This window comes from Pseudorca crassidens, chromosome 2 (genome assembly GCF_039906515.1).
Source record: "Pseudorca crassidens isolate mPseCra1 chromosome 2, mPseCra1.hap1, whole genome shotgun sequence".
Taxonomy (NCBI): Eukaryota; Metazoa; Chordata; class Mammalia; order Artiodactyla; family Delphinidae; genus Pseudorca; species Pseudorca crassidens.
The window spans coordinates 88,097,666-88,366,036 of record NC_090297.1 but is presented as its reverse complement, the minus strand read 5'-3'; the positions used below and the strand labels follow the sequence as shown (position 1 = coordinate 88,366,036).

The window sequence follows — 268,371 nt, the reverse complement described above, 5'->3', positions numbered from 1 at the left end:
CCTCTCTGGGACTTAATTGTGAGCAACTCAGAAATAGTTTGTCTTTCCCAGAGACAGACCGCCTGGGTACAGTGGACTTCCTTTTGGCTCAGTTGTCTCATCTGTAACAGGACTCAGGAAAAGTCCTCTATAAAGGGCCAGATGGTAAATGCTTCAGGTTTTGCAAAACCTAATACAGTTTCTGTAGCATTTTCTGCTTCTCTCTCTCTCTCTCTCTTTTTTTTTACAATGTTCTAAAAATGTAAAAACCATTCTTAGTTCATGGGCCCTACAAAAATAGGCCACAGGCCATAGTTTGTCTATCCTTGATCTTCAGAGATAATAAGAGTACTACTGCATAGGCTTGTCGTGTCTATTGAAAGAGTAAAGCATGTAAAGCATTGGAACACTGCATAGTACATAGGAAGCTCTCAAAAATATTAAATGGCATGGTTACTACTATAATTGTTATCATATCTTCAGTATCTAGCTTAGCATTGGGAACACATCATGACCTCAGTAAATGATTATTAAATAAATTAATATGTAAAGGAAGGGGCTTGGACTCCATAATATCTGCGCTCTCTTCAAGCTCTGCAATTCTATAACCCTCCCGTCTCATAATGCGTGTTGACAGCAAGCATTGGCCCAGTGCTTGAAGGGAAGTCTGGTGAGAGTTGGAGGTGATGCCAAGTAAAGCCGGCAAAAATATTAACCTGCTGAAAAAAATGTTTCAATATATAAGACTGAAATAAAAACCTGAAAGGCCAAAAGTCCTAGAAAAGTACTTAACAAATCCAAGTATGATTTTTGTTACATATATTTATGCAAAGTACAGTTTGCCAATTTAATTTAGAAAGCCTGTCTTTTCTAGTGAAGTGAGCTACTCCCTGGAGCCTTGATATCATCTCTTGAAAAATTTCATGAATTTACGATGACCTAATTTTTATCCACAAATGACAGAAATTAAACATTGAAGATGGTGAGGGGAGGGGGAATTAGATAAAAGTGGTCAAAAGATACAAATTTCCAGTTATAAGACAACTATGTACTAGGGATATAATGCACAACATGAATATAGTTAACACTGCTGTATGATATATGTGAAAATTGTTAAGAGAGTAGATCCTAAGAGTTCTCATCACAAGAAAAAAAATTTTTTATCTATGTAAGATGATGAATATCTACTAAACTTACTGTAATAATTATTTCACAATATATGTAAGTCAAATCATTATGTTGTATACCCTAAACATAGTCACTGCTGTATGTCAATTATATCTCAATAAAACTGGGGAAAAAAATTGTAGGTGCCCTGAGGTTCCAGCAATACTTTCCTTTTCTCCATCGAAGATTATACCAACAATTTAAGATGACACAGATCAATTATCAAATTAGTAAATATCGGTTAACATCTTTGGAAGCTGAATATACAATGAGCCAACTAACATTGCCCTGTTATAACCCCATTGTATATAAAAATTAGGTTTAAATGCTTAATGAATTGTGAAAATATAATTTCTAAGTTATTACTCTTGTAGAGGTGACTAATAATCATATTACTGACTTTAAAAAAAAAAAGAGAAAGAAAGGCTGTCTTTTTTCTAAGCCAGTGATTCTCAAAGTGCAGACCTCGAAGGAGCAGCAACAATAGCACCTAGAAATTGGTTAGAAATACAGATTCTCCTCCCCGCTCCAGACCGAGTCAGAAATTCTGGGAATGGGGCCAGCAATCTGTGGTGTTAACCAGCCCTCTAAGCAGGATCAAGTTTGAGAGTCACCATTTTAAACCAGCCCCTTCCTCAATCATCTTCTTAGTCTTATCACCTTAGTCCATTCAAGCTGCTAAAACAAAAATACCATGGACTGGGTGGCTTCAACAGCAAACATTTATTTTTCACAATTCTGGAGGCTGGGAAGTCCAAGATCAAGGAGCCAGCAGATTTGGTGTCTGGTGAGGACCCACTTCCTTGTACATAGATGGCCATCTTTTCACTGTGTCCTCACACGGGGGAAAGGGGCAAGGGAGCTCTGGGGTCTCTTTTACAAGGGCACTAATCCCAATCATGCAGACTCCACTCTCATGACCCAATCACCTCCCAAAAGCCCCACCTCCAAATACCATCACACTGGGGATTAGGTCTCAGCATATGAATTTGGGTGGTGGTGGACATTGGCAGTGTGAGGCGGGGCGAATGTTCAGTCTTTAGTCTCACCAAATTCAGGATTTGGGGTCTCTTCTTCAATTAGCATAATCTTTATAGAACCAGAACAAGTCTCATTTTTCTGTTCTCCCGATTCTTGGATCCTTTCTCCTCTCTCTCCTTCCCTTATCCAGTCCCTTCCCTTTCCTTATATCCCCTTTCAGTGCCTATGTTCTGGGCCAGGCCTTCCCAGACCACAATGGGCACGTCATTTGCTGAAATCTTTAGTATTAACTCTACTACAATTTAAACTCTAATCACCCTCTGTCTTGCACTGTTACTAAGTTGTTTTATTGATTCAAACTAAAATCATTTACTAAGGTTCTACCTGGAGCCAGACTCTGGACTAGACTCTGTGACAGTTCAGACATAGAACCTATCTCCAAGGAAATAATCTAGTAATGGATGAGAGGAAACTTACAAGTAATAATAAAATGTAGAAAGCATGCTTAAAGGGGGCACAGATAAAAGCATCATTTCTTGGTAATGTCTTGGTCTTTAAATAGCACTCATATGTATTTGACTTCCAAATTTACATCTTCAGCCTGGACCTCTCCAATGGTTCCAATATCATAAATACAACTCCACACTCCATATCTAGACCTGAATGCCACAGAGACACCGCAATCGTAGCATGTTCACAACTGAAATTATAACCTTCCTCCAACCGACTCCCTTCCCCATCTTCCCCATCTTTCTTTCACACTTCACATCTGAGTATGATTTCCTGCCAGCTCTACTTTCAAAACAGTTGCAAAAGCTAACCGTATCTCATCACTTCCACCATTACCACCAAGGTCTTAGCCTTTGGACAATGCTCTTGCTTTCATGCCAGCCTATTTGTAACCCAGCAGCTGAAACAATCCTTTTGAAATATAAGTCAGATGATGTTACTTCTCTGCTCAGACCCTGCAATGGCTTCCCATCGCTCTGTGATTAAAAGCCAAATCCTTAAATAGCTACAGGATCTGCACCCCGTCCCCCTCCCACCATCACACATCTGCCCTCCTCACCTGTTAGACTCACTCACTCTTCTCTGGACTCCCTGGCCTTGCACTTGTCATTTCCTCCCCCTCAAGTACCTCCCAGCTCACTTCCTCACTTCCAACAGGTCTCTGGTTGAAGATCGTTTCTCCATGAGGCCATTCTACTCGAAATTGCAACTGTTCTCCCCCCACTCTGGAACTCTATACCGTTTTCCTGTCTTATTTTTCCCAGGACATTTATCACCATCTAACATAGGATATATATATATTTTTGTATCCCCCCCCCACTAGATTATAACCTCCATGAGAGCAGAGACTGTTGTCTACACAGAGTATATATTTGTTGACTAGATGAGCAAATGAAACAATGATGTGTTACAGCAGTCCAAAGAAAGGGCAGAGTACTTCCGATCAAACGAATAAAGAAAGGTTAGGGTGGAGGTAGCATGTGAGTTGGTCCTCCAAAACTTGGTAGAGTTTAAACAATAATAGATGGTTCATGGAGGCTTACCTTTTTTTTTTTTCATGAATAAGTTCTGAGGATCTAATGTACAGTATGGAGACTATATTGAATAATACAATATTGTATACTTGAAATTTGCTGAGAGTAAATCTTAAACAGATCTACTTAACCCTTTACGGATACTTACTTATGGAGACTTCTCTTTTTACCAAACCTAGGAGAGCCCATTATCCCCAAATGTAGCTAAAACATTGTACTATTATGGTATAAAATATATTAAAATTATATCCTTTCAATGTTAATATTAATAATATTATTACATTAATACTAATTATCAGTAGAGTCAAAAATAGTTTTAAATTGTTCTTGTGAAAAAGTGATTGAGTGGAGCAGGCAGGGAATGAAGACCTTTGTAGGCTCTGGACAGGACCCAGGGTGCACACAAAGGCTTTCAAGGTGAGAGAGATGAAGATGTGGAGACACTGACTTCCTTTTCTGGGTCAAGGTGTAGCCAATGATCCTTTTCTGATGAGATTAGGGATATTTGTTCTTCATAAATTGATGGAAGAGAGATTTTGTTAGGTGATAAGAGTAAAAAGCTTAGCATTAAAAAAGGTGTGTGTGTACGTCAGTAAGCGAGTGTGTGTGTGTGTGTGTGTGTGTGTGCGCATGCATATGTGTGTGAGAGCTATGGAAACAAAGAAAAGGGAGAGGAGCTGCTTCCAGACAGGGTACAGTGAGCACGACTCAGGGAATACACAATAATGGATAAATAGTTGTCAAATGGATGAAGTCCCACCAATTTAAAATAGCCCCAAGAAGAATCTTCCTAAGCCCTCACTGATGATTTTTTGATTCTCCTAAAACTCAGCTCGTGATTTATCTCCCCCAGGAAAACTAAATGGTGCACCAATCTTATCTTCTCTGCAGAAAACATGGCATCCAAAACAGAATATTTATGCTAGAAAGAACCTTGAGAGTTGCTTATTCCATTCACTCTCATTCTCCAATAAGATGGGGGGCTTCTGATATGTGTAGAGCCTGTTCAAGGTCACAGAGCTGGTTAGTATCAGATCCTGCACTGAGTCCAGGGCTTCTGGCTCCATGTCCAGGACTCCTTCTCCTTCACCAGCTGACACTGTTCCACTGTATTGTTTGCTTTATTGAACAACAAAGCAAGTCAGGTGGCCAGTACTTGCTGGTGTATCATCTGACATTATCTTGCAGAACTTGGATTCTGGCTTACACTTGAGTTCCTACTGAAGGTCAAGGTTGGCTTAACAGTTGTTCATTTCATTCATTCAGTAAATATTTATGGAGCCCTTACTCTGTGCCAGGCACTACTGATCCAACAATGAACATGACAATCATGGTCCTGTCTTCACAAGAGCTGCTTACATGTTGGTAGAGGTGAGAGAAAACAAGAACAAATAAAATTACCAAATACTGAGATAAGTGATTCGGAGGAAACAAACAAGGTGGCTGTGGTAGAGAATAGAAAGGGGACCTACCTTAAGTAGGGTGGCCAGAGGAGGTTGCTAAGAAGTGTCACTCAGGCTGAGTATGAGGTAGGGGAAGGAGTCAGGCACTGGAAGAGTTTCTAGACAGAGGGAACAGCAAATGAAAATCCTTTGAGGCAGCAAAGAGCTTCGCATGCCTGAGAAGCCAAGATAAGACCTGTGTGTCTGGATCACAGTGAGGGAGGGAGAGAGTGGAGGCAGGGCCAGGGAACATAGGACGTGGATGCCCTGGTTTGGAGCTTGAATTTTATATCAAGTACATGGAAAGGCACTGAAGGATCTTAAGTACATGGCTTTATTGACATATTAATAAGTTCCACTCACGTCAAAAGGGAAAAACTCACTCATCATAACTTTACAAGGTAGGTACTATTATGATCATCATTTTATAGCTGAAGCAATTGCAGCACAGAAAACTTAAATAAATTGCCTAAGTTCATGGAGCTAGGAAGCGGCAGAGCCAAGATTCAAATCCAGGCCATATGATTCCTGAGTATTCACTCTTAACCACTACACTTTTTTTTTTTTTTAAACATCTTTATTGGAGTATAATTGCTTTACAATGGTGTGTTAGTTTCTGCTGTATAACAAAGTGAATCAGCTATACATATACATATATCTCCATGTCTCCTTCCTCTTGCGTTTCCCTCCCACCCTCCCTATCCCACCCCTCTAGGTGTCACAAAGCACTGAGCTGATTTCCCTGTGCTATGCGGCTGCTTCCCACTAGCTATCTATTTTACGTTTGGTAGTGTATATATGTCCATGTCACTCTCTCACTTCGTCCCAGCTTACTGTCCTCAAGTCCATTCTCTACATCTGTGACTTTATTCCTGTCCTGCCCCAGGTTCTTCAGAACCTTTTTTTTTTTAGATTCCATACATATGTGTTAACCACTACACTTTTGGTTTTTGCTGAATAAGAATTTGGTGAGGTGGGGCAGAGGGCAAGAGTGGAGGCAGAGATATCAGTTAGGGATCTATTCCAGGAATCTAAGGGAGAAATAATGGTGCATAAATCAGGATGGATGGAGGAGGTACTGGAGATGGAGAGAAGCTCATGAAGTTCAGATGTATTTTGGTAGTAAAATTGACAGGATTGGATGATGCAGTGGCTATAGGAGGTGAGGAAAAGAGAGGAATCAAAGATAGTTCTTAAATTTCTAGCAAAAGTCATAAATCAGGCTTCTGGGGGTACCATTTATTTAGATAAGAAAGACTGGTAGAGAAGTGAAACAGGTTTTAGAGGTTAAAAGTCCAGGTTTTGACTTAGCTATCTTAAATTGGACAGATCAAGTAAATGTTTGAATGAGTCTAGAGCTCAGGGGGCTGGATATAAAAATGTGTAAGTCATCTGCACAAAGATTGTTTTTAAAAGCCATGAGAATGGACAAGCCAACGTAGGGGAGAGCATAGAGAAAGAAAGGAAGAAAGAGAGAAAGAGAGAGAGAGAAATAAAGAAGAAAAGAAAGAAAGAGAAAGAAAGAAAGAAGGAAAGAAAGAAAGAAAGGAAGAAAGGAAGGAAGGAAGGAAGGAAGGAAGGAAGAAAGAAAGAAAGAAAGAGGATCTGAGACACACTCTGAGGAGAGGATGGACCTCAGATCTTGATTAGAGATGGGTCCATCAAAGGAATTCTGAGATGCTTTGGACAATGAAATGGGGGAAGCCATAAAGTATGGTAACAGAAAATCCAAGACAGGAGATGGTTTCATAAAAAAGGGAGTTGTTAATATGTCAGATGTTGCTGAGAAGTCAAATAACAGGGGTGAGTTATATCACCTAAGCCATTTCATACCAGTGACTCCAGGAAGCTCTCATCAGTTAAAGACCTGCCCAGCCAGTTCCCACATGTAGGAAAGTCTGCATTTAAGTCTTCATTGCTTTTTTCTTTATTTTATTACATTCAAAGTCCCATCAGTGAAATACCAAATTGAATCATTTCTACCCCTGAGAGGTAGTAAGTTTCAGATGATTTCTGGATACAGGAGATTTGATAAGGAAGAGGAGGGAGAGAGAGTGTAAGGGGGGAAGAGAGGGTACTGTCAAAGTCGGGGAGAGGGAAAAGCAGAAATGATGGGAGATATCAAATGGCACAAGAAAATAGCCTGGGGCCTGCTCACTGCACTGAGTTACTTCTGTTTTAAAATGGTACTCTGGCTGACATTTGATTTGATAAATGAGTATAAAATCTCCCTTACATTTCCTCAGGGTATAAGCAAACATTCCCTTTATATACGATACACCATTGATAATGAGGTTCTTAACACACTCTCTTTACAGTCTTTATATCACCATCCTCCTTGAGGATGTATTAGGGACACAATTAAGAAGAAAACTCTTATTAACATGTAAACACCACATGATGCTACCATTGGACTAACAGAGACGTGGGGAATGAGAAAGACACATTTGGGGACTTGTATCTTCAGACCAACCCACAACCCTCAGGAGTGTGCATGTGCCAGAGGGAGGGCTCCCTTCCTAGTTGGGGGCTGGATGGACTTGGATTCTAGCTGGCACACTTGAGCCTGAACCCACTGGTTGCCCACTGCTTTACACTCTTAAATCTTTGATCTTTCACAGATCCTGAGGGGAGACTAAGCTGGAAAACTGGTTCACCTTCAGTGTCAAACGTTTCCAATCACCTGATGGGAAGTAGAAATGCCATTCATCAAAGTACTTAATTCTTTAGAAACCTTGATTTCACAGGTCTTTAGAGGAACAAAACAAAGGAAGTCAGCATCCTCTCCACCACTTGTGGTTAGGAAAACAATGATGTCATGTAACAAATGTTTCTTAACAATAGAAAATTCTACTCAGATGAATGAATAAATAATGAATGAACTAACAAATTAATGAATGAAAGAAAAAGGCACATTATAAATTGATTCCCTATAGATTATTCCAGATACTCTTCCAGGGGCTGTGATTCCTTCCAGACTTCAAACAGGGCATGAGATGGAGACAGATAGGACAGGAATACAGGAAAAAGCTACAAGGGGGATAAACAAAGAGACCTTGGCCCCTGGGTAGTGGCGGTGACTATCATCTGGACATTTGTCCTTGTGGAGTCTTTTAGACAATCAGAGCCAACTCTTCTCAAATCCCTTATCTGAGGACGAAACTTCCCTGACTGTGCAAAAATGAAGCAGCTGATGCCCTCCATAAGGAGGCATTTTTGAAGAGCAAGCATTTCCCCTGTTCAGGGCAACCCCCTTCAGAGAAGGTTAGCGTTCCTGGAGAGGCTCCAAACTGTCCAGAGAGACTCTGTCCCTGTAGTCTAAACGAGGAGAAAAGTCAGCAAGATTCCTTATAAAACAGCACACACAAACAACAACCAAAAAAACCCTTTCGCTTGGAGCCTAGAGGATTACAAAGTGGGGGGTGGCCAAGACACGTGAGTACAATCATGGTTCCTGGGGCCTCGGGGCCACAGTAAGTGGATGGCAAAGCCAGAACTGTGATTTGGCTCTCAGGTGACGATGCCAGGCAGAAGTGCCCTCACTTTTCTTTTTTGTTTTTCATTAATCAGTGGCATTTCCTATTTAAGCCCTAGATTGCTCCACTTAGAGGTGTTATAGATCCAGTTGTTTGATGGGTCTCCCTCATGGCAATGGTGCCTTGATAAGATTCCGTGACCAGAAGTGAGACTACATTGTCCTGTCCATGACTTTCTCCATGTTCTTTTCTCACCTGCAAGGGTGAGAACCCTCTACCGTCTCTATCATCTCCACTTTGAAAAATGGGCAATTGTCTGTAATTATTATCTGTGCCTAGTATTAGTACCTTGAAGCAGTATGGAGTAAAGAGCAAACACATCAAATAAAACTGGCTTAGCGTCCCAACTCCACCATTCACTAATTGTGTGACCTCAGATAAGTTCCTCAACTTCTCAGAGCCTCAGTTTTCCAAATCATAAAATGGATCTGTGAGTCTGTACTACACAGGATTATTGTGAGGATTACATGATAACATATACAAGCTCATAGCACACTGTTGGCATTTGGTGAGCACTCAGTAAACGCTGGTTCTGTTCTGTCCCAACAGGATGCTCGCTCCAACCAGAAATGACTCTACTTTTCCCACACACTCTCCCAGAGTGTTTATTATTTGCCCATTTACAGAATGTCTATCATGTCCTGCTTTATGCTCTCTACTGCACTGGAAGCTTTTTCAGGACGTGGGATGTGCAGTGTGTTGTTTCCTCATTTCCCTACTGCTTGGCATCCACCTTCACATGAATAGCACTCCGTGAACATTAGTTAAAGGAACAAATCTTTCCCTCTTATCAGAACAGATCAGAAGGTAAACATTCTTCCAAGTCGTCCTTATTTACAAATCTTTACAAAGAAAAAGGATTCAAGAAGTTCAGTAACATATTTGAGATGGGGGAGGTGAGTGTCTCCTTCATTCTAAAGTTTTCACTTTATGATCTTATTTATTTCTCACATCAAACCTCCTTTAGTCCCAACTCACAAAAAGGAAATAGACTCAGAAATATAAATAGTTTGCCCAGGATTTCACAAACTATAATAGCATTTTAGTTACCCTAATTGAAATATTTCTATGCAAAATTAAAAGCGATTGAGAAAGAGACAACGGTTTGGGTCCAGAGTCCCTGGCAATCATTAGTCTTAATCAGTTTTCAATTATGCCAGACACTACCCATAAGTGACAATAATAACTGAGAGTCTGGTAACAACTTGGTCAATTTATAAAAACTGTCCATTGTTTTCTTTAAAAAAATTTAAAAAACAAAAAAGCAACCTCCTGGAGCCCACAAGCCCTCTTTATTTACTAAAGTTCCAAATCCCATGGTTATCTTTTGTCTCATTCCAATATGCAAGGCCCTTCACCTAGTTGAGAGATACTTGTCCAGAGAGATGTTATTTTAAAGGCTGAACTTTGCACGCTCAGCAGTCTTGCCCTTGAATCAGAAACAGTCTGTTCAACAGAAGTCCCTGGAACTTCACCATCCAAACAAACATGGGGCTCAGGAACACCTCCCCCATCTCCGGGGAGAGGGTCCAGAGAACCACAGAATTAAAACAGCCCTGCCGTCTTTCCTCAACACAGGATTTTCTCTCCAAAGTGTCTGTACTTCAAATCTCTGATTTATGTAAGAGAGAAAACTTTACTTAGGTTCTAAGTGTCCTTAGTATTTTTTTTCTTCCTTCTAAACCAAGGCAAACACAGGTTCACTATAACATGAGACAGCAGTGGTAGCTGAGGCCCAGGAAGGGGTGGGGGTGAGGATGCAGGGGTGAAGTCAGAGGAGAGCACAGTATCTAGAAAGGAGCATCTGAGATTATTTTGAAACACAACATTAGAATCCATAAATCTAGGAACTGAAATTCCCTCAGGTTCCATAGTCATGTTATCTGGATGGTTTACACAGAGTTAAAGCCTCGTGGTTAGTATAGAAGCTACCCAGGTTTTAGAGCACTTCCTTTTCATTCTCTTCCATTCTCTCCTGGGATCTGACCTGTGGCCTGATCCCCAGCTCTTCATGGCCCTGCAATCTTGGCCTGCCTTTGTCACCAGACCTCTCTCTCCTCCCCTTTTCATTTTGGTGACTATTCAACACCATCCTTATGTTTCTATTGCATGCCTGGGGTGTGGAGGGTGTTTCTGCTTTTACTTCGTTGTTTGATTCTATCTGTCAGCCACGTAAAAGTCACCCTACATCCTTATATGTTCACGGTTCTATAGGCATATTTGAATTTCAAACAAATATGTGATTTTACAAACACAATATTTTACATACTGGTTCCCAGTCCAGGGGAAATATGTCCATAATATCAATTATGTTTTCAGGGAGATTGGTCGTATTTCTGTAAATCACCTCTGAATTTACCCCTGAACCAATAGGCAGGTTTTAGGGATCAGAAATTCTCCCACAAGAAAGTCCTTTAAAATAGAACGATGGTCCTAGCTTGGTACACTCATAGAAGTAAACCAAGCTTATCAAGGCCAGGCCACCACACTTCCATTTGTATGGTTAAGATGGGTTTTATAATTGCACAATGGGAGCCATTGATTCAGAAAAAGTGTAAGTTAATTAATGGATAATAAATCTATAACAGGATATTGAAAGAGACTCAGAAGCATCCAGAATCGTTACGCTCAATGGCCAAGGGCAATTTCTGTGAACACACATGAAATATCCCTTGATACTACTAGAAAAGACCTCTTTTTATAAAAGGATAGAAGGAATAAGTGTGGTATCTTTTACATGAGATGAGAGGGTCTGAGGGAAAGACAAATCAACCTGTCTTCTCAGGAGTGACCAGAGTCACTCGGAAATGTTAGGGCTTCTTACAAGAAACAGTGAAGAGGGCCCATTTTAAAGTACTTTTCTCTTTCTCCTTGTAAAAGATGAATGATATTTTTGACTGATGATTGGTTCCAGGAACTAAAACTGTGGAACAGACTTGAAGGAGAGCTGGATGGGAGACACAAACCCAAACTTTAGAGGATGGGTGATGGGAGGAAAGGATTGCAATAACAAGAGTTTTCTGGAGTATGTTTGATTTTCAGAAAAGACAGGGGCTCTTGGGAACAAACTTGGCTACAGTTATCTCAACATCCTGACCCAGCCCTGGGGAAACTTGTAGTGGGTTAAAAACAAAAGGTGGCACAGAGGTCAGCTTCAAAGGAGCCCAATAGCATTGTTATACCTGCGGGGGAAGGATTCTCTCCAGACTTCCTGAGAGAAACTTCACCAATCACTAGGGTGAGGAGGTGGCGAGAGGTGATGGCTCTGGGTGGCAGCCAGGTCAGCCTCCTGGGCACAAGCAAGAGCCGCATCAGTCAATTAAGATCATGATCACTTCTACAAATACTCTATCTTCCTTCAGTAAGCATCTTCTAGTCATACTTTCTCTAGCTGTCCAAAGTTCCCATCTGCAATGAGGTTTTGAAAATCATACCCAAATGCAGTGTGTTTTGGTTTCTAAGAAAGTTCCAGAGCTAGTTAGCCTCTAGGTGACACAAACTGCATTTATCTCCAGATCATCTGTTCTTGTCCTCTCCCAAACACTGATTCAATATTTTTTAATTAATTCACTTTATTCTTTAGAGAATTTCACGTTTGCAGAAAAATTGATCAAAATGTACACAGAGTTCTCATATTGCCTCTATGCCCCCCCCCACACACACTCTCTCTCTCTCTCTCTCACTTTTTCTCTCTCTCTCTCTCACAGTTCCCCCTATTATTATTCTCTTACATAGTGTGGTAAATTTGTTACAATTGATAAACCAATATTAATACATTATTATTAACTAAAGTCCATAGTTTACATCACGGTTCATTTTGGGGCTGTACAGTTCAATAGGTTTTGACAAATGTATCATGACTTGTATCCACCATTGTAATTTCATACAAAATAATTTCACTCTCCTAAAAATGCTCTGTGCTCCACCTAGTCATCCCTCCTCTTTTCCTGTGACCCCTGGCAAGCATTGAGCTTTTTACTGTGCCCATCAATTTGCCTTTCCCAGAGTGTCATATGGTTGGACTTGACCTATTTATATTGGCTTCTTTTGCTTAGCAATACACATTTAAGTTTCCTCCATATCTTTTCATGGCTTGGTAGTTCATTTCTGTTTGATGCTGAGTAATATTCCATTGTATGGATGTACCACAGTTTATTTATCCATCCACCTACTGAAGGACATCTTAGTTGCTTCTAATTTTTGGCTATTATGAATAAAGCTGCTATAAACATTCATGTGCAGGTTTCTGAGTGGACATAATTTTCCAACTCATTTGTGTAAATACCAAGGAGCATGATTGCTGGATCATATGGTAAAAGTATGTTTAGTTTTGTAAGAAACCACCAAACTGTCTTCCAAAGTGGCTGTGCTATTTTGTATTCCCACCATCAATGAATCAGAGTTCCTCTTGTTCCACAATTTTGTCAGCATTTGGTATTGTCAGTGATTGGATTTGGGCCATCTTAACAAGTGTTCAGTATCTCATTGTTTAATTTGTAATTTCCTAATGACATATGATGCTGAGTATCTTTTCACATGTTCATTTGTCATGTGTATATCTTCTCTGGTGAGGTTTCTGTCAGGGTCTTTGGCTTATTTTTTAATCAAGTTGTTTAGTTTCTTATTGTTGAGTTTTAAGAGCTCTTTGTATATTTTGGATAATAGTCTTTTATCAGATACATAATTGGCAAATATTTTCTCTCAGTTATGGGTTATCTTTTCATTCTCCTAATAGTATCTTTCAAAGAGCAGATTTTTTTAAATTTTAATGAAGTCCTGTATATCATTTTTTTTTTCATGGATTGTCCTTTTTGGTGTTGTATCTAAAAACTCATCACCGTACCCAAGGGCACCTAAACTTTCTCCTATATCATCTTCTAGAAATTTTACAGTTTCATGTTTTACTTTTGGGTCTATGATCCATTTTGAGTTAATTTTTGTGAAAGGCATAAGGCTTGTTTCTATATTACATTTTTTGCATGTTGATGTTGTTATTTCAGCATCGTTTGTTGAAAAGACCATCATTTCTCCATTGAATTGTCTTTGCTCATTTGTCAAAGATCAGTTGACTATATTTCTGGGAGTCTAATCCCAGACTCTCTATTCTGTTCTATTGATCTATTTGTCTATTCTTTTACTAATACCAATTTTGTCTTGATTACTGTAGCTTTATAGAAAGTCTTGAAGTTGCATAGTATCAGTCCTCCAGCTTTGTTCTTCTGTATCAATATTGTGTTGGTTATTCTGGGTCTTTTGCATTTCCATGTAAACTTGATAGTTTTTGTCAGTATTCACAAAATAACATGTTGGGATTTTGATTGGGATTACATTGAATCTATAGACCAAGCTGGGAAGAACTGACATCTTGAGTTTTCACATCCATGAACATGGACTATCTTTCCATTTACTTAGATCTTTTTAAATTTCTTTCATCAAAGTTTTGTAGTTTTCCTCATATAGATCTTGTGTATATTTTGCCACATTTATACCTAAGAATTTGTCTTTTTTTTTAATTAATATAAATGGTCTTCTGTTTTTAATTTCAAATTCCAATTGCTCATTTTTGGTACATAGGAAAGCAATTGACTTTAGTATATTAACCTTGTATCCTACAACCTTGGTATAATCCTTTTTAGTTTCAGGAGGTTTCTATTTGTTTTTGGTGAGGGGTTGTCAATCTATGAGATTTTCTGCATAAACAATCATGTCATCTGCCAACAAAAACAGTTTTGTTTCTTCTTGCCCAATCTGTATATATTTTATTTCCTTTTCTTGTGTTATTGCACATCATGTTCATGTATTGTTTACTTCTTTCTGAATATTTTTAATAGCCATGTCTTTATTTTGATTATTGGTTACTGTCTATGAACAATTTGATTTAATTCAATTTGACTTGATTTAATGTGTTTAGTTTGACTTAATGGGTTTATAAAACTACTCTTACACTTTAGTAACTGAGTTTCAATAACTGTAGTAAACCAGCAATCTCTGAGGGTGAGTGATGTGCCAGGAAAATTACAAACTGAAATTCTCACATTCCTGTAAGATTGGTCCAAAAGATAGCTGGAGAGGCACATTTGTAAAAGAGATTCAGTTCTATGAGAAACATTTTATACTTTACCGAGATAAATAATTTATTGTTTATTTATTCTAAATATGGGGTTGGCCAAAAAGTTCATTCCGGCTTTTCCATAAGATGTTACAGAACTTTTGGCCAACCCAGCATATAATCTGATAACTAATGATATCTGATAATCACTTTCTGCAGGTGAAAATCCCAGAACACAATGTCTCCCCTTTAAAAATAATTGCAAATTTTACTTTTACTTATATGATAAAATTCAACAAAATTGTATTCATGTGAATGAAATACCACATGTCTACAGGCAACAATCAAAAGTCAACTTTTCCATATTAGAGGAAGTGAGTGTTCTTAAGGTCCAGCAAGATCTGGTATAGGCAACTGCTTAATCTTCTTTAACCTAGGACTGCCTCTGTGTGTGTGTGTGTGTGTGTGTGTGTGTGTGTGTGTGTGTGTGTGTGTGTGTGTGTAGCCATCTTAATAACCTTCTCTATAAGACTCTTCCTGTACACAGAGAATCTGACTAACCTTCTGCATCCTTCAAAGCTACAAGCTAATGCTTATTTTTATACACCTGTAAAATGCACAAATTTTCTCTTCCTAAAGTGAGATAGTTAATAGAAGCATTTTACTACTAAGGCTGTATGTAAGACAGGACTTATGATAAACAGCACAGTTGAAAAAAATGCATGTAGTTGTTAAGGAGAGTACAGCTACTCCTGAAATCAGAAAAAGGAAGTAAACTGTGTTTCTTCCTCAAAGGGACAGATCTGGGGAGTCCTGCTACTATCTCAAATAATCTACTTGCAAATTTCAAAACAAAGGACACAAGGAAATTACAGGCTGTCTCTTTGATTTACAACTTCCCCCCAACCAGAGCTGGTACTTACACTGCTATGTCTGAAATTGATCTGTCTGGGAAGGTTTCAGAGGGATGGCCAGCCAACTGGTACACTGCTGCCAAGTCAGCTGATGCCACAGCCTGGTATGGGACCCTGGCCAAGTAACCCATAGTGTCTACCTGAAGGAGTTATTGTGCAGAGGTGGAGAGCAGTGTGGGGAGAAGGGGGGAGGAGGAGAAAGTTATGGAAATACATTTTGAAAATCCAAAGTGCAGTTGAAATTCCAGTCTTAATGAAAAACAGTAACAGGCTCCGCTAAATACCCACAAAGCCCTGCTAAAAATATGTGAAGTTCATCCAGAGTTCAAACCTCAGAATTATTTTTATTTCCCAGCTTAGGCCTATCAGAACTGCCATGAATGCTTTAGCTGTTTTAGTGAGAAAACAGTCTGTCCTTGCAAACTAACCAACATGTTCTTACATCACAAAATGAAGCCAGAAGTGAAAGAAACTTGACAAATCTCTCCTTGCCGTTTTACTGAGGTTTAAGAGCACTGAGTTTGGAGTCAGCGAATATAAATTTGAACTTATTAGCTTCTTGACAACCTCACTGAGCTTCAATTACTTAACCTTTAAAGTGGATTAGGCATAGGCCACTATACTGCGTGGAATAGGAAAAATTCAAAATCGCTTTCTTTCCACTGTTACATTACTGATTTGAATCATGTGTAAGTCCTCTCTATGGTCAGAATTACAATGTAGCTGAACCATAGCTGCTTCCCACTGACCCACAACACACGAAAGCTAAGACACTGAAAGGGAAGAAAATGTTTAATTTGGAAACCAAATATCTTTGAGACACTAATCCAGATGTAAACTGAAATCACACTGTCCTCTGACGTTGATATGAAAGTATGTCGAGCCCTGCCCCTCATTCAGTGGGAAGTTTATTGCTCTACTTCAGATTTCTACAGAATCTCAGGGGCTTGTGTTTATTTCTGGCTTCAAGTCCCTGCTTTCGCCACACATCGAAACTCACTTGAGGCTCACCTCCCCTCCTCTTCACCCATCCCCAATGAAACTACCCCTCACACACTCCCCCATTCAGAGTTCTTAAACAAAACCACTCACATAAACAATTGAGTAGATGGCAAACGTTACTGAAAGTTTGAAGATGCAGAAAATTTTACAATAACAAAAGCAACTGAATGTACACTACAAGGCATCCGGTGCTGAAAGGCATCTTGCCCCTTGCCTTTTCCCAAAGGAACCAACCTCCTTCCTACAGCCCAGCTCACTCTCCCTGGCCACACCCTCCTGCAACAAGAGTCCCGTCACCTGATTTGCAGAGAGATTTATCTCTCTACACCCTACTTGGTGCTGGTCCTTCTTTGGCTCATCCAGAGACACCCTGATGGGCTCTGTTAGGCAGACAGCCATCCACTTGGAGCCCCAGTGTCACTAGTAGAGGCTGTGAGATTTTATTCTTTCCTTCTCTGTACTGCTCCCTCCAGCAGTCTCTGTAAATTGAAGGAAGTAGTATAGAGATTTATTTTCCTATAATACATGTTATTATTCCCCAAACACCTAAGACAGACCTGACAATTTAAGGATTTTTTTAATGAGTATGTACTTTGAGCAGTGTTAGGTTTATAGAAAAGTTAATCAGAGTGTACAGAGAGTTTACATACACCCCTCCACCCTCTCCCCTTCACACAACCACACTTTCTTGTTCTTAATGTCTCGCATTAGTGTGCGAAACATGTTACAATTGATGAACCAATATTGATACATTATTATTAACTGAAGTCTATAGTTTACATTAGGGTTTACTTTGTTTTATACAGTCTATGAGTTTTCACAAATGTACAATGACATGTGTCCATCAATACTGTATCACACTGTCCTACATTTCATTGTCCTAAAAATACCTTGTGCTCCATCTATCCATCCCTCCCTTCCTTCCCCACAAAGCCCCTGACAAACACTGATAACAAGGTAACATAGCTAGTAAGGGGTGAAGTCAGTGACTATTGGACTCAAAAGTTAGTGCTTTTAACCACTGTCCCACCTGTCCTTTTTCTTTAGGCTTCCCTTACAGAAGAAAGGAAAATGGCTTTCTCAAATTCAATTTTAACTTGCACTTCATATGAAACCATTCTGTGTTAATTATCTTCACTGTCAGACACGGTATCTTTATGTGCTGAGGCAGTTTGTGCTAATCTGTGTCAAAAGGAATAAATGATAGCAACTTTGCTCAATGAAGTATTATTTTCTGGTCACCAGTGCTCAGAAAGAACCCTTGAGATCAACAACCAAATAAATGTACAAAAGTTGTAAACATTCAGAAAAGATTATGTTTGAAATTTAACCCACTATCTGGGGGGTGGGGTGGAAAGCATATAAGACTTTAACTCCACATTAATATAAACTACAAATAAAGCACATTAAATTAGAATTTCCAGTTCAATAGTAGATGCGAATGGTAAATAAGGGAGAGTAAGTAACTGTAAATAAAGAAAGCCCTCCACTGCATACCACTTGCTTGGTACAGCCAGATGCCTCCAATCATCATCTTTAATTTTTGAGAGCAAATTTCTGCTGCGCTATCAATCATTGACTATAATGTTTGCATGTGGCTGGCTTGGTTACTCTTTGGGCATTTGTTTTCCTACTTCTCAGTCATTATTTTGCAGAGATGATCTGCAAATGGTGCACCCAGTCAAGTCTGGTCTCTGAGGATTGCAGTCTACAGGGCCCAGCACTGACCATGGAAACTTTGACAAGAGTGGTATTAGAGGAATAGTGGAGGCCAGACTGGAAAGGGTTAGGAGAGGTAAAGGACTGAGAAAATAGGTTCATGGAGGACAGACTGTTTAATGAATAAATTTGGCTGTGAAGGACCTGAGCGTGTCTGTAGAACAGAAGCCAGTAAACAAAAGCCAGTAAGTTTTTCAGCCAGTAAAATTCTGTAGAACAGAAGCCAGTAAGAGAGAGCAACAAAAGGTAAAGGAGTAAGAAAAAAATAGCTACAGTTCCTGGGGTCCAAGGAGGTGGGAGGGAATGTTGCTCTTAGGGCGCTGCTGAAAACCCATCGCAGCTGGAGAAGGTTATAGGAAAACTCTCTACTCCAGGGGGAAGGGAAGGGATACATGATGGAGCTAGAACTACAACTGGGGGAGGTGGGGGAGGAGCCCTGGAAAGGAGACATCCCGAGACCCAGGGATATAGTACCTGCTGAGACTGAAGCTGAATCAGAGGAACAGAAAGCTCCCCTCACCTTCCCTACAAGGCTGGCAAATACTGAATAACAAGGAAACAGGCCCTCTGTGAGTACAGTACAAAGGGAAAACCTAAGGCAGAGGTTGGAGCAGACATTGTGAAAACCCTCTGACAAACCAGTCCCGCCAGAAACACAAGGGATCCCTGGAGGCATTTGAAACCTGGTGCAGAGGGTAACTATAGCAAAAGCAAACCTCAAATCTTAATTCCTAACTAGATTAATTCAAATCTCCACACTAAAGGCCCAGCAGAAGGAAAGATATGCCCATTTCCAGGTATAAAACTCTCTGCCTCAGCATCTTCTGTCTTGTAGCTTTCAACAGAAAATTATAGAAAAGGCATGAGAAAAACAACACACTGCCAAGAGACAAGCAGTATTGGAACTGGAAATTTAACGATTAAGATGTTAAAACCTCTACTAGAAAAGATGGTAAACATGCAAGATCAGATGGGGACTTCACTGGAGACGTAGAAACCATAAAAAATAAAAGAGAGAATTCTGGGGGGCGTGGGGGGCATAAATCCTGGGGATTGTTTGTAGGAACAAAAGTAAAAGGTGAGGAAGAACAAGAAGTCAGATGACTGACTTCCGGGACGATGGTGGAAGAGTAAGACGTGGAGATCACCTTCCTCCCCGCAAATACACCAGAAATACATCTGCACGTGAAACAACTCCTACAGAACACCTACTGAACGCTGGCAGAAGACCTCAGACCTCCCAAAAGGCAAGAAACCCCCCACTTACCTGGGTAGGGCAAAAGAAAAAAGAAAACACAGAGACAAAATAATAGGGACGGCACCTGCACCAGTGGGAGGGAGCTGTGAACGAGGAAAGCTTTCCACACACTAGGAAGCCCCTTCGTGGGCGGAGACTGGGGGTGGCGGAGGCGGAAAGCTTCAGAGCCGCGGAGGAGAGCACAGCAACAGGGGTTCGGAGGGCAAAGCGGGGAGATTCCCGCACAGAGGATCAGGGCCGACCAGCACTCACCAGCCGAGAGGCTTGTCTGCTTACCCGCCGGGCCGGGCGGGGCCGGGAGCTGAGGCTCGGGCTTCGGTCGGAGCGCAGGGAGAGGACTGGGGTTGGCGGCGTGAACACAGCCTGCAGGGGGCTAGTGCGCCACGGCTGGCCGCGAGGGAGTCCGAGGAAAAGTCTGGAACTGCCGAAGAGGCAAGAGACTTTTTCTTCCCTCTTTGTTTCCTGCTGCGCGATGAGAGGGGATTCAGAGCGCTGCTTAAAGGAACTCCAGAGACAGGCGCGAGCCGCGGCTAAAACTGCGGACCCCAGAGACAGGCATGAGACGCTAAGGCTGTTGCTGCCGCCACCAAGAAGCCTGTGTGCGAACACAGCTCACTATCCACACCCCCTTCCGGGGAGCCTGTGCAGCCCGCCACTGCCAGTGTCCCGGGATCCAGGGACAACTCACCCGGGAGAACGCACGGCGCGCCTCAGGCTGCTGCAACATCACGCCGGCCTCTGCCGCCGCAGGCCCGCCCCGCACTCCGTGCCCCTCCCTCCCCCCTGGCCTGAGTGCGCCAGAGCCCCCGAATCAGCGGCTCCTTTAACCCCATCCTGTCTGAGCGAAGAACAAACGCCCTCCAGCGACCTACATGCAGAGGCGGGGCCAAATCCAAAGCTGAGCCCCTGGGAGCTGTGAGAACGAAGAAGAGAAAGGGAAATTTCTCCCAGCAGCCTCAGAAGCAGCGGATTAAAGCTCTACAATCAACTTGATGTACCCTGCATCTGTGGAATACATGAATAGACAACGAATCATCCCAAATTAAGGAGCCATGTGGATGAAAGGCTCTTGGTGCTGCAGCCAGGAGTCAGGGCTGTGCCTCTGAGGTGGGAGAGCCAACTTCAGAACACTGGTCCACAAGAGACCTCCCAGCTCCACATAATATCAAACAGCGAAAATCTCCCAGAGATCTCCATCTCAACACCAGCACCCAGCTTCACTCAACGACCAGCAAGCATTAGTGCTGGACAACCTATGCCAAACAACTAGCAAAACAGGAACACAACCCCACCCATTAGCAGAGAGGCTGCCTAAAATCATAATAAGGCCACAGACACCCCAAAACACACCACCAGACATGGACCTGCCCACCAGAAAGACAAGACCAGCCTCATCCACCAAAACACAGGCACTAGTCCCCCCCACCAGGAAACCTACACAACCCACTGAACCAACCTTAGCCACTGAGGACAGACACCAAAAACAACGGGAACTATGAACAATCAGCCTGCAAAAAGGAGACCCCAAACACAGTAAGATAAGCAAAATGAGAAGACAGAAAAACACACAGCAGATGAAGGAGCAAGATAAAAACTCACCAGACTTAACAAATGAAAAGGAAATAGGCAGTCCACCTGAAAAAGAATTCAGAATAATGATAGTAATGATGATCCAAATCTTGGAAATAGAATGGAGAAAATACAAGAAGCATTTAACAAGGACCTAGAAGAACTAAAAATGAAACAAACAATGATGAACAAAACAATAAATGAAATGAAAAATGCTCTAGATAGGATCAATAGCAGAATAAATGAGGCAGAAGAACGGATAAGTGACCTGGAAGATAAAATAGTGGAAATAACTACTGCAGAGCAGAACAAAGAAAAAGAATGAAAAGAACTGAGGACAGTCTCAGAGACCTCTGGGACAACATTAAATGCACCAACATTCAAATTATAGGGGTTCCAGAAGAAGAAGAGAAAAAGAAAGGGACTGAGAAAATATATGAAGAGATTATAGTTGAAAACTTCCCTAATATGGGAAAGGAAATAGTTAATCAAGTCCAGGCAGCACAGAGAGTCCCATACAGGATAAATCCAAGGAGAAATACGCCAAGACACATATTAATCAAACTGTCAAAAATTCAATACAAAGAAAACATATTAAAAGCAGCAAGGGAACAAATAACACACAAGGGAATCCCCATAAGGTTAACAGCTGATCTTTCAGCAGAAACTCTGCAAGCCAGAAGGGAGTGGCAGGACATATTTAAAGTGATGAAGGAGAAAAACCTGCAACCAAGATTACTCTACCCAGCAAGGATCTCATTCAGATTTGATGGAGAAATTAAAACCTTTACAGACAAGCAAAAGCTGAGACAGTTCAGCACCACCAAACCAGCTCTACAACAACTGCTAAAGGAAACTCTCTAGGCAAGAAAGACAAGAGAAGGAAAAGACCTACAATAACGAACCCAAAACAATTAAGAAAATGGGAATAGGAACATATGTATCGATAATTACCTTAAATGTAAATGGACTAAATGCTCCCACCAAAACACACAGATTGGCTGAATGGATACAAAAGCAGGACCCATATATTTGCTGTCTACAAGAGACCCACTTCAGACCTAGAGACACATACAGACTGAAAGTAAGGGGATGGAAAAAGATATTTCATGCAAATGGAAACCAAAAGAAAGCTGGAGTAGCAATTCACATATCAGACAAAATAGACTTTAAAATAAAGACTATTAGAAGAGACAAAGAAGGACACTACATAATGAACAAGGGATCGATCCAAGAAGAAGATATAACAATTGTAAATATTTATGCACCCAACATAGGAGCACCTCAATACATAAGGCAAATACTAACAGCCATAAAAGGGGAAATCGACAGTAACACATTCATAGTAGGGGACTTTAACAGCCCACTTTCACCCATGGAGGGATCATCCAAAATGAAAATAAATAAGGAAACACAAGCTTTAAATGATATGTTAAACAAGGTAGACTTAATTGATATTTATAGGACATTCCATTCAAAAACAACAGAATACACATTTTTCTCAAGTGCTCACGGAACATTCTCCAGGATAGATCATATCTTGGGTCACAAATCAAGCCTTGGTAAATTTAAGAAAATTGAAATTGTATCAAGTATCTTTTCTGACCACAACACTATAAGACTAGATATCAATTACAGGAAAAGATCTGTAAAAAATACAAAAACATGGAGGCTAAACAATACACTACTTAATAACGAAGTGATCACTGAAGAAATCAAAGAAGAAATTAAAAAATACCTAGAAACAAGTGACAATGGAGACACGACGACCCAAAATGTATGGGATGCAGCAAAAGCAGTTCTAAGAGGGAAGTTTATAGCAATACAATCCTACCTTAAGAAACAGGAAACATCTCAAATAAACAACTTAACCCTACACCTAAAGCAATTAGAGAAAGAAGAACAAAAAACCCCCAAAGTTAGCAGAAGGAAAGCAATCATAAAAATCAGATCAGAAATAAATGAAAAAGAAATGAAGGAAATGATAGCAAAGATCAATAAAACTAAAAGCTGGTTCTTTGAGAAGATAAACAAAATTGATAAACCATTAGCCAGACTCATCAAGATAAAAAGGGAGAAGACTCAAATCAATAGAATTAGAAATAAGGAGAAGTAACAACTGACACTGCAGAAATACAAAACATCATGAGAGATTACTACAAGCAACTCTGTGCCAATAAAATGGACAACCTGAAAGAAATGGACAAATTCTTAGAAAGGCACAACCTGCCAAGACTGAATCAGGAAGAAATAGAAAATATGAACAGACCAATCACAAGAACTGAAATTGAAACTGTGATTAAAAATCTTCCAACAGGGCTTCCCTGGTGGCGCAGTGGTTGAGAGTCCGCCTGCCGTTGCAGAGGACGCGGGTTCATGCCCCGGTCCGTGCCGCGGAGCGGCTGGGCCTGTGAGCCATGGCCGCTGAGCCTGTGCATCCAGAGCTTGTGCTCCGCCACGGGAGAGGCCACAGCAGTGAGAGGCCCGCGTACCGCAAAAAAAAAAAAAAAAAAAAAAGAAATCTTCCAACAAACAAAAGCCCAGGACCAGATGGCTTCACAGGGTAATTCCATCAAACATTTAGAGAAGAGCTAACACCTATCCTTCTCAAACTCTTCCAACATATAGCAGAGGGAGGAACACTCCCAAACTCATTCTATGAGGCCACCGTCACCCTGATACCAAAACCAGACAGGGATGTCACAAAGAAAGAAAACTACAGGCCAATATCACTGATGAACATAGACGCAAAAATCCTCAACAAAATACTAGCAAACAGAATCCAACAGCACATTAGAAGGGTCATACACCATGATCAAGTGGGGTTTATTCCAGGAATGCAAGGATTCTTCAATATATGCAAATCAATCAACGTGATACACCATATTAACAAATTGAAGGAGAAAAACCATATGATCATCTCAATAGATGCAGAGAAAGCTTTCGACAAAACTCAACACCCATTTATGATAAAAACCCTCCTGAAAGCAGGCATAGAGGGAACTTTCCTCAACATAATAAAGGCCATATATGACAAACCCACAGCCAACGTCGTCCTCAATGGTGAAAAACTGAAAGCATTTCCACTAAGATCAGGAACAAGACAAGGTTGCCCACTCTCACCACTCTTATTCAACATAGTTTTGGAAGTTTTAGCCACAGCAATCGGAGAAGAAAAGGAAATAAAAGGAATCCAAATCAGAAAAGAAGAAGTAAAGCTGTCACTGTGTGCAGATGACATGATACTATACATAGAGCATCCTAAAAATGCTACCAGAAAACTATTAGAGCTAATCAATGAATTTGGTAAAGTAGCAGGATACAAAATTAATGCACAGAAATCTCTGGCATTCCTATACACTAATGATGAAAAATCTGAAATGGAAATCAAGAAAACACTCCCATTTACCATTGCAACAAAAAGAATAAAATATCTAGGAATAAACCTACCTAAGGACACAAAAGACCTGAATGCAGAAAATTATAAAACACTAATGAAAGAAATTAAAGATGATACAAATAGATGGAGAGATATACCATGTTCTTGGATTGGAAGAATCAACATTGTGAAAATGACTCTACTACCCAAAGCAATCTACAGATTCAATGCAATCCCTATCAAACTACCACTGGCGTTTTTCACAGAACTAGAACAAAAAATTTCACAATTTGTCTGGAAACACAAAAGATCCCGAATAGCCAAAGCAATCTTGAGAATGAAAAACGGAGCTGGAGGAATCAGGCTCCCTGACTTCAGGCTATACTACAAACCTATAGTAATCAAGACAGTATGGTACTGGCACAAAAACAGAAAGATAGATCAATGGAACAGGATAGAAAGCCCAGAGATAAACCCACGCACATATGGTCACCTTATCTTTGATAAAGGAGGCAGGAATATACAGTGGAAAAAGGACAGCCTCTTCAATAAGTGGTGCTGAGAAAACTGGGCAGGCACATGTAAAAGTATGAGATTAGATCACTCCCTAACACCATACACAAAAATAAGCTCAAAATGGATTAAAGACCTAAATATAAGGCCAGAAACTATCAAACTCTTAGAGGACAACATAGGCAGGACACTCTATGACATAAATCACAGCAAGATCCTTTTTGACCCACCTCCTAGAGAAAAGGAAATAAAAACAAACAAATGGGACCTAATGAAACTTAAAAGCTTTTGCACAGCAAAGGAAACCATAAGCAAGACCAAAAGAGAACCCTCAGAATGGGAGAAAATATTTGCAAATGAAGCAACTGACAAAGGATTAATCTCCAAAATTTATAAGCAGCTCATGCAGCTCAATTACAAAAATACAAACAATCCAATCCAAAAATGGGCAGAAGACCTAAATAGACATTTCTCCAAAGAAGATATACAGACTGCCAGCAAACACATGAAAGAATGCTCAACATCACTTATCATTAGAGAAATGCAAATCAAAACTACAATGAGATATCATCTCACACCAGTCAGAATGGCCATCATCAAAAAACCTAGAAACAATAAATGCTGGAGAGGGTGTGGAGAAAAGGGAACACTCCTGCATTGTTGGTGGGAATGTAAATTGATACAGCCACTGTGGAGAACACTATGGAGGTTCCTTAAAAATCTACAAATAGAACTACCATATGACCCAGCAATCCCACTACTGGGCATATACCCTGAGAAAACCATAATTCAAAAAGAGTCATGTACCAAAATGTTCATTGCAGCTCTATTTACAATAGCTCGGAGATGGAAACAACCTAAGTGTCCATCATCGGATGAATGGATAAAGAAGATATGGCACATATATACAATGGAATATTACTCAGCCATAAAAAGAAACGAAATTGAGCTATTTGTAATGAGGTGGATAGACCTAGAGTCTGTCATACAGAGTGAAGTAAGTCAGAAAGAGAGAGACAAATACCGTATGCTAACACATATATATGGAATTTAAGGGGAAAAAATGTCATGAAGAACCTAGGAGTAAAACAGGAATAAAGACACAGACCTACTAGAGAATGGACTTGAGGATATGGGGAGGGGGAAGGGTAAGCTGTGACAAAGCGAGAGTGGCATGGACATATATACACTACCAAACGTAAGGTAGATAGCTAGTGGGAAGCAGCCGCATAACACAGGGAGATCAGCTCGGTGCTTTGTGACCGCCTGGAGTGGTGGGATAGGGAGGGTGGGAGGGCGGAGACGCAAGAGGGAAGAGATTTGGGAACATATGTGTATATATAACTGATTGATTTTGTTGTAAAGCAGAAATTAACACACCATTGTAAAGCAATTATACTCCAATAAAGATGTTTTTAAAAAATAAAATAAAATAAATAAACAAACAAATAAATAAGAAGTCAGATGACTGTGATACTATTTACTGAGGTAGAAAACATAGAAATTCTAATTTGGGGAGGAATGTTCATTATTTCAGATTTGGACAATTTGAGTTGAAGGAATTGGTGGAACATCCACGTGTGTATATTCAATCAAGGGTAAACAGAGATGTAGAGTTCATGAGAGACATCTGGGCTGGATCAGCAGGATACAGATTGTTGTTTGAATCATTGGAATGGATAACCTCTCTCAAACAGATTGTGTGCATTGAGAATAGAAGAGAGTCAAGACTGAAAACACTGGGAAAACCAGCCTTTGAGGAGTGGGCAGAGGAAGAGGAGCCCACCAAGGAGACCAGGAATGAGCAGGAAGAACAGCAACGAAGGATGCCCACAGTGCAAAATGCTGCAGAGAAGTCAGTAAGATAAGAGACTACTCTATCTGGCAACAGCGATGTCACTGATAAGCTAGAGAGTGTGGTAAAATGAGAGATAGAAAGTGAGTTGGGTGAACAAATGGAAGTAGAGACAGCAAGAGAAAATACCTCTTTCAAGAAGCTGGGCTATAAAGGTAAGGAGAGAAATAAGGTGGTACCTGGATGGAGATAGCTCATCCTCCATAGGGAGGATTTCTTTGCAGAGGAATCAGCTTGAACATATTGAAGTGCTGATGTGAAGGATCCAGTTTGAAGAAACAGGGGAAAGAGAGGGAACTTAACTGATAAATGGCTTCACTGAAGAGATCAGTGTCAACTGGCTCATTTTCACACTCTCAGCATTTATCTGGTGTATATTATGTAGTAGGAAATATGTCACTGAATAAGACACTGTCCTTGCCTTTAAGGAATTTATGGCCTACATAGGCATACAGACCAAAAACTAAACAAAACAATTGCTATATCGCGAGATACGAGCTACAGGTTAATCATAAGGGGTTATGAGAGCATGTAGGGAGGCTACCTAATTCAGTTTTAGGAGGTCAAAGACAATTTCCAAAAGCCAGAAAAATGTAAGGTAGTAGGAAGGAATCACCTGATTTCTAAACAAAGGACACAGTTTATGATGTTCAAGAGGCTACAGAGAGCACTGATCATTCTAGAAAACAAATTTAGTGCTTCCTTTCATAAGTGTTCATTGCACTTACCATTTTTGCTTCTTGTCAATTATCCCAACTGTAATGAATGAATAATGTGTGTAATTATTTGTTTGATGTTTCTCTCCCCTACTGGACCTAAGTCCCCAAAAGGCAGGGACCACAACTCTATTTTTTGCACAGGTATATAGTAGTCTTACGATAAACGATTGGAACCAAAAATGTAATAAGTATGTCTCCCCTTATCTCTGTGGGGAGAGTCAGAAGAAGAAATCATTGGAATGTGTTCCACTTGGAAGCAAAGCACGTTAAAACCAACTGTATCTGATTCTGACTGCAGGCTCTGACATGGTCTCTTTGCAGATGAAGGCTGGACCCGCTGCCAACAACCCACGTGATGCAAATGCATCAAGGTGGGGTCTATTTTTAGCTACAGCAAATTACCATTCCTTTATGCTTTTAGATTTTTATCTCTGCAAATGAGTTCTCTTGTTCTTACATTTTTTCAGCATCAAGACTGACTTCTTTCATGAAGAGAGAAGATAGTCTTTAAGACAAAGAGCATTTCTCCTTTCATCACCCCAGCTTGGAAGTTCAAAGAGATTTTGGAGAGCTGCTTGTTGCTATTCCTGAGAGTAAGGATGGTCCTTCCATACTTTTTGTAATGACACTGCAGACTCAAACTGGGGTGGGGGAAACTCAGTCCAAAGAAAACAATTGAAGATTTGACTCTGAGTCTAGTCAGAGACATAGTGTTCCATGCAATTCTATCCAACTGGTTAATAAGAAACTGACATTGTATAATTATAGATTGTAAGGTCGGGTCTTAACAAACGGCACCACGAAACAGAGGAAAGCTTCAAGTGAGCTTTATTAGGGAGTGCTCCCGGGCGAGGTTCACTGGTCCGAGAGAAAGGGGCCAGAGAAGTCGCACCTGGGAGAGGGTTGGGCAAGATTTTATAGGGGAAGAAGGGAAAGGGGTGTGGTGAATCTGGGAGGATGCAGGGTATTCCTTATTTGGTGGTCTTTTCGGGTATCCTGGGGGACCGTTGGTCCCGCCCCTCGAAAGGTGGGAAGGCTGGGCTGGGTTCAAAGTCCCCAAGTCAGTTCCTGGAACTGGGTGGTCCGGAATGTCTCCAGGGCAGTTTCTGGAACTGGGTGGTCTGGAGAATTTCGGTCTGATGCAACCTGTGAATCTGATTGTGTTCCCCTGCCTCGGGCCAGTTGGCCTTACATAGATTTTTTTACTATATTTGTAAAAAGGTCATGTCATATAAAAATGAGCTACAAGCTCTCACAAACAAATACAGTTTATATAATGTCTTGAAGATGTCTTCAAGGTCAGGTAGCTTTCTGGGTTAACAGATGCAGTGCTGTTGGCAAAATTGTCAGCTGAAAGGTGGTGTCAGCACAGAGGAGGGATCTCATTGTGAGAATCCCGTTTCTTGTGGGGGGCAGGGAGTAGAAGACAACCGGGGACCTGAATATCAGGTAGGCTGAGGTGGGGAGAGGACATGTAGATTTTTAAGTATTTTTGAGGTATAATTTTATATTTTTAAAAATATTGTTTTGTAATACAACATTAAAAATTAAAACTTGGTATACATTTCTTGATTAATAAGCATATGGAGAAAAGGTTTTGGAATCACTAAGAGGCCAAAGATTTTTATCTTTGGTCAAGGAGGGCAAAAGTCTAAAAAACTCAGTCATAAGATTGGCCCCAGGCTTCCCTGGTGGCACAGTTGTTGGGAGTCCACCTGCCAATGCGGGGTATGCGGGTTCATGCCCCAGGCCGGGAGGATCCCACATGCCACGGAGCGGATTGGCCTGTGAGCCATGGCCGCTGGGCCTGCACGTCCGGAACCTGTGCTCTGCAACGGGAGAGGCCACATCAGTGAGAGGCCCGCGTACCGCAAAAAAACAAAAACAAAACAAAACAAAAGAAGATTGGTCCCAAGTAAGAAAAGAAATATGTTTGGTTCAGTACCACCTTCCCTTCGTTTTTTACCTCGCTTTACCTTAACTTGTCTCCTTTTCCCTATGTTAATTTTTTCTTTGTAGTCAAACACACCATACACAGTCCTGCTTCCATGTCTGTGGTAGGCAGAATAATGCCCCCTCCAAATATGTCATGTCCTAATCCCCAGAACCTATGATCATGTTACTTTATGTGATAAAAAGGACTTTGTATTAAGGTTAAAATTAAGGACCTTGAGATGGGCGATTATCCTGGATTATCTGGATGGATCCAATCTAGTCTCATAAATCCTTGAAAAGTGCAAGAAGGCTGAAAGGTCAGAAGACACAGAAAGGATTCACCCCACCATTGATGGCTTTGAAGTTGGAGGGAGGAGACCATGAGCCTGGAAATGCAGCAGATTCTACGAGCTGGGAATCATCCTTAATTTATAGCCAGCAAGAAAACATGGACCCCAGTCCTACAACCAAACGGAGCTGAATCCTGCCAACAACCCAAATAAGCAGGAAATAGATTCTCCCTTACAACCTCCAGAAAGAAACACAGCCTGCCAACATTTTGGAGGATCCGGTTTGAAGAAACAGGGGAGAGAGAGGGAACTTAACTGATAAATGGTGAAAGACCGTAATGAACTTCTGACCTACAGAACTGTAAAATAATAAATTTTTGTTACTTTAAGCCATAAATTTTCTTGCAATTTATGATACAACAATAAAAACCTAATACAATGTCTTTGCTCCTATCTTTCTCTGTGTTTACAATGCCCTTTCCTCTCCTACATTCTTCCAAATCCCACATCCTCAGTGAAGCAATCCTGACTTCACTCCCTACTCTGTTCTATGTGTTGGCACATATATTTATGTAGGGCAACTAGTTATTTCTTCATGCTTATGCTCTAACTCTATAATGAGATTGTAAGAACCTTAGGAAAATGAATGATGTATTAATAATTGCAGTCCATTGCAAAAATGACCACAAATCCTTTCCTTCCACAGTCTTACAATGTGACTTTGAAGATATTCCCATCAAAAGATGGATTACATTCCTCCACACCTTGAATCTGGGTTGGTCCTGTAACCTGCTTTGATCAATGTAGATTAGCAAATGTAGAAGAAGAAAGTTGACTCTGAGACCACCATCAAATGAATGAGCCTGGACTAGCCCAGTCAACTAATCCAACTGCTAGCCCAGCCAAGAGCTGATCAAATGTCAGACAGGTGTGTATGAACCATGGACCACCACTCACTGCAGACTCAAGGGTGGGTTCAGCAGAAATCAGCAGAAGAACCATCCAGATGACCCCATCCAAATTTCTGACCCACTGATTCCTGAGCTAATTAATGATTGTTGTTTAAAGTCAATGGTTGGGGGTAGTTTATTAAACAGCAAAAGCTAATACATATAACTCAGTGCTCTGCATTGACCTATTTGTGAATAATTTTTGATGGTACTCACAATGATGATGATGATAATGACAATGACAATAACAACAATTACAAAGATTAAAGAAAGCCACGTTCATTCCTAGTAAAACAAGAAGGTAAGTGGCATCGTTTCCATAGCTCAATACCAGGAAATTTCAGTGCTTATAAATTGAAGAGTTTCAAAATTTTTTTTCAAGTAAATTGGAAAACACAGTGTCTATAGATTTTAGGTTTATTGGTCTGTTATTGATCTCCAACAAATCCAAAAGAGCTCTTAACTTAGCTTTTGTATTGGTAACTTTTAGTGTTTCAATCTATTTCCCATTTTGTCAGAACATTGGAAGGGGCCATAGAGTCACTTTGCTGCCCCAGTTCTGAACGTACAAGCAGACTTTGGTTAAAATCTGCAGGGGACTTTGTCACATGAGAAAAACTCAACCAGGAATTTTCATCAAAGGTAGCTTTTACCCAGTAGACAATAAATAGCTTATTTCTCATCCAAGTAGTGTTCTCTAAAATCTGTTCAACTCCCAACAAAGTCTTCGAAAGTATTGTGTTTATAAAAGTTCTTAAGTGAATTAGGTAGTACATAAAACTCTAATATTTAGCCTAAGAAATCTTAAATATGATGCACTTCTTTCAGCCTATATTCCATTAAAAAAATGTTTGGGAATGAAGTGGGAACAAAAAAGAAACAAACAAAAAAAGCATCAGAAAGGAGATGAGTTAAAGATGGCGGACTAGAAGGATGTGCTCTCACTGCCTCCTGTGAGAACAACAGAATCACAACTAACTGCTGAACAATCGTCGACAGGAAGACATTGGAACTCACCAAAAAACATACCCCACACCCAAAGACAAAGGAGAAGCCACAATGAGATGGTAGGAGGGGCACAATCACAATAAAATCAAATCCCATGACTGCTGGGTGGGTGACTCACAAACTGGAATATACTTATCCCACAGAAGTCCACTCACTTGAGTGAAGGTTCTGAGCCCCACGTCAGGCTTCTGAACCTGGGGGTCCGGCAACAGGAGGAGGAATTCCTAGAGAATCAGATTTTGAAGGCTGGGGGGATATGATTGCAGGACTTTGACAGGACTGGGGGAAACAGCGACTCCACTCTTGGAGGGTACACACAAAGTAGTGTGCAATTCAGGACCCAGGGGAAGGAACAGTGACCCCATAGGAGACTGAACCAGACCTACCTGCTAGAGTTAGAGGGTCTCCTGCAGAGGTGGGGGGTGGCTCTGTCTCACAGTGAGGACAAGGACACTGGCAGCAGAAGTTCTGGGAAGTACTCCTTGGTGTGAGCCCTCCCAGAGTCCACCATTAGCACCGCCAAAGATTACAGGTAGGCTCCAGTGTTGGGTTGCCTCAGGCCAAACAACGAACAGGAAGTGAATGCAGCCCCACCCATTAGCAGTCAAATAGATTAAAGTTTTACTGAGCTATGCCCACCAGAGCAACAGCCAACTCTACCCACCACCAGTCCCTCCCAGCAGAAAACTTGCACAAGCCTCTTACATAACCTCATCCACCAGAGGGCAGACAGCAGAAGCAAGAAGAACTACAATCCTGCAGCCTGTTGAACAAAACCCACATTCACAGAAAGGTAGACAAAATGAAAAGGCAGAGAACTATGTACCAGATGAAGGAACAAGCCAAAACCCCAGAAAAACAACTAAATGAAGTGGAGATAGGGAACCTTCCGGGAAAAGAATTGAGAATAATGATAGTGAAGATGATCCAGGACCTCAGAAAAAGAATGGAGGCAAAGATTGATAAGGTGCAAGAAATGTTTAACAAAGACCTAGAAGAATTAAACAACAATCAAACAGAGATGAACAATATAATAACAAATGAAAACTACACTAGAAGGAATCAATAGCAGAATAACTGAGGCAGAAGAATGGATAAGTGACCTGGAAGACAGAATGGTGGAATTCACTGCTGCGAAACAGAATAACGAAAAAAGAATGAGAGGAGATGAAGACAGCCTAAGAGACTTCTGGGACAACATTAAATGCAACAACATTCTCATTATAGGGGTCCCAGAAGGAGAACAGAGAGAGAAAGGACCAGAGGAAATATTTGAAGAGATTATAGTCAAAAACTTCCCTAACATGGGAAAGGAAATAGCCACTCAAGTCCAGGAAGTGCAGAGAGTCCCATACAGGATAAAACCAAGGAGAAACATACCGAGACACATAGAAATCAAATTGGCAAAAATTAAAGACAAAGAAAAATTATTGAAAGCAACAAGGGAAAAAAAACAAATAACATATAAGGGAACTCCCATAAGGTTAACAGCTAATTTCTCAGCAGAAACTCTACAAGCCAGAAGGGAGTGGCATGATAGACTTAAAGTGATGAAAGGGAAGATCCTACAACCAAGATTACTCTACCCAGCAAGGATCTCATTCAGATTTGATGGAGAAATCAAAAGCTTTACAGACAAGCAAAAGCTAAGAGAATTCAGCATCACCAAACCACTTCTACAACAAATGCTAAAGGAACTTCTCTAAGTGAGAAACACAAGAGAAGAAAAGGACCTACAAAAAAAACCCCAAAACAATTAAGGAAATGGTAATAGGAACATACATATTGATAATTACCTTAAACGTGAATGGATTAAATGCTCCAACCAAAAGACACAGCCTTGCTGAATGGATACAAAAACAAGACCTAGGGCTTCCTTGGTGGCGCAGTGGTTCAGAATCCACCTGCCGATGCAGGGGAAACGGGTTCGTGCCCCAGTCCAGGAAGATCCCATGTGCCATGGAGCGGCTAAGCCCATGAGCCATGGCTGTTGAGCCTGCGCATCCGGAGCCTGTGCTCCGCAATGGGAGAGGCCACACAGTGAGAGGCCCACAACCCGAAAAAAAAAAAAAAATCAAGACCTATATATATGCTGTGTACAAGAGACCCATTTCAGACCTAGCGACACATACAGACTGAAAGTGAGGGGATGGAAAAAGATATTCCATGCAAATGGAAATCAAAAGAAAGCTGGAGTAGCAATACTCATATCAGATAAAATAGATGTTAAAATAAAGAATGTTACAAGAGACAAGGGAGGACACTACATAATGATCAAGGGATCAATCCAAGAAGAAGATATAACAATTATAAATGTATATGCACCCAACACAGGAGCACTTCAATACATAAGGCAACTGTTAACAGCTATAAAAGAGGATATTGACAGTAACACAATAATAGTGGAGGACTTTAACACCTCAATTACACCAATCGACAGATCATTCAAACAGAAAATTAATAAGGAAACACAAGCTTTAAATGACACAATAGACCGGAGAGATTTAATTGATATTTATAGGACATTTCATCCAAAAACAGCAGATTACACTTTCTTCTCAAGTGTGCACAGAACATTCTCCAGGATAGATCACCTCTTGGGCCACAAATCAAGCCTCAGTAAATTTAAGAAAGTTGAAATCATAACAAGCATCTTTGCAGACCACAATGCTAAGAGATTAGAAATCAACTACAGGGAAAAAAAAAAACGTAAAAAGCACAAACATATGGAGGCTAAACAATACATTACTAAATAACCAAGAGATCCCTGAAGAAATCAAAGAGGAAATCAAAAAAAAAGTAGAGACAAATGACAAAGAAAATACTATGATCCAAAACCTATGGGATGCAGCAAAAGCAGTTCTAAGAGGGAAGTTTATAGCTATACAAGCCTACCTCAAGAAACAAGAAAAACCCCAAATAAACAATGTAACCTTACACCTAAAGGAACTAGAGAAAGAAGAACAAATAAAACTCAAAGTTAGCAGAAGGAAAGAAATCATAAAGATCAGAGCAGAAATAAATGAAATAGAAACAAAGAAAACAATAGCACAGAGCAATAAAACTAAAAGCTTGTTCTTAGACAAGATAAACAAAATTGATAAACCATTAGCCAGACTCACCAAGAAAAAGGGGGGAGAGAACTCAAATCAATAAAATTAGAAATGAAAAAGAAGTTACAACAGACACTGCAGAAATACAAAGCATCTTAAGAGACTACTATAAGCAACTCTATGCCAATAAAATGGACAACCTGGAAGAAATGGACAAATTCTTAGAAAGGTATAGCCTCCTAAGACTGAACCAGTAAGAAATAGAAAATATGAACTGACAAATCACAAGTAATGAAATTGAAACTGTGATAAAAATCTTCCAACAAACAAAAGTCCAGGACCAGATGGCTTCACAGGTGAATTCTATCAAACATTTAGAGAATAGCTAACACCCATCCTTCTCAAACTCTTCCAAAAAATTGCAGAGGAAGGCACACTCCCAAACTCATTCTATGAGACCACAATTACCCTGATACCAAACCCAGACAAAGATACTACAAAAAAGGAAAGTTACAGACCAATATCACTCATGAATATAGATGCAAAAGTCCTCAACAAAATACTAGCAAACAGAATCCAACAACACATTAAAAGGATTATACACCATGATCAAGTGGGATTTATCCCAGAGATGCAAGGATTCTGCAATACACACAAACCAATCAATGTGATAAACCATATTAACAAATTGAAGAAGAAAAATCATATGATCATCTCAATAGATGCAGACAAAGCTTTTGACAAAATTCAACACCGATTTATGATAAAAACTCTCCAGAAAGTGGGCATAGAGGGAACCTACCTCAACATAATAAAGGCCATATATGAGAAATACACAGCAAACATTATTCTCAATGGTGAAAATCTGAAAGCATTTCCTCTAAGATCAGGAACAAGACAAGGATGTCCACTCTCACCACTATTATTCAACATAGTTTTGGAAGTCCTAGCCATGGCAATGAGAGAAGAAAAAAGAAATAAAAGGAATACAAATTGGAAAGAAGAAGTAAAACTGTCACTGTTTGCAGATGACATGATACTATATACATAGAGAATCCTAAAGATGCCACCAGAAAACTACTAGAGCTAATCAATGAATTTGGTAATGTTGCAGGATACAAAATTAATACACAGAAATCTCTTGCATTCCTATATACTAATGATGAAAAATCTGAAAGAGAAATTAAGGAAACACTTTCATTTACCATTGCAACAAAAAATATAAAATACCTAGGAATAAACCTACCTAGGGAGACCAAAGAACTGTACGCAGAGAACTATAAGACAGTGATGAAAGAAATTAAAGATGAGACCAACAGATGGAGAGATATACTATGTTCTTGGATTGGAAGAATCAATATTGTGAAAATGACTATACTCCCCAAAGCAATCTACAGAGCCAATGCAATCCCTATCAAATTACCAATGGCATTTTTTACAGAACTAGAACAAAGAATCTTAAAATTTGTATGGAGACACAAAAGACCCCTAATAGCCAAAGCAGTCTTGAGGGAAAAAGTAGGAGCTGGAGAAATCAGACTCCCTGACTTCAAACTATACTACAAAGCTACAGTCATCAAGACAATATGGTACTGGCACAAAAACAGAAATATAGATCAATGGAACAAGATAGAAAGCCCAGAGATAAACCCACACACCTATGAACAACTAGTCTATGACAAATGAGGCAATGGAGAAAAGATAGTCTCTTCAGTAAGTGATGCTGGGAAAACTGGACAGCTACATGTAAAAGAATGAAATTAGAGCACTCCCTAACCCCATACACAAAACTAAACTCAAAATGGATTAGAGACCTTAATGTAAGACTGGACACTATAAAGCTCTTAGAGGAAAATATAGGAAGAACACTCTTTGACATAAATCACAGCAAGATCTTTTTTGATCCACCTCCTGGAGTAATGGAAATAAAAATGAAAGTAAACAAATGGGACCTAATGAAACTTAAAAGCTTTTGCACAGCAAAGGAAACCATAAACAAGACCAAAAGACAACCCTCAGAATGGGAGAAAGTATTTGCAAAAGAATCAATGGACAAAGGATTAATCTCTAAAATATATAAATAGCTCAGGCAGCTCAATATTAAAGAAACAAACAACCCAATCCAAAAATGGGCAGAAGACCTAAGTAAACATTTCTCCAAAGAAGACATAGAGATGGCCAAGAAGCACATGAATATCTGCTCAACATCACTAATTTTTAGAGAAATGCAAATCAAAACCACAATGAGGTATCACCTCACACCAGTTAGAATGTGCATCATCAGAAAATCTACAAACAAGAAATGCTGGAGAGGGTGTGCAGAAAAGGGAACCCTCTTGTACTGTTGGTGGGAATGTAAATTGATACAGCCACTATGGAGAACAGTATGTAGGTTCCTTAAAAAACTAAAAATAGAACCACCACATGACCCAGGAATCCCACCACTGGGCATATACCCAGAGAAAAGCATAATTCAAAAAGACACATGCACCCCAATGTTCATTTCAGCACTATTTACAATAGCCAGGTCATGGAAGCAACCTAAATACCTATCGACAGACAACTGGATAAAGAAGATTTGGTACATATATACAATGGAATATTACTCAGACATAAAAAGGAACGAAATTGGGTCATTTGTAGAGTTGTGGATGGGTCTAGAGACTGTCATACAGAGTGAAGTAAGTCAGAAAGAGAAAAACGAATATCACATATTAACGCATATATATGGAACCTAGAAAAATGGTACAGATGAACGGGTTTGCAGGGCAGAAATTGAGACACAGATGTAGAGAACAGACGTATGGACACCAAGGGGGGAAAGCGGTGTGCGGGTGGGGGTGGGGGTGTGATGAATTGGAAGATTGAGATTGACATGTAAACACTGATGTGTATAAAATGGATGACAAATAAGAACCTGCTGTATAAAAAAATAAATTCAAAAAATAAATAAAGTGAGACTGAAAAAAAAAAAACAACCAAGTAGGACTTGCACTTTTTTAAGAAACATTATATTTGTGAGGGAAATCTCTGTTTGTAAGGGCATCTCCCTCTCTGACTCTGGAATAGGTGGATGACCAAATCTCTAGAAACTTATCAATGGAATAGGCAAAGACTTAAATCTGTAACAAAATCATCCTTGTTTACTGTGCTTTTCCTGCAACCTCTCTTAACCAACTCTCCTCATGCTTGACTTCCTTTTTTTTTTTTTTTTTTTTGCGTTATGTGGGCCTCTCACTGTCGTGGCCTCTCTCGTTGCGGAGCACAGGCTCCGGACGTGCTGGCTCAGCGGCCATGGCTTATGGGCCCAGCCGCTCCGCGGCATGTGGGATCTTCCCGGACAGGGGCACGAACCCGTGTCCCCTGCATCGGCAGGTGGACTCTCAACCACTGCGCCACCAGGGAAGCCCTTGACTTCCTTTTATCTTTAGCTGAGAATGGTATTTAAGGTAAGGGCTTCAGCCATTTTGACAGGTTACTCAGTTTTCCTAGGTCCCTCCCATGTATGTATACATGTTATTAAACTTTGATCTTCTCATGTTTAAAAAAAAAAAAGCATCAGAAACAAGGCAGAAACACTAAGAATGTCTTTGTTGCATATTGTTGCATAGAGGCAAAGAATGTTGCATATTCATGTCCCTGTGCCCAAGGAGGGACATCCCTGGTCACCTAGGCTTGCTTCTCTGTTAGCTGGTGTGGGTAAGGTTTTTGGCAAAGGCAGTCCTTCTCACTAATTATTTAAAATGTTATAAGCCCAGAGCAAGAAAGATTTTGTCACCTCCAAGTAGAAGAAGAGATATTATATAATCTTAGAAATTAGATTTCAAGGCAATCTCAGAGTTGCTCTGATAAAACTTCCCACACAGTACAGACATTCTTTCCAGAGCTAGTCCTCCACACCCTACTTGAATTCCTCAAGTGTTAGGAAAGTCACAATTTCCTGAGACAGCCCATTCTATTTTAAGCACCTATTGAGACAAAGTTCTTTCTCATAATAAGCTGAAATCTATCTCCCACCCACTGAGCCAGATTTTCCCTCTAGGACCACACCCCTCACCTGTTTTCTCCTTGCTCTACGGTTGGGTGCTGTGTTTGTTTACAAGGCCAGGCTTTAGAATCAGCTGGACTTGAATTCAACTGTCAGCTGTTTCCCTTGCCAGCTGCATAAACTTAGGCAAGCCTAACTCTCGAAGAATCAAAATTTTCAACTATAATACTGGAGTCATCGTACCTGCCTTATAGGGTTGTGAAAATCAGAGAAGGTAATATACATAAAGTGCATGGCACAGCGTCTGACACATAGTATGTTACCAATAAATGGGATCTGGCTTTATTATTTTGCTTGACAGCCTTTCAGACATTTGCAAGCATCTTATTTTTCCATATAGTCTTCTCCAAGACGAGCATCTCCTTCAACTGTACCTCAGAATATGGCAAAAATTATTCTTTCCCAGATCTGGATACTGCACTGGTTTACAGCTTAAGTTTGCATTTAGGGGCTAGTTTAAATTATACCTGGTTAACACTTCCTGATACAACTGGCAGTTTACCTATTCTCAGAAACTGGGAGGCATTTCCTCTAATAAATAAAACTGGATAGAAAAGCAGCTCATCTGAGCAACTGTACCGGAAGCCTGCCTGTTCCTCCTGACTGCACCCTGGTTCAAGATCACAGGTCTACACTTTTAGAGGAGAATGCCTTTTTCTCATTCGTCTGGTCTCCAGAGAAGTCACTTTTGCTAGTGTTGCCCGATCTTTTGGTCTACCTCTTGGAGGTGAAGTGAGTTACCTAGTGGATAGGCAACAACCACTAGCCAAGTTTCTCATCAGAGTGGAACTAATCTAGCAAGGTCTTGAGCCCAAGAGATGTGGTATCTTTCTCCTTCCTCTCCACTTGGACTAGCGAGAGCCAGTTGACCTGCTTATTCCAAGGACTAGACTGGTAGGGAGGGCATTAGTAAGCCCATCTCGGCCCTCACATTAAGTTACATCCTCTAACTTAGCCTTTTTCAATATAGAAGTGGTATTGTGGTTCACCATTTGCACACTTTATGTTCTTATGTATCACATGGTCCAAAACTCAGTGAGTGAAGAGGGGCGCTATTTCCTGGCCACCTCCAGACCTCAGTATGTTCTGACCATGATCTGGAAATAGTCCTACCGCATGAGTGCTGATGTGCAAGGAAGACTGAGGGCTGCTCTCACCTCTGCCCGCTCCGCCCGCAGCAGGAATTCTCTTTCTACAACCAGCCAGAGAGCAACTATGAGAGGGACAGAAACAGAAAGAGACCTGGTAGATTGTAGATTTTTACATGCTCCATCTTTTCACTGTCAAGAAGCTAAGTAATAGGGGTCAGAGGAGATCCTATTTCAGTGCAACAGACTTAACAATAAATGACTTCTAGACACTAGAAATTGCACAAGGACCTACTCATTTTAACCTGCAGTCCAGCTGTAAGTTCTGAAAAAGAGATAAAATCCACCGAGTAAGTAGAGAGCAGCACAAATGGCAAACAATGAATCCTGTACATTGACAAACACTGGATAGATTTCTCATGATAATATTTTTTTAATGCCAGATGTTCACAGCTCAGCTTCCTTTAGGGGTAGCTATGTGACCTACTTCTGACCTATGAGATGGGAGACATCTTTAGGGGAGTTCTTAGACTTTCCTCTCTCATGAAAAAGAGAGGCAAGCAAGCAGAAGCTTTTTCCCTCTCTTCTGCTCTGGGTGCTGTCGTGTGATTATAGCAGACATCTTGGAACTATCACCCAACAACATTGAGGCTGATGAAGCAGAAGGATGCAAAGAACCTGGGCACTTGATGACAGCAAGATGCTACTGAACAGGGATTCCCTGGTGGCGCAGTGGTTGAGAGTCCCCCTGCCGATGCAGGGGACACGGGTTCGTGCCCTGGTCCGGGAGGATCCCACATGCCGCGGAGCGGCTAAGCCCGTGAGCCATGGCCGCTGAGCCTGCGCGTCCGGAGCTTGTGCTCCGCAACGGGAGAGGCCACAGCAGTGAGAGGCCCGCATACCGCAAAAAAAAAAAAAAAAAAAAAAAAAGATGCTACTGAAAAAATTCTGGAAACTACCTACAGACTTCTCAATTGTGTGACGATGAAACGTCATCATTGTTTAAGCATTTTTAGTTAGGTAGTCTATTACTTGTAGTTGAACATATTCTAATTGTTACAAGGCCTAGGCCCCTCTTTGTAACATCTTTCTTTTGCTTACACTTTTTAAATATAGGTGAGTGTACTATTTACAATAGCCAGGACATGGAAGCAACCTAAGTGTCCAGATGAATGGATAAAGAAGATGTGGCACATATATACAATGTACACATATATACTGTACAACAATACAGTTAAAAAATGGGTGGGGGCTTCCCTGGTGGCGCAGTGGTTGAGAGTCTGCCTGCTGATGCAGGGGACACGGGTTCGTGCCCTGGTCCAGGAAGATCCCACATGCTGCGTGAGCCATGGCTGCTGAGCCTGCGCATCCGGAGCCTGTGCTCCGTAACAGGAGAGGTCACAACCGGGAGAGGCCCGCGTACCGCAAAAAAAAAAAAAAAAAAATGGGTGGAAGACCTAAATAGACATTTCACCAAGCAAGACATACAGATGGCCAAGAGGCACATGAAAAGATACTTAACATCACTATTAGAGAAATGCAAATCAAAACTACAATGAAGTATCACCTTACGCCAGTCTGAATGGCCATTATCAAAAAATCTAGAAACAATAAATGCTGGGAAGGGTGTGGTGAAAAGGGAACCCTCCTGCACTGTTTGTGGGAATGTAAATCGATACAGCCATTGTGCAGAACAGTATGGAGGTTCCTTAAAAAACTAAAAATAGAACTACCACATGACCCAGCAATCCCACTACCGGGCATATACCCTGAGAAAACCATAGTTCAAAAAGAAACATGTACCACAATATTCATTGCAGCACTATTTACAATAGCCAGGACATGGAAGCAACCTAAGTGTCCATCGACAGATGAATGGATAAAGAAGATGTAGCACATATATACAATGGAATATTATTCAGCCATAAAAAGAAACGAAATTGAGGTATTTGTAGTGAGGTGGATGGACCTAGAGTCCGTCATACATAGTGAAGTAAGTCAGAAAGAGAAAAACAAATACTGTATGCTAACACACATATATGGAATCTAAAAAAAAATTAAAAATGGTTCTGAAGAACCTAGGGGCAGGATAAATACATAGACATAGATAATGAACTTGAGGACATGGGGAGGGGGAAGGGTAAGCTGGGACGAAGTGAGAGATTGGCATGGACATACATACACTACCAAATGTCAAATAGATAGCTAGTGAGAAGCAGCTGCATAGCACAGGGAGATCAGCTCAGTGCTTCGTGACCACCTGGAGGGGTGGGATAGGGAGGGCGGGAGGGAGATACAAGAGGGAGGGGATATGAGGATACATGTATACGTATAGCTGATTCACTTTGTTATACAAGCAACTAACACAACAATGTAAAGCAATTATACTCCAATAAAGATGTTTCAAAAATTAAAAAAAAAAACATAGGTGATGTATAAATACACATACATATAAATGTATGTCAATATATACTTTCTGGCTATAATTATGTACAATCAAATATACATAGGAAAAGAAATTTTTAAAAGTAGATGAGTACAGTAAAATGCTGAGTGGTAATGAATGATATAATTTCTTCTACGTTTCTATATTTTACAAATTTGCTATGAAAACAGACATTAATCTGCACATAGAAAAACACCCTTTATTTTCAAGAAATAAAACTTTCATAGGGGCAGATTTTTTTGTAGTAATACCAGAATTCAACCATGCCAACATTTCATAGAACTTTCATTTGGCTAAAAGCAGAGTATCCACTATAGCATTACTATACAAAGGAGGCTATGTACTTATCTACTACATGAGAATAGAAAAATGGGAAGGGGGCCTAATTTATACCAGGAAAGATTAAAAACTAAAGCACTTTCTGTTGAATAAAAATAGCAGGGGGCTGGGCTGGCTAGCTGATCTTCAGGGCTACCATCCAGTGAACTGACCCGAAGTAAAGACATTCCCACAGTTGTTCCTCCCAGGATTTTAGCAAAATTGCATGACCATTGATTAGCAGTTTAAGGCTTTTAGAAATCAAAATCACACAGCTTTACTATACAAGACCCTGACCAAAAAAGTATATGTGTAATTACTGAATATATGTTCAGTAATTTGACCTTGAATTTAAAGTAGTATTTAGGACTGAAACTTATTGTTGCTTTTGTCAGTGTGAACAGAGCTTGGATAACAGGAATATAAATCTCCCCCAAATGACAGCCTGTGATTTATACACATGGCTCATAGTCCCATACATTATTACTCTGGGATATCCTTTAGCAAGATATGAGTTGGGAGATAGGATTTATTCTCAGTCTGTTTCATTAAGAGGAAAATATATGTGCAAGGAAAGGATCAAATCTTTTTTCTCTCAAAATTACTGTCTTCAACTATAAACATATATTAATTATTTAGTATATTTCAGGTAACTGGTTACTAAAAGATAAAAGGCAGTATTTGCTCTACAAAAATAAAGAAATAAACCAAAAAAATCTTTCCTATCTAGTTTTGAAGATGACACACACAGTAAAACAGAGGGAATACAAGGGAATATGTGGTACGATCAAAGAGGTGCAGTTCTGGGCTTCACTGGTGGCGCAGTGGTTGAGAGTCCACCTGCCGATGCAGGGGACATGGGGCCCCGGTCTGGGAAGATCCCACATGCTGCGGAGCGGCTGGGCCCATGAGCCATGGCTGCTGAGCCTGCGCGTCCAGAGCCTGTGCTCCTGTGCAACAGGAGAGGCCACAACAGTGAGAGGCCCGCGTACCACAAAAAAAAAAAAAAAAAAGAGGCGCAGTTCTATTGGGGCAGAGCTTATGGCTGGGGGAGCTCTGATGAGCAGGGGAGAAACAAAGTGAGCCTTTCTGGAAGGAAGGATGAGGGTTGGGTAAGTGATGAGACACGAAGGGACTCCAGGAAGGTCCTTGAATGAACAAGTTACAGACACAGAACATGGGCCATGTTTAGAAGGCAGTGTAGAGACCAACTAGACTATAGTGAAGGATGCAAGTAGGGGAGAGAGAGATTGGGGAAATTAGGGAACAGTCCCGTCATGGAGGGAATTCCACACTTAACTAAAAACTCCGATTTTGTCCTACAGTACAGTAGTTACCATCTCATTCTCTGGAGTCAGACAAAGGTTTGAATCCCAGCCCCACCATTTAAGTTGCCACATGACCTTAGGCACATTAATTACGTTTTTTCCTTTACTTTTTCTCTTCCTTCTTTCTTTCCTTCCTTCTCTCCTCCCTTCCTTCTTTTCTTTTCAAGTTTGACTTCACTTTTTTTAACTTTTCATTATGATAAATTTCAAAGATACGTACAAGTGAAATGTGCAATACATCCCATGTACCCATTGTTCCCCTTCAATAACCTTCGACATCTGACCTCCCTTCTTTCATCTACACCCTTCCCACTCCCTCCCTACTATCCTCCTTACCTATAGCACTAGGCCTGATGTGATTAAGCATCTGGGGAAACTCTATGTGTGGCGCCTGTTTAAGGAGTCCCTGCAGGTGGGTAGAGTTAGGAAAGGATACCCAACAAGGACCCATGTGAAAGCAGCATTGCCCTTAGGTTGGAGATACTGGGGTCCCAAGCTGTGTCTCATGCTTCAAAGGGCCTGCTCCCACCTGCCTCTGGTGTCTCCCCTTCCCACACAAAAAGGGGTCCCAAGGAAATGTGCAAATCCAAAGTCTGTGACTCCTTCAACAGGCCTGGTTCCTGGATCCCCGGAATTCCCTGCCTAAATGGCTTGAGGTGACTACCAGGACATGCTCTACCCTCTACGTGCACCACTAGGCACTGGCAAGGTGGCTGGTTGAGAGGTGGATGTGGGCAGAGCTTGGACCTGTGGGCTGAGTCCACGCACACATGTGGAGGCCCCTCAGCACGCTGACTGCGAGAGGAAAGGCAGAAAGGCCTTGTTTCTGCAGACCAAGAGCTCTCGTCCGGAGATCCATTCTTGCCCCCATGCCCCACAAACAATAAGGGCAGCGCTTTAAAAGTGAGGAACGTCTATAATTTTCCTCAACGTTCTTGAATTTAAATTTATGCTACTGATGCCCTTTGTCAGGTCAGCCCCTAGGACTGCCAAAGACCCAGACGAGCAGCGTCTGAGTACCTGGAAGAATGGAATAAATGGTCACATGTGAAACAAGAAAGTTGGCCAATACAGTTGTCATCAGAAGAACAGAGTTGCATTAAACCAGGGGGCCAGGGCAGACCAACATTTCCTTGGTAAGCAGATCTTTTCAAGGGCTTTCTCTATTAGAGAGTCAAAACCCTATAGTATTTAAAAAACAAAACGAAACAAACAAACCTGTGGATGCTTCTGTACCTCTGTACAAAACAGAATTATTGTTTAAGCACATATTTCATTTTGGAAGAAGGAAAGTGCTACAAGTAATACCTATTACTTCCTAGAATTTAACCATTAAAATACAAGGGTGGTGCAGGGGGAGAGTGTGCTATATGTCTTAACAGGCATATACCTAAAGAAAAAAAGTAGAAAAGGCAAAGTAGGGCAGCCCAAAACAGCAATTAGGATTTTTCTTGAGTGGATAATGTATAGTTTCATTTAAATAGGAACACAATCTTCATTAACTTAATCTGTAAAAGCAGTAACTCCAACTCCCAGCTATTGCCCGAGTAAGGCAGTTTTATTGTTTTTTGTTTTCTTTTTTTTTTGCGGTACGTGGGCCTCTCACCGTTGTGGTCTCTCCCGTTGCGGAGCACAGGCTCCGGACACGCAGGCTCAGCGGCCATGGCTCACGGGCTCAGCCGCTCCGCGGCATGTGGGATCCTCCCGGACCGGGGTACAAACCCGTGTCCCCTGCATCGGCAGGCGGACTCTCAGCCACTGCGCCACCAGGGAAGCCCGCGAGTAAGGCATTTTTAGAAACATCATTGCTACTTCGAAATTTAAAGTGAATCAGTCCTGTGGAGTTAATTACCGGTAAATACAACCTGAAGTAGTTCTCCCACTTGGCACTGAACCAGCATAAGGTGTTCTCAGTGTTAGCCAGAAACACTGCAAGGTATCAGATACTTGAAAAGCTAAGTTTATAGGCTTGGCAACAGTTTATAGGAATAGCGGGAAAAATCGTCAGTAGCATCCACAGTGAGAAACATGGATAAAGGCCTAATTAAAAGAAGACCTTTTTGATAGAGATTTTGATAGAGATTTAGACAAGCGTCCCCCAGCCCCCCCCCCAAAAAATTCAGCTCTCTGTTGTTGCAGCCTATTCCCCAAATCAGTTATACTTACAAAAAGGAAATTACACCTATTTCTTTTCAATGCTGGCATGTGGATCCTATTTAGTTATAAAAGGTAGAAATAATTTTAGAAACTAAAAGTAAAATTAAATAAAGCCAGAACAAAGAAATTACTTTCATCACCAGTGCTTCGGGATACAGTGTCATCTGCTTCAGCGTTCTCGAGGAGGTATGCAAGAAGATCAGAGACCGAAGAAAAAAACTCGGAGGAATAGTTGTCTGAACTTTAATTAAATATTTGAATCAAGAAAAATGGGAACAGATGAAACCTTAGTAAGAGAGAAATGGTGCATGCACAAAGGGGATAGATTAATAAAATGACTGCTGATCTATTACTGGTAATAAACACATTTGTTTTGTTTTGTTTTTCTACAAACATGTCAAAGTTTCCTGCAACTCCCATAATTATTCAAACACACAAGTGTTCCCACTATCCTGGCTTACAAATAAATGTCCAGGAGGCCAACAAAGCAAGCTGTTTTGGTTCCTGAATTACACAGTTAATTGAGGCTGTTCAGCCCCAGATCTGATGTAGTGAACAGTCAGAATTGCTGATAGCTGAGTATCTTATTACTTTACTCTCATTTTTATTTGCTAAAGTGATTTCACACAATTTTGCATTTCAAATATTTCTAAATAAATTTAGTAAACCAGAGATGAAAATGGCAAGCCTCAAATCATATGTTTTAGAACAGATTCCCATTTGAACTGTTCATTTTATATAACCGAGTTTATTACACCTTCTTTAACAGATATGATATTAATGGTAAGTGTCGTGGTAATACATAAAAAAACACTGTTACTTTCTAATGTGTGACTTGTCTAAACCCTAAAAAGAGCACAGTTGGCTTTGCAGAGCCAAATCATATTATTGATCCATCTTGACTGTGGTTCATTTGCAAGATAAAGTCCCACCTGGGAGTCTTCTCATAAATTGGGTCAAGACAAGAAGAACTCTAGGTAGCCAGAGGTGTCTCTGTGTCTCTTTTCAAATAATTGATGGCCACTTCTTCTGGTGTGTGGAAGAAGTAAAATGTCCTTGTCAAATGGGTATTGCTTTAGTACCACATGCCCAATAAGTTCTAGCATCTAGGAGAGCATGCAATAGAGGTTAATATTAGCTATGCAGTCATGGTATTATTAGTGTTTAATTATTTCATGTGCATTGAGATATTTTAAATGTTAAAGAGAAAACAGAAGGACTTATTCTCCTTAGCAACCATTAGAGTACAGAATGTTCACAGCTGCAATCACACTCATAAGGCAGGTAAATCGATGACAAAATGAGGGTAGCAACTAATGTGCATGCTATAGAAAACCTGAAAGTGGTACCTAAAATAGATAGCCCCCTTATGTTTTCCAAAATTCCATAGCTGGCTCAGACCATCAATCAGCACAATGGAAATCTGTCACTTTAACACTCAATGCCGATTTTCAGTCTTAGAAGTGCAAAGGGCGGGGGGGGGGGGGGGTGTAAAATAATAAATCTGGGGGTTTTCCCCCTCACTGGCTAAGATGCTATCTCATTCGCGAATGATTTTACTTTATAAAAACCCTTTTAAAAATAAAGGGCTTAAGGTCTTAATGGCAACTCATACTGGTGTGCACATCTGTGGCTTCATTCTTCAGGTTAATATACAAAGGCTAAGTTATAGCAGAAGCATTATCGAAGGTAGGTTACTTTCTAAAATGCTTCATAAATATTATTTCCTTCAATATTATTTCCTTTGGCTCATGCACACTCAACGCGCTTCATATATATTATAAGATGATGAAGGTGGGAATGGTAATTATGTTATCAAAGCTGTTTTTCCAAAACTGTGTTGAAAGAAATTAACCGGTTCTTTCAAAATGTCAGTGTGCAAGTTCCTGAAGTTTCCCGGTGTTCTGACTTTAGGATTTCTCCAAAACACGCAAACAAAAGGTAAAAATCAGGTGGCCGTCGAAAATGACTTCGCGGACCCCATGTATACGGAAACCTCGGTTCAGGTATCCCACTGGGGTCGAAGGCGAAATCTTCGCACCGATATATTATTGAGCTTCACCCGCAGGAGTCTTCGTTCAGGCAGGGGATGCTTTCCAAGATCAGGAGGCGGTGGTGCCCAAGGGCAATGGAAGCTGGGAATCTCCGCTTCCCGCCCGCCCTGCCCGGGTCACCAGTGCTGGCCTGCGGCGCGAGTGCCCAGCTGCGCCTGGGACACCGCAGGCATAGCCGTGGCGGCGGCGGCGGCCGCAGCCGCCGCGTCGCCGATGCCGGGCAGGACGGAGCGCACGGAGCGGCGGAACTCCTCGTTCCTCCACGTGTAGAGCAGCGGGTTGAGCGCGGACAGAGCGCAGCACAGGAGCCAGCTGGCCGCCTGCACACCCCAGGGCACGGGCAGCGAGAAGCCGCTGGCCAGGCTCACCCACACCAGCGGCTGCGTGGCCAGCAAGAAGACGCAGCAGAGCAGCAGCACCGACAGGCCGCTGAGACGCCGCTGCGCCCGCCGCGGGTGCAGCGCTGGGGGCAGCGGCTGGGCCTGAGGCGGGTGCGCGGCACCACCCGGGCCTGGCGCGTGAGGGGCTCCCGGGAAGGCGGCGGCGGCGGCGCAGCCGGGCAGCTGGTGCAGTAGGTGGAAGTTGAGGACGCTGACCCGCTTGACGCTGACGCGCACGCGGCGCACGATGCCCAGGTAGCAGTGCAGCAGCAGCGCCGTCTGCGCCAGCAGCGCCGCGGCGGCCAGCAGCGCCGGGTAGTGGACGCGCGGGGGCGCGGCGCCGGGACGCGGCGCCCAGGGCGGGAGCAGCAGCACGAGGCCCAGGGCTAGTGCCCAGGACAGCGCCAGCATGCCCGCCGTGTGGCGCCGCTGGTACAGCGCCTGGTAGGTGGCGGGCGCCCGGGTGATGAGTAGGTAGCGGTTCAGGGCCACCAGGCAGTGGGACAAGAGGGACACGGTGAGCCCGAGGCCCAGCAGCCCGCCCCGCAGCAGGCGGTAGCTCCCCCCGGCGCCGTCCCAGTCCCCAGGGGGCTCCGCAGAGCCCGCGGGCAGGAGCCCGAGCACCGCCTCCTGCGGCATCCAGAGGGCGCAGACGCTGAGGTCGGCGGCACAGCCGTTCACGATGAAGGCGTTGCTCGTAGTCTGCAGCTTTCGGAAGGACGACACGAGATAGATGACCATGCCGTTGGCCAGCGTGCCTCCGATGGCCAGGCCTGAGTACAGGAGGGACACGGGGATGCGCCGGCCCGCCCACGACTCCTCTTCCTCGCAGAGCAGCAACAGCGATCCCCCGGTGGCGGAGGAAGTGGACGTGGAAGAGTTGGTCATTCTGGCCAACTCTTCACACCTCTCTGGCTAGCGTCGGCTTCTCGCAGCGCGGCGCATCCTGACACCCGCCTGCAGAGAGGGCAGAGACATCCCTTCAGCCCTCTGCCACCGACACAAAAGGCTGAAGCAGAATAATGGGCTGGGGGAGGGGGAGAGAGGGAGCTCTAGGAGAACGGGGGTGGCAAACGACAGGTGCCTGCCTGGGAAGTGTCTCTAGTGCCAGGCGAAGGGCCTCTTTACATTCAGCAAGCACCAGGGAAGCCCTAGGACAGAGCAATACGGAGAACAGTTTCCTCTTCTCCCCCTAAACACACACATAGACACACGCACGGGAATGGCAGATGGAGCCCCCAGTTTCCAGGAGAAAGCAGAGATATCCCACCTGAGGAAAATACCAGGGGAAAGGGGTTGGGGGTATCTTACTTTCGGGCTGGTCCTTAGCTGGCAGTAGCAGAGGGAGGGATGCCAGGAAATACCTCCTCAGCAGCAGCATCTGTGGTCCCGAAATCAATAGGAGAAACTCATCTGGGATCAGTGCCAGGAGCCAAGTGCCTCCTTCTCCAATGCAGCATCCACGCACATGGCCCTAGGCAGAAACCAGCAGCTGCAGGGAGACTTCTCAGCTGGCAGCAGGGCTGGAGAAAGTGAAGTGGCAGGCTGCAAGCCCAGGCAGGTGGGCAGGTAGTCAGGCGGCAGCAGCAAGGATGCTTGGCTGCAAAAGCAGAAGCTCAGCTCAAGAGAAGAGCAAGCACTCCGTGCTCAGAAGCAAGAGTGGTGGCTGATGAGGGGAACCCACTCGAAGCGCTCTCCTGCTCAGTTATACATCACGCAGGGAAAAGGCAGCCTTTCCACACTTGCATGAATTATTCAATAGCTTCTAACTTGTGAAAGGGAAGAAAAATATCTTGCTCAGAAAGTGCTGTCATTAAACAAGTTTCTCTGTTTTTTCTCAGTCTCTCAATCACCCTATTTTTCACTTTGCTTCGTTTTTCTTTTCTTCTTTTTTTTTCCTTCCATCAATGCTAGAATAAAATTTAATATACCCCCAATGTATTTCATCCCAGTCTGATGCATCCTGGGGGTGAGTTTTTCTGAGAGATAAATATACTCCTAATACCTACGACTGATCTCTTCCATCCCACATTTTCAGGGAGAACTTACATTCTAATTGAAATTCACTTTTTCTTTGGTAAGGTGGGACATGGGTCATTATCCACACAAAATCTCCAAGTCTTAATTTCAATAATAATTTCAGTTTTTTTCTCATCATCAAACTCCTTTCTAGAGGGTGGCTTCTGTTTCAGTAATGAAATCGAGGGTAAAAATGACATGGTCAGAAGTTTAAATACAAGTGGGTATCTGGGGGAAAGCAAGGGCCCTGAATGTTACACAGGTTAAGGGGCAAAGTTGTCTCTTTACTGCAGAACTTTTAATCTTGTGGTCTGTCTTAGATAGAGATTTGCAGTCTGAAGTTGGAATCTTCCACATGGGAAATTTTTCATAAAAGTCATCACCTCCCACAAATCATTTTTCACGAGGAAAATCATTTATTTGAAAATGTAACTCAATATAGAATATGGTAATACGGCATAATAGAAAAAAATGCTAGGTGGGGTTTCAGGACACCTGGGTTCTAAGCTGGATGTCCACCAAATAAATGGCCTTGGGATGGATCATTTCACTCTTGTCAAATAAGAAGTTTCACTCAGTGACTTCCAAGGCCCTTTCTGTTCGAACTTTCTATGAATCCTCATGCATAAATGTGACATTTCTCCACCCTAGTCTGACATCTGAAATATACCTACTCCGTCTAACATGTAATGTAGTCAGTCTCAGGTCACACGGCAGCAGTTTTTTTCCAGTCTGTCCCTAAGGGTGTCTATTCAGGATGAAGCACAAAGTGCACCTCCTCTGCTCTCTGCTTCCCTCTCTCTCTTTCAGAAACAGGGTTAGTTAATGACAACTCTGAGGAGGTAGGACTAAACCAGGACTTGATGGATTTGGTCCATTTAAGTGGTATCTGATAGCTGAGTCGGGGGATTTTTTGCCAGTGTCTTTTATCTGTTGTTATTTGTCTTAAGGCTTTGAGTACATCAAGCACAGCAAGCCTGCAAGAGATCCCTCTAATCATTTATAGTTAAAACTTGTTGAAATAAAAATTTCCTCTCACGTGGTGGGGAAGGATTCAAGTTTCAGGTCCTTGGTCCCAGCTGCTGCCTTGCGTGGAATGAGCGAAGCCCCTGCTGGGGAACTCCGATGCCTTGCAGTCACACACTTCTGCCAAGACCCTCCCTTCTTTAGCCCTGGCCTGGAAAGGGACAAATTTTTGTTTGTTTGGGGGTTTGTTTTTGTTTTAAGCTACTGCATTTACATAATATAGGGTGGGAATTTTTTCTATCTTATTCCCAGCATCAAAACAGCACTCAATTATAATTAATATACTTGTTAGTGAATCAGCGAATGGATGTGTGTATAAATGGTTTCATTTCTTTCCATGGTGAGTCAGTAAATAGTTTTCATTAGCATCTCTTTCCTCCTACCCCCGCAGGAACTTGCTCTGTGAACTATGCCCTCTGATGCTGACCCAATCTCTCTACTCTCCACTGCTTGCTTTCCATTGGCCTTACAAAAATGCTGATTTCACTGCAATCCGATAAAGTTTCCCTGCACTTCACCTCCTTCTCAAGGTGCCTACACAGCTCACTCCCTTTCCTGGCAAAAGTGCTCGCTTTCTGTTTCTACTTCCTTTGCTCGCATTGAATGCCCACCCCACACTGCTTTTGGCTCTCACCACTGAGACACTTTCCAGCTGATCAAAGGTCTGCCCATATATAAAACTGCCTACTGGACATGTCCACATGGCTAACCTATGGGTATCTCAAACCCCAGATGTCCAAAACTGATCCCTTCCTCTTCTTTCCAAATCAGTTCCTCCTTCTCCTGTGTTCTCAGTGACCAGTATCGCCAGTATCCTGGTGCCTAAGTCAGAATCCTAGCTATTACCCTTGATTCCTTATTTTCTCTCTTACTCCTGATATCCATCAATCACCAAGTGTCATCATTCTACCATATTAATTTTTTTTATCTTTTCACTGATCTCTATTCACTTTGCACTACCTGGTATCAGACAAACATCATCTCTTCTTTAAATTATCCCAACAAGGGCTTCCCTGTTGGCACAGTGGTTGAGAGTCCGCCTGCCGATGCAGGGGACATGGGTTCATGCCCCGGTCCGGGAGGATCCCACATGCCACAGAGCGGCTGGGTCCATGAGCCATGGCCGCTGAGCCTGCGTGTCCGGAGCCTGTGCTCCGCAATGGGAGAGGCCACAGCAGTGAGAGGCCCGCGTACCAAAAAAAAAAAAAAAAAAAAATTACTCCAACAAGCTCTAACTCTATGTGCAATCTTACCTTCCCCCAGACAATATGATCTTTCTAAAACCAAAAGACATCACTTGACATATTAAATATATTTATTTTTATCTGTTTCCTACCCTCTACTCTAATATACATTCCTTGGAAAAAGGAGGTTTACTTTGTTCACTACTATTATTGGCAGCTCCCAGAACAGTACCAGGCACATAGTAGACCCTTAATCAATATTTGTAGGAAAACTAGCAAGAAAATGTCACATTCTGCTTAAAACCTTTCACTGGGTCACCTGTTGCCCTCAGGAGACTCATAAATATCATCTTTGCTAATGATGTACACATACCATATGTACCAAGCATTGTTTTGAGTATTTTTCATCTCTTGTTTTATTTAGTCCTCGTGCCAGACCTACAAGGTAGCCAGGCTAGGGCCTAAATTTGCAGGCCAGGGCAGGAGTCCAGATAAAAGTCCATAGGTCACATGTCTAAATATTTTAAAATCATAAATCAAGCTATCAAACTGTTAAATAAAACATGTTCTATTCTCCTATCTTGACAAATATGCTAGAAAACCAGGCTCAAATTTAGAATTCTCAGATTTATAAATTGTTTCATGCCACTGGAATGTGACAACTCAGAGAGTTTGCCTCTGGCCCACAGTTCACCCCAGTTTTTCCCCACATGCCAGAGGGGCCTTATTTTAACATAGGACATGCCAGCCTGCCCATTCAAGTTTCATTCACATCCTTGTCACACAGCCACTCCTTGGCAACACCTCAGACCTAGGGTGGTACCTGGAAAGCATAGTCGGTCATCAGAAGGGCAAAGCCAGAGAGGAGGTCCACACAGGTCATGGAAGTGCGTTCATGGCCACCAGGCACAGAATTCTGGGTTCTTGGTAATGAACATGGTCTAGAAAGGGATGTAAGGTGTAGGGAAACTTGTCCCCTTAAATCCATTTAATAGATGAGAAAACAGCGTCACAAAGGGGTTAAATAACTTGCCCAAGTTCAGCTAGGAAGTGACATAACTAAGATTCAAACCCACTAGCCCATACTCAACCACTACACTATACCACCTCCTTTGGTGAAGTTTAATGTTCTTAACGTGGATTAGCTGAGGTAGATTAAGCTAATGTAACAAGGAGACCCAAAACTATAGAGGTTTAAAAAAATAATGAGCAGTCCAGATGGAAGACAGATCAACCGCCCAGGACCACTGAGAAACCCAGGTATCTTCTCAGTGCTCTACCACCCCTTAGGGTGATGATAGTATTCAAGGTGTGCTCCCTGGCCAGCAGTATTAGCATCACTTAGAAACTTGTGAATCACCAGGAATCATAATTCCTGGTGATGGGGCCCAGTGATCTGTGTTTTAACGAGCCCTCCAGGTAACTCTGATGCATGCTACAGTACAAGAGCCAGTGCCCTGGGATGTTATCCTTGTCTACATGGCTGACATTGTTTCCCTGCTACCGTGTCCACATTCCAGCTGGCAGGGATTGGATAAAAAGAAAGCGGGGTAGCCAGCTTTCTACATAAGGATGTGAACTGAAAATTCCACTTATCACTTTTGCACACACCCCAGTGGCCAAAACCCCAGCAGTCACATGGCTGCTCCTTGCTGCAAGAGAAGCTGGGACCACTCTAACTCACGTGCCCTACTAAAACTCGGGAGGGGCAGGAGAACGGAGAGAATGGATGCTGGGCAGTGGAGCGGGGCAGTTCTCAGGTTTACGCAGGTTTAAACCTGCAAGTTTAAAACAAGACATTGTGACTAGGGCCCTATAAACACAGTGCCTAGAGCATACCAGCTTTTTAGTTTTTTCATTTTTATTTTATTTTATTGTTTATTGAAGTACAGTTGATTTACAATGTTGTATTAATTTCTCCTGCACAGAAAATTTTATTTGGCTATACATACATTCTTTTTTATGTTCTTTTCCATTATGGTTTATCTCAGGATATTGAATACTGCTGCCTGTGCTATACAGTAGGACCTTGTTGTTTATCCATTCTATATATAGTAATTTGCATCTGCTGACCCCAACCTCCCATTCCATCCCTCTCCCCCCGCCCCGCAACCACAAGTCTGTTCTCTATGTCTGTGAGTCTGTTTCTATTTCATAGTTAGGTTCATTTGTGTCGTATTTTAGATTCCACATATTGGTGATGTCGTATGGTATTTGTCTTTCTCTTTCTGACTTACTTCACTTAGTATGATAATCTCTAGGTCCATCCACGTTGCTGTATATGGCATTATTTCATTCTTCTTTATGGCTGAGTAGTATTCCATTGTGTATATGTACCACATCTTCTTTATCCATTCATCTGTCGATCGACATTTAGGTTGTTTCTGTGTCTTGGCTATTGTGAATAGTGCTGCTATGAACATAGGGGTGCATGTATCTTTTTGAATTATAGTTTCATGCCAGCTTTTTAATACCCTTTGAAAAGGTTTGGTATCTGAAAGAAAGAATTACTGGCTCTGAAAAACAAAAAGGAAACTTTGAAATAGAAAGGGACATGCTATTAATAGTCAACTGCAATTCAATTCATTGTTATTCATAATTTAGTTTAAGGCGGAATCAGGATACATTTTCATGTTTGATATGACCTGTGATGGGGCCTCCAAAAGTGTTGAGGTCTGCAGAAGTCTTAAAACGGTCCCACATAAATCCCCACGTGACCTCATACATCCTCACCTCTCCACCGCATCCTCACTCCTCACCTGTGCTCCAGCCATGCTGTGGGCGTGCCCTTCCTGAGTGTGGCCCAGCCTCTCCTCTCCTTCCCATCCGGGCATCTCTATTTGTTCAGCGCATGCTTTCCTCATGGCTGTCTCTCCACAATCTGCCCCACTCCTGCCCAGCTAAGTCCTACGCAGCTTCCAGGTATGAGCTCAGGCTTCACCTCGTGCAAGGAGTCTTTCTTGATCTCCACAAGCGAGTGTCCAGCCTGGGTGCCCCCAAAGCACCCGAGTGTATCCCAGCCACAGCCAGGCTTCCCGGCTATGTTTATTCCCTCTCCAAACCGTAAGCTAGTCCAGGGCCAGGCTCTGTTTTTGATCAGAGTGCCTGACACATTGGAAATACTTAAACATTTGTTGACTGAATAGGTCCCTTGGGAACCTTTGATATGTGGGATCAAAATTTCTATCTCAATTTGCTTCTCAAGAGATACAACCAGCCTCAGTCATGCTGCAAAGCGTTGCGATTTTTCTCAAACACTTTAAAAGCTTCATGTAACCATATCTTCATGCTTTATGCCACCAGATTTTCTTTAAATAGAACTTTTGTTCCTAACAACCCCTCCTCATATAACCCCACCCATGACAGGATCCAGTGTGGACTTTTCTAGTACTCAATTTCATAATCCACCAAAACAAGATCTAGCAACTGTCTCAAGTGCTTTGCGAAATCAAGGGGTAAGTGGCAGCACTGACAAAGTGCTCATTTCCTGTGGTCTGCCGTCAGCCAAGCCACAGAGCAGCTTCTCTAAGCACAACACTGAGGCAGTCTAAAATCCCATTTCAAATCCCAGCTGTACTTCCTCAGATCTTGGTCTCTCAGAAGTAACACAACTGGGAATCGTGGGGTATGGGCCAGTTTGGACCATAGAAGAGCAACAGCTTTTGATGTTTCACAGCCAAACTTAGGAATAATTCAACTGCGTGTGAGCATTCTACCATTACCACAAAGCTCAATGGTCGAGTTTTTAGAAATTAAGAATTTAGAGAATTATGAAGCTGAAAACGACCTATAGTTTGTTCTATCCTGAAGCCCTTTACCTGGGGTCCGTGAGACCTTGCCATGATGGCCCTCAACTTTTCTCCTGCCTTCAGAGAGATTCTCTATTTCCTCCTCAGTGACGTCAGCTCGCTATAGTAAAGTGATCAGGGGGGTGTACCGTGGAGCATGGTTCTCAGCTGGGGGCTAGTTTGCCCGCCAGGGTACATTTGGCAATGTCTAGAGACATTTTTGGTTGTCACAGCTTGGGTGGGGCAATGTTATCGGCATCTAATGGGTAGAGCCAGGGATGCTGCTAAACATCTCCCAAGGCACAGGACAGACCCCCCTGCGACAAAGAATTATCCAGCCAGAGAGGTTAAGAGCTCAGGGTCAAATCCAAAGCCTGTTTGTTATTAGCATGTGACCTCAGGCAAGTGATTGCACCTTTACAAACCTCAGTTTTCTCATTTGTAAATTGAAGATCATGTCAACTGCCTCCGAGGAGTCACATAATGATTAAATGTATGCAAACAGCTTCATGAAGTGGTCATCTTATAAGTGTGCCACACCTATTGGTGACAAAGGTGGTTCCCTGCAGGGGGCGGAGAGTGGAGGATGCCCCTTAATGGAACAAATCTGAATGGGAGGGGGTATGAAACATAGTTTAGATGAGCCAGTTCTCTAGCTCTGAGCGTCACTGCCATAGGAAGTCCCTGTGAGGTTGTTAAGGGAACTGTCACCCTCCCTAAATTTGTGTGCAAACATGTATGTGTATATTTGTGTATTTTTCTGGAGAAAAGATAAAAGAATTTTATTAGCTGCTCAAAGGAGACTGTAATCTCAAAATGGTTAAGGACCATTGATGTCATCCAGTCTCCTCACTTTACAAAAAAGAAAATTGAAACCCAAAGAGAGTGAATGACTTACACACATAGTGACGGATCTGTGCCTCAAGCCAAGTTGTCCCATGACACGAAGACAGGTGGCTCCACTGAGGGGCGCTAAGAGATAAATTGTGTTTACCTCATAACAAAATAACTTCATAGCAAAACAACATAATAAACACAATTCCTCCTTCTAGTCCTATCAACTTATAATTCTCTCTGTTTGTCTTTTCAGTTAATTGAACTGTGACCTTCAAATCTCCTGTACCAAAACCACCCGGGTCTGGGTCAGAGTTACCGTCTGGGCCCGGAAATCTGCATTTTAACAAGCTCCCCAGGAGATTCTTTCCTAAACCAGTATTTGAGAATCACTGCAGTGGAGGATATGTAGACTGATCTTGTTAGTTTCTGAGTGTTGATTTGTAAAGTTGCCAAGGCATTGCTTTTCTGAACTACATTTTCAGCTTTTCCAGGAAAACCAATTTGAGCTAAAATTGCTTTGGCTTGGTCTCTGTCCAGAAGTGACTTTTTTCCAGTAAGCGGTTTAATATAGTTTATTTTTTAAATCTGCTTAAAAAATATTTCTGTCTGAAAGAGATAGGAACTGGATGGAGAGAGTTTCATGTTGTCAAGTGTTTAGGAATTATTTTAGGTAGTTTTAGTGATGAGATCAAATTACTTTAAGAGAGCGCTGTGTGTGTGTGTTTTCACATATCACTGAAAAGAAAAAAAAATCATACACTTTTGGGTGTCTGATCACAATTATTGCCATCCTTAATGATGACGGTAAGCAAGATTGACAAGATCAGGAAAGAAATAACAAGAAAAATCTAAGAAATTTCCTTATAATTTTAAAGTCTAAATTAGATTAGGGAGTAAGATGACCAGAAGCTGCTACCCTATTTCTGCCTCATCTAGGCAATCAGTGGTGGTTAGAAAAACTAATATTTTCTATTTTCCTCATCTCAGAAATAAGGCACCCAATCCCCATCAATTTCCAGAAGCCCTTTTCTCAGCATATTCCTTTATTTTCTAATCCTTGAAGAATTCCTCTGGATACCGGGCCAGCCCTGTGAGCCCTGGTGAAAGCAGCTGCTAAGTATGTGTGAGAAGCCTCCCTGTTCTGGAATTTAAAAGTCGGGGACTTTGCCCCATTTCTGACTGTAACACACACATCTCCACTTAGGTGTCCCTCAAACACTGTAGATAAAACTAACCCCTCCCGTATTGCTGTCCATTGGGTGTGGGGTAGGTGGCGATTCCCTGCGCGCAAACACCCTATTGCACCGCCTCGTTTCTTCCCAAACACCTCCATACCCCACACGCAGTGGGGAACCTAAGTGTGTACATGGACCCAACCCTGCCAAGAGGCTGCTCCAAAGGTCCGGCTTTTCTTCAGGTGGGGCTAGCAGTACTCGGTACTATTCCTTTGCTCATTACATCTGCACCACACTGTCCTTCAGGGTTGTCCTGTAACTTTCTTGTCCTGTAACAGTGTAGTGGACGCTTGTTTTGATGGCCACTCCCTCCACCTGCTCTTCTGGGACTAGAACACCCGTTGTTCAGAATCTATCCTTCACTTGATTTCAACGGGAGGTGACCTGTTCTTCTGTGAGCCCAATCCCAACCGACTAGATATGGTTTGTAAGTCCAGAGGTGAATGTGAGTCCCTCCCCAGAGGTGTGGGCTTGAGTCTGAGAGGCAGCCAGTACCTCTCCGGGTGACTGAAGCTGAAGTTGCGATAAAGCAGCAGCTCCCAGCAGCCCTGTTGTCTGCCGTGCAGAGAGAGAGATAGGGCACACCTGCTGGTTTCCAGATCCTGGGTCCAGCTTTACCTTAAGTCCAGCCACTTCCTAGTCCTTGGACTCTATAAGCTCCTTGTGTCCTAAGCTGGTTAAAGTTGGGTATCTCTCACAATCCAAAAAACAAACAAACAAACAAAAAACCCAACCAATACATGATTAGATAATTTCCCCAACTGTATTGTGAACTCCTTCAAGACTTAGATGAAGGCGGGGAGAAGATACCTTCTTACCCTTTTCCCCCTTCTTTTTATTCCCTTATTCCCTTGGGTTCTGAGCACAAGCCCTTGAGCAACATATTTGTTAACTGATAGATGGGGGAGGGGCCCTATTTAGCTTATTATTTCGCAATCTAAATCTTGATTTTGAAAGCCACTCTGAACAATTAAATATCTTATTTTAAAAAGACAGTGTTAAATATTTGGAAACCTTGGCTTTCTCCCCTCAATTCCTTAATCCTACTGTGTACCAGTAATTAATGAAGAAGTTTTTGTTTTTGTTTAATTTTAAAGCCTAAAAAAGCAATTTCAGGCCCCATGCACCACTTTCTGGTATAATTACTCTGAGGTAAGACCTTGGCGTCACTGGTTTTAAAACACTCCCCAAGTGATTCTCATGCAGCCAGAATTTAGAATCACAGTTCCATATGAATCTCACTTTACAATCATTTATATACATCTTTAAAGCAGCCAGCTGAGGAAATTGAGTGTCAGGAAAGTCACATTCCAATAAAGTTAAAGTGTTTTCATGCCTCTATTCCTGCAGTCCCTCTAAGACCCCCTCCAACACACAACCCTGCCCCCCTCCCTTAGTCGATTTTGTTCATTTGTGGAAAAGCAGGAAGGATGGAGCAGGCAGTTCATTTGTCCTGCAAACCACTTCATCTCCTCTGGGGCCCACCTTAAAGTCTCAAAAGTATGGATCCTGCTAGGGCAGAGAGCTGGTGGGAATCACCACAGCAGGTGACTCCACCGGTCTCAAGATTATTGTTTCTTTGAGTTCCTTGCTGGGTGAACACATTCAGGTTTTTAACTAGGAAAAAAAAGACCAACATTAATTCTACACCTCCTGCTGTCCTCAAAACCGTCTCAACAAATGCTTGCTGCTCTGGGAAGCCTCCTCTTTTTACCCGCACGCTCTCCTCGGGACTGCCAGCATTTCCCAAGAAAAAGGTGTCATCACACTGCATGGGCATTATTTAGGTGTCTGTGTTCTTCCCAAGACTGTGAACTTGAGCACAGGGACTTTTACTTTATATCTGTAGCTCCTTGGCAGCCTCTCATAAACTTTGTTGAATGAATGAATGAAATATTAATCTACGGTCAACTTTCCAATCTCTGTGGGTCAGTATGAGTTTTTTTTTTTTATGCCTTTCTCATCATCTCCATTCTTTCTAGACCAGCAAAGACACCAGAGCCAGCAGCACATTAAATTTTCCTAAATCTTTTCTGATAAAGCCTCTTCAAAGTTCTGCTCCCAGCAGGAAGACGTCCTGAACCAGATTTCACTCAAACTTCTGGATCTAATGACTAAGAGTCTCCCCTAGAAAATAAAACCTATGTAGCACTTAATTTCTGAAGCACTCAGAGAAAATATGAAAAAAAGCAAAGTGAAATAAAAGGGTCCAAACTATCCTATTATGAGTCGGGTACCTGGGATAAGCAACAAAGGGCCTACAGACTTAATCAAAGATGTCACAGCGCAGTGAGGGGCAAAAAAATGACAGTTCACCGAATCCAAAGTAGGAAAAGGCTTTTTGAAGAAGGTAAAAAGTATGCTAACCACTAAAAGGGTTGACTGTATGTGGCACGTAAAAATATGTAAGAAGCCTTAAAGCATAACTCACAAGAGGGGACAGGGCCTACTTTTATCCAGCACATGGTTTGGAACACTGAGTATATTTGTGCAGGAACAAGAAAACACATAACATTTTGGGTGTTCGGATAGAGTCATTATTTAAGTACAGAACATGCTTTAGAAAAATATTCTGGAAGTCTAATCTGTGATCACAATTACTTCAGGTTAGCAGATTTGAGGGAAAGGAGGATTTGAATCTTTCACTCTGTACAGCTCTGATTGTTTTTACAAGAATCATGTATTTTTTTAATTAATTAATTTATTTTATTTTTGGCTGCTTTGGGTCTTTGTTGCTGTGCAAGGGCTTTCTCTAGTTGTGGCGAGCGGGGGGTACCCTTTGTTGCGGTGCATGGGCTTCTCATTGTAATGGCTTCTCTTGTTGCGGAGCACAGGCTCTAGGCGCGTGGCCTCCAGTAGTTGTGGCTCGCGGGCTCTAGAGTACAGGCTCCGTAGTTGTGGCGCACGGGATTAGTTGCTCCGGGGCATGTGGGATCTCCCCGGACCAGGGCTCGAACCCATGTCCCCTGCACTGGCAGGCATATTCTTAACCACTGTGCCACCAGGGAAGCCCTACTTTTTATTTTTTATTTTTCAGGGAAGCTCTACTTTTAAAAATAACATATTAACTTAAATCCACAATGTATGCTTTCAATGAAATATTTTATTAAATAGGACTCTAATTCTGATATGTCAGGTATATTAATGCACAGTGTTTGAGCCCATTAAAACCAAGAGAACAATATATTTTGGAAAAGAATTGCCCAGGGTTTGTTATTAGGACAATGTAAAAATTTATATTAAAAATTCCTTAAATGGCCTGTTTATTAGACATCGCTCATTGTTGTGTGAGATTTCACTCAGGCATGTCAAAAAGATGCACAGCCAGGTGGCTGTGGAAACTTCAAACCTGAACCCTCTGCTTTTTGGCCAGCTAATTTTTTCAACACTGTATTAAAACAATTTTTTAAAATTTCAAGAATTTAATTTTCATCCATTAGATTCCAGTGCATGAATTCTTAGCCTTTTTAGATTTTTCATGCCAGTTGAGACTCAGCAAGAGATGATTAATTTATATACGTGTCTCTGACTCCCTGCCTCGAAACATGCTCTATTTTCAAAGTAATAATACCTGGTGTGTCTGGTATTTTATTTTGATGTGTTCTTTCACAGCAATCAGGCCATATTTAAAAGAGGCTCTTTGGCTACATGTAATATAGCAAAAAAGCTTAGGGGATGGGCTTCGGAATTAATTAAGTCTGTGTCTAAATCTGGGCTGTCCCTCTTGCTAGCCATATGACCTTGGACAAGTCACTTCACTTCTCCACCTCTGTTTTGTCCACCTAAAACCTCTCAGGTCTACATAGTAAGATAGCTTATAGATTTACTTATAGATTTATGGCACTTAGCACAATGTCTGGCTTAAAGCAATGGCTCAATAAAAATAATGTATTCTTAATATTCCCCCAAGGCTTAACAGCTTTTGCAGGTCTGCACACACCAGCCTGGAAATCTAACTGAGAGAATCTGAGCCGACAAAACAGCTTGTTCGTAAGTCTTTTCCTTGGAATATTCTGCCTGGGGCTTTTGACTCTCACACCTGTCCAGGGTAGCACAACCTTGGGATAAGGCTTAATGGGAGGCCTGTGGGCATCTGTAAATCTCTCTGCTCAAGCAGCCCTGTTGCTTTGTTAAGAGTGTTTTAAATTTATCTTTATTTTTTATGTTTTGATTTTTTTCAATCCAGGTCATTTTTGTTTGATTTATTTTAAATTTATTTTAGATTATCTTCCTCATTCTTTTAAATCTTCAGTTCCTTAATGGTATTATTCCACTGCATATTTTATTATTTAGATTTGCCTTTTATTTTAAGCAGTTTATCAACTTATATAAATCTTTTATCATTTTTATTTAATTATATTTTATATTTAATTTTTCAATACTTTTTATCTTAATATTGTAAAAATTGCAATATTTTAAAATTATATTTCTGGTTTTTTTTTCATACTAGGTGAAGTAAGTCAGACAGAGAAAGACAAATATCATATGATTTCGCTTATATGTGGAATCTAAGAAAATGATACAAATAAACTTATTTACAAAACAGAAATAGAGTCACAGATGTAGATAATAAACTTATGGTTATGGGGTGGGGGAAGGCAGGGAGAGGGATATTTTGGGAGATTGGGAATGACATATACACACTACTATATATAAAATAGATAACTAATAAGGACCTACTGTATAGCACAGGGAACTCTACTCAATACTCTGTAATGACCTATATGGGAAAAGAATCTAAAAAAGAGTAGATATATGTATATCTATAACTGATTCACTTTGCTATACAGCAGAAACTAACACAACATTGTAAATCAAGTATATTCCAATAAAATTTTTTTTAAAAAAGGAAAGAAAAAAAATATTAACCCATATTTTTATTTCTTTTTACATATTAAATAATGGGTAAATATTAGGAGAAAAATTTAGACTAGTTCATCTCTTAAAGCAAAGAAACTCAGAGAGTTTTTCCTACTCTAGTTTGCCCTGAAAGGGATTAGAATATTGGAGACATTGGGTGGTGGCATGCCTACTATAACCAGTAGTGTTTAGGAAGGGGAAGCTGTAGCACTTCCAAATTTATCCATTTAAAAACAAAGCAGAAACAGGAACTCTGGCCCATCTGGAGCAGTGGAGACTCCGAGGATAGATCCCCTGTCTCCTGGATCACAACTCCTCCCCACCACAAAGAAGTCTTTTGAAAACAGGGATTTTGGGTCAGTCCTGTTAAGATAAAGCTAACTGCACATTAATTTAAATGTGCTTTAGTTACTACAAATCAGTTGGCTAAGATACAGAGTGTGCAAAAAAGGGTTTATGTAGCAGGCCTGAGACAGGTGTCCTAGGAAAAGCCTGCTTTCAAGGTTGGCCTTGGCTTGCACCTGGGAACTTGACTGGTAAACAGATCCCTGGGCTGTTATCAGACTTCCCCTAATGATAAGGGTGGTTCACTGTCCTTAGACCATGCAAACAATAAAGTTTATGCAGAATGCCTGCTTTCCTTCTTCGAGCCTGGAATTTTGGTTCATGCTGGGTGGTGGGTGCTTACATGACCAGCCCCGATAAAAAAAACCTTGGGTGCTTAGGGTCTAATGAGCTTCACTGGGAGACAACACTTCACATGTGTTGCCACTACTGGTTGCTGGAGAATTAAGCATATCCTGTGTGACTTTCTGGGAGAGGACTCTTGGAAGCTTGCACCTGGTTTCCTCCAGACCTCACTCCATGCAACTTCGCTGATTTTGCTTTGCATCAAACTGTAATAAGTCTTAGCTGTCAGTGCAAACATGTGCTGAGTCTTGTGAGTCCTTCTAGCAAATCATCAAACCTGGGGGTGGTCCTGGGGACACCGACAAACAGGGCTTCTCCTATCTCCAGACTGGCCGATAAATAATTAGTTCCTGGTTTAGTTCCTATCTTGGTATCTCTCCTCCAGACCAGATGGATGAACTTCCCTCTTTCGGTTTACTCTAAAAATTAGCAATCCTAACCACCTGTCACTTAAACTGGAATCCTTAATTAAGGATAATTTTCCCCATGACTTGACTTTAAAAAGGAGATCAAACTTTCTAAAGTCTCAGTTTGTCAGCTTGGTGGATTATCAAGGTCTCTCTCAGCAGTTCCACTTCTTGTCGTGACAGTACAGTCATCTCAGGACCAGCGTCCCTCTTTCGGCCACTGGTGCAGTATCTGAGAAAGAGAACTCCACGGAGGTGCTCTCTGGTGAGGGGACACGAAAATCTCCGAGCACAGTGATTCTGCCACCTGTGTCTCTGCTCTGTCTTATGGTTTCTGCAGTGTTCCCCTTCAACACGGCCCTGGGCATTTATTCTTTGATCATTGAAGGCCTGTGATCTAAGTGGTAATGTAAGCTCCTGGCTAGGCCTCAAGCAGCAGGAAAAGTCTGGAATCGGCTGCTATGCTTGTGAAAGAAATTGGTATGAAAAGTGGCCAAGGGAGAAAGAGGAAGTGAATTTTATATATTTCCTCAAATCAGGAAAAACTAGGTCTATCCAACCCTGCTGGTCACTGTCAGCAGATGCCATATTACTTTACAACCCAAGCTACATGAGAGGTGAATTTGTTACACCCTTCTAGAATTGAAAAAAAAAAAACTGCGTGGAACTTGCCTCTTGGAGTATGGGATCTTAGTATGTGCAGTATGGTGCTAAAATTCTCTCTGCCTGCAAGGAACCTAGATTTTTAAAAATGGTTCCATTTCCTCCAGAATTTTACTTTTTTTTTTTTTTAAACAAAGACAAAATGAACGGGGCTTCCCTGGTGGCTCAGTGGTTAAGAATCCGCCTGCCAATGCAGGGGACATGGCTTCAAGCCTTGGTCCGGGAAGATCCCACATGCCGTGGAGCAACTAAGCCCGTGCACCACAACTACTGAGCCTGCATGCTGCAACTACTGAAGCCCACACGCCCAGAGCACCCGCAACAAGAGAAGCCACAGCAATAAGAAGCCCGCACAACACAACGAAGAGTAGCCCCCAGCTTGCCGCAACTAGAGAAAGCCCACGTGCAGCAATGAAGACCCAACAAATCCAAAAATAAATTAAGACAAAATGGACTGGCTTCTTTAATCTCAAGGCTCTGGGACCCCTGTATCCTCCAAATTTTACTTCTCAAGACAAAAAGGCACAAGTTACACTTTACAGCTTAGTGTACACTAGCTCTCAGTAAAGGTCAGATAAATTCTAGATAGATATAGATAGATAGATGATAGATAGATACTTACATAGACTATTATTATCCTATTCTGATCTCTGGTTTCAATTTGTCCTTTGAACTTCCTATGCCATGTACCTGATGTAATCATTTTGGGGGATCTGGATATCAAGACTGACAATCTCACTTGGAGATAACCTCTTCTTTAAAAAAAATTTTAAACTGCTTTATTGAGGTATGACTGAGATACAAAAAGCTGTACATATTTAATGTATACAACTTGATGAGTTTGGAGGTAAGTATACTTCCATGAAAACATCACCACAATCCATGCCATAAACATATCCATCACCTCTAAAAGTTTCCTCCCATCTTCTTTATTATTATCATTATTATTTTGTGATAACTTAAGATCTACCCTCTTAGCACATTAGTCAAACAAATAACAAAGTTTCAGTTCCACAAGATGAGTTCTAGAGATCCACTGTACAGCATAGAGCTTATAATTAACAATCATGTATTATATTATTTAAAGTTTTGAGTAAAATAAATACCAATAAGGAGCTCTGGAACCGACCAGAGGTGTGCATTTAGTATAAATGTGCCCAACCTAAGAGTAGACCATATCCTATGACATCTGAGAGGCTGTTCATCTCAGCTTTAAGTCTCAGCATCAGTTTCCTCAAAATTTGGTGTCCAAAGCCCCTTCCTTCTCACTCCTCTATGATATGCCCTCTCCAATCTTTGAAGCCACCTTAAATCCTTTTGGGAGAGAACCATAATATAAATAAACAAAACACATTTGATAGATCGTTACCCCTGATTCTGAAGTTTAATGTAAATGTAAACGTTTGCAGTCCAGCTTCTCATAAAAGCTTTGATCAACTTGATTCAAACCAAAATAGGCTTTGTGAGTCATCTCCATTTTGGTGGTATGCAGGTTAAAGCGAGGTATGGTGAATGAAAAGTCAATTTATGTTCGTCCATTTAAAACCAATTCCAAATAATTTGAATTTTGTATTAAAAGCAGTCTTCCAATATAAGTTTCTACTTGTACTCACCAAAAAAAGTTTTAAATTCTCTAGAAAAGCTATTTTTCTCCTTCTTGAGATGATTATCATAATTCAATCCATAGAGAAGGAACTGGGTGGGAATATATTAACATATCAATCCAGCTCAAAATAACTTAATGCAGTTATTTTCTGCTTTCCTTTCTCTGCCAGAGGTGCCACCTCTACACAACCTATGTGTAAATAAAAAAGTTTTCTGTTATGCTGTAGATTGTGTCTCGCTGTAATTGGAAACCTCCCTAATTAATCTTCTGAGCAGATACACAGCGAGCAAAGTCTTGCTGTGCTGCGTGTTGCGAAGAGGACTGCAAGGCTTTCGCAGGCAACTCTGCCTTAGGAGGGCACTTTGGGAAAGAGCACAGTCTTCTTATATGATATGAAACACCACAGAGTACTGTTCAGCTTACACACTGACAACTGGTTTAAGTAGAAACTTTTTAACACAGTGATGGTTTAACACATGTCACCAAGGAAAGCATACAAGTGAGAACAATTTTGAAAACACATTTGTAGAGCTTACCGTTGGTCAACTCATGTTCCTGCTGTTATTTGAATCACAGCTGAATACATACATAGGGTAGCCTCTCCAGGTGTGTTTGGAGATCTAGAAATCATTTGACAGGGACTTCCCTGGTGGCGCAGTCGTTAAGAATCGCCTGCCAATGCAGGGGACACGGGTTCCAACCCTCACCCGGGAAGATCCCACATGCTGCAGAGCAACTAAGCCTGTGCGCCACAGCTACTGAGCCTGCACTCTAGAGCCCACAGGCCACAACTACAGAGCCGGCACGCTGCAACTACTGAAGCCCACGCGCCTAGAGCCCGTGCTCCACAGCAAGAGAAGCCACCACAAGGAGAAGCCCGCGCACCGCAACGAAGAGTAGCCCCTGCTCGCCACAACTAGAGAGAAAGCCCACGCGCAGCAACAAAGACCCAGTGCAGCCAAAAAAGGAAGAAAGAAAGAAAGAAATCATTTGACATCTAAGGGTAACAAAACCATGTGAACTCAATGACTGGTAGGTGAGAAATTTATTGGAACTAGTTAACTGATTTTTCTACTATGTTTTTTGTAAGAACTAAATCTGATTTTCTGCCCTTCTAGACAGGTTGATGAATTCATAAGAAATCTCCTTCTCTAAGATGTGGTCCCATGACAACCTCGGTACTCCAACTGTCTCATGCAGTGTTGTGAGAACAGCTAATTGGCAGATTCCCAACTCAAGAAGTGAAACTATCTTCCCACCCACAATCTTTCCTATGTGTTCTGAAAAATTTCAGAAGACAAAAGAGAAGGGGAAAACCTCAGAAACATCACAACCCAAAGAGATCTAGTTGAATACATAAAATATCTCCAATAAATAATGCAGCTTCTCCCTCCCACGCCAGCTCTTCAGGGCATAGATCCAACAGTGGCGAGGTTTGTGCCATCGGATTTATTTCTATAATTTCTCCTTTAAAAAAAAGCAGCTATTCTTTCTCAAAAGGAACTGATGACCAGTGTATCATACAATAGTCATAAATGATCAAGCAGGCCCAAAACACTGATATGAACAGTATTTTATTAACAAAAAGGAAAATTATATAGAGAGGAAGACAGTAAGAGCCTGACATTACCTGACTCTTGTGAAATTCAAAGTATAAGATTTCTTTGTGCTCACTGTCACTTATTTCAGGAAATGACCACAACCTGGAAAGTCTATAAACTAAAAACCTGCAACAGAGAATTTCAGAAGCTCGAAAGGCACCAACCAGAGTGGATTAAATATAAAATTATAAAAATACTTCAGTACATTGATAACTCCAAATCCAAATTACAAAAGCCAGGGAGAATGTAAATTGCATAAAACTTTTATTATTTATTAGCAGTGTATTATTCTACACTTTAAAATAGAACAAAATATCTTTTTGAAGGTAAACTATTCATAACAAAATACATGTCAAACAATTTTTATTATTGGAGTAGAATCACTTTGCTATATACTTTCTATATTATACACATATACTTCTCGGTTTGTCTATGTATGCACATGTGTATAAATAATTTTAAGACATACCCATGTAGATACATATGACTAAATACACACATAATTATGAAAAATTTACAGTAGTCAATTTTACAATCATTTAGTAGCTGCACATAAGTTAGTATTCACAGAACTAAAACTGTCAATATGGTTCCCTTTCCCCCACTTCTCAAATATCATCTGAATTACTCTTCACTGATAATTTTGAAAAAATACATCATTTTCCTATACAATTAACCAATCATTTTTTACAATAACTCATAATAAAATATTTTACTATTTTAGCTTTAGAAAAGGTATACAGTTTAATTCCACTTAGTTTAAGTTTTGATTCCTAAAACATACAATTCCTTTTTTTCATCAGTTTAGTGCAATTGTTTGGTACTTCAGTTTTTGAAGGTTAAATTAACGAACCTGAGTCAAACATTCATTCAAATGCCTTTTTTAAAATGTAAAACATAAACAAGATGTTTTGATGAAGCATGTATAATAGTCTCAATGTACCCCCTTCTAATAAATATATGATAAATAACTCAATGGTTGAGAGTAAAGCGCTTCATATGAATCCACTGAACTGTCTCTGAGTAGTCCATTCTTAAGCAGCATGGAAAACAAACAGGATCAAAGACTCCCCAACTCCCCAAGGAAAAGAAGCTTACAGGCTTCTGGAGCCTAAATATAAGATTACATTTACATGAAAGGGCTGTGAAGTACCTAGTAGTCCTTTCATTTTCATGTTAGGTTTCAGATATGCCAGCTTGTGTGTCAGGGGTTTGTGATCTGTTTTAAACTTATCTCCTCTATTAATACATTGAACTACTTAGCAGCATCTTTTTCAGTTTTTTTTTCTCTTCATTGATTTAGAACTGGTGCCAGACCATGTGTGAATACAGGCAAAAACCTCGTACCAAAAACCAGAATACTCTAATTGGGTTACAAACTCTTTTGAGAGGAGGAAAGAAAAGCATTTGGACTGTAGAGTCATTTCATAGAGCAAAACCATTCTTTCAGAAGAAATATTCGATGAATTCTGATCTTCAGCTGGATGTTAAATTTTGTTAAAACCCCCAAAGATGCAAAACTAAATGGCTCAGCAACAAAAACAAAGGGAAATGAAATGGTCTAAATAAGCCATATCAAATGACTGTACTCTTGCTAGAGATAAACTCGGATAAACTTAAGTTAGACTGACTTCCCAAAAGAATGAACTGTTCTGCCATACTCATAGTGGGAACAGAAAAATCACTTTCTAAAAACTTTCTCCCTTACTTTTTCTTAATAAAGAGGAATTATTTATTCATTGTAGATAAAACCATACTAAACAAATTCAAAATACAAATTTTTGGTAGCAAACAGGAAGAAAACCTAAGTCAAAATATAGTCTAGTTTTTACATAATTTTATATATTTATAAATTTATCAAAATAGTCTTTTAAAGTTCACAATACATACATAACATAACACTGTACATGTAAATGTAATAACAAATGTATTATGAAATACATTAAAAAATAACCTTTCAAAATACCAAATTCAACATGAAAACTGTCTTAAAAAGGGTTGACATCTTCATAAACATAGTTTCAGTGCATTTATAGTAGTCATTAACCAGAGTTTTCTGGTTTCAAGTCTCATGAAGGTGTTATCTTAGTGCTCTCTTTAATTTAAGGTAAGAAGGCAGAGATATTCTTCTGGCAAAAGCAGCTGCTTTCTCTCTACATTGCTCGTCCAGATGAAGCAATTGTGTCTAAGAGTAGAACAGCTTTCACCGGAGTGGCAAGGCCTTAGTAATGAACATATTCAGACTGAAGGGACTGTGCAGGGGAGAGACATAAACTGAGGTTAAATTCCATCACACACAAAATTTCTTGTATATTATGCAGCTTCTTCCTTCAACACAAGGCAATTTGGGTCTATTATGTAAAAGATAAATGAATAAACTAGAAAAGAATAGAAAAAGATGAGGGAAACAAAGTATTTGCTAAGAATGAGATATTCCATTAGGTAAAGTAATTGCAAGAAAACTTTATATTTTAAAAGGCTTACTAATTTAATACTAGTGATTAAAAATTAAGTATTATTTGGAAATTGGTAGGTAGAACTAAACTTGCTTTTAAGCTTTTGTACAATACTATTGAGTTTTACTCAAAAGTACTAAATGACATTTGTCACTAAATAGAAGATTATTAGAGTATACTTTAAGGAATATATATACTTTTTATTTAATGCAATGCATAGCAAATGAATGTTAATGCTTCTAATGCAGGAGAATTAGCCGTCATTTAAATAGATTCCTTAAGGATGTACGGATATAATAAATACCTTATAAATCCTTTCCACTTAGGGGGGACACAAAGCACTTACAGCTTTGAAATCTGATCTTAAGACCCAAAAAGCTTTTGTGTAGAAGAGTCTTGCAGTCATAACATAATAAACAGTGGGCAACTTTCAAGAAAAATAAATAATGCAACATCCCACATCACATTAGATAAGAACATATAAAAGGAGCATGCTTCAGATATGTAATCAGAATGCATTGACAATAGACATAAACCAGGAAAAGATAAAGACAGGTAGAGAAAATCTGCCAAACAGTTATTTTTGAGCAGCAAACAGCAGTTAGAAAGAAGAAACATAAATCAGCCTAAACATTAACAATTTCTTTGCATAATTCTTCTAGTCAAATACCTTAGAAAAATAAAGTTTACTTGATTTGCTACCAAATGCCCTTTTCTCTTCCTCCAATAATTATTTTTCAGATTTATCTGCAGCATTTTATTAATAGGTCATCAATTCTGAGAATGGTCCATTTTATTGATAGTATGGGTATCAGTAAAAAAGAATCTGTCCATTTTGCATATAATTTACAAAAGGATTCAAACTATCTTTGAACAGCTTCAAAATCCCAGTGAACTTTATACCCTATCAACAGCCATTTACTACATAAGTATCTATCAACACCGTGAGTCAAAAGTTATGGTCCTTGCCCTCAAAGGGCAAAAGACCACACTGTCACACAGACACAAAGTGAAAAGACAAAGGTGCCAACATTAAATAATAATATACATAGGGTGAGAGTAACATTGTGCACAAGCAAAAGATTAGGCAAGGGGCGGAAAAGGAAGGTTGTGGCAGGGAGGTGCGTTCTTGAGGCTGCAAGTTTCAAGGAAGAGGTTAAATGTTAAGAGCAGGAAGAAAAAAGGAAAAGGTTTGGCAAACTGGCTTTCTCACTATAGGATGTAGTTTATGTCAAGGCTTCAAAACAGGAGAGATGATCAAGACTTAGGGTACTATAATGTAAATATACCTGAACTCACAGAGAGAATAAGAGGTAAAACTCTGAGAAAGTCCAGTGAAACTGGTCCAGTGCCTTGAAGCCCATTTAACTTGTGGGACATCAGCTACCATCCTAGCAGTTAGAGCTTGAAAGTGGACTATCATTTTTCTAGGTGGTTTTTCCCAGTTTCTTCTGAAATCTCTGCAGAGAGGGCAGAGCCACGAGGTCTCCCCAGCAGCAAAAATGCCACACATGCATGCTATACACTGGCCAATGCTTTCTTGGGAATATTTTAACTTTCGCTTTTGTTCTAATTAGAAAAGTTATTCATACTAACATAAATTATAAAGCTCCTCTGATTGCTTGAAAATTTACAACAAAGTTGTTTTTGCAAGCACCTCTAAAGTTCCATCAACTCTCAATAAACAGAAATACAGCAAATGAACAGACACTAGACAAGCGACCTTTGTTAAACTAACTTTCTTCCAGGTTGAAGTGTTTTACATTATGCATCAATATATAGGGGGTAAATATGTGTGTACATGTATTTATTTATTTTATGGAATCATGATACCCACTGAACTAGAAAATGGAAATAGTTTAGAATATTAGACTAAGGATTTCAATCATTCATGTGAAGTATATATTCATTAGTCTCTGGCAGACAGCCTTTCCTTGCACACAGCAGAGGTCAGAAACTCTGGCTGGTGTTTAATCCAGCCTTCAGATTCAGAGGACCACAGTCTTTACTGCTTCCTTTGCCACTCACCCAGTTTGCTCACTTACATTGCCTAATTCTCTCTGCAGGCCTCTGTAAACGAATGAAGACATGATTTGGCCAAAGAATGAAACTTCTGTCATGCTGATTAATTCATTCAACAATTATTGAACATCAATAGTATGTATATATTAGGTACTGTGGGATAAAAATATGATACCAAAGTTCTCGAAACCAAACATGTCCCATGGTTTCTTTATATGGTGTAAAGAAAATTAAAGAAAATAAGAGATCAGTAAAACGGGTTTAGCAAATTATTCCGACATCGGTGTTTTGTAACAAATTAACCCCTTTTCATTTTCAGTCTAAAACAAAAATCTTAATGTAACTGGACTTAGGGAAGAAAGAGAATTGTTAAAATCTACAAGACCTATCATTTTTGAAAAGTATAACTAATATTTCGAGGTCTTTTCACTGGGGAAACAATAGTGACAGAAATTCAGATTTCAGGCACCACGTGTTTATATAATGGGGTTGTACTCAGGGTATCTGGTTCATTTGTTTTCCAAATGTACATGTATCCTCAAGTTATTAATATCCCAGTTATTGGCACTTTTAATTTTTATAGTAAAAATGAAAATGCACTGTGTACTCCATAAACAATATCATTATTGCTATTGATTTTATTATTCAAAAAATAGATTAACTGAAGTACAACTAACTGGAATTTTTGTTACATTAGATATACTACTTAACAGGTCAATTATTCTGTAAAAGATGCTTATTGAGTACTTTCTACATACCGGGCACAGTTGTAAACATCTTATATGTATTAACTCATTAAACGCTCTGAACAACTCATTTTACAGATGGGGAAATTGAGGCACAAAGCAGTAAAGTTACTTGCCCAAGATCATGCAACTAGAAAGGAATTTGAACTCCAGCAGTCTGGCTGTAAAGCCCAAACTCTTAGCCACCACAATATAATGCCTCAAGACGCTTCCAGCATTTGTCCTGTGATTCACTACATATTCAAATAAACATTCTCTACCACATGACACAGACAAATAATGAGCAGGGTATGATCCTGAGCGAGCAAAGAAATACTAACATACAAAAGAGAGTGTACTATTTATTACTGCAAAGGAGATATGATTTTTAAATGATTTTCAATAGAACTGAATCCAAAAGAATTTTCAGGAATATTCTATAAGGAAATTTTCTTTATAAGAACACCCATGTTTAAATATTCTGATTAAAGTTTTAATTCTGCTTAGCCAATTTGTTTTATCATTACCATAGAATTGATACCTAATGTATCTGAAAAAAGAAACAAAAAAAACCCTCAGCAATGACAATGATATGGTTATGAAGGAAGCGAGACCTGAGGTGTAAATATTATTTTACAAAGTAGCACTTATTTATATAACCAAGAGATTTTAATTTCTTTAATAGAAAATTCAAGTTCATGTGGCCATTAGGTTCAACTGGGTCACAGTGAGTTAAGACCAGATCAAGTTTATCATGATCATATGGTATTTTTACAGTATGAATACCCTAAACTAGTAACACAGCAATATTCAGCCTGCAAATGAAGGATAAAATTACCTTACATTGCAGCCCCCAAAATTTTTATGTCAAAATATAAGCTTCCAGCAAGAATTCTTGCTCTGAAAGCAGCTGGATTTGACACAAAACATAGTGTTAGGTAAGGAGATCAAGACAATTTGTTCTGTTCTGGAAATGTGCTACTAATCTGTTTTGGCAGATGTAGGTAGTGACATTAAAAATTTAGGTATTCTGGGGGTGTTTCTTTTTTAAACAGCCCAGTTACCTAATCATGATAGAAAAATGTCTAATAATTATTGATATAAATACTGTACAAATAGTTAATAAATAAAACTATAAACTATCAGAAACAGCAAATTGTAAAGAATAATGAAAGTTAAGGTCTTTGCGAGCAAATGAATGCAATAATGTCTTAGTGTTCAAACAACTTGGACCAAAGGACCCTACGATCTGGAGTGTTGGTTTCCTAGTAGGTCAAAATCACCGTGTGCTTTTGTCACACTGACTTTTTCTTTCCTGCATTTCCCCATTTTCCCAAGTCCCTTAGGAAGAAAAAAATAGTCTACTAGTTACCTTGGTTTGAGTTCTAACTACAGAAGCAAAAAGCACCTACAGAGGCAAAAAGTGATTTGTTTTACACTTTGCTGTACATCTGAAACTAACACAATATTGTAAATTAACTATACTTCAATTTTTAAAAAGTGATTTGTTTTAATGGCATCACTGATAGTTAAAGGAAAGAAACACATGTTTGGTAATATGGTATCTTATATATAACTCCAGTGTTTTTAAGTTTTAATGAACAAATGAGGAAAAAATAAACACTGGGGAAAAATAAATTTATCTATAACTGCCTCTATACTCCTGGGTCTTTTATGGCTTTGCAATGGAGTCTCCAGTTGTAATGTTTGTAAGTTAAAAACACACAAAATGGGTGCATTGATACATACTTCCACAAATGTGGTTTCACAATACTACTGAAAGTATCTGCCTCTGCTAACATGATAATACTTCTGCAATAACACTAGTAGAAGCATAGCTGGATAAGGTTTTATTGGCATCATATTAGGTTAAGGTTTGTGATAAAATCAGGTTTGTGATAAAATCAGCTTCAAAAGAGGTATAAGCATTTTTCTACAGTGCTCTCTAAGCATTTCAGGGACCCTAAGATTTAACAATGCAATTTTGGTTAACTAAAATGCTATACAAACTATTCTTTCACCTTCCTGCATAACTTTTAATAGATTCTTTTTTCTAGGGGAACTTAATATGTGCTCTTCAACAATCACAAAGAGCTCAATTGTTAGATGACAGATTGTTGACACTCAATTTGACTCAGCCAACCATTACATGCGTGTTTTCAGTTCATCTGAACACCAAACTTATACTGATGCAAGCTTGGTTGAAATGTATTTTCTTTTATTTTAGTAAAGCCACATTTGTAGAAAAAAACAAAACAAAACTCTCAGATTGCTGTATATTAAAGTTAAAGCTGAGAAGTTGTTTGCTTTTTATTAGTGCTTCCTGCACTTGCAATGATTATGGGCCCCTAATTAGCCATTTGCTTAACTTTCATGAACCTAGATAGATTATACAACGTTTAGTTCAATAAATATTTATTAGGTGCTTTCCACACTTTGGAACCTGAGAAAACAAAGATGCCTCTGAGGAGCTTAAAGCCAGCAGAGGAGAGAGAGAATCACATACAGCTGACTATACTATGAGAGAAACCAGAGGGTGAGAACAAAGTCCCACGAGAGATGAGAAGGACAAGGCTTTCTGCCTGGATGGGTCACAAATGCGTCATCAAAAAGATAACTAGTGAGCCAGGCCAGGAAATAAAAAACCAAGCAGAGACAGGAGGAAAAGCAGAGTAAACTGCTTGTGCTAGGGGCTCGGCACGAGGCAGAACGCCAGTCAGGATGCCGGGTGGAGCTGCTGGAGAAGACAGGGCGGGAGGCACGTGGTCTGATGGGGAAGGGCGCCGAGGGGCAGGCAAGGGATCCAGACCAGACCCTGTGTGCAAAGTGGAGACGATGAATGACTCTTAACACAGGAATGATTTAATCAGCTGTGCCTTAGACATCCAGCGCTGGCAGCAGTACAGAGGAAAGTTTAAAGGCAAGAGATACTGAGGGCAGGGAGGAAATTTAAAATGCTAACCCAATAGTCCACGAAGACCTCAATGAAGGCAGCAGTGATAAGAATGGAGAGACAAAATATGGACATTTCAAAGGGAAAACTGCTAGGACTTAGTGGCTGGATGTGGCACAGGGAAGGCAGAAGTAACGTCAAAGACCATTCCAAATTTCTAGCTTGGATGATTGGATGTATAAAGATTGCAATCAGTAAGCCAGGAAACAAAAGGAGGAGTAGACAACTGAAAAAGCATGTATTCTTTCCCACGACTGCCCACAGGAAGTTAGAAATGCAAGTTCAATGCTCAGGAGATGATTACCCAGAGAGAGAAGTAGACCAAGATCAGAGCCTTAGGAAAAATCATTAAGGGGTGGGTGGAGGAAGACAAACTGGTAACTATTTAATGGGGGGAAAAGGAGAAATGGGAAAATAATATTCCAAAACTCAAGAGACCAAAAATAACAGGAGAAAAGGGTGGTCAACAGAGTCAAATGCTGTAGGAAGACTAAGAAGAGTGACGACTAACAAGAGATCATCAGATCTGGCTGAAGGAAGTCAGTGGCAGCCTGTGCGACAGACTTTCACCATACTGTGGTGCCACCTCCCTTGTCCAAGTTTGTCCATAAAGGAGACACTATGATAGGTGACAGAACTGAGGGGAGAAATTGGTAAGACCACTCTGTACCTGTTCACAGGTGAGGAGACAGGCAAATGGACGGTAAGAGACTGAAGATCTAGCAGAGAAAGGATGTGGATGGGGCAACTCCCAGGAACAGTTTGGAAAGAATAGTTCAGGCAGGTAGGGTTACCACTGGAAAACAGTAGGCCTCCTTTTTTAAAAAAGGAATAAAAGGACACGTCAGATGCAGATACACTCTGACGTAGAGAAGAGGACAGTGAAGAGGAATTATTCCTGAAAAATTCTATGTTCTCAGGAGAACTCAGGACCAGGTTAACTAAGGTTGGAGGAGCTATGTTGATGAAGAGCGTGAAAAAGCTTCGGAACAGCCAATGTGGGGAAGAGAAAGGGAGCCAAAATGGGATAAGTAAACTACTTATGAGCACTGAAGGGTCAGGGTAAATTAGAAATTCATTTGAAATGGAGTCAGTTGGCAAAGTTGGGATTTTCTCCAGCAGAGCTCAGAAGAGAGAGACTAGAAACAGACATGAGATGGCTGAACTGATCTAATTTGGGAGGCTAGTGATAAAGTGGCTACAGAAAAAAGGTCCAAGTGGAACAGAGAATGTTGGAAAAAGGAAGCAGAAATGACTATGGGGCTACAGAAGGAAGTAAACTGTGAAGGGAAACAGGCAAGGGTCATAAAGAGGTCATGGGGAAGAGTCAGTAGGGTGCGGGGGGGGGGCGGGCGGTATGTTTGATATGGGCCTTATAGAATTCAAGACATCAGAAGCAATGTTCTAAGCAATAAGAAGATCCATGAAATGGATTTCCAAGTGAATAAAAGCAAAGATCACTGAAGTTAAGGAAGTTTAAAATACAGTAGCTGTGAGACTGAGCAAGTCACTGCCTCTCTGAGTCTTAATTTCCTCATCTACCAATTACGGATTAAATAAATAAGATGATGTAAAATATTGCACCTGATACAATGTGAGGCACATAGGAGGTATTCAGTAAATCATTGATGAGGATGATGATAAGGATTAGAAAAATGTTACAGTTGTCACACATGCTGGCAGTAGCTTGGTAGCTAAAAAGTAAAGCCAAAGTCCTCAGTATAATGGTATTAGGCGGCAGATGCTTTGGGAGGTAATTAGGTCATGAGAGTAGAGACTTCATGAATGAGACTGGTGTTCCTTTTTTTTTTAAAATTTATTTATTTTATTTATTTATTTTTGGCTGTGTTGGGTCTTCATTGCTGCTCATGGGCTTTCTCTAGTTGCGGCGAGCGAGGGCTACTCCTTATTGCGGTGTGCGGGCTTCTCTTGTTGAGGAGCACGGGCTCTGGGCACATGGGCTTCAGTAGTTGTGGCATGCGGGCTCTAGAGTACAGGCTCAGTAGTTGTGGCGCACAGGCTTAGTTGCTCCACGGCATGTGGGATCTTCCTGGGCCAGGGCTCAAACCCATGTCCCCTGCATTGGCAGGTGGATTCTTAACCACTGTGCCACCAGGGAAGCCCCAGGATTGGTATTCTTATAAAAGGGACCCAGAGAGCTCTCTCGCCCTCTTACAGCCATGTGAGGATACAATGAGAAGATGGCAGCCTGCAACCCGGAAGAGAGCCCTCACCTGAACCTGACCATGCTGGCACCTGATCTCTGGCTTCCAGCCCCCAGAATGGTGAGAAATAAATTTGTTGTTTATAAGCTGCTAGTCTAGGGTATTTTGTTATAGCAGCTGAGCTCACTAACATACTGGTTTTTAATGTCCTTTCTTTTCACTCTAATAACTTTCAATCAGAGACTGAACCTGAGGATGCCAAAGCCCACACAGATGATGAACTCATTAATATTACGGAACTGAGGGTTTCACGATAGTCTGACCAAGAGAGAGAAATATCTGCTTCTATGGATAAACAGTTCTCTCTCACACATATCAGCCCTGTGGGTTCAGATATTCAACAGCAAACAGCCTGTGTTGTTTACCAAAGATTTCTTCCATGAGGGGCAGATCCAATGACTTTACAAGTAACATGCATGGGGCATCTGTGCTTGTTTGCACATGCATGCACACCTGCATGTATGTGTGTCTGTGTGTAATAGGGGGTTGCAATAAAAACATGCCTTTCTGCGTTAAACACCTTACACACATACAGTAAATTTCAAATTTTTGGAAGAAATAAATGACCTACTCAATATTAGAAAAGACGACAACATGGAATAAATAAACCAATAATCAAATAAGTAAGCAGAGTCCAATGCTAGATACTATGAAGTTAATAAAAGTAAGATGCCACGGTTTCTAACCTCAAGTTTACCAACCAACTCAGTGGGAATCCAAGGCATATACCGATGGGAAAGGTGACTATCAATACGAAACAGAAATGATAAAGGCCAAATGACCAATACAGAGAGGACAAATTAAGAGAAAGTCAAGACTGCTATAGTTGGGTGAGGCCAAGGAAGGCTTCACAGAGGAGGAAGTAGGATTTAGGCTAACTTCTGAAGGGAAGGAGTCTGAAAGCAAAGGTGAACCAGGTTGGGAGCATAGCATGTAAGAAAAGGATGACGGCCCTTGGAGCAGGGAATATTCAAGTTCCACATAGAAGAAGTAAAAGGATCATGCTCAGGAGTGAAGGGAAATGAGTTTGAAATAAGGGTGGGCGGAAGACTCAAAAAGACCCTGAATGGTTAACCCCAGAGACTGAACCTACTTCATGTCAAGATGGAGCTGAAAGTTATGCTCCAAATGACCACTCTGGGTATAAATCAAATATTTTTAAAATGTGAGGAAGAAAAGCACAACAGGACAGAAAAGTAAGATCAACATGTTCATGGCCCAGAAATGAACTAAGACACAGTGGCAGGCCACTGGCTACAGAGCTGGAAGCTGGCAGAGGTGGCCAGGTGTCCCATTCCTGGGGGTACACAGGCTAAAAGCTGCTGGCCTGAATCTGAGGCTGGGGTCAGGCTCTCCCACCTGTGAAAGGGGCCAAGGGAAGCCACAAACAATGCCTTGGGCCAGGTTTGTACACAGCTGCATCCTTGCCTGAGAAGTCAGCCTCCCGAGCTCACCATAGGAGGAGAAGCTGGGACATGAAGAATCTGTTTCTAGACTGGAACACCTAGGGCGTCAAGTGGAGCCAAGAAGAAAGCCAATAGGTGAGGCAGGGAAAACAAAGAGAGGGGGAGAGAAACAAAAAACTCTCATCCAAAGTGAATCTACAAATGAAAATTCTAAAGCACACAAGGAATGTGAACACCAAGAGAACTGACAAAGTCTGCAATCAGGAGACAAATTCTCACAGGCTGAAGCAACAGGCAAACCACAAAGCAATCTCAAAACAACTTATCATCTGAGATCCTCAAGGTGAGAAAATGAAGAATAGCCATAAAAAGAATAAGAATTTATTAAATGAAATAGGCAGGTCCAATGAGAACAGATGACTATCATAAAGAATGAATTATAAATGCTGGAAATGAAAGCTATGGCTGTGGAAATCAAAAGGTAAATAGGTTAGGGATACATTGCAGAATGGACACAGTTAAAAGAGAATTAGTGAACTGGAAAATAATAGGAGGGAGTCAATCAGAACACAGCCAGAGGGCTTCCCTGGTGGGGCAGCGGTTAAGAATCTGCCTGCCAATGCAGGGGACACAGGTTTGAACCCTGGTCCGGGAAGATTCCACATGCTGTGGAGCAACTAAGCCTGTGCGCCACAACTACTGAAGCCTGCGCGCCTAGAGCCCGTGCTCGGCAATAGGAGAAGCCACCACAATGAGAAGCCCGCGCACCACAATGAAGAGTAGCCTCCACTCTCTGCACCTAGAGAAAGCCCGCGCACAGCAACGAAGACCCAATGCAACCAAAAATAAATAAATAAACTTTTTTTAAAAAAAGGAACACAGCCAGAGCAATAGGAATTTCAAAACATAAAATAGAAGGCAAGAATACTGAGGACAGATTGAAATGCTCTAACATAAGTCTAGGGGTATTGCAAAAGAAGAGAGTAGGAGGAAAGGCCAAAAAGCACTATCCAGAAAGATAATGGTTGACAATTTTCCATAATTGAAAAAGTCATCAGCCCTTTGACTGAAAGCACACTGAGGCCAAAAAAGGACAAACTATAACGAATCAATATCTAGATATATTATGGTGAAACTGTAGAACTTCAAGGAAAAAGAGAAAAATCTGATAATAATTAGTTTTACTCTTCAACTGAGAAGCTTTGGGAGCAAAGGATAACATTAAGAAACTAGGATTTTAAGCATACTCTGGCAGCAGTACAAAGACAGATTGAAGGACCAGAAAAATGATGGCTTAAGATTAACTAAGCCAGAAGATGCCCTCATGGAGCTTTCAATCTAGTGGAAGACAATGGCTTACACATCTTTGTCTTACCTTCCTCCACTAAAACAATACTGAGCTTATGGTAGACACTCATATAATATTGGATAATTTTTTAATTGGATAAGCCTCTATACATATACAAAAAGCACTTACTCTCTTTTACTGCTGGCCAAAAATAAACTAGAGGAAGATTAAAATAAGATCCTTTCCTATTGATTTAGCATATTGTTGACATTATATAAGAAAAAAGGTATCAAATTAAGTTGAACAACCAAGGCAATAACTCCAATGTATTTGAGATAAAAGCAAGTTCTGTGTTTTAAAGAATCCTTTCAAATGGAGAGTCAAAAACAGCTGTCAGGGGCTTCCCTGGTGGCGCAGTGGTTGAGAGTCCGCCTGCCGATGCAGGGGACACGGGTTCATGCCCCGGTCTGGGAAGATCCCACATGCCATGGAGCGGCTGGGCCCGTGAGCCATGGCCGCTGAGGCTGCGCGTCCGGAGCATGTGCTCCGCAATGGGAGAGGCCATGACAGTGAGAGGCCCATGTAATGCAAAAAAAAAAAAAAAAAAACAGCTGCAGGATTTATACAGCAAATTAATGTAAACCACTATTTAACATTAGAAGCTTGAACAACCTTCAGCTCTATCTGCAAATACCGTGTGTACCTAAATAACTTATATGTAAATTTAGGCATCACCTGAACCGTGCTGACCTCAGAACAATTTGATGCTTTGTCAAGTAACATTCCCAAGTCCCCCTGGGAAGGGAACAGAAGAATACCAATGCTGAAATAATGACAAAGATGTAGTTCAATACTGAGACCGAGCTCATGTTCTTGATAGTATTAGTATCCCTTAGCTGGAAAATTGCATCAAATTTAAGGCAATGCCACAACAAAGAGGAGAGATGGAAAAACCACAGTAATCTGAACATACAGAAAGGTTAGAAAGCTAGTACTAACCCTATATATTAAATAATATTTAATCCTTTATCAGGACAAGACGATAGTTTTTTAAATGAAGAACAGGCAGAGTGAAAAGACATCAAGTTAAATCAGGAAAAGCTATTACATACCATTGGAAAGTAGGCGCATTTTATTGGGTATGGATGTTCAAACAATCAATAAGTAGTTCATCACTGTCACACTAACATTACTCCGAAGTAAAAATGAAGCATGCTTTAATGCACACAGCAATTGCTCAGATTTTCATCAAACTGGTTATTTCAGGAAGCTGGATCTAATAATTTGATCTTATTCCAATTCCTACTTTAAGAACAAATAATACCTTAAAATATATATTTTCCCCCTAATGCTAGAACACAGAACTTAACCTATTCATAGGCTACCCAGGTTGTTCTGACACTGGTCAAATCTGAGGTGGAAACTCATCCACAGAGTCTTCACAACCAAAGAGCAGACTAACCAGCTGAGTATAAAAATGGTAACGACCACTGGGACAGGGAACTGCATTTAAGGCAATTTCAGCGGTGGCATAAGGAGAACATTAAAGTAGTACACAATATTTCATTTCAATCTTCCTTTCAACTTTAAACCAAATGAGTATTTTTAATACTTTTCTGTGTTTAGAACTGCATTAGAAACCATAAGATAGAAAAGAATTTTACAAAATGTCTACACAAAGTTTAAAATTTGGAGACTTGCAAATAAAAATTGCATGTATAAAGTCTTGCATGTATAGACAATATGTAAACAAATACAGATGCTTGTGTATGCAAAGCAACACTACATATTGATAAAGTAGTAAATAGTCATCATGAATAGAAACAGAGGTTAAAAAGTAAACCATTTGGTGGGTTCGATTTCTTGAGAAGAGTTTCAGAGCGTATATGGAAGATAATATGTCTTCTCATAATAAGAAATTAGTGAAGAAGGAAGGGGGCTTCCAAGAAAGAGCTTCCCAAAGGCCAAGAGGTAGGGGAGGAAACCACCCTCAGGGTCAAGCAGGGGAAAGCTGGTACAAAGATACAATAAGGAGAACAAAGGACAGAGAGCCTGAAAGCTCAGCAAAGGAATTCAGGATCAATGTTCTACAATTAGGGGATCACTGGTCACTTTCAAATGATGATGAGATCAGTATCTATTACCTGGCTATGCTCTCAAGCGGGGATCGGCAAACTGTAGCCCAGGGGACAAATCCAGCTCACCACCTGTTTCTGTAAATAAAGCTTCATTGGAACACAGCCACACCCTCCATACATACATATAAAAGAGTTGGGACACAGAGCCAAAAATTTACTCTCTGGTCCTTTACAGAAAGAGTTTGTGACCCCAGTTTAACGTATAAATTAAGACTGAGTTAAGAAGATTATCAACAAGGCTAACACAACAAAGAAGATGAGAAAGCAGCAGAATAGAGAAGAATGGGGAAATTCCAAGAGACAATGAATGGCCTCACTGACGTAACCTGCAACATCACTAAGAGAATATTCTTGAAAATGTTTGAAGATCAATATATGAGTGAATAACAAAGCTTAGTATAAGCTACTACTTAATAATTTTAAAAGTCACAAAAAAGATTTTAATAGGTGATCCCTGAAGAAGCTTTCAGAAGAACCTTATTACAGGACTGCTTATCTTATTTATGTTTATATTCCCTACAGGTCAATACAATAAAATCTTGTTATAAAAGGCTGTTCCCATCAAGCAAAGATTAATTTCTGACACAGAAGTCACAAAAAATTCTTTGTAGCCAACCTGGCTATATATATGTATTTTTATAATAAAGCACATTATTTTAAAACTCCTCATATCAAATGTTGTAAAAAATATGTTTTCTAAGGACCATATTTTTTTTTCAGTAGCTAAGTTTCCATTTATAAAAATAAATATATCATTTAAAATTTCATAGTAAAAATATGTTAGAGCTATTGGTCATATATGATTATTTAATAGTATCTATACTACTACGTATGTGCATTGAAACACGGCGTAATTGTTGAAAATCATAGAATTTACCGAAAGAAACCTGCTGAGGTAGGGTTGGGAGACAGCAGACAGGGCTCAAACTGGTCTCCTGCCTTCAGGGTTTCTAGCAAGAGCTCCCATCCCCAAGAATGCCAGGATTATCTTCATCAAGTCAGATCTGATCAAGCCACTCCTGCTGACAAGATTCCAGTAGTCACACTGCACCTCCTAGTTTGGCTTCAGCTTAATTTTCCAGCCTTGTCTTTAGGTAACCACCCCTGGCTTTAGCTACACTGGAACACTCACTGCTCTTAAAACAATAATAGCTAAAATTATTGAGCATTATCTATAGGCACTGTGTAAACTATTTCATATGATTTATCTCAATTAATCATCACAACCACCCTATTACAAAGATTATTATCATTACCACATAAGCTTTAAGGCCTCACAGTCACACAAACCCCTTTCAAAGCACACAGTCATATGTTTGTATACAATTTACAAAAATAGTTTGTACTCTTTATCTTAAACAGATCCCACCAAACTGTATAAGTTTCAGGTGCACAAAACCTAAATATGCTCCTGAAAATTATTATCCCCATCTCCTGAGGCTCGGAGAGGTTAAATAACTTGCCAAAGTACTCACCACAAGGAAATGGTTGAGACAGTATTTGAACCCAGGTCTACTCGTCTTTAGAAACTAAGAACTTAACTATAGTACTAAGGCTGTACCTCTGTTCTTGTAGCTCCCATTGTCTGAAATGACCATTCCCCGTCTTCCTATTTTCATCACTAGATTTCTAGAAGGCTCCTATTCATCCTCCAAAGCCCAACTAAAATGTTATGCCTTCTTCACAGCTTTCCTTAACCCTTCTTGGAAAAAAAGGCATATCCTTTAGATATCCGTCTATTCTAAACACATATCACAGCATATCTATGACATGATGTAATCAAAAGAATATGCTTTCTTGGAGTCAAACTGACCCAGGTACAAATTATGGCTCTGCTACGTATTTGTGGTACAATCTAAGGCAAAATATTTAAACTCTCAAACCCTCAAGTTATTTATCTTTAAAATGGAAGCAATAATTCTTACCACATTCATTCATTTAAATACCCAGCCATCCATGATATACCCATTCAAGAAATACTTAATGAATGCCTACTACATGCAAGGCACAGAGCATACAACCGTGAAAAACAGACACTGGTCCTGCCGCCACAGAGCTTACAGTCTAGCGGAGGATACAGACTAGTGAACAGATGATTAAAATGCAGAGCGAGAATCTGAGTATTGCAGTTAAGACCAAGGCAGGGTGTAGAAGAGCTTATGGGGGAAGCATTGTGACCTAACCCAGACTTGCAGGGTCAGGTAAGGACAATGCAGATGAATAGCAATTCAGTGGTAAGTCTCTTAAAAATAACACAGAGCAAATATTCAAGACAGATACCGCAAGTAATTTCAATTTAATAAAATACTTCCACCCCACCCACACCGTAATCACACGTCCCTCATCTCTTAAGATTTGAAAACGCCTCTGAATGTCAGGGAGGGAAAACTGATTTTTTACAGTAGGTGGGTCGGCCAAAATGAAACCTGGTGCATTGCACTGGTCAGTAGAAACCTCAAGGCTAACAGAACAGTCCAATTAAAAATAAAATCTGCTTCTCAGAATTCTGTCACAACCATAAGGATTCCTTAACATCTGTTCTTGTTATCTGTGTTAAAGCATTTAATGACAGAACAAGGAAATCATTTCCACATTTTTCTGGGGGCTGAACTGCTGCACAAAGTGAGAAGCAATTGCAGCTTTCAAGAGAGATGCTAATTGCAGCTTTTAAAATATTAGACGCCCTCTAAACACCCAGCAACCCCCGTCCCCTAGGAGTTTCTGGGCCTTTCTTAAAGGTGCGAGGAGGATATTGCCATCTAGACTTCATTTCCTACCTAAGGATTTAAAAACATTTTTGTTGAGTGATTTATTCCTAGTTCTTCAAGGATCATATGTCTCACATCTTCAGAAGCATTGGGAAAAAAGGACCATCTTATTTAGACAAGAAACCTGTAACAATTAGAAAAGCTTCATTGAACCGATAAAGGAAAAAACCCCCAACCTCCTACTTTATTCCGCATAAAACGGGAATTTCCATCTTAATTTAGACCTTCTGCCAGCGAGCCAGCAGGGTTAAGGACTTGGAACCCTCCCTCTCACAGACGTTGTCTAGGCAAAGATGAAGGAGGGAAAATCGGCTACAAGACACCTGGCTATTCTTACTTCCTGGGAGGGTGAGAGGGAGGAAAATGTTGTCTTGATGGCAATTCTATTTATAAATGCTTTTCTTTACAATAAGATGACAAATTTAAGAAGGAGAAGGGGAAGAAGCAGCAGCTGCCCACACAGAGTATTACTTTAAATTTAATTATTGGAAAATCACTGTATTCAGGCCAGGAGAGGGAAAATATGGAAGGAAACCAAAATCAAGTTACATAAACATGGTGGCTAGGGGACTAACAATCATCTAAAGGAAGCTCCCATGCTGCCACTAGCAAAGAGGAAAACTGAGATCCAGAACAAGTAGAATGTCATTCTTATCAAGCTACCAATCCTTCTGGTATTGAGCTATAAACGTGGATCACACAAAACCTTTAGCCATGAAATCTACAAGGTATTCATATAATTATCTATCTATATATATAACACTTTTTCTGAAAATGGAGAGATCTGTACTCTGGTCTAAAAAAGAGGCTGACCCACAATCAGTATATGAAAATATTGACTGAACTCAATTCCTGCTGTGAAGTATAATGACTTGTAAAACTAGTTATAAAAATGTATAATAAATACACTTCATTTTCCATCTAATCCCAGTTACTAGGATTTAAGTTTTACTGATACATATGTACCCATAACTTAGTGGGATTAGAGTCAAATTAAGGGGTAGAGTGGGCCTAGGCTATAATCTCTACAGGAATCTAAAATAACGTTGAGAAACATCACTGGGAATAAAATCAGATCGGGGGAAATCATATGTGCCAGAAAGGACTGTGTGTGGATAGAGTGGAAAAAAAAACTTTGAAAGAGGCCTGAGGTAGGGATGGGAGTAGTAATGAGTCCAACCAACACACACACACACACACACACACACACACACACACACACACACACACACACACACACACACACACACACACACGCTGCATCTTCACATTCACAAAGTGGTTTCTAAACTGCCTTCTAGGGAAAGTGGGTCCCATTAGCTTTTACCGTGGGGTAGGGATTTGCTGAGAGGGGTGAAAGGCACACTGCCACCCGCACTTCTCCTCCCCTCCCCTCCCCTGCAGAGACCCGCTTCTTCCAGGATAATGGCTGAGGAAGTGTTTGAAGAACAGTGGACATGAAGGGGTGCCAGACCACAGCCTTCCCAGAACACCTGGGGCTTGCTTGTGCCTGAGTGGAGTCAATGTCGCATTTTAACATTGACTGACGTTGCCTTGATCTGTGGCATCTATTTCTATTTCTCCTTCCTATCTTGTCCTTGTTCTCTCACATCAAAACTCACATTCCCATAGATCTCAATTCCTTTTGAGGCAATCAAAATATGTGATTAAAGTGATTCACGGGGTGGGGGGGGTGGACCAACAAGATTTTACCCTAATAGGGATTACTGGTCACAAAGGGGGCTTGGTAACCAAAATGAAGCGCTCATGGGTAAAATGTGTTTGGAGATCTTCCATCCTGTCTCTAGAAGAGTGACAGCTAATTTTAAACGTCTTCCTGTTACCCTGCCTTCCCGTCCCCTACATCCCGAGTACCTACCATAAACCTGCCATATAAGCACCCTCCATTTGCCATTTAATAATTCTGGGTCAGTTCCCTGCAGATGACCTAGTCAAGGGCTTGATGGTTAGTTCTGAGAAGACACTGTTCATTCAACACCTTCCACATTTAAATACTCCAAATTCATCCACTGATAAATGATGTAGAAAAAGCCAGGATAAAAAAAAGCCACTACAACCAAAGCAGATGCTGTCTGTCGTATGACTCGACCCCTGACTTTGCTGAGTGATTCGAAACTTCAGTGAAAAGTAACTGAAGACAACGGTGTCCATGATGAAGGGAATGAAAGCTGCTACCCTTCCTAGAGAAATCACTTTAAAAGGAGTGGGAAAAGGAGAAGAAAAAGAAGGAAGGAAGAAAACTGGGTCGACACTTGGCATTTACTTGAAGAAGAGCCAGCAGATGTACGTGCAGAGACAGTTTCACAGCACAGAGGGAAGGCATCGATCAGAAGGCTTCCTTGGCGCAATTAAATTTCTTTGGTGGCAGCCTCGGCTGGGAAGGCAAGGCACAAAAGTTGTGTTCAGGGTTCTGAGGGCCAAGAGGTGGTGTCTGTGAACTTACAGGGATTGATCGGCTCAGGAATCTCGCTGAGGAAGAAGAAAGGCCGGTGTAGGAGGGCCGCAGGGCGGTGGCGTGATCCTCGGTCTTGGCGCTGTGAGGGCCTGGCTGACTGTTCAGGGCACTCCCACTGCTGCTGTTGCTTCTGCTGTACTGGTTGTTGTTGAGCTCAGGGTAATTTCTGGCAGGCAGCTGGGAGCTGCCATTCAAGAGGCTGGTGAACGGGTTGCCTACGAAACCCACCTTGGAGGGTGAGGCAGTCTTTTTGTTCTCTGGATCGTCTGCTGCAGCGTTCAAGTTCCCTAGAGAACTGGCTAGCCGGGAGTTCATGGAAAAGCTGAACGAAAAACACAGGTGGGGCGGGGGGGGAACATAGACAGCCATGTATACTCACACAGGGTTCACGTTTCTAAAACACATGATTACGACATTAGGGGAATGGGATGAAGACAGTTCTGATCAACGCAAATGGTGACAGAATTGCTCTTGGTGATATTATAATATGTGGCCTTTAGTTATACATGGTAAGTTCCTCTGTCAAAAGTAGTTAAGACTCAAGAAGCTGGCTAAAACAGTTTGACCAGAGATCCTGAAATAGAATATGTGCGGGTTTCTACTTGCCCTGTGGCAGGAAGTAAATGAAAAGGACTATATAAGGGGAGAGTACAAAGCAGACCTAAGTACAAGATTTAACTTCTATATATTCGATCATATGACTACATCAAACATCCCTACCCATTTTAGTTCGGCCCATACACATCAGGGGAGAAAATGACTATGTCGTATATTATTAGTCTGCACCACTGAGCTCTGTTCCCTGGATCATGTTGGGCAAGCTCTGGAAAGGGATGCCGTACAGCATTCCCTCCATGGCCATGTCCCCACAATTCAAGACAGGAACAGAAGCCTAGAGGGTCGCAGTGCTTTTTGTGGTTTCTCCCCTTCCCCCCAGTCCCCTCCTCTCACAAACTTCAGCCAAACCCATTGTCTGCTGCTGCCTTCCTTTACCTCCTGCCAGTGCCTCAGAAGGAGGAGAGAAAAATTACCTTCTTACACTGGTGCCTGAGGACAAAGAGCCTCTGTTTATCCTCTTGGCCATCACCGAAGGGGACAAAGCCACTTTTGAGGTCTTCAAAGGAGATGTAGATCCTTGTGGGGAAGAACTCAATCTTTGTGGAGAAAAATGGGCAAAGCATCACACAAAAGCTGTGTTATCTTAATATTCACCAATAGACTAGGACAAGATAAACTAATAAACGTTAAAGAGATCATGGCAGGTCCTAGTAACAGTAGCCAACACGGCCGCAGCCCTCACTCTGTGCTGAGCGCTCATCTAAGAACCTGACGGACATTAACTCAGCTTCTCCTCACAGCAACCCCACGAGGTAGCGAAGACTGCACTTTGCAAGTGAGCAAATGGAGGCACAAAGGAAAAGCTCCTCGTCCAAAGTCACTCAGCGAGCGAGAGGCAAAGCTGGGATTCAAATCCAGGATCCAAAGTCCTGGGGTAACTACCATCCTGCCATCCTTGACCACTTCCCTTCCTTGACACTGGCATTCATTCCTTCCAAGTCCTGAGATTCTACCTCTCTATATTTCAAATCTATCCTTATCTTTCCACTCTGCAACCGCCCTAGGAGAGGCCATCATTATTTCTTATCCTTGACACCTAGCAGCACCTTTTAATCTGTTTCCTTAAAACTCACATTCCGAATAGCCTCCAACAAAATCTAAAATATCTAATCATGTTGCTTCACTGTTTAAACCATCTAATTTGTCTTCAATGCCCAGAAAGCCTAAACTTCTTGGCTTGGCTTTAAAACCCTCCAAAATCTGGCATTTGCCAATTCTCCACATTTTCCCACCAGACACCTCTTCTCCAGCTACAGAAAATGCCCTGAGATGCCTGGATAGACGGCGTCCACACCTCTGTCCAGTTTGCATACGCTAGTTTTCCTGCCAAGGCATCTTCTCCTGTCCTTACCTCACCTCTACACACACCTTTTTCTTCCACCTCCATCTGACTCACTCCCATTGCTTATCCTTTAATGGTGCAATCAGCTGTTACCTCTTACAGCAAGCCTTCACTGAATTCCCAGGCGGGGTAAGCATCAAGTTTCATCATATATTCTCATAGTAAATCACAGCTCTTGTACCACATTTCATTGTCTAATATCGTCTACTTCCCTCGAAATTAGCTCCATTACGAGCAAAGAACTGCTTCTCATTTCAATTCCCAGACTAGCACAGTGCCAGACTCAGAGTAGGTGTTCAGGAAATATTTGCTGAGTGAACAAAAAGGGAAAAGTGACTCAAATCTGGACTATCAGGGCCCAGTCATGTTTTAATACCAAATGTGTTTTGTCCTGGACAAATCTTTTAATGTAGCTGGACCCTGTTTTCCTATCTGCTATAGAAAAGCTGATTTACTTGTAGACTCTTTTCTTCATCATCTTCCCTCCAAACAGCAGCTTACAACATGGTTTGCCTCTAAATCAAGAACAGGAAAAGTTGTACAAGGAAGCAGCTCAAGCTTCTGGAGAAGTCTGGGCCATCTCAGAGCTGCCCTCACTAAACAACCCTAAAACCTAGAGCTGAATAAGAACAGAGCTGAGGAATGACTCAGCTTTTTTTCCCCATCTGTTGATGACAGTTTTGGGCAAACATTTCTACAGCCCTCACTAAGACCTACCCTTGATCCTGGTATCACTTAGACCACCAGGGAGTGTTCAGGGAACATTTTTCCAGAGAAAAACACTAATGTTTCCTCCTCAAATGGAGAATAGGGAAGGAAATAAAACTAGAAAACAAAGGAAGGGAACAAATACATGCAAAAATAGGAGGAAAGAAGAATAACAGAAATGTTAAAAATTCAAGGCAAAATCGATCACTGGCTTGAAAGGCATGTTGCAGAGCCACTGTAGTTTATTAGAGATCCCACCATGCACTGGGCACACCAAGTACATTGGCATCATTCCCACAGCCATACGGCCCTGTAGACACCTCAGGAAAATAACATTTTTGCAGGGTGAGCATTAAATACAAAGCATATTGTAACAATCTAGAACAGAAAGGAAGGAATTTTAAAAGTGAAAAGCTGTGGGCAGTTTATTTCTATGGGCTTAAGGGTTGGGAAATGTATCTAAAGGGTAGCATTTGTTTATAAGCTACTGGAAATTCAACCTGGTTGACAGTACCTGGAAGGCTGGGACACTGCTCTTGGATGCCCTTTCATATCCTCCAACCTACAGAAACCACAGACAAATGTTCACACAACACCAGGGTCACACATTTAAGCCAAGACCAAAAGTCACATCATCTGGAGTCAGACCAGCAAAATTATTAAATGGGCAAGAGGGATAAACCTTGCAAATGGATATTAGTATTTATTCACTTTATAAAATAAATCCTAGAATCAGCAGGAAATCTATTTTAGTCATTTTGTTTCCTCTTGAATTTCATTTACAGCAAAATGCTTTTTCATCAGAAGGTGGTATTGCATCTACTCAGGTTAAAAATGTTTGATCATGGTGCCATGATGCTTTTAAGAAAAACTAAATTCCAAAAAATGAGAATATTTCTGAGGATAAAAAGAAAAAGAAAAACACCATGTTGGAACGAACCTTCTAAAGTTTTGTGTAGTGAAGATTCTCTGGCTTCTTTCGCCTTTTTATTTGTCAAGTTACACCCCAACTTACCCTTTCCTCCCCCTATGATTTCTTAAAAATCAAACATAAATCTGTTTGAAGTTAATTTTAATCAATATGATGCAATTCCTTAGAGTTTCAAACAAAAAATGGTGAATAAAAAAAAAAAAGATTGGTGGGCTTCCCTGGTGGCGCAGTGGTTGAGAGTCCGCCTGCCGATGCAGGGGACGTGGGTTCGTGTCCCAGTCCGGGAAGATCCCACATGCCACGGAGTGGCTGGGCCCGTGAGCCATGGCCGCTGAGTCTGCGCGTCCGGAGACTGTGCTCCGCAACAGGAGAGGCCACAACAGTGAGAGGCCCGCGTACCAAAAAAAAAAAAAAAAAAAAAAAAAATTGGTTATCTAAACTGATCTTGAAGAAACTTCCACTGACTTAGACAATATATATAGTGAAAAGAGCATGAACTTTGAACAGTGCTGGGTTTGAATAACAGCTAGGGAGTGATTTAACCTCTCTGACCTCAAGCAACCAACACAAATGTGGGTAATGGTGCACACCTTTTGTGTTAACTCGGTTAATCCTCATGTCCAAACTAGGCACCTAACAAGATTCCTGGCCCATAGCAGCTGCTCAGTAAATGGTACATTTCCTCAACTTCCTAGTGGTAGTTGGTGATTATTACTAAGTATTAAACTTGCTATCCCACCTTTCCATTTTACTATAGAAAACAATCACCTCAACTTTGAGCTATATGAACCTTCATTTTTCAGGGCAGGAAACCAGTACCCAAAGCACAGATAATGGTATGACCAGACCCAACCTGACTTAAGTGTTATAATCCTCCCAGATAATACATAAAACTAAATTCCCTGTGAGGAGTCTGTTTGACATTTATCATACTAGCAAAACATCTCTCTTGCTATGCATTTCTCTCACTTAAAAATCAAAGGAAAGTAGCCACTTCTGGTTATATTCATTTGTGGACTTGCCATTCCTTATATTACAATAAAGAATCTTGATATTTACAGATTTTTGTACCTACATTGATTCTGAAGTCTTTTTTTTTTCACTTAATCCGAATTATCAGAAGATTTCAAAGGTTGTGGTCAGAAGTTAAGTCCCATCAATTGATTCTGATGAGTAATTTCAGACCTCCAAACCAAGATGGTTTATAACTTTACAGGCAAGAATTGCTTATTCAATTCTCAAAAATAGAAAGTAAGGCTAAGGAGTTAGGATATAACAAAAGCTTGGCATACTATACTTATCTGCACACTCTAGATTAAATACAAATGCTTGGCACATCTGTGAGAATTCACCATAGGACAGGAAACCCATTCACAGGAGAAGAGTCCATTCCAAGTGGAATTTTGAAGAGTCCCAAAGACAACCAACTGCTTAGCAGTTTAAGGTGGAATTCCAGAGATTAAGATGCAGCAGCTGCTTTCAATAAGCTTCTAAAATTTAGCTACTCCCCGCAGTGATAAAATAATTTAAAAAATGACACAAAATAGTAATAAACCAAAAAATGAGAGGTAAACATAGTACTTGTAGAATGATATTCAAAAGAGAAGATTAAATATTCTATCCACAAATGGAGGTACAATATAAATTTAAAAGTTTCAAACAGATCTACCTAAATGCACACGATGGTGAGGAGCGTGGCTGTCTCTGACTTTTTAAGGCACGTAGTTTGTCTCCCTGGGTTATATTATTTTTCATTTCCACATCTTCATCCTCTTCTAAATTACTCTGGAAAAAAATTCATGTTCCACAGAAAGGTCATTACGAGTAATTCTACTTTATATAGATTTCTTAACAGTTTATAGATTATCTCGGTATATGGATATGTTTTATACAGATTATCTTAAATAGTTTTAACGCACTATGAATTCAGCATTGGCCACATATATACTAAAGAACGCTGGACTAATCACCAATTAAATATACTGGTCGAATTCCAAATCAAAGAAGCATGGGTATGGATGTGGTAGAATTTATTAAAAGGAGCTCTGTGACAACGGACCACAACCATGGAGACGTTCTTGCAGACAAAATTGTGCTTTTGAATATAGCTTAGACATAGGTTGGCTCAATAGATACAGTACAAATATTTTTCCAGAAGCTACCAGCACCCATCACTGCAAATTCCATAGCTTGTTTACATAAGTGAAAGATAAAACAATTTAGGATATCTATACAGTAACTTATTAACATCATTTAACACTATTAAAAGCACTCAAGATTTTTCCAAGCTTACTGGACTGGGAAAGTGTGTTTCCTGCTGAACCAAGTCTTGTAGTTGGAAAAATATATATAAGTACCACACCAGGTCTTTTTTGCATACCAGGTCACATTTAATTCTCACAACCCAGGGAACGGTGGTGGGGAGGGCACCATTACCCTTAATTTGAAGATGAAAAAAGGAGGCGCTTGTGGAAGATAAGACTATTGCCTAAGCTCCCCTAAACTCTTCATGACAGAGCTATGATTTTAAAATCAGATTTCTTGTCCTCAGATACAATGTTCTTTCTAAAATATATGCCACGGCACACTAACATTTCACCATAAAGATTGTATTTTTCCTCACCTGAAAATAAATCAAAAGGTTTGAATTTGCTAAGATCATTTCTAGCCATAAGAGTCTCCTCTCTTCTTTAAAGCTAGAAGTCTTATTTGATGAAGAATGTACAAAAACGCACTTCCCTCAGTGACCTTTTAGTCATTTTTGACAGCCATTCCTGAATCAAAACACTTTTTTGTTCCTTGCCATCTATTTTGGGGTCCATGGATTCATCTGGAGCTCAGTAGGCATGTCCTGGGTAAAAAGACCACACCTCACCACTACAGCTCTGATTTAAAAAAAAAAAAAAAAAAAAAAGACATACAAAATACACAGCTAATAGGAAAGAAAAAGAAATGAAGATGAAAGCTTCCCAGAGGAGACAATCCCTTGGCTGAGTCTTAAAGAATGAGTACAAGCGAAGCAAGCCAAGCCAAGGTCACAGGAAGGGCCATGCCGGCAAAGAACTCCGATCTAACAGTCACAGGATCGTGGAACCCCAAAGTCAGGCGTTCTCTTAGAGTTATTAAGAGATGCCCACCTATAAAGTCCCGAGGAATCAATTATATCATTCATCTTTGTCCATACAATCCCAGTGGGGGAAAATCTACTACCACCCAAGGAAGCCTGTAGGAACAGAAATCAGGCACGCCTGAAGGCTAGGCTTGCAAGCAGGATAGTAACACCTGAGAAGCTGAGCTTAGCTTCATCTAGCACCCAACGTGCTGGGTTGGTCGTAGTTACGTGTGCCTGACAGAAGGACAAGCACATAGCCAAGAGGCTCCAAAATATGAGGGGGTCTCAAGAAGTATATAAGCCTTCATAAGACTGGCAAGGAGAGCTTCTTGAAGGTCGGACCGGATCCACACCACAATCCGTTTCACTGTCTAATGAGTGCCTTAGTGAGAAAGCCAGGAAAGCACGTTTGTCTATTCAACTAGGAGGATCTTTGCGTTCTCAGCTCTAAAATGCCTTCAAAATTCTAAGGAAAAGTAATTCTCAACTTGAAATTGCAATATTCAACCTATCTGTCAAGTGTAAAAGTAGAATAAAAGTACAAAAATTTACCTCTCTGACAATCTTTCTGCGAAAACTATTATAGGATATGCTTCAGGAGAAGGAAAGAAGACAACATGAGATCCAGGGAAATTAGGGATCCAACTGAGAAGTGTGAAGAGAAGGCCTTGGGTCAGAACTCTATATTTGGGCTGTAGAACAATTAGTTCAGGTTGGAAGGCAGAAGTGTCTTCAGGAAAACAACAGACTTGGTAAGATTTTTTTGCTGTGTTGAGATTTTGAAAAAAATTTTAATTGCTTGGCACAATTTGGGGAGGAGGGGAGAGTAGCATTCTCTTTTCCCAGATATATAGAAAACTACACAAATAAAAAGAGCAAATAACTCTAGGGGGAAAAAAGGAGCTTCAACAAAGAAATCAGTCATAGTGGGCTACTAAGCTCAACAGTGAGCAATATTTGTAATAATGTATACATTATTTGGGTTTAACCAAAAATTATAATATAGCTATATTGGGAAGCTAGGGGAAGTAGAGGTGATAGCAAGGTAGGAGAACTAATCCTATCTACCATAACCAGGAGGCAATAGAAAAATGTCCGAAATTGATAAGCTTTTAAAAGTAGCATTATAGCAAGATATTTAGGGCTTTCCTGGTGGCGCAGTGGTTGAGAGTCTGCCTGCCGATGCAGGGGACACGGGTTCGTGCCCCCGTCCAGGAAGACCCCACATGCCGCAGAGCGGCTAAGCCCGTGAGCCACGGCCGCTGAGCCTGCGCATCCAGAGCCTGTGCTCCGCAACGGGAGAGGCCACAACAGTGAGAGGCCCGCATACCGCAAAAAAAAAAAAAAGATATTTAGAAATTTGGCAGTTAATTTGCTTACAGGTTTCTCCTGTTTGAGAATGGGTCTGGGGATACAGAAAGGTGGGATAGGGAACTGATTTTTTATTAGAATTCAATACTTTTGCTATTTCTAAAACTGTGGTCATATATTATTTTCTAAAATAAAAATTAATTTTAAAATATACAGTTAAAGAAAGTAACAGTATATTTATATTATAGTTACTTTACATGTGTTTATTTCTCCCACTTTATTGTAAATCTTAAAGGTGAAAAAATTTTAAATTATAATACATTTCAAACACGTAGAAAACAACAAAATGATGTAACAGCCAGCCATGTACCTAACTACTCAGAATTAATATATTTTTTCTTAAGCTCCTTAAGGAGTTTACTTAGGTACACTGGCTCTCAAAGAAAATGAAAACATTATATATTAAGTCCCAGCTCTCAACCTCTGGAGAAGGAAACCATGTCTTTTCCAAAGAAAAAATATATATATTTTACCATATAATACTTGTTTGTCATAGGTAACAACAAACTACAGAAAAGAGATTAAAAAAATATTAAAGCCACCTACATACTTACCATCAAAGTAAAACACATTAGCATTCTGTCATATAGTCTTCCAGACTTTCCCCTGTGCTATCTATACATACCCACCAACACATTTCTTCCTCTCAAAAGGAGGTTGAATTATACATGCTGCTTTGTAACCTACTTTTTCACTTAAATATACTACAGAAGTGTTTCAGGGTAGATTTTAAAAATCTTCTACATTATCATGTTTTATTGCTCCATAAAATTCCATTGTTGAGATGTATCAAATTTTATATATTTTGCCCTAAGTCAGGCTGTTTGCTGTCTCTCATCACTATAAACAGTTCCAACAAACATCCTTCTATAAACACATGGTTTCTGAACACTGTCCTATTATTATTGCCTTAAGATAAATGCATAGAAGTGGAATTGCTAGATTAAAGTCTCCTGCTACATGTTATCAAACCGCCCTCCAGAAAGGCTACACCATTTTAAACTCCAACTAGCAATGTTTAAGAGCTTTTTAATCCCCAAACCCTTGCTAATACTGCATACATTTCTTTAATCTCATACAAGTTGATAGGCATAAATAGCATCTGTGTTCCTTTCATTCCTAGAGAAGTAGCACATTTTTTTATATTTACCAACCATAAGGGCCCCCATTTTGTTTTATTTGTGTACATGGAGTTTTCACATTGATTTTTTTTTATAAATTTATTTATTTTCTTTATTTATTTTTGGGTGCATGGGTCTTCATTGCCGTGCACGGGCTTTCTCTAGTTGAAGCAAGCAGAGGCTACTCTTCGTTGTGGTGCGCGGTCTTCTCATTGCGGTAGCTTCTCTTGTGGAGCACAGGCTCTAGGCGTGTGGGCTCAGTAGTTGTGGCTCGTGGGCTCTAGAGCACAAGCTCAGTAGTTGTGGCACACGGGCTTACTTGCTCAACGGCATGTGGGATCTTCCCGGACCAGGGCTCAAACCCATGTCCCCTGCATTGGTAGGTGGATTCTTAACCGCTGAGCCACCAGGGAAGCCGCACATTGATTTCTTAAGAGCTCTTTACATTAAAATAAAAAAAACTTTCATTTGAATGTGTTGTAAATATTTCCTCCCAGTTGATTAATGTGAGGAGAATAACTCAGAGAGATTAAGACTGGGGGCGGGGGGCACAGCAGTGGTCTGGTGAGAGAGGACAGATTGGATTAAGGTAGGAGAAACTGCCTGGAACTCAGGACCTGGGGAAGGAGGAGGGAGGGGAAAAGATCTGGACACACAGTACAGGTCTGAAAAATATCTGCTAAAATATAAATCATGTTTTTTTTTGTCTCAACCTATCTCCCCTTATTTTATTTCTGTGGCTACTGTAAGAAGTTTTAGCCATTTTTAGGACTAAGAATATAAAATATATGAGTTATAAAATTCTTAGTAAATGATTAACAGCCTTCAAACTCTTGACAAAAATAGTTATATACAGTGTTATTCAAAACACATTTAAATTACAAAATTAAGAAACAAAAAGCCCCACACACCTACGGTCAATTATATACAATAGGAATATTTGACAAAGGAGGCAAGAATATACAATGGGAAAGAGACAGTCTCTTCAGCAAGTGGTGTTGGAAAAGTTGGATAGCCGCATGTAAATCAATGAACACACCCTCTCACCACACACAAAAATAAACTCAAAATGGCTTAAAGACTTAAACATAAGACAGGGCACCATAAAACTCCTAGAAGAGATCACAGGCAAAACATTCTCTGACAGAAATCATACCAATGTTTTCTTAGATCAGTCTCCCAAGGCAACAGAAATAAAAACAAAAATAAACAAGTGGGACCTAATCAAACTTACAAGCTTTTGCACAGCAAAGGAAACCATAAAAAGAAAAGACAACTTACAGAATGGGAGAAAACATTTGCAAATGATGAACCAACATGGGCTTAATTTCCAAAATACACAGCTCATACAACTCAACAACAAAAAAACAAACAACCCAATCGAAAAATGGGCAGAAGACCTAAATACACATTTCTCCAAAGAAGAAATACAGATGGCCAACAGGCACAGGAAAAGGTGCTCAACGTCACTAATTATTAGAGAAATGCAAATCAAAACTACAGTGAGGTTCCACCTCACACTGGTCAGAATGGCCATCATTAAAAGGTCTACAAATAACAAATGCTAGAGAGGATGTGGAAAAAGGGAACCCTCCTACACTGTTGGTGGGAATGTAAGTTGGTGCAGCCACTGTGGAAAACAGTATGGAGGTTCCTCAGAAAACTAAAAATAGAATTACCATATGATCCAGCGAGCCCACTCCTGGGCATATATCAACAAAACTATAATTCAAAAAAATACATGCACCCCTATGTTCACAGTAGCACTACTCACAATAGCTAAGACATGGAAACAACCTAGATGTCCATCAACAGACGAATGAATAAAGAAAATGTGGTACATATATACAATGGAATACTACTCAGTCATAAAAAAGAACAAAATAATGCCATTTGCAGCAACATGGATGCAACTAGAGATTATCACACTAAATGAAGTCAGAAAGAGAAAGACAAATACCATATGATATCACTTATGTGTGGAATCTAAAATGTGACACAAATGAACCTATCTATGAAATAGAAACAGACTCACAGACATAGAGAACAGACTGGTGGTTGCCAAGTGGGAGGGGGTTGGGGAGGGATGGAATGGGAAGTTGGGGTTAGCAGATGCAAGCTTTTATATATAGAATGGATAAACAACGAGGTCCTACTGTATAGCACAGGGAACTATATTCAATATCCTATGATAAACCATACATAATAGAAAAGAATATTAAAAAAAGAATGTGTATATATATATATAACTGAATCACTTTTCTGTACAGCAGAAATTAACACAACATTGTAAATCAACTATACTTCAATAAAAAATATTTTTATAAAAAGAAAAAAAAACTATATAGAAGAGGACTTTGGTCTCCTGGAATCCTGAATAAGTCACGCAGACAGGAATATAACCAACCCCTGTATTTATTAGGGCACTTATAATATATACTAGGTCACAAGCGCCTGCGTGGGGAAAAGTATATTAGAAAATAGAGTTCCATTTGTCATGAGGCATAAATCAATCCCAAGAACTGGGGGACCGAGGGCAGTTTGAAGATGTTTCTCATCAGGTACTGTTATACCGCATTCTTTATACCAAATTCATTCCTCATGATGACTAACGATGAACAAAGTCACAGACGATAAATGCCGAGAATTTAACCCAGGCCTCCGTGTGCTCTTGGGCTCCAGCCCCTTTCCCCAGAGTCCCAGTATAGCCCCCCTCTTGCTCTCAGCTACTCTGGAAGCAGCAGATCCCCTGAAACAAAGCCACACGATTGCTGGCAATGGTGAAGAAGCCTAGTTCAGGGAAGACCCTGATATCTTGGCTCCCCCAAGGACGGGGGTCTGTTCTCAGACCCCCTGTCGCCCTCTGGAGGGTCTGAGCATCAGTGCGTTTTCTTCTGGATACAAGCCTGCCCTACATAAAGACAGGAAAATAGAGCCAACTAAAACACATAAAGAAGGAGAATTTTTAAAGATATTGTTATTTATAGGTGATGGTCTAGCTAAAGAACAACTAGCATAAAATATGAAGATGTATTTTATTCCACCAGTTGTTCTCTATACGCAGACAAGATGAAAACCAAAATCAAATAAATTAAATTGTGCCCATAGATTTCAGTTGGATAAATTACTGACCAACACATTAATAAATTTATTTACTAATGTTACCATTAATAAAATGGTAACAGAGAAAACTACTAGGGAGGCCATTGTGTATGCCATTAAGAAAAGATATTTTAGATGAAATACAGCACACTATGGAATAAAGATGGAAGAGTTATAATAGAAAAATGACATAAAAGGAGAGTTTGAAATAGAAACAAGTAAAAATAGAAGTCTAAGGACTGAAAGAAAAAGACAAAAATGGAATTTTTAGCAGATTTAAATGATTTGGCAAGGAAAAATGACTGGGTCATCTCTAAAATTCTTTTCATCTCTCAGATGTTAATCCTATGAGATGTAAAAGTTGGAGAAAGGCAAAGAGGTCGCCTTCATAAATTGTTTCTGATCAATAAAAACTTTGGATTTATCAGAGCTCCCCAAATTCGTCTCCTCTTCCTTTTCCCTGCCACTGGTTCAGACCTCGTCACCTGGACCACTGCCTCATGACCAACTCCCTGGCCTTCCAACCCCAGGCCACACACAGACACAAGCACCCCTTCCACAGCACAGCCAGGGTGAGCTCCTCAAAGGGTGAATCTGTGTACTGTCACTCCCCTTACTGATAGCCTCTGGTGGATCCCTGCGGCTTTCAGATTGGACCTGGAATGCCTTAGTGGGCCTAAGAGTGGAAAGAAAGGTGCTTAAAAGTAGGGCCTTAGAGATTTAATTTTTACTTCATAGATTTTTTTAAAGATGTACCCAGCTCATGGGCAAAGGATTTTATAAATCATGGTAACTCATGGCTAAACGTCAGCAGCACCTGTATCTAATTAATATCTCTAACTCAAGAGTACACACTGACTGGTGTGCTAATACTGGACTATCACCCTAGAGTAGGAAAAAGATAAAAGCAATTGCAGTTCCAGGAGAAATTTATTAGGACACGTTGGCTAAGGTTATGTCCAAAATGACTGTATGCAATGCACTAGAGCCACAAAGAGGACCCAGTGGAGAGGTAGCATAGTACAGTGAGAGGCCTCAGGGTCAGAGGCCAACGCTGGAGCCAGAGTGCCTGGGTTCAAATGACAACTCCACTCTGTACTTTGTGATCTTGGGCAGGCAGCTTAACTTCCTCTACCTCAGTTATGTCATCTGTGAAATGGACCTTGTAAAGGTGCCTATTTCATACAGCTCTTCTAGGGCCTAAAATTAATCCATGTAATAAAGTGCTTAGGACAGTGCCGGGCACATAGTAGGTGCCATTTAGGTGGTTGTTGTTGCCCCGTAAGCTCCTCATTTAACTCCTTATACATCTGGCACTTTAAATAAAGTGCATTCGATTCCATTTAAAGCCATTTTTTAATAACCCCAATACAGAATGGATCCTAAGGCCACTCAATGTCAAAATGAGCACTTATTGCTGGTACTATTTTATATTTGAGCATATGCTACCCTTGGATAGCTTGGATTATTACCAGTTTCATGTCTGTATTCTCGTTTGTTTTCTGTGAAACTGTCAGCCTTCACTCATTCAGGTAATATTTACGAAGGCCCTGTGGGCTAGGAATAGACTTATGATGAGGGCAGATAGAAGCCTCCATCCTTACAAAGCGCATTGCCCAGCAAGGAAGGCGAAGTAAGGACCATGGAGGAAAAGGACAGTGCAAGGCAGGGCCGTGAAGCAGGGAGCCCCCTCCAGACCCACAGGATGGGCTGTGTACATTTCATAGTTCCTAGCCCAGCACTGAAGACCAGGTTCAATAAAGGAAAAGCCTCTATTTTTAAAAGATTTCTCATAACTCTAAGTGGGCGAAGAGAATTCATTACAGCCACAACCTACTCCATTACTATGGCCTGAATCATTCTGGTTCGTACTTTTGATTATTTTCCTTTTACCCACCCCGTAAGCACTGAAAAACTATACATTCAAGCTCCCCAAATCAGGTAACTACGGAGCTTCCCAAGCTTCCTAATAACCAATCACAGGAAAATTCCTATAGGCATAGAAATCAAAAACTAATTTGCTATCTCTGCTTTTGACTTAAAAAAAAAAAAAAAACTACCTCTAGAAGAACACTGGCTTTTTGCACTTTCTCTGTATATAAACTAAATAAATCCAGGATTTCCATGGGCTTCTATCCTGAACATTGGTATAGAACTTGAAACATTAAAACCCTTGCAGCATTCTTGACGTATTTTCCCAACTGGAATTCACAAGAATGATAAAGGAGTCACTAACTCTGTTATACTCACTTGAGTAAACTAACTCCCCATATTCATGGAGACAGCACCAGATAAGCATAGCAATAAAAAGGCTCAGAATCAGAAGAGGTACTTGCACAAAGCATCACCTAACTATAAAGTCGTCCAAAACCCATAGATATGTCACTGTCTACAATCTTAACCACACCATCATTCTCTAGTATTTCTGAACTCTTTCATTTCTGTCCTCTAATTTCAAAAATAATAGCACTTCTGAATGAGAGCTAAGTAATTAATTTGGGGGGTGGGAAATAGGAACGAGGAAAAACAGCCAACATCTGAATATATGCTCATATTTCAAACTGACTTATTTTAAATTTCAATCATATTGCATTCATCACCCTTCCAGTGATAAATAAATGTTATTCAGTCCCAAGTTCAACAAACTGGGATCTAAAAAAGTATGAGAATGAAATGTTCCAACTACCAGATGTTAATTTAATACAGATTATGATATAAAAAGCATTATGTTCCTGCAAGATAAATATATTTCTCAGATGGATGGGTTTCATATGTGCCTCTTCAGAGGTCATAACTCAAAAGCCTTATTTACTTGAACTCAAACCTGGGGAGGAAATGCTGACCAGAGCAACAAAGTGTTCTTGTTTAGCTACATTATCTCATTAAAATGTCAGTCCAGATCCTTTTTGTTTGCTTTGAAAAGGCCAAACCATAACACAGAGACAAGAAAAGGTCTACAAGGGCTCTGAACATCAACACGACCTTGGCTAATAAGATTTATGCTTGGTCAGGACAGATGACTCAAACCAGTAAACTTAGCCACTTCATCAGTGGCTGTCCTGGAGAACATACCACAGGGTTGAAAACTCAGTTCCTCCAGCAGTCCCCATCCTTCCTCTTGAAGAAAACACTCCCTATCTCCGAGCACGCTTGTTATCTTTCCTGGTGAAAAAAAATCTGTTTGGGATGCCAACTGTTGACCTAACAGAGCTATGATGCATTCTTTCCATCCTTGAGGGCTAAGCTTGTGCAAGGTCCTTGTCCATGTCTAATGGGTCACTGCCTAATTGAATGTAAACCTACACTGGCTACTTAAATATTTTAATAGCTTTTTTGCCCCTTTAGTGACATAAAAATACAAATATAAACTAGGTGCTTAGCTTCACCTCAGGCATACTGTGGTAGACAGAGCTAAACTAGGAGTCAGACTACCAGCTCTTAAGGTGGCCCCACTACTTGAAAACTCTGTAATCTTGGGCAAGTAAAAAATTTTGTGCGACCCGGGTTTCTGATCCACACAAGAGAGGAAACTAGAACAAATTATTTCAAGGTTGCTTCTACCTCCAAAAATGCCCATGATCTTAATTCTTAGTGAATCACTATCATTTTTATTGAGGTAGCAAGTATAATAGAAAAAAATATGGGTTTGAAATCAGATAGACCTGGACTGAATCATGTTTCTGACACTGAGAACTTCTCTAATATTCAATTTCCTTATTATAAAATAGAGATAATATTGACTAACTCACCAGGTAGTTATGGAGATTAAATCAGACGATGTATGTCAATTGTTTAAAGTGGTTTGTTTATAATGGAGTCTCAATTAAAAAAAAAAAAGTTGCCCCTGATTATGTTTTCAACTCTGGACTTACTTTAGAAATCATGAATTTGAGGCTTCAATGTACCACTTGTGGTATGTAATATCCAACTGTCCCATTAAGATTTTTCGTGTTGATATCTATTTCCATTTTAAAAGAGAAAGTTTGCTTTTCTATTTCTTTTTTGTAAGTATTTTCCAAACCAGAGTAGACTCCTTTATAATTGTACTCCTTAAATTACAGCTTTTTTCTTTTTAAGGATAATTGCTTTCTTTGCTTTTATTATTGCTTTATAGGTGTTGACTCCATGCCTAAAAATTTAGTACTGCAGCATTCAGAGAAGAGATGTGGCTATGTTATATGTGTTCAATTGGGAAACAAAGAAATGCAGAACGTTAGTCTTAAGGAGACACGAAAATCTTCCTGGAAAAAACTCACCTCTCCAAATCTCTCCACGTTTTGTATTTTAGATAAGTTTCCACCAATAGACATATCATCCAAGCTAGAAAGAATTTTATTAATACTTCCTTCACTGGATGGTCTATTTTTCAGTTTGGATCGGAAAATGTCTCCTTGGACCCACAACGATGCCTGTTTCCTGTAAAAAGGAGAAAAAAACAAAATAATCTTTGAAATAAATGAGTATCACCTCCTCAAAAGTATATCTTATAGACAAAAAGATTAGCAGATAGACATTTGCAGATCAGACTAGAAAGATTATGAAGTCTTAAAGAAAAATAAAGTCATTTTCTGAATGCCAAAACAAATTATTTAAAGTTGTACAGATGAACTGGTTTGCAGGGCAGAAATTGAGACACAGATGTAGAGAACAACCAAGGGGGGAAAGCCGCAGGGGGGTGGGGATGGTGGTGTGCTGAATTGGGCGATTGGGATTATAAAATGGATAACTAATAAGAACCTGCTGTATAAGAAAATAAAATAAAATTCAAAAAATAAATAAAGTTATATATTAAATACAAAACGCTTCTTCCAATATATGTCTATATAGCCCTACATGGGTTGACTATTAAGGTTCCCAGTGTTTAAGACAAATTCCACAGCCATAAAGACAGTGAGCCAATTTGTCTTTTAAACATGAATTTGAAATCTGTAACATAGTTCTCAAATAGCAATTTGATACATCTGTAAAAATAGCTGGAGTGAAATGGACTCAAAGATGTGGTGAATAAACTTAAGTTAGATGGAGATAGTACCTTAAAAAAGTACCAAACACCTAATTGTATGTGGTATCATGAAAAGCCATGAACATATAACTTTACAAACCCACTCTTATAACCTAAAAATAAGGTTTATAGCCTCAATTAGATGATCCTTTTGGAAAAAGAAAATGTATTTGACGTTCATCTATAAGCTTTCCTTTATTCAAACAAGACATATTTACAACTGTTTTCAAGGTTATAAGAAAAGAACTTAAATGTGTAAGTAAAATGACAATCTGGGGCTACTATTTTTATTGATCGAGTCACCTTCATGTATTTCTTTTAAGATAAATTACCCCACAGAACAGTTTTTGTTCTGTACTATACCATACTGTACAGATTAGAATTCAACCAAAAACATTATTGTTCATCACAAGGAATACCAACATGCAATGAAATAATAGCATTATCAGGGAGATGCCACCAATAAGAACATAGATTTCTTTTGTAAAGCAGCAGGGACACCGAGTAATACTTTCTCTCAAAGGTTCTACATATCACAGAAAATCCAGGTTAAAACATGAGGAGAAAAACAAATAACCCTCCCTGAAATGTACTGTCTCATTGAGCCCTCAGGAAAGGAATCCATCTTTCCTTTTAAACAGGAATCCGTCTTTCCTTTTAAACCATGTTTATTCTCAAATCAGAACTTTATTGTTTACAGTTAAAAATTGTTGAAAGTCTTGAAGAAGAGTTTATCCTTTAAATTACAGCAAAACTTTACATATGCAATCCCTCCAACCAAGCAAATCCATATCTAGGTATTACACTACAGAAATACACGCTTGTGTACAAGATACAAACACTTGTTACAATGTTATTTCTAATAGCAAAATAATGGAGACACCCTAATGGACAACAGCTTATTAAATTACAGTAGATCTATTCCGTGAAATATTATGTAGTCAGTAAAAAGCCTGGGATGGACTCACATGTGGTGACAGGGAAGAGTAGCTATGAAATAAAGCATTAGTGAATGAATAATATAAGTGACAGAGTGTGGAAAGTGTGACCCTGTTATTAAAAAACAAAAACAAAAGGGAAAAAGGTTACAATTCACAGTTCACAGTTATTTAGAAGATTATATGCCAAAATATTAATGAGTTACCCTGAAGAACAGTGACAAAGGAAAATTTTGCTTTCTACTACATAATGTCTACACTTTTTTACTCTTTTTAAAAACAATGTGCTTTGTTTGCTTTTGTAAAAAATAAATGATCTGAAAATAAATAAATACAAATATAGCTCAAAGCAGAACAAAGATAGAGTAATTCTGAAAAGGAACCTTTAAAGTTGCTATCATAAAAGATAGCATGCAGCACATGACTACACTGTGTTAACAAGAGCATCTTCAGAAGTCAGGAGAAGAAGTGCCCAAATGTTAACAGCATAGGGTAGAAATGAATGGTTGAGGGGTTTTCTTTATTTTAAATATAATATCCTACCCTACTTTCAAATAAGAAATTTTGTTTTTCTTTTACTTTTTGCTCATTTTTCAATATTTTCCAAATAAAGCAAAAGAGAAAAAGAAATACCTTTAGATATAATTTCTGAGACAGCCTGTATGGATACAGATATATAGATATAGATGTAGAGATAGATATGATACAGATATAGATAGCCACTATAGATATAAAATGCTGTCCACATACAAGACTGACTTTTCATTCCTAACATTGTTCTAAAATTGAAACTAGATTAAAGAATGTTTCTAAATACATTAAATTTTAAAATAAAAATTTGGTGAATTTTTTAAATATATGAATAAAATTAAAATTCCAGAAATCCACACACACCAATTCACTAAGGAGTATGGCAGTATCTACCTTCTATCATGGCAGATTTTTTTTGCTTCTTGGAAGCAAACTACTGAGGAGTGTTTCCTGAGCTTAGGATACATAAATTGATGAGGTAATTTTTCTATACCAGTTGTAAAAATATGTATTCAAAACGAACTCTTCTTAACTTTTTCTCCCCTTGTGGAAATCTTCATAAAACCATGGAATAGCCTTCCTGATACTTTGTATCTTCAAAAATTCTTGCTTTAATTTTTTGCTCCTCCAAACTTTTTTCACTTACTGTTACATCTAGCATAACCTTTTATATGATGCTTGAATCTATATCCCTCCAGTAGTAGTAAACAAAAGCACAGCCCTTGGCACAGTATGGATACTTCAAAAAAACAACTGTTAAATTTATAAATAATAGAGGTCTTGGGCCTCTGGTCAAAACCCCCCAGTAATAAAGAACTACTTCTTCACAAGGAAAGAAAACTCAGCCCTGTCACAGATAATGAAAAAATCAGCTACATGAAACACCCAGAAAGGACAGGGATAAACAGATAAGACAGAATTCCTGTCCCTCAAGAAATTCCCAGGACTTCCCTGGTGGCGCAGTGGTTAAGAATCCACCTGCCAGTGCAGGGGACACAGGTTCGATCCCTGGTCCAGGAAGGTTCCACATGCCGTGGAGCAACTAAGCCTGTGCACCACAACTACTGAGCCTGTGCTCTAGAGCCCACGAGCCACAACTACTGAAGCCCATGTGCCTAGGGCCTGTGCTCTGCAACAAGAGAAGCCACCACAATGAGAAGCCCACGCACCGCAATGAAGAGCAGCCCCCACTCGCTGCAACTAGAGAAAGCCCACGAGCAGAAACGAAGACCCAATGCAGCCAAAAATAAATAAATGAATAAAAAATAAATAAATAAAATAAAAATAAATTAAAAAAAAAGAAATTCCGAGGTTAGTATGAGAAAAGTAAACAACTGAAATCCAATATTAAAGCGCTATGACCAAGATTTGCTTGCCTAGGAGAAGGGGCCCTTAACTCAAACTGAAAGAATCAGACTGAAGTTGTCTGAGAATCCAGACATTATCTAGAAAGATGAGCAGGGCTTAGTCAGCAAGAGTATTCCCCAACAAAAAAAAACAATGTGGGCTTGAAGAAACAGTGATATCAAAGAACGCAGCATGTATGGAAAACTGTTGTTTGGCTTGGCTGAAGCCCTTCTGCTTCAGAGAAGAGGAGAAGGGAAGCAGCTCCTAGCAAGCTCTGCGCACCATGCTAAGGGGCTTACCTTAGATCTCAGAACTGAAGAGAAGACCCTGTAAGGATATTTAGGTATAAAAAACATGAAGAGGGAACAGAAGCTGAGAAGCTGGAGGCCCAAGAGGACAAATTGAAAAAAATTCTAATTCCAAAATGTTATAAACTTGCTGCCAACCTAAAGATGAAGATGACAACATGACACCTTTCACTTGTTCAGTTTAAAAGACTCAATCTGTCCCATCACTGGAAAGACTTCATTTAAACCTGAATATACAGATGATAAGGTGTCAAAGTTGATTTATGTGTTGCTGAGCGATGCTGTACTCAAGTGCTCCTTAAGAAAAAGCAGCACTTCACGCAAATATCTTTTTTAATGACAGTGGAAACCACGTTAGCTTTTATTGTGGTGCCTATTACTCCTTAAAAGCCTCATCTCAAACAGAAGAAGTAAAACATGTATTTTTAAGTATTCAGCATTTAAAAATCAAATCCTGTGAAGCTAACACACCAACTCAAAGTAAATCCCCCAGTAAAGTAGTGCATTTTCTAAGAGAGCGTGACATAACTGAACCTCTACCAAAAAAGAACAAGTGCTTTGAAGTAACTTTGAACGGAGTCTTGTTGAGAAAAGTAACCAGTGCTAGGGTCATTATTTTTGGCCATGTCCTGGCCCTAGGTTAGTCAGGTTTGGGCTAGCCAAGCCTGGGACATAAGGAAAGAACTAATTAACTTCGCCTCATTACGAGCCAAGTCATAGCTAATTCTGATATAAAACCTTCATGAGTCTTTAAAAAAAAACAAAAACTGCTTTTAAAATTCCTCTAAAGAAAGTCAGGTCAGTTGCATTGTTACAAATATTCCTGGTTTTGAATTCAGAACACAGTGGCAGCCACAGTGCAGCAGCTTCTGTTTGTGGCTGATCTCTTCTCTCTCACTTTCCTGACTGTAACCGAATCCCATCTCCACACCATCCTAACTCTTCCTCTTCATCACTTCTTCCATCCTCAACGCATATTTTTTCTAGTATGACCTAATCCTGACCCCAGTGTCCATCCAAAGCCACCATTTGGTCATTTCATATAGAAACCCAACCAACTCTCTAGCTCAACCTAGGCCTCCTCTAGCTGTGACTTGAACACCAATCTGCCCTGTGTGCCTCCTTCCACTGCCCCAGGGCTCTTTCGGAAACAGAGTAGTTCCTGGTTTAAAGAATTGGACTAATGAAATGGTCTAACCTGATATCAAAGGAAGACAGACTAGACAGCAGTACCCAAGATTCAGGGGGTGGGAAGGAGACAGGTATTCAAGGAGTTCTACTCTTACTTTGGAGAGTAAGAATGGAAGATTTAATAGGAAGATGCTTAGAAAGAATTTATGAGGGTGTAGGGAAAAGTTCTTGATTCTGAAATACACAAGGAGAGAAAAAAATGACTTAGGGAATTCCCAAAAAGATTCAACTAGCTAATTCTCATTTAGGGATAGAACCCCACAATTAGGACCTAGATCACTGGTATCATACCAAAGTACAAACTTTATAAGTAAACCTAATGCTTTATGGCTTACATTTTGTTTTTCCAACTCTAACCCTTTTACACAGGAAACATAGAACTAGCATTATTCAGTCAACAAATAAAACATTTTAATAAGAAAAAAAAAGGAAACAAAACAAAAACCATTCAATCTTCTATCTTCAGTAACTGATATGAGTATTTCAAGATAAATTTCTGATGCCATCGTTGCCAAAAATTCTTACATATACCTTATCCTTTTTACTTAGACCCATATTAGAATTTTATTTTTCCTTAGCCAATAGATTCAATGCCAACTGAGAGTCAATAAATGGATCAAATGATGCAACAGTAAATACTGAAAAGCAATATAACTGTAACTGCAAAAATATGACTGTCAAATAAACAGTGCAAACTCAAACCTATGCAATGTGCTTGTTAGTTTAATAAACAAATCACAATATTGTCTATTATTAAGTTCTTTTGTTCACAATATTTCAAAATTTAAGTACTGTATTTTAGGAAAGACAAGTTCTTAAATCTTCAAAAAAGATTATTAAAAAAATTTAATCCATATTTCTTGACCTAGCCCATGTATCTTAAAAAAATACTATAAATAAATTATAATTTAAAACCCAAGCAGTTATTGTTAGACATTTTTAAGCACTTTTCCATTTTCTTGAACAGGTTTTCTTCATCTTATTTTTAGTAATTTCCTGAAATAAAAACCAGTGGTTGAACTATTAATTTCTATTGTTGTTCAATCCAATTGTGAAACTAACCAAATGCCATAAGCACCAAACTAAATGTTGTATAAGCTGATACCTACAAGTAAAAATGAGCCACAGACTCTTGTTACACAATGTGGTTGGTGGACCAGTAGCATAGTTATCACCTGGGAGCTTGTTGGAAAGTGCATTTCACAAAATCCCCAAATGAATGTTACACACTTTAATAGCTGAGAAGTACTGCAGATAACCGAAGGCTTATAACTAAATTATAATGCTGAAAAATATCCAACTTACTGGAAGTTGATGAAAATATCTACGATAATAAAGCAGAATGGGGCAATTTCTGATTTATGGGTTTAGGAACAAAAGAGTTCAGCCACAACATTGCTTTCTTAATGATAACTTCAAAGTGAAAGCTCTACTTTGCAAATACGGAACTCCCTGCAGAATCCAGATTTAAGCTCTGAGTTCTTACTGCCTCAGGAGGATTTTAAAAAATAAAAACAATAACAACATCATATCAGTTCCCGTAAGTAAAGGATCTCTGTGAGCTGAAAGTCCCCGTGGGAACTGCATACCTGTCCCTCAAGGATCCCTTTCTAATGAATGAAAGCTTCAATGGATCATGATCCAGAGGTCAGCATAGTATCACACAGTGAATATTCAACAAAACAAATCATAAAAGCAGCCTGGGGCTTCCCTGGTGGCACAGTGGTTGAGAGTCTGCCTGCCGATGCCAGGGACACAGGTTCGTGCCCCGGTCCAGGAAGATCCCACATGCCGTGGAGCGGCTAGGCCCATAAGCCATGGCCGCTGAGCCTGGGCGTCCGGAGCCTGTGCTCCGCAACGGGAGAGGCCACAACAGTGAGAGGCCCGCATACCACCAAAAAAAAAAAAAAAAAAGCAGCCTGATCCCGTCTATATACTATATATATTCTACAGGCTCTCTCTGAGAAGGATGAGTTTAGACTTGTCTCAGTAATAAAAGAGACATGGTTGTGCAGCATTTTAAGAACTTTGAGGATATTTGGTAGAAGACATATTTTGGGTGCAGAATGGTATTTTTAGCTTAAGAATATGAACTTCAAGTAGAAGAAAAACACCTGATGGTTGTTTTGCAAATAGCTTTATTTATATCCTAGAAAAAATGTAAATATAAAATTTCAGTCCGTTACAAAAGGGATGTCTTGATCAGCCAATACATAAATTCATCAGCTCACAAGGATTTTAATAAACATCTCTCTTACTGCTGGTGACATTAAGAGGAAGGTTTCTTCAAGGCATAGAAATCAACACCTGGGTACACTTTGGTGTTCAAGGACTAGCACGATGTGACGAACCAGCTTTCCTAAAGTCACAGATTTAGAATTAACATTATCTAAAAAGCACTGACTGGATTTTTCACTTCTGAAAGAATGCAATCCCTCTAACTTGTTCAGTCATTTTCGACAGATGAAAACCTATTAGAAAACTTTTTAATCCTCTTTCTTTCCTAATGAACCTGTTACTTATTCATGCTTCTACGTCATCACTGACATCATGCTCTTCATTTCTCATATCATTAGTCAGTCTTCAAAGCCTGAGATATATTTCCTTGAAATGACCTGGTGCCCATCTCTAATTCTTCGGTCTAACTTCCAGCCCCTTTGACAAGTCCCCGTCCCCTAGATTTTAGTAGTAGTCTCCTTTTTAGCCTCTCTGACTACAATCTCCCTCCATTCTATTCATCTTATACATTGCTGCAGCCCAATCTTCCTTAAATGACATGCCAATCATGCAACTCTACTACATCAAATACTCCAAAGTAGAAATATGATGAATAAGAGAAGTCTGGAATATACATGTTCAAATTAGGATCTGTGTATCTTACTGTACGTATTTACTGACTATCTACCCAAATGTATACAATGTACACCGATGTATTAGTTTCTTCTCTAAACAAAGCTGCTCTCACAAATTACCACAAGCTTAGTGGCTTAGAAGAACACATATTTACTTTCATACAGTTGTGGAGGTCAGGAGTCCATCATCAGCTTCACTGAGCTAAAGTCAAATTGTTGGCAGGGTTGGTTCGTTCTGGAGACTAGGAAGGGAGAATCTGTTTCCTCGCCTTTTTCAGCCACCAGTGGCTGCCCATACTCCTTGGTGTATGGTCCCGTCCTCCAGCTTCAATCCAATCTCTGTTTCTATCACCACATCACCTTCTTGTCTAGTTGACTCCTCCTGTGTCCCTGTGATTACACTGAACCCACCAGAATAATCCAGAATAATCTCTTCACTCTGAGATCTTTTACTTGATCTTATTTGCAAACTCCCCATTATAAGATCAAGTGGGGTTTATTCCAGAGATGTAGGTCTCATTCAGTATTTTTTTAAAAATCAGTGTAATCCACCATATTAACAGGCTAAAGAAGAAAATCACATGATCATATCAATCAGTGCAGAAAAAGCATTTGACAAAATTCAACACCTGCTCATAATAAGAACTCTCAGAAATACAGAAATAGAGGGGAACTTCCTCAACTTGATAAACCTCCAATTAATATTTCATGGTGAATGCCTGGATATTTTCCCCCACCAAGCCTGGGAACAAGGGAAGTGTGTCTATTTTCACCACAATTATTCAAGTTCTAGCTGGTGCACCAAGGGAAAAAAGGGAAGTAAAAGACATAGAGATTGGAAAGGTAACAAAATTCTCCCTATTTGTAGATGACATGATTGTCTATGCAGCAATCCCCAGGAATTCACACACATTTCTTTCTCTCTCTCTCTTAAATTTCAGGGTACAAAATAAGTATAGATAGAAAGTCAATTGTATTTCTACGTATGAGCAATTAATACATGGACACTGAAATTAAAAAAACAGTATCATTTATAATCACTCAAAAAATTTGAAATACTTAGGTGTAAATCTAACAAAACAGGACTTATATGATGAAAGCTAAACAATGATGATGAAAGAAATCAAAGAAGATATAAATAAATGAAAAGACATATTGTGTTTATGGATTAGAAGACTCAACAACAGTAAAGATGTCAATTCTCCCAAAACTGATATAGCGATTTAACACATTTGCATCAAAATTGCAGAATGATATTTTTGTAGATGTGGACAAGATTATTCTAAAATTTATATGGAAAAGAAAATAAACTGGCATTGCTAAGACAATTTTGTTAAAGAATGAAAAATGGGAGGAGTCATTCTTCTGTTAAGGCTCTACATAAGTACAGCATCAAGAGAGTACAGTATTGGAGGAAGAATAGAAAAATACATCAATGGAACAGAATAAAGAACAAAGAAATATGCCCATCTAATTGTTGACAGAGATGTAAAAGTAATTCAATGGAGAAAAAATAACCTTTTCAACAAATGTTGCCACAGCAACTGGACAGCTATAGGCAAAAAAAAAAAAGAACCTTGACCTAAGTCACACATCTTACACAAAAGTAACTCAAAAGGAGTCACAAACTTATGGGGATCTATGGCTAAGCAAAGAGATCTTAGATCTGATACTAAAAGCATGATCTAAAAAAGGAAAAAACTGATAAATTTGACTTCATCAAAATTTAAAACTTTTGCTCTGTGAAAGATTCTATTAAGAGGATGAAAGACAAGTTACAGACTGAGAGAAAATATCTGCAAACCATTTATCAGACAAAGGACTAGTATCTAGAACATTAAAGAACTCTCAAAACTCAATAATAAGAAAACAAATCACTCAAAGAATAAACAAAAGATTTGAACAGATGCTTCATCAAAAAGTTATAGGGATGGCAAATAAGTACATGAAAAGTTGTTCATTATTACTTACAACTTCAATGTAAACCAAACCCACAAAGATATATCATTACACGCCTAGCAGAATGGCTGAAAAAAAATGCTGGCAAATATGAAGAGAAACTCTACCACTCAAACACTGCTGGTGAAAATGTAAAATGGTACAGCCACTCTGGAAAACAGTTTGACATTTCTTATAAAACTAAACACATACCATACAATTCAGCAATTGCACTTTTGGGCACTTAACCCACAGAAATGAAAACTTATGTTTGAACAAACCTGTACATGAACATTTATAGCATCTTTATTCATAATAGCTGAAAACTGGAAACAGTTCAGCTGTCCTTCAACAGGTGAATGGTTAACAAACAGCAGTACATTCATACCTTGGAATGCTACTCAGCCACAAAAAGGAACAATTATTGCTACATGCAACACCCTGGAGGAATCTCCAGAGAATTATACTGAGTGAAAAACACCAAGCCTGAAAGGTTACATGCTCTATAATTCCATATATATAACACTCTTGAAATGACAAAATATATAAAGGAAGGACAGATTGGCAGTTGTCAGGAGTCAAGGAGGGGATGTGGGCAGGGAGGAAGTGAGAGTAGCTATAAAAAGGCAATGTGAGGGATTCTTGCAGTGATGGAAACGTTATATCTTAACTGTATCAATGTCAATATCCTGATTGTGATATTATACTATAGTTTTGCTAGATGGTAGCATTAGGAGAAAGTGGGTAAAGGGTACACAAGAGTTCTTTCTGTCATTTCTTACAACTGCATGTTAATCTACAATTATCCCAAAGTAAAAATTTTAATTAAAAAAGTGTGTGTGTGTGTGTGTGTGTGTGTGTGTGTGTATTATAGTTGGATCACTTCACTCCTCTGCTCAAAACCCTCTGCTGACTTTTCATCTCACGCAAAGAAAAGCCAAACTCCTACAAAGGCCTAGAAGGATGTCTGATCTGATCTTTTTCCTCTTGGCCTCACCTCCCTTGCTCTCCCCATCAGCCATGGTGTCCTCAGGCACATTCCCACTCAGAGCCTCAGCAGCTGTTCCCTCAGAGGAAAACCTTCTTCTCCAAAACACCCACGATTTATCCTATCAGTTCTTCGAGATCTTTGCTCAAAAGTCTTCTATGAGCCCCACCACTACCACGCTATTTAAAACTGCCTCCTCAGGCTTCCCTGGTGGCGCAGTGGTTGAGAGTCCGCCTGCCGATGCAGGGGACACGGGTTCGTGCCCCGGTCCAGGAAGATCCCACATGCCGCGGAGCGGCTGGGCCTGTGAGCCATGGCCGCTGGGCCTGTGCATCCGGAGCCTGTGCTCCGCAATGGGAGAGGCCACAAAAGTGAGAGGCCCACGTACCGCAAAAAAAAAAAAAAAAAACTGCCTTCTCTTCCTTCCCCTATTCTTCTGTGCTTCATTTTTCTGCATCACACCAATCATGGTCAGAGAAACTATATAATTTATGCATTTGTTTATTAACCACACAACCAATCAACCCTCCTGCACCTTCTTCTTCCTCCCCTCCCCCTTCCCCCTCTCCTCCTCCTCTTTCTTTTTCTTCCATCTCTATAGGTCAGAAATTACTCTTTCACTGCAGCTTACCAGGTGCAAAGAACACTGCCTACCAGTGGCTTTCAACAAATAGTTGTTGAAGGAAGGAAGGCAGGAAATGAGGGAGAAAAGGAGGCATCCCTGCAATCTGGGACAAGAATGATATGGACAGGTATATTAAAGACTACTGAAAAAAACTTAAAACCAACAGAAAATTGTAACAGTAATGTTCAAGATGGAAAATTATTTTAAAGTTTTATCATTAGGAGCTTGTTAAAAGAAAGTAGAACCATAAATGAACCCTTTCCCTCTCACGGTTTATATGTAACAGAGGAAGTAAACTTTTATCAGCTAATAGGAGCAACATGAGAAAGGTAAGAGAAAAATCATTACTGGCATAAAATGTAGCTTGCAAGAAGGCTTGAGGTCATGTTTGGAATGGTTAGAGAAAGGCATGTTAAATTATCTTGCCCAGCAGGATGGTTAGAAAAAGTCAGGGAAGGAACTGAACAGAAGTGCTTGACCACCAGAGCCCCCCAGGCTCCCTGTGACCCAGCACCTCCTCCAGCAGACCACAGCACCGCTCTGCAGAGGAGCGGAGACTACCTTGGCGCCTCATGCTCCTCTGCTACCCACCTAAGCAAGTGGTCCCTCATCCCCTTGGTTACCATACCCCAGAAGTTGCTGGGTAGAAAGTCATCAGAGGACTCGTACCCTCTGGCCTCTACTGATGACCCACCTGGCTCTAAAAGCTTTTCAGAACAAAACCCATCATGGCTCACATCCTGGGCTACCTTTGTCACACCAGACGATCAACACTTCCAGGTAATCCAACATCAACCAGGCCCTTATTTCCAAATGACTCTCTTGTCCCCTAATTTCCCATCCCACCCCCTCAAATCCAATATTGTCTAATACACAGATTCTTTGTAGAAAATAGAAAAGGAAATGCTTCACAACTTGTTTTATGAAGCCAGCATAACCCTGATACCAAAACTTAACCAAAGTATTACAGGAAAAGAAAATTACATACCAATGTCCTTCATGAATACAGACACAGAAATCCTTAACAAATATTAGCATATTGAATCCAGCCATATGAAAAAATAATAGCACATCATGCACATCATAGCTCCACATTCAAAAATCAATGTAATTCACATTAGACGATTATGATTATCTTGATAAATGTAGAAAAAAACTGACAAAATTCAATACCCATTATTAATAAAAATTCTCAAACTAAAAAGAGAAGGTAATTTCCTCATTCAGATAAAGGTCATCTATGAAAACCCCACAGCTAACGTCATACTTAACGATGAAAGACTGAATGCCTTCCCCCTAAGACTGAGAACAAGACAAGGATGTCCATTTTCACCACTTCTAACTAACACTGTAATGGAAATCTTAGCAACGAGAAAAAAGGAAAAAAAAAAAATTACCAGAACTAATGAATGAAAATAGTAAGGTTGCAGGATAAGAAGTTAATTTTTAAAAATCAGTTTCAGCAAAAATTTTAATTTTGCTCATTAAAAAACATACAGCACATACATCTGACAAAGAACTCATATCTAAAATATATATACAAATATTGAATCATTATGTTGTACACCTGAAACTAATATAATGTTTTATGTCCATCATGCCTCAATTTAAAAAAAATCTCACGAAAAGCAAAAGTGCTCTTGTAAAGTTGCCAGATACAACCTTAACTGCTTTCCCTAATATTAAATAATTTGTAGAATAACAACATCAGCTCTGTATATAGTACTGTGAAAAATAATGTTTTTATATTAACTTCAACAAATATTTTTAATTAAAAAAGAAAGAACTACCACAGAAAAAAATTTTTACTGGGTAAAGACTTGGTCCAAACACCTCACAAAGGAGATACATATATAAAAGGTGTTCAAGATCATGAGTCATCAGGAAAATACAAATTAAGATACTATTTCACACCAACCAGAACGGCTTCCCCCCCCCCCCCAGTCATCCCCCTCCCCTGCTGCTGGCCTCTATTGTCATGTCCCTGTCAGAAATCATCTTGTATATAAACTTATACACTTGTTTATTGTGTGTTCCTTCCACTAGAGATACTGACACCCTGGGAGGAAAGGACCTCGTCTGTTGCATTCACTGTTGCAGCCCCAGGATCAGGAGCATTGCCTGGCAGAGAGTGTGCACCTGACATACATCTGTTGAAAGAATGAATGTCACTAACACAGTAAAGTATGTCTTCTGCCATGAGGTACATCAAGACATAGTCTCTTTTTATTTTTTTAGTGAGTTGGGCTTTTTTAAATCTTTATTGGAGTATAATTGCTTCACAATACTGTGTTAGTTTCTGTTGTACAACAAATCAGCCATATGCATACATATGTCCCCACATCCCCTCCCTCTTGAGCCTCCCTCCCACCCTCCTTATCCCACCCCTCTAGGTCATCGCAAAGCATGAAAAGACAGCCCTCAGAATGGGAGAAAATATTTGCAAAAGACATAGTCTTGAATAAGGAAAATAGGAGAGAAGGAGAAAACAAAATAAGTGTACACAATTAAGTAAAGCAAAATACTACGTCTGGTGCCACTTTAGAGGCATAAAGTAAATTAGGCCATAGACCCATACCTAGAAGGAGGCAATCAGAAAAGCCTGTGAAAGCCCATGAGTAATGCAGACATTTCTCCATAGAAATGGCTCTATAGGAAATACTGCAAAATATAGAAGGTATAGTGCCTCAGATCGAGAACCTGCCTTCAGGAAGGTTCTGACCTAAACATTAGTAATAACTGATTTTAATATCTCGTTATATAAGGAAGTCATTCCTGCACCTCAGATTCACAGATAGTAGAAAACTACAGTATTGACTCACACCTAAGTAAATAACCTAAGTTTTGCTGCTTAAGTATCTATAAATGAAAAAGCCTTCAACTTAGAATGCCTTTGCCTCATAACCCTAATTTCTTCTGTTATTATTTTGAGACATGGAAGAGAGAGAAGGCAGAGTAGGGAGTAGGAAGGAGGAGTATGCAGGCATGAACTGGGAGGGTTGTGGCATCTGGTGGCCTGAGACATTTAGGTGAATTTGACCAGCGGTGTTCTCAGGAAAATCTCCTCACCTTGTGAACTGTACCTAGCAGAGAGCCAGGGGCAAGGTGAGTATTCGGTAGGTACCTAATGAATGAACTTTCTTCCAAACAATGATTTTAAGAGATGGCTTAAAGATCCAGGTTTAGGAATGTTTTTTGTTTTCTAACCCTAAGGCCATTTATCCAACTTTAGTAAGTAATTAGTACAACAAGCCCCTGGCAGATACACAGCACAAAGTCCCATGCTGTAGGCACACATAATGCAAAATAATGGAAACCTCTGGCAGAGAATCTGACAAGAAGAAAGCTCTAAAATAATATAATTATTTTATTTGTATCTCACAGGACAAAAACCTAGGAACTTGTCTTCTTAATGATCCTGTTCTTGGGTATTTTTTCCTTGTGTATTCATTACACTTCCACCTCATTCTTTTAAGCTAAGGTATAACTGCACATGTTTCAGCATGTCTTTTCCTATCACTTATTCCCTCTGGGATTGACAATTAAAGTAACTGCTCAGTAAGCTCAAATCCTTTTATCCATTTCAGATGCTTAAAGCTTGTTTACAGCATCTTTCTATGAAATTCATGATCATTTGTTTCTCACCGACATAAAATGATTTAAATGGGAAAGGAATTATCTGGAAAAGAATGCTATTCCATATAGATCCACACCAGAATAAAAAGAAAAAAGTGAAATTTCAGTATAAGACATCACCAATTGATTTTAGAGCTGGACCTAAAGCAGCTAGTGCTTATTTCATCTCTTCATTTTCTTAATGGGTAAATTAATGGTAATTTCTGAAATTTTAAGGGGAAATCAGAAAGGATTGTACTCTTACAGGTTAAACCTCTCCGCCTTGCGGGCTGGGGTTTGACAAACAGTTAATGAATGAGTACGTGAACAGATGAAGGAAGGAATTTGTAAGTATTCTTCTAAATAATGGTCATAAAGCTAGTTAGCGGTATAGCCAGGACTAAAACCCAGTCTTCTTTATTTCTTCCTTGGTAACTCATAAGCTGCAGCTACATGAGCAGCTTAGTTAGTTGTCAGATGAGCGGCAATGTCATCGAAATCCTGGACTGACCTCTGTAGTGTGTTTTTTCTCATTCTGCTTTTAGATGTGCAAACAAAAAAAAAGAATGAAAAGTGCCAAGTGGGCTGACATAAGAAAATTGCACTGTAGCCAGATCACACATAGAAAATGACAGAAAAAAGGTAGGCAGAGATGGCTCTGTGATTTTCTCCTCACTCTCACCTGATCTAAGAAATATAAAAGGTACAAAGTTAGAATGCATTAGCTGTCAAATCAACAACGTTCCATTAGAGGTACAGCCTTCTCTAACAATGCAGCCATTTCACAACCACGGGCTTGACATAGTCCACAACCAGGGAAAAAGCGGCAGAAATAATCAGGAACAAGAACATCATGTGATAATGGAGACACTATACTTACTCTTCCAGGAAGTGCTGCTGGGGTCCTATAATAGAGCCGGGCCGGCATATTCTGATCCAAGCAATTATTTCTGCGTGTGTAAACCTGTAGTGTTTCATGACATAACAGGCTATCAAGGTCCCTGTTCTTCCAAGACCAGCTGTAAGAGAGGGAAACACAACAAGAAATACAAAATACAGCAAATGTACCCACAAAAACTCTGAAATTAAACCCTGTCCAGAAGATGCTATGGTTTCAAATATAATACAAAATTTTTAAACCCAGGCAATAAGGTAATGCTTTTTCATGATTGGGGGGAGGGGTTGAAAGATAATTCTAACTCAAGAAATTTTTAAAAAATAGATCATAGGATCAAAATAAACATATGTAAAAATATATATAAATATCAGAGCAAGCATCTTGAAAATTATGGAGAGTTCAACCCCCGAGGGCCTTTGAGAATGACCGTCACTGTGAACATTGTTAAGGCAATACTGGTTCTAGACAAGCACTTGCAAAATATCAGCTGTCAGGGACTTCCCTGGCGGTCTAGTGGTTAAGACTCCACACTCCCAATGCAGGGGGGCCCGGGTTCAATCCCTGGTTGGGGAACTAAGATCCCACATTTCATTGCAACTAAGTCCACGTACCGCAACTAGAGAAGCCCGTGCGCCACACCAAAGAGCCAGTTCAGCCAAAAGTAAATAAATAAATTTTTTTAAATATATAAACTAACTTAAAAAAAAAAACAGCTGTCAGGTGTCCCCATGCTCCCCATCCTTAGCTCCAGCCCAGGCTGAGATGAACCTTCAGTTAACAGTTTGTGGACTTCCCTGGTGGTGCAGTGGTTAAGAATCTGCCTTCCAACACAGGGGATGTGGGCTCAAGCCCTGGCCTGGGAAGATCCCACATGCCGCGGAGCAACTAAGCCCGTGCACCACAACTACTGAGCCCACGTGCCACAACTACTGAAGCCCATGCGCCTAGACCCTGTGCTCTGCTACAAGGGAAGCCACCGCAACAAGAAGCCTGTGCACTGCAACAAAGAGTAGCCCCGGGCTTCCCTGGTGGCGCAGTGGTTGAGAGTCCGCCTGCTGATGCAGGGGACATGGGTTCATGCCCCGGTCCGGGAAGATCCCACATGCTGCGGAGCGGCTGGGCCCGTGAGCCATGGCTGCTGAGCCTGCACGTCCAGAGCCTGTGCTCCACAACTGGAGAGGCCACAACAGTGAGAGGCCCGCGTACCGCAAAAAAAAAAAAAAAAAAAAAAAGAGTAGCCCCCGCTCGCTGCAACTAGATAAAGCCCACACACAGCAAGACCCAAGGCAACAAAAAATTAATTAATTAATTAATTTAAAAAAAACACTTTGTGTGTGTGACTCTGAGTCAGTAGCATAACTGATTATATTATCATGGTCATTCTTTTAAGCCTATGTCAATGGTGAGGTTTTTTTAAACTTATCGTAGAATAAGGAATTATAGAATCAAAGTAAGAAGACACCATAAGTATCATCAGGCCCCATTAGCTGCCTAACTCATGACTGTTTCAATACTATCTCCACCAGGTGGTCCTAACCTCTATGTAACTCCTTCAGAGACCAGGATTTCATTATTTCCTCAGCCAATAGGTATTGATGGAGCAGCTACTACCTGCCAGGTACTGTGCTAGAAGCTGGGGATAAGGTGACGAATAAAACAGACATGGTCCTGGCCCTTATGAGAACACACCATCCACTAAGAACCAAGCCAACAGAAGTGCTCAAGTTTCCTTTCTTGAGGCTCTTAAATTTTTTGGAAACTTTTGTGTCAACATATTTCTTATGTTGAACCCAATTTCTGTTATGTAGGAGAAATTAATATAATTAGAAATGATTTTCAAGGATGTATTGGTTACTATCATGATCAAAATGTTCTTCAAAAGGTTTTTACAAATTGCGATTTCTTTTTCCTCTCTCCACAGAAACAAAAGTGATAGGATGAAGATGGCAGTGTGGGAAGACACAGAGTTAGCATCTCCCCACGATTAGGGCACCTGCCAGCCACCAGTGGGGGACTCTGACGCCCAAGGAGATGGGAGGAACCCCCAAGTGAACGAGTAGGATGTGGGGGGACTGAGGGGGGAGCAGAAATGGAGGCCAGACAGGATCTGTGCCCCTGAGGCCAGGGAGATCAGGCAGGAGGGACTCTCCAGGAAGAGCAGGAGAGGAGTGGAGGGCGATCGCCTGGCCCTCCAGGGAGCCTGCTGAGCTCCCAAGCCGGTACCCCCTCTCCAAAGCCCCATCAAGGCCACGTGGGTCCTGGGGCCATAAGAAGGAGGCTGGGGAGATCAAGAGAGGCAGGTGGGAGGAGGCATCTGGGAGGAGTGGGAGAGGTGCAGAGGGCAATTACCCTGCCCACTCGGGCCTGGGGAGCCTGCTGAGCTCCTAGGCCGGTTCCCTGCACTCCAAGGCTGCCCCCCATCACTGGGGGCATAGGAGGGAGGCCGGGGAGATCAGGAGAGGCAGGCAGGAGGAGCCCTCCCAGACCGGAGGAGCAGGAGAGGAGAGGAGGGCGTTTGCCCCACCCACTGAGGCCCAGGAAGCCTGCTGGCCTCCCAGGTGAGGTCCCCTGCTCTCTGAGACCAGGGGTGGGGGGCACACCTGGGCCCCTTCTGTTCCTTGAGCCTAAGCCCCACCCTCCACAGCCCCCAGGGCCTTTTCCAGCCCTGTGGGTCCTGAGCATTGGCCCTACCCACCCCCCAAACCTTGCCCTTGCTTAGGCCCTGCCCTCCACAGCCAAGGCCTTTTCCTTTATTTATTTTTTTCTCTTTTCCCTCCTCCTCTTTTTTACTATTGTGGTACTGATGTACCTTCCGGTTGTTGATTCATCTCTATTTTTATTTTTATATTCTTTCTAACATATCTGTCAGTTTCCCAATCTATTTTTTTTTTTTACTTTGTTATTGTTCTTTTTTTTTTTTTTTTGCCATCCCACGCAACTTGCAGGATCTTAGTTCACGAGCCGGGGGTCAGGCTGAAGCTCCTGTGGTGGGAGCTCTGAGTCCGAACCACTGGACAAACAGAGAACCTCAGAGCCCAGGGAATAGTCATCAGAATGAGGTCTCACAAAGTTCCTCATCTCAGCACCAAAACTTAGCTCTACACAATAGCCTACAAACTCCACAGTTGGAAGCCTCAGGCCAAACAATCAGTAAGACAGGAACAAAATCTCACTCATAACAAAAAAAAAGAGACAGAAAAAAGGATGTCACAGATGAAGGAGCAAGGTAGAAACCTACAAGACTAAATAAATGAAGAGAAAATAGGCAATCTACCTGAAAAAGAATTCAGAGCAATGATAGTAAAGATGATCCAGAATCTTGGAAATAGAATGGAGGCACCGATTGAGAAAATACAAGAAATGTTTAACAAGATCTAGAAGAACTAAAGAACAAACAGAGATAAACAACACAATGACTGAAATGAAAAATACACTAGAAGGAATCAATAGCAGAATAACTGAGGCAGAAGAACGGATAAGTGAGCTGGAAGACAGAATGATGGAAATACCTGCAAGGAGCAGAATAAAGAAAAAAGGATGAAAAGAATTGAGGACAATCTCAGAGACCTCTGGAGCAGCACTAGATGCACCAACATCCGAACTAGAGGGGTCCCAGAAGAAGAAGAGAAAAAGAAAGGGTCTGAGAAAATATTTGAAGAGATTATAGTTGAAAACTTCCCTAACATGGGAAAGGAAATAGCCACCCAAGTCCAGGGAGCACAGAGAGTCCCATACAGGATAAACCCTAGGAAAAACACACCAAGACACATACTAATTAAACTAACAAAAATTAAATTCAAAGAAAAACTATTAAAAGCAGAAAGGGAAAAACAAAAAATAACACACAAAGGAATCCCCATAGGTTATCAACCGATTTTTCAAAGGAAACTCTGCAGTCCAGAAGGCAGTGGCAGAATATACGTAAGGAGAATGAGGAGAGGAGCTTCAAGATGGCAGAAGAGTAAGACGCGGAGATCACCTTCCTCCCCACAGATACATCAGAAATACATCTACACGTGGAACAACTCTTACAGAACACCTACTGAACGTTGGCAGAAGACCTCAGACCTCCCAAAAGGCAAGAAACCCCGCCACGTACCTGGGTAGGGCAAAAGAAAAAAGAATAAACAGAGACAAAAGGATAGGGACGGGACCTGCACCAGTGGGAGGGAGCTGTGAAGGTGGAAAGGTTTCCACACACTAGGAAGCCCCTTTGCGGGCGGAGACTGTGGGTGGCGGAGGGGGAAAGCTTCAGAGCCACGGAGGGCAACACAGCAACAGGGGTGCTGAGGGCAAAGCAGAGAGATTCCTGCACAGAGGATCGGTGCTGACCGGCACTCACCAGCCCGAGAGACTTGTCTGCTCACCCACCAGGATGGACGGGGGCTGGGAGCTGAGGCTCGGGCTTCAGTTGGATCCCAGGGAGAGGATTGGGGCTGGCAGCATGAAGACAGCCTGAAGGGGGCTAGTGCACCACAGCTAGCAGGGAGGGAGTCCGGAAAAAGTCTGGAGCTGCTTAAGAGGCAAGAGACTTTTTCTTTCCTCTTTGTTTCCTGGTGCGTGAGGAGAGGGGATTAAGAGTGCCGCTTAAAGGAGCTCCAGAGATGGGCACGAGCCGCGGCTATCAGCGCAGACCCCAGAGACAGGCATGAGACGCTAAGGGAGCTGCTGCAGCCACCAAGAAGCCTGTGTGCAAGCACAGGTCACTATCCACACCTCCCCTCCCAGGAGCCTGTGCAGCCTGCCACTGCCAGGGTCCCGTGATCCAGGGACAACTTCCCCGGGAGAACACACGGCACGCATCGGACTGGTGCAACATCACGCTGGCCTCTGCTGCCGCAGGCTTGCCCAACATTGCGTACTCCTCCCTCCCCCCGGCTTGAGTGACCCACAGCTCCCGAATCAGCTGCTCCTTTAACGCTGTCCTGTGTGAGCGAAGAACAAATGCCCTCAGGCGACCTACACGCAGAGGCAGGTCCAAATCCAAGGCTGAACCCCAGGAACTGTGTGAACAAAGACGAGAAAGGGAAATTTCTCCCAGCAGCCTCAGAAGCAGCAGATTAAATCTCCACATTCAACTTGATGTACCCTGCATCTGTGGAATACCTGAATAGACAACAAATCATTCCAAATTGAGGAGATGGACTTTGGGAGAAATGATATACATATTTTTTTCCCCTTTTTCTCTTTTTGTGAGGGTGTATGTGTATGCTTCTGTCTGTGATTTTGTCTGTATAGCTTTGTTTTTACCATTTGTCCTGGGTTCTGTGTGTCCATTTCTTTTTTTTTTTTTAGTATAGTTTTTAGCACTTGTTATCATTGGTGGATTTGTTTTTTGGTTTGGTTGCTCTCTACTTTCTTTTTTTATGTTTTTATTACTTAACAAAATTATTTTAATAATTATTTTTATTTTAATAACTTTATTTTATTTTATTTTACCTTTTTCTTTCTTTCTCTTTTTTCCCCCTTTTATTCTGAGCCGTGTGGATGACAGGCTCTTGGTGCTCCAGCCAGACGTCAGGGCTGTGTCTCTGAGGTGGGAGAGCCAAGTTCAGGACACTGGTCCACAACAGACCTCCCAGCTCCACATAATATCAAACAGCAGAAATCTCCCAGAGATCTCCATCTCAACACCAAGACCAAGCTCCACTCAATGACCAACAAGCTACAGTGCTAGACACCCCATGCCAAACAACTAGCTAGACAGGAACACAACCCCATCCATTAGCAGACAGGCTGCCTAAAATCATACTAAGGCCACAGACACCCCAAAACACGCCACCAGACGTGGACCTGCCTACCAGAAAGACAAGATCCAGCCTCATCCACCAGAACACAGGCACTAGTCCCCTCCACGAGGAAGCCTAGAAAACCCACTAAACCAACCTTAGCCACTGGGGACAGACACCAAAAACAACGGGAACTACGAACTTGCAGCCTGCAAAAAGGAGACCCCAAACACAGTCAGTTAAGCAAAATGAGAAGACAGAGAAACACACAGAAGATGAAGGAGCAAGGTAAAAACCCACCAGACCTAACAAATGAAGAGGAAATAGGCAGTCTACCTGAAAAATAATTCAGAATAATGATAGTAAAGATGATCCAAATCTTGGAAATACAATGGAGAAAATACAAGAAACGTATAACAAGGACCAAGAAGAACTACAGAGCAAACAAACGGTGATGAACAACAAAATACATGAAATTAAAAATTCTCTAGAAGTGATCAATAGCAGAATAACTGAGGCAGAAAAACGGATAAGTGACCTGGAAGGTAAAATAGTGGAAATAACTACTGCAGAGCAGAATAAAGAAAAAAGAATGAAAAGAATTGATGACAGTCTCAGAGACCTCTGGGACAACATAAACACACCAACATTCGAATTATACGGGTCTGAGAAGAAGAGAAAAAGAAAGGGACTGAGAAAATATTTGAAGAGAGTATAGTTGAAAATTTCCCTAATATGCGAAAGGAAAGAGTTAATCAAGTCCATGAAGCATAGAGAGTCCCATGCGGATAAATACAAGGAGAAACAAGCCAAGACACATATTAATCAAACTATCAAAAATTAAATACAAATAAAACATGCTAAAAGCAGCAAGGGAAAAACTACAAATAGCATACAAGGGAATCCCCATAAGGTTAACAGCTGATCTTTCAGCAGAAACTCTACAAGCCAGAGGGAGTGATATGACATATTTAAAGGGATGAAGGAGAAAAACCTACCACCAAGATCACTCTACCCAGCAAGGATCTCATTCAGATTTGACAGAGAAATTAAAACATTTACAGACAAGCAAAAGCTGAGAGAATTCAGCACCACCAAACCAGCTTTACAACAAATGCTAAAGGAACTTCTCTAGGCAGGAAACAAAAGAGAAGGAAAAGACCTACAATAACAAGGCCAAAACAATTAAGAAAATAGTAATAGGAACATACATATCGACAATTACCTTAGATGTAAATGGATTAAATCCTCCAACCAAAAGACATACACTGGCTGAATGAATACAAAAACAAGACCTCTATATATGCTGTCTACAAGAGACCCACTTCAGACCTAGAGACACATACAGACTGAAAGTGAGGGGATGGGAAAAGATAATCAATGCAAATGGAAATCAAAGAAAGCTGGAGTAGCAATTCTCATATCAGACAAAATAGACTTTAAAACAAAGACTATTACAAGAGACAAAGAAGGACATTACATAATGATCATGGGATAAATCCAAGAAGATATAACAACTGTAAATATTTATGCACCCAACATAGGGGCACCTCAGTACATAAGGCATGTACAAACAGCCATAAAAGGGAAAATTGACAGTAACATAATCATAGTAGGGGACTGTAACACCCACTTTCACCAATGCACAGATCACCCAAAATGAAAATAAATAAGGAAACACAAGCTTTAAATGATACATTAAACAACATGGACCTAATTGATATTTATAGGACATTCCATCCAAAAACAACAGAATACACAATCTTCTCAAGTGCCCCTGAAACATTCTCTAGGATAGATCATATCTTGGGTCACAAATCAAGCCTTGGCAAATTTAAGAAAATTGAAATCGTATCAAGTATCTTTTCCAAACACACCCCATGAGACTAGATATCAATTACAGGAAAAAATCTGTAAAAACTACAAACACATGGAGGCTAAACAATACACTACTTAATAATGAAGTGATCACTGAAGAAATCAAAGAGGAAATAAAAAAATACCTAGAAACAAATGACAATGGAGACACAATGACCCAAAACCTATGGGATGCAGCAAAAGCAGTTCTAAGGGGGAAGTTTATACCAATACAAGCCCATCTTAAGAAGCAGGAAACATCTCGAATAAACAACCTAACCTTGCACCTAAAGCAAACAGAGAAAGAAGAACAAAAAAACCCCAAAGTTAGCAGAAGGAAAGAAATCATAAAGATCAAATCAGAAATAAATGAAAAAGAAATGAAGAAAACAACAGCAAAGATCAATAAAACTAAAAGCTGGTTCTTTGAGAAGACAAACAAAATTAATAAACCATTAGCCAGACTCATAAAGAAAAAAGGGAGACTCAAATCAATAGAATTAGAAATAAAAAAGGAGAAGTAACAACTGACACTGCAGAAATACAAACGACCATGAGAGATTACTACAAGTAAGTATATGCCAATAAAATGGACAACCTGGAAGAAATGGACAAATTCTTAGAAATGCACAACCTTCTGAGATTGAACCAGGAAGAAATAGAAAATGTGAACAGACCAATCACAAGCACTGAAATTGAAACTGTGATTTAAAGTCTTCCAACAAACAAAACCCAGGACCAGATGGCTTCACAGGCGAATTCTATCAAACATTTAGAGAAGAGCTAACACCTATCCTTCTCAAACTCTTCCAAAATATAGCAGAGGGAGGAACACTCCCAAACTCTTTCTACAAGGCCACCATCACCCTGATAACAAAACCACACAAAGATGTCACAAAGAAAGAAAACTACAGGCCAATATCACTGATGAACATAGATGTAAAAATTGTCAACAAAATACTAGCAAACAGAATATCCAACAGCACATTAAAAGGATCATACACCATGATCAAGTGGGGTTTATCCCAGGAATGCAACGTTTCTTCAATATAAGCAAATCAATCAATGTGATATACCATATTAACAAATTGTAGGAGAAAAGCCATATGATCATCTCAATAGATGCAGAGAAAGCTTTTGACAAAATTCAACACTCATTTATGATAAAAAGCCTCCAGAAAATAGTCATAGAGGGAACTTTCCTCAACATAATAAAGGCCATATATGACAAACCTACAGCCAAAATCATCCTCAATGGTGAGAAACTGAAACCATTCATTCTAAGATCAGGAACAAGACAAGGTTGCCCACTCTCACCGCTATTATTCAACATAGTTTTGGAAGTTTTAGCCACAGCAATCAGAGAAGAAAAGGAAATAAAAGGAATCCAAATCGGAAAAGAAGAGGTAAAGCTATCACTGTTTGCAGATGACATGATACTATACATAGAGAATCCTAAAGATGCTACCAGAAAACTACTAGAGCTAATCAATGAATCTGGTAAAGTAGCGGGATACAAAATTAATGCACAGAAATATTTTGCATTCCTATACACTAAGGATGAAAAATCTGAAAGGGAAATTAAGAAAACACTCCCATTTACCACTGCAACAGAAAGAAAAAAATATCTAGGAATAAACCTACCTAAGGAGACAAAAGACCTCTATGCAGAAAATTATAAGACACTGATGAAAGAAATTAAAGATGATACAAATAAATGGACAGATATACCATGTTCTTGTAGTGGAATAATCAACATTGTGAAAATGACTCTACTACCTAAAGCAATCTACAGATTCAGTGCAATCCCTATCAAACTACCACTGGCATTTTTCACAGAACTAAAACAAAAAATTTCACAATTTGTATGGAAATACAAAAGACCACGAATAGCCAAAGCAATCTTGAGAACAAAAAACAGAGCTGGATGAATCAGGCTCCCTGACTTCAAACAATACTACAAAGCTACAGTAATCAAGACAGTATGGTACTGTCACAAAAACAGAAATATAGATCAATGGAACAGGATAGAAAGCCCAGAGATAAACCCACACACATATGGTCACCTTATCTTTGATAAAGGAGGCAGGAATGTACAGTGGAGAAAGGACAGCCTCTTCAATAAGTGGTGCTGGGAAAACTGGACAGGTACATGTAAAAGTAGGGAATTAGAACACTCCCTAACATCATACACAAAAATAAACTCAAAATGGATTAAAGACCTAAATATAAGGCCAGACACTATCAAAATCTTAGAGGAAAACATAGGCAGGACACTCTATGACATAAATCACAGCAAGATCCTTTTTGACCCACCTCCTAGAGAAGTGTAAATAAAAACAAAAATACACAAATGGGGCCTAATGAAACTTCAAAGCTTTTGCACAGCAAAGGAAACCATAAACAAGACCAAAAGACAACCCTCAGAATGGAAGAAAATATTTGCAAATGAAGCAACCGACAAAGGATTAATCTCCAAAATTTACAAGCAGCTCATGCAGCTCAATAACAAAAAACCAAACAACCCAATCCAAAAATGGGCAGAAGACCTAAATAGACATTTCTCTAAAGAAGGTATACAGATTGCCAACAAACACATGAAAGAATGCTCAACATCATTAATCATTAGAAAAATGCAAATCAAAACTACAATGAGATATCATCTCACACCAGTCAGAATGGCCATCATCAAAAAATCTACAAACAATAAATGCTGGAGAGGGTGTGGAGAAAACGGAACCCTCCTGCACTGTTGGTGGGAATGTAAATTGATACAGCCACTATGGAAAACAGTATGGAGGTTCCTTAAAAAACTAAAAATAGAACTACCATACTACCCAGCAATCCCACTACTGGGCATATACCCTAAGAAAACCATAATTCAAAAAGAGTCATGTACCAAAATGTTCATTGCAGCTCTATTTACAATAGCCAGAACATGGAAGCAACCTAAGTGTCCATCAACAGATGAATGGATAAAGAAGATATGGCACATATATACAATGGAACATTACTCAGCCATGAAAAGAAACAAAATTGAGTTATTTGTAGTGAGGTGGATGGACCTAGAGTCCATTATACAGAGTGAAGTAAATCAGAAAGAGAAAAAGAAATACTGTATGCTGACACATATATATGGAATCTAAGAAAAAAAAACAGGTCATGAAGAACCTAGGGGCAAGACGGGAATAAAGACACGGACCTACTAGAGAATGGACTTGAGGATATAGGGAGGGGGAAGGGTAAGCTGTGACAAAGTGAAAGGTGGCATGGACATATATACACTACCAAACGTAAAATAGATAGCTAGTGGGAAGCAGCCGCATAGCACAGGGAGATCAGCTCGGTGCTTTGTGACCACCTAGAGAGGTGGGATAGGGAGGGTGGGAGGGAGGGATACGCAAGAGGGAAGACTATGGGGACATATGCATATGTATATCTGATTCACTTTGTTAAAAAGCAGAAACTAACACACCAGTGTAAAGCAATTAAACTGCAATAAAGATGTTAAAAAAAAAAAATGAATGCAGTTCTCTCTTACCCTGTTCATTGAAACAAATTCTCCCAAAACGTAAATTAAGGAAGATTTGCTTGAAATTTTCATTAATAGGTTTATAGCTTTAATATGTTAATAAATCACACATTTTTTTTTCACTTAAGTAAAACAAAAAGAATATACTTAAGGTGAGGAAAGAGAAAAACCTACAATCAAGATTACTCTACCCAGCAAGGATCTCATTCAGATTCGATGGAGAAGTCAAAAGCTATTCAGACAAGCAAAAACTAAGAGAAATCAGTACCCCCAAACCAGCTTTACAACAAATGGTAAAGAAACTTCTCTAGGCAGGTAACACAAGAGAAGAAAAAGACCCACAAAAACAAACCCAAAAGAATTAAGAAAATGGTAATAGGAACATACATATCGATAATAACCTTGAATGTAAATGGATTAAATGCCCCAACCAAAAGACACAGACTGGCTGAATGGATACAAAATACATATATATGCTGTCTACAAGAGATCCACTTCAGACCTAGGGACTCATACAGACTGAAAGTGAAGTGATAAAAAAAGATATTCCAGGCAAATGGAAATCAAAAGAAAGCTGGAGTAGCAATACTCGTATCAGATAAAATAGACTTTAAAATAAAGACTGTTACAAGAGATAAGGAGGGACACTGCATAGTGATCAAAGGATCAATCCAAGAAAAAGATATAACAATTATAAATGTTTATGCACCCAACATAGGAGCACCTCAATACATAAGGCAAATGCTAACACCATGAAAGGAGAAATCAACACTAACACAATAATAGTAGGGGACTTTAACACGCCACTTAAACCAATGGACAGATCATCCAGACAGAAAATAAATAAGGAAACACAAGCTTTACATTATACAATAAACCAGATAGATTTAATTGATATTTATAGAACATTCCTCCCAAAAGTGACAGAATACACTTTCTTCTTAAGTGCACACAGAACATTATCCAGGATAGATCACATCTTGGGTCACAAATCAAGCCTCAGAAAATTTAGGAGAACTGAAATCATATCAAACATCTTTTCTGACCACAGCGCTATGAGATTGGAAATCAACTGCAGGAAATAAACTGTAAAAAACACAAATACGTGGAGGCTAAACAGTGCACTACTAAATAACCAAGAGATCACTGAAGAAATCAAAGAAGAAATTTAAAAATACACAGAAACAAATGACAACAAAACAAAATGAACAAAACCTATAGGACGCAGCAAAAGCAGTTCTAAGAGAGACGTTTATAGCAATTCAATCTCACCTCAAGAAACAAGAAAAATCTCAAATAAACAATCAAACCCTACACTAAAAACCACTAGACAAAGAAGAACAAAGAAAACCCAAAGTCAGTGGAAGGAAAGAAATCATAAAGATCAAATCAGAAATAAATGAAAAACAAATGAAGAAAACAATAGCAAAGATCAATAAAACTAAAAGCTGGTTCTTTTTGATAAAGAACTGATAAAGCCTTAGCCAGACTCATCAAGAAAAAAAGGGAGAGGATGCAAACCAACAAAATTAGAAATGAAAAAGGAGAAATCACAACAGACACTGCAGAAATACAAAGGATTATACGAGACTACTACAAACAACTATATGCCAATAAAATGGACAACCATGAAGAAGAAATGGACAACTTCTTGGAAAGGTACAAGTTTCCAAGACTGAACCAGGAAGAATTAGAAAATATAAACAGACCTATCACAAATAATGAAATTGAAACTGTAATTAAAAATCTTCCAACAAACAAAAGTCCAGGACCAGATGGCTTCACAGGTGAATTCTATCAAACACTTACAGAAGAGCTAACACTGATCCTTCTCAAACGCTTCCAAAAAATTGCAGAGGGAGAAACACTCCCAAATTCTTTCTACAAAGCCACCATCACCCTGATACCAAAACCAGAAAAAGTATCACAAAAAAAAGAAAATTATAGACCAGTATCACTGATGAACATAGATGCAAAAATCCTGAACAAAATACTAGCAAACAGAATCCAACAGCACATTAAAAAGATCATACACCATGATCAAGTGGGATTTATCCCAGGGATGCAAGGATTCTTCAATATACACAAATCAATCAATGTGACACACCATATTAACAAGTTAAGCAAGAAAAACCATATGATCATCTCAATAGATGCAAAAGAAGCTTTCGACAAAATTCAACACCCATTTATGATAAAAACTCTCCAGAAAATGGGCAGAGAGGGAACCTACCTCAACATAATAAAGGCCATATATGATAAACCCACAGCAAGCATCATACTCAATGGTGAAAAACTGAAAGCATTTCCATTAAGATCAGGAACAAGGCAAGTATGTCCACTCTCGCCACTCTTATTCAACATAGTTTTGGAAGTCCTAGCCACAGCAATCAGAAAAGAAAAAGACATAAAAGGAATACAAATTGGAAAAGAAGAAGTAAAACTGTCACTGTTTGCAGATGACATGATACTATACATAGAAAAACCTAAAGATGCCACCAGGAAACTACTAGAACTAATAAATGAATTTGGTAAGGTTGCAGGATAAAAAATTAATGCACAGAAATCTCTGGCATTCCTACACACCAACAACGAAAAATCAGAAAGAGAAATTAAGGAAACACTCCCATTTACCATTGCAACAAAAAGAATAAAATACCTAGGAATAAACCTGCCTAAGGAGGCAAAAGACTTGTACTCAGAAAACTATAAAACACTGATGAAAGAAATCAAAGATGACATAAACAGATGGAGAAATATACCATGTTCTTGGATTGGAAGAATCAATATTGTGAAAATGACTATACTACCCAAAGCAATCTACAAATTCAGTGCAATCCCTAGCAAACTACCAATGGCATTCTTCACAGAATTAGAACAAAATATTTTACAATTCGTACGGAAACACAAAAGACCCCGAAGAGCCAAAGCAATCTTGAGAAAGAAAAACAGAGTTGGAGGAATCAGGCTCCCTGATTTCAGACTATACTACAAAGCTACAGTAATGAAGGCAGTATGGTACTGGCACAAAAACAGAAATATAGATCAATGGTACAGGATAGAATGCCCAGAGTTAAACCCATGCACATATGGGCACCTAATTTACGACAAAGAAGGTGAGAATATACAATGGAGAAAAGACATCCTCTTCAAAAAGTTGTGCTGGGAAAGCTGGACAGCTACATGTAAAAGAATGAAATTAGAACACTCCCTAACATCATACACAAAAATAAACTCCAAAAGGATTAAAGACTTAAATGTAAGACCAGACACTATAAAACTCTTAGAGGAAAACATAGGAAAAACACTCTTTGACATAAACCACAGGAAGATCTTTTTTGACCCACCTCCTAGAGTAACGGAAATAAAAACAAAAATAAACAAATGGGACTTAATTAAACTTAAAAGCTTTTGCACAGCAAAGGAAACCATAAAAAAGACAACCCTCAGAATGGGAAATAATATTTGCAAATGAAACAACAAACAAAGGATTAATCTCCAAATATACAAACAGCTCATGGAGCTCATTATCAAAGAAACAAACAATCCAGTTAAAAATGGGCAGACGACCTAAACAGACATTTCACCAAGGAAGACAGACAGATGGCCAAGAGGTACATGAAAAAATGCTCAACATCACTAATTATTAGAGAAATGCAAATCAAAACTACAATGAGGTATCACCTCACACCAGTCAGAATGGCCATTATCAAAAGATCTAGACACAATAACTGCTGGAAAGGGTGTGGTGAAAAGGGAACCCTCCTGCACTGTAGGTGGGAATGTAAATTGATACAGCCACTATGGAAAACAGTATGGAAGTTCCTTAAAAAACTAAAAATAGAACTACCATATGACCCAGCAATCCCACTACTCGGCATATACCCTGAGAAAACCATAATTCAAAAAGAGACATGTACCACAATGTTCATTGCAGCAGTATTTACAATAGCCAGGACATGGAAGCAACCTAAGTGTCCATCGACAGATGAATGGATAAAGAAGATGTGGCATGTATATACAATGGACTATTTCTCAGCCATAAAAAAAAAACCGAAATTGAGTTATTTGCAGTGAGGTGGATGGACCTAGAGTCTGCCATACAGAGTGAAGTAAGTCAGAAAGAGAAAAACAAATACCGTATGCTAACGCACATATATGGAATCTAAAAAAAAAAAAAAAAAAAAAAAAGGTTATGAATAACCTAGGGGCAGGACAGGAATAAAGATGCAGATGTAGAGAATGGACTTGAGGACACGGGGAAGGGGAAGGGTAAGCTGGGACAAAGTAAGAGAGTGGCATGGACATATATACACTACCAAATGTAAAACAGATAGCTAGTGGGAAGCAGCGGCATAGCACAGGGAGATCAGCTCGGTGCTTTGTGACCACCTAGAGGGGTGGGATAGGGAGGGTGGGAGGGAGGCTCAAGAGGGTGGGGACATGGGGATATATGTATGCATATGGCTGATTCACTTTGTTGTACAACAGAAACTAACACAGTATTGTGAAACAATTATATTACAATAAAAATCTATTTTTAAAAAGTGATAGGATTTAGACAATTTTTTTAAATCTACACTGGCTTCCTCCTTTCCCAAAATATTCAAAAATTTGATCAAGCTGTAGGGTCTTCAAATATGGTGACTGTTGTTCACACACCAGAACTGAAGCCCAAAGATACTAACCAGTTCACTCACATTAGCGTAACAAGTGAATATGCAATTCAGGACCTAAATCCCCAGGGGTCCTGTGAGTGTCCCAGAGTTCTTTCCAGTCTCGGTTCATCCATTCAGTCACTCCATTCTACAAATACTAAGACCGGCTGAGCATGCGGTGCTGTGACAGACGCTGGGGCCAGAAACATGAAGACAAGCAGGACGCCTGCCCTCATGAGATATGCAGTACTGAGCCACTAATGCTTATTTACAAGCATTTTCTAAATCTTTCCATATCTGCCTTCTTGGAATTAAATTCAGTACTATAAACTTTTATTTGTTAAGTACCACCCATGAGCAAGGCACTGTGCTGAGTTATTTTTCCACTACTTAATCTCTTCCTATTGTATACTCTTCTTCTTAGAAACGACAAAGTGGCTCTTTGCTTTTAATCCTTTGATTCAGCTAGTCCAATGTTTATTTGCTGTCTACAAGCTACCCAGGACAGGGTTTTGCTCAGAGGATAAGGAGATAAGCAAGTAGAGGATATAATTTTGACCAGGATACGTTATCAAAGAAGTTGTAGACACAAGAATATTAACCAAGAAGCAAAGAAATTAGGTTTAAACTGAAACTGGGCTCTCAAAGACAGGGACTGTTGTGAGCTGTTGGTGTCTTCAAAGAATGTGTCATTGATGACAAGGACTTCAACAGACTCTAAAGAATAGGAAGGTCACGGGACATTTTCAGCAAAGGGTCCAGTGATGGAAAGCCTGGCTGGTCTGGAGAATGTGTCAGTGTGTGCTGAGTAGAAAATAAGAGCAGATGGGTGTAGAGGAGGCAGATTAAAGGGCACCTCTGATTTAAGTGGAGGAACCTGTACTTAGCAGAAGCAGGTTATCAACTGTGGGCCAAAGACACCAAAGACTGCTGAGTTATTTGGGAATCCCCAAACCCAGATGCAAAGTTCTCTGAGCACTGATTAGGGCACATCTCCTGCATATATGTGTTATTACTCCTCAAACATGTAGATGAGCCTCTGATGAACGAAATTCAACTCATTTTAAAAGTATTATGGGGGCTTCCCTGGTGGCACAGTGGTTGAGAGTCCGCCTGCCGATGCAGGGGACGCGGGTTCGTGCCCCAGTCCGGGAGGATCCCACATGCCGCGGAGCGGCTGGGCCCGTGAGCCATGGCCGCTGACCCTGCGCGTCCGGAGCCTGTGCTCCACAACGGGAAAGGCCACAACAGTGAGAGGTCACGCGTACCGCAAAAAAAAAAAAAAAAAAAGTATTATGAAATTCATGATATTATCAACAACTAATAAACATACAATTGGTATCATGCAAAAATCTGATTTTGCCTTTAATCAATGTAAAGGGCAAAATAAAGCTGTCATGTATTTGGGGTCAAAGAATGTGACATGATAAAAGCAGGTGGATGAGGCAGCAGCATACCTCTGGATTGGAAAGGACAGAGACGGGAGCCAGAGAGAGGAGCTGGAAGGCTGGGGCAGGAGCAAGGCTGGCTGACAGGCATGGACGGGGGAGACAGTGGTAACAATGAAGAGCTGAATTAGAAAGACATTTTGATTGGGTCACAGAGAAAGCTAAAGACAACGGATATTTCTAGCCTGGAAAATTGGTACAATGTCATCCATGAAAACATTTAGTTAGAAAAGGACATAGGAAAGTGTTGGTGCCTTTGTTTTTTATATGTTTCGGAATCTCCCCCCTCCCTCAAAAGGAGGAGGCCTTTTGTCAGCTTTTTCTAGTCAAATAATAAAGAGAATCTTCTCTAATTTCCTCACTACTTGGAAATACACAATTTTTCAGCAAATCTAAGATACCATGTCATCTAACGGTGTAACATACACCATTATTTAAGTTCCACTAAGAAAAAATTAAACTATGGTATGCGATCAATTTTAAGATCCATCCTAGTTTCATAAATGTGAAAATTTTAAAAACGCATGTCTCTAAGTCAGTGTTTCTCAACCTTCTCTTCATTATTGTCCTCCCCCCCAAACCAAGAGCCCCTCTAGGCATTTTTTTCCTAACTGTCCCCCATGAAATTTTACTGTCACAGACAGACCACCTATTTCTTTATGTGCCGTGTATAAATCTACACTGTATACAGAAAAAGAAAATGTTTTTTACCACCCAAAAACAATTTTTCCCCCTTGAGGGCAGTATCACCTGAGGTTGAGAATACATACCAAAAATGTAAATGAAATTACAATCAAGCTCATGTTTACGGATGCCTGGCATTCCCTTCCCATTCACTCTTCCTTTTTAAAAATTATATTTACACTATTTTATTAGATGAGGGGTGTGTGTGTGTGTGTGTGTCCTGTTTTCATCTGAAGTACACTTTACCCCAGATAAAACATCGACATTCTTTAGAAAAGAGTGAAGCTTAATCATGGTCTCAGTAGGACTCTCTTCCTTTAATATGAGTTATTTGCCTTCATGTTTGTGCCCAGAGCAAATATTTTGTTTCTGCAGAGCTGTTAAGTCCTCAGACATCTGACGAGACTACAGGCAATCATGTTGATACAACACAGCTGGACAGCCTGAAGCAGGAAGCCCAGTTGGTTTCCAGTGTCCTCCTTCAAGTCACCAATTTGGGTCTCTATCTGGGAAGAAAATGGCCTTCCCTACGGAGACAACACTGTCTCTCCCTGAACCCCTCCCTGTGCAGGAGGCTGCCCGTTCCCTTGGTTGCGTTCCTCATCACACACACTCACCACCAAGGAAAAAAGGTGGTGCAGAAATTTTTCAACTTTCTCTAAAACTAAAGTTGCTTCCCCCTTTTAAAAAGAGTCTATAATTTAGATCTATAAAAAGAACCTACTTAGCACTCAATAGTTAGGAGCTCTTACCACAGTTCAACAGAATAGGAACAGTTCACTAAGTTTCTATAAAAACTTTAACAAATTTTTTAAAGCATTCATAATTAAAGGGCTCCCTGGCACAGCAAGAGAAGACTTTGAAACGTCTTCTATTTATACCAAGTTAAGCACTGATTGCCTTACAGTTCCAGGCGTTTTCTGAAACTCCCATAGAACATCAAAAATCACACACTGGAACATCACAATGTTGCTGTTGTTTAATGATTATTTGTGCTAGAGAATGTCACGAAATCATAGCCATTCCTTTTATCAACCAGAAGGCAAACTGCAGATATTGAATCATTTTAAGATTTCACACATTCCCAGAAAATTAGTTTCCAGTTTGTCTCTATTTTTAGTACTTTACGTTGAGGCAGGAAATAGTCATTTTTTTCAGCAGCTACCAAAGTTCATTTGACATTGGATAAGGGTCTCTCTCCCTCCTCCTTATAGTTCAATTAAAATGCTCAGTGCTGCTTTAATTCCCAGGAAACTAAGCTGACTTAATTAGCGCAGATGTCGAAATAATTAACAGGCCTATAGTAGCTAACCACGCTATTTAAAACAATACAGCTGTAATTAAATCAAAAGTGTAATCCTTATGAAAGAATCCTACATGTGTGTACAAGTGGAAGCAAATGAAATAACACTCTCAAAAAGATGTCACCACCTGTAATTGTGACCTTCCTATAAAAGAACTGACTTCGATGCTAAAGGTTCTGATTAAAATATAAAAACCTCTGCAACATAAAACATATGAATTTCTTAAAATATTCTTTACAAGGTCAACATTCACAAGTCAAGGATATAATAACAAGAATGTTATTATATCCTTGTAACAAGAATGTTTAACACAAGAGCGGTTCATTTTCCCAATGTTTGTCACGTGAGGAATAATATCAAGAGAGATGCTGAGTTTCAGGGAAAGCTTTGCATTTCTCCTCCCCTGAATTTGTCAATCCAAGACAATGACAGGCAGAGAAACTATATGCCTTGGTAACCATAAAACTAATTGATTAGGAAATAAGGCCAAATTAATCCCAGGAAAAATACTGATCTTTATGACACAAAAATAAGCTTTGAAACAGAACATATGAATAGCTCCTACTAAACGTTAGCAGCTGCCATATTCCCATTAGCTTTCAAGTTCCACTTATAGCTGAAATACAATGGGCTCTTGGTATGCGCGAGGGATTGGTTCCAGGACCCCAGCGTATTCCAAAATCTGGGGATACTCAAGTCCCTTATAGTCACTTCGGCGGATGCGGAAACCCCGGATACCACGGAGGGCCGACTGCGTGTGAAATGCAGGCTTTTCCTTGGGCCTGGGCAATCTTTAACAAAATGGGATGGAGAGGCAAAGCCAGGGCGCCTACGGATCACTCGGGGGCAAGGCAGACACCGCCAACCCCACAGTGACCTGGGCAGAATCGAAAGCAGCAGTCCTTCCTAAGAGACCCACGCCCCCCGCACCCCCAAGACAGGAAGTCCAGCAAGTCCAGCAAGTCGGGGCCCCGTCCTGCTGAGAAACGCGGAGGGGCGGGAGGGGGCTCTGTCAACGTGGACGAAGCTTGACTGAGGAGCCCTCCGCTGAACCAGGGGCCACGTGCAGCTCGTTTCCCTCGCCGGGGCTCCCGCAAAATGCAGCTTCCAGTTACTGCTCACATGTTCAGCAAAGTACCTCCACCTACTCAAATCTTAAACATAGAAGCAAGGGCCTACAAAATGGTATTTTAATTTCTGTTAGAACCAAAGCCACCTCGTCTGAGTAAGTCAGTTACAGCAGCACTAGGCACATGAAAAGAACAGTACAATCCCCAACACCTACCAGACAATTAGCATAAAACGCGACAGAAACCGGTTCTCAGACTCAACACCGGAGAACAGCACCACCCAGTGGCGATATGAAAAGCTGCATGTGAGGAACTAGAGGCTCCATCCCTGGTGGCCAAAGTGATTTCTGCTCACTGAAAAGAAAGACCCCCGTAAAATACCTTCCACCGTGCTGGCAAATCTTACCATGCGAGCCTCCTCAGAGTCTATAACAACTAGGCTTAGAGCAAATGGTATTTCATATTTTCTGAGTAGCTGACGCAAGGTTGCCAGGTAAAATACAGAATGTATGTTTGGTGCACTATTTGAGACATGCTAAAAAAGTACTGTTTATCTAAAATTCAAATTTAACTGGGCATCTTGTATTTTTATTTGCTAAATCTGGCGACTCCTGTTCCAAAGTACCCACTCCTGGAGACCACAGATGCATTTACATAAGTCTTTCAAGCTTTCAAAGAGGCAGTAACAGACCTGTGGCAAGGAAGCTAGCGATGAGCCGGGTATGCTGCCGCCCCTAGGGTTAGGGTCAGGGTTAGGGTTAGGTATGCTGCCGCCCCCTTGCAATGGTCAAGTAAGACACTCTGTTCCACGATGCAAAAGGCTAATAGGGGAGAGGAAGGGGGGGTGCGAAGTGGGGCTCCAGATAGCTGGGTCACGAAATGGGAGCATTAAATATCAGATGGGTGGAGGAGGATGGAAAAAGGATGGGCAATTATGGAAGAGAAGGAGAAAGGGGAACAAACAACCCTTGCCTCCTGACAACTGTGCCAGCCTACCGACGGTGCTGCTGCGATTTCCCCTCCTCATGGCACCTGGTGTCAGCGATTGTGAATTGGGGAAGGTAAGGCCAGAACAACTGCCTTGTCCAGAAAGCCGCACACCACCAACTGTCCACATCCAAGCGATCCTTTCTTTAGGAAGGGGTCATTTAAATGGGTTTGTGTTCCAGTTTTCTCAAACTAAAAACAACTCATCTGTTTCCTAAGCCGCTAACTGGTTTTGTTTCACGTTTTGCTGTCTTTTGGCTCACCCCCTCTCAGAAACCCAGTGCCCACCGAGGCCTCCTCACTCGCACCTTTGCAGTGAACCGCGATCGCCCCCTCCGTGTTCTCGCAGATATTCAGGAACCTTCGCACGATGTTGTCGCTGGGTGTGCTGCCATCGATGAAGAAGAGGTCATAGTGCTCGAAACCAGCATCGGTGAAGCGCTTCGCCTCGTAAATCTTTTTGTTCAGCCTCACGATTGCAGTCACGTTATGCTTTTTGAAATAAGGAAAGTAGGCTTCGGGGGCATGAAGAGGATAACCTAAAGGAAAGCAGGGGCTGTAAGCAAAAGGCACGCATTTTGTCTTAAGTAACCCAGGAACACGAAAACCCTTCACAATAAAGATGATCAATCTCAACAGAGCTTAGGAGGAAAGCACATTTCAGGAGAGAGTAAGGTCGAAGCAACGTTCCTAAAAGCAGCAGTCTGAAAAACTGAGAAAAACACCATAGGAGGGGGAAAAAAAAACCTCTTCTGAGTATTGGAAATAGCTCGTGAACGTTCAAAACCTCAAGCTTTAGGCTTCAAATCCTGGGGGCACACTCCTCCCACGCCAAAACAAAGGCATTCCTGAGGCCCTCAGATGTGTACAGTAGGCCTGGAAGGACTCTGTCCTTTTTACTCCTCTTGACAAATATTTTTGAAACGCAGCCTTTTTGCCAGGTGTACAGTTTTAATCTACAATGCAGTCCCCCACAAGAGAGACTGATTATTAAGCACCTACCATGTACAAGTCACAACTGCATAAATTTCTTTAATTCTCAAAACAGCCTATTAAGATAAAAATAGTAAACCCCATGTAACAGTTAAGAAACTACAGAGGGCTTCCCTGGTGGCACAGTGGTTGAGAGTCCGCCTGCCGATGCAGGGGACACGGGTTCGTGCCCCGGTCCGGGAGGATCCCACATGCCGCGGAGCGGCTGGGCCCGTGAGCCATGGCCGCTGAGCCTGTGCGTCCGGAGCCTGCGCTCCGCAACGGGAGAGGCCACAACAGTGAGAGGCCCGCGTACCGCAAAAAAAAAAAAAAAAAAAAAAAAGAAACTAGAGGTTGAGCGGTCACTTTTGTAGACATTTTCTTTTTTGAGAAGAACAAGTGGTCGGGCTCTAACCACCGTTCTACTGTGAGTGGGTCCAGCATCACGTGGAGCTGCAGTCAGCTGGGTTACAGACATATGACCTCGACTTGGCCAATCAACCAAGGTGACCACTGGGGGCTTTGACCACTGCAAGCCTTGCCTAGTGGCCCCAGGGTTTAAAAGGACTAATTTCTCAGTCCGTTGATTACCACATCTGTAAGCCATTCAGGGTATACCAGGTGAGGGGATCTCGCTCAGAACTCGTTCATGATGGTGGGCTCCGAGTGGGGCGGGCAGCAGCAGCCAGCAAAGTGAACCAGCAGTTTCTGCACTGTGGCTGTACTTCCTGCTGCCTCGAATCTTGCATAGCCTGGTCATTTCCTATTTTCTCTCAGTTGCAAGCCAACTCATATGCCGGGGCTGGGGTGTACATACAATATTTCCCAAGCTACCTTTCCCACTGGGTTCCCGTCCATCTGACAAGTGGGAGTCACTAAAGCACTGCCGGAGCAACTGGAGGCCAGAAGAGGGAAAAGGGATGTCTTCTGTTTTCCTGCCAGAATGGCTTCAGCAGCAGAAGAGAGGAATTCCCAGCTTAGTTTGGCACTCCTGGCACCAGCCTGCAGCCCAGCCTCAGGGTCCCCACTCCTCAGGCTCCAGATGCAAGCACCAGCCGTTCGGAGCTCCCAGCACCTGCCAAGGTCCCAGGTCCTGCTAACCCCACGTTTTCCTTTCTGTCCCTCGTTGCCTTAAAGGCAATAGCTATTTCTTCCTTAATATGCTGTTTTTTTCAGAGGTGCCCTTTTACTTTTTAGCCTTCTTTCTAACAAATTCCTTATATTGCATTCCCTCTGTTTGAAATAAAGTGGTTTCCGTTCCTGCCTGGATCCTGCTGATACATGACCTCCCTTAGACCCTGTTCATTTTCTAAGCCTCATTTTCCAGCCTTCGCTTGGAGACTGTGAGCTCCCCAGCATAATTCCAATATCTGCTGCGTGCAACCAAGAGCCCTCGCTGGCAGCCTTAGCCAAGGTCGCACAAGGGGTGAAGGCAGCATTGGCAGGCGGGCCTAACTAATCCGCAGCCCACATACACGATTTCCACAAGCCAGGCTGCTTCTGAGCAAACAGGTAAGACAGAGCTTACTTACGATCTTCTGTGTAGAAACAGTGACTTATACACATTTAGAGAAAACAGATCCTTTCCACTTGGAAAAAAGTCAAATCTGTTTTCCTAGTTGGTTTGTGTGCTCAAATCATTTTCCAGCCTAAAGGGGGAAAGAACTGTGGTTGGCATAAGGAAACAAGAGCTTTTCTATCATGTAAGGAGTGGGAAGGAGAGGGCTTAGGGACACATGGGATGGGGCGTGGTGTGACAGTCTGACAGGCACTTCTAACCCTGGGCTCCTAGTGATCACTGGCACCTGTATGATGGCACCTGTCAGGAAGCACGCTCATGGTTCTTTTGGTGTCTGTCCCTTCCCTCCTCCACCAAGGCCGTAAGAGCTTCTCTTTACGTATATGAATTCTCATCATGAGTAAATGGCATTACAGATAATATACCTAAATCTACTATCAAGAGAAACTGCTTATATCTTTTGAGAAAAGAACACTGAACAGTTATCCAAATATGGTAATAGGGCACTGAAATAATAACAGTAATGGTAATCATAGCACCTAACATTTATTGAGCGCTTACTATGTGCCAGGCACTAAGCTAAGTGTTTCATGTATATCATCTCATTAAACCTTACAATTATCAGTCACTGATGCCTGGGAAAGTGAACTGGCCCAGGCACACACTGCTGGGAAGAGACAGAGGCAGCATTTGAACCCTGACAGTCAGATTCTAGGGCCAGTGCTGGGGATGATTTAAGGTAAAATCCAACTCAATTCTATTTGTTAGATCTCCAAAACAGGGACATTACGTGAACACTAGGGGCTTGCACTTCCTGGATTTGTGAGGAAGTTTCTTAAAAATCCTCAAAAGCGTTTCAAATGAGTTATAATCAACAATGACAATATCTTCTGACCTCTGAACAACTGTTTTCGATGTATTTGGTTGCTTCTGATGGAGGACTGGTTTTAGCAACGTGCACGGAGCTGACCGAGCTTTCATGCGACCCTTACTCCATCTGGCCACTAGATGGTGCCCTGGCATCAGTAAAGCACAGGCAGAGCCCTGGCGCTGACCAATTTCAAAGCAAAGAGAGATTGTAAAATTCATCTCTTCCCAGAACCTCATTTAAAGGAAACAGAAGAACAGCAGAGTCAAATGATTAGTCCACCCATTCATTATTAAAAGTAAAACTGCAAAACAGGCAGGCAAATGTGGAAAGCAATAAAATATGTTTATCAGGTTCATTAATGATAAAAATGTAATCAGAATATCTGCTACCTAATAAGCACCTACTAATGTGCCCGACACTGTGCAAGGCACTCACTTCCTATAATATCCCTAATCTTCACCAAATGCCTGCAATGTGCATCCTATTTCCCCGTTTGATGATGAGAGAAGTTGAGGAACTCAACGAAGTTCACACAGCCAGTTAGGGGCAGAGCCAGACTTCAAGCAGCCCAGGCTCTTCACACCTAGCTTCTCTCATTCAATGAGCAGGCCGATGCTTCAAACTGTTTGGATTGCCTGTCTCGAGCTGTCCTTCCCTGTTCTTTCTTTCCTTTTTCTTTCTTTCTTTCTGAAGTAGAGATGAGGACATTGCCACCTAAGAGTTTGAGGGTTTTGGGGGGAAATCTGAAATCCAATTTGTTCTACTGCTATATTATTCATTTATCAAGTCACACTTGTTTAATCAAAAAAGGGTTAGGGCTCCTCTTGTCCCCCCTGTCAAAACAATGTGAACAAAGATGGTTGAAAGGAACTCCTAGTTGGTCTCTGTTGACAACACACACTTAAGACTGCTATAATGCATTCTGCCAGACACCAAGGTTTTAGTGCTTCCTTTTGCTACATCCTAGCAACAGCTATTTCAGTGCTAACTCCGTAAAAAATCTACCTTTTTCTACTAACAGACCCCTAAAATGACTTTCAGCCACCTCAGAAAATACAGGGGTTTCTCAACTAAAAAAAAAAAGTCTTAAGTTCAAAAAGAATTTACAGAGTTAAACCACTTTACAAAAAAAATGACACTTCTAGTGAATATCAGATCTTAAAATGGGGATTCCAGTAAAATATCAATATTTTACCAACAACAGCCTTAAATGAAATTATTCTAGACATAAAAACTGGCAAGTATTAGGTAAGCAGCACTTTCACATCTTTTTTTCTCAATGTGAGAGGGCACAGTATATGCATAGGAAAAAAAGATATAGAGAGAACGATATCTCAACAGTGGTTATTTCTAGATCATATAATTACAGGTGACTTTTTATCTAGATTGCTTACAGTTCTGTAGTGAACATGTTCCTTCTCTGTAGTAAAATTAAAAAGGACACAGAATTTGGACTCAAAGAGACCTGTGTTTGAATCCACACACTGCCACTTTCTGGCTATGTCAACCTGGGCAAGTTAGGTTACCAAGTCTCCATTTTCTCTTCCACAAAATAACTACCACCTGTTCCAGGGGGTGTTTCTGCTTATTAAATAGATGAGGTGTGCACAAAAGGCTTATCAGCACCACTCCCAGCATATAAGCAAATGGTGGATAATTATTTCCCTATATTGTAATATAGGACCAAAAATAATTTTTTAAGACTTTTGACAAGTAACAATTGACACACAAAATATGTCCTTTTATCTTGTGATTCTACTTCCAAGAATTTAGAAAAGAAACCAGGGCTGCAAAACAGATGTATGGACCTGTATACCAACCACTGTAGTTTTTAAAAAGTGAAAAATTGAACAACTTAGATCTCATTCAAAAATTAAGTGATTGATTAGTAAAATTATGGCATAGTCATTGAATGCAGTCATGGAAAATTATAACGAAGATCTACATTTATTGCCATGGAAAGGAGTATGTGATATATTAAGTGAAAAAAAAGCTGCTATAAGACAGTAATCATGTTATGACTCCATGCTAGTTAAAAAAAAAGGAATATTTTTGTAAGTCTGTGTGTGTGTGTATATATATTCTTTAAGAGAGAAAAAAATATGTGCAAATAAAAAATACAGAGAAGCAGATGGAAAGAAAATTAAAATCCCCAATAATCCCACCACCAACTAGTAAACCTAGAAAACGTGGGTAGAATTATAGGTCACTTTAATGCTGTTTTTATGAGTTCATCTGCATTTTCTTTTTTAAAAAAAAATCATGCATTACCTCTATAAAAATATTTTAAATGGATTTTTTAAATTACACCTCTCATCTTCTCTTTAAGAAAATTTCATTTAAAAAGTGAATCCTATATGGCAAATTTCTTTCAGTTTCACCAAATGAACACCCAACAACAAAGCCACTACTGAAACCATACACCTACTAAGGTTTTCTGGGTCTGAGTCAGATCATTTTGCACAGAAGGCTAAAGGGAGGTTCAATCAATCCTGTCTTGAAAGACCAACGGTGGAAAGCAGTTTCCTCAGGCACTTAACAAGTTATTCCTAACAAGCCAACATAACAGGTTATTCAGTCAATGTCTGTAGCGAACCGGATTCATGAGCAAATGTGTAAATGAGAAGATCTAATTATGGCTTCAGTACAGAGACATCCTATTTGTTAGGGTAACTCTGTAGACCTGGATTACCCATCCCCAGAGCGGATGATCCAATCCCCATGATTTAAGCAGAGTTCCCTGTGAGATATGTCATAGGTATAAAATGATAAGCACATGTGTGGAAACTCAAAAAAAATTATCAAATCTAAATGCATGAATAACCATATACAATGACACTAGATTTTAGAATAAATACTTATGATGATGATGATGATGGTTATGAAAGAATAATAAACTTATAAATCTAGACTAAGGGTTTCAAATTATGTTCCTCCAAGGACTAGTGCTCCAGCTCTAAGACTAGAGAGGGAGCAAAAAGGAGCTATTATGTTCATGGGTGATATTTTTTTAATTTTATGTACTTCTCCCATCAACTATTCTTAAACCTTTGGTACCTATCATTACTTGTCTTCTGGGAATCTGAGGTTAAAAAAAATAATTAAGTAAAAAATATATGTTAATGGGAAAACACACATAGCCTATCATGTTTCATTCAAGAGGCTTATTTTTTTGTCATGCTTTTTTTTCCTGAATATGTATGCCCCTGGCTCTACATATACTGCAAGTAAGTAATTTAATTATTGTCAGCTAGAAAATTGTTCCTAGTTGCCATGATGGAACTAAACAGATCAGTGTAGTGGCAATGCTTAGGAGCCCCGCTCTTGGCTGGAGTATCACCAGTTCTGCATATTACTTTGTGAACTTGGGCAAATCTCCTACTCATATGCCTCGGTTTCCTCCTCTGTGAAACAGAGGTAATAGTTCCTACACCTCATAGAGTTGTGTGTGCACTAAATGAGATGATGCTGTGATTAGCTAGTAACTAGCACTTAATAAATGACACCTATTGTCACCATCATCGTCATTATTCAACATGGTGTTACCAAAGAATACCTTGAGGTATAGCACGCCACCACCACCAAATAAATCTGAGAACCACTGATAGAATTCAGCAATCTGCTTACTGTTTTGACCAGTTGGTTTCTCAGATTCTTCTTTAGTAATTGGGTCAAGGTAAAGTGAACACCCTATTTATGGCAACCTAAAAATTTGATAGTCTTAAAACAGTGATTATAGTTCCACTTACTAAACTCTAATATTTAACACACTAATTACTGTTCAATTAGTAATTTAACAATTGAAATACTGCTCAATTTTTTTAATTAATAAATATTCTTTGGAGAATATTACCAATAGAAAGGATTATCTGAGGATATTAAAAACTCAAAGAAGATGAACTGAAATAAATTTTTGGAGGGTAAAGTAAATAAAAACCTACCATTTTCAATTTTGCTTTTTGGATGTGGTCCACTAAACGCTAAAAATTTTCCTGGAACAATCCAGTTGAAGTCACCATTTTCAACTCGCTGGGAGAATTTTGTGAGAAAAGAGAAGAAAAATATTTTATAATTCTTATACAATTTAGGAAACCCTTACAAATATAACCGTTTTTCACTCTATTAGTACTAGACTAGTTGGACATACATGAAGACAAAATAATATAGCTTAAAATAAAAACATGCATCTGATTCTCAAAATGGTTATGAATTCAATCCACTTCAAAAAATTTTTATCTAGACCATAAGAAAAGTTTAGAAAACTTTACTTAAAGTGGAGGTACTTTGCTCAAAATAATTTTGTCTCTTGGCCACTCTGCAATGGAATGAAATGAAAACAAACATTGCTTGCCCCAGCAAGAAATAATGGGAAATAAGAGAAGACAGAAAATATAAGCACTTTCCATGAACATGGTAAACATACTTTAAACAATGAAAAAATCTATAAATATCAGGGTCATGATGAACACACCTCCATTTTTTGTTTGTTTTTACAGGTTTCTATCTGTTGTCAGTGCTGATTTTTAGACGGGGAAACAGAAGACAGGAGTGAGGAACAGAGGCTCATCAAACCCTCAGGGTGTACCACAAACTGGAGACTGCCACAGTCTCCTGCAGGAGCTGCAAACCAAACAGCTACAAGGGTCAGGCAAGAGACATAAATAAAGGCAAATGCTCCTCAGCTCTGGCCAACTGACCACAGGAAAACTTGACTGAATATAGCTGATCTTCCAATTGGATGTTCATGTAAAATCTCTCTATATTTGAAATGTTGACTGTTTTAAATTGTTTTTTAATACTAGGAAAGCAAATAAAACACATCTGTGGGCTGACTTTGATCACCAGCTGTCAGCCTCTGGTCCACACACTCCAGGATCCTCAGAGAAGGTCTGAAGACCAGGCAAGGGGCCAAGCATCCTCCCACTGCTCCATTACCTGCTTCATTTCCTTCCCTTCCTGGTGTGCCTCTGAACCCAGGGAACACTGGGGCAGGGCTGAGGGGACCCAAACTTTGCAGGCTACTGGGACACAGCTGTGCAATGCATCACAAAATATATGCATCTCTTCTTCCCCTAAGCATTCTTTCACCCACCCCCAACACCAGTCCTACTCCCATCCTCCACCACCAGGCACAGCTTTTAGTCTCCAAGTCTCCACCCTCTATAGCACTGCATAGATACCTCCCCAGGCAGGGAAGGAAGGCAGTTCTCTTTGCTGGGCCAAGGTTATCCACAGAAAAGGTTCTCTGCTCCACTACATGGCACAGACCTCAATGGTAGGAATCTGTGTCAATACAGAGTCTGCACTCTGCTGTAAGAGCTCAGAAGTATTTGTTAAAATAAACTGGAGTAATCCTACCAAGGAAACCTGGAGCCTCTACTTTAATTACTTATACTACCCATTAGATTTGATTTCCACAAAAATCATAACTTGGCTGTATAATTTTCATGTTTAAAATGCAGATGTTTCTTCCCAGTTATAAAAAGTTACAAATGAAACTTGACATGACACCTTGTACATGTCTGAATTGCATTAATCTAATCATAATAAACATAAAATCTCCATAATGCCCTAAATAAAATCTTAGAGATGCCGAGTGTTATGATTACACATGCCAAATTAAATCTCAAGCATAGCTATCTATTTAGAACAATTTGGATAAAGAATTTAACATCCATCTCAAGTAATACTTAAGCTTAAAACATTATTTAAAAATTCAAAAATAAGGGTATGCTCTAAGCATCAAAAGGCTAAAACCCATTATTTATGAACAGTAGAAGAAAACAGGTTTCTATGTTCACTATTCCTGTATCCTTGACCACGAAGTTGGCCTAGATAAATATATACATTGTGCTATGTCTGTTTATTTGGATTATAGACATCCATTTGATTAAACAGTAACCTTTTATAATCAATCATATGGAGAGAAGCAATGAACTCACTCACAGAACCAAAAGAATATGTTTGCAAATCTGCCTACCCAAAAAGATAAACATTAGATAATATTGGGCTATATTCAGTAACCTGGATAAGGTTGATGGAGTAAACAAAAAGATTTATGTCTTAGATCCAAATCTGAAAAAAAATGAATAAGAAAGTTACAGCTTTTAACTGAATAATATAACATAACCTTACTGGTAAGCTTCCAAAATTAGTATCTGTGCCTTCTTTCACAGTGGATTATACAAATGTCAATATTTATCAATAATAAAATATTTAAGATAACACAAGCTGGTTTTTCTAATTAAATGTGTTTGTGCACAAGTGCGAGTGCACACACACACACACACACACACTTCCAAGAAACCTAGATCAGATAGGAACTTAAGGTACTTTCCAACATTACCACATTTTATAAACAAATGTCTAGGCAAAGATGAGGTGAGAGAATAATTTTACCTCTTCCAATCCAAAGCCTACAACCTACCAAGTACTATGTAGAGAAACTGCAGATGTTCTTCACTACAAGAAAACCCCAAAATGAAAATGTGAATTCTTGAAACTGATACATTTAGTTGTTAATATTCATGTTACTATAAGATCCTTCGGCTTACATATAAGACTCACCAGATTTCTTTGGAATAGCTAACTCTCCTGGTGCATTGAAAATAAAATTTGAAAAAATAAAAAGAAATCAAAGTGTCTTACAAAGTAAAAATAAACTGTATTAAAACTGAAAAAAAATTAAATAAAATCTAATTTGACTTGAAAACATGAATTTTTATAACTTCTAAGAAATAAATCTGTGCCAGTAAGGCATGCCTCTGTTCTAATGGTCACAGAGATATTTTTCAGTTAAAACACTGAAAAATATTTGGCCTTTTTACCAAATGTTAAACAGACTGTAAGAGAGAAAAGACAGACCTTCAGGTTGACAATTATTGGATTGGTTCCCTTTATCAACAGATGTGTTTTCTAAGACAACATGGATAAACAGTTTTGAAGCACAATTCAACATTCATTAAAACATTTGCTGAGCTTTTATTATATATCAAGGACTATAACTTGGTGTCACACATAAAATAATAAAAAGCATTCCCTCTGTGCCCTTAAGGAGTCTGAAAACAAGTAACAAAAAACGTTAATAATAATAGCAGCTAACAGATATACCACGGACTCTCTGCTAGGCACTACTCTATGACATGCAACTCATTCCATCTTTAGGGCAACCCTGTGAGGTAGGTGTTATTACCATCTCCATTTTACCCATTGCGATAGACTGAATGTTTGTGTCCCCCACAAAATTCATATGTTGAAACCGAATCCCCAACGTGATGGTATTAGGAAGTGGGCCCTTTGGGAGGTGATTAGGTCATGAAGATGGAGCCCTTATGAATGGGATTAGTGACCTTATAAAAGAAACCCCCAGAGAGCTCCCTCTATGAGGACACAGGGAGGACATGGAAGAATTTGGCCATCTACGAACCAGGAAGAGGGCCATCTCCAGACAACAGTTCTGCTGGTGCCTTGACCTTGGACTTCCCAGCCTCCAGAACTGTGAGAAATAAATGTCTATTGTTTAAGCCACACAGTCTATGGTATTTTGTTATATCAGCCTGAACTAAGATACCCATTAAAGAAAAAGTTGCATTAAACTTTGATAAATGTTATAATACAAGTACATAAGAGGTTTAATGGTGGCACAAAGATTATTTTAAAAATAAAGACAGAACTACAGAGTCTTTTTTATTCATTAAAAAGCACCTTCTTTATATTTCCTTACTTCTGAAACAATAAAATAGCGTTGATAGTATAGTTGTATTACGTAAACAGCAAATATGCTGTCAAATTTGGTACTTTATGAGCTTAAATCAAAGTAAATATTTGAGGTATTTGGTTTAAATTAAGTTCCCTTGCCATCTGGCTTTAAATAATAGTCAAACTCTAGATTATTACTTAGGATTTACTTTTGAGAGAAACAGTGTGGTAGAGGGAAAGAGGAGCCCCAGGTGGACGACTGCTTCACCTCTAAACATAGAAAACATTTGGCGGCCTGCTTTCGCAGCCCCACCCAGCGAACGCCGTGCTAATGCAACCACAGGGAGCAAGAATCTAGTGCACGTGTGCAGGTACCTTTCCAGTGCTCAAGACATGCAGATTTGAGGCCAGCAGCACATACATGGTTGTTGAAATTTGGAAACAGTCCCCTCACTCATGGAGAATGTATTTAACCAGGAATCACATGGCCCAAGAGACCAGCACATTTCAGGTGGGCAAGGGAAGGGAAAGGACTTGCAGGGGATCCTGAGACACATGGCCAGAGATGGAAGGAGGAGAAAAGTAAGAGACGGAACTTTTTTTTTTTTTTTTTTTGCGGTACGCAGGCCTCTCACTGTTGTGGCCTCTCCCGTTGCGGAGCACAGGCTCTGGACACACAGGCTCAGTGGCCATGGCTCACGGGCCCAGCCGCTCCGCGGCATGTGGGATCTTCCCAGATTGGGGCACGAACCCATGTCCCCTGCATAGGCAGGCGGACTCTCAACCACTGTGCCACCAGGGAAACCCGAGACAGAACTTTTGAGGTTAGGGAAAGAAAGTGAGTTTCTAGAATTAGAGAGCGGCCACAAAGTAAATCAAGTAGGAAGAAGACCAAGCACAACAATTCGGTTTGGCTAAGTCTTGCCATTAAGCAAGAACAGTTTCCGTTGAGTCACGAGAGTAAAGGCCAGACCATCACTTTGACTGACTGCGTGAAAACAGAGTCAAGATTGCTCTCTTAAGAAGTGGAGGTAAAAGAAGGGACAGAGAACAAACAATAATTAAAGAAGAAGGGAAAAACATGGGAAATTTCTTAGACCTCAAAACATTTTATAGATTTAACCAACATAATCTCTGAACCAGCAGTGGGTGCACTGTATTAGAAGATGTGGAAACACTGGGTCCAGGAAGGATTGAATCTTGCTTCCTTAAACTTGTGGCTTTTGAGGGGTATAATCAACACTACAGGATAGCTCCAGGCAAATGCTTCTAATAGTTCTTTGAACAGTCAAATCACCGTGGGATGCACAGCTCCCCAGTTCCTCCAGGTGTGAGGACATGCCCATATCCCTGCATTCTGGAGCTTGCCTGATCCCAGTCTTATGGCAGGAATTCACAATTACGGTGGCAGAAATTCACATTTTTCCAGTTCTGTAATTCATGAACAAGTCGAGGGCAAATCAAGCAGAATCCAGGTTACATTCTAAATTGCTGTACAAATTCCAATCCAAAGCAAAGCCTTGAAACATCATCCCCTAGATGTTCAATTATTCCTGCTGTTGACCTGAGGTGACACACTGAGAGATAAGAGGCCTAACAAACCTTATTAGTTCTCAATGTGTATGCAAAAGGGCAATGTTGGGAGTCTATACCACCTTATCACTTGACAATTTACTTATTAACTGCAATGAAGGATGACATAGTCAACCTGGAGACAGTCTCTCCAGGTTTAGTAATATTAAACTAAACTGGCCTTACACGCAAGCCCTGGTTGAAGATTACAATATCTAGCGATCTGTGCTGCAAATAACTGGTTGGAAAAAAAACAACAACAACTCACTCTTGCTGCATAGATTGGCTGGTAATGAAAAAACAGAAACAGCATTTCAGGAAGTTGTCTACCATAGTCAATACATTTTCCCCCTGGAGTGTTACTACAAAATCAGAATGGATTCTTAATTAATATGTCTTGGTCATTTTCCATTGAAAAGTAGTTACTTTTAACAGATTATATAAAATATCTTGAAATGTGCTATACTCCTTTTTTTTTAGAACTTATTGACTCATTTATTCATTAGTTCTTTCATTCTACAAACATTTAATGACTGCCCACTACAAGTATACTGTGCCAGTGGGTTACTTATTGACACAAAGATGAGACAGACACATTCTTTTTTTTTTTTATGTTTTCCCCAGGGGCTGTACCAATTTACATTCACACCAACAGTGCACTAAGGTTCCCTTTTCTCTGCATCCTTTCCAACATTTGTTATTTGTGGTTTTTTTTTTTACATCTTTATTAGAGTATAATTGCTTCACAATGGTGTGTTAGTTTCTGCTTTGTAACAAAGTGAATCAGTTATACATGTACATATATCCCCATATCTCTTCCCTCTTGCGTCTCCCTCCCTCCCACCCTCCCTATCCCACCCCTCCAGGCGGTCACAAAGCACCAAGCTGATCTCCCTGTGCTATGCGGCTGCTTCCCACTAGCTATCTACCTTACATTTGGTAGTGTATATATGTCCAGAGAGACATATTCTTGACTTCAAGTACCCAGAGTGCAGGGAAGACACAGGTGTGTAAACAGAGCATCACACACGCTGTGTGAGAAGAGCTCCCATCGAGCTAAAAATGCCTTAGACATGTAAATACATGAATTCGGTGGGCAGAAGGAAGGACCACAGGGAAGAGGACGAGGGAACGAGCATGTCTGAAGGCACAACAGCATGAAGATGCACTGCTGCATGGACTTGGGTATGAGGAGGGAAGGGAAAAGGACGAAAATGGGGAAGATGGCAAAGCCCATGTCCAGAAGGGCTTTTTGCGCTGCATTCAGGAGTTGGCATTTCCTCCACACTTTCAGTCAGGATGGAGCCCATGAAAGACTTAAAGTAGAGGAGTGATGTAATCAGACTTACTTAATTTCTAAAACATAGACTCTGAGAGTTATGTGGAGACTTGATGGAAGCGGCCCAAGGGCCAAGAAAGACCCAGTCCCAAGCATCCAGAATTGACCAACACTTTCTCACAAACAGTTCCCAGACGGGCTACATTGCAATGTGGCCAAGATAATGTGAAATCACCTTCTAGAACAGCAATGCTCTTTTGCCAAAAGAGCATCCCTTAGTGATAATAGGAATAATGATGGATTATGAATTGCTGAATTTCTCACTGATTCTCACTATGACATTCAGCCTGTCATAGATCAGTGAGAAATTCTGTGTAGACAATTAATCTGATAAACATGAAGATGGAAGTATAACATATGAGAAGGGTCAAACATGATAACATCTGCAGACTGAGGCACAAGGATATATGGAATCTACGACAGCAGGTGATAAGAAGAAAGGCTCTAACCCCACCCATGAAGAGACAAAATTACAGGAGGCCTTCCAAAAAAAAAAATTAGCCTAGTAAATATACTGAGCAAACAGGAAGTACTTAATAAACATCTGTTCAATAAATTAACTGAAAAGTTACCAAATTGAGGCCGTAAAGAGTGTGATACATCTTCTTGGTTCACAACAGATAGAATGGGCATCATCAGAAAATCTACAAACAACAAATGCTGGAGAGAGTGTGGAGAAAAGGGAACCCTCTTGCACTGTTGGTGGGAATGTAAATTGTTACAGCCACTATGGAGAACAGTATGGAGGTTCCTTAAAAAACTAAAAATAGAATAACCATATGACCCAGCAATCCCACTACTGGGCATATACCCAGAGAAAACCATAACGCAAAAAGACACATGCACCCCAATGTTCATTGCAGCACTGTTTGCAATAGCCAGGTCATGGAAGCAACCTCAATGCCCATTGACAGATGAATGGATAAAGAAGATGTGGTATATATATACAATGGAATATTACTCAGCCATAAAAAGGAACGAAACTAGGCCATTTGTAGAGATGTGGATGAATCTAGAGACTGTCATACAGAGTGAAGTAAGTCAGAAAGAGAAAAACAAATACCATGTATTAACACATATATGTGGAACCTAGAAAAATGGTACAGATGAACCAGTTTGCAGGGCAGAAATTGAGAAACAGATGTAGAGAACAAACGTATGGACACCAAGGCGGGGAAGCGGCAGGGGGTTGGGGGTGGTGGTGGGATGAACCAGGCGACTGGGATTGACATGTATACACCGATGTGTATAAAATGGATGACTAATAAGAACCTGCTGTATAAAAAAATAAATAAAATAAAATAGAAAAAATATATATTTTAAAGGGTAGAAATACAACATTCACTTGAAATATTTTTTGTACTAAAGTGACAGATAATAAACCTTTTAAAAATGAAAAAAAAAGGGCTTCCCTGGTGGCACAGTGGTTAAGAATCCGCCTGCCAGTGCAGGGGACACAGGTTCAAGCCCTGGTCCGGGAAGGTCCCACATGCCACGGAGCAACTAAGCCCGTGTGCTACAACTACTGAGCCTGCGCTCTGCAGCCCGTGCTCCGCACCAAGAGAAGCCACTGCAATGAAGGGTAGCCCCTGCTCGCCGCAACTAGAGAAAGCCCGCCTGCAGCAACAAAGACCCAACGCAGTCAAAAATAAATTTAAAAATGAAAAGAAAAACAAACGTTGACCTGTACACCGTTATTTCTGTAGAACAGAGCTTCCCAACTGGTGTAACAGAATGGAGTTTCCTGGGCTGGTGCTGGGGCAGCCAGAGTTCCCCAGCCAGCTGCCGTAAGCTGTGAGCTATGACCACACAGTGCTGATCAAATACTGTCACATTTTCCACGTGTGCCGTGACGGGAGAAACAAGAGGAAGCCTTGTGCTGTGACTCCACTCTCAAATAGGCAGGAACCAATTTGTCTGTCACCAGGCCTACAGAAGCCAAGCCCAGCTCTAACCACTTCCGTCAAGTAACCCATGGTGAAGAAGTGTCCCAGGTTTGCCAGCATGTAAAAGCACAGGGGCAAGTCAGTAATAACTTGATATTCTGGGAAAATATCCTCATATTGACAAAATTATTTCATAGAAAGCATTTTTTTCTCAAAATAAAGGAATGATTTATGGAGAAAAAAAATAATGGCGGATATGAAATAGCTCAAAGAAAGAAGTCAAAGTAATTTCTTAGCGTTGGAAGTAGGTTTTACGTGAACTTTAAGCTCCAGATGATTCCCAAAAGGGTATTTAAGGCAGCTCCTCAAAGTTGCATGGACCAAATTCTGGATGCGGTAATTAACGTAAGCCACACTGATAAGGCATCTCCAAATGCTGCCACTGAAGCTGCATTTCTTTGCATTTCTCTCCCTCTCCCCTCCCCTCAACTAGGCACACGGTACTGCTCTGTGAGCTCATCTCTGCATGGCCAGCACAGGGACATCATCAAATATGGCAAGCCTTCTGGTAAACAGTGGAAAGTCCCATTTTGCTTTGCTTAGGGGACACCCAATATAAGGAACTGAAGACACAACTTCAAATTCTCTTTGATGAATAATGACTGCTTAAGAGTAGCATCATTAGTGATCGGTGGTGTTTAGACAAGGTCTTACTTGGTAAGGATAGTTTCCCAAAAGAACAGGAGTTGACTGAAGGCAGCCTCTATATGGGTGCCACTTCAGGGTCTTACAAGCAGAATATTGTCCTATATTAGCAATAAACCACTAAGCTTTACTACTAGAGAGGATACAGTTCCTCACATACCTACAGGTACATAACTCGATTGAATACTCAAACTCTTTCATCTTCATTGTTTTTCCTGAGGGCAAAAGGTCTATTTCTATTTTTCAAATGTACTGATCAATGGTTAGATTTCTCAAGTTCTTGGAAAATACCTTAAGAAGCCTGTTGGAAAAGGTGACACTGATTCCTAGCAGAAGCTTCTGGGCCACCATCTTGCAGTTACTTTACTGGACCTTCCCAGCATAGCTCCCAGGCTTATATCTATTTGATCAGTGCAAAATGAAGAATGTACAGTTCCACATCGGCTTGGCAAAGAACCTGAGAGACCATATTTTAGAAGATACATTTGTTTATCAATAATTAATACAGTGGACTATTTGGAAGCCACAAGAAAATTAAGCAAGCTATCTGAGATATCTTACCCCAAGCCTTCTAAATAGAACAGAGCCTTGAAATTAATTCTTATGTGAACAATTCGATCACCTGAAGCTAGAAGGTGCAACCTGTACTGCTCATCCTAGGCTTCATGTCATTCTGAGGGGCTATGATAGTTCATTGGCAAGCCTGTCCTTGCAGAATCTGCACTTTAGCTACGTGTGGCTACCAAGCACTTGAAATGTGGCTGGTCCAAACTGAGATGTGCCGTAGTATAAACTACACACTGGGTTTCAAAGGCTCAGTTCAAAGTTAGAAACATAAAATACCTCATTAATAATTTTTATATTGATTACATGTTGAAATAATACTTCTGGTATATTGCATTAAATATATATCATTAAAATTAATTTCATCATTTCTCTTTACTTTTTCTAAATATGGCTGCTAGAATTTTAAAATATATAGATATAGATATACTCTCATATAATTCTATTGGACAGCACTGCTCTAGACCCTTTTGCAGAATGAGTAGAGTGGTTCTTGTGCTGACCTTGTCATTAACAGCATTTATAAGCAGCACTGTTATCATAAAGACTCTCTTTTTTTTCTTCCGTAAGACTCCCTTTTAATCTCACATAGAACTGCCACATCATTACTTTAGGTTTTTTCTTGAGTCATATTATATATTAAATGTGGTTTAGTCCAGAAGTGCCTTTTTAAAAAGCTTTAACTTGAGCATTGCCATATTATCTAAGACTTACATTCTCATAATTTGCTATCAGTGATAAAATTTTACTTTGAAAACTACAAACAACATTGGAATACTGACACTGTTGGAGCTAATGAAGCCTATGAACTTAGCTATTCCACAAGTTTACCAAATGTCCAGACTCACCGAAGCAGAGCAAACAGTGGGAGAAGTTATCACAAGGAATGAATGGTCCACAGTTTGTCGGGAAGAGAGTTCCTTTACTTATATCCATTTATTCCTTAAGCAGCGTTTATGAAATGCCCACCACCTGCCGATCACGCTTCAACTTGTGCTTTTCTATTTTTTGGCTTTATGACAGAATGGATATATCGTTCTCAAAGAGGAAGTTATCTGACGGAAAACTTTCCAAATGCTCACCAACTGCCTCCTCTCCCTCCTGCCATTACCTGAGCGGTGGTGCTGGTGGTGGTGGTGCTGGTGGTGGTGGTGGTGCTGGTGGTGCTGGTGATGGTGGTACTGGTGATGGTGGTGGGCGTGGTGGTGCTCGTGGTGCTGGTGGTGGTGGTGCTGGTGGTGGTGGTGGTGCTGGTGATGGTGATGGTGGTACTGGTGATGGTGGTGGGCGTGGTGGTGCTCATGGTGGTGGTGGTGGTGGTGATGGTAGTGGTTATTTATTCAGGGTACAGTGTGACCACATTCTTACCAGATGTTTGGTTTGTTAGTTGGTTCTCAAGAATGAAATTGTACTATGTTTCAGGTTTTTCAATCGCTTTTTCAACTAACTCTCAACATCACCATTAAAGTTTTTAAAAAGATAAAGGAATAAGTAAGACATTGACAAGTTTTCTTTCTTTACTGTGGCATGTCCTCCCCCTCCTCCCTCTCTAGCCTCCACCGTAATCTCTCCTTTCACTGAAATGGCTTTAGAGTTTCACCATATATTTTTCTCCAGGTTCATATACGTGGGACAGAGATTCAGGTTTGGGCGGCAACTGAAACTTATCTAAGGTGGAGGCCCATTCTAAGAAAAGAATACAGTGTTAAGAACACAAAAAAGGCGCCCATGCAAGTGGGACCCTCTAAAATTTAAGCTTCGTTCGCTTCACAGGAAATTACCTTTGCTCATGTAACACAGATACACATATACATGTACAGGGTGGAGGGGGTCTTGTCATTGTTTGTTAAAAAGGGGGGATTATACTATAAGCACTCTTCTGTATCAACTTTTTCCCGTCAATATATAATAGAAATCATTCCAAGACAAGTGGTATAGCTCACATCAATTTTTTCAAATGACTGTGTAACATTCCATGGTGTATCTGTACTACAGGTTATTTATTCAACCTTTCCCCTTATAAGGACATAGTCTTTTTGTTTCTAGTTCTTTTTTTCTGGGGGGGGGAGGATTTTTTTTCTTTTGACACTACTAGAAATGCCACAATAAAGATGCTTTTGGAGTTTAAAAAGAAGAAGAAATTCTTTGGAGATTTTTAATAAATTGTACTACATGTATTAATTTGGGGAGAAGTGGCAGTTTTATGATGTTAAATCTTTCTACCCAAGAACGCAATACATATTTTCCATTTAGTCATGTCCCACCCACAAGGAATTTACAATCTAATAAGGAAAATAAGGCTTGTGTGCAAATAGCCAGGATGTAAGAAAAATGGAAAGCACAAATTGTGACACATGAAATTGAGGGGGAGAGAATTCTGTAGAGAGTGAGAGCTGACCTGTGGAGGACTTTACACACACAAGTGGAGGAGGGAAATGTTAAAGGAGACAGGTATCTGGAGAAAGAAAGCTCAGCCAGGGTGCAGAGACATTCAAGAAACAGTAAATAAGCAGCTCGGTGCGGCTGGAACAGAGAGTGCATACAGGGGAGAAACAGGAGACAGGCTAGCAAGGTGGGCTGGACCTCATCCAAAGCTAACAATACGAGGACAGGGGAGTTTATCCTCATTTGAGCCGAGTAATGAGAGCAGCAGCCAGTTTGGGGCCAAGACAAGACGAGAGCTCTGTTTTAAGACCACTCAGTCAAGTGTGTGCAAGACCAAGAGGAGAAGGGCCTGGGCTGCTTGAAGAGCAGTTGTAATAGTCTACCAGATGGGACACAAGACCTGAGCCAGGGGAAGGAAGTGAGAACAGAAAGGAAGAAAGAGATGAAATACACCCTGGGTCCCTAGCAACGGGAACTCAAATACTCATTAGACTCGGGGGGCGAGAAAAAAGAAATGTTTCTAGTCTTGAGCCTGGGTGAACAGTAGAATGGTGATGCCATTAATACAGAGGAACAAAGCAGAAGCCCATGTTTGGGTGAAAGATGATTGATTTCTTCTCAGATGTGTTAAGTTTAACATGTAAGCAGGATATCCAAACAGACACATCCTGAACTAGAGCCCAGAATGGGAGGGCTACCCTTGTCTTGCTAAGGAGAGTGATAAATGTTATAACTCCTCAGGAGAGCCACGACAGACGAGCTCAGTTTCATGGAGTGGTCAGACTACTCAGAGTCTACAGATGTCTCATCTTTAGGAAAAGTTAACTACTTCTAGACTCCTCTACTACCCCGCAAGTGCTCTTCCTCAACATCTCCTTATAGCACAATGTAACTTGGACAGCCTTTGCCTAAATTGCTTCACTGAACAGGCAAGATACTATTCGAAAGCTTTGTAATGGCACCATGGGGAAAAAATGCAGCCAACTCTTAGAACTGAGTACATTCAGATGTATTTCAAAATAAAATATATGCAGTCAAAAATATTACACGGCATAAATCCGGTTTTGTTTTAACCAAAACATAAATTTAAAAAAATAAAAGTAACAAAATTTTATTACCAAAATGTAGTTTTAAATTATTTTTTCTTACAAACTGAAGGTTCAAAGTAATTGTCAATAAAGGTTTGATGAAAGACTATAGAGAGGTATGGCATTTTCCCAACGAAAATTTTGATAAGTCCTGGTTCAAAGGCAATAACCAAAGCTGAAAGGATTAAACTGACAACTATAGAAAACTGCAGAATGCTTTTATTTAGCAGCCAATCAATTTGCAATACCTGAGTGCTAGGAAAAAAAGAACAATTTAATCAATGTGAAATTATATCTTGCAAAAAGATAAAGTGTACAAACCTCATAATGTTCATATTCATCCACATCAAAGGTCTCAAAGTCAAAAAATCCATGTTGTAATCCCTAAAATAAGAATTTGAATTAGTTTTTGCATGTGAAATTGATAACGACTTCTAGCCGTTTCTGGAATTCCTGCTCACAAATGATCCTGCCTGATCTGAAGGAGAAAGCTTGAAACCTTTATTTGTAATGCATACCAAGCAATCATCTAACATCTAATTTTGCTTTGAGATTTTCTTGCCAGTGGGACTAAACACTTAGAAAAACATGAAAATATGTCCCACAAAATATGTCTCTTAAGGTCTAATATACATTAGTTTTGTATGTAAAATTACTTATGTATATCAAATGGAACATACTAGCAAATGTATAGTTAAAACCTATTGGGAACTATGCAATTAATTTATACCTAACTATGACAGAGTATATAATAGTGATTAAATTTTCAGTTAGAAGAAAAAACAATTATTCTTAGGTTTTATTTTCCTTTTATCATTAGTGAGATACTTAGTAAAAAGAGCATTTTAGGCCCTTATTTGTTCCTAAAACTCTACATTGAGAGAATTTGTTTTATGGTGATAGTTTCTGACAGAGTAAAAATGTACTTGACTACTCTTACAATTTAGAAGGAAGAATTGATCTGTTTAACAACATGAAGAAAAATTTCATACTCCTTTTTGTAACCAATGACTTAGAACTAAAAACTATCTGGCTTACTCAGATAAAATATTTTGAAGAGGACAGTCTTTTTTTTTGTATGTCATGAAGCTATACAGATTACCATAGAATACAAAACCACAGTTACTTTTGAAAGTTACATGATCAAGTCAGTAAAAATAGAAGAAACTGTTAAGCCAAGTTTAGTACATCTATCTTTGAAAATACCTTAGAGACCAGTGTTTTCCAAAATGTAGAACATGGACCACCTGCACTTAAGGTAATTTATATTGAAAATCCAGACCGTTAGGCCCCATCCCAGAACTATGAAATCAGGTTCTTTGGGGGTGGGATCATCATTTTTAAAATGCCTTGCTAGGTGATTCTTATAAATTCTGACAACACTGATTTAGACAACCTCCACAGGATAAGCAGAACAAGCTATTTAAATTATTCCACATTGAAACAAAGACGCTTACTTCAGCCATATGTACCATTTCAGAGAAAATGGTGAGAATATAATGCCCTGAAGTATCACTTTCCTTCCTCTTCTTTTAAATGTGTTTGTGTTTGTGTATGCCTCTGTGTGTGGTTCACACATATATAACTGATGCTTATAATGACGCTGATACATCAAAATCAGAAAGATATGCTTCTTACAAAGGGAAAAATGTGGCCATAGTCTGTCTACCTTCTTAGGAGGTATGGTGCTCATTGCCACAAAAATAGCCCAGCACACGATGCTTTATAGAAGAATGTACAGAGGGAAAGTGTGTCCCAGTTGCTTAAAGACATGTTGAACAATCTATCAGATCCTCTAAAATCTCATCTTCATTTGGGTAAAATAAACCCAGCATTTGATGAAACAAGAAATTTACAGAAGATCTTAATGAACAAAGTCGTGCCTTTCCTTTGTAACAGGAAAAATGTCTATATCAAGTTACCAGTTACCATAATACCAGGCAAGGATATTCCAGTGTGAACTCTTTTTCAATTTCATAAGTTTTATAAAAGAAACAGCCTGTACCAGATGGCAGGATAGGCAAAATAATAATAATGTAACAATAAGTAAATTACTTTTTTAAATGCTACAATTTTAGGTTGTATACCGGGTGATATATCCAGTATACATAAGGGTATACTGGATGTAGAAGGGTTCTTAACTGGTGTTACTGGAAGTGTGTGTTGGTGATATTATTTGCAGGGGATAGGCTAGATTATCTTGATAGTTTTTAAATGAAAAGAGAACTAAAGTTTTACAGAGTCTACATTCATTTCTAGATGAAATATCAAAGTCAAAAATATACATACAGAAAACAAGTACCATATTTTACCATAGCAATTTTCTCAAATTAAAACAGGGCCAAAGCAATGTTATATTACATCAGAGAAAAGAAACTAGAACAAGACTCACTACTGATACTATATGTGCAGTCCACGATGACCCTTGCCAATGGGTCTGAAACACATACATTCCTGACTCATAAGTCATGACTATATGTTCTAGATGGAATGATGTACCTTGAACCTTCATTAGAATTCACAGTATAGCATGCATGACTTCTCAGCTTGTAAATCAATGTTTCTAAAACATGTTCCAAAGTTCTCAAAGATCTTTTAGATTAACTTCTCCATAATATATATAAATAACTAAATAATTATGACTCTAAACTTCAGAGTGCATCAAATCACATGGAGGGATTATACAAACACAGACAGCAGGGCACCACTCCCAGAATTTATGGTTCAATCAGTCTCGGATGAGGTCTGAGAATTTGCATCTCTCCACAAGTCCCCACCATTTGACAACCATTGATTTAGACATACCTGGATAGGATATGAGAAAGAACTCCATATTGATATGGAAATCTGAGTTAGAACGAGCCCTCCTAATAACTCCCTGTGGCCCTGAGAGTGACTTAACCTCGCTGGGGTTGTTTCCTCAACTGTAAAAATGAGATAATAATATCTGACCTGCTTACTACTTCATGTTCATGGGCATGTAATACTATCCAGTTAGAAAAACAATGTGGAAATGTTCTCCACATTAACAGAGGAGACTTAGATAACTTCCTGTCCCTCCCACACCAAGATCTAGCTTGATAATGAAGCTGAGCAGGTGACAAAGCAACATCACAGGCACAGCAGCAGACAGAAGTGATAACACAAATAGTTTAAGTGAGAAAGGGAGACCCCTTCCACTTCTATAAGAAGAGTTATCCCTTGAAACACCGCCCCTATTTGCCCTGTGGTCTGTGTATTACAGATCCATCATTGTTTAAGAAGTGGAAAGCTGCCTTCTTATTCCTCCCCTCTCTTCTCTCCAACAACAAACAAGGATATAGACATAATTCTTTTTTCATACTGTTAAACTACAATGTCGACCACAGCAAGGAGATTGTTATTACCTTTCTGATTCCGTGCAAACAGTCGAGGATGGTGAGATTGTAAGTGCAATTTCCAAAGGAAGCATCCCTATGAACACAAAAAAACTTAACATTAAAAACATGCATTTAGAACACTCAAATAATAAAATACCAAAGTCAGTTGGAGACATGCTTATTTGGATTCACAGCTGTCAACACGGTAAACTTACGTAACACATCAGATCCTACTAGCTTAACTCCAGAACTTCTGAAATTGCTTTAATCCAACTAGCTGAATTAATAAGAAAGCAGATTTAGGAACCTGAGCTCTGGAATCAGGCTGCCTTCAAATTCCAACACTGCCACAAATTGGCTGGGACCTCAAGCAAGTTATTTTACCTCTATGAGTCTTGGTTTCCTCATCTGTGAAATGAAGGTACTGATAGCTGCTACTGTTCACAGGATTGTTGTCAGATTACATTTAAAAAATATAAAGTCCTTCCTATAGTGCCTAGCACAAAGGAAACAATAAATATTATGACTATTCTTATTATTAACAGTGAGTATTTCATTAACGAAAACATGCATCATCATGAGAAGTATTCAGACAGAGAAACAACCATCTGTCAGGAATATGGCAAATCCTAGCGTAAAAATTTAAATGGGACAATGCATGCAGGTCAACAGAACCTGGCAGTTGTTTTCATGGATTATATGCCACTACCTCCATTTTGCCCCCCGCCCCACCCTCATTCCCCCACCCCCCCACAAAAAAAAATGCCAAGGAAAATGCTTCCAAACAATCTCCTCTCAGGATCCAGGAGAGCTTCTAATGCACCATGAAGTGTTCTATCAAAAGGAGTGGAGACCTACCGCACCGAAAACTGAGTGCTTCATCCTTTATTTAAATTTTTAGAGCAACTTAGCAGGCCTGCTTTAGGCAACATAAAACTGAAGTATCAAGTTCAGGTCAGTTAGCAAGAACTGGCACTGGAGCTTTAACACTAACAATGTTCCAAGGTGTCCAAGGCAAGAAACTTGACCTCAAGGCTCTCAGTCGCTCTTCCCAGCACCCACTGCTGACCTGAAGGAACAGAGCTGTCAGGCACCTGCCAATCACAAAGTCAAATGTACCACACAGAGTTGGTCCAAGGTGGGGAGGAAGGGGGCGGCCACAGAAGATGATCCATGAGGAGAAAATGACCCTTAAAGGCTTTAACACATAATTAACATAAAACTGAATCTTGTATCACAACCATCTAAGGTAACTTGAAACTATGGCTGCTAAGCCATGAATTTAAATGCAATGTCAACATCACTGAGTTTCAGCATCCTGATAACCTAATTTAAAAATAGTAGGTTAGCAAAGCAGCCTAACAGAAATGTTTAAGTCCTAAAACATCAAAGTTAACCTATGTTAAGGAAGGGTTATTCTAGATATTTAATCGTGATTTCAAGAGTTCTTTTTTTAATGCCATCTGAACTCATGGGTCAGTGAAAAACAAATAACCCCATTTCAAATATCTTGTAAAGATATAAGCCATATATTAAGAAGCAAATTTTAAGGGATTAAACCAGAGAAAGGAGTAGCTGGGGATCTAAGACAAAATACTAGTTTATATAAATAACCACACATTCCTTTGTAGGAACTTGTCATTTTAGGACAAGAGTTCAGAATCTTTTGTGTGTCATGAAGGTCCCCCTTCAGCAGGACCCCCCTTCATCATTCTGATGAAGCCTGTGAATGTCTATTCTCAGAATGTTTTTAAATGCATAAAATAAAATACATAGAAATAATAGAACACTAATGCAATTAAATGTAAAGTCATCAAAATGTAACAAAACAAATTTATAATACCATACTTTATTGTTAATATTGATATATAACAAGATCTAGTAGCAGGTCTGATAACAACTATAATTTTAAAGAAGAAATGAACATAAATATCTTAAGATATATGCAACAACTGCAATGGGATATAACAATGTAGTTTCTACTGTGAAAAAGTCACTTATATTGCTAACACTACTATAGTTTATTTCCAACATTTATAATTGGATGCAATCTTATAACTTACATGGCTAGTGAAAATAAAGATATTTTTGTGGGCTTCCCTGGTGGCGCAGTGGTTGGGAGTCCGCCTGCCGATGCAGGGGACACAGGTTCGTGGGAAGATCCCACGGGCCGCGGAGCAGCTGGGCCCGTGAGCCACGGCCGCTGAGCCTGCGCGTCCGGAGCCTGTGCTCCGCGGTGGGAGGGGCCGCGGTGGTGAGAGGCCCGCGTACCGCAAAAAAATAAAAATAAAAAGAATCTGCCTGCCAATGCAGAGGACACGGCTTCAGGCCCTGGTATGGGAAGATCCCACATGCCGCGGAGCAACTAGGCCCGGGAGCAACTAAGCCCGTGAGCCACAGCCACTGAGCCTACGCACCTAGAGCCTGTGCTCTGCAACCAGAGAGGCCGCGATAGTGAGAGGCCCGCGCACCACGATGAAGGGTGGCCCCCGCTCGCCGCAACTAGAGAAAGCCCTCGCACAGAAACGAAGACCCAACACAGCCAAGAATAAATAAATAATTAATTAATTTTTTTTAAAAAAAGATATTTTTGTCATCTGAATTCTCTCTATAGACCCTAGTTTAAAAACTACTGCTTTGGTAGAGAAAAGAAAAACTTAGGAAAAAAACTTATCTGTATTTAAAAAGAGTAAAAGCAATGATAAGAATTGAAGGTGCTCCTTACTTCCCTCAAGTGTATCTTCCCACCTAGACGCAGCTAAACCGATCCACAAATGTAAGTTATCAGAAAAGCTCCAGATCCAGTCTCTCGTACTGTCTGCAAAGCATGGTGAGATTATCATGATATCTCTTGTCTTAGCATAGCCACAGTTTTTACCAACAACTGAAAAGAGAGCTCTGGTGACTTGGTGATCAAATGTGCAGACCTGAGAGCGAGGGTGCGTTAACAGGCCATCTGACAAAATTAGGATACAAAGCAGTTACAGCAGGCTAGAAAGACAGGCTGACATTCACAAATTGAAATATAATAAGGGATGCAATAAAATTAAGTCACATCCTCAGGACTGGGGAAAGTTGATGACATACCTTTTTCCAACACTTACTATGCTGGGTAATTTAAATGCATTAACACATTTAATCCTCATGAAGGCAACAGGTTCCCAAAACCTGCCCTCATAACTACGCAAGAGAGAAATGGCTTATTAGTGGCACCTGGCTCATACATAGTCAAAGGAAAGTAACCATAAAAGTGAAGGGACACAAAAACATGTTACATATTCTCTGGGGAAAAAAAGGGAGAAAGATAAAGGTGGCAGAGTAAATCCATGTTATCTACAAAAACCCCACTAAAAAGAGAATTTTAAAAGGCTTTTTTAAATGGAATCCAACAAGGTCAGGGAGAATGAGAACAGACAACAGCAATAAAATTCTGAAAGCTGGAAGTCAGATACATGAGTGATAATAAATTAGAAGACCAAGAAAACTGAATACTAAGGTGACAGGGGAAAAATCAGAGCATCAACCCAATTAATACCAGATAATTCGCAAAAGGCTCAGGAAGTGGCAGCACTGGGTTCTTCTGGAAATAAGAATGAAGGAAATGACTATGATAAGTTTGAAAGTACTTTAAGAAGCTGAAAAATTTTACTCTATAAAAGCAATATTATCTCCTACTTTATAAATAAATCTTATCTGTTGAGTCTCCTCAACCACCCAATGTAGTTAGAACCACCTAAAAATAAAATGGTTGGTCCTGGAAGGCAGCAAGATAACCTGCCCCACACGACGTTCAAGTTTGAATTGGCAGATGGCTTGCAAGAAATATTTTTCACCTACATTGTTATAGGAAATGGAGGTGAAGATTAGGAAAACACCAGGCTCTATTAAACTCAAAAGTCCTTTCCTACCCTGAAACTGCATCATTATTCAAAACAGTGGATGATTTCTTTCCTCTCCGTATCTCTCTCTTGGATCCTTCCCAATAGCAGTAAAACATTTTCAAGTCCCTACCATCTTTAAAAGAAAAAAAATATCTGAAATTTTCTTAACTTCAGCCACCACCCTCTCTTTGGCCTCCTCTTTAAAACAGGGCTTCTCTGAAAAACTATTCATCTTCCTGCCCCCACTTTCTCTTCTCTCACATCTTAACCTCCTCTGTTCTGCTTCCACCCTCATCCATGCCATGAACATTTCTCACTAAGGTCACCAATGACCTCCATATGGCTAAGCCCAGGGGGCTTTTTTTTTAATTGAGATAAAATTCACCATTTTAGCCTTTCTAAAATGTACAATTCAGTGATTTTTAATGTATTCATAATGCTGTGATTTTTAGTGTAGTCACAATGCACACCACTAATTCGAAACCATTTTACCACCAGAAAGAAACCCTATACCCATTTGCAGTAACTCCTCATTCATTCCCCGTCCCCACTCCAACCCTGGCGATCACTAATCTACTTTCTGTCTCTAAATTTGCTTATTCTAAGTTCAGGGAACATTCTGCAAGCATCATTTTATTTACTCGGTCAAGAACAAGTAATTCCCTCTGAATATTCTCTTCACTGTTCCTGGATTTTGCTTTGACCTCTCTAAACACTACTCCTTCCCAATCTCCTCTGCAAAGTCATCCTTCACCTCCCAGTCTCTTCAAGATTCAATTCCAGACTCAAATGCTCCACACTCCATGCTCTCTTCCGAGACCAGGTGCTCTCAAACTTTAGCATTCATCAGCATCAGCATCACCGAGATGGCTTCTTAAAACACAGAATGCTGGGCTCCACCCGAGTTTCTGATTCAGTAGGTATGGAACGGGGTCTGAGAATCTGCATTTCTAACAAGTTTCCAGGTGGTATCAGTGCTGCTGGTAGGAGGGACCACATTTTGAAAATCCCTGCCCTACACAATCTCATCTATGTAAGGTACCATCTATCTGCCAATAACCCTCAAATTTATCTCCCTAGCACAAAGTCCTTAAAACTCCAAGGCAGGACAGCCAACCACATACATGACATTTCCATTTGGGTGTCTTAAGGCATCTCAAACTCATTGTGGAAGAAGAATCTCTTGAATCTGCCCCTACCTCAAAACAACAACAATAATCGGATCCTCCAACCCTCTGTAACTTGGTAAAAGACACAGCTTCTACAATCACTCAAGCTACAGCCCAGAAGTCCTTCTGTCTCTCCCATTTCCCGTACCCTACTGCACCGTGCCCCACTGTGTTTCCCTCCTAAACATCTCGTGAACGCATTTAACTTCTCCTCGGTTCTGCTGCCTCTCACGTAGCACCTCTCCACACACTACAAGAGCCTCCCCACATCCACCCCTCGCCTTTCTAATCAGTTCTCTTCACTGCAGCCAGAGTGATTTCTTTAAAAGGCAAGTCTGATCCAGCCACTCTTCTGCTGTAGCCCTTCTCTGATTCCCACTGCTCTCTCGAGGAAAGGTTCAAATCCTAAAATGGATGCAAGGCCTGTGGTATCTGGCCCTGCCCACCTCTCCAGTCTCCTCCTCACATCATGCTCCCTCACTCTCTGTGCCCATCACAACCCCCCTTCCCTGAGCTCCTCAGAGGGGCACTCTGAACCTTTGCTCCCCTGGTCACATGTTCTCCAATCGCCTTGCCTAGGTCACCCTACTCACCCTTCAGATCCCAGCTCAAAGATGACTTGTCTCAGGGAAAATCCTCCAACCCCACTCCGGCTAGATCAGGTCCCCATTGTTTTCCACTGGACTTAACTACAGTTTGACATTATATCATGGTGTGCTTATCTGATTCCCTGACTCTCTCTCTACAATAGTCCCTAAGAAGACGGGATCTATATGTTTTTTTACTCACCATTGTCTCTTTAGTACCTAATACAGTGCCTGGCATGAAATAGATAGTCAATAAATGTTTGTCAATAAACGTTTAAATTAAGTAAAGGAACTTGGGAGATCATCCCAAGAAAATGTTCGATGATCTCCTATGGCCACTTTTGTTAACTCGAGAGCCTGACACCTCCATCCTCACTAGCAAGAAGAGCTTTCTTTGCATTAACCCCAAATCCCTTCTGTCCATTTAAGATCATTTCTTTCTGTTCTCTTTGCCAAAGAGTATTAACTGAATAAAGCTAAAAAGCAGTGACACTCAAAGTAGTTTTCTCTTTCTTTGTCAAGTGGTATTAAACACACTTTTATTTTAACCCAGACACTTTAGAGAGGCTACACAGAGCTTTCAGGATTTAAATCACTATACCAATGTGCTACAAAGTTTTATACTCCCACAGTTTTTATTGCAGTTTTGGTTCCCAATTGTTTATTTAACTCCTGGTTTGCTTTTTTACTCATTCATCCATGCATTCATTTATATTTATTGAGCCAAACAGTTACTGAGCTGAATAAGAGGACATGTATTTTTCCACCTCCCTCATAAAGGACCACTGAAATCCCATAGACGTCAATTGAGGGAAAACGCTTGCACATCCTGTGCTGCCTGGGAAAACTACAGCTCTAACACTTATATACCATGACAGTTTTACCATATATTGCATTACTCTCTTAAACAGGTAAACACAAGGCTGCTCTTCGTTCAGGACATAAGGTAATAATACCCCAAACACCCAGGATTTCTAATCATTCATCCCTGCTGAAGAATACATCATGTGTCTCTAACCCCCAATACAGAAGACTAATGTTACAACCAACAGCTATCTAGAGACATCCAAATACAAATTTAGCTCAACCTCATGCCTGACCATCCAAATTCTATCCATCCCGGCAATTCTATCTTTCTAAATGTGATTTCTGGCATAACAGTCAACTGAACCATAAAACTATTATGAAGTGGTTATAAAAATCACTGGCAGTCAATAAATATTTGTTGAATGAAATACTGAATTATGAATATTTTATAGGTGAAGCAATTGGGATTTTTGTTTATTTTTACATTTATTTTGCAGAGAAGCAGTAGAAGAAAAATTAAATTTAAGAAAACTAGAATCACCATCCACAAAGAGATACAAAGAGAAAGGGCTTGATTCCCTATTGTACTAAAGCTGTCTTTCTACAGGCTCTCAAGAGTCAACTGTTAGATATTCAAAAATTCTGAGAGCCCAAATCAGCATTGGAGGGAAAATTTACACCACACAAATCAGCAAATGCTCTTTAATTACAGAGCCGGTTTAACAACACACCACTGTTTGCAACCTACGAATCTAAGAAATCGCTCAGAATGAAGCAACCCTGTAAATGTTAATAATGAGCAGATGAAACCAGAGATGAAAGAACATATTTACACAAAACAATAAGAAAGCATTTCTGTTAATGAAGTTGTTTGAAATGAAGAATAAATGAAAAACAGAGTCACAGTGTTTACAATGTGGAGACTACATTAAAGAATAAAACAGAGCTATAGTAAATGGACTGAGAAATAACAGAAATGACTATGATTTACACATCTTGATTCTGATTCTCTGTAAATTCTCCAGATAGCAAGTAGTTACGAGGCAAGCAAATATCTGCAGAGCAATGGGTTAGAAAGGATCTCAAAGGTCATCTGAGCACCCTTCCAATCACTGAACTGAATCCCATCTACACAACCAGCACAAGATCAAGAGCTTCCTAAGGACAGGGAATGTGTCCTTTATGTTGTATGCCCAGAATCTAGTACAGTGTTGGGCACATTACTCTCTTGTAGCTGTTGAATGAATGAATGAATGAATGAATAACCATTACAAGGAGACCATTCAACATATGCCTGAACAACTCTAAGTGGCTGGGAACTATGGACATTTCAAAGCAAAAATTATATAAAAAATCTGTAATCGTAAACTGTGTACAATCACAAAAATGTAATCTAGATCACTGCTTTCCAATGGAAATATAATGAAAGCCACAAAAGAGAGCCACATGTGTAATTTTAATTTTTTTCATAACCATATTAAAATAAAAAGAAATAAATAATATTAATTTTAATAATATATTTTGTTTAATCCAATATATCTGAAATATTTCAGCATGTAATCAACACAACTATAAATAAGATATTTTACTTTTCTTATACTAAACCTTTGAAATCCAATGTGTATTTTATAGGCTTGTAGTCTATTTCAGTTTGGACTAAACAAATTGCAAGTGCTGAATAGCACATGTAGGTGATAGCTACTGTACTAGACAATTCAGCCCTAATTTGTATGGATACTTGGGAATTAGACAATGTCCAAAAATACTTTACACAATTGTCCAAATTACATCTGGTTTCCAGTCTCTGAACACATCCACGATATATGTGCACCAGCTCCAGGGAAAAGAGCAAGCCAATGGTTTATATTATCTAGACCTACAAGATAAAAAGGTATTTGCTAAGAATTAGTGGGGAGAACGAAGCTATTTCCCACTTAGAAAAGAACAAAAATCAAATGGCTTCACGGGGCAGAGCCAAAAATTGAACATGACCAGTACCTAACAAAAACACAGGACACAGAATCTCCTGCTTTCCAGATTTAACATAAAGCTATACACTAATCATTTTGCTCATCTAAAGAAACAGAGATTTGTGAAAATTCATTTCTAAGTCATGGCTTAAAAGGTCATAAGTCAGCAGAATAGAATCCCTAGCAATAACAGATACCAGAAAAACAGGCCAAGGGCTGTGCTCTGGGCCTTTTATCAACACCTGACTATCCCCTATTTAACCACAGTAATTTTGTTTTAAAGATAAAAATAATAGTAAATTATCTTTGACTCCAATATTGAAAATAAGAGCTTCATATACGAGGCATTCAACAAAATAACTATGTTCACCAACATAAATGATTGCAAACTTATTCCAAACCACCTTTATCAACTAAGGCTGGCTATCGGAAAAGTACTGTGAAGAGTACAAAAATTTGGCACTTACCCTTCTACAGAAAGTTTGGTACACTGGTCTGAAACCATAAAAACAGGAAAAACAAAAAAAGTAACCTGAGCCAATTTTCACAACTCAAACCACTGAAGCACTGCCATGTCCCCCCCGCAAAAAAAGAATAGATATCACTCACTTCCTTCTGCGTATTATTGGGTCCTAGAAACCTTGACAGTTGTTTCTGTCCTCAGATCCTGAATAGTGGTGCTTATTTAACACTTTAACAAGAAAACCGGATAAAGAGTCTGCTTTTCATAGTGGCCTCAGTTATTCAATATGCCCCAGCTGTTGAAAATAGATTCCACAGTTCGGACTGGATAATTTATTTTGTTCTATTTGCAATACCCAGGAAACTGACCCATCCTCACTAATCAAAACTAATGCAGATTCTTTCCCATCACATCAAGCATCAAAAGTAAAGGTTTATTAAAGATCCATGGAGGTAGAAATGACCCCAAAGATCAACACTGAGAAACAGAGAGTTAGCCATCATAAAGAAAAGTTGAGAATGAAAGTCTTAAGAGAGCATAAAATAAATTTTGTTTCTACATTTTTGATACTCAGGGAAAAAACATGGTAAAGAGAACTTCCCTTTGAAGTACAAAGTTAATGCTAAATAAACTTTAACAAAAATCGCAGTATCATATTTAAACTAACAAATATCTGGTTCAACATTTTATGTAAAGAGATACATTTTATAATTGCATCTAACATCTACCCGCACATGTTTACTTTGCTTTAGAAGAAAGAAGGCAGCCTAATGCCAAGTTCTAAGTAGTTGACCCCTCTGGGCCTTTGTTAAGAGACCTGCAAGTTCTGGCATGCCCAGGTGAGATTTCCCATTAAGGCTCAGCCGCATTAACACTAGCTCAGCAACCGGGATATCACTAGGGGTCATCCCCAAAACACAACAAACCCATCCCTGAACACAAACAGTATGGGTTCATTTTAATGACGAACGTCATTAAAGGATTGATAGAGGGAGGTTTGTGGGTTCTCCATTAAGGAAGGTTTTCTGGCGTCAAGTCTGCTTTAAGAGAAAATTCGTTATTCCTGTTCATATTAGATAAAATATCATTATTTGATAAGCCATCTATTTCTAAAACTCAGGAAACCACGCAAAAACATTTCCCCAAATGGAAGCTTATTATTCTAATCCCAAGAGATCTATTCTGTTCCACACAGGTGTGGATCAGGAAATGTATCCTAGAGTTTCAGAAAGCTGGCTCTGCTGGATGTTAATAGAAGCGGGAGGGGGATGGGGACCGATTTCAGGCTGAAGTACTTGGGAAAATTCTGAGTTAAACAGGTTACTTTATTACTCAGAACCATGCAGAATCTTTAAAATGGGAATGTGCTCTGTAAAATCTCCAGGATGGAGAGTTCTAAACTTATTTGACTGTTGAATTTTTTTTTTTTTTTTTGCCACGGTAAACCTTATAGAGCAGTAGTGCACAACCTTGGCAGCATATTGGAATCATGTAGGTAGTTTTTAAAAATCCCAACACCCAGACTTCACCCAAAGCCAATTATATCAGAATTTCTGGGAGTAGAACCTGGCATCAATATTTTTTAAAGCTTCCCAAACTTTTTTTGGCTGCGTAGGGTCTTCGTTGCTGTGCGCAGGCTTTCTCTAGTTGCAGAGAGCGGGGGCTACTCTTTGTTGCGGTGCACGGGCTTCTCATTGCGGTGGCTTCTCTTGTTGCAAAGCACGGGCTCTAGGCGCGCAGGTTTCAGTAGCTGTGGCTCGTGGGCTCTAGAGCACTGGCTCAGTAGTTGTGGCGCAGGGGCCACAACTGTGTGCTCCACGGCATGCCGGATCTTCCCAGACCAGGGATTGAACCTGTGTCCCCTGCATTGGCAGGCGGATTCTTAACCACTGCGCCACCAGGCAAATCCCCTTCCCAGGCTTTTTAAAACCAAGTATGAGAAACAATGTAACTTTGGGAAACACTGACCTATAAGCCTCTTCTCCAAACTAAAATAAAATAGCCACACAAAAATATGTTCCTGGACCTAAACAGGAAGAGACCCACCAAAAAAATAAAACACGCTAAACTAAAAACTGGTTATGATAGGACATCCAACATTCAACCAGCTTTATTCCACTGGATATCAGCACAGCACCCTACCTCAACCTCACCTCTGCACCTAGTCATTATTTTTTAAGTCATGCTTTCTATATTTGTCTTCGAAACTGGGCCCCTAGATGTTATTTATTGTCTGTATATTTGTATTCCCCATTTAATTTTATATGTCCTAGAAAAATTGGGTTTTAGCAGATTTATGAATCATTAATACCAAAAAAGTTACCAAGCTAATACATATGGACCAATAAAAAAAGAAGTAAGCACAAAGTGAATTTGAAAGCACAAAAAAAGATCTAAAAGCAGAGTTGTGCAATTTAGATGGGTTACCTTTTCAGTGTTCTGTGAGATTTAGAAAGTTTTCACAAACACCTGTTTTATGAACACCCAAAAATGCAGATTTAAAAACCACTGCCATTGACTGCCAAGAAAATAATCTAAGAATTCCAATAAGGGTTGGTGGTCTCGTGGGACTGTAGAGAGGCTGCAATTAATATGACCTTGTAGAATGACTGGTCAACAGTATGGACTATCAATTTGGTAGTACACTGACTGACAGGAAGAGAACCTAAAAAGATTCATACTGGGCTTGCCAATTCAAACTCCAACTCTGGCCCCAGAACTGAAAAGCCCCTTGTTCCCTTGAAGGCCAACTGCCAAGCAAGCCTACAGTAAAGATGGATGGACTTAAAGAATTAAAATAGGTGAAAAATACCCTCTTTCCCTAGTTTTGAGATAAAGTCACTGTTGATAAAACACATTGGCTATCCTTAGTACAAGTGAAAAGTACAGTTTTCGACAGACCTACTTTACCATTAAATGGAACACCCTAAAACTGACTTGCAGACAGTAACATCACAACAAATACTCCTTGAGTGTCACACCAAGCCAGAAATTCAAATGCCTCCAAAGTCTACTATACTTCATGTAATTAAGAATAGACAGTAGGGACTTCCCTGGTGGCACAATGGTTAAGAATCCACCTGCCAATGCACGGGACATGAGTTCGATCCCTGGTCCAGGAAGATCCCACATGCCACGGAGCAAATAAGCCTGTGCACCACAACTACTGAGCCTGCGCTCTAGAGCCACAACTACTGAGCCTGCATGCCACAACTACTGAAGCCCGTGCGCCTAGAGTCCGTGCTCCGCCACAAGAGAAGCCACCGCAATGAGAAGCCAGCTCACTGCAATGAAGACTAGCCCCCGCTCGCCGCAACTAGAGAAAGCCCGCACCCAGCAATGAAGACCCAATGCAGCCAAAAATAAAATGAATTAATTAAAAATAAAAGAAAAAAAAAAAGAAAATGGAATAAAATGGGGAAAAATCTTTAAAAAAATAGGCAGTAAATGGGGGTGGGGGGGAGGAATTGAGTGAAAGTGGTCAAAAGGTACAAACCTCCAGTTATAAGGTAAATAAGTACTGGGGATGTAATATGCAACATGATGACTATAGTTAACACTGCTCTATGGGGTATTTGAATGTTGCTAAGGGAGTAGATCCTAAAGGTTCTCATCGTAAGAAAAAAAATTGTAACTATATGAGGTGATAAGTGTTAACTAAACTTATTGTGGTAATCATTTCACAATACATGAAAGTCAAGTCATTGAGCAGTACACCTTAAATTTATACAGTGTTGTATATCAACTATATCTCAATAAAACTGACAGAAAAAAAAGAATAAGCAGTAAATCTACCCAAATCTTTTTTTTTTTTAATTTGCTTCATCTTTAGTGAATTTTTAACTAGGTTAATAGAAAACTATTAATTTAAAATTCTTAAGATAAATCCAAATAGAAAAACTCAATTAGACGGTACTTGTGGTTATAGTAATACACTGCAAGCATCATATTATAGTATCCTACCTAACCTACCATTATAAAAAACAACCTATGCCATACAAATGAAAACTTACAGCACCTAAAGCCAGTACCTGGATTGTTATTCTCCATTTTCATCGTAATGTGAAAGGCATTCATGATGCCTACCCCTAACAGCTCCTCCAATCTCCAGTTCCAGTGTTAAATCTCCTTCCTCCTGGAGCAGGTACCTAGTTGTCCTATTAATCTTTAGATCCATAAGTCTAACATAGTGACTGGCACAGAAAAAGCAATAAACTAATTATGTATTCCCTGGCACACAAATAAGGAAAGAACCCAATCCCAGCCCTTGAGAGAAGAGTCAGCCATATTTGGTGGAAAGTCAGCCATGCAAACAAATAATTACAATGTAAGACATTTGTTTTAATGGTGTATGTAGCAAATGTAATGGGGCATGAACAAAATGTAATAGGAAATTATAGGCACAGGACATGCCAACCCTCTCTAGAAAAATGAGCAAAGGTGCTACGGAAGAGACTGCTCCAATAAATGTTTGTTAAATCAATAAATCTTGAAGAACAGCATTATTTAAATTAAAACCTTAAAACACTTTTATTAGGAAGACTAAAACCCTATAGCACAAATGGTAAATAGGCATTTCATTAAAGAGGGCGTGTAAAGATACCAACCACACGTCAACAAGCCTTCAAAACTGTCCTCATTTTTCTTAATTTTTAGACAATAAAACAATCACATTTAAATAGAAGTTCCTTTGAGGCTTCCTGTTTTATAAATAAAAGTATTAATGCAGAAGTGGGATAAAAAAATCTAGACAATGAAGATAAAGATGTAATTTAACAATAAATGGGGTGGAAAACCTAGTGGATGATAGAATCCAGATTATCAAAGGAAGGCAAAGGCAATGATGACTGACTAGGACTAGTATGAAGATGATTCTTGATAATACTGCATTAGCTTTAGTTGATCTGGGCAGTAGACTAAAATCAACTCACATCTTATCTCAGCATTAGGAAAAAAATTGTTTCTGTAGCAAAATTCCAGAAAACTAGTAGTATTCTATCAACTAAATTTTCCACTGAATTATAAATGCACACTGTGTGGTATTTTCTGCTTCAAATGTAGGATTTATGAAGAGTCTGGATTTAGAAATGCAACTTAATGTAAATACATTAAGTTGTACACCAACTCTTGGTGTCACATTATCAGAGAAATACAGCTTAGTTATACTCAAGGTCAAACTTTTAGTTGGAAAAAGGTGCCTAAACTAAGGGGAAAAAATGCCTGACGTCTGTGTTAAGCATTCTTTTTTTCAGGTAAACAAATAACTAAAATTCTCTATGTCTAACAACACTACAATATTCTCCAGAGTATTGTCTCAATTTCTTTCTTCTAAAATACATTTGAGACCATGTGACTTAAAAAGCTACAGTTAAAAAGACAGGAAATGACCTAAATGTCTACCTGTCAGAGACCAATTAAATGCATTCTTGTACATTATACAGCAGTAAGACAGAATGAGGAAGGAAGCTCTCTATTTATGATGTGAAAAGATATATCCAAGATGAGTTAAGTGAAAAAAAAATCAAGATGCAGAATAGTACATACAGTATGTTACATTTTGTGATAAAATGGGGAAAATAAGACTGTACATCTTTATTTGCTTATATATGAATAAAGAAACTCTAAAAGGATATAGAATAAACTAATACCAGAAGTTATTTGGAAAGGACTGGACAGATAAGAATCAAGGGTGGGAGAGAGAGTTTTCACTATAAACTATATATATTTTAAAATATTTGAACCATGTTAATGTATTTATATTTTCAAATATTTAAATAAAAACAGTTTGGATAAATAAGCTACAATTATAACAATCATGATTTAATTCTATGTTAAGTAGTAATAATCTTTTATATCTTTTCTTCCATTCCAATCTTATCAATTATTCAAAGATTCTAGTTCTCAGGAAACAAATTAATTACCTATCACATATAAGCTAAAATATAATTATGATTAAAGGAAGAATTCATTCTTTCCTTCTCCTTCTCCAGTATCTTCATCTAAATTCACAATTAAGGTTAGCAAGGCTCACCTGGCTTGTGAAACAAATACATCTCCCATGACTTCTGAGTGGATACTATCACAAGCATAAAAATTAATATATATTTTCCACTTAAAATGTCTGAATAGCCACAATGTCCACTGGGCCTATTGACTGGAATTACAATTTTACAAATGTTACAGCATTACAATCCCCAGGTGCATGTGTTGTTTTCAAAATAACAACAAAAAATTGTAAACATTTTTCTGATTTAAAAAACAAATTTAATGAGTCCTCACTGTCTCAAGGAAAAGTACACCTATGATCCCTTCACAGTTGCTGGCCCCTCTCTCACCACGGACCCTATGGCTCCTACCACAGAGGATGTTGGAAGTTGCCTCAGACACAATCCCTTCCAGGGCTTTCCAGTAGGGTACACAGATGCCTAACTTTTCCTCCTCTACCTGTGAAACCCTTTAAAAGTTTAGTTTAAATGAGTCTGATACTTTCTCGTATTTCTGTCAGAATCTTTTCTTCTATTTTTATAAAACCCAACTTTTTAACCATTAATTACGTGCCTATAGAGCTACCTGCCCCTACTAGAATGTGTGATCATTAGAAATACTTCCTATTCATATTTATATCCTTGTGGATAATCCTTATTTCTTATGAATAATAGTAATAGTACTAACAACAACAAGAAAAACAAAAACCAGGTACTGCACCAGGCACGGTGATATATGTATTACCTCATTTAATCCTCAGGATAGCTCTGAAGCCATTGTACAGAAAAGGAAGCTGAAGCTCAGAGAGGATAAGTAATTTGCCCAAGTTACATATACTTACTTATTACATATAGAAAAGAGCAGAATGAACCTTCGAACCCAGGCAGTGTCTCTGCCTCCAAATCATGTACTCTTAACCACTTTGCTTAAAATTTAGAAAGTGATTAATATTATCATTACTGCAATGAAACGGAAGTTTGTGTCCCCCCCCAAAGTCATATGTTGAAAGTCTAATCCCCAATGGGATAGTATTAGGAGGTGGGACCTTGGGAAGTAGTTAGGTCATGAGGGTAGAGCCCTCCTGAATGCGATTAGTACCCTTATAAGAGGCACCCCAGAGCGTTTTTCTGCCCTCTTTCCACTATGTGAGGACACAGCGAGAAATAAGCAGTCTACAGCCCTGAAGAGAGCCCTCACCAGAACTTGACCATGCTGGCACCTAATCAGTCTGCAGAACTGTGAGAAACACATTTCTGTTGTTTACAACCCACCCAGTCTATGGTACTTTGTTACAACAGCCCAAATTAACTAAAACAATTACCCTTTTCTAAAAAATAGAATTGTACAAAGAGCTTTCAAATTATAGAAGCCATTAGAAGTGGGAGAAAAAAAGCTCTGTCCTCACCATTAAAACTCTCTTCTACGTAATCTGTAACCTTTTATCTGTCCTTCAATGGCTAATTAGCTCATCCTCTAGGTTGCTTGAGGATATTTTCCTCTCACTGTCCCAACTCCAGTACTTTACCCCTTGCTTTCACTGAGAAGATCAAGCATACTAGCTGTTGTTGTCCCTATATCCTCCTCACCGGACACCCACCCTGTCCCTAATAACTCTCCCTCTTGTGGTCTGAGAAACAGACGTGGGAATCCTTTGGATCTTAGGGGATTTAGTCTTAACTTATTCATTAAAATAAATATTTACAAAAAGCACTTTTAAGTGTCAGGCACTGGGACCTGCCCTCTGTGAGTTTACAGGAGAGTAATGAAGACAAAGAGGCCTCCTCATTCTTTCCTGTTCCTTTCTTTCATTATTGTTGGTAATTTTGATATTAGTAACAATAAGAAGCAATCCATGTGCTTGTAGATTTGGACACACAAATAAACAAAAGGGCAAAAATATTAGAATCATTCACAATTCTGTTGATGACTGTTGTGGAAGTTCTTGTGAAGTAGAAGTAGTACATTTCAGAGATGACTGTTATGGAAGTTCTTCTGAAGTAGAAGGAGTACATTTCCTTCTACTCTTTAAATAAGCTCAAGTTTACATGAAATTTTTAAAATATCTTCTTCAGGTGTCACTTACAAAACATTCTTTTCCAGCACTGTAATGAGAGACAGTCTTCCTCAGGATGGAAGTTAGATTTGTCTGCTAAACAGGTGATTAGGGTCCCCACTAAATATGTACTTCTGGGAAGGTGCTTTGAGGCTCTTATTGTATATTCCCAGCCCCTGACATTTGGTCAGAGCTCAATCAATGCTCACAAAATGAAAGAATGAATGGATGAATCAGTGATGCAGATGACTGAAATCTAACAAATCTTGACATGGTTATTAGGTCATAAATCAGGCACTGTTTGTGCTTAAACTGTCAAGGTATAGAAAGAATTCAAGGAAAAAAATTAATTCCTAAAAAGGGAAAGCTATTTTATTCTTACTAGACGGGGGAGGGGGTCTCTACAAAAACAAAATAATAAAAACTACTGTCTCATTTCATTCCATGTAATATCATGGTCACACTCTTCATACAATTAAAAAACACAATTCTCCAATTCTAAAGTAGCGAGCTGTCTAGCAAAGTTGCCATAGCTCAAGTCTCACAAGCAGTTATACCTGAATGGAAGATAGGGGGGATTTGAGCCAGATAGGAGTGCTCTGTAGGCTTCTTCTGGTGTCTTCTTTAAATAGATTACCTAAGACAAATAAATAGCAACATTTAGAACACCACCAAAGAATGACACAAAACTAACTTAATTACTCACCAAATTTGCATTTCCCTTCTTCCACTTTGAAAGTGACAACTGTCATGGTGATAATGTTGATCTTTAGACAGCAAGCAAGCTGCCAAAATTTCCTTTTCAGCTTGAAGCGGAACAACAGCCTTTGGCTTAAGGATGAGTAAGAGCTTAAAGACACAGGGCAAATCCATAAAGGGGCCATCCAGGGCTGTTCACAAGGCACATTGAACAGATACAATGGCAAGGTTTTCCCTTTTGGGACCAGAATAATTGTACCTCCATTATTGAACTGTGTGTTCACCAAAGACCAATACAGACTTCCCTGTCCTTCGTAGAAGATCTGCTGCGAGGTAATTTAGTTCCTGGTGAATTCTGAAAGACATCTCAGGGCACAATACCCTTGGGAGATCTACAGAGTTCTCTGTCTCCTCTGAGGAAAGCGCACGTTGCTCTCCAAACAATCAATAAAATCACAATGAAATGGGGGGAAATGCATGCAGGTAAGAGCACTGGAAAGCATATTGGTTTGGCTCTTGATGTCAAGGATACTTAAATCCCTCCAGTCCAGCATGATAAACTAATCATAAATAAAGAAACAAACAAAAAAGAGCTCTTAAAACCAGTAAATAACTTCCATTTAATCAACTTATTGACTATATACTAGCTGCTAGGCACTTTATCAGGTACTGGCACCTCTCTTAATAGAATTTACATTTGTGGGGCAAAACAAAGTAATTAACAAAAAGAAATACAGTCTGAGATAAGTGCTGAAAAGGAAATAAGCAGAGTATTGGAAAGAGAGTAGACTTACTTAATACCTTGACATGGTCAGGGAGGGGTCTCTTGGAGACATTCAGGAGGAGAGCCATGGGAACAGCTAAGGGAAAGGAGGAACAACAAGGGCCAGGGTCCTTGAGGGGGGAAGAGCTTGGTGAGTTGGACAGAGGAGATGAGTGTGACTAGAGCAGTGGGCGAAGGGAAAGCCAGGTAGTGTTCAGATTGTGAAGAGCACTGCAAACCATGAGGAGAGGTTGGTTTTATTCTAAGAGCAATTTAATATTTTAATTCTCAGACAGGAGCACTGATCATTTTCCTCTATAGTTTGAATCAACTTTCATCCCTAAAATCCTCTCTACCTAGAAAGAATGACATTATTTCCTTAATATGTTCCAACATCAAAACCCTATGCATTAGTACATATAGTAATATTACATATAATTTTTATATATTTATATAAATAAATACATATAATGTATATGTATATATACATATATGCATATATATATTTAGAAGCTTGTAAAGACAAGAGAGAAATAATTTTTGAAATGGCTGACTAGGCACTGTAGACTAAAATGGTTTTCCATAAATATCAGTTATTCCTATGGATATACAGATATCAAAAAGAAAAAAAAAGAAACCCTATGGGGCTTCCCTGGTGGCGCAGTGGTTGAGAGTCCACCTGCCGATGCAGGGGACACGGGTTCGTGCCCCAGTCCGGTAAGATCCCACATGCCGCAGAGCGGCTAGGCCCGTAAGCCATGGCCGCTGGGCCTGCGCGTCCGGAGCCTGTGCCCCGCAACGGGAGAGGCCACAACAGTGAGAGGCCCGCGTACCGCAAAAAAAAAAAAAACCTATGCATTTCAACAAGAATGACAGAGTCCCAGTTCTTAAAAAGTAGGGTTTTCTTCTCTACTTACAAAGTTTCTTTGAGCTTTACGCTGTTCCACTAGCAATATATTACATATACTTAATTATTAATAATTTCAGGACTAGAAAACACTTCAATTCTCTAAAGAAAGAAAGCTAAAATAAATACATAAAAAGATACTTCTAACTTTATTAAGAAAGCTCCATATTCCTGTGACAAGTAAACAAGAAGGTCTGATAAAGCACACACCAAACAAAGCAAATTGAATATGAAACAAAAACAGCACAGAAAATGAAACCACAGTAAAACAATGATCGAGACATGAGACACAGATTCCACCAACGGAGAACCATATCTCAAGCTGCAGCTCAAATAATTACAAAAATCCACCTAAACCAACCCTAGCTTTAAAGACCATTTTCAGTAACCAATATTAAAACAGGACTTTGTTGTTCCCTAACGAGTAGGTTATATAATATACTCAACAGAGTTGGTTATGATGCAGTGATTTTTCAAACCTAAAGATGCAGCAGTATTTGCAAGCTGACTATGCCTGCTAAAAGGGAAAGCTGCTTGTAGAAAGCTCCCGTGTTTGGATTAGATAATTAAAGCTTATACAACCACCTTTGAAAAGCAAAAATACATTTCCCTCTTCAGGAGCAATTACATTAATTCTCTTTAATTCTAAGGCAATCATTCTACAGGAGGGACACAACAGCCCACATGAAAGACCTCTTTAGACCGGATACCCCACTGAGTTTTGCTACTCATCTTACCTGCATGACTTAGCACACATGACCCATGTTCTCACACTGTAAGATGAGAGTCTTTGTTTTTTATTTTTATCCCAATGTTAAATTATTAATAAGTGCAAAGTGAAACCTAACAGAGGCCATCTAAATTCCAGGAAGATTCCAGGGGCAGGTAAATACAATGTCCTTTTACAACTTGATGATAGGTACTTGGGAGGGTGGTGAAATGTTCTAATAAAGGAGTGTATTACTGAATGCATGCACATTGTGGTCATTAAAATACCAAATTCCATTTCTCCAGGAGAAAAAATGTCATGGATTCTTATGCCAGGTCTTCTTGGATATGTTTCCTATTAAAAAGAGACAGAGAGACAGACTAGGCCAGATCAGAGGCTGGAAATAAAACAACATTAAGCCTTTGCTGTTGAGGAACCTAAAGCTCAGAGAGGTAAGGAACTTCCCACTCAGAAAGGTAAGGAACTTCCCAAACTCGCATTGCTGCTCTGTGATGCAGTAAGAATTCGAACACAGATCTGACTCCAAAGCCCACAGTAATTCCATACATCATATCTGCTTCAAAATATAGACGCAGGTAATGGAAGCAGAATCTGGAACAACAACAACAAAAAGATTCCTACTCTTCCAATTTCTAAATGCCATTACACTTGACTTTTAAAATTAAGTGACTTCAGGGCTTCCCTGGTGGCACAGTGGTTGAGAGTCCTCCTGCCGATGCAAGGGACACGGGTTCGTGCCCCGGTCCGGGAAGATCCCACATGCCGCGGAGCGGCTGGGCCCGTGAGCCATGGCCGCTGAGCCTGCGCGTCCGGAGCCTGTGCTCCGCAACGGGAGAGGCCACAACAGTGAGAGGCCTGCGTACCGCAAAAAAAAAAAAAAAAAATTAGGTGACTTCAGGGCGTCCCTGGTGGCACAGTGGTTAAGAATCCGCCTGCCAACGCAGGGGACACGGGTTCTATCCCTGGTCTGGGAAGATCCCACATGCCACGGAGCAAATAAGCCTGTGCGCCACAACTACTGAGCCTGCGCTCTAGAGCCACACTACTGAGCTGCGTGCCACAACTACCAAAGCCCACACACCTACAGCCCATGCTCCACAACAAAAGAAGCCACCGCAATAAGCAACAAAGAGGAGCCCCCGCTCGCCACAACTAGAGAAAGCCCGTGCGCAGCAACGAAGACCAACACAGCCAAAAATTTTAAAGAATAAATTTATAAAAAAAATATAGGTGACTTCAGGGGAATTCCCTGGCAGCCATGGGTTCCCTGTGGCCCGTGTTCAATCCCTGGTCGGGGAACTAAGATCCCACAAACCGCATGGCACAGTCAAAAATATAAATAAATAAAATAAAATTAGGTGACTTCAAACTGTTAACAGTAGTTGTGCCTAAGGAATAGGGCTGGGGGAATATTAGTAGAAGAAGAAGGAATTTCTACTTATATTTTCTACTATCTCCACATTTCTTGTATTTTGTAGTAAGGTGTATTAATCTGTTTTTTAAATGTGGAGTAACTAAATCAGTTATGAAATGTTAAATAAAAATAAAATCTATATTTAACTATTACTCAAAGATCTGTTCCCAGATATTCTAATATTTCTAAAAATACTTTCTGGATAAAATTAACTTCAAAGCATCTTCTAAATATCCTGGTTTTCCTTTTCTGCTTCTCAGGGAAAAAATAATATGCTGTCTACTCTTCTCACTAAATATTAGCATATACGAACCCAAACCAAAAGAATCTTCCCCAACTTTTGATTGATAAAATTTAACAAAAGCCCTTTGCATAGTGCTTGGTTTGCCATGCCAATTTATCCTTGAAATTAGTGAGTATATGTATGACTTTTATAAAATTGCCCTACTCTTTGCCAGGAAGTCCTATAAACCTTCTCAATAGAACAGCATTTGACATATATGTTCTTACTTTTAACTAAGTAAGAGTCAAACAATTAAAATGACTATGAGGTTTTTATTTAACAATTAATTAAAATTACAGTACTACAAGCTAGTATAACATATTATTTACAAATAAGCCAACGTTTCCCAAACTTCAATTAATCATGCATCAACTTTCTCAACTTCTGCCACCACACGTAGCACCACGTATTACCATTTCTCTTTAAAGACATACCCTTTTAACCTAAATCAATGTATTCTAAAGTGGTTTATATCATTGCTATAAATGGAAAACCAGTATCACTTGCCACAGAGTCTACACATAAATGAATTTTAAAATACATAACTCTTAAAACTGTAAAATGTTTGTGAAGATTAATTGCACATACAAGTGTGGGTTCATATCTGGGCTCTCTATTCTATTCTGTTGATCTATGTGTCTGTTTTTGTGCCAGTACCATACTGCTTTGATGACTGTAGCTTTGTAGTATAGTTTGAAATCAGGGAGCATGATACCTCTAGCTCTTCTTTCTCAAGATTGTTTTGGTTATTCGAAGTCTTTGTGTTTCCATACACAGTTAAGCATTATTCTAGTTCTGTGAAAAATGCCATTGGGCAATCAATCTACAACAAAGGAGGTAAGAATATACAATGTGGGAAAGACAGGCTCTTCAATAAATGATATTGGAAAAACTGGACAGCTACATGCATAAGTATCAAACTGGACTACTCTCTCACATTATGCACAAAAATAAATTCAAAATGGATTAAAGATTTAAATATAAAACTTGAAACCATAAAACTTCTGGAAGAAAACATAGTACTCTCTTTGACAACAATCTCAATATTTTTCTGGATATGTCTTTTCAGGCAAGAGAAACAAAAGCAAAAATAAAGGGGACTATACCAAACTAAGAAGCTATGCACAGTGAAGGAAACTATCAGAAAAACAAAAAGAACACCTACCGAATGGGAGAAGATATTTGTAAATGATATATCTGATGAGGGGTTAATATCCAAAATATACAAAGAACTCATACAACTCAACATCAAAAAAATAAACAACCCAGGCTTCCCTGGTGGCGCAGTGGTTGAGAGTCCTCCTGCCGAAGCAGGGGACACGGGTTCGTGCCCCGGTCTGGGAAGATCCCACATGCCACGGAGCGGCTGGGCCCGTGAGCCATGGCCACTGAGCCTGCACGTCCAGAGCCTGTGCTCCGCAACGGGAGAGGCCACAACAGTGAGAGGCCCGCATACCACAAAAAAATAAAAATATAAAAATAATAAACAACCCAATTAAAAGATGGGCAGAGGATCTGAATAGACTCTTTTCCAAAGAAGACATACAGATGACCAACAGCCACATGAAAAGATGCCCAACATCACTAACCAACAGGGAAATGCAAATCAAAACCCCAATGAGATATCACCTCACACCTGTCAGAATGGCTATTATCAAAAAAGACAACGAACAGCAAATGAAGAAAACAAAACCCTTCTGCACTGCACTGGGAATGTAAATTGGTACAGCTGCTATGGAAAAAAGTAGGGAGACTCCTCAAAAAATTAAAAATAAAACTACCATAGGATCCAGAAATTCCACCCCTGGGTATTTATTCAAAGAAAACAAAAACACTAATTTGAAAAGATATATGCCCCCCTATATTTGTTGCATTATTTACAAAAATAGCCAAGATATGCAAGTAACCCAAGTGCCCATCAATAGATGAATAGATAAAGAAGATGTAACACACAATGGAATATTACTGAGCCATGAAAAAGAATGAAATCTTGCCATTTGCAACAACATGGACGGACCTAGAGAGTATTATGCTAAGTGAAATAGACAGAGAAAGACAAATACTGTATGATTTTACGTATATGTGAAATCTAAAAAACAAATGAACAAACATAAAACAGAATGGTTGCCAGAGGTGAGGGAGGTGAGGGGAGGAAAGAAATAGATAAGGGAGATGAAGAGGTACAAACTTCCAGATGCAAAATAAATAAGTCATGGGTATGAAATGCACCATGTGGGGAATATAGTCAATAACTATACAGTATCTTGAATGGTGACATATCACAACTGGACTATTACCATGTTGATAATTTTGAAATGTACAGAAAATACCAAATCACTATGTTGTGTAACAGGAACTAACATAGTATTGTAAGTATTATACCTCAAAAACAAACAAATAAACTCATAGAAAGAGAGATCAGATTTGTGGTTACCAGACACAGGGGCTCACAGGAGGGGGAATTGAATGAAGGTGGTCAAAAGGTAAAAACTTCCAGTTATAAGATAAATAAGTACTAGGGATGTAATGTACAACATGATAAATATAATTAGCACTGTTGTATGTTATATATGAAAGCTGTTAAGAGTGTAAATCCTGAGAATTCTCATCATAAAAAAATTGTTTCAGGCTTCCCTGGTGGCGCAGTGGTTGAGAGTCCGCCTGCCGATGCAGGGGACACGGGTTTGTGCCCCGGTTCGGGAAGATCCCACATGCCGCGGAGCGGCTGGGCCCGTGAGCCATGGCCGCTGAGCCTGTGCGTCCGGAGCCTGTGCTCCGCAACGGGAGAGGCCACAACAGTGAGAGGCCCGCGTACCGCAAAAAAAAAAAAAAAAAAAAAAAAATTCTGTTTCTTTAATTTTGTATCTGAGATGATGGATGTTCACTAAACTTATAGTGATAATATTTCATGATGTATGTGACTCAAATCATTGTTACCTTAAACTTATAAAATGCTGTATGGCAATAGTTAAACTTATAAAATGTTGTATGTCAATGGTATCTCAATAAATGTGGAAGAAAAAAGTAAAATAAAATAAAATGTTTGTGCACACCACACGTTGAGAAACAATGTAACAAATATAAAGTTTGGACCAATTTTACAGAACAGCAGACCAACCTGATAAATTAAAATCCTCTTAGGAGAGACGGGCGCGAGCCGCGGCTAAAAGCACGAACCCCAGGGACGGGCGGGAGACGCTAAGGCTGCTGCTGCCGCCACCAAGGGGCCTGTGTGCGAGCACAGGTCACTATCCACACGCCTCTTCAACAGAGCCTGTGCAGCCCGCCCCTGCAAGGTTCCCGGGATCCAGGGACAACTTCCCCGGGAGAACGCGCGGCGGGCCTCACGCTGGTGCAACGTCACGCCGGCCTCTGCCGCCGCAGGCCCGCCCCGCACGCAGTGCCCCTCCCTCCCCCCCGGCCTGAGTGCGCCAGAGCCCCCGAATCAGCGGCTCCTTTAACCCCGTCCTGTCTGAGCGAAGAACAGACGCCCTCCAGCGACCTACACGCAGAGGCAGGGCCAAATCCAAAGCTGGAGCCCCTGGGAGCTGTGAGAACAAAGAAGAGAAAGGGAAATCTCTCCCAGCAGTTTCAGAAACAGCGGATTAAAGCTCCACAATCAACTTGATATACCCTGCATCTGTGGATTACATGAATAGACAACAAATCATCCCAAATTGAGGAGGTGGGCTTCGACAGCAAGATCTATGATTTTTTCCCCTTTTCCTCTTTTTGTGAATGTGTATGTGTATGCTTCTGTGTGAGATCTTGTCTGTATAGCTTTGCACCATTTGTCCTAGGGTTCTATCTGTTCATGGGTTTTTTTTTTAACTTTTTTTCTTAATAATTAATTTTAATAATTTTATTATACCTTTCTTTCTTTCTTTCTTTCCTTCATTCTTTCTTTCTTTCCTTCCTTCCCTCCTTTAGACAACGAATCATCCCAAATTGAGGAGGTGGTCTCTGAGAGCAAGATTTATGATTTTTTTCCCTTTCCCTCTCTTTGTGAGGGTGTATGTGTATGCTTCTGTGTAAGATTTTGTCTGTATAGCTTTGCTTCCAACATTTGTCCTAAGGTTCTATCCATCCCTTTTTTTTTTCTAAATAATTACTTTTTAATTCAATAACTTTATTATACTTTATTTTACTGTATCTTCTCTCTTTCTGTCTTTTTTTTTCTTTCTGTCTTTTTTCCTTCCTTCCTTCCTTCCTTCCTTTCTTTGTTTCTTTCTTCATACTTCTACTAATTCTCTCTACTTTTTCTCCCTTTTATTCTGAGCCATGTGGATGAAAGGCTCTTGGTGCTCCAGCCAGGAGTCAGGGCTCTGCCTCTGAAGTGGGAGAGCCAACTTCAGGACACTGGTCAACAAGAGACCTCCCAGCTCCACATAATATCAAACGGCGAAAATCTCCCAAAGACCTCCATCTTAACACCAGCACCCAGCTTCACTCAACGGCCAGCAAGCTATAGTGCTGGACAACCTATGCCAAACAACTAGCAAAACAGGAACACAACCCCACCCATTAGCAGAGAGGCTGCCGAAAATCATAATAAGGCCACAGACACCCCAAAACACACCACCAGACGTGGACCTGCCCACTAGAGAGACAAGATCCAGCCTCATCCACCACAACACAGGCACTAGTCCCCTCCACCAGGAAGCCTACACAACCCACTGAACCAACCTTAGCCACTGTGGACAGACATCAAAAACAGCGGGAACTACGAACCTGCAGCCTGCAAAAAGGAGACCCCAAACACAGTAAGATAAGCAAAATGAGAAGACAGAAAAACACACAGCAGATAAAGAAGCAAGATAAAAATGCACCAGGCCTAACAAATGAAGATGAAATAGGCAGTCTACCTGAAAAAGAATTCAGAATAATGATAGTAAGGATGATCTAAAATCTTGGAAATAGAATGGACAAAATGCAAGAAACAGTTAACAAGGACCTAGAAGAAATAAAGATGAAACAAGCAACGATGAACAACACAATAAATGAAATTAAAAGTACTCTAGATGGGATCAATAGCAGAATAACTGAGGCAGAAGAACGGATAAGTGACCTGGAAGATAAAATAGTGGAAATAACTACTGCAGAGCAGAATAAAGAGAAAAGAATGAAAAGAACTGAGGACAGTCTCAGAGACCTCTGGGACAACATTAAACACACCAACATTCGAATTATAGGGGTTCCAGAAGAAGAAGAGAAAAAGAAAGGGACTGAGAAAATATTTGAAGAGATTATAGTTGAAAACTTCCCTAATATGAGAAAGGAAATAGTTAATCAAGTCCAGGAAGCACAGAGTCCCATACAGGATAAATCCAAGGAGAAATACACCAAGACACATATTAATCAAACTGTCAAAAATTAAATACAAAGAAAGCATATTAAAAGCAGCAAGGGAAAAACAATAAATAACACACAAGGGAATCCCCATAAGGTTAACAGCTGATCTCTCAGCAGAAACCCTACAAGCCAGAAGGGAGTGGCAACACATACTGAAAGTGATGAAGGAGAAAAACCTGCAGCCAAGACTACTCTACCCAGCAAGGATCTCATTCAGATTTGATGGAGAAATTAAAACCTTTACAGACAAGCAAAAGCTGAGAGAGTTCAGCACCACCAAACCAGCTTTACAACAAATGCTAAAGGAACTTCTCTACACAAGAAACACAAGAGAAGGAAAAGACTTACAACAATGAACCCAAAACAATTTAGAAAATGGGAATAGGAACATACATATCAATAATTACCTTAAATGTAAATGGACTAAATGCTCCCACCAAAAGACACAGATTGGCTGAATGGATACAAAAACAATACCCTTATATATGCTGTCTACAGGAGACCCACTTCAGACCTAGAGACACATACAGACTGAAAGTAAGGGGATGGAAAAAGATATTCCATGCAAATGGAAAGCAAAAGAAAGCTGGAGTAGCAATTCTCATATCAGACAAAACAGACTTTAAAATAAGGACTATTAGAAGAGACAAAGAAGGACACTACATAATGATCAAGGGATCGATCCAAGAAGAAGATATAACAATTGTAAATATTTATGCACCCAACATAGGAGCACCTCAATACATAAGGCAAATACTAACAGCCATAAAAGAGGAAATCAACAGTAACACATTCATAGTAGGGGACTTTAACACCCCACTTTCACCCATGGAGAGATCATCCAAAATGAAAATAAATAAGGAAACACAAGCTTTAAATGATACATTAAACAAGATGGACTTAATTGATATTTATAGGACACTCCATCCAAAAACAACAGAATACACATTTTTCTCAAGTGCTCATGGAACATTCTCCAGGATAGATCATATCTTGGGTCACAAATCAAGCCTTGGTAAATTTAAGAAAATTGAAATTGTATCAAGTATCTTTTCTGACCACAACGCCATGAGACTAGATATCAATTACAGGAAAAGATCTGTAAAAAATACAAACACATGGAGACTAAACAATATACTACTTAATAATGAAGTGATCACTGAAGAAATCAAAGAGGAAATAAAAAAATACCTAGAAACAAATGGCAAAGCCTATGGGATGCAGAAAAAGCAGTTCTAAGGGGGAAGTTTTTAGCCTATGGGATGCAGCAAAAGCAGTTCTAAGGGGGAAGTTTTTAGCAATACAAGCCCACCTTAAGAAGCAGGAAACATCTCGAATAAACAACCTAACCTTGCACCTAAAGCAATTAGAGAAAGAAGAACAAAAAAACCCCAAAGCTAGCAGAAGGAAAGAAATCATAAAAATCAGATCAGAAAGAAATGAAAAAGAAATGAAGGAAACAATAGCAAAGATCAATACAACTAAAAGCTGGTTCTTTGAGAAGATAAACAAAATAGATACACCACTAGCCAGACTCATCAAGAAAAAAAGGGAGAAGACTCAAATCAATAGAATTAGAAATGAAAAAGGAGAAGTAACAATGGACACTGCAGAAATAAAAAAGATCATGAGAGATTACTACAAGCAACTCTATGCCAATAAAATGGACAATCTGGAAGAAATGGACAAATTCTTAGAAATGCAAAACCTGCCAAGACTGAATCAGGAAGAAATAGAAAATATGAACAGACCAATCACAAGCACTGAAATTGAAACTGTGATTAAAAATCTTCCAACAAACAAAAGCCCAGGACCAGATGGCTTCACAGGCGAATTCTATCAAACATTTAGAGAACAGCTAACACCTATCCTTCTCAAACTCTTCCAAAATATAGCAGAGGGAGGAACACTCCCAAATTCCTTCTACGAGGCCACCATCACCTTGATACCAAAACCAGACAAGGATGCCACAAAGAAAGAAAACTACAGGCCAATATCACTGATGAACACAGATGCAAAAATCCTCAACAAAATACTAGCAAACAGAATCCAACAGCCATTAAAAGGATCATACACCATGATCAAGTGGGGTTTATTCCAGGAATGCAAGGTTTCTTCAATATACACAAATGTATCAATGTGATAAACCATATTAACAAATTGAAGGAGAAAAACCATATGATCATCTCAATAGATGCAGAGAAAGCTTTTGACAAAATTCAACACCCATGTATGATAAAAACCCTGCAGAAAGTAGGCATAGAGGGAACTTTCCTCAACATAATAAAGGCCATATATGACAAACACACAGCCAAAATCATCCTCAATGGTGAAAAACTGAAAGCATTTCCACTAAGATCAGGAACAAGACAAAGCTGCCCACTCTCACCACTCTTATTTAACATAGTTTTGGAAGTTTTAGCCACAGCAATCAGAGAAGAAAAGGAAATAAAAGGAATCCAAATCGGAAAAGAAGAAGTAAAGCTGTCACTGTTTGCAGATGACATGATCCTATAAATAGAGAATCCTAAAGATGCTACCAGAACACTACTAGAGCTAATCAATGAATTTGGTAAAGTGGCAGGATACAAAATTAATGCACAGAAATCTCTGGCATTCCTATATACTAATGATGAAAAATCTGAAAGTGAAATCAAGAAAACACTCCCATTTACCATTGCAACAAATAGAATAAAATATCTAGGAATAAACCTACCTAAGGAGACAAAAGACCTGTATGCAGAAAATTATAAGACACTGATGAAAGAAATTAAAGATGATACAAATAGATGGAGAGATATACCATGTGCTTGGATTAGAAGAATCAACATTGTGAAAATGACTCTACTACCCAAAGCAATCTATAGATTCAATGCAATCCCTATCAAACTACCACCGGCATTTTTCACGGAACTAGAACAAAAAATTTCGCAATTTGTTTGGAAACACATAAAACCCCGAATAGCCAAAGCAATCTTAAGAACGAAAAAAGGAGCTGGAGGAATCAGGCTCCCTGGCTTCAGACTATACTACAAGCTACAGTAATCAAGACAGTATGGTACTGGCACAAAAACAGAAAGATAGATCAATGGAACAGGATAGAAAACCCAGAGATAAACCCACGCACATATGGACACCTTATCTTTGATAAAGGAGGCAGGAATGTACAGTGGAGAAAGGACAGCCTCTTCAGTAAGTGGTGCTGGGAAAACTGGACAGGTACATGTAAAAGTATGAGATTAGATCACTCCCTAACACCATACACAAAAATAAGCTCAAAATGGATTAAAGACCTAAATGTAAGGCCAGAAACTATCAAACTCTTAGAGGAAAACATAGGCAGAACACTCTACGACATAAATCATAGCAAGATCCTCTCTGACCCACCTCCTAGAGTAATGGACATAAAAACAAAAATAAACAAATGGGACCTAATGAAACTTAAAAGCTTTTGCACAGCAAAGGAAACCATAAACAAGACCAAAAGACAACCCTCAGAATGGGAGAAAAATATTTGCAAATGAAGCAACTGGCAAAGGATTAATCTCCAAAATTTACAAGCAGCACATGCAGCTCAATTACAAAAATACAAACAACCCAATCCAAAAATGGGCAGAAGACCTAAATAGACATCTCTCCAAAGAAGATATACAGACTGCCAACAAACACATGAAAGAATGCTCAACATCATTAATCATTAGAGAAATGCAAATCAAGACTACAATGAGATATTATCTCACACCAGTCAGAATGGCCATCATCAAAAAATCTAGAAACAATAAATGCTGGAGAGGGTGTGGAGAAAAGGGAACACTCTTGCACTGCTGGTGGGAATGTGAATTGGTTCAGCCACTGTGGAGAACAGTATGGAGGTTCCTTAAAAAACTACAAATAGAACTACCAGATGACCCAGCAATCCCACTACTGGGACTATACCCTGAGAAAACCAAAATTCAAAAAGAGTCATGTACCACAATGTTCACTGCAGCTCTATTTACAATAGCCCGGAGATGGAAACAACCTAAGTGCCCATCATCGGATGAATGGATAAAGAAGATGTGGCACATATATACAATGGAATATTACTCAGCCATAAAAAGAAACGAAATTGAGCTATTTGTAATGAGGTGGATATACCTAGAGTCTGTCATACAGAGTGAAGTAAGTCAGAAAGAAAAAGACAAATACCGTATGCTAACACATATATATGGAATTTAAGAAGAAAAAAAAATGTCATGCAGAACCTAGGGGTAAGACAGGAATAAAGACACAGACCTACTGGAGAACGGACTTGAGGATATGGGGAGGGGGAAGGGTGAGCTGTGACAGGGCGAGAGAGAGTCATGGACATATATACACTAAAAAACGTAAGGTAGATAGCTAGTGGGAAGCAGCCGCGTGGCACAGGGATATCGGCTCCGTGCTTTGTGACCGCCTGGAGGGGTGGGATAGGGAGGGTGGGAGGGAGGGAGACGCAAGAGGGAAGAGATATGGGAACATATGTATATGTATAACTGATTCACATTGTTATAAAGCAGAAACTAACACCATTGTAAAGCAATTATACCCCAATAAAGATGTTTAAAAAAATAAAATAATATAAAATAAAAATAAAATAAAATCCTCTTAGAATTGATCTGCAAATACTTCTAAATCTTTTCTTTAAACTAAATCCTATGGTCATTAAATTCTTAAAGCCTGTCAAAAAATAATATATGTGAATTTCAGAAGCAGTTTGAAATTTTCAACTGTATTTCTCTACTCAGATAATTTAATCTCTCTGATACACAAGGGATGATTCTTTAAACAACACATGGTTTAATATAGAAGTCTAAACCAGACTCTGAGTCATGAATTTGCTAATGGTCTTTCCCTGGGGACATTTGCCTCAGATCTTACTATGTTTTTAGCTTTGTTTTTAGGTGTTATTATTTCCCACAAAAAGCCTGATGGCAAAGCCAACACACACCCATAATATATTTAAAAATGAAGCCTGAGCCCCTATGTCAATTATATTTATATTTTGTGATCTAGAAAGTAAAAATACTCTTGAAGATTCTATTTGGCCATCTGAGAGAGTATTCTTCAATTTTGGCTTTTGATTTCCTGTTATTTAATATTTTACTTGTTTATGAAAGAGGTAACAAAGGCTGAGAACAGCCTTTCCCAGTCAGGTACTGCCACAGGAACACTGACATGATAGCTATGAAATCAGCATTACCAACCACTTCTGAGTCAATTAAATTTCTTCAAAATAGAAGTTTCCAGAAAACAGATGTTATAACTTGAAAATAGTCTAGAAGCACTAAAATTTGCTGAACATAGAAGAATCTACACCAAAGATATACCAAAAAAGGAGAGACTTTCTTTAAAGGTTTTAGAAAACTAGGCTTAGCATACACAGAGTACTAAATGTAGACATTACAAAGATGTCCCTAAGACATGTGCTTTGGGTTCTAGCCCACTAATCAGCAGTCATCTTTGGACCCCTTTCTCCAGCCCCCATATAACTTAAAATTATCACACTTGCGAGACAGCAATTGAGGATAGGGATGGGCAGAGGTTTAAAGAAAAGAAAATGTTCTTTCCCTGGCGAAGCTAACCAATCTAGAACACTCGCTCGGTTTGAAACCACTGCTCCCTACTTGGCTTCTCCCATCATCCCCCTTTCCTATCAGGTCCCTCCCCATCACCCAGACAAAATCTCACAAGTCGTCTTTAACTCTGGCCTCTCTGCTTGACTCTATCTACCCTCACCAAATCAATATACAGACTGATTCTTTCTCCACAGTCTCTTTCAATTATGGCGTGGAACCAGGTTTGGGGGTCTGAAACATACCATTTAGAGAAAGAAGCAAACGATACAAATAGCTTTTCAAATTTTACAAAACCACCAGTAGGATTCTGAGCATGTGAGGGGCCCTGAATTTTTAAGTTTCATTAGTTCTCCAGCAGATATGCACTTGACCTTTTTTTTCATGACTATCATCATCACCTTTTTTCAAGCCCTATCATCACATGCTAAGACCCATTTCCTGCCTACTCCAGGAATTCTAGAGCAGGGCTCTGAGAGACTCAATCCTGCTCAAAAAGCCCGGCCAGATTGCCAACTCTTCACCAAGATAAGGTCCTAATCCACCTTTCCAGGTGAATTTGTCATTGTTTCTTGAAAGAACTTCATCCACTAGCCTGGACTCCTCACCATTCCCTAATCATAGGTGATACTTTCTAGCACCTGAGGTTTCTTGGAATCCTCTCCACACCCTCTCTGCCTATTAAAATTCTTCCTATTTCATTTGAGACCTAACTCAAATACCACCTCCACGATGTCTTTCTCCTTTAGTTCAGAATCCCTTCCCCTTACCTTTAGGCTTGACCATAAGAGTGATAGTGACCATGATAATGATGATAATAATAATAAAAAAAAGATATATAGTATATACTATGTGCCAGGCACTACTCTAAGCACTTTACATAATTTGGCTCATTAATCCTCACAATCACAATTTCCATTTTACGTGTGACATGCAGAGAACCCGTTGCCTCAAGGCCACAAAGCTAGGGTGCAGTGGAGTCAGGCAGTCTAGCTCCCACAGGCCCTCCAGTCCACTTCCTGATGGGCCCCTCACAACTCTGTTGCAATTATTTTCCTTTATGCTAAAGTAGGAAACTCCTTAAGTGCAGTAACCAAGTGCTCCATACTTCTATAAGCCTTACAAGGCCTCGTTTGAAGATGCTCAGTAAATATGTATATGTTTAGTGAATGACTACATTAACCTGGTAAGATACAACGAGTGCACCTGCCCTAGAGGGTTAATTCAGCTCATTTAATAATTAGTGAATGAGAATTTTTAAATGTGTCGCTACAACTTTAGTGGTAATGCCCAGAGGACCTAGTGAAATTAACTTTCTGATCCCAGTTGTATGAAAACATCACACTACGTACTTAGAGACAATACTTCAATGGTGTGCTAAAAGAGAAAGTAAGAAAGAAACTGATTTCAAACATAGGGGCACAAGATCAAATGATCTGTATAAGCTTACAGAAAGTATTTCGAGAGCCAAGGCAGGCTACCCGACCCAGACATTCCCTCTCCCACTTCCCCGTGTCTGTTCTGAAGCAACACTCGGCCACTCCCAAAACGTGATAAAAGGCAGGAAGCAAGAAGTGGAACAGAACACAGTCACCAAAGACCAGCATGTATTTACTTCATGCTTATAATCTGCATAGGAACCTGCACACATACAAGGGCACAAGGAAAAGTCTGCAACGTCATTATGTACTTAAAGCTATTGAGAGCAAGGGCTCTAAAGGGGGCTGGGGAATGGTCCACAAAGGGACCAGACTCCACCTGAGTCTTCCTTGCATCACGGTAGCATTTGGATGGCCTCCTGGCACCACAGCTCTAAGCCACTTTGGCAGGGCAGCCTTCTTTGGCAACTTGATGAGATCAGGCCCCTGCCTTATGTTCTCAAAGCTCCCTGCCCTTCTCCTTCCAACTCTTACCCTTGTTTGTCATCACACGTTTCTGTGGTTATTTTAATCTATCTCCCTGGCTAGGCTTGTATCTCTGAGAGCAGGATTTCTATCTCTTCTGTATCTACAAGACTCACCACTGTGCCTGGCACACAGCACACACTCAAAAAGTGTTTAACGGCTGCAGGATAAAACAGTGGAGAGAAAGAGAGCGTTTTATGTGAGAACAAGCATGACAGGGTCACAGAATACTGATCACCTCTCCAGAGAGTAGGTGACAGTGTGGAGTGGTTAGGCACCCCAAGTCCACAGCCAAACTGCCATGCTCTTCACTTATGAGCTGTATTACTGTGCTTCCATATTCTTACCTATGAAGTGGGGATAATACTGTAATTGCCTCATTAGGCTGCTTTTTGGGAAGATTAAGTGAATTAATAATGTATGTAAAGTGCTCAGAATTGTACCTGACACATGGCTCTTCTATAGCAAGGGACCACAGGAAAAAGATAAACTTTGATCCCAAAATATTTTTTTCTTCTCCTTTTCACCACCCGTATCCATGTGAATCAGGATCCACAACTGCTATTACTTCTGACACCTTAGCCCTAAAGCCTGCCTATACATATAAACATCAGAACATGAGGATGTAAACATCCCTCATGATTGCTATATACCAAAGGTGCGACATACAGACCCTCATTTAGTTCAACCCTCTCATTTTAACATACAGATATCGATCCTACTCTCAGTTTTGCCTGTTCAAAGGGTCTCCTGAGTCTCCTGGTGCCTTAGTATCAACAACCACAAAATAAATGCACTGGTCCCTGTTTTATCAACCCATTGTCAAAATATCAGAAGATCGCTGATGTGGCCCACATCTCTCTCTAACAAAGTAACCAGAAGAGAGTGGATGCTGTACTCATTTTTCCTTATGTGAACTTCTCGCGAGCTAAAGAATAAGATTACCAGGTTGGGTTTGTTTTTAGGAGAGGAGAGCAATTACCAGTTATCTACAAAACATAAACCACAGAAGTCCATGGAATGAACATCTATAAAAACACATGATGAGGTGAGAAACTGCAAAGGGATGAAACAAAACTTTTAAAGTTCCTTCCTTGCCTCCCAAGACTTGGTTCTCAGACTTCTTAAGTGTCAGGGCACTTAATTTATAAACTGCTTTTTCCTGAAGACAGCATTAAGTCTTAACTGTCATACACAAGCACAAATAAAATGCTTAATTTTTTTTTTTAGCAACATTTTTCTTCTTTATCATTTCCTCCCATTATAACCAGAGACTGAGAAAACAATATCTGCATTCAACTTTAAAATAAAATTTTAAAATAGGAAAAAGGCAAACATTTCCCAAACGCACAGCTGATTCTACTTTTGTTCTAACTGCTTACAGAAATAAAAATATTCAGTGTTAAACAATCACAAATTAGATAGGTAAGACTAATTACAAACCAGAAATGCAACTGTATAGTTAAAACAACTTGCATTATTCAGTCTATTTTAAGTTTATTCTACTGGTCTAATTAAAACAGAACAAGAATGAATGCATCTTGAGTCTTTGAACACGTTGTTAAAGAAAGTCATTCTTCCTGTTCTTCAAGTTTTGAGTCTATTATAAACCACAGATTACAAGGCCTGCAGAGTGTTAGACAATGCATCTGCTTAAAAAATATGGAGGCAACACTAATTATAGAAGAAAGGCAGAACCTCACGTTAGGTCTCTATCTCCATCACTGATTTCTGCCCAAAAAATACTTAAAAATCATCTGGCATCCTCTTCAGAACAAGGTCTAGAAATGACTGTGCTTTTTGGTAAGGTGATGTCTGCTCTGTAATACTCTCATGTGTTGTTGCTTCACATTTGAATTTGAATTTGGGATTTGATATTCAGTGAGTAGGGAGCAGACTTTATTTATGTGAGAATTAGTATAAAATAGAAATCCTCTCTCCATCACTCTCATGGGTGTAATTAGAGTGAAACCACTGGGAGTTCTTTGATGGGTAATTTAGGAATATTGCAGACAACATCAGCCATGTGTATCTTTCCGTCTAATTTGACGGGAAACAGAACTGTCAGAATCAGCCTGAAAAGATGTCCTTCCAGAACTGACAGCTATAGCCACGACAAATATACATCTCTTGCTAGTAGTGTCTCAGTACCACAACCTTCTCCTGCCTGAGGAGAGATCATGTCCCAAAACAGATATTGTTGAGCTGGTTGTATCTCATTGAACTAGTCCAGCCCCTTGTTAAGCAAACCAAGGAAACACTAAGCCAATATTCTCAGCACACAGAAGTCTAAAGGGACACCTTTAAAGGGGAAAAGGAGAAAATATTTGGTCCCAAGAAAACCTGAGTCCCTAGTCTCACATAAGCTGAGTACAGGGCTGTTATGTTATAACACACAGATAAATACACACAGATAAATGATACACCTTGTATATCATCTATCATTCATCATCAGAAGGCAGTCTCTGCATAAAGCACAAAAATAGACTCACTCCAGAATACCACTTGAATAATACATACTCTCAAACGAAATGGTTTCATATTAAAAACTCCTCATACTGACATTCACTGTTTAATTCTGGGTATAATATGAGCTTTATTTCATAAAACCTTTCAAATTAAAAAAGAAAAGTAAAAAAAAAAGTGAGAAGAGTAGCTCCTTAAACCAAGAACTGAATTCGATCAAGCTTTGAAGGCAAGAATCATAACTTCATTTATTATGAAGATGCAGATGACAGATCCACTGTAATAGACCAAGAATCAGTGTTTAAATCCTCTTAATACATATGACCAATTACAGAAAGCCCTTAACTTGCAAATGAATTCTATTCCAAAAGCTTATTTGAATTCTATTCCAAAAGCTAATATTTAGATTTCTGGAAATAGTTTCCCAAAGATAAAATCTTATGGTTGTTAGTCTTGTAGCCTAGTCCAAAAATGATGATATATTCCATATTATCATTGAAATCAGATATCTGAAATAAAATGTAGTAGAAAACATATTTCAAAAACTAAAACAAAATAATTAAATTAAATAAGTATGTTTGCTTTTTAAATTATTTTCTCTCAATGCTAGTACTTGAGGAAAGGCTAGGTTAGAAAAACATGAGATCAATGAACATATTTACAATGACTCTAAAGTGAACCTTGAATTATTTCAAATGTCTGACTGGTACTTTATTACATCTAATTCCACTTCAAAATGCATAGCTTTCCTCAATATTTGGCATTATGATTAGGACTAATTTCAAATCTGAGGCAATGGGAGGCAGGGAAAATATGAGAGGAAAAAGATTTTCTCAATGTAAATAGAGCAAAATAATTGGAAGAAAAACGAATGAGAAAGGTCAAAAACTTTCTGGACACACACAAGAGGAATATGGCCAAACTTGCCAGGTATGGAACCCAACCCAGGCTCCATAAGACAAAAGTGTGGCTCGCTTCCCATGACTTAAGGCAACTTACAGCTGCCTAAGATTTCCTAGGAAGGAAGGAGGTAGACCAGACAATCCATTGTATTCATGTTCGTAACTAGAGCATGCACCTGAGGGACCAAAAACAAAAAAGCTTTTTCCTTTTTGAATATAGTCACCTTATGCTTTTTCAATCTGAAAACTTCTAAGACAGAAGCCACACAGCATGTGAACTAAATCTCAGATCTAGAATCTCATAGTAACTTGTAAGCTACGTTCTTTGAATTGACTCAAGAATAGAAAGCCAACAATGAACACAAATGAGGAACTGGTTGTTCTCTTCCAGTATTTACAAAGAGTTGTTGCTTAGAGAAAGCAGAGAAGCAAGAGCTTTGCCCATCAGGCAGGTGTTTGCAGAAAGGATTCAGTGGCAATTTTACTGTGCATTATCCCAAACTGTTCAAATAGATGCCACATGACAAATGTATCCTACAAGAACATAATATGGTTTATCATTCTTAAATGTATATACTTTTTTTAAGAAGTAACCACGTTCCTTAAATACTTTAGTTTACTAATTTCCCAACAGTAGAACTGAAACAAGTGAAGGAAACTTCAACTTAAATAAAAATAATTTAAATCCAACCCACAGATCTATCTATTGCATACATACCCAATATGTAATATATAGAAGTCCATCCACCTTCCCTGCAGCTACTGGAAATTTCCCTCTCATTCCAGCTCACTACTGCAGGTAGACAGACCTCACTACTTCCAGAAAACACCCCCTTCACCCCTGGCCAGCAATTTCTCACCACCATCTTTTCATCAGCATCAAGACTTGCACTGCAAAAAAAAAAAAGACTTGCATTGCAGATTTACTCATAGTAAGGAAAATTAGGAAGAGGAAGAAGAAAGGAAAAGGAGATGAGCAGAGAATTCTCCAAAGTTCTACACACAGGTAATTAATTTCTTCATACAGCAGTTACTGGTACCAGGCACCATGGATAATATGCAAGAACAGGCAAATATATTCCTGACCTCAGGGAGCATCCTTTGTATGTTACTTCAGATCTTCCAAGCCAGGGGATCACAACTTCAAATATTCCTCAGAAAAACCTTTAAAGCTGTTTAAGATATAGATATCTTAGCTTCTCCCACCTGAGATTCTGATTTGCCAGATATGACAGGTCAGGCCCACAGGTATTTCTGATACATAATTATAGTTGACGACCAATATTAGAAATGTTATTCTTATAGAAGTCGGAAGGCTCAGTACGTGAATTACATCACAGTACTACAAATATTATTCCCTTAGCTTTAAGTGATAGTTAATATAAGAAAGGAGGTCTCCATTCTCAATGAAATTCCAACGGCACAATAGGCTTTGCCAATGCCCGTGACAACCATGTGACAAATGCACCTCTTCTTTCACTGTCTACTTGTAGACACTGAGCTATATTTTAGGGATATAAAAATGCAGATGACAGGGAAGGCAGACACATAAATACTCAGACCATCGTGGCACAGTAGCATAAGAGAAATTTGAAACCCACAGATAACTGGTATCATGGACAGCTTTGAGTAGGTTTCTAAAAGATGAGTTTTAAAAGTCCTTTTAAGTGCAAATCAGATCATTTCAACTCTCTAACAGCTTCCCAAGTCATGGAGAATAAAATCCAAACTCTTCCCCTCACACACAAACACTGGCAGAGACCCCACGCTTCATCGCTGCGTCAGCCTTTTCACCCGCTGTGCTCCAGCCACATCGGCTTTCTCTTGGCTCCTCAGTCATACACAAGTTCATGCCCACCTTAAAGCCTTTGTACTTGCTATTACCTCTGCCTAGAACGTTCTTCCTCTTTATCAGCTTAACTGTTATCACCTCAAAGACAAAGTTCAGCTTCTCTGAACTTCCAATCTGAACTAGCCAAACATTAGCACACCACCACAAAGCCATTATCACTGACCTTTTATTTCTTTGTTTGTCTCCCCCAGCAGAATATAAGCTCTATGAGGACAGGGATTTTTACCTCTCTCGTTCATTGCTGTATCCTTAGAGCCTAGAAGAGTATCTGGCACAGCTGCTCAATAATTATTTGCTCAATGACAGAATGAACAAATGAACCAGATAGAAGGGGAGAGGGAAAGGCTATTTCCCATTAAAATGAATAAAGAGTTTTTATTAAACAGTGAAGGCTACAGGAGCCCTCTACTTCCCTCTTTTGACTAAACTACAAGGAAATTCAGTCTAAAGTTTTGAGCTTAAGCAAGTCAGAGCCAGTTTCTGTTACACGTAACAAAAAAACTCCAATTATTACAATATTGCTATTCTATATACCAGCCAATTAAGACAGAAGGAGGGGCGAAAGGAAGGGAACAGAGCAATGGGAGAGATGTGATCAGAAACAGAGGAAGGAGAAAGAGATGGAAATAGTAGGGAAAAAAAAAGATGAAGTGGAGAGCTACACAGAGATAACAAGGAATGTGAAAGAGTAACAGGCATAAAGGAAAGCCAAGAGCAAAGTGTGAGAAAAGAGGTAACTGGTTACTTCACACATGGTGTTAACTTGGCTATGGGTGTCTACCTGAACAGGGGGTGCTGCTAACGAAGAGGGGAAGAAATGGAATGCCAATGATATAGGGGGTTCTTGTCCCTCCCTGTTCTGCCTCTTGTGACGGTTACTTAATTTCTCTAGGTCTCCTAGTACAATGAGGCAGAGGAGGAGGGAAGGGTACGGGTGGGCAGGCAGGGTGAGGGGAGAGCCTATCTAAGGTCCGTCTATTTCTGTAACTTAGGGGAGAATCACTGTATACAGCTCCACTGGAGCAGTTCTTCAGAGGAGGAATTACTCTCTGGATTGCTAGAGTAGACAACTCCCATCACCATCTCACCCTGTAGTCTTTGTGTTTAACTCAAGGTCTAGGTCAACTACTGTTCCTTTAAAAAAAAAAAAAAGTAAGATAAAGTTTATCAAGGAAATCCACTTGCCCACATTCTGGGTAAATCCCCCAATTTTTAACTGTAATAGAATGATCTTAATCAACAACTAAAATCTAACTTCCTCTTCCATGAATTCAGAAGTAAAATACTGTCATTAGCCAGTACACATATATAAAATTTAATATCTAATATATTTTTTAAACTTTGTGTTAATAATGTCATAGCCCAATGTCAGGGTGTTCTAAAAGTTGTTGTTGTTTTTTTAATTCAAATATCTGACTTGGAGACAAGTAAACAAAATGATTTTAGAAACCGTTTTAAAATATTAAGCACATTTTGTCACTGTTTCCATTATTTCACAGATGTGTTTCCAGAAAGACAATAAAACTTAAAATTTGGCTCCTGGCAAAATACGCAGCTTGCTGCCAAAACTACAACTCCCTTACAGACACTGAGAATTTCTCCAAATTTCACACATTTCTGAAGGGAACATAATACCACCTTCAAACTAATGGGATTTAAGGCTTTCCCAACTCCAAGACAGACAATACCCTGCAACGCTATTAAGAGAGTTACAGCATAACCCTAAATTCTTTGTACGGGATGGGTCCATTCCCATAAGTTTTAATAAGCAGTGGATTTCAAATTGAAAGCACTGCAGCTGAGACCTGGGTTACAGAAGTCAACTGCAGGACCTGGGGGTAGGAGTGGTGCGATGAAGACCTCGAGCTTGGAGTCTGCATTATTTCTCACACACTGTTAACACAAGATCAGTCACCTTGGGAAGCTGAATTCCCTCCACGGTTGTCTCCTATCTTGTTCATTCCTTATTCCTTAAAACAACACAGACAGGCACTGTGTTAGGTACCGAGGATATAAATGTGAGTAACAGTCATTCCTCTACTCAAGGAGCTCATTCTAGTAGGAGAGAGATGGCAAAGCAAGTAATAGCAAAGAGCTCATTCTAGTGGATTATATCACACGTAATTAATTACAAGACAAGGTGAGAAAAGCTATAATTAAGCCAGGTTCTGGGTCAGATAATAAGAAATGACAAAATAAACAGTTGGGAGGAGAGGAGAGGAGACTGGACCAATTACGGAAAAAACATCAGAAAGTTTCTCTGAGAAAGGAATTATGGGGTTTTTTTTTAATCAATTTACAAATTTCCCAAAGTAGGCCCCACTAATTGACTCACACACGCACTCACGAAAGAACTTTAAAGTCTGATTCATCCTACAGTATGTATCTTCACACGGAAAGGCTTGTCTGTCTGCTCCTTAATTTGAAACTATGAACCACAAATGTTACTCCCCTATTAAATAATTCTCTGAGGTACTACAGCAACTCTAAATATCTCTTTCAGGCTGAACTTACACTTACCTAGCCCGACTATTTACTTTAACCGTGAATTTGCTGACTAACTACATCCCTCGCTTTAGGTTCTCATCATAAGAGCCTGGTTTTCCATAATGAAAATTCAGAAGCCCTCTAAGCATTTATTATGGAAGGTGAGAGGGGGTGGACACCAGGAAGCAAGGCTGAGGCAGAGGCACAGTGAAGGAGAGAACTAAGAAAGATGCAGGGGCAGAGTGGCGCTGACATGGGACCTAGTAGCCAGCATGGGCACGGTCTGAGTTTATTGCCGTGGTGACCATATTTGGGGCACTAAGAGTCTTAGGAATAACTCAACACACAGCAACCTCAACGGAGCTGCAGTTAGCTCCTGCTTTATTTAAAATTTCAGAAAGTACATGTGGAGAGGGCTTTTCAGTTATTAGTTCACTGTCCATAATGGGGACAGTGGGGAAACGGCCACTATTTTATTCACTATGTCAAATAGAAAAGAAAGACTTGAAATAAAATTTACATAGATTAAAAGTATGCATTCAAAAACCCTTACAAACCTAAGGTTTAAGATGAGATGTCGTGAGGTCAATAGGGCATCACATATCATGAGCACAAATTTAGAAACTAAACTGGACAGGCACTCACATAACAGACCCAGAGGCAGGCTCAGCACTGGCTCCTCCGGGCCCCCAGTGCTGACCCAAGCACAGACGTTTCTCATTCAAGGTTGTCCCCAAATGAATAAATGCACATTTGGGCTGCCAGGAAGAAGGGGATACGTAGGAGAGGAGTTTGAGGGAAACACAGTGATTTAAATGGAAGTGCGATGTGCAAAGATAAATTGTATTATTCGAGGGCTTAAAACAAACTCAGCTTTTTCTAATAATCAAGTAGCAAATGAATGAAAATCATGTGGGAGCCAGCTGTACATCATGATATTTAGAGAGAGGCACCTCTGAGGAGTTCAGGACACTTAAAATTTACTTAAGCTGTTTGCGTTAATTGTAGACTAACCCAGATGGGCCAAACAATCACCTGCATGTTCAGTGTCAAAATCGATGCCCTAAAAAACATGCAAATACATTTCAGATCTAAGCACAGCAAGCAGATTCTCCAATGGCTGTGAGCAGCAAAATCAATTTAATGGATAAAGACTTTTCTTTAATAAAATAGGACAGAATATAAAACGTCAGTATACCTCACCCACTGTAAGGTAAAAATTGTTTCATGAACCTTTTGTTTCAATTATTCATGTGAATGGTATGTGCATGTCTCTGTGTGTGTGTGTGTGTGTGTGTGTGTGTGTATGAGTATGTGAACTAAGCTGCAATGTAAAATATGTTTCTTACTGTGGATTATAGTGAAAAAACTTGGAAAACCCAGTCCTAAGATAAACTACTTCACGTCACTCCTTGGTTCTCCTGTTTTTCTATCTCCTGTTTTCTATCACTCCTGACACTTAGAACCACTTTAGGACATTCACAGACATCACTGAGGCGAATGTGAGGAAAACTGCCATTTCACCTGGTTGCTACACAAACTTATTGGGGTGTTAGCTCCATCAGCCAGAATTAAAGCTTAGATGCTGCCTGGAAGAGAAACAGCATGACCAGTGTATTGGAAACATTGCTTTCCAACTGGAACATCCTACCCTTTCACACTACATGCTGTTTTGAATCTTCTGCAGAATACTGTGGTTTAGACACAGTATTATTACAAGACTAGCACTGCTCAGGTATGTGCTGTGGGTGGATATACCTCCAACTGAGAACTTGGTGGAGGGTTCTAGTCTCTCTCTTTCACTAACTGGATTTGACCCTGGGCAAGACACTTGACCACTCTGGTCTCAGATTCTCCATCTGAGAAAGCAGGACTGGAGCAGGATTTTTTCTTCCTAGTCAGTTTCTTACAGAGATACTTCACTCATTCTGCAAAAGTGAGTCTTTTGGGTTTTTTTAGCACCAAGTCACATGATGATAATGAATAATGTCTTCAGGGCTTTCAGTGTCTCTTTTCTAATTTTTTTCCATAAAAAATGAATACCGTTGGGCTTCCCTGGTGGTGCACTAGTTGAGAGTCCGCCTGCCGATGCAGGGGACACGGGTTCGTGCCCCGGTCTGGGAAGATCCCGCATGCCGCGGAGCGGCTGGGCCCGTGAGCCATGGCCGCTGAGCCTGCGCGTCCGGAGCCTGTGCTCCGCAACGGGAGAGGCCACAACAGTGAGAGGCCCGCGTACCGCAAAAAAAACACAAAACAACAACAACAACAAAAAAAAATGAATACAGTTAAATCTTTTTAATGCAACTGATGGAAAATTTTTCCAGTATTCTCCTTTTTTTTTTGAGCATTTGAATTAGTTCTTATTGAAAAGTATATGGAGAGTATAAGGACAACTGTTAAAAAAGTAGTTGACATTTTTAAACAACACCTTATATGCATAAATAAGGATTTTCCCCTACTGAGAAAAACAGAAATAATGCTGGGGCTAAAATGAAGACTATCATCCATAATACTGATTTCAAATGTTTATATATATTAACAAAGTCCATTTCAGTTCTAAAATTTTAGAGAGCTATTTAAAACACCTTATTTTACTCCGTAAATTTAAAAAAGTAATGCCTCAAAACACTGTGATTCTTGTTGTTATTTCTATAATTAGTACTGACTTCCTAATTTATTTTTAAGCACTCCAGCTTTTTAATTACCCCATATCAAACTTTCAAGAATCGTGGAAGATAACTTATTTATCAATGTTTTTATCAATGTTACTAATGTTTTTTTATCAAATAAACATTCGGTCATTCATGCAAGTATTCCCTGAGCACTTAGGATGCGTCAGACACTGTTCTAGATGCTGGGGCTGCTGTGGGGAACAAAACGAAATTTCCCATTCCAAGCATTAAGTAGGTACATCCCTGGCTTCCCTGGGGTCGCAGTGGTTGGGAGTCCGCCTGCCAATGAGGGGGACACGGGTTCGAGCCCTGATCCGGGAAGATCCCGCGTGCCGCCACAACTACTGAGCCTGCGCTCTGGAGCCGCGTGCTCCACAACGGGACAGGCCACCACAACGAGAAGCCTGCGCGCCGCAACAAGGAGTTAGACCCCGCTCACCGCAACTGGAGAAAGCCCGCGTGCAGCAAGGAAGACCCAATGCAGCCAAAAATAAAATAAATAAATTTTTTAAAAAAAGTACATCCCCTGAATTCAGTATGGAAATGAAACAAACGGACATAAGCTTTTCACATAGAAAGTATATGCCTTTTCAAGGCTACTAATGAGATTCAAAACTGTGTGAGCAGACACAGTATCACCCTTGAAATATACTGTCCTAAATACAGTGTGTGTGTGTCTGTGTGTGTGTGTGTTTACAGCACAGAGGAAACTTGTTAGCAGGAAGAAGGGGGGAAGAAAAGACAGTTAAACTTGAGAAACAAACCTTCCACAAGTGAAAAGCAAACAGCTGATTTCTCTAGCCCACAGCTAAATGAAACATGCAAGGAGAGTTGAAAAAGATAATATCGCTCTATCCATATGCAGAAGATTAACAGAATTTCCAAATTCAAAGAGTTTGAAATTGAAAATGCTATATGATTTTAGGGAGACTGACCTGCTTAAAGACACCAAAAATGCAAGCCTGCGAGGATAAAAGCCTCTCTGGCCCACTTGCAGGCACTAGCATTCTTACCTATCAAGCTATAAAAGGAAGGAATTGCAAACGGGAAATTGCCCTGCCCCAGCCATAAGCCACTCCTCCCTTCCTCTCCACAATTTCTATAAGCAGAAGCAAACGCTACCTGGTAGGTTTACCAAGAAGCCACAGAGGTTGACAGAACACTGGTAGCTGACATCCACTTTATTACTATTTTAATAAATATTTAAGGTAAACACCTTTATTATTTTGAACCAACTATTTTCTTGATAATTTTACCTACATTTTAAATAACATTTGTTTAACCTATAGTTTTTTTAATGATAATTTAAAGCAGTTCTGAAATTGCAATTTATGGATGAACTGTGAGTCAGAAATAAGACAAATTCAGAGTCAGTTGGCCTCGTTTACCATTTTCCAATGATTTAAACACACACACACACACATTAACCACTTTTAAAATAATACTGTCCCAAATATAATTTTTTGTAAAATTCAGTAAGCCACTCAGTGTTAAATAATCAATAAGTCCATTATCAGCAGTTCCAATCAACCATCTCTGTATTCAACCACACAGAAGTACTTATTAATACAGCATTTTGATAAGTAACAGAACTTAAGGTATACGGACTTCCTAATTTCTTACAGAAACTTGGACTGGTGGATGTGATTTCTAGGGGTCTACATCTATTGAGACAAATTAGACACAGGGAAATGACTTCTTTTTTTAAAGGAAAGAGACTGATAGTAACTTTTCAACTTTTAATGGTCCAAATACAGTAATAAACAAATTTAAAAAACACAAGCTATTCAAAAAGTTAATAAACCCACAAATAAAACTACAGGAATAATCAACCTAGGTACTAATCATTAAAAAATGATTAGTAAAACAATGAAATATTTTCACCAATTAAATTTTTATTTTTTTTATTTTACTGAAGTATAGTTGATTTACAACGTGTTAATTTCTGCTGTACCAAAGTGATTCAGTTGTACATATATATTCTTTTTCATATTCTTTTCCACTATGGTTTATCACAGAATATTGAATAGAGTTCCCTGTGCTATACAGTAGGACCGTGTTGTTTATCCGTCCTATATATACTAGTTTGCATCTGCAATTCCCAAACTCCCAATCCTTCCCTCCCCCAGCCCCACCAAGTAAATTTTTAAATCTTTAGTGTTTATCCCCATTATGCAAAGGTATATAACACTGAAGAGTGCACATGATACCAAATTTAGTGGAAATTGGCTGAAATATGGTAATATACTCCAAGAGCCTAAAGTTATGCTGATTTTTTTTTAATCTATTAATCACACTTCTGGCAATCTAAAGGCAAAAATCCACAGAAAGAAGCATTTACAGTGCAGAAAGTTGTTTGTCACATTATAAAAAATTTTGAAAAGAATCTAAAATGTTAAACAATGGTATGTACTCTAAAGGGAATATTATTTGGTCACGTAGGTAACAAAAAGGCAAAACATATGTAGGCCAAGGGAAAAAAGGTTCACAAAACTACACTGCAATTATACCTAAGTAAATAGTTCAAACTTAGAGAGATATAATTACAAGAGAAACTTTCTACTTTTCTTCTATAATGTGGTTATGCCAATTTGTTAGATTAAATTCATTAAATTATCCTCTTTTCAAACTAGATGTTTAAAATAATTTAATCATTTCCCAACCCCTCCTATCCTCCCCAAAAAGCATCCTCCCCTCCATGCCATGCCCCCCATCTGATATTCCCCTTCCCAACTTGGCCTACTGGGGTTGGTCATCCTTGATCCCTCTCAAATCTCTCTAGGTTTGACCCTGGTCCCCCAACACCAACACCAGAAGGCAGGGAGCTATTCACCTTAGTACCCTCAACTCCTAGAACAAGCCCTCATGTATGACAAGGCCTGGAAAAACACTTGTTGAATGAATTTTTATCCAAATTTGGCACTTATTACTACACACTTTTCCCAAATTACTTGTTGCTCATCTGTTCCCCTATTCTAAAGCTAGGCATTCATCCTTTCTTCGTTTTTTCTTTCTTTCTTTTTTTAAAAATTTTTATTTTATTTCCCAGAGCCCACCACAATGCTGAGTAGAGCTCATGTGAGCTAAATAAATACTCACTGAACTAATGAATACCTGAATACACATCTGAAAAATGAGAAATTCATTTGCTTTAGACAGGTTCTTCCTTTAGAATGCAGATAACGTCCTGGGAGGGGGAAAAAAACTCATACACACACCTTCACACCTTCCAGTGAATTATCCCAAGCAATCATGACATTAACAACCTTCTGAGTGTTACTGAGTCAAGGGAGGATCTAAGTGTGAAAAGGGATGGAAAGGAGGGAAGACAAGCAGAGAAAAAGAGGCGAGCAGCCTTCGGCTCTTCAGGCGAAGTAAGACAATGGCTCAGAAAGAGATTTGGAAGGCCACACAACTTTCCTGCCTAGAGCACCAGCCACTCCTAAGTGCTTAAAATGCCAGGCACTGCCCTGACACCTTCATGAGCATGACCTCCTTCAGTCCTCACTGCAACTATGTTAGGCGGAGTGTTATTATCTCTGTTTTAAAGATGGAAAAAAGAGGAGTTTGGATGAGTTAAATAAGTTGGTCAAGACACACAAAAAACAAGTGAATTCAAGGCCAAGCCTGTGGCTCTGCTGAAGTCTTTGCTCTCAACCACTACACCAGATGGAGAATGGCTTCTCTGCAATTAGTAGTAGACTTAGAGGTATAATATAACTGCTAAGGCCTTAAGTATGGTCTACAAAACAAATAGCAGACATAGATATGGTTAGAAAGTCTACAAACCTTAGCCTTGTCATCCCTGATTCAGACATGACATCTGGTTCAGGCCAGTCCCAGTTAATCCATAATTAGACCCCTTATTTAGCAATATGAGGCCTTAACAAGTGCGTTAAGGAACACACAATGTGGTAACCAGAATCCTCCACATAGCTGAAAAAATTCTTAATTCTTTAACTCTGAATTATTTTCCAATCCTTCAATCATCATGGCCTGCTCCAAATTCTCCTTGATCTCTTTACCATAGTTCTGTGAACCGAAAACAATACAGAAACAAGTGAGGATTTGGTCTCTAAGCATGTGGCAAGAGCCTAATTAATTCATGATTTTAATTTTTTAAAAGTTATCTTCTTCAAATTCATATGGGAGTATTTTGGATGCTATGATAATCTAAGCATCCTAACTCTAAAACAGAAACTGCACTGAGTATTGTCCTGGAAGGGAAACAGCTTTCCAACAAAGTTGGTCTGTTCTTAAAATCTGAGCCCTCCATCTCAAGGAGCACAACGTCACAGCTTAGGGATAAAGAGATGCTTCATGAGTGGGGACTGCCCTGAAATGGGTGCCTGTCATCTGCTGAGCGTCACTGTGATCTCCAGTGGCCACATCATTCCAGCAACTCTGGCTTTCAGATCACCCACAGAGAAGGGTTTGTGGATTTCCTACTGAACATGACGTTCTGTATTTTATCTCCTTTTTGATACTCATGACACCTCTAGGAGATAAAACATAAAAAGGCTCTCCCTCACTTACAGATAAGGAAATAGAAACACAAAAGCTTCTGTGACATACTTAAAGTCATGATCTAACAGAGAAACCACAGGCAAAGCCCTGACTCTAGGTACATAGTGTCTGCACAAGATGTCACACTCAAAAGCAAGGGATGATAGTTGTACAACAATATGAACGTACCTAATACTACTGAACTATACCCTTAAAAATGCTTAAGATGCATCAAAGAAAACAAGATTTTTGGTAACTATGTATGGTGACAGATGTTAACTGGATTTGTTGTAGTGGTCATTTTGCAATTATTTGCAGATATTGAATCATTTTGTTGTACCTCTGAAACTAATACGTTATGCCAGTTATACCTCAATAAAAAATAATAAAAAATAAAGAAAAATTATTAAGATAGTAAATTTTACATATAGTATTTTACCATAATAAAAATAATTGAAAACAAAGTTTATCAGAAAAGAAAAAAAGAAAGCAGCAAGATAGTGATGTGACTTTGTATACAGGTACTGTCCTTGGTCTATAACCTTTGCTTTGATTCTGCATCTTTAAAGATCATGGTTGAGGGACTTCCCTGGTGGTGCAGTGGTTAAGAATCCGCCTGCCAATGCAGGGGACACGGGTTCGAGCACTGGTCCAGGAAGATCCCACATGCCGCGGAGCAACTAAGCCCCTGCGCCACAACTACTGAGCCTGCTCTCTACAGCCCGCAAGCCACAACTACAGAGCCCAAGTGCCACAACTACTGAAGCCCGCACGCCTAGAGCCCGTGCTCCACAACAGAGAAGCCACCGCAATGAGAAGCCCGCACATCACAACGAAGAGTAGCCCCCACTCACCACAACTAGAGAAAGCCCTTGTGCAGCAACGAAGAGCCAACGCAGCCAAAAATTTTTTTTAAATAAATAAATTTTTTTAAAAAAAAACAACATGGTTGGCTCAATCATTACTGCAAATATTTCTGGTAATGAGGAAGACATGACTTTAAACTTTATGTCCAATTTGATCCAATTTGATCATTTTCAGTTTCTCTCTGAAGTTACCCAAAGAAAGTCACCTTCCTTCTTTCTTTCATATTTTATCATTCCATTATTCATTCATTCAGTAGATATTTATGGAGCACCTACCATAGGCCAGGCACAGTTCTAAACTGATGCTCAGTGTTCAAGCACCGAAATAGTTCCATTTCAGTTGGTAAATCCTCCAGTCCCCTCCAGGCTGGCCACCTCGTCTCTTCCCTGAGGCCCTGCCCCCGACCCTGGACTTTCCCATGATTCAGCACAGCAGAAAGGCCCCACTGTGGCCAGTTTCCAGTTCAACTGGTGAATGCCTGGGCCTAACCCCTGATTAAATAGTTTATCACCTCCTAGACACAGCAATGAACAAAACAGACAAGGTCCCTACCCTCTAGCCTAGGAAAGAAATAACAAACAAGTAAATACACAAATGAACCAGATAATTTCAAGTAGTAGAGTACTACAAAACAATGACTAAAACAGCAAAGGGCTAGAGGGTGACTGGAGGTGGAGGAAGCAAGGTAAAACTCAAGAGAAAGTCTCTCTGAGGAGGTGACATCAGATCAGAAGGAAGAAGCAATGCAAGGGTCTGAGGTAAAAACCTGAGGTAAGAGAGAGAGAACAGAAATATCAAGGCCTTCCGGCAGGAGCACACTTGCGATTCCACGGCTAGAAGGCCAGCGTGATGGGAACATCTTTGAGTAAGGTGATCACAGAGGGAGAAAGGGCCAGATCGGGGAGGACCTTCATGGCATTGGTAAGGAGGCTGAATTTCATGCCAAGAAGAGCGAGCGATCATTAGACAGATTTGAAAGAGGGCAATGATCTAATTTATAGTTTTAAAACATTACTCTGACAATTGTGTAGCAACTGGATTAAAGGGAAGCAAGGGTGTGAAAAGGAGACAATGTATGAAGCTGTGGTGGGCATTCAGGTGAACGGTGACAGTGGCTTGGACTAGGTGATAGCAACAGAGAGGGAAAGAAGTATTCTGACTCAATATGTGTTTTAGAGTTAGAAATTACTGATGAGTATAATGTGGGAAGAGGAAACAACAGGAATCAAAATGACTACTATCCTTTGATTCAGTAAGTTGCTGATGGTAGCTCATTTACTAAAAAGGCAATGAGTAGGGGAATAAATAGGTTTGTGGAGAGAAGGAATAAAAAATTCTACCACAGTAAATGTGACATATCATTTAGATATATTATGTGGTGCTATCAGACAGGCAGTTAGATATTTGACCTTGATAATAATCCTGTGAAGTAGACCAGAAAACCCTGGTATTAACCAAATTTTACAAATGAGAAGAATAAGGCTCAGGGAAAAAGGCTTGTCTTAGTACAAATTAGTCGTCAGTGCCCCTTGATAGAGGGCTGATACCACATATTAAAAAGAGGAATACCTTCACAGCTGGGGATTCTGAAAAATACACATGTACATAGCTCACCCCGTTTGGCTACACGGCTACTCCAAAAGTAAAAGTCTTTTATGTCCAAGAAGATTCCCCCAGGAGATTATGACTTACCCAAATAGCAATATGTAATACATATGAATCTTAGCTGAGATGTATGTATAAGGCCATTACTGTCTTCTTAAAATACGTGAGTCAACTATTAAATGCATACATATAATACAAAGTAAGGCACAAAATTTTCTTTAAGGAAAGTTTACAATTCCTGGTTCTCATTTTTATTAAGGGCTGTGTCAAAAAGCTTTCTGGGGAACACATTTCTAAAATCTGAAAAGAAAATCAACTGGGAAATGACTAGTAAAATAATAATTACACTGCCTCTCAGGACCGTAATCAGCATTTAAGACAAGCTCATGCTGCCCTCAGCATTTCCTCAGACTGCTTTTCTTTCATTTGGCTGCTTTAAAGTGGTGGAAACTTCTGCATTAGAAGATATATTTTATCCCCAAGCTCAACGCATCTATTAGAACTAAACTTCCATTCAAAATTCCAAAGGTGCCATGCTGAAATTAAGGAAGACACTAAAAACAGGAAGGACGGGCATTAAGAAAGAAAATAAGAGAAAGAAGGGGTGAAGGAGGGGAAGAGCGGGGAAGGAGCGAGTAGCAAATGACCTCTTCCTGATGGCAATCCCTGGGACAAAGTACTGTCGAATAACATGCTCAAAAACATCACAAAACCCCTCAGGAAGACAGGCTTGTTTACGTGGCTTGAATCCAGAGGTTATTACAGACTCTCCATAATTTAAACACGGTGTCAATTATCAGTTTCAAATAAATAGTAATTATCAAAGTGAAAAATAAGCATGCCTGCTTAATTCAGCTTAAACCAGCACTTCACTGAACCTTCATGCCAACAGCCAGCTTTTCATGCATGCTCTTAAAATAAAAGCAAGAGCCTGGCTGGCGCTACAAATAATCCTAGTACCCTCAGAATTGGAAGGAAACTTAGAGGTCATTATATCCAACCCTCTCATTTTACAGATAAGGAAACTAAGTAAAGCTAAGAAAGATAAAGTGGCTTACCCCTCATCACAGAGCCACTTTAGGATGAAAAACTGTGCTTCTGATTCTTAGTCATGATTCCAAATAATATAGCATGCTGTCTATGGAGCAGGAAAGAAAAGTACCACAAGGGATGGCCCAAGGCTTTGCTGTAGCCACATCCTGATGAGAAAAGGTGGACAGAGCTGGGCATCTCAGTTATGGAAAAAAGGCCCCGGGCTGCGGTCTGGCTGTCAGTCTGCCACTATCCTCAGCCTACACCCTGCAACAGCTGACAGTCTTTTCAACAGCACAGCTGGGCTTTTCCCCCAAAGCTTTTGGGTTGATGTGGCAGAGTTTGATGTCTAGTAGCTGGTGCCTCCTTCCATCAAGGTCTTCAGAAGGAAGCCGCTGAAAGGTCATGCAGCAGTGAGCTTCCAGGCTTTAGAGAAACACCGACCTTCCTGAAGGATGAGAGGGAAAAGGACACCTCTCTCCCCTGCCTGCCCAATCCCAGTATATATAGAAAATTCTAGAAGTATTCACAACAAAATTGTGTAGCACATGGGCTTCCCTGGTGGCACAGTGGTTGAGAGTCCGCCTGCCGATGCAGGGGACACGGGTTCGTGCCCGGTCCGGGAGGATCCCGCATGCCGCGGAGCGGCTGGGCCCGTGGGCCATGGCCGCTGAGCCTGCGCATCCGGAGCCTGTGCTCCGCAACGGGAGAGGCCACAACAGTAAGAGGCCTGCGTACCGCAAAAGAAAAAAAAAGTAAAAAAAAAAAAATTGTGTAGCACATTCATGTGGAACTCACATTTACATTTTCGTGCCTACAGAGAACAAAATTTCTAATCAAAATTATTTTTGAAAAGTCATGTCTAGTCATTAGGGAAGTTGCAATATAAGCAGGATTTATATTCAGTTTGCTTACTGCAAACACTTGTATAGATAAATAAATGGACTGATAATAATAATAATGATGATCCTCCCCCATGCAATCAAGGATTTCCTCTTATCCCCAAAAAAAGGAAACCATTAAGTCTTTAATAATCTTCCACTATATATTTTTTTCCTGTAAATGTCCTTTCTGGGTATTCTTTTTACTAAAAACACCTATACAACCGTGGAATACAAGCTACACATTGCAGTCCCAAGATTCTCTCATTAGCTAATGGAAAATAAGATCCAAGAGTAAACAGATGATCAATACTGGTCCACACTTTCCATTCCAGATCAATTCCCAAGCTGCTAATCATCTTCACCATCTCCCAATTGCACTGAAAAAGTGGCCTGGATTTTATCTGACAGTGTTAGCATTCCATTGGCCTGATTATAGAAAATAATCATGAAAAAAGTACTTACGGCATAAGCACCTATCAAAAATGCTGCATTTGCTCTTTTCCGTTGGTCAAAACAGGTGTAGTGCACAATTTTCTTTCGTGATAAACTGTATGACTAGAAAGAGGGAATAAAAAGAGTTCGTGTAACCACAGAGACAATTCACAATCAGTGAAATTTAACAACTTTCGACTTCAATTTGTATGGCATTCATACATAAGTTGTACGGGATGGAGGGATACTAGCTCATACTTTTTACAGCTCAATCATAATGTAAGAATTAGAGCATACCAAATATATTTCTCTCCAAGAAAGGAGACTGATACAATGGGAGATAAATTATTGGCATCTTTATTATAGCAGGAATCATTTTTGAAGATTTACTCTTGATCTTATATGTAAAGTCTATTCATCCTTTTTCATTCCCTAACACACCACACCCACTCCCAGAAAATTTATCTATGCTTTTCATATTACGCCATTTGTTTTTAAATGTGTCAACCGATCTATTTTCCTCTCTAAAAATTTTTAAATGTCTATATGAACCAGAGCACCAATATTAATATTTTCTTTTTATAATGTTCTATTAAAAAATCTCCTTTTAATTACCTGAAAATAAATGGTTAATGGAAAAAAATGAACCATCAAAAGGATTATGTCAGCAAACATCTTAATACAATAGCCATATATTAAATTCATGGACTCAAATGAACAGTTATTAAGCACCAGCTGCTATACGCCAGGCAATATGCTGCATGCTCAACTAAATCCAAAATAAGCGACATAGTACATTGTACGCATGCTAAACATGAAAAGAAGGTAAAAACAAAAAGATCTGTTAAAATGAAATCAAATTATTAGTAAAAGTTCAAACATAAGACAATGAAAACATGATACAACTCAATGAAATCCACTCCATTTCCTCATATTTCAAAACAGTTATATGGTTTTCCTCATATTTCAAAACAAATGGTTTTCAAAATACAGACACATAAGTACATTTTCATATTTATCTATAAATTCATACCGACTAGAAAAAGGCAGCTTTTTATACTCTACACACTAACCACAACCCGCAGAATATCTGCTTTTAGAGCCCCCTTAAAAATGTAAGAACTCAACTATATACCTTTCTTTACCCTGCTGTTTTCTACAAGGAAAAGAAACTCTTCTAAAACTCTGAAGTCCATTCTAAGATGAAACAGCAACATTCTGGCTTTAATGTGTAACCACAGAAAACATAGTTCTATGCATCATGGCTGTAAGCCTAGAAACCCTCACCGTCCCAAGTCAGGCATTTCTTTGATAACCAAGAATCATGTTCTGAAAATGGCACTGCTCTTTTTTTTTTTTAATTTATTTATTTATCTTTGGCTGTATTGGGTCTTCACTGCTGCACACGGGCTTTCTCTAGTTGAGGTGCGTGGGCTTCTCACTGTGGTGGCTTCTCTTGTTGCGGAGCACGGGCTCTAGGCGCACAGGTTTCAGTAGCTGTGGCATGCAGGCTCCGTAGTTGTGGCTCATGGGCTCTAAGGCACAGGCTCAGTAGTTGTGGCACACAGGGTTAGGTGCTCTGCAGCATGTGAGGTCTTCCCAGACCTGGGCTCAAACCTGTGTCCCCTGCATTGGCAGGCGGATTCTTAACCACTGCGCCACCAGGGAAGTCCAGCACTGCTCTTTTAAGTTGAACTTTGAAAAATAAGTGTTTGCCTCAAACCTCCTTGAGGTTTGGTCTCTTATTACCAAAGTCCTTATGTCCAGACAAGCTTACTAAAATACCCCTATGATATAAAGTTTAAAAGAGTACATTTAAAAACAATAATAATAAATTTTTTTTTAAAGAGTACATTTTATTCAATTCAGGTCAGTGGAGTTAAAGCACACAATTTATCTAAAGACTTCAAGGTCACTATCAGTGGTGTTGACACTTGTCTACTTGCTTTCTCAATTTGGAATTGTTACCTGCTGGACATTTCTCATTTGTTTGTTTTTGCCAGTGATTTATCTCCATCAATAAGTTATGTTTGATTTATTGAAAGAAGGATCAAGGCTCTTAAGACCTAAGCTTCTTCTACAGTCTCTAAATCCTACACTACCTAGGGGCTTCCCTGGTGGCGCAGTGGTTGAGAGTCTGCCTGCCAATGCAGGGGACACGGGTTCGAGCCCTGGTCTGGGAAGATCCCACATGCCACGGAGCAGCTAGGCCCGTGAGCCACAACTACTGAGCCTGCGCGTCTGGAGCCTGTGCTCCGCAACAAGAGAGGCCGCGATAGTGAGAGGCCCGCGCACCGCAATGAAAAGTGGCCCCTGCTCGCTGCAACTAGAGAAAGCCCTTGCACAGAAATGAAGACCCAACACCATCAGAAATAAAAAAATAAATAAATTTAAATTAAATCCTACACTACCTAAAGACTGCCTTACAGAGGCCATGACCCCGTTAACATGAGTCAGATGGAACACAAGGACTCAGCTCTTCTGGCTCTCAGCCTCTCACTATTTTCATTTCCTGGATCCCTGACACACCTCTGAGGAAGTTTAAATTATCTGTTTCGATGCCCTTTTCTACTAAGAGTTTAGGTTTCATAACAAGCTACTCTTATCATTAAATAATGTGGAATTAAATTTATTTTACAAATTTACTCACCAACAGTGACAAACTCCTATTGCTGTTTTTTCATCGCCAATGGTCTTTACTGTTGGATTGTTTTTGAACTTTTTGTGTTTGCTTCTTTTTTGTTTTTCTCTCTATTCTAAAGTATACGGAATGCAGAGAACCATCCTACAATGGGAACCGTGAGGACAGAATTCTGAAGGAAACTTTCTTTTCACTGTATACTTATACATTTTTTAAAGTAAACATAATACAAATTAAAATTTTAAGGGAAGAATTTTTTTTACCTTTACAAGCTTTCAGAAATTATATCAGATAAAGAATATTCTTCACAAAATCTACCTAGAAATTTTAACTATTTTAAAATACCTGGACTTCCCTGGTGGCATAGTGGTTAAGCATCCGCCTGCCAATGCAGGGGACATGGGTTCAAGCCCTGGTCCAGGAAGATCCCACATGCCGCGGAGCAACTAAGCCCATGCGCCACAACTACTGAGCCTGCGCTCTAGAGTCCGCGAGCCACAACTACTGAAGCCTGTGCGCCTAGAGCCCGTGCTCCACAACAAGAGAAGCCACCACAATGAGAAGCCCGCGCACCGCAACCAAGAACAGCCCCCACTCGCCAAAACTAGAGAAAGCCCACGCGCAGCAACAAAGACCCAACACAGACAAAAATAAAAATAATAAATTAAATAAATTAAAAAATAAAATAAAATAAAATGGAATACCTCCTGTTGGAAGCTGCCTACAGGATGCAAACATAATTGACTTTTTTTAAAACATCTGTCACCCTACCTACTCACAAAATTTTTTTTCTTGTGATGAGAACTTTCAGGACTTACTCTCTCAGCAGCTTTCACACATGCAATACAGTGTTATTAACTGTAGTCACCATGCTGTACGTTACAATAACTGACTTTTTAAAATGAGAGTTCTCTATCTGACTTTCAGGAAAGCTTTTAAAACTCCTAGCATTTACCTTGCTTAGGGTTAGATATTTTGGAATTCAAGTGTTTTTCTCAGCACTGCAAGTCAAGAAATGATCTTCTGTTTAGTGAAGCTTGGCCAATATCTCCTAGGTCAGATCACAGAGAGGTGAGTTCTCACTCAAGGAATCAAAACTAATTCAAAGTGAAGGATAACAGAGAAAAATCTTATATATTACAAGCCTTGTCCTAATTTCCCTCCCTGTCACAGCCAGGCCTTCCTCTTATGGGTCAGCATATCCCAGTCTTGCAGCAGTAACGCTGTTCAACAGAGGAGATATTCTGGTACTAGGATGAAAAATTTCAGGGATAACAAAACATTTTGCCAATCGTTTAGCTGGTGCTTTATATGATTGAGTTGATCTACACAACCTCTTTAACGTTTTCTCCTTCTAAATATTAAACATGTCCTTATCTTAAAAACAAAAACTACCTATTACATATCAAAGCACACTGATAACTAAAGTGCCTTTAGAGGAACATTTGGCTCGTCCTTCGAGATCTTTCATATGGAAGAACTTTACCATGCAAGAAAAGAAAGTCCTGCAGACAATAGGACTCTATTTTATAAATGAGCCCCGTAGATATTTTTTCAAGTTCTGCTGTAATATCAGGAGAATTCCATGCCTCCAAACTGGACAGTTGCCTCTTCCTTACCTGGCTGCCACCCCTACAGTCTGGTGTACCGGCCACACCCTTCATGGAGATTACTTGCTAAACCATACCATCACCTCTGGCTTTTAGTGAGCTCCTTGCTCTAATACAGATTCTTTCTGCTTTATATGAAAAGCTTAGAGATTACAAAAACACTGTGCACAATAGCAAAGTAAAGTTAGAAATTGGTAAAACAAATGAATATAGTCTTAAATATAAAGAGGAGGATGTCACAGAAGGAATGCTAAGACCTCTGGACTATTTGTCTGCTCTGCAGCAAGGCTGCACGTGACCCATTGCAAATTATAACATGCAGCCACTATCCACACTATATTGTAGATTTCTATCTGGAAACTGGAGTATACAGCCTTGTGAATCTTCTTAACCTAAGTGGACACAGCCAGCCCTCTATAATAACAACAACAACAGTAATATTTATTAGTCACTTGCTACATGCCATTATTTCTCAAAGCAGTAGGACAGTGCCAAAGGGGTCCAGTTTGACCAGACACAGAGTGACTCCCAAACCAAAGGTCCTGGGCAAGGCTGAAGTATAATGAGCATGCTGTGTCTCTCTTTTACCAAGAGAACATAAGCCTGGAGCCATGGAGGGCCTGGCTTAACACACTTGGCCAATGGCTCCCAGGCCAGATGAGAGAGTTGAGTGCTCTCCACAACTGTGGTAGACGGGAGGAATCCAGAACTCTCTCACTGAGCTTGATAACTTGTGTGAACCTTAATTCTCAATTATAAGGCCATAACAAGTTTCACAGTTCAAAATTTAAATAATTCTCAGGTTGAACTGGTAAATAATTTAAAAACTTTTCAGAAATAAAAAACAAACTAAATTTCTATCTAAATTATATTACCATATTGTATTTCATCCTCTTAACAGACTGATTCAGAGTCACCTAGAGAGCTCATTAAACCACAGATTGCTGGGCCCCACCCCTAGAGTTTCTGATTCAGCAGGGAAGGGCCAGAGAATATGCATTTCTAACAATTCCTTGGTAATTAATACTGATGCTGCTGGTCCAGGGACCACACACTGAAATCCACTGTGCTAAGATATTGCTAAATTTTGGAAAAGAGTGCATGAAAATGTGGGAAAAGGCCCCATTCCTGGAAATGCTCTATATGGATCCTAAAATACCGTCCATCTGGTCAAGTAGCCCCAAAAGACACTTAAATTCTTTTAGGAACTCCAAATCATGCCATGTGACTTTTAAAGGTATGTTATAGAAAACATATTTCCCCAGATTCCTCAGAAAACTTTATTACAATTTGTAAATTCTTGCATTCCAGCTGATAACACCTAAGGAAAAAGTTCCTTTAATGTTTCAGTAACTAAGCTGCTTTAAATGGTGTTATTCCAGGGCTTCCCTGCTGGTGCAGTGATTGAGAATCCGCCTGCCAATGCAGGAGACACGGGTTTGAGCCCTGGCCCAGGAAGATCCCACATGCCGCAGAGCAACTAAGCCCATGCGCCACAACTACTGAGCCTGCGTTCTAGAGCCTGTGAGCCACAACTACTGAAGCCCACGTGCCTAGAGCCCATGCTCCACAACAAGAGAAGCCACGACGATAAGAAGCCGGCGCACCGCAACGAAGAGTAACCCCCGCTCGCCGCAACTAGAGGAAGCCCACGCACAGCAACGAAGACCCAACTCAGCCATAAATAAATAAATAAATAAATAAATAAATAAATAAATAATGGTGTTATTCCAGAGGTTCCAAATTCAGATGCTCTCAGGGGCCAAGAATTTAAAGTGGGTCAGCTGGGAAACTAGAAAAGCATGCCCTACCCAATGCAGACTTAGGTCTCATGCAGGAATCTGGGCCCAAATAAGATACCACAATATATAAAAGAAGCCAGAAATCTAAAATTTAATGAAAATTTTCATAAATTACAGATGTTGACCATAAATTCAAAATTTTTAAACAGCATTCATGCCAAAAAAAACCATGTCTGTGGACTGAAAGCAGCCCATAGGCAATCAGTTTGCTGAATCTGAGTGCTGGGATACTGCAGCTGAAGAAAATTCTAACGATCCAATCAGCATGAATTGAGCACCTGTTGTGTGTCAAGCACAGTGCTGAACAACATGGTAACAAGGGAAGCAGAACCCCAGTCTCTAGCCTTCTAAGTGCTCAAAGTCTAATGAATATTTGATGCTAAACCAGGGGAAAATATTAGCCAAGGCTTATTACAAATGGAAGAGAATAACTACCTAGGGAGGCATTCACAGCACAGCAAGGTCCAATGGAATGATCTTAATTACAGGTACAATAATTGTTTCATTTAACAAGGTAAAAAAATAGTAACTAAAAGATGGGATTTAGTAATGAATATCTATCAATTAACATAAGCAAACCTATGGAAATTTCCAGACCTGTACTGCTTACCTGAGTGAGAATTAAAGTTCTACCACTCTTACGTAAATCATGACAAGTGTGTAATATAGCATATAAATGTTTGATGGTACTTGTAAACCCAAGTACAATGACTGCCATTTTAGAAAAATACAAACTAAGATGAGGATATTGACTCCAGACAGACATTTTCTATCTCAGAAAGGAAAGCTATGTGAAAAGTTGCATTCTAATGGGATCATTCCTGGTGAAAAACAAGCCACCGCAACTCAGACAGAGACAGAAAAGGATGACATGCTACACAAATCACAAATACCCTAGGCTATCCTTGAGTTATGGTGACAGACACAAATCATGCACTTGTTCAGTTTAGGTCAGGAGACCACAAACTACTTAACCATTCAAAATTAAACGGTGATGCAATTAAGCTCAAAGCCAGAAAACAAAAGAGTTAATGGCCAATTTAAACAAAAACAGATTTTGGGGGCAGCCTTTCGGTAAAGTTGTTTGCCATGCTTAAAAGTAAAATCTTCAAGTCGAGTGGTTAGAATGGGATGTTTAAGCTGTGTCATTCGGCCTGATTAAGCTAAGGAAGACATTAGTGCAGCCTGGATTATATGCCCTTTAATAAAAAACAAACTGAGCCCATGCACTTCCCTAAACAAGCAAGCTCAGCCAATGATGGTGGTCAGATTAAGTAGATTACAGCACAGGGACCGTGGTGACCAAGGCATCATTCTCTTACAGTGACTAGGCTAGCCCAGTAACGGCCGCAGCAATCAGCGTCTCCAGAGCAATCAGTGGTCATTCCATTGCAAAAGCGATAAAATGAACAGGTCGTCCTGTGAGCAGCCATGACCTCTACATGTTTTACCTCCAACTTCCCCAGGAAAGGGATATTCTTGAAAATTTTCTTTGGCTGTACAAAACAAAATACGGTTTATGTTTTCATTTAAAGCTAAAATAAAACAGATCGAAGAGTTTATTTAAAAAGAAAACGGTGTCTCTTTATGGTCCATTTTGTTTCAAACCCAGTATGTTTCATTTAATGAAATGGCACCTTTGATCAAAGTAGGAGTCAAAACATCAAGAAAAGTTGCTCATAAAGGTTAATCGATCAGGCTGATAATATAGTTGAAGGTATTTGGGGATTCTCTATAAAAGGGGGTTTTCTTGCCTGAGGCTTCTGAATGGGCATAAGGGCTCCAGGCCTTGCAAACTCTAGGTAAGCTCACTCCGGTGGGAATTAACACTTTTAGCACCCCTGAAACCTCTTTAAACTACATGAACACTCTCCAGAATGTAGCTTGCTCTTCTTCCCCCAAAAGCCCATGAACCTGCAACAGAAGATAACCTCATGAAGAAATCTTCAACATGTTTTTGTAGTTATAATAAGAGGGTGGTCTGATCACTGTATCAAAAGAGTGCTTGTGTACAACCACCTGATACCGTGGCAGGTACCTGGTTACCAGATAGGATTACTGCACTGATTCATTCAGCAACAAGGACATTCCCTGAGCCCCACCATCTGCCAGGTACTTTCAGTGCTTTAATATAATCATCCATTTCACCATGCCCCCCTCCCCTTTTTGCTTTTACCCTGAAAGGGCCATGTTTTGTACATTTAAAATTACCTTTCTGGCAATATTCTTTTAAATCTTTCTAAATTGTCCCCAAGATTACTGTGATTGTCCTGTTGATTCATAAGAGCAGGTATTAAAAAAAAAAAAAAATCACTGCCCTAGAAAACGTCCCCTTTTTTCAGAGACACTCTTTTTTCCCGCAGGCTGGGCTTTTATTTTTCTCAGAGGAAAAGTGAAATCAACAGTTAAAACTGTGTTGATTATTTTAGAAAAAGCCAGTTCAATCATATTATGTTTATAAAACTGTCAGATTATTGAATCAGTAATTGAAAGATTTTCTTAACTGATTAACTTTGAAAAAGGTACTCTGCTTTTCAAAATACCACTACCTTGTCTTTAATTACTACAGTCTTCTCTTTTAGAAGCTCATATATTCCAGCCCAGTGTTCTTAGCACTGTCTGTGCCAAAAATCCCTTTGAGAACCTATTAAAAAGTTATGAATCCTCTCAGAGGAAAAATGTAAATACATACAAAATTGTATATATAATTTCAGGAGTTTATGGATTCTTTGCAGTATAAGATTACAATAATGGGTCTAGCCTAACAATCATTGATGACATTTTAAATTAAATAACATACACAGTTTTGCAAACTGTCCTCACTTCATTAAATCTTCTTCTTTTGACTGATTCCCTTATTATGGTAACTCTTGACCAGAAATAGCAAACTACTACCTATTACTGTATAACTCTTAATACTTGCATTTTTTAAAGTATAGTTTAAAATGAGAAACAGGGTTTTTGCTGGTGGTAGTGGTTTCTGATTTTCGTTTTTTAATCTAAGTAAATGTGTAATGGATAATTTTCCATTTTAATTCATATAATTAAAATGAAGGCCATTGGGAAAAGAATGAATACAAATACACACACAAAAAAAATCAGTAAATCATCACCTCAAATCATCAACTTTAAAAAAAAACCTTTTAACATATAAAAAATAAGAAAAAAAAAATAAGAAATTTGGGTTTGGAATAGAATGTACTGTAAAATATTACCTATCTACCTAAGGTATCAAATAAAGGGGAAAAAATAATAAGAGGTTTACTGGAAGAAATAAAAATTTCCAAAGTAGAAAATAAAATGCGCCTCACAGAGTTAGGAAACCACACAGAAAAAGAATTCTAAGAAGTTCTTTGTTAAAAGAACAGAAGTTATTTAAGTTATTTTAACAAAAGTTATTTGTTAAAATAATGCCAATTATTCAGAGAAGCAAAGGAGTTTGAGGACCAAGTTAGTGGCATCAGATTGGGTATTTAAGATGTCACTAGAGCAGTTTCAGCACAGTTAGGAAGACAAAGGTGGGAGAGCAAATGATAAGAAATCAGTGCGAAGTAAGGATGTAATCATGCTGAGGGCAGGATATTGAAACCTCTAGAGGCAAAAGGATGGAAGAGGATCTGTAAGTCATGGGGATCGTGATAAGGCCAAAGCAGTTTCTGTGTGTTTAGTGACCCTGTGCTGGACACTTGGAGACAAAAGTCTCCATCTTTTGATAAGGCATGCCTCCATCCTCTAGGAGCTCAAAGTCTAGTGAGAAAGATAGATGCAATTGAAAATTGCAAATTATAACTGAAATTATTATTTCAATTAAAATTAAAATTACAACTCATCAGTAACAGAGATCTGCACAAAGAATTACAGGAAAACAAAGGAGGCACCTCCCACTTTGTCCAGCAGCACAAGGAGATGCTTACTAGATGTGGTGGTGCTTGCACAAGGTCTTAAAGAATGAGGAGTTATCAAACCAGAGGGCAAGGGCACTCCAGCCATACTGGATGTCACACGCAATTGTGTGGAGCAGCGCTGTGGTTCGGGGTAAAGTTCAAGGCTAGGAGCAGCAGGGGTACTGCAATCTTCAGTAACTCAGTAAGTTAGTGCATGAAGTCACCCACTGGGAAGATGCCAAGGGTGGGAGTTGTCAAAGTGAGCAAGACAAAAGGCATGGAAGTATGGTGCCAAAGGTCTTACCAAAATGAGTGACTGTGGGCTGCAGACAAGAGACATCGGAAGGGAGCTGAGAGCCTAAAAGAATAGGGAAACTGAAGGCCTGGAGATTACACAAGGATGAGAGAGACGATGTGGGAGGCGTGTAACAAGGAGGGTACATTCAAAATCGGAAAGGCTAGAGTCTGGGTTCCAAGAGGCAAAGCAGCCGGAGTGGCAGGAACGGTCACTGGAGTAAAAAAGAAGCAGAGGAGCTATGAGGCCACCACGGGACAACAAGGGGAAGTTAGTCAGGGCAGTGCAGTGGGTGAGTGCAGGAAGATGATAAACCAGAGGCTGCAGCTACCAGTGAAGGTGGAGAGAAGTGTATGAATGATGCAGTCAAGGGCCTGAAAACCGGCTCCGACCTTACCCTGCAGCCTTGGGCAAGTCACATGCCTCTCCTGGGCTTCCCTTTCTGCACCTATGAAATCAGGAGCCTGGACTAAATGGTTATTTGGATTCCTAAAATGATATCGGATAGCTTTCGCATATGGAAATGATAGCTATGAGGCTGAGAAGGTGTTCGTAAACTTTGCTGAAGAACTGTCTTTATTGTATCTCCTATCAGAATTCACGAATGTTACCTTAGTAACTTTCTTTTGTATAGGACTTCAAAATTTACAAAGCTCTCTTACACATATTTTCTAACCTCTGTACATATATAATCCTAACCACCTTTCTGTGAGAGCTCTATAAGCCCTATTTTAGAGCTGAAGAAACAGATTCTACAAGGCTGAAGCGACTGCAGCTTTGAATTGGTAATGTAAGTCTTTTTCTCCTGATAAAGAGATTCTACTTGGTATACTTTATTGAGATAACCCATGACTTACTAACATTTAAAATTCATTCCCTCAGCAAGTAACAAGGGTCCCACTAATTGTACTAAAGCTAAAAAGGTCATTCATTCCAGGCATCCATCAGATTACCTGATCACTGCAATGAACAGAGGGGACTGTCTGAACTTTATTAAATTTGTATAATGTTGAAAGAAAGCTTTGTAAATGAAAAATATCAAAACAAGTCCTTGTATATGCTTACCCATACTGTTTAGTATAGACCATGATAGTAAAATAGTCTTAATTCAATCCATCTACTCTTATGTACTTGTTATATAGAGCACTGAGTCAGACCAGAAAATTTGTTTTCCTGATAATGATTCCTTTCTCTTCAATCATTCCAGATAGCAGACAGGTTCCACACTGTTGATTATAATACCCAGTTCATACCAACTACATACTAACAGGACTAATCAAGAAAGTGAAGAAATTCCTAGGTCCTCAAAAGGAAGAAATGGCTTTTAATTACTTATGAATTATCCTTTCCTTGTTCATTCATCCATAAAAAGTCCATTTAATATTTTTTATTAAATCCTTTTGGGGATATTATTTGCTTCCTTGGTGATTACAAAAATTTTAACTTTATCTTTTAAATGATAGGCAGTAGCTTCTTTTCTGAAAAATGTAAGTAGGTTTAGAAATTGAGTTATTTGTAGTGAGGTGGATGGACCTAGAGTCTGTCATACAGAGTGAAGTAAGTCAGAAAGAGAAAAACAAATACCATATGCTAACACATACATATGGAATCTAAAAAATGGTTCTGAAGAACCTAGGGGCAGGACAGGAAGAAAGACGCAGACGTAGAAAATGGACTTGAGGACACGGGGAGGGGGAAGGGTAAGTTGGGACGAAGTGAGAGAGTGGCATGGACATATATACACTACCAAATGTAAAACAGATAGCTAGTGGGAAGCAGCCACATAGCACAGGGAGATCAGCTCGGTGCTTTGTGACCACCTAGGCGGGTGGGATAGGGAGGGTGGGAGGGAGACGCAAGAGGGAGGAGATATGGGGATATATGTATAGCTGATTCACTTTGTTATGAAGCAGAAACTAACACACCACTGTAAAGCAATTATATTCCAATAAAGATGTTAAAAAATAGAAAATGAAATTTAAAAATTTAGTATGAATAAAAAATAAAATTTTTTAAAACTGTAAGTAGGTTTAGTTAAAGGAATGTACATACTATGTATTTCTGAGTCAGACACTACTTTAGAAATTAATCCCCTAAAAAGTTGATTACAACAGATCTTATGTGATTTTTGACTTTAAAAATCTCTCTTTGGTATCATTCCATGTCCATTTAGCATTTTGAGATCAATGGCAAAAATCTGTGAATTCATATTTTACAGGAAATTCTGCATGATAGACTGTCTTTTATACCTAAGTACAATAAAAATCAATCAAATCAAAAGATTATCATTAAGCAGGTAATATATACAAGGCACTGCACTATGTCATGCCAGAAACATTTTACCCAGCAGAAAGATTAAACTATCCAAGCATTATAATTTAGTGGTTATCCTCAAGAGCATGCTGTGTAGATTTCACCTTGCAAACTGAAACATTTAAGATCCCCATTTAGAAAATTGAGAGAAAAAGATAAATATTTCTTTCTATGTGATGAAGTAAGTTTACCAAAACTAGGAATATAGATGTCACTCTTCCTCATATATGCTTAGAATTTAAGAGGGAAAAAAAGCCACATGTAAAATTTAAAAAATAGAGATGAATAGTGAATGTATGACCCAAATTTTGTCATAACAGGTAAAATCCATGCTCTATTGCTGCTAGTTGATCAATCTCACTTGGCTGTTAACTCTACAGAGGTGACATTCAAGAAATACACAAAAATTTCAATCTTGATCAGATAGAAAAAGCTTATGCTCCAGAGCTCCTGCCGTGCAATGATGAGCCAGCCCCCTTCATCGCCTGGTAACAGTGTCCAGAAGTGGACCTGAAGGTTTCAGAAAAATCATCCTAGGAGGGAATTTGATAAACTCATTAACAACAACCTGAAAGGATTTGAGTTTTCTTTCTTAGATCACTATTTCAATGACTTCATTCAGCTCATGTTTCCATTGATCCTGAAAAATGAAAGAGGTTAACATGTCCTTTGTGGGGTAATCAGGTAGATCAATTTCAACTTCTAGGTGAACTACTCACTTAAATTTCCAAAGATCAAGATTACCTAACTAAATGGTATATGCACAGCAACCCCACTGGTTAGATTTCACAGTTCAAATTTTTAATACCAAAATACAAACATCACCACAATACTCACTTTTAGTTTCTTGTTTAGTTTACAGCAGTATCTGTACACCATTGCCAAGTTCAGAGGTCCAAAATCTGCATAGAAACTGAGATTTTTTTTTTAAGTAGTATTTAGTAAAGATATTTTCAGTAACATCAATGCTCATTTTTATTTTCATTAAAGTTACAGTCAAGTTTCAATTATCTTTGGGAATAAAGGTTAGTATACGACTGAATCATAATAATCCAAATAACTAGTGATTTCACCCTGCCAATGCCCTCCAGTTACTATAACCAGTCTCGTAACAGGGAACTATTTGGACAGTTTTGAGTTCCACCTCCTTTTATCTCCCTGCCAGGACATTAAGTAAAAGAATTAAAAAGCAAGCACTGAAAGAACCAATATGAACAAAACATATATGTGGCCTACACTTCCTGGTTTTATTTATCACCTACTTAGTCATAAAGCACATGTACACTAAGTTCTAATTCCAACTATTCCACTCAAACTTTGCTCTCAATTTTCAAGTATCTTAAATCCAGTGGTCTTATTTTCAGTTTCATTCTCCCTGGACTTTCTGTATTATATAACACCCTGGCTCGTCTCCTTCTCTCCACCCCTTTACATCTCCAGGATACACGCATCAGTCTGCAGATCATTTGCTGTCATGAATTAAACGATAACACTATGGAAAACAGATGGCTCCTAACCCAAGACCCAACATCAGTTTTTCCCATCTTCAGCTACCTGCTGGACTTCCCATCTATGGGTCCTTCCATCACCTGGAACTCAACCCATCTTTCCTTCAAATCAGCCCTCCAGGCTGAAAACATTTTGTTTCTCCCAGTTGCTCAGACATGAAACTTCCTATTAATTTAGTTCAAATAAATATTAATTTAGTTATTATATATCAAATAAGCTACCACTCTAAGTCATCCCTTCCTTTTCTATTCCTACTTTAGCAACAAAAGTCCAGATCTTTCTTCATCTCACATCTTTAGTGTTCTAATTCTCTCTCTCCTGCCCAGTCAACCTATATTCCACACTAGAAATTAATCTTTATAAAATCTCACTTCTCACATATCCTCTCACTGTTCAAAAATGTTTAATGGCTCTTTACTCCCTTCAGAATAATTCCTTGGCTCAGAAATCAAAGCCCTAACCATCACAGCCCTAGCTTCCAGGCTGATCTCTCCTAATAGTTCCCATATGGAATCTTCATTCCAACAAATATGTCCATTCCTCATTCTCGAATACTCCATGCATATTCTTAATCCAAGCCGCTGCTCAGATTGGTCTCCTTGCCTGGAATGCTCTCCTTTTCTCTTTCTACTACCCTCTAGTTTCCTCAAAATCTAGTTCAAGTCCTACCTCCTGCACTCACCCTAAGAGAAAACTAACCACCCTTCTCTCAAAGTTCCCAAAACTTACCATCTGAGCCACTGTTTTGGCCCACAACACATACCATCACATACTATGAATTATCCTTTTAAGTGAAGATCCTACCTGGCCAACTACAGTGTAAGCTTCCCACTCAGGGACTGGACATCTTGAGAATGTCCTGCTCATAATAAACTTCAACAAATAAGTCTTCATTATGACTATTTTGCTCATTAATGCCCAAATTCAATTTAGCCTAGACTATAAATTTACTAAATATCAACACGTTTCCAAAAAAAGCATCCCCAAAAGACATTTAATTTTTTAAATAAAAATTAGGATTTAATTTTTTCTGCTACCCAAATTACACTACCATAGATATGTCATTACAAATCTGCCAAAAGCCTCTTGCCTTACTTAAGAATACTATACTTGGGCTTCCCTGGTGACACAGTGGTTGAGAGTACGCCTGCCGATGCAGGGAACAGGGTTCGTGCCCCGGTCCGGGAGGATCCCACATGCCGCGGAGCAGCTGGGCCCGTGAGCCATGGCCTCTGAGCCTGCGCATCCGGAGCCTGTGCTCCGCGACGGGAGAGGCCACAACAGTGAGAGGCCCGCATACCGCAAAAAAAAAAAAAAAGAATACTATACTTGTATATTTTATCCATCTTAAACAAGTAGACAATATTTTGGCCCTTATATTCAAGGTAACATGAAAATTAGCCGTTCCTGCACACAGGTTTCATGAGAGTAAGAGTAGACTTGCCAAAAAAGGAAACCTGCAAGAATTTGAAATTAAAAGTTCTTCTATTTCTAGTCCCCATTGTGATGCTGTGCTCTAAGTATAAAAAAATACCCATGAATCCAAAATGAACTATGCCTACAACAATTACCGACCAGTTCAAGCCCTGTCGACAAGAATCCACTCAAAAGAACCAAAATGAAAAGACTGTACAAATAAGTATGTACCAGCACTGATTAAGGCAGCCTTGTTTCTATCACAGAGATTTCCTTATCTTTGGGTTATTGTAAGCAAAACTCAACTAATATATCTTATTTTGCTACTTGAACATGAATTTTTTTTTTTTTTTTTTTTTTTGCGGTACACGGGCCTCTCACTGTTGTGGCCTCTCCCGTTGCGGAGCACAGGCTCTGGACGCGCAGGCTCAGCGGCCATGGCTCACGGGCCCAGCCGCTCCGTGGCATGTGGGATCTTCCCAGACCAGGGCACGAACCCGTGTCCCCTGCATCGGCAGGTGGACTCTCAACCACTGCGCCACCAGGGAAGCCCTGAACATGAATATTGAGACATAGGACTTTAAGGTAAATCTGGAATTTTTAGTTAAGATTATTTCAGCTTTCTTAACTCACTGTGAACAAATTTTAGGAAAGCATATAGAATGCAGGTCATCTAATTCCAGTTTCATACTAACCATTATAAGCCGACTTCAATTCCAGACTCAAAGCTATTCCTAACAATAGAGCCAGCTTAGCCACACGTACTTTTGGAAGCAACATGGTTAATGAACACACCTATTTCACCAAACAACATGAAAATAAATTGGTATACTCCAACAGCACAGGAAAAAGTAAATCAAATACAAACCTCGTCCTTAAGTTGATCTGCACTCTCCAATATGGCAGCCACTAGCCACACGTGGCTATGTAAATTTAAATTAATTGAAGTTAAATAAATTAAAAATTTAGTTCTCCCATCATATTAGCCCATTTCAAGAGTTCAAAAGCCACATGCGGCTAATGGCTACCAAGATGTACAATACAGATATATAACATTTCCATCACTGCAGAAAATGTTATGTGCTGATAGACAACACTGATCAAGATTTTAAAAAAAAAGAAAGAAACAAAAAATAACAAACAACTAGAGAAATATAAATAAATAACTTATTTAAAATAACTAGAGAAATAATGAAGCACCATGAGTGAGGTATAGATGAAATGTTTAAGGACAATGTCCTTTCCTTTCAGGGGCCCACATTTTTTCCCAACAGTGAGATTAGGCTCTGGTAATTCTTGTCCCTTCCTGTTCAAGGGGGTCATAGTTCCAGAAAGCCAGTTTGGGACCTAGGACAGGAGAGGGTGGAAAAATAGAAGAGGACCTAGTCCCCACTACCCTTCACAGTCCCTCAAAGAGACAGTTAGCTCAGAGCATCAGATAGCTACAATGAAAGATGTATACCTCTATCTTGACCACAGCCCCAGGCTAAGGGTAGAAGAAAAACAAGCAATCTTAACCTAGAAGGTTTCTAACCTCACAATACCTTGAAGCTCAATGAGCCAGCGTTTATATCCTACAAAAGGAGGGATGGCTTTCAAGTCACACTAAGAAATTCAGTCAAAAATTTTGCACAGCCAAGAGCAATTTAGAACATGTCTTCAAAAGTCAGAATTGTCACAGACAAATATAAAGCCAACAAACTCTATCTTAAGGTCATTTTATATATCCTTTCCTTACAGTGCTTACAGTTCTAAAAATATATATGTATTTATAATATAGTTTTATATACATATAATTTTCTAACAAGCTAAATACATTTCTGAAAATGTCAAGAGCATTGAAGAAAAAATGGTCACAGCTGCTCACACCATGCTAGGTTATCACTGACTTAGATATAATAAAATGCCATGAACAGAGAAGACACCTTCCAACAACATGCCTCTTTGTAAGAAACTTCCTCACCAGAGGTGGGGAAAATGGAAACACATTTACAGGCCAGACCATTAGCTAGAGGGAAATGTTAAAATACAAAAATCAACTGATAATAATTGAAATAACTCAAATATGCTAAAAGGTATAAAATATGTACTTGAGCAACTTGGAACCAAGGCAGGAGAATAAAAGAATTGGGCTCAGGGCAGAAGAGGAGAACTGGAAAGTCATCAACCTGGGGACAGTGAAAATGGAGAGGAGAAATGGCAGAGATAAGCCGTGTAGAGACACAATAAAGAAACCCGAGGGCTGAGTGGGCTCCTAAAACCTGAGGTTAATGATACATGATAGTGTCTTCTCCATTGTGGCAATTCCCAGGAAGAGGCCTCCAGAGCCACAGTCAAGCAAGGGCCCCCGCTTTTTCTAGGGTCGGGGGGAAACTTGTCTCATTTGGACAAGGAAAACCATGGATATATTATTTTATTATTGCAGAGTACCCTGAGCTTCCCCTCTAAATGAATGCACGAATGAACAAATGAATAAGTATCCCTTATGTATATATAAATTTCCCCTTGTAAGGTTGGTAAATTATGGGTCAATACCTAGAATGAAACTCATGAATTAAGTGAAAAACAGTCAATCTGTCTTTTTTATTCAGTAAGTGTAAATAGCTAAAATCAAATTCTTCCCTGTTTTGATAGGAAAGAAATGAAAAGAATTGGAGTCCTGCAAGTGGGGAGGGAAAGAAAGATAGGGTTATCTTCTGGGGAGAATGAAGAAATGGGACCAGAGCAAATGTTTACCAGGGTCACCCACTACCCACAGAATTTAAGGGAAATAGAACTTGGGCCTAGAAGCCTTTCTGTTATACCCTACATGTCTAGCTCTTCTCACGAGATTTATGAAGTTTATGATGTATCATTCTTTTGTGTTTGGTTTTTCTAACAAACTCTAATTTAAGTGGGTCCATTCCTAGAGGAATCATTATTTAAAGCACAGTTGTACCTTATTTTACATATCAGAAGTTTCCTCTGAAAACTGTCAACTCCTCAGCAAAAAGATAAACTATATTCCAAGCAATACTCACTGAACAAAATTTATGACCACCTACTCTGAGCAAGGCACTACAAGTTAACATAATAATCAAAGAGTGCTGACAATACAAAAAAAATATGAAAAAATTCTGTAAGATCATTATAACGCATGCCAACTCTTCAAACTTTTTACCAGCACTGCTGACATGTTTCGTCTATTCATTCATTCACTCACTCACTCAAATATTACTGAAAACCTGCTGACTACCAGTCCCTACCCATAAGGAGCTCACCACCCAAAGATAGACAAGTAAACATAATTACCATTGATAAATGCTAAGATAGCAGTATCCTCCAAAGCACAGTGAGATGTGTGTGGATGTGTGTGTATGTACATATGTGCAAAATTTTGGTGAAATTAATCAGCACTGATCTCTGGGCTATACACTTCACCTAATATTTTCCCTATCACTAAAATATTATCAGCACCCCTCCAGTCTGATGATAAAGATCCTGTACATGGCTGAAACTCACAATGATCACATTTCAAAAAGGTCTCAAATGCTCAGCAAACATTAATCTAAGATCAAAGTACAAGTCTGAGTTTTTGCTCAAGTATAACAAACCACAGTCACATTGATGCCTACCTCCTAGGGAAGAGAGGCTAGACATCTAAGAAGCTTCCCGCTCCACATCAGTCACCTAGAGACTGATGGAAAACTAAAGACCATTGGGAAGCAAGGGGTTCGTGTCTCAGCTTGATCCCTCAAAGTCCCTGGGCTGATGCCTTAGCCTCTCTGGGACTCCACATCCTCATCTATCAATAAAAATGCTGAATTAGATGGCTTCCAAAGTTCTTTCCAGCTATTATATTATATTATATTACCCTATCATATCACATTCCTAGCCATTATATATGACTATTATATGTATTATATATTATAGTGTGTATATTACACATATTATATATATTATATATAATAATATACTATAGTATATTATTATATATAATATATAATATTGTATATATATTATATATATTGTAGTGTGTGTGTGTGTGTGTGTATATATATATATATATAAATAAAATGGTCTAGATTGTCTATGACTCTAGTTGTCCATACTAAACAAACCATTCAACAGTTCAAATGTCTCTCAAGGGCTGCTCGCCCTGTCTGATGCACTCTGCCCTCTCAGTGTGTTGGGTCTAGGTACAGAAGGCATTTTCCTCAGTGTCTCCTCAGAGAACAGAAAGATCCTCACAGCTTTCTTCCTTATATTCACTATGCTTTCTACATAGCCGGAAAACAAAGCCACAGTCCAGAGAGCGGCTTCATAAGGTAGGAACCTTCACATCAGTACTATTTACTTACCTACGTAAGGTAAGTAAATACCTTACCTTACGTAGGTAAGTAAATTTGTTGAGATCACAAAGGAAGGAGAGGATCCCAATATCAACTCTCACGCCTGTCCTTTGGTACATTATCTAGGTTTTTAGGAAAGTCCAGATACACAACTGGGAATATGAGGAACCCTTCTCCACTCACCACCTTATTAACCTGGGGCAAGTAGCAGGGCCACCTAAGCCTTCAGCTGCTGCTTCTGTAAAATGGGTTGCTGCTTTGCCTTAAAGCCAAAAGACAGACTAAATGATATCAAGGAACCTTCAGCACCAGGGTCTGTAATGCTGTAACTTCCCTCTTTGGAGCAGTTCAATTAATTAAAAACCCCACTGACTCTCAAACTAAGGTAAACAAAAGAAGACTTTTTCAGGAATGCACTGGCAAGATTAAAATTCACTCCCACAGAAACACTCTCAAGCAGTGGAAATTAACCCCTTTGTTTAATGGCAGGTATTGAAGGCAAGAGGGCCATGCAGACAGTATGCATGTGACTTTGGTAAAAAACAGAATGGGGACTGATCCCCTTTACACAAAAGACTAACCTTCCTCACATGTCATAAAGCAAGTGAGGTCCTGAAAAGGAAAGTAATTACTCTAAAACCCAGCAATGATCACATTACCTCTCTAAGCTCTTGGAAATAAAACCAAAACCCTCAAACTTGTCTGTGAGGCCCAGGGTGATGCAGCCCCTACCTATCTCTCTTTAGGGCCTCATTTTGCACCATTTTCCCCATTTTAGTACTAGCAAGCTCCAACCAAGCTGTTTCTTTTAATGCTTGCCTCAGGCCCTTGGCACTTTACCCTCCCTGGCCTAATTAACACCCACTTATCCTCTAGGTCTCAGCTCCAGTCACACTTCCTCAGTGAATTCTTCTCTGATCCCTCCCCCACCTCTACCTCCACCTCCGTTGTTACCCCACTTCACACACATACACACACGCACGCGCCCACGCACACGCACCCCTTCACCCTGCAGGCCACTTTTCGTTGTTATGTGCTTCCAAAACCACAGGTCTTTCCTTCAGAGAACTTACAAAACAGTCCTATGTCTCAATATTTGATTAATGGCCTCCCAAAGCCTCACTGGACTATAAACTCTATGAGAACAGGGTTGGGTTAAAATTTGCTCATTAATGTCTCCCTAGGACCTGGCACAGAGATGACTGAGTAAATGAATGAAAGATTGACGTGGTTGGTTCATTTGCAAAAATACCGCCTTCTTCCATTTAATCCTAAACTATACACCAGGTCAAATCTGGGGAAAGATATCCGACATCACATTTTACTAGCTTTGGGTACAAAATTGAACTAAGTAGACAAAATTGACAAAAATAACCTAAGAAGGAAAGGACAGTGAGGGGGATGGAGAATGGCGAGGTCATCCACCTCTCTAGAGCAGGGAAAGGTTGGGAGCACCCATCTCCACAGTCTCCCCCGCACCCGGCCTGCATCTTTATTACTGGCTTGCTCCCAATGTGACCTGCTCCAGAAGTAACCCCCAATCTAAAAAGACTCACCCCAACTAAGCACCATCCCAACTCCTTTTTTGCTTAGCAGCCCCTTCAATTCTATCTGAGAGTTTTGCCAAGTTAAAATCATTCTAAACCTTTACTTTGGGGTTTTCTAGAGCTGTAGGCAATCTGCTATAGGCCATATAAAATAAAACACATTTGACACTAGTTAAAGCATCTGGCAGAACATGAAAGACACTATTTTCAAGCCCACTATTCACAGCTCCCTAGAAAAGACCTTTTAACCCTTTTCTTTATCACACACTTAGAAAAAAATACAATGTTTTTAGCATTTCAGATTAATTCAGCTGCAGACGATCACTAATTTGACTACCAGGACTAATGTAAATGCTGCATATATTCCACACTCTCTTAAAAGGACGATAAATGTATAGAATAAGAAATCAGTTATACAAGGATCCCCAACTCCGAAATCTCAATCTGGAATATAAGTGAGAATCACAAGTAAGCCAAAAAACAAAGTCACATTGCTTTTTCTAAAGCCTGTCACAAACCCATGCCCTTTAGCGATGTCTATAAAACACTCTCAGACTCGCTTGGAGTCTATTTAGCCTTATTTTGTATAAAATGTGATATCTAGTTCCTATGCCCATAGTATATTAGACTCATCAGACAGATCATAGGCAGAAGGCAGCTACTGGCAGCTGGTACATTGATAATAATGTCAAAAGCTAACCCAACAGTATGCAACACCTAGAAAGTACTCATGGTAGTCATCATCAAAAACTGACTGAATAAATTAAAACCACTAAAAGACAAAAGACATTTAGCAAGCAGGCACCATCTGCTACATAAGCAGAGATCCCTTTATTCCTTAGGAGCTCCTAAAACTATCCCTGAATTACAGTGAAACTATACAACCAATGTATTCATAATAATAGAGTCTGAGTATTACAGAAAAAAAAGCAAATCATAATCAGTAAATTCTTTAACAAGGCAAAAATGTACATTCATTTTAGGAAGGTTTCCATAAATTACAAAACTGCTTTGATATTTTAAGATGTGATTTTCTAACTCTTTGTAGAAGCTGCCCCAGTGAAATGCCACATTCTCAGACAAGATAAATGCATTACAAGAGTATATCCATCAAGGAGAGCAAATCTGAAATAAACCATCTTTTCCGGTTCTCAAAAGAAAATTAAATTTTATAAGAAAAGAAGAAGTCCAAACTAGCAAATTCTTTAATTTGTCAATAGGACGTGACCGTCTTTAAGACCAAAATATTAAACTAATAAATTAATAAATGAAACATTTTATTCAAAAACTCTAGTTCACACAAACTATTTTCCATAAAGGAATTCTCTATCAATCACAAGTAATCGTGATCCTTTATCAGATGTTTCCAAGTTGTCGAGGACCAGGACTGTTACATCCTTTAATAAATACGGCAATATATTTGATGGTTCTCATTCAACATCTGATTCTTTGGTGGTCCTGGAAATATTTAGGTGATTAACAAAACCAACTTTTTTTTTTTTTTCTTTGTGGTATGCAGGCCTCTCACTGTTGTGGCCTCTCCCGTTGCGGGGCACAGGCTCCGGACGCGCAGGCTCAGCAGCCATGGCTCACAGGCCTAGCCGCTCCGCGGCATGTGGGATCTTCCCGGACCGGGGCACGAACCCGTGTCCCCTGCATCGGCAGGCAGACTCTCAACCACTGCGCCACCAGGGAAGCCCAAAACCAACTTTTTAAATGTAAAAAAATTTTTTAAAGAAACAATGAATTCCACGCTTAAGCCCAACTCAAATCAGTGAGCCAGAAAGGAACTTGAGATCAGCTGTCCCACCCACCTCCCCAGATTTTAAACAAGTAAATATCTAAATATCCAGAGCAGACATTGTCTATTTTCTGCTGAAAGATCACAAAACACAAAGACTCCTCGTCCACTTTCATTATAGACCCCCTTTATAGACCACTTTCATTATAGACCCCCCGTTTTTACCTCTCTTCGCCATCCCCAAAATAAAACAAGGCAACAAAAAAGGCAGCTCTTCCATCTGATTTACAGACATGGCCTACTTTAAGGTGTCCCTTTCTCCCAATCACCCAAGTCAGAAACCTTGAACTTAACCTTCAATTCCCCCACCCCCTCATCTGGTCAGTCCCAAATACAGTCACTCCATCCTCTCTAGCCTCTCCCCCACCGGGCCTTTCTGTTCCCATTGCTACAACCATAAACCAGCCTGGCCACAGACAACAGACACCCCACCTCCCAGCCATGGGAGTATCTGTCCTAAGCAGAGCTCTGCTCCGTCTCCCTGTCATTCATAAACCAGCAGAAGTGAGATCCAAACAGCTTTCCATAGGCCAGTCCCCAACCATGTTTCCAGCCTCCCCTGTGACCTCTCTGCACTGCAAGTATTTTGCCTCACCTGACAGAATCTTGCTATTCCCCAACACTGAAATCTTTCTTTCTTTCCTCCTTCTTCACTCACTCATTCATTCAGCTAAAATTTCTTGTACACCATCTCTATGCCAGGCACTGTGCTGGGTATAGGGATACAGTGGTGAGCAAAAATAGGCAGTACTTGTCCTCACGGAGATCATAAAATTTACTCTTTTGCTCTTACACACCCTTCAAAAGCTAGTTCAAATATCATAGCCTTTATATCTCTTCCTTTCTTAGATTTCTAATATGTACATTTACAGCTTTTGTCATATATTGCCTTGCAATGTATTGTTTCCACTTCCTTCTTTATGTATCTGTGTATCCCCAAAGCATTAGCACAGTGCTCTGCACCAAAATCTATCCCATCTAAATGTTAAGTTTTCTCTATTTCCAACCGCTTACAACTTTCTTTTAAATTTTGCTTTTTTCACTTCCCATAAAAATGTGTCGAGTCTTTTTTTCTTTTTCTTTGTTTTTTAAGCACGAAGGTGTATTAAGCTGTGGCTAAGTAAAGGTCATTTAATTTCAGCTTTGGAATGTGTTTATGAACTTACAAATGAGAACATCTGATGTCTTAGGGATCTACTTCAAACACAATAATGAAGCTGCCCTGTGGTGACTTGGCTGACAAAGAACTTGGACGGCAGACAGCTCCTCATTGGACTCTCGTACAGTCTATTCGGATCCCTCTCTCAGGCTGCCCTTTTAAGACTAGCCCTGTCAGTTTTAACTGAGTCCTCAGCACCTCCATTAAATTTTGCATTTTCACCAGGCTTATCTCAAGCAAACTGAAAGAACCGAGTAACAATTTGTCCTTATGAAGAGCAGAGACTGACTACCCACTGTGAATGCCTAGGAGGTCAAAACAGCAACTATTTAATAAATCAATATCCTGAAAGTAACAGTTGACTCCAGTGGGTCACAGAATTAAGAACTGACCAGTGAATGTATACAGATATGTCTATTTCCTCATCACGTACACAGCATAGTACTCCTGTTTATGTGCACAGGTGTACACATACACAAGCACACGCCTAAAACTCATGCGTTCAAAACAGAGAGTGGAAAAAGTGGCCCTGAACAATACTGGGTTATTTCTGCAAGGTTAGGATGGGAGGAAGGAGAACAGGGGAAGAAAGTAGAAACCTATACCATCTTTTAAAAGCTAAAGAGTTTTCCAAGTTTTTAGGAGAATTCTATACAGAAATCATTACATCTTATGTTACACCAGTTAAGCAGCAAGAACATTTCACCAGACAGCCTGCAAAAAGTTTTCACAGGCTTATAAAAACTGGGCTTTTGTTCTCATCTCTCCTATTAATATATAATGATAATTAACTCAATTTACTTTCTCTCTCCTTTTTAGGCGGGGCAGTCCACTGAAAGGAGAAAAAGCAAAATTACACCCACAAAAGTGGAGCCGTGGAAAAACATTTTAATTACTATCACACATTCCCAGATACAGCCTGCACACAAATTTGTGCACACAACGTCAGCAGCACATTTACTGTCAAAGCCATCACCACCCAAGTTAGAAGGGCCACGTGAGCCAGGGAGGGGCAAAGCTGTTCTGCACCCTCCCCCCAACCAGGCTCAGGACAACTGGGAACTTGCTGGAAGCATAAGAGCAAGACTTCAGGGCAAATTTACTAGCTCAATGACCTTAAGCTCTACATAACCCTCTCTGGGCCTCAGTTTCCTTATCTATAAAGTGGTGATAATAATAGCACCTAACTCCTAGGGTTGCTCTGAAGATTGAGTTAATGTGTATAAAGGATATAGAACATCGCCTGTCACAGGACTATAAATATCTGTCTATATCATTGCAATTTATAATGAAAGCTAAGGTACCAAATGATGGCCCTAAGGCTCTTATAAGATCACATATCTGTGTACGTATATATGTGCTTAGATGGCATTCAGCTGTCCGTTAAATAAACCTACTTGTTACACATTAAATTTAAAATAAAAACTGAAAAACCAAAAGTGTTTCTTCCTACCTCTATCTAACCTAAATATCCATTCCCACAAGTATTTCCGGGCAAGAGAAGTTTTTCTGTATTTCTCTCAAAGATGTCCTAGGCTCACATTTCAACTCACACCTATGCTACAGGCTACATAAAAGAAATCATTCTTCTATAAATTACTTATCCAAAAATTCCCGGTTGTATTAATATCAGGCTGCTTTAATAAAGTTTAAATGAAAATTGAACATTTTAAAGTATTTAAATCTTCAAGTTAGCTAATTAGTCCTCATTAGAGGCTGCTCATTCTTCCATGCTAAAACATTTGGTGAAATCCTTTGAATCGTTTCAGAAACTGCTTGATATTCAGTCCCCAGAGTATGACCATGAAGGGTTCTCTCCTGCATTTTCAATACCTTTCCTTTGCAAACACAAGGAGAGAAGAAATGAAAATGGACAAGACCTCTACACTCTCCTTTATAGCAAACTGGCTTTCTATGCATAAACATCCAACCCTACACCCATCACCATTAAGAGGGGCACACAAAGGTTATAATAATTAAAATATTTGATTTTGCTAACTTTTGAGCCAAAAAAAATTTGAGCCAAGTTATAAAAAGTAAGCCTCTCTTTAGATTACACGGCCCAATTCCAAAACCAAAGAACTAGCCTTTCTGGAGGGTTGTACATTATTTGCAGCTTAATCACATACAGACAAATCTTTGAAAGGCTCCCTTTTTATGGGGCTACTTTTTTCCCACAAGTGTGTTAGTCTATACGCTGATGTTAATTCTGATCTGTGAAATCATAAACCAAGGACAAATGTATGTTTATTATCAACCACATTTTACTAAAACTGCTCAGGCCTTTATATCAATGTGATAAATTCTGTTTAAAAATCAAGGAGAGGGCTTCCCCGGTGGCGCAGTGGTTGGGAGTCCGCCTGCTGATGCAGGGGACACAGGTTCGTGCCCCGGTCCGGGAAGAACCCACATGCCGCGGAGTAGCTAGGCCCGTGAGCCACGGCCGCTGAACCTGCGCGTCCGGAGCCTGTGCTCCGCAACGGGAGAGGCCACAACAGTGAGACGCCCGCGTACCGCAAAAAAAAAAAAAAAAAAATCAAGGAGAAAATTCATACTTTCATTTTTAATAAACAGCCTGACCTCATAAGGCCACTTTGTTAAATTTTCTCCACCAGCTTCTCAGAAGGTTGCCATTTCAATCATAATGCACTAATGTCTCTCCATAGCTAAATAAACATCTGCACAAAACACAGCTGTGTCCAGAATGCCCACAGCCTAATATTTAAAGAGTCTACTTCCTGATTCAAAAATAATAGTTGCATTTCCAGGGTGATAATTTAGTCAGAAAGGCAGTATTTCACTTATACATTCAGCAAATAACTACACAGATACAGGGCTGTACAGGCCCTGTGTGATTATGCATACTAATATTCCCCTTTCCTTAGAGACATGTACAATCTGATAAGATAGTCAAGGTTTTCCTCACCATAAGCCGTCCTCCATAGAAGAACCCAGATATTACTCATCCTTCAGGGGCTTTACAGTCTCTCTCATTCAATACCTCCCTGAAGTGGAGCTGAAGAGATGGATTGCACCACTTCTGTCCCTCTCCCCTTTCTTCTCTCTCCTTCGGCATTTGTCCACCTCTTTGGCTGCTTATTTCCACCTCTTTCCCTTGCTCCTCTCATCCTGGTCATGCCTATGAAATACAGGCCTTGATATTTTTTCTTTCTTCCCAGAAATCACATCATTCTCAAGGCTTTATCATCTCTTTGTGGAAAATTCCCAAATTTAAGGACTTCAAATTTATGTGATATCCAACACTGACGTGCACATCCCTTAAATTCCTTAATTCCAACCTGACCAACACGGAATGCCTGATCTCCCCACTAAAGCCAATTCTTCTGCCCTACTTCTTATTTCAGTCAATGGTCCCAGCAGGTTCACCATGACCCAGGCTGTCTTAAAGACTTCTTTGACCCCTCTTTTTCCTCAGCACCCCACCAACCCACCCACCTGATGTGTTCCCAAGTCACATGGATTCAGAGCCCTTCTTCCCACCACCATTGCCACCAGTCCTAATCTAGACACTTATTTCTCCCCACTGAACATTTCAGAATTTTTCTAGGTGGGCTCTACCTCCTCTCTAATCCATCTTAAGTGACGATAGCATCATATTAATTTTTTTAGAGAGGATATATGTACTCTGGAACCAGAGGGCTTGGTTTTAAATTCCAGGTCTGCTACTTCTTACTTCTGTGACCTTGGGCAAGTTACCTAACCTCTCTGTACCTTACTCTCATCGTTTGCACACTAAGGATGGTAATAGTAGCTGCCTCAAAACTGTTGTGAACATAAAATAAATTAATAGTTATGGGGCACCTAGAACAGCATCTGGCATGCATTTAAATGCTCAATAAATGTTTGCCATTATTTGCAGTTAGCATAGGTCCAGTCATACCCTGGACTGCCCCCAGATCCTCAAGAGAGTCCCATGGCATACCATGCTGCATTCAATCTGCCCAGCTGACCTTTCAGCTTCCTATCACACAGCCCCACTTGAACCTGTACACACACCAGGCAAATCAGAGGTCTTACTATTCCCTGAACACACGCCAGAGCCTCCCTCCTCATCCTCACTGTTCCCACTTCTGGGATCTCTCATCTCATATCTCTGTCCATCCTTCAAGCCAGTCTTAACTCCTTCATGAAGCCTTTTCTGAACCCCTCAACCAGAAGTGCTCCCCAATGCCCATGAATTCCCCCCAGCACAGGGGTTATGTTACTCTATGGCAGTCATCTTTTCTCTCCGTCTCACTGCAGTCCTGTCTTTCTCCCTGCAGGTTTGGAGCTCCTTGAAGGTAACATATGCATCCATCATCCGTGTATTCACTACATCCTCTAGCCCTGTGAAATATGTTGAGGTGACAAAAAAATGGAGGTGTGGGTGATCAGAACCATAGCCACTACTGTGGCATAGTAGTTAGGCACCTCAAATAAAAAGAAATACACACTCTGCCCAGACTGGAGTCCTCATCATAGTTTTGAATGACATCAAAACTCACAATATAAATTGGATGGTCTCTCCAGCAAGTCTTTCTTTACAGGACACCAGAAATACAGTAGAATCAATATAAGAAGAATGTGGTTTGTAGCCCTATCCTAAAATACTAACATTAAAATCACACAAAAAATTTTCCTCATATATTAATAGTAGAATCAAAAAACCACTGAGTACTGACTGTGTTTAGTTGACTAAATGTAATTTTCTGCTAGATCTACCATCTAGCAATCCCAAGAGAAGCAACTTAGACCTCAAGGCCTGGAGCTTGTTCAGTGACATATTAACTTCTGGCACATCACTGAAGAATTAAACATAATGGCATATACACAGTCCCTACCCTCGGACTCATGAGAGGTCCCCAAACCCTACACCCAGAAAAAGAGGGCGACAACAATGCACATTCCCAACAATAGAATGAACACTCCATAAACACTGCTGGCAGTGACATCATCCAGGTACCAGAGGTCAGAGAGCAGGCAGTGCAGTACTCCATGCTATCGAGGAGCAGAGCTGTAATCTGACACCAGGGATTTAGAGCTCTTTGCCCAGCAACTCTGGGCATTCAGGAGCCGCAGCAAAGGGCTCTTTCATTCCCACTTTCACTTCAGCCATTCAAGGAGCATCCTGCTCCCAGCACCACTGAGAGAAATGTCCCGAAGACATCAGTTTCAAGAATCCCTATGATTAAGTGAAATTAAAGAATGTTTTCCCTCAAATAAAAGATATGCTCTTGAAGTCTGAGAATACTCTCACTCTTCCAATACCTGGTGGTACCCACAAATCCTTTGGCAGAACTGCCAAAATCCCTCTTAACATGACAAGTCCTAGGAAGCTTACTAAGTAACTATGGTTCATTTAACTATGTTCATTTAATTGCACGTTTGGTTAAGAAAACAAGGAAGTAAAATTAAATGTTTGTTAGAATATGCTGGACAACTCTGAAACACTAGCTCTTTTAATAAAAGGACATAATTATGTCAACTCAGCCTTCTTATTCCTTATTATATGTTGCTTTTATTAAGTAGAGATTTATCTCTCTTTAAGTTTTTACTATACTATACGATATCTTTTTCCTGTAGATCAATGGTCTTTCACAGAAAACAGTTCCCTACTTGTATCTTACACTCTCAAATCCTAATCCCACAGAGGCAGAGTAAACAAAGAATGTAAATTAGCACTCCTATACCACTTCCTCAAAGGCAAAAATAATAATACTGTGAAGCTTGGGGCACCCAAATAAAATAACTCAATAATTTACCACACAGATAAACTCAATACACACACTGCCCTGTACTCTGTAGGTGCTCCAATAAATACTCCATGAACTGATTCACAGGCCTGCTACAGAATCTGGCAAGGACAGAGGGTGCGTCTCCCTGGTCCTGCTCTGGGGAGTGTTAGGAATCTACGGTTGCAGTTTATTGCGGTGGTAGGAAGAACTGATATAGATAGAGGTCTAAAAGAAATGAGGTGACGATAGGTTCAAATTATGTTAACTTTCCCTGCACCTCTCCCCAAGCATCTGAGCCTAAAGAAATTGGATTTGTTGCTTGCACCACGGGGGGAAGGTGAATAAAACTGCCATAAAGGTGCACTGCATTTCCTCACCAAAGAGCCAACACACTAAATGGTTGAGAAAAAAAAGAAAAAAAGAAAGAAAGAAAGAAACTTACTTTTCATAGACCAGCTCCTCATCGATGGAGAAATAGTGGGTATTTACTGTGCTTTTTGGTCTATTCCTTAAAGTAGCAAAATATAACCGATCTGAAAGACAAGTTTAAAAGACAGGAGAAAACATATGAGAAGTAGGGAAGCTGGGGGCAGGGGGGGTTGCTAATGCAACAAGATCAAAATAACAACCGCCACCCATTATTTAAAGACCCCATTAACACATGGAATTCTTGCAGAGCCCTGATCTCTCCCACAAAGCGACAGAGATCCAAGAGCATACCAGTTAGAGAAGCGAGAAGAGGGCCCGACTGAGAACTCAGCGGTGGGCAGAGCTCCCATATCCCCCTTGTTCAGGCCAGCGGGAGCAGGTAGAAGCTGAGGGTACCCGTAGCACTGGAGATGCAAGTTTGGTTCAGAAATGTCCAGACCTCAGCAGCTGCGGAAGGGGAAGGGAGAGGCCAGAGGCGAGCCTCTCCCCTGCAGCTCCGGAGACTTCAAGAAGAGGAAGGGAGGAGAGACGGGGTTTGTGTCTGGAGATGTCCCGAAAACCGAGTCCAGCAGTAGAAGGATAAAGGCAACCGAAAGGATCCGCACGAGCCGCTGCATGCAGGAGCCCGGGAGAGGCCGGCGCCGTCCCATTATCGGGCGGAGAGGCCTTCCGAGCGCGCTGCAGAGGGAACGAGGGACGCAAGAAAGACAGAGAAGCCGGAAGCAGGGGGTCCTCGGGGAGAGGATAGCACCGAGAGGGGACGAGAGCCCGCGCAGCGACCGCAATACGCTGGGGGCCCAGGAAGAAGCCGGAGACAGTGGTTGGGACGTTGGGGCGAGAAGTGAAAAGAGTTGGGGGCGACGGAGGGTTGGAGGATGCGGGGCGGCTGCTCCTCACCTTTCATGAACTCGCAAGCCCCGATTAGTTCCCCTGACTCCGCTGCCATCTTAAGCGAGATACGCACGGGGGAGGGCTGGGTCCTGGCCAGCTGAGGTCACCCGCCCCCGGGGGCTTCCCCACTGCCCAGGAGCCGGGAAGCTTGCTGTCCCGAACACCAAGCCCGCCCGAGAGAGGCAGCAGGCGCCGAGGGCGGAGGCGGCTGGGGGGTCAGCGCGCAGGGCGCCCCGGGGACATTCCGTGGGGAACCCGAGCACCCTCCGAGCGGGGCGCACACGCCCCGGTCTGTGGCCACTCCGCTTCGGACCCGGCTGCTGCCGCTGCTCCGCCGCCGCCGCCGCGCCTGGGAAACGCAGACCAGCTCTCACGGCCGGGCAAAGTCTTCCCCCGGCTCCCAAAGGGATCATGGAGGAGGAGACTTCTGGCCCCGCTCGCGCCCGTGGCTACTCGTGCGGCAGCGGGCAGGACTCTGGTGCCCGCCGGCTGGCAGCAGCTGCTCCGGCTCCTCCTTCGCCACCTTCTTTCAGCAGCAACTCTTCCTCCTCCTCCTGCCCCTGGGTCCGCCCCCAGACCTTCTTCCCCGCCCTCCTTCAGCCCCCTCCACTTTCACGGCTCCGCGGCCATCCCTTAAAGGGACAGCGCCGCTCCTTTCTCCGCGCCCGCACCGCGCCCCAGTTACCAAGCGCCCCGCGGATCACTAAGAGCCGGTTGCTAAGGCTTTGTTGTCGTCCACCAATTGCTGTACAGGAAACGCGGTCCCGGGCCCTGAGGAGCCGGGCGGGGCCTCCAGACCAGAAAGTTATGAATGAAACGGTGGAGTTGGGAGTGGTCCCGGAGGGCACTGAAGCGGCTTCGCAGGCAAGAATGAGCCCGCGCCCCTCCGTTTTCTGCACGCACTTAGTCTTCTTCCTATTCCAGATTTTTCGTCTGTCTCTCTCATTCTCTACCTCTCTCTCCCCACTCACCCTTGTTCTTCTAAACTCTTGCATGCGCGCGTGGACACACACACACACACACACACACACACTCTTAAAGCTCTCACAACTCCGTGCCCCACCTTACCTATAGCTAATCTTTCAACCAACCCCCATCCTCACCACTGACAGACCTCTATCTTTACTAAAAAAAAGAAGCCCTACCTCCTAGCTCAGAAGAACACCTACTGGTTTCCTCTACCCATATTGGACTCTGAATTAACTTGTGCTTTGTTCTCACTGGGTAAAAGGTTCCCAGACGGTTCCCCACGTCCTCTCATTTGGGTCGCCGCTGTGGGCGCAAAATCATCACAAATACCTAACCTTTATGTGGCTCTGGTCCTGGAGGGGGGCGGGGCGGAGGAGCGAGGCCAGCCGGGGGGCAGGGGAGGGAATAGGGGAGAGGGAAGAGGGCCACTTGTCCACGGGGAAAATTATCACAAAAGAATATCTTTACACAGTCTTAGCTGAAGCGCTGCAGAGAGTGGCTCATCTCAAAGAAGCCCTTGACTTGTTTCTGTGAGGCTTCTCGTACAGCTCGAACAACTTTAAAGCAGGGTGTCCTACCGGTGTGCCTAATTAGAGAGCAGTCCCTTCCATATGAAAATGGCGCTACAGACCCATCACCGGAAGAGCATGCGCTCTGAGTGGTTTCTCCAGAAACAGACAGGGATTTGTGCCAGCCTTCGGTTTCGCAGTCGTTTGTTTACCTCTTGGAGAAAGGGGGCGCGCAAGAGAAAGAGTCCACTGACTTTGAAGGACCGCTCTGAGGTCAGCAAGTAAAGCTCAATCTCTTGGTCTCAACCCATTAGCTTTGCTGGCTCTCCAAAAAGCTAAAGAGCCCACAGAAAAATGATAAACGAATATTACTTAGATATTCAGAAAAAATATTCTGAACATATCAGTAATTCTAATAGAACATGCCCTTGCAAGACAGTTAAAAGAAAACCTATCCTAACATCCAAATCTTTAAACTCTAAGGTAAGAACCATATAAATTTAAAGCTGGAAGAATCACTAAAGACGACCTCCTACCATCCCCTAATCTTCCCACGAGGAAAGACTATCTCAAAAGAGTTTTTAAAACCGTAAAAGTCCTGAAAATATGAGTTGTCATGAGTGTTCCTCTCTGCTGAGGTGCAGTCCATGTTTTCCAGGCCCCTGGCCGTGGCTATGGAATTCTAAAGAATGAAGTATCTCTAAATGTATTGTCCACACTCAACAATTCTTCGAATTTTTTCTGATATTTACTCCCACAAATCGTGTGTCAACAATCATGTTAGCCAATTCATATTATTTTGTTGAAAAGTTCCAACTGAGACTTTATATGTGACAGTTATGGAAAAGCAAAGTGTATGAATGTCTCAGTAAACTTACCCACTTTGTTTAAAAAAGCTAATTCAATGATGGCAATCTATTTCCAAATTTTATGATGTGAAATTCGTGTAGAACCTAAATTCTCTTAACAAATTTCCTAACAACTTTTCATCCAAGTGTTGTATTAGAAAAACTGCTTTAGAAAAAGAAGCCCAGGTTCTCATTCAACGCATAAACTTTTAATTTTACTAAGTAAATAGACTAATGAAAAGAACTCTAAATCTATACGTTCAGAGAAGTCAGATTGAATTAAACACCTCTTGTTATTTTCTGAAATGAATTTACTAAAACATTTTCTTTCATATAATTCTTCTGCTTAGAAATTTTGGTCATGAGGAATGAATTATGACCTGAACAAACAGAAGTCCTTAAAATTAAGAACTCAAAATGAAAAAGTTTATTTTTCCTTAGCATATTTACAGTATGAGTATTACAATGAAATTTTTGAAGTTGTTAAGACTTTATAATGTTTTTTTGAAGCTCAATGAAAGGAAAATAAGTGATTGTCAGTATAATCAAATCTCTCTAAACCAAAATCTGCACAACCTAAATGGTATAAAAAAAATCCTACAAGAAAAATTATGAACAAGATAGTGCGCATACAGCACACATACATGTCAAGGTTCTAATGAGATCATAAAATACTATATTGTCTCAATTATCATGAGGTCAGAGTTCTTATTGGTTGTAGTTTCATAATAAAGGCATGACTTCACAGTCTATGGAAGAAGATATGGAAAAAACTTTCCAATCACTCAGAATAAATGTTAGGAACTGACTTTTATCTTAAACAACAATAAAGAATGGTGTTGCACACATAAAGAAAATACTAGGAGAATAAAGATTTCACTCAACTGCAGAAAGGGAAGGTAATGTTATACAGAGAAATTTAGTTAAGTATAGGGCTTCCCTGGTGGCGCAGGGGTTAAGAATTCGCCTGCCAACGCAGGGGACACGGGTTGGAGCCCTGGTCCGGGAAGATCCCACATGCCGCGGAGCAACTAAACCCGTGAGCCACAACTACTGAGCCTGTGCTCTAGAGCCTGCGAGTCACAACTACTGAAGCCTCCTCCCCTAGAGCCTGTGCTCCGCAGCAAGAGAAAATACCGCAATGAGAATCCTGCACACCGCAACGAAGAGTAACCCCCGCTCACCGCAACTAGAGAAAGCCCGTGCGCAGCAACGAAGACCCAACGGAGCCTAAATTAAATACATTTTTTTTAAAAAAAAGAAATTTAGTAAGTATAGAAGTGTCTCAAGTTTGAAAATGACAACATTTATTCTAACTCTGCAAACGTAGCTTGAATCCTGCCTCCAGTGCCCTGAGGGTCGTCTGCAGCCTATGCTCATGCACCTGGAGAGCTAGAAAACTCACTGCTAGAGGCAGCTCTAAAATATGTTGTCACCCTCTCGTTCTAATTCTGCTCCTTAAGGCTGTGCTGAACTCCCTTAGTTACTCTTGCATGTGACAACTCTTCAAAAATACAAAGGCAGCTCCCTTGGGCCACTTCTTCCCCCTTGGTATTTCCCAGATTAAAATCTCCATTTTCTTCAACCTTTTCTTAAATTACATGGCTTCAAGCCCTGCTGTCCAGTCACTCTCTTTTCCAATTTGTCTGCATCCCTCATAGTGTGTCCCAGAACTGAATGCAGGCCTGTGGTGACCTGGTGTGACTAGTTCTGAGATCAGAAAAAAAAAGCACTGATGAAAATTCAGATGGGAACAAAAGCACTGAAAAACATAAAAGAACTAAGTTTTATTATTTAGTTGCAAAAAAGGAAATATTCTCTCGTTGGAAGAGGGGGGAAAAAGTTGCTCAGGATAGTCAAAGGCCTGACAGCTGTGATATTTACATATTCTATTCTTTTAAAATTATTTTCATTTCTCAGAATATCTGATTTTAACATGCGCTTTTAGTTGTTTGTTCAGTCATGATTATGTTATCTAAGCAAATAAAAGGGAATATATAATACATACTTTGAATTCTTTCTAAAAATCAATTTTCAGTTTAACTATGAACCAAGGGGCTGTAGAAACCTACACTGCTGAGTAATTTGAAATTCAAAGTAATTTGAATTGTTTAAATATTTTGATAAATTGCTTATATAATGCCAAAAATAATTTAAAGCAGCTTTTAGTAAAATATATATGCCAAAAAAGTCATTACAAGCCTGTCCCAATCTGATGAGAATGTATACAAAAGTGAATAATGGCAGAAAACAATTGAGGTTTATTATTACAGAATATTATTATATTATTATATATTTTATATTATTATATATTATATTATATATTAATATATATTACATTGTATATTATTATTATAGAGTATTATTATTATGGAGTATTATAATAGTATTTTTTAAATGATCATTCTTTAGTTTTCTTTTACAATTACAGATACAGGGCTTCCCTGGTGGAGCCATGGTTGGGGGTCCGCCTGCCGATGCAGGGGGCGCGGGTTCGTGCCCCGGTCCGGGAGGATCCCGCGTGCCGCGGAGCGGCTGGACCCGTGGGCCATGGCCACTGGGCCTGCGCGTCCGGAGCCTGTGCTCTGCAACGGGAGAGGCCACAGCAGTGGGAGGCCCGCGTACCACAAAAAAAAAAAAAAAAAGATTCAAATCCAGAATGAGAATTCTGCCCTTGCTTTTCAGCTCATCTACTCTGCACTCATCCTGTTTGTAAAAACAACCTTCCCAGGACATTATTGTTCTCCCCTGTTCCTGTCAGTATCTGATTCAGGAAGCTTCCTTGAAAAATGGGGAAGAATGGGGTTTTCTACTTTATTATCATCACTGCCAAATATGTTATACATGGATTGTTGAAAATCTGAGTGCAATAAAAGGAATAGTAACCCCCTCCAGCAAAAAAAAGTCATTACAGTACAAAAAGAATACCAAAAATTTGTATACAACATGACTGGCCACAGATGCTAAGATCTTGGCCTGATCCAGCCATATTCTGCATCACACTAATTCTGTTTAAGGATTTCAAGCCAGAATCAAAGACAGTAAAAACCAGAAGGGACCTGGAAGATCAGCTAGGTCCAGTTTTCACAAAGACTCCATGGAGTCTAAGGTAGCAAGAGACCCCACATGAGGTTGGGGATGGAGAGGGAAAGATGAGCAGGCAGGGCTTTTACAAAATATTTCATTTGTAAAAGAGTATGTGTCAAAACAGAGGAAAGAAAAGAGAAGAAACTGAGGTCCACAGTTGGTAATCAATTTTCCAAAGTTATGTAGCTTATTGGTGGTAGACTCAAGACCAGTATTCATTATTTTCTCTAATACCAGCAATCTTTTCTCAGTTTTCCTCTAACTTAGCTTATCGAACATTGTTTAGTTCATAGGTTCTGAAACTTTTGAGATGATAAAGTATCAAGCAATATAATGTATATTAATAACTTTTTTCTTCAAAATTTTAGAGAAAATGATTTAAACTCAGAATGAAAAAATAAAAGATGCTTCATTATCTGCCACTGCTATTATTGTCATGTGGCTTCTATAAAAATCTGACTTATCTTTCCACTCCTGTGATTTATTAATAGTATACCAGCGTTCTACAGAACATAGCTTAAGAAATACTGTTTTAGTGAACATTAAAAAAAATAATTTGATAATCATCTCATCCTTGACTAGTGCAGCCAGGAAAGAATGATGTAGTTTTAGAAAGTAAAAGAAAGTTCCATGGGCAGGTCAGTATACATACAATTGCTCAATTTATTAACCGCTTTGCTACATTTTTCAAATAGGCTAAAATGCGGTTTTTAAATTTACATAGTTTATCCATCTGCATTTGTCTGTCATTTCTATACTCTTTTCGGAGAAGAAATGAAGAAGTGAACATTTTTTTCTCCAAAAATATATAAAATAATATTCCTCACACCACTCCCTGCCCTCATCACCACTGCTTCAACTTACCACCACCCCTTTACCATCGTCCTGTTAAGAAATATCATTAGTGAGCTCACGTTTTAATCTTGTTTCCATGTTCACTCCCACATGCACATTTAATACATGCCCCTACTATACTCTGTATATGTTTCTATCAGGAAAATAATAGTTAAGTTTTATCGAAAACCAAGCAGAGCAATTTATACCTCAGGTCTCACATCAGTTGCCTATGAGGTATGTACTATGATTACTCCCATTTTACAGTTGAGGAAACTGCCACAAAACAGATGCTCATGGAATATTTGGAGAATAAGTAAATAAATGAGTAATTAAAATGTTGGGAGTTGATCTCTACTACCAGGCTCTATTCACATTGTCATTTCTTACCTATCTTTCCTGCAGTTAATCTTATAATTGTATTTTTGTCCATAATTGTGAAAATAAAAATGAATTTCATAGTAAAAAAAAAAAAGTTGGGAGGTGAACTTATGTGAATCGCTTGGATATGTAAATTAGTTATATCTGTAGCCTAGAGTAGTGGAAAAAATACTGGATTTATAATCAGAAGCCTGGGTTTCAGGCACTGCTCTGTCACCAACTGTATGCATTATCTTAGACTATTTCCTCTGGTGTTAAATGGGAATTATAATAATTTCTAACTCACAGGAATAAGAGTAGAATTAAATAAGACTACCATGCTGTGATGCCATTGTATACAAATATTTGTTATTAGTGTTAAAGCCGATATTAAATACTAAATTATTTCCAAAATATGATGATCAGAAGCTTCAAATTATATCAATTTGGATCTAGGTATCGTTACTTAATTTACTCCTAGATTAAAAACACAAGCAAAGTATTTACAATAGCCAGGACATGGAAGCAACCTAAGTGTCCATTGGCAGATGAATGGATAAAGAAGATGTGGCACATATATACAATGGAATATTACTCAGCCATAAAAAGAAACGAAATTGAGTTATTTGTAGTGAGGTGGATGGACTTAGAGACTGTCATACAGAGTGAAGTAAGTCAGAAAGAGAAAGACAAATACCGTATGCTAACACATATATATGGAATCTAAAAACAACAACAAAAAATGGTTCTGAAGAACCTAGGGGCAGGACAGGAATAAAGACATAGACATAGAGAATGGACTGGAGGACATGGGGAGGGGGAAGGGTAAGTTGGGACGAAGTGAGAGAGTGGCATGGACATATATACACTACCAAATGTAAAACAGATAGCTAGTGGGAAGCAGCCGCATAGCACAGGGAGATCAGCTCAGTGCTTTGTGACCACATAGAGGGGTGGGGTAGGGAGGGTGGGAGGGAGACGCAAGAGGGAGGAGATACGGGAAAATATGTATATGTATAGCTGATTCACTTTGTTATGCAGCAGAAACTAACACACCATCGTAAAGCAATTATACTCCAATAAAGATGTTAAAAACAAACAAAAAACACAAGCAAAATATACACTCACAGAGAAGCTCTTTTTATCAACTGAAGACAATTCCACAGGATAAAAGTTAATGTTGTCTTTCATTTCTGATTGCCTGAAGCATGGTACTGTCCCTACAATGTGACTGGGGCCAACGACCTCATTCAGCCATCCTCCATGGATTCCTAAATTCCCCTGCTCTGGCTCACGTTCTTTCAAGCGTTCTGTTCCAGAAGCCTAGAACACATATGTTGTTCCCTCCGGTTCCCATGGTGACCCTTGGTGCCCCTTTGGAATCCCAGGTTTTCTGGTACCTACCCCTGTGCAGAAACTCCAGGAGAAAATAATTTCAACAAACTAATGGGAGATCCTTGGTTTTCATTTTTCCAATCACAAAATGCTATACAATTACTGAACAGACTCCTGGTGGTTGTTCTTGCTGCTGTTGCTGTTATTAACACCTATAGTTGTATTGGTTCCAACGGGAAAAACACAATATCTTCTGTGTACCAAGCTTTCCTGCATGAAGATTCTATGTTATTCTTCAGGTTCTATCTAAAATATAATTTGGACTTGTTAGTGTAGGATAATAACGATATGAATAATGTGCACACAAACAAAAATAATTTCTGCTTATCCTAAAATATATTATTTCTCTTCATAACCGTGTTTTATTTCCCATAATATCAAACATATATTTTCTTTTTATATTTATGCATTCATTCATTCAGCAAATATCTGCTGTTTACTATTTGTCTGGCACTGTACTAGGTGCTAGAATAACAATCAAGAACAAGGCAGATTGTTTTCTTAAGGAATTTACATTCTATAATGTGATATAGATAAGGAAGCAGTCTCCATAAGCAAGAGACATATGATAGTCTGGAATAAGTACAGAGCATTAGGAAGCTTTTGTGGAAAACATTAGCGCTGAGAAGTGAGGAAAGCGTTCCCTGCAGAATCCTAGACTTGAGTTTGAACAGGCATTAGCCAGGTGGAGGTAGCCAGATTGAGAAGGGAGCAAAGTAGCAGGGGAGGTGGGAAGGAGGAAGACGCAAGGAGAGAGTCCCAGGCTGAGAAAACACGATGTACGCTGGCTGGGAAACAATCATGAGAAAGGCTAATTCAGGGATCTGAAATAGTTCCATTTGGCTCCAGCACAGAGTGTGAAGTGGGAGGAGAGGGGAAAGGATCTTGGTAAGAAAGGTTAAAAATGTGGACATTATCCAGAGGGCAATAGGTCACCAAAATGAAATATATTAAATAGAAAAAGCCTAGTCAGGTAGGGATTTAAAAATTGCTGGAAATAGTCTACAAAGGAGTTACGCTAATTGTAAATAGATTGGAGCTTACCCCATTAATCCCTAAAGAAGCAGAATTATAATAAGAATATAGACTAAGCTCCACTTAATAGGCTCTTTCATTCTCTCCTTTTCCTCTCACTATTAAAAAGACAAAGTCAGGCTTCCCTGGTGGCTCAGTGGTTGAAAGTCCACCTGCCAATGCAGGGGACACGGGTTCGTGCCCCGGTCCAGGAAGATCCCACATGCCGCGGAGCGGCTGGGCCCGTGAGCCATGGCCACTGAGCCTGCGCGTCCGGAGCCTGTGCTCCGCAACGGGAGAGGCCACAACAGTGAGAGGCCCACGTACCGCAAAAAAAACCCAAAAAAACACTCCAGAAAATAGGCATAGAGGCAAATTACCTCAACATAATAAAGGCCATATATGACAAACACACAGCCAACATCGTTCTCAATGGTGAAAAACTGAAAGCATTTCCTGTAAGATCAGGAATAAAACAAGGTTGTCCACTCTCACCACTATTATTCAACATAGTTTTGGAAGTTTTAGCCACAGCAATCAGAGAAGAAAAAGAAACAAAAGGAATCCAAATCGGAAAAGAAGAAGTAAAGCCATTACTCTTTGCAGAAGACATGATACTCTACATAGAGAATCCTAAAGATGCTACCAGAAAACTACTAGAGCTAATCAATGAATTTGGTAAAGTAGCAGGATACAAAATTAATGCACAGAAATCTCTTGCATTCCTATACACTAATGATGAAAAATCTGAAAGAGAAATTAAGGAAACACTCCCATTTACCATTCCAACAAAAAGGATAAAATACCTAGAAATAAACCTACCTAAGGAGACAAACGACCTGTATACAGAAAACTTTAAGACACTGATGAAAGAAATGAAGGATGATACAAACAGGTGGAGAGATATACCATGTGCTTGGATTAGAAGAATCAACATTGTGAAAATGACTCTACTACCCAAAGCAATCTACAGGTTCAATGCAATCCCTATCAAACTACCAATGGCATTTTTCACAGAACAAGAACAAAAATTTTCACAGTCTGTATGGAAACACAAAAGACCCCAAATAACCAAAGCAATCTTAAGAAAGAAAAACGGAGCTGGAGGAATCAGGCTCTCAGACTTCAGACTATACTACAAAGCTACAGTAATCAAGACAGTATGGTACTGGCACAAAAAGAGACATATAGATCAATGGAACAGGATAGAAATCGCAGAGATAAACCTGTGCACCTATGGTCAACTTATTTTTGATAAAGGAGGCAAGAATATACAATGGAGAAAAGAAAGTCTCTTCAATAAGTGATGCTGAGAAAACTGGACAGCTACATGTAAAAGAATGAAATTAGAACACTCCCTAACACCATACACAAAAATAAACTCAAAATGGATTAGAGACCATAATGTAAGACTGGACACTATAAAACTCTTATAGGGAAACATAGAATACTCCATGACATAAATCACAGTAAGATCCTTTTTGACCCACCTCTTAGAGAAATGGAAATAAAAACAAAAATAAACAAATGGGACCTAATGAAACTTAAAAGCTTTTGCACAGCAAAGGGGAACATAAACAAGACGAAAAGACAACCCTCAGAATGGGAGAAAATATTTGCAAATGAAGCAACTGACAAAGGATTAATCTCCAAAATATACAAGCAGCTCAATATCAAAAAAAAAAAAAAACCCAATCCAAAAATGGGCAGAAGACCTAAATAGACATCTCTCCAAAGAAGATATACAGATTGACAACAAATACATGAAAGGATGCTCAACATCACTAATCATTAGAGAAATGCAAATCAAACTACAATGAGGTATCACCTCACACCAGTCAGAATGGGCATCATCAGAAAATCTACAAGCAACAAGTAGTGGAGAGGGTGTGGAGAAAAGGGAACCCTCTTGCACTGTTGGTGGGAATGTAAATTGATACAGCCACTATGGAGAAGAGTATGGAGGTTCCTTAAAAGACTAAAAATAGCAATCCCACTACTGGGCATAAGCCCAGAGAAAAACATAATTCAAAAAGACACATGCACCGCAATGTTCATTGCAGCACTATTTACAATAGCCAGGTCATGGAAGCAACCTAAATGCCCATCAACAGACGAATGGATAAAGAAGATGTGGTATACATATACAATGGAATATTACTCAGCCATAAAAAGGAACAAAATTGGGTCTTTTGTAGAGACGTGGATGGACCTAGAGACTGTCATACAGAGTGAAGTAAGTCAGAAAGAGAAAAACAAGTATTGTATATTAACGCATACATGTGGAATCTAGAAAAATGGTACAGATGAACCGGTTTACAAGGCAGAAATAGAGACTCAGATTTGGAGAACAAACGTATGGACACCAAGGGGGGAAAGCAGTGGCAGGGGTGGTGGTGGCGGGATGAACTGGGAGATTGGCATTGACATGTATACACTAATATGTATAAAATAGATAACTAATAAGAGCCTGATGTATAAAAAGTAAGTTAATTAAATTTTTTAACAAAGATGAAACCAGTTTGTTTCCTTAGAATAGTGCACAGCACACAGTAAACATTCATACACATATTTTTCAAACAAAAATGGTCTCCAAGAAAGAGTATATGAAATCAACTATACCCCAATATAAAATAAAACTTAAATTTAAAAAGAAAGAAAGAGTGTATGGAACAAAAGTTGAAGAAAACCAGAATTAGCCATGAGGAATATTAACACTTTAAGGTGTGGGTAAAGAAATAGGTACTCTTGAAAGAAAATGAGAAAAAACTTCAATAGTTTTTTTTTCCTCCAAAGACATCAAAACTGAGACATTGAGACATAGAGGTAATAAGAGAATTGGGGCTTAACTCCTCCCGCCAGATCCTCTACAACTTTAACAGGCAGGCTCTCAGATGGTTTTAGAAGTATAACGTTTACAGGTTCCACAAGAGAGAAGGAAAGTCTTTAGCTACATTGAACGGGAAGTGTCTAGTATCCTTTTTCCAGTTATAAAGAAGCCTCACATTTTAAAAGCTTTTGAGTGTGCTGTATTAGGAAAAAGCACAGGCTCTCAAGAGGAATAAAGCTACTCTGACCATAAAATAATGTCTTTCACAGATTCTAGGTTGAATAATTAACATTCATAAAGTGTTCCAAAAGGAAAATCACTTAAGACCACTGAGTATTATTGTCTAATTAATAGTTTCCTAGACTTTACGTGATTAGATACCACAGATACAAAATTAATTCACCTGGCATGAAATCAGACTTTTACTCTCATCCCCATATCCGGCAATGCTCATAGTGTGGTAATGCCTTTAAAATGCAGGAAATGTACCTTTTAAAAATGGTTTTTGATAGTTCTGTACTATTTCTACTCACAGTACTTCTGACACCAAATATGTGGGGTTTTTTCACACCAAGCAATTCTCCAATTCTCTGTGGACGTTAACTAGGTGTTCTACAATTCAATTCAATTCTGACACTGTCTACCTAGAGATAGCACAAACCCCATAGCTTTGTCCCACAAGACTGCCCCTACATCAGATGCCTGTCACAAGTCCCAGGTTGCCACCTGTATTTCTGACCAACCAGCTACAAATCAGGGATTCCCATGACTCCCTCCTCAGGTTCAATAATTTGCTAGAATAGCTCACAAGACTAAGGAAAATATTTTATTTACTAACACAAGTTTATTACAAAGGATACAAATCAGGAAAAGCCAAATGGAAGAGATGCCTAAGGCAACGTCTGGGGGAGAGAGGGGCTCAGAGCGTCCACGTCCTTCCTCTCTGGGCATGTCACCCTCCCAGCACCTTGATGTGTTCACCAACTCTGAAGCTCTCCAAATCCTTTCTTTTAATCGTTGGCCATTAGGGAACTCAGTCTCAAGCCTCTCTCCCCTTCTCGGCTGTCTGGGAGTGAGGCTGAAAGTTCCAACCTTCTAATTACAAGGTTTGTTCCTCTGGTAACCAACACCTATGCCCTCCAGGAGGTAACTGTGGGCCCACCAGGCGTCACCTCATTAGCATAAACTCAGGTAAGATTTGTTGCAAATAACAGAAGATGCTCCTCTCACCCCTTCCACTCAGGAAATTCCAAGGGTTTTAGAAGCTCTGTGTCAGGAACAGAAAAAGACCAAATATAGATTTCTTATCACAGGTGGAAAAAGAAAAGCCTAGGGATTATTTGGGACAGGAGGCTTTCCCAATCTTTCCATTTTCTAATGCCTGGGTACACTGCCCAAAACTACTTGTTAAGAAGGGGCTTTTAATTGCAAATATGTGAACTATAAGCCAAAAATCAGTATTTATTAACATGAGGCCATTTGACCTTTATTTAGATTATATCTGTATATGCAGTGTCTTAGTTTATGTTTCCCAAGAAGTAGATTCTGAAACAAGGGTTCAAACGCAAGTAATTTATTTGGGAGGTACAAGGAATTTCACCTGGGGAGTGAGGAAGTGGGCAGGGAAGGGAAGTCAACCAATAGAGGGTATGTTTTCAAGGCCATCTACCACTCAGTGTACTGGATAAGGGTGTAAAACCACCCGTCCCAGAGTACCCCCAACTCACCCAAAGGGCAAAGGACCTCTGATGTTTGTCTACCACCCCTCACCATCCATTGATTGAGGGCTACTCCTGGGGGTGTTAATTCTCTGACACTTCCCTTTGGTGCATGCATGTTTCAGAGAGACTCCTTAAGCACAAAGATGCAGAGGTTGGCAGATGGAAGTCTTAGAAGCCAGTGGAGGTGACAGTCCATAGAGTCAAAGATAACAGGTAAACAAACTCAGAAATGACAAGTGTCTTTGGACTTGTCCATTAGAGGCTGTTTCATTGCTGCCTTTCATGACAAAACTCCTCAAAATGTTTCTTTCCTCCCTGTTGCCAATTCTGCCTCTCATCCTCTCTTGAACACACTCCAATCAGGCATCTATCCCCACTATTCCATCAAAACTACTCTTGTCAAGGTCACCAATGACCCCACACAATGCTAAATTAAACAGTTGATTCTCTGTCGTCATCTTATTTGACCTACTAGCAACACTGAACCCCATTGTTTCCCACCTCTTCCTCCTCGAATCACTTTCCTCACTTGGCTTCCCTGACATCACAACTCCTGATTCTCCTTCTCCTTCAGTCTCACTGGCTACTGCTTTTTTGCACTCTGCTCCTCCCCATTTTCTCAACCTCTTAAAATTGGAGTAGCCCAGGGCTCAGAGCCTATACACTTCTCTTCTCTATCTCGGCTACTCCTGTTCCAACGCAGCTCATTTTTTGGCTTTAACTCTGATTGATGTTCTGACCTTCACAAGTTTACCTCCAACCCTGACGTCTCCACTGATCTCCTGACTTTTACATCCAACTAGACATTTTCACTTGAATATTTAAAAGGCACCTCAAACTTAGTGTGTCCCAAACTCCTGATCTTTCTCCCAAAACTTGCCCCTCATATAAGCTTCTTCATCTCAATTAATGGCAATTCTACCTTTCCAGTGCCTCAGTCTAAAACCTTGGATTTATCCTTGACCCACTTCTCTATGTCACATACTGCACCTAATCTGTAGCAAATCTTGTCACCTCTACCTCAAATTATATTGAGAACTGGAACAGTTCTTCACTACCATACACATCCAAGCCACCATCATCTGGGAATAGCTGTAACAGTCTCCTAACTGGCTTCCCTCATCCTGCCCTTGTCAACTATGGTCTTGTCTTAACAGAGCAACCAGAAGTTTCTTTAAAATGATAATCACAGATCATATCACTTCTTGGCTCAAAATGTCCCAAATCATTCAGAGTAAAAGCCTTTAAATGGCATGTAAGGCTCTAAGTGACAGAGCCTCCCATTATTCCTCCAGCCCCTCCTCCTATCACTCTGCCCTTTATTCCTATTCACGCCAGCCACATTGGTCCTTGTAGTTCCTTGAACATTCTAGACACACTCCCACCTCAGGGCTCTTGCCCTGCTGTTCTCTCTGCCAGACTCACTCACTCACCTCCTTTAGGTCTTTGCTCAAATGTCATCTTCTCATTGAATCCTTCTATGACTACTCTTTTAAAATCTGAACTTCCCACCCCAAACCAACACTCCCTATCTCCCTTCCCTGATTGATTTTCCTCCACAGTACTTATCACTTTCTAAAATATTCGATATTTTACTTGCTTATTTTGTTCATTGTCTGTCTCCCCAACCAGATTATAAATTCCTCATGGCAAGAATTTCTGCCAGTTTGGTTCACCAAATGGTGTCCTCAGAGCCTAGTACAGAACCTGGCACATGGTGGTAACCCAGCAAATATTTTAATTGATTAAATGGTGTAATTAATTAATTAAACTGATTGGTTTAATTAAGTAATTAACAGCAAATGGTGAGGACAAAAGTAAGCCTGAAAAACGGTACAGATGAACCGGTTTACAAGGCAGAAATAGAGACAGAGAAGTGGTTCAAGGAGTGACTAGAAATTGAGAAGTATGAGCTCAATCATGAAAGCAACACTTTTAAGAAGCTTGGGTCAGTAGGGAAGATGGGAAATAAGACAAGGTCATGAGAGTGTTGAAAGACCAAAGGAAAGTTGCATTTTGTTTTGTTTTGTTTTCTTTTGTCTTAAGGCTGGTATGTTTGAGCACACTGATAGACTGAGGGAAAGGGGCCAATGGAGTTGGAGAGGCAGAAGACAAAGGGAGAGTCTAAATGATCTGAAGGGAACAAGATTAAGAATGAGAAAGATTAGCCTTGATCATGTGAGGATCACCCCATCTTCTAAGACAGAGATCAGCAAACTTTATCTTAAAGGGCCAAATAGTAAATATTTTAGGCTTTTCGCATCACAGGGTCTCTGTTGCAACTACTCAACTCGACCTTCAGATTGCAGAAAAAGCCATAGACAATACATAAACAAATGGGCACAGTTGTCTCCCA

The 268,371-nt window shown here is 39.9% G+C and overlaps 2 protein-coding genes across 8 annotated transcripts; both read right to left on the bottom strand.

Moving 5' to 3' along the window:
* Positions 1-46,476: 46,476 nt before the first annotated feature.
* On the bottom strand, positions 46,477-50,386 carry GPR88 (G protein-coupled receptor 88). 2 transcript variants are annotated; one of them, XM_067727046.1, is made up of 2 exons: positions 49,993-50,386; positions 46,477-49,638 (listed from the first exon to the last, which is right to left on the bottom strand). In XM_067727046.1, the coding sequence occupies exon 2, from the start codon at positions 49,567-49,569 to the stop codon at positions 48,418-48,420; it is 1,152 nt and encodes a 383-aa protein (XP_067583147.1). In that variant the 5' UTR covers positions 49,570-49,638; positions 49,993-50,386; the 3' UTR covers positions 46,477-48,417. The 2 variants fall into 2 exon arrangements, with proteins under 2 accessions (XP_067583147.1, XP_067583148.1); XM_067727047.1 differs by having other exon boundaries at positions 50,046-50,386.
* An 18,458-nt stretch (positions 50,387-68,844) lies between these two features.
* Positions 68,845-252,994, bottom strand: CDC14A (cell division cycle 14A). 6 transcript variants are annotated; one of them, XM_067727043.1, is made up of 17 exons: positions 252,455-252,994; positions 251,571-251,661; positions 234,468-234,543; positions 228,590-228,634; positions 221,116-221,208; positions 184,292-184,371; positions 166,847-166,913; positions 163,782-163,844; positions 150,165-150,252; positions 143,170-143,400; positions 121,575-121,713; positions 105,616-105,775; positions 94,323-94,438; positions 92,237-92,284; positions 90,086-90,208; positions 89,043-89,376; positions 68,845-70,849 (listed from the first exon to the last, which is right to left on the bottom strand). In XM_067727043.1, the coding sequence occupies exons 1-17, from the start codon at positions 252,501-252,503 to the stop codon at positions 70,820-70,822; spliced, it is 1,833 nt and encodes a 610-aa protein (XP_067583144.1). In that variant the 5' UTR covers positions 252,504-252,994; the 3' UTR covers positions 68,845-70,819. The 6 variants fall into 6 exon arrangements, with proteins under 6 accessions (XP_067583144.1, XP_067583146.1, XP_067583140.1 ...); XM_067727039.1 differs by lacking the exon at positions 68,845-70,849 and having other exon boundaries at positions 88,731-89,376; positions 228,461-228,634; XM_067727040.1 differs by lacking the exon at positions 68,845-70,849 and having other exon boundaries at positions 88,733-89,376.
* Positions 252,995-268,371: the final 15,377 nt, after the last annotated feature.

Coding starts and splice junctions, on each gene's coding strand:
- GPR88 (XM_067727046.1), bottom strand. CDS start 49,569: ATGACCAACTCTTCCACGTCCACTTCCTCCGCCACCGGGGGATCGCTG.
- CDC14A (XM_067727039.1), bottom strand. CDS start 252,503: ATGGCAGCGGAGTCAGGGGAACTAATCGGGGCTTGCGAGTTCATGAAA. Junction 166,914..184,291: donor CCCCCCTATCTTCCATTCAG/GTATAACTGCTT, acceptor TTGTGTTCATAG/GGATGCTTCCTTTGGAAATT. Junction 105,776..121,574: donor CAGCAGCACTTCCTGGAAGA/GTAAGTATAGTG, acceptor TCCTTTTTACAG/GAAACAGGCATCGTTGTGGG.